Source organism: Carcharodon carcharias, chromosome 9, assembly GCF_017639515.1.
Source record: "Carcharodon carcharias isolate sCarCar2 chromosome 9, sCarCar2.pri, whole genome shotgun sequence".
NCBI lineage: Eukaryota > Metazoa > Chordata > Chondrichthyes > Lamniformes > Lamnidae > Carcharodon > Carcharodon carcharias.
In genome coordinates, this window is record NC_054475.1 from 130,349,251 (window position 1) to 130,637,608 (window position 288,358).

A 288,358-nucleotide genomic window follows, 5' to 3' on the forward strand; every position below is an offset into this window, starting at 1 on the left:
ATCAGTTGAAGGTCCCAGGAGTTTTAGTACAGGACAGGTTTGTGTTCAGTAGTGATGTCTTCCACAGTCAAATACCTTGCAGTCACTCATTGTTGATACTGGCCACTTGGGTGAGGAACAAAAGCTGCTGTAAACTCCTGGAATCCTAGCTAGAGACAGCACCTTCATGAGATTACAAGAATGCATGGCAACAGGACCATCCAATGTATGTTATGTATAAATTACACAAGTTTCACATATAAAGACTAGATACAGGAGAAATAAAAACGATATTTCAAGGAAACTGAGTTTTGCAAAAGCAGTATGCAAGGGAGAACACAGCATCAAAGAATCTTACTTGAAAACATGGTAGGAAATTAAAAGTCAAAATATTTGAATTTAAGTGGCACCTTATCACATCTCAGAAACATCTCAAAGTGCTTCACATACAATGAATCCATTTGAAATGGGGTAACTGTTGTTTATGTATGCAAACACAGGCGTCACTTTACACAGCAAAATCCGACAAAGAACAACAAAATGAATAACTAATTAATTTATTTTGAGTGGTGTTGATTAAGGGAATTATAGTTGCCAGGTTATCAGAAGAGCGCCTTGCTCTTATTCAAATAGTGCATGGAATCTTAAACTTCTAAAAAATCTGAACCAGCAGAACATTTCCTGGAATATTACTTGAATCCATAACTTTCTAACTCGGGGGCAAGAGCGCTTCCACCTGAATCGTGACTAACAAATCTTACTTTTTAGGGCCCACCAACCTACAAAACGTTTCTTAATCAAATTGAGTTTGTACAATTATAAGTAACAGAATATCAGTTTTGGAACGATTGTTTTTCTGTTTATTGTTTGTAAGGTAAAGACCTCTTGTGGATAAAATGAAAAAATATACTCCTTTCAGTCAAAATTCAATACAATATTTTATTAATATTTAAAACAGAAGAACAGTGAGGTTTAGACTCAGAAGCAGGGTGAAGTGTGGCTGATTGATAGAGATTGGTGTTTGGATTTTTCTTAAACAATGTGGAATTCACGCAACATTATCCCCTGTTTCACATGTATGCATCTCTCTCCATATGTACCTTTCTTTGTTCTGATCTAAACAGCATTGATAAGAATTCCTGTAGTTTCTATGTATAGTGACAGTGTAAATGTGTTCATGAAGATTTGCTTTTGCATATTGCAATGCTGCTACACAACAACCAGTGGGTCTCTTACCCCCTCACATAAAAAGCAATAATTAGCACACCGTGATCCTCCCTTCTCCAGCCACAACTCAACTCCATCAACATACCTCCGCTGGATTTGCCTAAAGACCAGGTTTTCTAAAAATGTCACAGCTCAGTGCACGTGCACTCTGCAGGAGGTCAATTCAATGCAGAAACATTACATCAATAGGAATAATGGAAGTGATTTGGATTCCATAAGGTAAAATGCCAAATATTGCAAATTGGGTGGTGTGGTAAAGAATGTGGAGAATTGCGCAAAAGTAAAGGAAGATGAACATAATTTGCTGAATGGCCTCCTATATTGTATGATTTTTTTTTTCTACGATCAGGTCAAAAAGATGCAAACAAATTTACTGTGGTTTATTTTTAGAGAAACAGAATACAAAAGCAGAAAGATAATGTTAAATTTATATAGAACCTTGGTTAGACCACACTTCCAATACTATGTATGGTTCTGATCTCCCTTCTACTGAGGATATTGAAGCACTGGAGAAAATGTAGAAAAACTTTACAAGGATGATACCAGAGATGAGAGTATGCAGCTATCAGGAAAGCCAACCGACCACTCGCAACAAACAATAAAATAAATAGAACATAGCATAATCCAGAGGCCTGAAACTCAGTGTTTGAAGGCTTACATAGTTCCTAACATCAGCAGTCCATTCATTTGATTAATCAGGATCTGTGGTTCTTTGGATGTAGTAACTTATGTGGCTTGGCGGGTATGACATACTGGAAGTCAATGCAAAGAGAGGGTCAGTAATGTTCATCAACACCATCCTCACCATCTCTAAATGACCCAAGACGAAAATCACTTACAGGTAGAAATTAAACAACCTGAAATAAAATACTCATGGAATAATCCATGCTGTAAACAGAAAACAGAGGAAAGTGAAATACAAGTTGGAACTTAATCAAGGGGTTCAGGTATTTTGTACACAGAATAACCAATGCCCTGGAGTTTGTTACAGAGTGAAACTGATTGAAGGGCTTGAATAGTTTTTATATAGAACAGATACCCGGTATGAGTTACAGAGTAACATTTGATCAAGGTGTTCTCATGGTATATATATAGACAGGAATAATTTATAGGCTGGAATCTAATTAGAAGTTTGGATAATGTTCTGGACTGTTTTCTCATTATCCAAAGCAGCAAGACATTTGAAGCCGATTTTGAGATTCATTGGCAGGAATGTATTTTTTTTTATGTAATATAGGTTCATTGAAAGGATCAAATTTCAGTTTGTGCTGATCGTTGGGGCTAGTATCAAGGATGGTAACTATCCAGTTCTTCATGTAACTACTGAATGACAATGCTAATAGAAAGGACTTTATATCCCATGACATTGCCAAAAGGGGCATTTGCCTACATAGATTTCAGCACACTGTACCAAAATCACTATGGCCATACACTGACACAACTGAAAACTTGCAATTCACCCACCTCAGCAAAACCTTCACCACATCTCTATATCCCCACCATGCTCACACATAATCTGTCCCATTTCATTCAGTATTATGATGTTTCAATATATAAATTTCAACTAATCATCATGTCCTAATTTACTCTCATCTCTCTTATTTTTCTCACCCTTGATATTGTCCTGAACTGTAGGCTTTCGTCAAGATGCTTAGGACTTTGGAAAAATGGTTAGACTTCTCTTCCCTGTTTTCCACAGATATGTACTAACGCTGCCATGGATTAGGGTAGGTAACTTAGATATACCTTTCTATTGTGTGGCTTGTGGGGTAAAGGCAAGGGGAAGGAGGCCCCAGAAATATGGTTGGAAATTCTAAATATATGGAACAAAGCTGCTGCCCAATGGGTACTGGGTAAATGTACCACCCAATGTGGTAGAGATTGCATTTCAATCCCTAATCTGTGTTGAGTTAGTGATCTCAGCTTGGATGAAGAAAAAATATCAGCCACAATTCCTACTCTGGATTATTATCTTTCTAGAAACTTCAGCTGCAATACTCGCCACATTCAAATAGCTGATTAACATTTACAGGTGAAGAATACATACTTGGGCCAAAATTGTTGATACCACAGCCAGACGTAACAGCTTGAGGAGAAACATGGTGAAAATTAAGCAAAAGATGGCTAGCAGAGGATAGGGCTTAATTCTTTTTAACTATGTTGGCATTTTTGCATCCTTCCATATCATTGCTGAATGGCCTATACAGCATCAACTTGATTGTTAGCATCTGATGGCAAAAATTTATTTTAAACTTGCAGATGATTCTGCATTGCCTGAGTCTTCCCCTTCAAGAGCAGATCATGAGGCTTTATGGCTCCTGACTGATTTAATAAGGCGCCACAATGGCATTGGACAGTGGGAAGCACAAGAGTGCTTCATCTCATGCTCTGTCCTAACAAATTAACTTTAGTGCACTGAATGGTGACAGCATTTTGGTTTTAGTAAGCCTACCTTATTACTGGTGAGCACATAAAGATACAAGAGCACCTCAGGGCTTCTGCTCTCTGTCCTATCTAGTTACTGCTGTGGACGATTGTATTCAAAAACTCATTATCTTGGAAAACCTAGGTGAAGTGCCAGTGCCCATATTATTGGAAAGCTTGGAATGAGTAGACAATATTACAAAATAAAGTTAGAATTAGTGGCACTAAGCTTAGGTTTTAAGAGCCTGAGGATTGGAGAAGGGAGAAAGGACAGGAAAACTTGAACTTCTTACCTCCTCAATTCCTGAGAAAGGATGAATCAGAGTAAAAGATGGTGCAATGAGTTTTCATTTCAATAGTGTGAAGGAGGAAGAGCACATAGGAGGACTAATATCCATGTATTTGTAGGATCATTTGTAACACTTAAGGGGATGACTTAGAATCCAGAAGCCTCCCTCCCTCCCCACCCCCCACAGCCCAAATAAACTGAAAATTAACAGTGTGTGGAATTGGACTTGTCCAATGGTACAATCGCCTTTAGGATCAACTCCAGTAAAACCAAATTATGCAACAAAAGCATCTGGTTTTACTGTGAATGCCTAATCTTAGCTTGATTGTCAATGCTAATTGGAGGGTCAGTAATGTCATTACAGGATCGAGAGTGGGGAAAAAGCAATAGCTGAATGGATCACTGATGAGTTGCATGGATTTATTCCCCAGTGACGTGTTACACAGCCAATGAGTGGGAGATCCAACCATGGTCTCTTACTTGCCGAATAATTGATAGTGTTTGGAGTGGTGGGGGATGGTGGGGGGATCGTGTTTCATTGTGATCTGACAAAAGCACAAGATGGGTCACACAGTGGTAACAGCAGGAAACACTAATATAATTAAGGGATAATATGGCCTGAAGCAGCGGAATTAAGTGTGAATTTATAAAGATAATTCCCAGTTATTTTATTTCAGATGTTGGGCAGTAGTAGATCTTCAGTGGTAAGGAAAATCAGTCAGAGTATAGCTTGTGGCCCATCTCCTACTTTACACCCCTGTGCAGTTGAAAGTTCTGGCCATGTTACATACTGTATTTGCAATTGTACATTTGATTCTTGGCTGGGTGTTGACAATATTGAGGGGAGAGGGCAATTTTCAGGGTGGGTTCAATACACCCATTCAGCATGTGTTGCAAACGTTCCCTTAGTGTGCATGTAGTGCCCATTTGTATGTGCATGTTGTGTGTAAAGGTGCATAGCTACATCCATCTATGGCTCATATCTACCTGTGTGTCATGATGTGTAATTGAATATCTATGGTACATACTTTTATGTGTATGCATCTGTAAATGTTTATGCAGTATACAACTGTGTGCACACAGTTATGTATATTTCTACTTAACTTTGGTTGTGCATGACAATGCTGTGTGTATGTGTACATGCATGCCGTTGGTCCTTCACATATACTATCATATATTGACTCTGTTTGTAAGGAAGGTATGTTTTTTTTTGATCTACTAAAATGTTGTTATTCAGCCAATCAAACCCATCACCAGTGTTGAAACAATGGACCTATGAGGATTAAATTGCAGCAGGACAGGAAGCAGAGTGGTGTGGAAACCTTTTCAAACCTGCTAATAATCAAGATTTCTCAAAACAAGGTTTTATCTGAAACTGATTCAGAGAGCAGACATCATCCATTCCAGAGCCTGTATTCTGGCTACATTTCAAAACCCAACTCAGACATCAACTCCATAAGATTAAACATGACTGAAATGTGCACATGTTACTGTTTTAAAGAATATTATTATTTTTGTTGCAATTTCTAAAGAGTTTTGAAAATGGCCTATTTTTTCAAGCTTCTCCAGGTGAGAGATTCTGGGTCCATTTTTAGCCCACTACATAAAACGGAGATACGAAAGCAAAATACTGTGGATGTTGGAAATGGTTTTCTCTCTTCACGGATGCTGTCTGACCTGCTGAGTACTTCCAGCATTTTCTGTTTTTATTTCAGAGATCACATTTCAGCTTGAGAACTTTTCATCAGTTCTGATGAAAGGTCGCAGATCTGAAACTCTGTTTCTGTCTCAACAGATGCTGCCAAGCCTACTGAGTACTTTCAGAATTTTCTTTGTGTTACAGAAAATGCTGACTTTGCTGTTTGAGTATGATTTTTTGAGAGAGGTAATTGTTGGAATGCTTTACCAAGTATATTAACTGAAATAGTTTACTCATCAGCAAGCCTCTAAATAGCCTCACTGCCTTGAGCCAAATTCTGTGATCATTTTCCTTTCTTCATTCTCATATAGCACTATTTTGTTCACAGCATTTGTTAATAGGGGTTTTGCCTATATCTTCAGGGAAGGGAAAGGAAGGTGAAAGAGGATTTTTGGCCAATTGCTGGCTCTGTATCATCCACTAAGGCTTTCTTCTCCTCTCATCTTGCTTAATGCCTTTCAGATTTTAATATCTTGACTAGATGTCCCATTGCTGTTGTACAGACAATATTGTTATGCATACTGTCATTTCATTGTTCAATTTTATGTCGGATGTTACTTTGTTACTACAGGTTGTTCTGTTGGATACTGTCAAATTTCTCAAATAAACAAGTGTGATAAAAGTTTAAAACTGCAAGTGCTGGAGGTTAAAACAAAAAGAGAAATGTTGGAAATGACTGGTAGGTCAGCATCTGAAAGGGAAAAGATGGGCTGTTTTATATGGAGACCCTCTGTCAGACACCCAACATCCTCCTTGATACATTAGACATTTGTTATTGTTGGTTTGAGGTGTGAGCATACTGGCCAGAAAATAGGACATAAGCAACTGGGAATGGGAGTTCAGCATGGATTCAAAGCATTACTATAATGGCAATCAATGTAACCTCAATAGCTAAGTTCATCTCACTTCGAAGTTCATGCAATATCAGCTGTGGCAACCAGAGTACTAAGCTGATAGATCGGTGAGCTGAGGAAAGCAACTAGATGGCTTACACCAGCCTGAAATCACTGCTCAAAAGGGTTTATGTTTTCATTGATGTTTTGAAAAGCTTTGTAAATATAATGTTCTTTTATTACAGGTACAGTGTCCCAAATACAGCACCCTTGGGACCAACACCATTGCGGGATTTCGGATTTCCTGGAGCTTGGAACCAACTCCTTTAGGCAGGCTGTCTCCAGCACATTGTGCTGATCAATTGTCATAAAAGTAACAAGGTTGTAGATCACAGAACAGGGAGTGCTTAGGTGCTGCAAATCCTCATGACCATTAAAGGCAGAAACATTGAAGAGTTAAAGGTTTGAGCAAATTTTTAAAAACCTATGAATCTTATAGTAGATCCTTGCAAGGAAAGAGCATTTGCTTGAACTGCAATAACAGAGAGAAGCAGTTGATTTCTGACCCTTTCACCTGAAAGCAGCCAGGAATGTTGCAATCAGAATGTTCCCGCCAGTGGAACAGGCAGCTTTGCATCTGGAGACTAAGGAGGGCCAGGGTGGGGGGAGGGTTCAGGTTGTGTGTGTGCACAACTCTTGCTGATTCTGTCCTCTGGGATCAGCCCGAGAATGGTCTCTTCTTTGTCGCGCTTATTCTGTTCCGGGAAGGGTGCCTGAGAGAAAATATCCAGTTTTTTGGACAGCCAGATTTGAGACACTGTACCTGTACTAGGAAGCCCAGGTATAAGGGCCCAGGTTGAAAACAGTAAGGGCGATACTGTGATAAAGAGGTACTGATTAAATTAACATCAAACTTAGGTTTTAAAAGTGTTTTGATTATAAGAGAAAGTGTAAATTGAAAGGAATTAAGTTCTATCATTTAGCTCCTCAAAACAATAAATGGGAGTATACGATGGTGCAATGGGAATAGGATCCATCAAGAGTTAGGATGCAGGGAGGAGCAAGTGTGTGGAGGACTAGACATTGAAACTTAAAGTAACAGAAAAAATGCAGAGGCGTGCTGATTGATAGTAGTTCGTTAAACAGAGAGAGAGGACAAAGTTGCAACAGAGAGAGAGAGAGAGAGATGTTTGATGGACATGATGATATTTTATTTATTTTTTTCTATATGACATTAAGCTCCCTCAATTGAAAGGGGAATAGAAAAAAGAATAAATCAATTTCAAAGTGTGAAATTGAAGAGCCCACTGAGTCATTAACCAATGGCGCACCAGAAAATTATTTCAGTGAATAAGCCAAGGGGTTAGAAGCATCCTCCACTGTAACTGCAAGAAACCACCAGAGCTGGTCATGCCCTTGCTGGTAGGTGCACACTTTCAAATAATCAGGTCCACGTGACTAAAATGAAGGAAATAATTCTCATTCTGAATGAATCTTGTATAAAACCATGACTGATAAAACTTCCTCCACCCCATCAGTTGGAGGCATTTCATATCGTCTTAAATAACGAAAATCCTCATCTATCTACAGCATGATCTGAACCATGAAGAACACACTCTGCAACTAGTCTGTAAAAATCAATACCTGTCCATGGTGACCTCTGCTAGCAGCTTTAGCATCAGAACTCCACTCCTGGTCTGTAAGTACATCTGGATCCTACGGTCAATGTTTAGAATCATGACCCTGCAACAATACCTGGAAGAGAAACATTTTCTTTCTCCTCAAAATTGTCCTGCCATCTTTCTGCTTTATACTATTTGAAACAGAAAGCCAAACCAAATCTTTATTTTTCTTTTGTATTTTCCTGGACTGACTGGCAGAGCAGGGCTAGCTGGCCACCTTTAACATATACTGCACTGCTGTAAGATGATCATTCCTTGCATTCCTCACTGGGCAAGCCCAGGCTGATCAAGGCAAACCCCAACAAGATAGGTACAAATCATAGGCTGGACATTAGCTACCTTAAAAAGACCAATTACCAATCAATTGCACCCCAAATATGGCAGGCCATCTGAGCATTATTTTACTAATCTCGGTTGCATTTCGTCAAAATATTTTCAAAAGGAATTGGGGTGAGGTGGAGGCTGGGTTTGTATATAAACTAAGGATAGATTGATAAGTATGTTTATAATTTACATAGATCACATTACAACAAAAATTATCTTTTAATCAAATATTGGGAAACGAGTAAGAGGGGGTGTAGTTGAAATGAGCAAGCAAAGTAAATTTGAAATGTCCTTCCCCTTCCCTTCCCCACCCCACCTGACCCCACCCAATCAGAGTTTTTGTGTTGTAAGTCTCATCCCCTGAGCAGTTGGAGTTCATAAAGGTTTGAAGCAGCTCCAAGGTCTCTGGGCTACAGAGAACCAACTGCTTCATGATCCTCAGTCTTTTTAATTGTCTGTTTGGAGGTGTCCCTAGTTTTGCATTTGAACTGTGGTTTCTCCTCACAACTCAAATCAGAGACTCTCATCTTGTTACTTTTCAAATCTTTCTTGCATTTGGAAAATGGAAGATAGAAGAGGGAGGGATGAGTGGTGTGTTCCTCCCTCTTTCAAGCCTTTTACTGAGGGAATAGCTGTACGGAAAAGAAAGAAAAGGCTGTGGATAGACCTGAGCCCATCACAAACATTAATTCTTCAGCCTCCTGGATGCAAAGAAAAAGTCATCTTCCAATTTTCTTTTTTTTTCTTTTTTTTCTCTTAAAACATACGTTTGCTGAACTTAATACTGAAATCTTTCTTGCTGGCCACTGTCATAGTTTTATCTATACTCTCCCAAAGACACTTTGTATATGGGGAGTCTGTACATGTCAGGAGAAGATTTAGATATCATGAAATAGGCCAAGCGACACTCAGAATTCTCTCACATTTTCGTGGCTGTCAAACCTTGTAGTAGATGTTTGCAGGGCTCTGTGGAGGCATCTCTTGAACAATGTACACTGGATGGCCGTAGTCACCGCTAACTTTCTCATAGTGAGGACAGTAGTTGTTATCATTAGTCCTCAGCGGGATTATGATGTCACTGGGTTCCGAGCCACTATTTCCACTACACTTTGGGCTGGCCAGTGTGTTGAGGGAAAGGACTGCTGATCTCTGCTGGGAACTCTTCCTGTGTCGCTTTCTGAATTTTATTAAGAGGACCACAAGGAAGATAATGATGAGGATAAAAATGATGCAGCCTGCTCCAATCGCAGCAAAGAGGGCTATTTTGGAGCCAAAGATTCCCTCATTCTTGTTCAGCTTGTCTTTTATCTGACTATCAGTAGCTGTTGAAAGAGAAGAGAAAAATGAGTGAGCTTTCTGATTCTGAACAATATTTTAGTTCAACTCAAAAGGCAACATCAGATTAATTACCATAATATCAATACAAAAGTTGGTTGTTTGGTTTGGACCTCTTGGGGAGATGGTGATATTATAAGTGTCAAAGATACAGGGTTGTTGACCACTGCTCACAATTGAATCATTTTGGCAAGCAACAGGTTCCATCCTCTTCAAATATTTTTCTTTCTGTTCCCCAAGTTTCCTGCACAACCCACGCCCAACAGAACAGCATGGGTTGGTCACCCTGCATCTGAGTTTGGCGTTGTCTTTGTTAGTACCTTATGACACCAGAAGACCCATAATTGACACCCATGATTTTCCTCCCTTGGCTGGCTTACATGTGGCTCAGGACTCTAGTTGTGGCTCAGTAACTGGAGGAGGAGGCTTAAGGAGGCCTCCTCATACTGTATCATATGTGGACACTGTACTGGTGTTCTAACACATGGTCCTAACCCAGCACCCTTGCTGAACATTTTTGATCCAGCTGAATTCACTACATTTAGTAACAAGTCACATATTAATGGAAGCTCATCATGAAATAGAAAACCTGCAATCAGTAAGACTTGCATTCCATTTTGCTCCCCACCACTTTAAAAATCTCTGCACAATGTAACATAACAATGTATTCATAACAATGTATTCGAAGGCACCTATTTTTAGCTGCCCCAAAAAGCATGTAAATGCACAAAGCCCTAGAGTGGTAAGATTATTCTAATCACAATTGAGCTGGTTAGGAGGAATGATTAAATGTTGCTGCTTAGCTGTTGTGATGGAGGTGCACAGCAGAAGTTAGGCAGCTTCCTATGGTTGTGGGGATGAGAGGTAAATTAGCTGCATTACTTGTACTGGCCAAGCAGTAGCCAAGCAGCATCAGAATATGTTGGGAGTGTGGCATCAAACTATATCATTCAAAAACAAAAATCATCTGAAGAATTATTTACTGAGCAATGGTGACAAAGGTTTGAGTCTTTTTTTTTATACGCTCAGAGGGGCAATGGCAGAAAAAAAGTTCCAATACAACAGAAAAAAAACCAAGAAAATCAAAATTATATCCAAGAAAGCTGGTGAGGAACAATTCTGTATTAGTTTGGTGCAAGACAGAGAGGATGACAGAAAAAGAGACAGAGGTATGAGACAAATAACACAGACAATACCAATGATTAATTCACTCCTAATTAATATAATTTGTCTCTAGAATATTTCCCCTTTAGATTGTGTTATTACCATTGACTTGTTTAATACCAAGAAACAAGGTGCTGCTGAATCAATACCTGGAAAAATCAGTTAGTAAGGAAACTTTCAATCTACTGCATGGAAACTAGTCTGACTCAATCCAAATCTGACATTATCACACAACAGTCATCCCTTTTACTTGGATCAATTCTAGCTTAATTCAACTTTGCCTTGTAAATGGTTTATTAAGAGAGCCTCAGATCAGCTTTGATGCTCAGTCTATGCTGAGCTAAGCGATCTCAGCCTGGCTGGCAGCTGGAGTTCTACAATTGGTCTTAATGTTCTTGGATGAGGGACAGGAAAAACAACCCTAAATCAATCAGGATTCTAGCTCCCGATCACCACTGAGTAACCCCCAATGAAATGTGCATGTGATCTTTGGGTGAGATGAGAATCAGTCTCAGCTGTGAGGCTCCTGTACCATGTTTGAAGAGGCTGCTGACACTCTCTCTCTAAGTTAACACACCAAGAACAACCACATGGATAAAACCACATGAAGATGATTAACTGATCAATGGTAGCACAGACCTGGATGATCCCCATGATGCACTTAATCAGAACAGCTTCATCCATTACTCAGCTATTCACCTTAGTGAATAGCAGAGCTATTAGTCACTTTGGGGCAGGTATTTATTCTATTGTTTGAATGTTAAGAATTACCTGGTTGCAGCACAGAGAAGATCACATGCCCCTAACATAAACTCACTGACTTTCAGTCCACTTAATTTAACAGAATGAACATCCAGCAGGTTGTGTGTGTGTGGAAATTTCCCACCAGATTTTCCTTTCTGCATTCTCCCCAGCTTCATGCCCAGGTGATAAACATGAAAATTTATGCCCCTGGGACATACCTATTGGAATATAAGAAGAAAATAGGAACTCGAGTGGGCCATTCAGCCCCTCGAGCTTGCTCCGCATTTCAATGCGACCATGGCTGATCTTCTACCTCAACCCCATTTTCCTGCACTGTCCCTGTTTCCCTTGATGGTTCTAATTGATAGAAACCTATTGATCTCAGTCTTGAACCTACCTCCACAACCCTCTAGGGCAGAGAATTCCAAAGTTTCACTCTGAGTGAAGAAATTCCTCTTCATCTCAGTCCTAAATGGCCTGCCCATTACTCTGAGACCGCTTTTACAATCTTTTTCTGTGTTCTGTAAAATTGCCTTGGGCCATTTTTCCACTTTCAAAGCACTTTTTAAATGCAAGTTATTATCATTGTCAGCATACTGAAGGGGCCACCGGGCTGTTTTTCTAAAAAATCTTATCCTTTCTTCCCAGCTAATTCTTTCATATCCAAGTGTCAGCCTGGCTCTGTGTTAGCACTGTCACTATCAAGACAGGTTCAAGTTCCACTCAAAGAATTGAGTGCATAATCTAAACTGACACATTATTGCAGTACTGAGGGAATACTGCACTGTGTCAGAGGTGTCGGCTTCTGGATGAGACGCTAAACTGAGGTCCCATCTGACAGTCCAGGTAGACAGAAAAGTGTCTGGCATTATTTGAAGTAGGAAAGGAAGTTTTCCCGATGTCCTGGCCAACATTCATCAATCAACACCACCAAAAAATAACTGATCATTCATCTCATTTGCTGCTCAAATTGGCTACATGACAGCAGTAACAATGCTTAAAAAGTAACTTTTTGACTGAATTCCTTTCTAACATTGAGGATATGAAAGGTGCCAGATGAAAGATTTGCTTTCTTCTTTATTTCCCTCTGTATCTCACTGCCTCTTGTTCTTTTCAATCTTCTACAATAACGTCCTTAGCTGTATCTGACATCCTACGTATGATTGAGACACTGGGAAATGTGTAGACTGAAAAATAAAAGGCTTAGGGAAAACTTTACTGAATTTTTAAAATGGTATTTAAGGGTATAAACTGATCCTGCATAAGTTGTTTGACATAATCACAAACTCTATGGGCAGTATTTTGCCCTTGGCAGGTGAGCTCAGTGGGGCAGTCAGAATGCCGACCACCGCCCACGATCAAGGCCGGAAGGCGATTTCACGTTGGCGGGCCAATTAAGGCCTGCCCAATGTGAAAGGCGGCTGGGGAAGCTGGGGAAGAGGTGGGTGGGGGCAGAGGCATGTTGTCTGCTGGGTCCAATGGCGACCCGGCAGCCCATTCAAAGACACCGCAGGCAGCCTCAGGGAGGCTGCATCAGAATTGCAGCAGCTACATGGCTGCAATCCATGAAGGAGAATCCACGTGGGAGGTGAGGTCACTGGGGCAGTCGGCCCGCGTTTCTCTAATGAGTGCCTCGCTGCCCTCCTGGAGGAGGTGGCTGTCAGGAGGGACACCCTTGTGCCCAGAGACGGGAGGAGGAGGCCACCGCACCTCACCAAGAAGGCCTGGGAGGAGGTGGCATCCTGGCTGAGCAGCTACGACATGGTGAGGCACACAGGGGTGCAGTGCCTTAAGTGCTTCAATGATCTGCTGTGCTCAGGAAGGGTGAGTACCTTGTTGGCATGGGTCAGTGTGGAGAATAGTTAAGGGCTGGCCGTCCCCCGTGGACATAAGGGGTGTTAGAGTCCAAGTGGCACTTGTCAATGACGCTGGAAGTGGCCAAGGGGATGAGCCCTGGCCGCTTGGAATGAGTGCCTTGCGGGTCAAGGGCCACGAATCGGATGTGGCATGATGCGTTCCTCAGGTGGGGTTGGCCAGCTTGCAGTGGTCCAGAGAGTGGACTAATCAATGCTCCTCTATCCTTTCAGGAGAAGACATCCCATAACAATATTAAGAGATCGTGGACTGGCGGGGTCCACCACACCACCTCATCTTCACCAGCTATGAGCAGGAGGCCTTGGAGCTCAAGAGGCAGCATGCACCTCGATCAACTGGCCACGGTGAGGTTTGGGTGTCAGACGGAAGTAAGAGTGCAGCGCACACAGGTGAGAATTTCGAATAGCGCCGCCATTCTCATGTAGTTTCTACATTGATGTGAGCCTGGAACCTGGGGTCCTCATTGATAATGGAAAGATGAGGGCACCATGATGCAGATCTCCGTTGTCTCACCAGGGTGCCTGGCATACACAGTGACAGTGTGATGACTTTAACTAATGATATGTTCTTCTTCCTCCTTTTAGGTTCACCAACAGGCGCTCGCACTGAGCACTCTTGAAGGCCCATCCCTGACCCTGGAGGGCTACCATGCTACCCACACACCTGCATCTCACCCGCACTGTCAAGCAGGCACCAGCGCAGATACCAGCATCTCCGTAGGCATTAGATCACCGTCTAGTATCTTGGTGCACATTGGTGAGGGCACTTCACACTCGCTTGAGGTGTAAGTGGAGGCAGAGAGTGCCCAGGGCACCAGCAGTCGGAGGACAGCTGGAAACCAGGGCAATACTTAGTCGAAGGCTGGTGATGGGCCTCTGGAGTCATCCATTAGGCAGCTGATGCTGGATGTCTAGCGGGGTGTGATACATAAGGATATGTGTGCAGTGGTCTCCGTTTTGGAGGAGTCCCTGCAGAGTGTGAGCACTGCGTTGACCCTCATGGCTGAGCGCAATGCCTCATCCATGGAGAGAGTGGCAGCTCCAGGGACAGAATCAGGAGTCCCTGGGGATGCACTCAGACCTGCAAGCCCTCACACAGGCACTGACCTCAGTTGGTCAGTGTCCATGTGGGAGATGAATAGTGCACCCAGCATCCCAGTTAGGTGTCCATCCATCAATGGTGAGCAGGGAGGTCCACAGTGACCTCACATTAGCGCACGAGCTGCCAGTCGTTTCTGTGGGCTTCTCTCAGAGCGCTCTGGATGACAGCAGCAGTTCTTCTACTTCTTTGCCAGTGACCATGGCATCTGAGGCTGCCATGGCACTGGCCGCTCCCTCCCAGATGGGGCCAGCACAGACTCCACTGGCCAGAGGATGAGCGCCAAGGTCATCAAGGCCAACAGGGCAGCAGAGTCAGCAGGCTGTCTCCAATGCCTGTACCAGCGAGGGGGAAGCATGTAGGCATGGCACCCTTAAATGTAAATTTAAAGCACCCGAAGCACAATACGTGCCTATCACCAGTGATATTTTGTTCCCTCATTTTGCTTTGAGTTTTTTAATGGTATGACAAACAACACCGGTTCATGTTTAGTTCAGCAATCTGTAACATGAAACATTAGATTTGATTTTGTGCTATTGGTCTAAGTATGCTTCATTTGTTCTGTTGGTGCAGGGTAGGCCCTAATGGACGTGTGTCTCTTGAAACTTTATTGCACAGGCACTGAGTGTATGTTGGTGGCCAAGGAAATGGTTCTGTCAGGGATCAAATATGGAGCCTGCAGCCCTGGCATGTGTTGGTGGTTCTTATTTTGTGGCCTAGCTGAAGGAGCATTGGATCAAAGTGTCCCAGAGGTCCCTGCCTCCCTGGAGGTTACCCAGGTCTGCCTCCATGCCCTCAGCTTTCTCCTTACTCTGCTCATGCTCGAACCCACTACTGGACTCATCATCTGTGGCCTGTGCAGCTGCGTCAACACCCTTTTCCTCCACTGGGTCCCCCCCTTGCCAGTGCCAGATTGCGGAGAGTGCAGCATGCAACCACTATCAGCGACACTCACTCTGGGGGTTATTGTAGTGCGCCCCCTGAACGGCCCAGGCATCGGAAGTGCATCTTGAGAAGACCTTTAGTTCTCTCTACCACTGCCCTTGTGGAGGCGTGACTTCTGTTGTACTGGTGCTCGGCCTCTGTTCTTGGGTGGTGGAGAGGCGTCATGAGCCACCTTTTCAGGGGATAGCCCTTGTCACCCAGCAGCCATCCATCCAGTCTGGCTAGAGCACTGAAAAGCCTCGGCACCTGGGATTGCTTGGGATATAAGCATCATGGGAGCTGCCAGGGTACCTTGCAGAGACTTTCTGAATCAGCATCCTGTGGTCACACACTATCTGCACGTTAATGGAATGGAATCCCTTACTGTTGATGAAGGCACCCGGCTGACCCGCTGGCGCCTTGATGGTCACGTGTGCATTCAATTTCACCCTGGACATGGGGGAAGCCAGCAATCGCTGCAAAGCCTCTGGTTCACTCAGCCTGGCTGGCCTCATCCGTATAGTTAAAAATAAAGGTCAGTACCTGCCTGAACAGAGCTTCTGTCACCAGCTTGAAGCAACTGTGGACAGCTGATTGGGACACTCCACACAGATTCCCCACTGATTTCTGGAAAGAGCCAGAGGCATAGAAGTTGAAAGCCACCGTGACCTTCACAGCCACTGGCATGGGGTGTCCACCCACACAGTCAGAGCTGATCTCAGGGCCAATCCTCTGACAAATGAAGTTACCATTGCTCTGGAGAGGCAGAGCCTCTGCGGCACTGCACCTCGAACATACTGAGGTAGCTGCAATGCTGCCTGTAAACCCTGGCAGCGGGATAGTGGCGTCTTCCACCTTGGATTTCCTGCTGGCCCTGTCCCACTGCCATGCCTGCGCCTCTTCTCCCACAGGTCCCTCCTTGCATGCTGCTTGGGACACCTGGCCTCCTCTCCCTTCTGCCCCTCTCTTCCTCCTCCTCAGAGGTCTCTCCAGCAGAGACCACAATCCCCATTATCAGGGTAATGGAAGGCTGTCTGTTACCTAGAAGGGCCATTACAGTCTGAATCCTCTGGGAGCCTGAAAGACAACGAGTCCTGAAATGAAGCCTAAAAATGCTCTGAATGAAGCTCTGAAGTGAGGTGAAACTGTCCGGTTCAAATAAGAAACCAGCAGCATACGATCTCCAAAACTCCTCATTACTCACAGCAACGATGCTGCTGACCCTTCTTATCCCACCTGTGGATGAGCTTTTGCAAATTGTGGCCCGCCCGCCTGCCTTTTTTGCCTGTGTGACGGCTGAAAAATTGTACGGGCTATGTAAAATCACCCACAATTGGTGTGTCAAGGGTCTTAACTGACCTCTTAATTAATGGCGGGTACGCCTGTTTCCTGCGTACTCCTGCCGAGCGAAATATCGCAAGAGTGTGCTTTGATGTCGGGACGCTCGGCTGACGTCAACGTACGGTATTTCACCTCGACTGGGTCGGGCGCACGCCTGTCCACCCAGCGAAAAATTCTGCCCCAAGGGAAGGATTTAGTGTTGCACTGTAGTTTCCAACCCACAGGCAACAAAGTCAGATGCAAGCCATCTCCACTCCAGCTAGTTGCCCCGCAGCTACTTAACACCCGGTGGGGCATTAATTGCAGAGCGTTTCACCCCCACTTGGAGAGGAAATCCCGGCTGTGAGAGCCAACAGCCAATCAAATAACCAGCTACTCTTTGGTCCAGTGGCACCACCTGTAGCTGTGAATACTGCTGGGACTGCATCCAGTCCCCAATGGAGATCTTCAGTGGAGCCAGATGGGGAGGTAAGTTCTGGGGGTTTTTGGTGGGGCCAGGTTAGGAGGCTCTGACAAAGCGGAGGGGGAGTGGGGGGGGGGGGGCGGGGTTGCAGTTAATGTGGGTGCGCAACCATGGCAGGAGGGGAGTACCATCGGTGGGAGGGGAATGGGGAAATCTTGTGGGGAGGCCCAGGGTGGCTGTCAGGGCAGTATCCCCCTTTCCTGCCAACAGCCCAAGGAGTGGACCTGGTGGGCTTCAAACTCAATGCCAGCCTCTACCCGCTGTGGCAAAAATTGCAGCGGTGGCAGGAAGAGACCCTTAAGTGGCCAATAATTGGCACAAGGGCAAATGATCTGCCAGGTGCCTCCCCCATTGCACGTAAAATTGCAGTAGGGTAGGGGCGGGTGGGTAAGTGCCAGAAACGGCACCCACGCCATTATACTCAATTTTATGCCCCCTTTGCACCTGCAAACCTGCCCCCAGGACAGCGTAAAACTCAGAAAAAGAGGGTGAACAGACAGTTTCGATTTAACTGCTTCATTCAGAAACGGTTGAATGTGTGAAACAGACTGCCCTTTCCTAGCCTAATTCCAATCCCCTCCTCCACACCTGTAGTCCATGGGATAGTGAAAGTTTCTGTTCAGATTCAGTGTGGACGGTACAGACCCAGCTATGAACACTGATGGATTCACAAACCTTTTAGGGGAGGAGGAGAAAATCGCATTTTCCTTTTAGAATTATTATTCTTATCATGGTAAAGGATGTTACAAAAACAAAAAATGCTGGAAAAACTCAGCAGGTCTGACAGCATCTGTGGAGAGAAAGACTGTCCAAGGAGTTAGAAGAGTCTAGCTCTGATGAAGAGTCATATGGACTCGAAACATTAACTCTGTCTTTCTCTCCACAGATGCTGTCAGACCTGCTGGGTTTTTCCAGTATTTTTTGTTTTTGTTTCAGATTTCAAGCATCCACAGTAATTTGCCTTTATCTAAGGATGTTACTGATGGGAATTGAAACACTTTCCATTTTATGCCTCAGGGTTAAACTTCTTCAACAGGCCAACCTATCTTAAGGAAGCACAGGTTAGTCACAGCGTAAAATCCCCTCCAATTTGGCCCAAAAGTGACTCACAGCCCCAGATTCAGTAGAATACTCCCCTGCATCAGCATATCATTTCCCCCCCTTTCTCACACCAGACAACCTGTGGGCCCTCAGAATGAAATTGACAACGTAGCCTTGTCTTGTGCTGAAATCAGACCAATTTTTTTGCTTTGCCTAGATCTACCAGGAACTAGATTGAATGCTCAGAATGATTTAACATGGAATCTATCAAGCCAAAAAAGGAGACTTTAAGGAATTTTCTTAATTCACACTAACCGTAACCATTGGAAACGTATACCAAAAATTTATATGTGTAACCCGTACAATTCCAGGACCATTTAAATTAATGGTTAGAAAATTGGGCATAGTGCATAAAAAGCTTTCTTCCAGGAACATGAAGTCAGAACATTATTCCTTTTTATCCTGTCAGTCTGGGTTGCAAGTAAACCCAAGATCCAGGGGTAACAGTCCAATGTATTTACCAGCCTCTGGCATCATCCTAGCATCTTTAACTTCAGGAAGCAGAATTATGGAAAGACACCCTAGCAAGTTCTCTCTTCCTCACCTGTGTTCCCAGATTTATCTTCTGAAGATGGCTCTTTCCAGAGGGAGATAACGCTCTTCACTGTGATGTCCTGACCTTTACCTGGTGCTCTTGTAGGATTCTTTTCTTTCAGCGTTGGTCTTGTGTTTGGATCTGGATGGAAGGGAGATGGAAATTACTGACTGCACCAGCTGTTTGGTACTGTAGTGTCTGGATCAGTGCAGAGTTGTTGGTTAACATCAAGGTGTCAAATGTAAAGACTGAGGCAGCAGCACATAGTATCAGTGCTGAGCTGAAAAGCAGTAAGCCTTTGATTCTGGCAATGCCAATACTGAGATAGGGGTGGGAAATTTGAAAGGAATGTCTGCTGATGCTCACTGGGCAAAGTGTTTTCACAACTTTTTAACTGGTCAAGAAGTTGCCTGGTTGCATGAAGGAGTGGAACAAGGACAAGGACACTGCCAAAAGTAAAAAGGGTTATGTAAAACCAATGATTTGGAAAATTGGTGATGCACTAGCCTTTCATCATGTGGACCTGAGTTCCAACCTAGTACAGGCATGTATTAGTACTTTGTAAACTGTGTAACTAACCAGTGCATTCTAGTGTGAACAATTTGACCGCGCACTTTAGTAAAAGCAATCTAACCTCCATGATCCAACGCAATTTTTCAGTCTCATGAACTGCCCTCAAATTCTTACCGTCTCTGCCTACTTTCCACAGCAGGTAGACCAGCTGAAGTTCTTGAGAGTTCTGAGCTATTTTCATAACTAGACTGCATTTTAATATCACTTGCAGCTCACTGGTCAAGGAATGCGGAATTCCAGAAGATCCAACGCTGAGAAGAACAAGTTTTATCTTCAAGGGTAGGGGGAGGTAATCATAGGGGTTGCAGGGACAGGCCTGACACCAGCTGAATTATTTCTGTGGCACCAAGAGGAGCATGAGTTCCCTCAACATCAATGTAGCATCAGAGTGAGTATGGCACCAAAGAGTACTAGCAAAACTGAGGTTAATAGGAAACCCACAGTGACTGGGATCATGCTTGACCAAAAGTAAGAAGCAAGGCTGTCAGAATCCCATCTATATTCCAATCATTCAGTCCAAAGACCCCAGTGCAAAAGTTTCTCTGTATGATGTCGCTGACCCAATCATCTTCAACTGTTTCATCAATGACCTTCCCTTCACCATTAAGCGAGGACTAGGCTGCTCCTGATGATTCTACAGTGTTCATTTCCATTATTGAAGAATCTCATGTCAGTCGACAAATCCAGCTAAGCCTGACCAGCAGCTGTTAGCATTCATACCATATAAGTAACCGGTAATGACCATCTCTAATAATGGTCAACCACCTCTTACCGATCTTCAGTGGCACCACTGAATCAGTGTATCAACAGTCTAAGAGTAACAACTGACTGGAGGCTTAACCTGCCACATCAATGCCATGATTACAAAAAGAGCAGACTCAGTGTGCTCTATGAAGAGTGGCTCACTTTCTGACCTCTCAAAATTTCTCCACCAACTACATGGCTCAAATCAAGAATTTAGTGGAATACTCACTACTCAGCTAGATGGGTGCAGCTATGAGAACAGTCAAGAAGATCAATATAATCCAGTACAAAGTAGCTTGCTTGATTGGCATCTCTTTCACTGGACTCAATATCCACCCACTCCACCACCACTGAACTGTGGCAAGGCTATGTATTATCCATAGGATGCACAGCAGCAACTCACTAAGCTGACTTGGAGAGCATTTCTTGACCATATGCACCTACCAACGAGAGGATTAATAGAAGCAATGACACAGGGGCCTGTAAGTCACACATCCTGATCTGAATATATATAGCTACTCTTTTATCATTGCTAGGTCAAGCTTTCAGGAATCCCTTTTTCAATGCTTTCATGAGAAAAGCATCAGCAGAAGGGCTGCAGCAATTTAAGCAGGCCAAACACCAACTTCTGAGGGTAATTAAAGATAAGCAGTAGATGCAGCCTTGTCACAAGAACAAACATTTAAAGATGACCAATGACCAGTTCTCTGCTTTGGTAGTACTGGTGAATGGCCCTGGGTTTTGACAATACTCAGAATGTCCTGAAGTCTGGCAGCACAACAGCAGGCTATTGTGATTTGTCCCTTTGATCCAGCATAAGTATGAGAAAAACTTGGGAATTAGCAGAACAGTCAGGATGGAATTTGTGATTTGTTTCACTGGGACACTTCTTGGGTCTGGATGCAGTGAGGGTAGCAGAAGGCAAATGCTGGAGTCATCATGACTTTGAGAGGATTACTTTGTAACTTTCTCAGAAATTTCTGCAAACGTTAAATTTTCTGTTTAGTGATTGGTTCCTGGAAGTGTATCTCTGCCTCTGTGCATGTTCTCTCTCTGTGATCAGAATGTATTAGCATAGGCTGATAATCAGGTAACAACTGGGGCCTTCTTTATTTGCTTTCAAAATTCACATTCCCGCCCACCCCCGCCCCTGCCCGCAGTCCCGTCCCCAACACAAATTAAGGAGGAAGAGGAAACACATATTTAGCTAGGGTCACAGTGTGTTACAATTAGCCACCATACCCTTGGGTTAACAAAGGGAAAAACAGGTAGGCTCCCTGCTCCTGTAATTGCTATCCCGAAATCCCTGCTGGAAAGTGCATAGAGATTTGAGCAGGGTGTTAGGCAGTAGTTAATACCCATGGAACTGCGTCCCAGCAAGGCGAAATGAAACCAAAACGTTTCTAAAGCTCACACTCTAAAAGGTACTGAGGAGCCACTGAACTCTGACTTCAGATTGCATTCTCATTTGATTTAAATTTGTACCGGAATATCATCAGCATTTCACCCTCAGCATTAATGTGAATACTGAATCCAGGGTTGCAAACTGAAATCATATAAAGTCCTTTCTGGATCTGGCACATTGATGGAGCAATTAAACTGAGTATCTGGCAGGCAGAGTAAAATCAGCCATTTTGATTCAGGATAAATTGTTGAAATAGCATTTTAAAAGGTAGGCAGGCACAGTAATATGAAGATATATAGCAAAGTGATATGCAGAAAAATAGACAAATTCACAATCAATGATAGGCAGAGGCACAAATGGAAATATGGAGACACAATCATACAGACATGAAAAAGACAGGTGGACAAACAGATAGACAAAGACATCTGCATAGCAACACACAGGCACATACAAAAATTGCAATAAATGGACTGTCAGGCAAAAAAGTCAGTTGCATCTGGACAGGTAGACAAAAACAAATCAGATACATACAGACATCATACACAGGCATAAATAGGATCCCAGAAATTAGGTGCGTGCACGTGAATGCGTTGTCAAAGATTGTAGTAACACTAAAGCATTGATCCAACAATGGTACTGCACAGGATAACTTTCTGTTTTTGGTAATTCTAGGATTCTACACAGAATAAAACTCAATGCTCAGCTTTTGGACCCAACTCTGAATGTTTTGTGTGTGTGTGTGCGCGCATGACGGGGGTGGGTGGCAGAAGTGGGGAGGGGAAATAGAAAGACTCAGGCATTCCTCTTCATTTAGCAATCATGCCCTGGTATACCAACTCTACAGTTTACATAAGCATTTCCCAGCACACCAAATCCGAAATTAGTACTGTAGTTTGGGACCTCAAAGCTGAGAGGGGACCTGTTGTCGTTTTAACAAATCATATTGCAGACAACTGTGATTTTAGTTACACATTTCAGGAACATACCACGAGGTTAGGTTAGAGATTCACTGTTTACCTTGTCCAACTTTCATAACTATCTTCATGGATCGAGTTTTGCATACTCCACCGTTTCTGTTCTCCAAACCTTCGTATGACCCATTGGAAGTAGCTGCAAGAAAGGAGAAACTCAACATTCAGTGATTTGGTACAGATAAAGACTGACATGTACAAGAGATAATAGAGAATCAGAATGATTTTTCATAGTGAATTACTCTGAAATGTTACAAAGGTAAGTAACTGTCTTGTGGCAGCAATTTTCCACAAACTGCAATGAGACAAATGAGCAGCTGACCCATTTCTTGATTGCACTGCTTGAGGGAGCGTACTAGCCAGATCTCCTTCAGGAGAAAAAAAATTAACAAATTGAGGAAGGGGTCCTCAGAACCTGCGTTCATTTATCTTACCCTCTTGTCCATTCATGACACTTAAACACTGCAGTCCAGGGTGTGACATACAAACTCTCCGATTTCCTTACTGACCAGAATTTATTAAATAAATTTGCTTAACAATCGCCAACAAATCAACCACAGCCAAGGTTATCAGTTGATGCTTTCCGTGGTTTCTGCTAGCTGGATTTACATCAAAAAACCAAGCTTGGCATCACGTAACTACTGCTTCTTGATTTCCCATGACTCCCACCTTACTGCTTTCAATGTTGGTGGTGTCCTGCACTGTGGTCTTTGGCTGATTTTCTCAGTATGAGGTCTTATTTTTCCTCAACACAGGAACAATCTTATTATTTCTCGCATCAATAAGTTATTGTTCCCAGCTGTAGGCGGGTGCATTGCGTACAGACTGGAGTATGGTGAGATGGGGTCAGGTCTCATCCCACTGCAGGGGATGCTGCTGCTTGTAGCAACTCCTACCAGGAGATCTGTTGCCATGGTATGTCACGTTCATCTGTCTTCCGCCATCAAGGCATGATGAGGGGTAAAGTGGGTGAATAAAGCAAAAACCATAAGATTGTCGAGAGACAGGTGAGAGAAGTGAAAGAAGCAAAAGTGAGAACCAGCACGAGAGCATGCATATGCACAAACCATGAGGAAAGTGCTGCTAAAGTTGCTAACCTGCACCATTGCCATTAGCTATTATTAAATTATGTTCTAAATTCATAAACGTGTTTGGAATTTTGACTAGAAGTTGTTGAAGGCTTTTGCATCCGCTGAGGTTTTATGTAGGTTGATCATTGGTGTATAAGCACAGCATTTTTTTTTTAAACTGACATTTGGGCCTTGCCAAGTTCTTAACAAAGAAACAAGGAGAAAATTACCTTCTCCTCAAATTGAGGAGTTAGAAGTGCAAGTTAGAGTTGAAAAGGCATATTTTTTCACATGACTACATTTTTAGTTTTTCTGGTTGTTTTAGGTCTGCTTGAATTGTTAAATCTGTTTAGACTGACATTTTTCACATTTAATACCAAATACAGAATCTTCCCTCACCCCTAATTTAGAAGGATAAACCTCTATTCAAATTTGAATACCTTACTTTGTTAAGGATAACGTTGCTAACTTTGCTAAGAGCAATTAAATGGGGGAAAGCCAACTTCAATGTGGTAAGAACGGATCTGGGCCGAATAAATTAGAGTCAACGGTTGGCAGGAGGAACAGTTGCTTAACAATGGACTACCTTCAAAGAAGAGGTATTTCAGGCACAGTCATGGCATGTTCCCTCGAAAGGAACATTAGGAAAAACAAAGCCAGAGCTATCTGGATGACAGAGATAGAAATTGAGATAAAGAAGAAAAAGTGTGCTTATGACAGATAGCAGGTAGAAACTACAACTGAGAAACAGGCTGAATACAGAATGTTCAGAGGAAAGGTGAAAATACAAATAAGAGAAGCAAAGAGGGAGTATGAAAAGAGACTGGCAGCTAACATAAAAGGGAATTCTAAAGGTATATAAGTAGTAAAAGGATGGTAAAGGAGGGGTAGGGTTGATTAGGGACCAAAAAGGGCATTTATGCATGGAGGCAGAGGACATAACTGAAATATTAAATGAATTCTTTGCATCTGGCTTTACCAAGGAAGAAGATGCTACCCAGGCCAGGGTGAAAGAGGAGGTAATTCAGACATTAGAAGGATATAAAGTTGATAAGGAGCTGGTATTGGATAGGCTGCCTACATCTAAAGTGGATAAGACATCAAGACCAGATGAGATGCACCCAAGGATACTGAGGGAAGCGAGAGTGGAAATTGTGGTCTTCCCTGGACTCAGGATGGTGCCAGAGGACTGGAGAATTGCAAATGTTATACCTTTGTTCCAAAAAGGGTGAGTGTAAGGATAAGCCAAGCAATTACAAGCCAGTCAGTTTAACTTTGGTGTTGGGGAAACTTTTAGAAACAATAATATTGGACAAAATTAAATGTCACATGGAACAAATGTGGTTAATTAAAGAAAGCAAACACAGATTTCTCAAGGAAAAATCATGTTTAACGAATTTGCTGGAGATTTTTGAAGAGGTAACAGAGAGGAGTGATGCTGTTGATATGATGTACCTGGGCTTCCAAAAGGTATTTGGTACAGTGCCACACAACAGACTTGTGAGCAACGTTATAGCTCATGAAATAAAAGGGACAGTAGCAACATGGATATGGAATTGGTTGAGTGACAGGAAACAGAGGGGCTTGAGGAAGGTTTGTAGTGGAGTTCCCTAGGGGTCAGTTTTGGGACCCTTACTTTTCCTGATTTACATTAATGACCTAAACCTTGGTGCTCAGGGCGCAATTTTAAAGTTTGCTAATGATACAAAACTTGGGAGCATGGTGAACTGTGGGGAGGATAGTGTAAAATTTAAAAGGGCATAGAGAAATTGGTGGAATGGGTGGACAGGTGGAAGATAAGTTCAATGCGGAGAAGTCTGAAATGATTCATTTTGGCAGGATGAACATGGAGAGGCAGCATTACATAAAGGGTACAACTCTAAAGGCAGTGCAAGAGCAGAGGGACCTGGGTGTATATGTGCATAGGTCATTGAAGGTGGTAGGACAGGTTGGGAGAGCAATTAATAACGCATGTAGTATCCAAGGCTTTATTAATATGGGCGAAGAGCAAGGAGGTTATGTTGAACTTGTACAAACACTAGTTCGGCCTCAGCTGGAGTACTGCTTCCAGTTTTGAGCTCCACATTTTAGGAAGGATGTGAAGGCATTGGATAGAGTGCAGAAAAGATTCACAAGAATGGTTCTAGGGATGAGGAACTTCAGAAATGAAGAGAGAGTGGAGAAGCTAGAAATGCTTTCCTTGGGAAAAAGAAGGCTGAGAGGAGTTTTGGTAGAGGTACTTAAAAGCATGAGGGGACTGGATAGAGTAGATAGGGAGAAACTGTTCCCACTCGTGAAAGCATCGAGAACAAGAGGGCACAGATTTAAAGTCATTGGGAAAAGAAGCAAAAGCAACATGAGGAAAAGCGTTTTCACACGGCGAGTGGTTAGGGTCTGGAATGCACTGCCTAAGTGTGTGGTGGAGGGAAGTTCAATTGAAGCGTTTAAAAGGGAATTAAACTGTTATCTGAAAAGGAAGAATGTGCAGTGTTACGGGGAGAAGGCAGGAGAATGGCATTAAGTGAGTTACTCATTCAGAGAGCCAGTGCAGACATGATGGGCCAAATGGCCTCCTCTGTGCTGTAACAAATCTGTGATTCTGTGAAGGAGGGTTAGCATTTGAAGCTGTTGCAAAGTGAGTAATGATTATCTGTTTATCAGACATTGCATATAATTTTGATGAAAGTAACCACACGTGTGCATTATTAGAGTTGGATAAGGTGGTTGGGTGGGGGGGGGAGGGAAGTAAACATACTCAGTTGTTTAGATTTAAATTCTCCTTATTGCTCTAGAGTAGATTTTGTGCCACTTCAGACAAATGGAACAGATGATTTTTAAATTGTTCAAAATGTGTGTAAAGTTAAGACTGATAAAGCTATTTCAACTGAACTTGCTATAGATGTGGTGACTGATACAGTAGGAAGGGGAGCTGGGAGGCTTTGGGACACAATCCTACACCTCCACCAGAATGTTAGCCTCTGGCAGCAGATTCTGATTGCTCTAGAAGGGGAAAATTAAATCAGAGACACAAGTTAGGGGCAAGACTGTGACTGATAACAGATGTGCAGATGAGTCTAATTATATATGGGGAACCATACATGCTTGGTCTGATAAATGGCAGTTGCTAGAAACGGCAATTGCCACTGGTAGCCATTGCTCAGTCAAACATAAATACCGCAAAGGATAAGAAGCATGCCATATTTGACAACAATGGGAGATGGTTTCCAAATGGCTACCTGAATGAGGTGTCACCATATAAGTAAAAATGAGGAGGAGTGAAACCTGAATAACTTCTCAAATAACCTTATTATCTGGAAAAGGGAACTTGCTAGTGCAGATAGCCAAGGGGACATTAAACCTTGGGAGAAATTTTCCAAAGTATTAAGACCATACACTCTTGCCTACTAGTCCAGGTAATAGTTTTCCACGGAAACTCTAGCTATAAAGCAACAGCCCACATTTGTGTGCTCCATGGTAGCACAGTTCAAGAGCTTGTCGCCATCCCCTGCTGACATATCAAATCGCAGTAATTCAGGAAAGGTTTACCGTGAAATTCTAAATTGCACTGGGCTCTGATTTTTGATAATCATGCTAGAGCTGGTATTGTAGCCCACAGAGTGTATTGCAGATTTGAGATGCCTGACAAGGAAACATCCTGAGAAATGTCAATATCTCCAGCAAGGAGCAGGCAACTGAAATGTTTTGGCTTTGGTGTACCCAATTGCATAATCCACTCCTACCTACATTACAATGCAGCTCCTCAGAGTAGGATGAATTATAGCCAGAGAAGCCACCAATTAGAAAGATCAATGGCTAGCTCCAGGAATTTCCCATAGTGAGAGGATCAACACAAAATGGTAACTGCTGATCAGTAAGGGGAGAAACAAAATTCAAATTCATTTGTCACCTTTAAAGTAAAAGTTAACTTGACAAACTGGGGTCCATGGATAATTACCTATGTTAAAAATAAATTATTCGAAGTTCCACATGAAAATTAGACACAATGGGCCCCCCACGATTCAAAGCTGACCAGCCTCCTGTAACTCTTTGTTTTAGTTTTTGTAACTCGTTTTGTTAGTTAAATAAAGTTGCAAGTTTATGAAAACTTGTAAAAGCAAAGGATAATAAGAGTTTTCACCCTCCAGAAAATTCTATAAACAAAATTTTATATATAGAACAGAATATATTTAATAATAAACAGTAATAATGATACAACAATCATTGAGGTTTTGGTATTAAATGGTTTCATTTGTTTGACAGAACAATTATGTCGCTATTGGATGGTTTATTTACGGATGGATGTCAGAAATTGAGGTGGAGGAGGTTGCAACAATCCTGAGGAACTGGGTTGTTGAAGGTGAAATTGTGGCTCCTCCTGCCCAAGAACAAGTTGAGCATACAAAACAAAAGCTATAAGGTAGCTCCAACCTTATTGGGTGCCCATCCCACGACCTTCCCACCCACCCACAAGCTCACCCCCAGAACACAGCAGACCAATTAATGGTCAATCAGGTTTGTTATCAAGCCAGTTGTACTTGATAATACGCTGGCCTTGCCATAAAACCTTTGGCATGGGCAGCAAGGCGGGAGTGATTTTTACCTGAAGTGCTTGAGGACGGGAAGGAAGAGGGCGGTCGCTCTTCAGGGGCTGCCGTTAGGTTGAACTCTTCTCTTCCTTCCTACCTGCTCCCTCCCTTAAACCCAAGCCCCTACCCAGCACTGCCCCTCTCCCTAACCTACCCAACGCCTCCCTGCCCAAAATCGCAGACTTACCTGCTCCAGTGATCCAAGGCCTTGGGGTCTTTTTTTCTCCAGCAATCCCATCAGTGGTCACTGATGCCAATCCGATTGGCCAGCAACACCAGAGGGCGGGACGTCTGTTCCAATCAGGGGTGGAGGTCCCACTTGGCCCTCATTAGTTCGGCTCACAGTGCAGTGTGGCTTCTGGGCAGCTTGGCATGGAACGCATCGGCTCCACACTGATGTGGTTTCCGGGGGAAGCATGCCTTCTGCATCACCCACCTCCCCACCCCTGTATTATTCAGCCAGTGAGTTTAACCACTTTAAATAACTCTTTGATTTCTTATGCCTTCAACTAAGAGGCTCCTTTATACACCTTGTGCACCCCAACCCATTAGCTTAATCTCTGAAGCACCTATTTAGCTGAAAAACAGTCAAATAATTAGAGCACAGAGCCCTCAAAATTGAAACTCCACTTAGCAAAGGAAACAGAAGGGCACAGGAAGGTCAGAATTAAAACTATATATAGAAAAAGCACTCACCACACCCCCCAAAAAATTGAAACAACTATGAGATGAGAGCTAATATCTGTTGGCTACCAATGCAGAATCTGTTTACATTCCTCCTTATAAAGCACAATAACATTTTTTGCTGACTGCCTATTCAGGACTAGTTATATATTCAACATTCATTAATATCATTTCTGGAATGATTCCAAGCTGACCAAGGCTATCTATTTGCTCCCTTGTTTTTTGGACCAGACTCAAGTTTAATGCTGTTTTGAATTATGGATCAGTTTGTTGTGCGCAGGTCTGATGAAGACTGCATTTGGTTATTTTATACACACTGCCAAAACTGTTTGCACTTCAACTATCAAGCTGGCAAAAGATCACAAATAATGTGTGACTTTGTAGCATTCCCATCAGCACACAAAAGTCCTATGTCCAAGTCACCTACTTTGAGATTTGTCTAACTGTCAAGATCTCACAATGTCTCCTACTCTAACTCATTCGTTCCCATTACCTCCAATAAGTGGTATGCCTTAACCTCCCTTGGTATTTTCCTTCTCCCATAATTGACAGGGTTAAAATTCCAAGCATTTCCTCCCCCAGTAGTTTTGTGAGTATATGAAGTGAGTAGCTGGGTGTACCAAAGTTGCCAGATTCAGTCACCAATCTGTGTGTACCGAGTTAGTAATCCAGGTACAACATACTGAAGCCAGGGCAGGTACAAGATGATACACCTAGCCTGTTTACAATACGCTTAACCCATGCATGGGCACGCATTCAGTAGGGTATGAGGTTATGCTTGCACCCATGTGATCAGTACAGTCAAGATCTCTTTGCATGTAAATTGGAAACCCTTGCAGAAACAAGTAATTGCCAAGTATTTTTGACCTTCAGCTTATTAACTCAATAATTCCGGCAGACTAAAAATCAGATTCCAAGGAACCATGAAGCTCAACTGATAATTAAAAACTAGCAGTACAATAAGCTTCCATTTAACTAGGAATTCAACGCCACTTCAACAAAATAATCACTTGAATTAAATATCTGAAAGACACATCTGAAAATATTTGTGCCAGCAGAAACGTATGTTCTGAGCATCATGACAAAAAGCATATTTGATAATTTGTCACTATAAGCTTTTTTGTTCAGGAGATGTGTCTAGTGAGGGACAGCTTTCTTTGTTTAACATTTTCTTAAGTTATTCATTGCGTGTGGGTATCACTGACAGGGTCAGCATTTATTTCCAATTTGTTGCAATTAGTTTGGTGAAGGTACTCCCACAGCGCTGCTAGATAGGGAGTTTCAGGATTTTGTCCCAGCAATGATGAAGGAACGGTGACATATCTCCAAGTCAGGATGATATGTGACTTGGAAGGAAATTTGCATGTGTTTTTAATTCATTCACGGGATGTGGGCTTCGTAGGCTGGGCCAGCATTTATTGCCCAGCCCTTGTTGCCCTTGAGGAGGTGGTGATGAGCTGCCTTCTTGAACTGCTGCAGTCCATGTGGTGTAGGTACACCCACTGTGCTGTTAGAAAGGGAATTCCAGGATTTTGACCCAGCAACACTGAAGGAACAGCAATATATTTCCAAGACAGGATGGTGAGTGACTTTCAGGGGAACTTGCAGGTGGTGGCGTTCCCATTTATATGCTGCCCTTGCTGCAATGCATCTTGTAGATGGTACTCACTGCTGCTACTGTGCATCGATGGTGGAGGGAGTGAACGTTTGTGGATGCGGTGCCAATCAATTGCTTTCTCCTGGACAGTGTCAAGCTTCTTGAGCTGCACTCTTCCAGGCAACTGGGAAGTATTCCATCACACTCCTGACTTGTACCTTGTAGATGGTGGACAGGCTTTGGGGAGTCAGGAAGTGAGTTACTCGTTGCAGGATTCCTAGCCTCTAACCTGCTCTTGTAGCCACAGTATTTATATGGCTAGTCCAGTTCAATTTCTGGTCAATGGTAACCCCAGGATGCTGACAGTGGGGGATTCAATGATGGTAATGCCATTGAACGTCAAGGGGCAATGGCTAGATTCTCCATTGTTAGAGATGGTCGTTCCCTGGCACTTTTGTGTCATGAATATTACTTGCCAATTGTCAGCCCAAGCCCGGATATTGTCTAGGTCTTGCTACATTTGAACACGGACTGCTTCAATATTTGAGGAGTTGTGAATGGTGCTGAAGATTGTGCAATGATCAGTGAACTTCTGCCCTTATGATGGAAGAAAGGTTATTGATGAAGCAGTTGAAGAAGATTGGGCCGAGGGCACAACTTGAGCAACTCCTGCAGTGATGTCCTGGAGCTGAGATGATGACCTTCAATAACTACAAACATCTTCCTTTGTGCTAGATATGAGTCCAACCAGTGGAGAATTTTCCCCCTGATTCCCATTTACTCCAGTTCTGCTAGGGGTCCCTGATGCTACACTTCAGTCAAATGTGGCCTTGATGTCAAGGGCAGTCACTTTCACCTCACCTCGAGAGTTCCGCTTTTTTGTCCATGTCTGAACCAAGGCTGTAATGAGGTCAGGAGCTGAGTGGCCCTGGTGGAATCTAAACTGGGCATCAGTGAGCAGGTTATTGCTAAAGAACTGCCACATGATAGCACTGTTGATGACCCCTTCCATTACTTTACTGGTGATTGAGGGTAGACTGATGGGGCACTATATTGGCTGGGTTAGATTTGTCCTGCTTTTTCTGTACAGGACATACCTGGGCAATTTTCCAATAGCTGGGTAGATGCCAATGTTGTAGCTGTAATGGAACAGCTTGGCTAGGGGCGCAGCAAGTTCTGGAGCACAAGTCTTCAGTACTGTTGCTGGAATATTGTCAGGGCCCATAGCCTTTGTAGTATCCAGTGCCTTCAGCTGTTTCTTAATATCATGTGGAGTGAGTCAAATTGGCTGAAGACTGGCTTCTGTGATGCTGGGGACCTCTGGAGGAGACTGAGATGGATCATCCGCTCGGCACTTCTGGCTGAAGATTGTTGCGAATGCTCCAGCCTTAACTTTTGCACTGTTGTGCTGAGCTCCTCACCATTGAGGATGTGGATATTTGTGGGGCCACCTCCTCCAGAGGGTTGTTTAATTGTCCACGACCATTCACGACTGGATGTGGCAGGGCTGAGAGCTTAGATCTGATCCTTTGATAGTGGGATTACTTAGCTCTGTCTATCATTTGCTGCTTATGCTGTTTGGCATGTGAGTAGTCCTTGTTATAGCTTCACCAGGTTGATACCTCATTTTTAGGTATGCCTTGTACTGCTCCTGGTCTGCTCTCCTGCACTCTTCATTGAACCAGGATTGATCCCTTGGCTTGATGGTAATGGTAGAGTGAGGGATATGCTGGGCCATGAGGTTACAGATTGTGGTTGAGCACAATTCACTGCTGCTGATGGCCCACTACACCTCATGGATGCCCAGTCTTGAGTTGCTAGATCTGTTCGAAATCTATCCCAGTTAGTACAGTGGTAGTGCCACACAACACGATGGAGGGCATCCTCAATGTGAAGCTGGGACTTTGTCTCCACAATGATTATGCCGTGGTGTCATGGACAGATGCATCTGCGGCAGGTAGGTTGGTGAGGATGAGGTGAAGTATGTTTTTCCCTCTTGTTGGTTCCCTCACCACCTGCCACAGACCCAGTCTAGCAGCTATGTCCTTTAGGACTCGGCCAGCTCGGTCAGTAGTGGTGCTATCGAGCCACTCTCGGTGATGGACATAACCAAGGTGGCCCTTGCCACCCTCAGTCCTTTCTCCAAATGGTGTTCAACATGGAGGAGCACTGATTCATCAGCTGAGGGAGGGCGATACTTGGCAATCAGCAGGAGGTTTCCTTGCCTGTGTTTGACCTGATGCCATGAGACTTCATGGGGTCTGGAGTCGATGTTAAGGACTCCCAGGGGAACTCCTTCCTGATTGTATATCACTGTGCCACCACCTCAGCTGGGCTTGTCCTGCCAGTGGGACAGGACATACCCAGGGATGGTGATGGTGGTGTCTGGGACCTTATCTGTAAGATGTGATTCCGTGAGGAAAACAATGTCAGGTTGTTGCTTGACTAGTCTGTGAGACAGCTCTCCCAATTTTGGCACTAGTCCCCAGATGTTGGTAAGGAGGACTTTGCAGGGTCGATAGAGCTAAGTTTGCCGTTGTCATTTCTGGTACCTAGGTCGATGTTGGGTGGTCCATCCGGTTTCATTCCTTTCTGAGACTTTGCAGCGGTTTGAGTGGCTTGCTAGGCCATTTCATAGGGCATTTAAGAGTTACACATTGCTGTGGGTCTGGAGTCACATGTAGGTCAAACCAGGTCAGGATGACAGATTTCCTCCCACTAAAGGATAGTAGTGAACCAGATGGATTTTTACAACAATCGACAATGGTTTCATGGTCATCATTAGACTTTTAATTTCAGATTTTTATTGAATTCAAATTCCAGCATTGAACCCAGCTCCCTAGAGCATTACCCTGGGTCTCTGGATTACTAGTCCAACAACAATACCACTATGCCACCGCCTCCCCTGAGGTAGGTGATGGTATTCCAATGCATCTGCTGCCCTTGGCCTTCCACGTGGTAGAGATCATGGGTTCACAAGTCACTGTCAAAGGAGCCTTGGTGAATTGTTGCATTGCATCTTGTTAGGTCATACACTCTACTGACATGGTGCATTGGTGAGGGAGGGAGCGAGCATTTGAGGTGGTGAACGGGTTGCTGATCATGAGGGCTACTTCATCCAGGATAGTGTCCTTCATCCAGGATAGTGTCAAGCCTCTTGAGAATTGTTGAAGCTGCACTCATCCAGGCAAGTGAAGGCTACTTCATCACATTCCTGGCTTGTACCTTGTAGGGGTGGACAGGTTTGGTAGGGGTGGACAGATTTGGGAAGTCAGGTGATGGATCACTCATCACAGAATTCCCAGCAACTGACCTGCACTTGTGGCCACAGTATTTATATGGATGATCCAATTCAGTTCAGTTTCTAGTCACTGTTAAGTCCCAGAATGTTGAATCCCCCACCTTGAACAACGGTGACGCCACTGAATGTCACGGTGAGTTGTTACACTTCATTTTGTTACAAATGGTCATTGCCTGGAACTTGTGTGGTACAAATGTTACTGCCCAATTATCAGCCTAAGTCTGAAATTTGTTGCCTTGCTTTACATGCAAATATTTTGCATATAATGTTCATTACCTGAGGAATAGTGAATGGAATTGAAAACTGTTCAAGCATCAGCGAACATCCCCATTTCTAACCTTATGATGGGAGAAGGTCGTCAATGAAGCACATGAAGATAATTGTGCTGTGGGTTCTGCCCTGAAGCAACTTCTGCAACAATTCCATATTCTACTAGTCCTTCAGAGCAGGACTTGGGGAAATGGCAACTTCAGATTGTATCATCAGGTGTGGAGTAGAGTTCTCACTAGAGTTCTGTAGCAATGATTAACAGAGCCGGCAGTACAATGTCAGCGCAGCAACTAAATGTTAAGCAAAGGATAGGATAAATCCCCATTAATAATTTTCTTTTGAAATGTAACAATATCTGCAAGTAAACCACTATTATTTGGAGTGCAAATAATGTTTCGGGCTGTTGGGTGAATTCTTAATGGTCATTTAGTCTGCAACCAAGTGCAGAATTAACCTACTTGTGGAAGGAGAGCTCACTAGAGGAAAGATATTCACACTGCCAATGTTATTCTTGCTGGTCCAATATGGCTGCTGGGTCTGCCATAAAGGTATTCATAAGTTTTAAAACAAACATTAAGGAAACTTTGATGGAAAATACTGATTGTTGCTATGGAAACCAGGCTTGGTTGAGATTCTGAACAAAGATTCTGAACAAAGCAGGCATTATGTCTGAAGGAAAAGTAATTAGGAAAAGTTAGTTGGTATAACCTATCAAATAAGAGGAGCAACAAATCTCCATTTTATGCATCTCTTAATCAAAATAATTGGCTGATGGCTTAGGGTAAATGCACATTGGCTTGACATCATACAGAAAATGAAATTGTTGTAGGCAGTTCCCTCTCTTGAACTAACTCAGCCCTACCCACATATTGAATTATTCACGCTACAAGTGTTATAAATAGAACAATTTGTGGCAGCATCATGCAAGTTGTCGGTCTCATCAGGTCGTCCATGATGACCTAAAGCATCATCATCACTCATTGAGCTTTCCACTCACCCTCTTCACAGAGACTATTATCACAGCTTAGCAATGGCCAGGTGATTTCCAGGAAATATATAAGAAGCTTCTCAGAGATAATCAAATGTTAGACATGGTAAGTCTGCAACACTGTGAGCTATTCTTACTATTATTATGCAAACTGACTGGAGAGATTTCCTGACCAATCTTGGTTTAAGGAGTATTTTGTTTTCCCCTTTATGGCCCTGGGGGTGTCTCTATTTTTTTTTGCCTCTCCAAAGAGATCACATGACTGCTGAGAAAGTGTCTAGTCATCATTCCCCAGGCACCATGAGTGTGGGGCAGGTTTGATGGATCGGTTGATCATCTTCTACCCATCACTTTCATATGTTTGCATATAGGACTTTGCTCTTGATCACTATCCAATGACTCCAGTTGGAAAGTAAATGTGTGAATGCTTACTAGACTCAATTATTCCAATTATTCCAGCATCTGCAGTTTTTTTGTTTTTATCAATTATTCCAATGCTCTCCTGGGCAGCTTCCCACCTCACTCCCTCCGCAAACTTGAGTTCATCAAAACTCTGCTGCCCATATCCTAACTTGCAACAAGTCCCGTTCACCAATCATCCTTATTTTTTTTATTCATTCAGGGGACGCGGGCTTCGCTGGCTAGGCCAGCATGTATTGCCCGTCCCTAATTGCCATCGAGGTAGTGAGCTGCCTTCTTGACCGCTGCAGTCCATATGGTGTAGGTACACCCATAGTGCTGTTAGGAAGGGAGTTCCAGGATTTTGACCCAGCAACAATGAAGGAGCGGCAATATATTTCCAAGTCAGGATGGTGAGTGACTTGAAGGGGAAGCATAAAGGGGTGATAGTTAGATTCTCACTTGTTGGAGATGGTCATTGCCTGACACTTGTATGGCGTGAATGTTACTTGCCACTTGTCAGCCCAAGTCTGGAAATTGTCCAGGTCCTGCTGCATTTGGACATGGACTGCTTCAGTAACTGAAGAGTCGTGAGTGGTGCTGAATATTGTGCAATTACTAACGAACACCCCCACTTCTGACCTTATGATGAAAGGAAGGTCATTGATGAAGCAGCTGAAGATGGTTGGGCCGAGGACACTAACCTGAGGAGCTCCTGCAGTGATGTCCTGGAACTGAGATGATTGACCTCCAACAACCACAACCATCTTCATTTATGTTAAGCATGACTCCAACCAGCAGAGAGTTTTCCCCGATTCCCATTGACTCCAGTTTCACTAGGGCTCCTTGATGTCACACTCGGTCAAATGAGACCTTGGTGTCAAGGGCAGTCACCCTCACCTCATGTCGGGAATTCAGCTCTTTTGTCCACGATTGAACCAGGGCTGTAATGAGGTCAGGAGCAGAGTGGCCCTGGCGGAACCCAAACTGGGCATCAGTGAGTAGGTTGTTGCTAAGCAACTGCCGCATAATAGCACTATTGACGACCCCTTCCATCACTTTACTGATGATCAAAAATAGACTGATGGGGCAGTAATTGGCCGGTAAACACAAAGAACTGCGGATGCTGGAAATCCAAAACAAAAACAGAATTACCTGGAAAAACAGGTATCACATGGAGTGAATCAAACAGAATTACAAAAACAGAATTACCTGGAAAAACTCAGCAGGTCTGGCAGCATCGGCGGAGAAGAAAAGTTGACATTTCGAGTCCTCATGACCCTTCCAGAGTCATGAGGACTTGAAACATCAACTCTTTTCTTCTCCGCCGATGCTGCCAGAGCTGCTGAGTTTTTCCAGGTAATTCCGTTTTTGTAATTGGCTGGGTTGGATTTGTCCTGCTTTTTGTGTACTGGGCAATTTTCCACATAGCTGGGTAGATGCCAGTGTTGTAGCTGTAATGGAGCAGCTTGGCTAGGGGTACAGGTTTTCAGAACTATTGCTGGAATATTATCAGGGCCCATAGCCTTTGCACTATCCAGTGCCTTCAGCCGTTTCTTGATATCACATGGAGTGAATCAAATTGGCTGAATACTGGCTTCTGTGATGCAGGGGACCACCGGAGGAGGCTGAGATAGATCATCCACTCGGCACTTCTGGTTGAAGATTGTAGCAAATGCTTCAGCTTTATCTTTTGCACTGATGTGCTGGACTCCTCCATCATTGAGGATGGGGATATTTGTGGAACCTCCTCCTCCAGTGAGTTGTTTAATTGTCCACCATCATTCACAACTGGATGTGGCAGGAATGCAGAGCTTAGATCTGATCCACTGGCTGTGGAATCGCTTAGCTCTATCACTTGCTGCTTATGCTGTTTGGCATGCAAGTAGTCCTGTGTTGTAGCTTAACAAGGTTGACGCCTCATTTTTAGGTATGCCTGGTGCTGCTCCTGGCATGCCCTCCTGCACTCTTCATTGAATCAGGGTTGATCACCTGGCTTGATGGTAATGGTAGAGTGGGGGATATGCCGGGCCATGAGGTTACAGATGGTGTTCGAGCACAATCCTGCTGCTACTGATGGCTCACCGCCCCCCATGGATGCCCAGTCTCGAGTTACTAGATCTGTTCAAAATCTATCCCATTTAGCACTGTGGTAGTGGTAGTGCCACGTAACACGATGGAGCGTATCCTGAACGTGATGGTGGGACTTCATCTCCACAACGACTATGCAGTGATCACTTCTACCATTACTGTCATGGACAGATACATCTGCGACAGACAGGTGATGAGGGCGAGGTGAAGTATATTTTTCCCTCTTGTTGGTTCCCTCACCACATGCCGCAGACCCAATCTAACAGCTATGTCATGTAGGACTCGGCCAGCTTGGTCAGTAGTGGTGCTACCGAGCCACTCTTGGTGATGGATATTGATGGATAGCCCCCACCCAGAGTACATTCTGCGCCCTTGCCACCCTCAGTCCTTCCTCCAAGTGGTGTTCAACAGGTGTTCTGTGGCAGTGGTGAGGGAACCAACAAGAGGGAAAAACATAGTTGACCTCATCCTCACCAACCTGCCTGCTGCAGCTACATCTGTCCATGACAGTATTGGTAAGAGTGACCACCGCACAGTGGACTCTGAGCTACCTTAGCTCCCAATCCATTAAAACCTCTATTTTAAAATTCTCATCCTTGTTTTCAAATTCCCACTGGCTTCTCCCTTCCCCATCTCTGTAACTTATGCCAGCCCTATAACTGTCTGTGATCTGTGGTCCTTCAATTCTGATTTCTTGTATACCCCTGGTTTTAATTTCTCTAGCATTTGCAGCAATGCTTTGAGCTGCCTTTGAAAATCTACCTCGTTGACAAAGCTTTTGGTCACGTATCTCAATATCACTTTGTGGTTTAGTGTCAAAAGCTATTTGATAACACTTCTTTGAAGGCCTTGGAATGTTTTACTGTGGTAAAGGTGCAATATAAATACATGTTGTTGTGGTAGCTTATATTTGGATAATCCATGATATTTCATTGATCAGTCTGCCAATAATCACAGTCTTGGCTTACTCACCTGAAATGGCCACTTGGACAGCTTGTACCCATAAAACTTTACCCTAAGAGTCGCTAACTTCAGAGGGGAGCAGCAAAGTGGGGTAGGATGAAGAAGCAATTAAAGTGATCCCCCAAATACTAGTACAAACTCTGGAATTTCATGTAATAGGAATCAGAATTTGATGTATTCATCACCACAAATGAAATACTCTGATTATTGGGAACTGGAGCAATGCTACATTATAAACAAGCTAACTTGGTTTTCTGTTTTTCATAGGAAGTGGATCAAACCATAGGGTAGGATACCCAGAGCACATCAAAATTCAATGCAATAGACAAAAAAAGATCTTTTTAGACAATGTAAACCAGTGGCCCTGACCCATCTGATGTTAGAGGCAACAATTTCTGTTTAAACAGGATGATTTCAGATTTTTATTTGCTCACTGGAATTTTACTTTGAGCTGCACACAGCATTGTTGAGCAACTAAACAAATCAGCTTAACATTCCAGCTCACTGAGTGTAGACAGCAGTGTGCCTAATTTATCAGCTGTGAGCCTGTTGATACTCGTGCTGCAAGGGCTCCTTTGTGTTTCTTTCCTTTCCCTCCCTTTCAGCAGTCAATAGAACTGCTTCTGTGTCTCCAGTGTGCTTTCTGAGCAAGTGCCAAGTAATATTCAATGCGAACTGTTGATTAGGAGAAGTTAAATATTAAAGGGAAAAATAGTCAACTGAGCCATCACCTAGTCCAACACATTAAATACATGGTAGCTGTACAGGTAGCAAGGCCTCTTGAGCTTCATTTATATTCAGAACTGTAAACAATTCCTAGGTGCAAGGACTTCATCTGCAAGCCATTTCCTGAGATGTCAACTCACACTCGAAACATTACAAGGGTGAACAGCTACAAGCTACATCTGTCACATAGTCCACAGGGGATATATTAAGTGACATTAACCTACCCTTTCTGTTATGAAACTGCTTTTCTCTTTCTCTCTTAAAAATTTGTCTAGGTGTGGGACTTCGACATATTCTCGTGTTCTATTACTACAGAGCAAGAGTTTCACTTGCACTATGACTGTAGGGTGAGTTTAACCTCTGTACAGCACTCAATTTATCTTGTGCCCCAGCAAGACAGTGGGGAGATAAGTGGCAGGAACTCTTGTGAACATATGGGATTGCAATTTGAAGTGGAGAAGCAGAAGATTGAATCTCATGGGTAGGCCTATTACAGTACAGGTCAACTTTAATCTGTCCCATTCATATTGTGAGGCTAAGAAGAGCAGAGACAGACAACCAAGAACCACCTGAAATTTGCATACTTTTTCTTTTATTTCTGGATGCCAGTTCTTGACCCAATGTTAGGGGAATGTGTGCAGTCCAGCCCAATGTGAAAACCTGTAGGTGGGCTGAGAGGAGATCAGAAATAATGGAGACTAGTATTACATTTACGTTGCTGCTCCAGCCCCACTACCTTTGAAAACCAAATAAGCCCATCTCTTGTTCTCAAAAATGAAAACCTACCTCTTCATGGAAGCCTTCAATCCTTTCTCCATCCGGAAACAGTTATAACCTAAAGTATACCCCCCAGTGGCAGGTAGCCAATTAGGCCAATTAAAGTGCATTTGAGGACACTCTGCTCACTCTCTGGATTTTCCCAGGCAGTGGATGAACCCCTTCTCGACCACCCCACTGACCCCACTGGTGATGTGGCTGTAGCCCATAGTTGGCATAGTGGCAAACTCCTAGCAGCAGGCCAGGGGAAATAGGGGCACATCCTGCAAAACAACTCAGCATGGATCCACTGGGTTGTGAGGGTCACAGCCTGGTCCTCTGATGATGGACTGGCCACTGTGGCTACAGTGTACTTTGATAACATTTACAAGTCTTTAGAGGGTGACTCCAACCTGAGACATCTTTGCAGTCCCCCACCTATATTTGCACGCCCACATCTCTCAGTGGGGCTGCCGGCTGCCCAGAGCTTCGGGTGCTTCCATTGGTCCTTCCAGCTGTGCAGTCCACCTGTTGTCCTTAATTGGATAGGGTACCCGCAGGCAGCTTTTTAATTGGCCACCTCCTTGTCTAAATCCTATAAGGTTCCGCCATTGCCATCTCTGGGTTCCTGCTCTGGAATTCAGCCCAGTGTCAGAATTAGGTCTGTGGAACTAAATGCAGCTCATCTTTGTCACAGATGATCTGCTATCTGTTCTGGGGTCTATAGTTGAGCAGAACCTGGATGCTGAGCTGCTGAGGCCTAAGGTCCGTGAAGAGGCAGCCAGTTGGTGCTGGGATTCCCCACTGCTTATATTCGATGTGTGATGTATCCCAGTCTTAGATGATTGTCTTTGCTTTGGTTGATGAGGTGGGAAGGGCTGTGCTTACCGTGCCAAAACTGCATTTGTCAATTGTTAAGTCTGCCAATTCAAATTTTCAGTTCCTGAAGCGCCCGGTACATAATTTTGTAATTGTAAAGTTTTGTCAAATGTGGTTGAAACAGGCCACTGGGTCTGACTGCACGTGTATAGTGCAGTTCAGCCTTGCATTCATCCAATGCATGATGGAAGTCAACATCTATGAGAAGTTCAAAACAAAAACAGAATTACCTGGAAAAACTCAGCAGGTCTGGCAGCATCGGCGGAGAAGAAAAGAGTTGACGTTTCGAGTCCTCATGACCCTTCGACAGAAATAGATCTATGAGAAGTTCTTAAGGTTTCTTCCATTTCAGCAAAGAAAGTGAACTCAAACTGTGGTATTCCAGTCAAAAGGTGCATATTAATTGGCAATTAACTCACTTCTAGATTCAAAGCATCTGTACAAATGCATCGTGGCACTAACTAATTACCAATTAACATACACTTTCTCCTTCATTACTGCCTAAGAACACACACGCTTCTCAAACCCTTAGGGCTCGTTACAGGCCAGACAAAGCCAGCATGACTTCCAATCTGGCCTTTAAGAATCCATTTGATCTCATAAACCAGAAGGAAGAAGAAAATCTGACAGTGCTGCAGTGCACAAAGGATTTTTTGAGCTCTTGCAAAGGTTTAAAAAAGGGTAGCCAGGTATTGATGTTAACCATGATACTCTGAGGGTCAGCTGGAACACATGTGTACAATTTTTGCCCCAAATTTTCTTCCCTCCTCCCCTAAAAATATTAAAGGCAATTGTCATCTGCCTATTACCCTGCTTTCTCCATGAACGGAATAGTAAGCAGATTATTTTTCTTTTAAAAACTACTTGTTTACTGCTTGACTTTATTTCAAATAGAATTCATTTGAACATTTTCAACTGAAGCATGCAGGGTCACATTAAAAAATTGAAATCAGTGCCCTATGCTGTCTTCAGGATCTTGATACAATTCTGTTCTTCCATTGGATGGAGCAAACAGCACCCTCTGTTCTGTAGAACTGAGAATTGGGCCCTGAGCAGGACCACTGCAGGGTGCGCAGAAAACCATTCTTCACCAGCTTTGCCAGCAATAGCCATCACCCCCCCACCCCCACTTCCCCGTCTTTTTGCCTCATCTCAGAGAAGGAGCTGCCAAATTTCCCATCCTCACCACTGGCAGTTTGCCAACATTACTCTCCTGAAGATCTAAGAAAATCGCACAGGCTGTCAGTGAGTTTCATCAGTCAGGCTGTGAAATTGGTCCACTCAATAATGCCAAACATGCAAACTAACCCATCAACTTTTACCTTTACACCCTCACAGAAATAGCGTTTTACCCCCTGTGGCTGGGTCCGTCTTGACTTCAAAGCCCCCTCCACCAGTTAAATAGTCTTAACATTCATACGTGGAGACTGGGCCATTTGGATGATCTATTTTAGAGCAAACAGAATAAAAAAAAGCAGCCTGCTGTAAAACAACACGTATGGAATGGAGAACAATTTTGATAAAAGAAACAAATGTACAACTTCCACCATTGTATTTTGAGCCATCACTGAAACGGCCCCGGTAGATTCCAACTGTGGTGTTGCTCAGCAACATATTCTACAGTGAAGCACAGAACCTGCACGAGCAGCAGGAACCAACTGCAAATATTTTAAATGGTTTCCATTCCAAATCCCTCAAATCTTTTCAGCACGATTTTAAAGCTGTGCTTGAACGTCTTTAGCAGCTGTTGAGTACTGAATGAGCCTTTAAATAGACACTTCACAGAAAAGAAAATATTAACCTGGGTTCTAATCTCCTATTGATGCAACAGGAAGGAGCTGATGTAAGGTTGTGATACCCAAGTGATCCATAAAACAATTCCCTCCCACGTTTTCACATATAATTTGCTTCGTGTCTGTGAAAGATTAAGGCTTGATTTCCTGAATAAACATGGCCAATTCTGCCTCTGCAGGCTCACTCCAAACCCATCTCTTCCTTTGGATTCAGTTCCAATCTAGTCTGATCCAGGCTCCTCCTCCTGTTACCAAGCTGAGTTCTGTTTGATCACCCAAATTAACTACAAACACAGCCAGATCTTCCACCTTGGTCCATTCAGATTTGGCAGGTATCTTTGAGTTCCTTCATTATTGCAAAGGGTTGATTGCTCAGCATCCTGGCAACAGGAAAGTGAGTGTGGTATTTGTTTAAGGGTTCAATTTCTGGAAGACATTGCAAGGAGGCTCAGGGTTTGAATGGATATGCTAGCTTTTCACCAATCCAATCTGCCCTCAACAGGTTTGAAAAAATGAAACATAAAACACAAAAAAACCAATGACATACTGCATAAGAGTTGATGATACAGCTGCCATGTATGCAAGGGGCTGTCTGGACAGAGGTTTTGTTTAGTTCTGGTAACTGAGGCCCGTAAAACACATTACAGAGTCTGTCTGCAATTTTAGAGCCCCGAATCAGCAATTATTTTTCCAGTGTTTATTGTAAATGGGGGGATTAGGTGGACGTTACCCTTTATTGAAAACAGGGCTCTTCCTGACCTGCTTGTCTAAACAGAAAGAGCACAATGAAACCACTACAAAGGAAAGTATGTAAAACGCACTGGGTGTTAAGCAGAGTGGAAACTGAGCACTGACAGATGTTTGCAATGTGTCTTGAGTCTCATTCAAATTAAAAATATCTAACATATACAGTATCATATAGTAGAGAAATACAGCTGCTGTTCAGCTTTGTAGCCAATGGCTAGTAACTTGGTGGCTGTGTACATAGGGACCATCTAACATTTTCCCAGATAATAATGATGTGCCCTTAAACCCATTGCACAGGAACATTGAGAGATAGAGAGAGGGGGCTCTCAAGAGCCATGGCAAGGTGGTGTCGGGGGTAAGCGGGGCAGGAGTTGCAGGGAAGCAGAGAAGGACAAAAATTACCTTCTGGAGAGGACCACTCCCGCTCCCCCTGGCCCCACAAGGAAAATCAAGAAAATAAAGACACTTAGGATGGAATTTTCTATGCCTGCTAGTGTCGGGCATCATGGCAGGCGTGAGCGGACAACATGGTGGGAAAGCCAAAAATTGGTTTCACAACATCATGAAACCAGTTTGTTATTGTCCACTCCACCCGTCAATGTCGGACCACATTTCCCATCGCTGGACGTTGTGAACTTCATTTTAATACATCTGCATATCATTATATGCCTTGCTCGCTGGAATCACCCCCCCACCCTCTATCATCCGGGCACATTGGTGTGTGCATGCCATCGGGTTTCACAACTGTACATAAGCAACATGCACCTGGTGAGCTGCACTTCGTGACTTTGAGGCTTATTTGCCTACCTTGCTTCAAGTAGCACCCATGGACATCAGCACCAGGCTTCGCACTTTAAATGAAGCGCCTGGTGTGAGGAAGTGGCAAGGTGATGGTGTGGCGGGTGAATTGGAGGCTGCCCACCAGCGAAACGGCAGGTTTCCCGAGAATGCACGATTAATGAGGCTAGATTGGGATGAAACGGCAAGAAAACCCGCCATTGTGGCCAGCGGGTAAAGCGTCCTTTTTCCCACCTGCTACTGCACTTATTGCAAATCTGAAATGATTCTGCCCTTGAGAAGGTGGTGGCGAGTTGCCTTCTTGAACTGCTGCAGTTCATGTGGTGTAGGTACACTCACAGTGCTGCTAGGGAGGGAGTTCCAGGGTTTTGATCCAGCAAAAGTAAAGGAACAGCGATATATTTCCAAGTCAGGATGGTGAGTGACTTGGAGGGGAGCTTCCAGGGGGTGGTGTTCCCATCTATCTGCTGCCCTTGTCTTTCTAGATGGTAGTGGCCGTGGGTTGGAAGGTGCTGTCGAAGGAGCCTTAGTGAATTCCTGCAGTGCATCAATGTCAAACTACTGCCCAAGCTACAACCTCACCTTTCCTCTCCAAAGTCTTTGAACATGCTGTTGCTTCCAAATCCTTGCACTGCCCCTTGGCAACATCATCCAAAGGCATCACATCAGATCTACTTCACCACCACTATCTTGACTAATTCACTGTGCCTGTGTTGTCAGGTTGCTTTTCTGACATCCAGACCTAGATGAGCTGTAATTGCTTCTAATTAAATATTGGGAAGATTTAGTACATCTCCAGCCACAAGCTCTATTTCCATGCCACTGGATCTGGCTGAACCAGACTGTTTGCAGCCTCAACATCCTAACTGACCATGAGCTGAGCGTCCAATCCCATGTCCCTTCCATCACATGATGACATATTTCTATAACATTATGTGTCTCTGCCCAACCCATCTGCTATTGAAGTCCTCATCCTTATAGTTGTTACCTCTAATGCTTTCCCTGATGGTCTCACCCTCTCTGAACTTCCAAAAACCTATTGCCACGGCCTAACACATGCCAGGTCTCACTCACCTTACTGACCTGCACTCTGTCCCAACACCTTGTATTAAAATCTGTGATTACAAGTTCATGGTCTCAGCCCTCCTCAGGTTTGTAATCTGCAACCCTCCAAAAGCTCTGCGTTCCTCCAACATTGGTTTCTCATACATTCAAACTCATCACTAGCAGCAGTGCCTTCAGCTGTGTAGTCCCGAAGTGCTGGAATTCCCTCCCCAAATCTCTCCCCTCCTCTAGCTTTCTTACCTTCTTTAAAATGTGCCATAAAACTTAACCTCTTCAAATAATCTTTTAGTCACCTCTCCTGCTATCTCCTTCTTTCTTTTGGTGTTACTTTTTGCCTATTGAGCCTCTGTGAAGCATACAGGATATTTTCTCATATTAAAGGCTCTAGGGATTCATCACATATACCCAAATCTAGAGACTTACGCGTAGATTTGAAAGACCAAAAATATAAGGTCCTCCAACTGTGAAGCATACAGCTATTGAAGTTTAATGACTAAGACAATAGAGGGCTGACAAGCTGCCCACTGTTTGTCCAGAGATGACTGCCTTGCTAGTTGGAGCAATGATTTTCAGGATTATCAGGGTAGAGTGGGAAAAAAATTGAACCTTTAGTGTCAGGTTCAGCCCTGAAGATTCCACCATTGTGGCTGGTTAGTCATCAACAGTCTTCCAAAGTTTTCAGAACCTGCCCAGTCCAGTTAGCAGCTCCTGAGTCCATCACAGAAAGTTGATTCTGTGCCACTGTTCCACTGTCAGGTGTGTTGCCTGAAGACCCCTAACAGATCGACATTACTTCCTCCCAAGGAGGAAGTCATGAAGTTGTTAATTCGGCAACTGCCAAGCAGAAGTTTGAACTATTGCTAGTGGCCAGCAGGCACCAGGAGCACATCAAGCATGGAATGATATGGAGCGCAATTCACCATAAAACTTGCTAGTGTATTGTCAGCAGCCTCCTGGTCACAACATACACAGACATTACCCTATGAGATGGTTATGAATTAGCGTGATGCATCAGCTACTTATCTCTCTGCAACCAATCATGACAGCCATTGATCTGTCTCAAGGGAACATCTTTGAGCAGCTGATATTCCAGGTTTCAGTTTCCTCACCAATTTTATGCTAAGCCTGCACAGAGCACCTTACAACATGCCAGGGACTTGGCCTAAATAGCCAAGTGGTTATGGTACTGGGCTTGTAACCCCAAGATCAAGAGGTCAAATCTCACAATGGCAAACTATGAAACAATGTAACTTCATCTGAATAGGAACAGATTGAAACATGTTTGTACTCGAAAGAGTTTCAAGACTAACTTTGTAACCATTAGGCTTGGCCTAAATAGCCAAGTGGTTATGGTACTGGGTTTGTAACCCCAAGATCAAGAGTTCAAATCTCACAATGGCAAACTATGAAACAATGTAACTTCATCTGAAACAGATGGAAACGGGTTTGTACTCGAAAGAGTTACAACATGCCAGGGGCTTGGCCTAAATAGCCAAGTGGTTATGGTACTGGGCTTGTAACCCCAAGATCAAGAGGTCAAATCTCACAATGGCAAACTATGAAACAATGTAACTTCATCTGAATAGGAACAGATGGAAACGTGTTTGTACTCAAAAGAGTTACAACATGCCAGCTATGTTGATGGTCTGGATCTTTAGGTCATGTACCAAAGAAACACACATGCTGTTTACTCCTCCAGTGTGGTCAGCAACATGGTGTGCAGATCAAAGTCAAAGATAGATGGACAGGCTAGGTGGAAGAGAGTGCAAGGGGGGAGAGAGATGGTGTTACAGTGATGCATATTTTATTGAGTACTATAGTGTAAGGGTATACCAACAGTGTTAAAGTAAGGGTTATTGGGTGTATCAGATAGTTTCATAATCAAGATAGTAGGTATAAAAATAGGTGCCCTTTGGGGTATGTTAACACAGCAAACAGCATATATTAGAAGGTTCTACAGTGAGGCACACTGGCTATGTCAAATATTATAGCAAGAAGTTTCTACAACTTCTGTAATATACTTGATTTCAGACTTTCTCCTTTGTTCATGTATTGAGAGTAAATGGATTCCCACTGTGGTTACATCGCCCAACTTTTAAACTCAAAATCTTAATTCTACATAACTCCAGAAGACATAAATAAATAAATGAATCATGCAGTACAGACAAAAGGATAAAATCCGGGACAAAAAATCCTTTCCATATAATGTTAAGGCTGTTGGAATGGCCTCTTTAAGGGAAAGGGGAAGGAAAGAGAGAGAAAAGCTTACTAGGAATGACATGCTACTGTAGAAATAGTTTCTGTGTCAGTTGTTAGCAGTACAATGAATTGGATCTGACAGTTGCAGGAGACGGAAAGGGCATTTCAATCTATTGTGCTGCCTGCTGACCATTGAGGTTCTGCTCTCATCAGATCACAGACGGCAGCCAAATTAAGCCAAAGCAGTTTGTGTTGAGGATTGTAGTCAGGAGGATTAGCCCTCGACTCAGCCTGGGAAATAATATTAAAGGGCGACCTTTAGAAATCTTCTGAGACAGCTGCACCATGGGAGACAGGAGCCAAGAACCCAGAGTATTAAAAGCAGATCATGCCATGCAGGGACTACTTTATACATATAGAAATGATAGGGTAAAGTGATTCCCAGTTCTAGCAGATTTCACGTTTCTGCAAAATTCAAAGACTTACCTATACACCAGCTTTCCCTTTCCCCATTCTTTTTAAAATCCTTGACTGTTTGCCCACCAGGAGGAAATTATTTTCCTGTAAGACCTGATCTTAGTTTTTTAATCTTTAACCTTTGAAAAATTATTAAAATAAATCCCTGGTCTATCCACCTAGTTTTATAATTCTGCCATTGATTGGTTCTCTTACTGAACTCCTTGTGCTCATAAGTTTCACGACACTTTTGCAATGTGACAGGATACCATTTTGCAAACCAACCACATCATCTTCACCTCACTCACTAGATGGTATCACAGTTAACGCTAGAGAACAACCAAGATTAAACCTATGCATTGTCAGGGAAAAGGTCCAGAATGACACAATTGAATTCAGGAGCTCACTGTGTGGGGAGTTGCAGACAGAGGCACAAATCCATTCATGCCACTGTGTAGTATTCTTCACAAATGCCCCCATCCAAGACATTTGTTGGAATTTTTTCTCTTAACACAAAGGCTGGAGATATTGATATATTTTTCCTGCTTTGAAATCTTTTGAATGTTATATTAATAAAGATCCTATTACTTCAGAATTTCGGTAATTTTACTTTTGAGACAAACTTCACCTCTCAGTTTCAAATTTTAACTTAATTTAAACAAACTCCTCTATTTACAGTTCTATCTAGCCCCTGTGAGGGAACCTAACAATTCCCAAAGACCAATGAATTCCACATCCCTTAAGTGAGGAAGCAATCATGAGTAGTCAGAGATCAACAAAGCTTCCATCTTCTGAACAGCAGACATTCTTAATTTGGTTGCTATCTGTTGTTGAGAGAATGCGACACGCTCATAAGTGGATTTTGTGTCAACTGTGGTTTAGTGATTGGGCTCTTGCCTTGTAGTCAGAAGTTTGTGGCTTCAACTTCCACAAGAGACAGTTGAGCACATGTTCCAGACAGGCACTTCAGTACAATACTGAATGAATGCTGCACTGTTCGAGTGCTGTCCCTCACAAGAGACCTTAAGCCACGGCCCTGTATGCCCCATCAGGTAGATGTAAATGATGCCATGTCATTATTTGAAGAAGAGCAAGGAGCTCTCCCAGTGCCCTGGTAAATATTTATCCTTTAACAAATATCAATAAAACAGATTACCTGGTCATTTATCTCATTATTTTTGAGAGACTTCACACTGTGCAAATTGACTGGTGCATTTCTTACATTGCAACAATGGCTACACTTCAAAAGTATTTAAGTGGCTATAAATTATTTTTATATGCAAAAGTAACTACATAAACGCGACTTTCTTTCACTCTTAAATTACTGTGTATATTAATAAAGTGGCCTAATAGTCAAGCCTGTTGCTAGAAAGTACTTGGTACTTATATCCCTTTGTAAAAGAAGATCCATTGCGAAGGCCAAAATTGCACTGCAGCAAGACAGGGGTTGGATCACAATTTAAGTTCCAAAGTTTGCTTTGCTACTAAGGCCGGAAGTTTCTAGCTCCCTGTGGCAAATTTACCCGTGGCGGGGCCGGCAAACCATTGAAATCTTTTTTTTAATTCATTCACGGGATGTGGACTTTGCTGGCTGGGCCAGCATTTATTGTCCATCCTTAATTGCACCTAAGAAGGTGGTGGTGAGCTGCCTTCTTGAACCGCTGCAGTCCATGTGGTGTAGGTGCACCCACAGTGCTGTTAGGAACAGAGTTCCAGGATTTTGACCCAGCGACAGTGAAGGAACAGCGATATATTTCCAAGTCAGGATGGTGCGTGACTTGGAGGGGAACTTGCTGGTGGTGGCGTTCCCATTTATCTGCTGCCTTTGTCCTTCAATGGTTGTGGGTTTGGAAGATGCTGCTTAAGGAGCCTTGGTGAATTCCTGCAGTGCATCTTGTAGATGGTACACACTGCTGCTACTGTGCATCGGTGGTGGAGGGAGTGAATGTTGGCTGCTTTGTCCTGGATGGTGTCAAGCTTCTAGAGTGTTGTTGGAGCTGCATTCATCCAGGCAAGTGGAGAGTATTCCATCACACTCCTGACTTGTGCCTTGTAAATGGTGGACAGGCTTTGGGGAGTCAGGAGGTCGATTATTTGACACAGAATTCCTAGCCTCTGACCTACTCTTGTAGCCACATCAGTGGGACTGGAAGATCCCACCGGCATGAGGGGCTGGACAATTCCAGCCTAACAGTCTAGTTGAAAACCTGAATAACCAATAGCTGCACATCATGAGAAGTTAATGCAAATTTTAAAAAAAAATCAACTTATGTTTCAGAAAACCAACCATGGTCAGAAATTCATTTCGGTCTGTTTTTGTACACAGTATAGATGGCTTGCACAAGATTCTACAGACTCAAGTGAAATAGGGTCTTAGATCTCATTTTAATAAATGACATAGCTGCCAGGATCTATTGGGCACACAGCTCACCTGATGTTGAGGATCAAATCTGGGCCTGCTGCCCTGTCTGCAGCAACAATTGGCAATGTCGTGAGGTGGGAGGGTGGGCGATGAAACTTTCACCTTTAACATCCAGATAGTAAACTGATAGAGCAGATCATAAATAAAAGGAAGTTTAAAATCAGGTAAGTTCTATAATAGACAGGTGGTCTGTTCTGCCAATTTAGAATTAACCCAAGTGTTTAGCATGTCCAATCGCATCTGAACAACAAAAGAAAAGAAATAGAATTCTGAACTGCATAGCTAAAACAGTGGCACACAAATCATGGGAATTCATGCTTAAGCTTATAGTCTCTGGCTGGACCACAGTTTAAGTTATTTCTATTGAGATACGAGGGAGGCGTTCAGATTTTCAAACGCTGAAGTTGGCACAGAGAAGAACCAAGATTCTCATCTCCAATGAAGATGGTGGGGAGGTGCAGTTAGTGATGCAGGGCAGTGGTGTGGTGGGAAGGGAGGGGAAGAGGAGAGAATGAACTTCAACTTTGGCAAGGGTACAAAATGAGAAGTGGCAAATTGGCCACCCGTGACAAACCATGCCAGATTAAATGTGTAGGATGGGGTATAACTAGGACAACCAATATGTTGCTCATTCTGCAACACCCTCAGAAGTTGAATTTCATCTTCAAGTTCTTTCCAATCTTGAAAGCAGGCCAGTGAGAATCAGTTCAATGCACATCAGAGTAGGAAAAGTTATATTTAAAACTCTGGGTGGAATTGTCCCAGATTGGCACTAAGTGCGGTAGCAGGTGGGAAAAAATGGATGTTTTACCTGCCAGCCGCAACAGCGGCTTTTCACTCCATATCATCCCAATCCCGCCTCATTAATAATGCATTGCTGGAAAACACACTGTTTCAATGATGGGCAGGCTCTCATTTGCCCGCCATGCCCTCATTTGCCTGCCATGCCATCACCTTGCCACTTCATCACACCAGGCACCATACTTAAAGTGCAGCCGCATGCACACCTCTCAGTGCTTCCAGCCCAGGCCTGCTGCATAGAAGACGTGGTCCCAGAAGGCAAGAAGACTGCAGCCCCTCAGTTTAATGACGCGTCCCTCGAGCGCCTTTTTGGCGGAGTGGAAGCTCGCCACCATGATTTTTCTCTACCTCCGTTTTGGCCACAGGATGTGCAACAACATTACTAATCCAGCATGGGAGGCAGTAGCAGCAGTAGTGAATGCCAATGCCCTACAAAAGAGGACAGCCACCCAGTGCCATAAGAGGATGAATGATCTCCTCTGTTCCGCCAGGGTAAGTCACTCTCACCTCACAGTCACAAACCCATCACACATCCACAGGCCCTCACTCACTGCCAGTTCAAGGGACATCACCATTCACTCTCTCACACACACCTTCATTGTCCCCATCTCATCTGCGGGACTACTCACCACCCACACATGCCAGGCACACATCATCTGGCCTGGCAGGTGTCCTGCTTACACACTCTCTATCGCTATTCATGCAGGACAAGCTGGCAAGAAGAGGGAGGGGTCACACACTGGTGGAGGAATGCCTGAAATCAAGGTCCTCACAGACTTTGATAACAGAGCCATCCAGCTGGCCGGCGAGGATCTGGACTGGTCCTGTGCTGACAGTGAGGTCGGCGTTGCTCTATCAAGTGAGGGTCCAGCAGTGCAACATCCATTAGACAACCATGCCGTGAGTGATGTGTCCTGTTCTGCAGTACCCTGCCATGCTCTAATTATCTCCCCTTGCTTCCGCAGGTACATCTGGGAAGCAGCCTGAGTCCATGACCCAGGGCCTCCAATTAAGACCTGAAGAAACCGCTGAAGAAAAATCTGAAGGCACCTTCATTGAAGGCCCATCACAGCACTCACCCACACCCTCCACCAGTGCAGACACACACACCTCGGTGGTACCAGTTCTAGAGCTGCCTTGGGATCACAATCTGGTGAGCAATCACATTATCTGATCCACAGCACGCAGAGGCAGGCACTTCCCAGGTTTCTGGCACTCGGAGGGCTGTTGGAGGCCAGAAATCTACTGAGTCTGAGTCTGATGATGAGCCTCTGGACTTGGTCATACCTTAGTTGCTGAAGCTACAAAGGCAAGTTTGGGACCGTCAGAAAGGGATGCCCACTGCACTCCTCAGATTGCAAGGCACAATGGAGGAGTCCATCCGCCTTCAAGCTGAGGTGAAATGCTGCCATGCAAATACACTGAGGCCAACGCTGTTAGGATGACAGCCACCATGAAGACCTTGGTCCAGGACAGGGCGTAGCAATCAGTAGGCTACCTCCACCTCTGCTGCAGATATTGTAGGAGCACCAAGATGTAGTGGCTGGGTTATGAAGGTTGAGAAGATGTAGTTATGTAGCCTGGGCATGGGTGTTAATCACTTGTGCATATTATTCACTATTGTCTATAAACTCCCAAGAATGTCCCCCTGCCAACGGCTCCTTGCTCTGATGAGCAGTGTTTGTGTCACTCAGATGTGAAACCTTGGTTCCTGCACAAGATAAAGGCAGGTGTCTCAGTCCAGGGCCTCTTCCCTGTGCTTTGCGCAGCCTTCAGACCAAAGTTCAGCCTCTCACTCCCTGGACACATTACTGATGTCTGCACATTGATGGTGTTTGTCATTAATTCCAGAATGTCGTGGGCAGGTGTCAGAGTTCCAACATTCTCTCTGTGTGCTCTCAGCACCTTTAAGGTGGGGCTGATCCCCATCTCGTCAGCATCTGTGACCAGTGACGCTGTGGCCCTGAAGGGCTCAGGTGCTGAAGGCAGACAAAGTATCAGATGCATTTAAAGTTTCATGCTTGTATCTCCATGATATGACCCTGATCACAGAGCGCAAGAGAGCTTGGCCAGATGGGAGTCTGACGTTCACAGAAGGTTATGTGAAGATCTATGGGTGTCCTTATTGCATGTCGTCATCATCCTACTGGAATCGCGTGGCTATTTAGGCCTCTGCGACGTTCCCACGACAGGAGCCTTATCACAGTGGGTATGTGAACTACATCAGCCAGACTGGAGTCAAACGTTCATAGATGCAATGTGAGGATCTATCCCTATCTATTCCTTCACTGCATGTCGTCATCCACCACCACAAATCCAGCAGCTATGAGGCCTTACTGAGTGCGCCTGCCTCAACTGGTCAGTGTGAGGGCCTCATCGCCGTCATCATCGCATTTGAGGACATCCTCACCCTCATCCCTGTTAACGTCTTCCTTATCTGAGGAGACCTCCAGCTCCTCCATCTCTTCCTCAGCCAGCTCCTCTCCCCGTTGCAGCGCCAGGTTGTAAAGGGCACAGCAGGTAACAACGACGTGTGACACCCTCTGTAGACTATTTTGCAGGGCTCCACCAGACCGGTTCAGGCACTAGAATCCTGATGGTTTGCTCCACCAAGTTGCGAGTTACAGCATGAGCCTCATTATACCTTCACTCTGCTGCAGTCTGAGGCCACCACCCCGGTATCATCAGCCACGTCCTTTGTGGATAGCCCTTGTTCCCGAGGAGTCATCCATGCAGCCTCTGTGGGCCCTGAAAGGCATAAGAGATCTGTGACTGACTGAGAATGTAGGAGTCAGGGACAATCCCTGGGAACCATGCTCTTACCTGCAGGATGCATTTCTGGTGGTCGCACACCAGCTGCACATTCAGCAAATGGAATCCCTTGCGGTTGACATAATTGACCACGTGCTGTGATGGAGATCTGAGCGCCACAGCAATGCAGTCGATGGCACCCTGCACCTGTGGAAACCCGAGATCTGGGCAAATCTAATCGCTCTTGCATCCCGGCTTTCCTGGTACCGAGAAAAATGCACAAAATTGTGTGCCCTCAGGAGTGCATGTGTGTGTGGAGGCTTGTGATATCCCACAGAGATCACCTGTGGAGCCCTGGATAGAATTCCAGGCATAAAAATTGAGCACCACAGTCACTTTCACGGACACTAGCAGTGGATGCCCAACATGTCCCTGCGGCACCAAATCCAGCAGCATGTTTCTGCTTGTTTCTATGATTCAGGTAAGTCTGGCACTAGTTGAAGATCACGGAGTTCTCCTGGTGTCCTGGCTCACATCTCTTCCTCAACCAATTGCAACAAAAACAGCTTAATTGGGCATTCTTCTCACTGTATTTTTATTTGTGGAATCTTCCTGAGTGCACAATGGTTGCTGCTCTTTACCATGTGGCAACAAATATTGCACATCAAAGTTACTCATTGTATCTGAAGTACTTTGAGAAGCTGAAGACACTGCATTAAAGCAAATCTATTTTCTCTTTAACATAACTCCATAGCCAAAACGTACCCAATTTGGAAGGTTCTCTCCCAACCAGAAAACAGCACATGGTGACAAGAGAGTTAAATAGAAACTTTTTTTCAAGTTCTACCTATCTCTCTACCAGCACCATACAGTAATGAATATGGCGGTCATAAGACAGTGAGAAGGTGCTAATAAATTGTCTTGCTATAAAAAAGACAGCCTCACAGAGAGGAATGGTTAGCTTTGAAATGTTTTTGTATGACAGTCTGCTGCAACTCCAGGTACCCTCTGGGATTAAAGAGAGAAAAAACTGGTCACTGCCTAATTTCAGTCACTGAGCTTTTCTAGCATCTAAGATTTCTCAGACTACAAAGGTTTCATAAACTATGACACAGTGCAACAAAACATACTGAAGTCATCAAATTTTCAGGAGGACCACTGCAATAATATTAAGTTGAAAGGAAGAGAGGTATTGGTACACATTGGAAATAGAACATTTCTTTCCATAATGTTGTCTGGATCTAAGAAAAGGACTGTGCCCAATGTCTTCTGTAATCTCTTACATGGAGAGAAAGAGAAAAAGTGAATGGAAGAAATTTGATGGATCTGACAATTTCATTCTAGTATTAAACAAAGAACAGAGGTCCCCCTCCCTCATGACTTCAGACATGAGTTTCACAAGTCTAATAGCGTATTTCAGCCTCAACTCCAGAAGAATATAGCTTGATGTTCACTCATGCTTCTTCATTCCCACATCAGCCATCTTGTCAGCTCACTTGACCAAGTTGCTAATTCAGTATTGAATTGCGAATAGTTTATTACAATAAGGTAGATATTGGCTTTTCACGTCTGGGTTGAAATCCAGGCTCAATTAATGGGATTGAAAGCCTCCCTCTCTGCTAAATGTAACAGCACTGCACAAAATGGTTTTGGATGGTCTTGAACCAGTTTCTCTTAGATTGAAACCCTTGGCATAAAGATGCCCCACTTCAGATGGATATAAATACAAGTCCTGGTAATAGCATCTGTGCAACCGGATGCAGTAACAAACAAGTGCTACTGAATTGCCACAGCAACCATAAAAGGCACCAGCATGTACATGCTTCATGAAAGTCTGGCTGTAAATGTAGCAGTATTCCACCTCAGCTGTCTCGGAAGAAACATTCCCTTATCACAAACATGCTGCTCTAAATACTTTGAGATGTAAACATGCTGTGAAACACGAATAAATAATTCTATTTCTCCTCCACCACTAATCTCAGATGAACTCATTCTCTGCTCATCATGTCTCCCAAATTCAGGTAGGGGCTGTTTATGTCACAGAGCCCTGGGTGCAAGTCGAAACATGCCATGGGGCAATGGGTTGAAACTCTGACCTATATTTAACAGTAGTCAAGTCCACGTAACCTTTAGATAATCTACTTCTTTTTAGCTCTGAAAAAGAGTCATACGGACTCGAAACATGTGTTTCTCTCCACAGATGCTGTCAGTACTGCTGAGTTTTTCCAGCCTTTTCTGTTTATATTCCGTGTCACCTTTGTTGTGCTCATCAAGACAAAGGATGTTGTCAATGCTTTGCTTTACCATTTTACACTCACCGCATCAAACAGTTTAGATATGCAATAATCTCTTTCCGATGAGTCTTAAATTGAGGCCCCGTCTGCTCTCTCAGGCGAATGTAAAAGATCCCATGACACTATTTCCAAGAAGAGCAGGGGAGTTCTTCCTGGTTAATATATGCTCCTCAATCAATATCACTAAAGCAGATTATCTGATCATTATCACACTATTCATGGAAACTTGCAGTGCTGAAATTGGCTGCCATTTTTCCTAGCTTACAACAGTTATTACACTTCAAAAACACTTTATTGATTATAAATCACTTTATATAAGGTGCTATATAAATGCAAGTCTTTCGTTAATTTTCCAATAATGTATAGCTGGAACCACTGGATTTGAGAGGGTTAGGGAGTTTGGGGATGGGGTGGAAATGAGTGAAAATTTTCCCTCAAAATCCTAAAATTAGCTCTGGTGGACCCTGACTTTTTATACATGGCTCCATCTCTGAAGTGAAGCAGTGCCTACTCAACAACATGTTACATTCTCATGGGATACCCTGTTACACCAGGATGACAATGTTTTCCTCTTCTTCCAGTACAACCTGTTGATATTTGAGCCTGGATTTGCTGCTCAGTTTAATTTTTCAGGCTATACTCAGATATAGTAAGGAAATAGGACAGCCATCCATTATCTCTATCCCTATATATTCCTGTACTCACTAAAATTCTGACAAATGGTGGAAGCACCCAGCTATATTTGAGTAAGTGTACATAATTGAGACAGTGATGACATGCATCATATTTACTGCCATTTTTACCTAATTTTGCTCAGCAATAATCATATCAATTTTTTATTGGCAGTCAGAATCGGTAGGCAGTCAAAGAAAGATAGGTGTTACAATAAGGAGCCTTATTTCTCCCAATTGATTTCAGAATGCTTTTAAGTCCATGCCTACATGAACTTAAGTTTTTCTGACATTCCTTCCCATTATGAAAAGGGAGTACAATGGGCTTCCGATTGGAGAATTCCCTCTGCTTTTGAAATAGGAAAAGGAGTAGAAATGAAATTAAGATGGGGATGCACATGAGACACATGGCACCCATCCACTGGCTCCACAAAGTCAAAGGATGGATGCAGAGGTACTTCTACCTGTACATTTTGAAGAACATGTACTGCAGCAAATCTAGATTGTCGGGGACAACCCTTCACTGAACAGGTTGGGGAGTCCTTAACTTGGGTGAGGTCTCCCACTTTCAAAGTATTACTGCTAATTACCTTGGTTGCATGCTGACTTGCAGCTAATTCAATGGCTTTTAGTGGAACTCTGTCTGCAAGCATCTTGTAACTGCTTTAAAAGCAGGCAACAACATGACAGTCTCATGTAGCCTCTTGCAAGTTCAAAGTCCTTTTCCAAATAAGATGGGTAGTTAAGTTGATTACACATCTTATGTTATGGGTTTCACACCTTTAAAGTTTGAGACAGCCAGTTTGTGTTTGAATGGCCCATTCAATTTGTTAAACCCCTTCTGGATTAGTTAAAAAAAAGGCATTTATCAGTCTGGAATGTTCCTTGTTTACCCTCTTGAGACTGCAGAGTGGTTTCAATCCACAAATGAAGTCAGGTGACCCTTCGACAGCCATCTTTTCAGCCTTTTATGTTCAGTTTAAAAATATAAAAATTAGTTTGAAGATCAGAATATGAAGGGGCATGACACATGGCAAACTAAAGCTGGCACCTACCATGCTACCTGCCAGTCTCCAAAGCATCCTATGGCTTCCTTCCCTTGAAGCGCTAATGCTTCTCCCACATCGGGGAGAGATGATGGAGATAAAAAAAGGGTCATGAGGACTCGAAACGTCAACTCTTTTCTTCTCTGCCGATGCTGCCAGACCTGCTGAGTTTTTCCAGGTAATTCTGTTTTTGTTTTTGAGAGATGATGGGGGTTTAGCAAGAATCGCCTGTTGCCAATCTCTTCCTCTATCTTATTTTTTAAATAAGAAGGACCTCCAATTTTCTTAAGATACAGTCGAACACAGGTGTCTGCATATGTTCCATGTTAAAGATGATGACATGTTGAACCAAGCATTTCCATATGTTCTGGGCCAAAAACGTATAACGGTGTGGCTGAAGGAATACATGCAGGTTAAACGAGGAGTGAAAGGGCATGACAATACTTAATGGCATTAATGGTAGACTACTCAGGAGCTTTAACAGTGAGGGAAGGTGATTGCAAGTTGCAGACATGCTTAGTTCAGTTGGAAAGGTGGGATTAGCTCCTTTTACCTTGACAAACCTGGCAATATCATTCTAATTTTGCCAGCAGTGAGTTATCATGCGTTGTTCATTGAGTTGCCCTGTCCACCTGTCAGTGCTGCTGTGCTGGTCCTCTTGTCAGATAATGTTACCATGTACCAGAAAGTGATTTTTCCTCCTCTTAAATTCATAGAAGGAAAACCTCCAAAGCTGTGTCTTTGAATCCAGAGTCTCTCATTCCTCTGGTAAGTTAAAAGACATTCCTAGGCTGGAACAGTTTCAAAATTGCTAATATTACAATTTTTGGTATATAGCCCCTTCCGTCAGTTCCAGGTCTTTAAATCCTACAAAGTACTCTGATAACACACAAAGTTTGCAATGCCTCACATGGCATGCTCCAAAAAACAGGGCATTCCTGATGCCAGGGGATCACTCTTTTTTTTACATTTGGCTAGCTACAGAAACTCCAGTAGGGTCAACCCTGTTAACTGGTGGGTGCAAATCACGTTCTGCCATTTTTCTCCACTTGGCCTTTAAAATGAGGAGAAAATCTAGGCTGGACTGCATTGCCTGAGATGGGAAGAGCATCCAATCCAGTGAGCTACCGGAGACTGCATTATGGGTCAGTTGGAGCGGAGAAAGATAAAAATGAAATTGAAATTTTTGGCCTTGCAGCAAAGAAAAACAGAACAATCCAGGCTCAGCATTACATATTAAGCATCATTGTTATCTGAAAAATTCATTAAGGATTCAAGCAACATAGTCCTCGGGTGCTCCTAATAAGAGCCTTCGTGCTGAAACTGTTGATTAACAAGACAGAAGGGCAGAGTTTCTAAAAACCTGTCAAGGCTAATGATGCAGACACTCTTCAGTCCCAGCGTCACACAACTTCTCCTCATTTATTCTCTTCATTCAGCTCATGTCTTTAATATAAAACAGATGAGATGACTTGCCTCACACCATTTCTGCCACAGAAGCATAGGGACACATTTCAGGAAAACAAATCCCCAGCTGTATTCAATATGCTTCTGGCATCATTCTGTGCCAGCTAAATTTTTGAGAAATAGGAAGACTCAGGAAAGAAATTTGATGGCGTGTGCTAGAGAAAGAAAACTGTATCAGATAGAACTTTGTCTTATGTCCCGCGAAAGATCCTCATATTAACTGACAGCTAGAGTCATGTTAGTTGAGTGACAGTGGATAAAGACACTGTGACTCAGTAGGTAAAAGCATTGTCGATTGTGGAAATGAACATGTATGTGAACATCTGATATCCAGTATGACTGTTGGCAGATTATTCACCCAGTGCTTAGGCTCATACATGAAGTATGACCAATTGGGCGAGGTATAGAGAGGTGGCCAGCAGTTGTGGAATTGTATCTCAGCAAGAGCCAACACTTTCAGGAGAGGAACGCAGAAAAGACTTAAAAGAAATAAATTAAGATATCCAGAAGCACAGCTGCATTCATGAAGATCATGCTTAACTGTATTTTCTTTCATACATTTTGTACAGAAGGGTCAGTTGAAGTTTTACTAAATGTAGATGCTACATCATTTAGCAATGAATCCTAACCCTGTAACATGACACATTCCAATTCAAATCTAATACTAATAGAACATGGTTCAACTCAAACCTAAACACTAACAGGGCATGATTGTTCTCTTGGTATATTTTGAATTCGCTATCCAACTCACATTACATGCTAAGAGATTATAGACTAACTCAAAGCTGATGCCAAGGACACAGCTGAATTGAATGCTCACAACTATAAAGCACCCCAATTGCTGCTCTGACTGGATCAGCTGAATCAGCACAGGCAATAGATCAAACCTGAGCCCTGAGCCTTTCTTGGTCTGTTTGGTTTAGTAATCCACAGAACTTTTTCGTGGAATTATTTGCTCTTGGCGTTTTAATTCTGCATTGTGACATTCACATCTGTTTACAGTTTTAAATCTGTAAAAACCTTCAAAATATCTAGAAGTGAACAGAAGATTAGAGAAATATTTTGCATCAAGAGACACTTGGAGTTTGTTGCCACACAAGACCAATGACACAAATTTGTACAAATGGGTTCACAATGAAGTCAAGTGGGTTTTTAGAAGTGTTTGCAGATATAGTGGGGTTGAAATGAATGAAACTGGTGAACTGGCAAGCTATGTTTCCTTTACCTGGTTCTAAAATTTTCTGTATTTCCAAACACAAAACATACTGAATACCACATAGTGGCAAAGACTTTTACTATGTTAATTACAGGCAGGATTTCAAAGGGCAACTCTTTTTGCCCAATTTAAATATGGCCATAGATTTCAAGATACTGAAGTATGTCCCTCCGAGTAAAACATCTTATTTATAACAACATTCTGCCCTAGTTGTTATCGCTGAGTCATAAGGGAGAATTTGACCTCTGAATTCACATGAAAAGCAGTGTTAGTTTCATTCATTTATGCCACATCTGAAGCCTCAGCACTCTCTATGTTGTTTAAATATTGTCTTCTTTCTCCACCTAAAGGCATTGACTCTTCTGGAATTATTCTGCAGGCAAACTATGAAGTATACTTCTCATGCAACAGGAAGTTATTCAATGGTTGGAGGTGAACTGAAAGCATAGTAACTGAGCTAGATGCTGTCCCCACGTGATGGCCACTCTTTCTGGCAGGGGTCACTTAGAAGAAATTAGGAGCAAGATCTCTGGCTGATCTTTCACCTCTCTAGACCAAGCACAGTGACACCCCAACTGCTGTCCTGGTCAAAATCACAGCATAGACCAGGGATTGAAAGTGGAGGACTTTCTCAGAATCTGTAGCTTAGTATTAAACCAGTCAGTGCAGTTATTCATCCCTATAGAAAGAGCTTTTGTTTTTAGATACAAAACTACCATGTTAATAAGCTGTCTGAATTTGACTCTGATGCTTCACAACCTCATTAGAAAAAATTACAAGACACTTGCACTTGTCTATGATTCTCAGTGACTTATGCAGCATTTGAAATCCTGCATTGCATTTCCTGGAGAATGAGCAAGATGATGAGTTGCCAAATAGTCCTGTGTGCATGACAAGGAGTTAATGGAGATAGCAGCGGCAGCTGAAACCCTTATCTTGAACCAGTTCATTTCTTAACAGGTAATGACACAAACAGAATTGGCACATATTGGGAGTAGCATTGTGACAAGGATTTAATTGAACTGAAGGAATGGTTATGTGAAATCTTCACACTTCAACTGAACTATTAAAAAAATCTAGCATTACAATGATAGAGATTGTCCTTCTGAATCTGGATTACACTTTGCACTGTGCAACATTAAAGTGAAATTAGTGGTTAAGGGTTAATCAAGATTGGTAGCAGAAATTTAAAGTAATCAATTAAGGGTATCACTGGTTATTATTATTGCAGAATTTTAAAGTATATATTGACTAGTTTGTTTTCCCTATCCTGAATTGACATTAATGCAGAAAGTAAGTCTGATGATGCAGTGAAGAAAGGTGACAAGATATGTCTAGACAGTTCCACCTTTCTGGCTTGAAAGAGAGAGTGCAACAGTGGAATAAGCAGTTGGAGGTGGGAGAACTTTTTCAATATAGAAAGGACTATTAACATTCAAAGTCGGCCCAGATTTCAACTTCACTGAGAGTTATGCATTAGATATCAGTGACCTATACAGACGTGGCAGAGTCTGACATTTAAACTGTTTTCAACAAAGTGTTTTTGATGTACTGGAGAAGAAAATGTCAACCTGCACACTCATCTCTGCTGGATATTCTGCTGCTAATTTCCAAAAGCATGACAGACGGTTCAGGGTATGGTGTAAATTAACAGGTGTTCTATTATTAGCAAGTACTAGTACCGGGAGCCACTGTTCCACTGACTCAGTTGAAGAGGGCAGATTGAAGAGGATAATCTACCTCAGAAAGCACAGAATAAGGAAAGATCATTGGAACAACAAAGCCCAATCCTTTTACAAACCATGTATAATCTATACCATCATGGACTTGACACACCAATTTAATCTTGTGAAAGATCTATATAAAGGTTCTCTGATAATTAAAGATAATTGAGCAAAACTCTCAAATACCCATCAATCAATAGGCTTAAAATATTTAAACTTTACCGGCTGCTCACCACAGCCAGCATCTCTCTTCTTGGGCTACACATCAACAAGAGCTATGGAATTCTTTGTTTGGTACACACTTTGGGAACAGAAAGGCAATTTCTCATAAAGGTGGTGATGTATGTTCCTGCAAAAGCTTATACTACAGCTAGCAATGGGTCATAACGGTCTGACACATATAAGGTTAATGTGGGACTGAGTACAGTACTGCCCACACAGTAATGTAAGAAGGCACATGACCCAGACCAAGGACCAGTGTGGTGTTGAGCAAAGACATGTATAGACCTATGTGTGGAGCCAGCTTCTAGCTTTTGCCCTTTACTGTACATGTGTAAATAGTTTCAGTACTTAATAAAGACTTACAATTAACCTACAGAAAACATACCAATCTGTAATCCAAAATGCTGGAAGACTGAGAAAAATACAACAAAGCATCATGACCAATAAGAAGTTCCTAAAGAAGCAGTGGCACAGAGGAGCAATCGCCAGAAAATGTTCCAGAAAAAGGCCTGGAAGCTGAAGGCAGAAATTTAAAACTCCTTACTGCTGCAGAAGACTCCAGCAGAAGTCGTCCAGCTTCAGAGTGCAGAGTTGGCAGAACTTTTAAAATTCCAGGCTGCAGTACGTCCTGAGAACTCCTTTAAGTAATTCAGTGTCAGAAGTGCCGTTTGAAATAAACCTGTCACTAAAACCCAAACCCGACTCAGAACCTGAAAAGGTGGTGTCTAAGACCATCCAAAAGAGAGAACAAATTGATTCGATATTTTGGGAATGTTGCGACTGTCCAGCTCAGTATAAAAGAAGCAGAAGCTCCAATTGAACCGACTCGAACATTTACAAAGTCAACAGCTGAACAAGGGAAGTCAGCAGGCAACCATTGTTAAAAACTTTTTTCAAGTAGAGCGTCAGGGCCATTTTGTGGAGCCCACCAAAACAGGCAAGTGTGGGAAATTCCTTTGTCTCTGGATAAACAACACCACCACCTTGAATTTCGGGCTGCTCTTAAAGATGCACTGACACTAAAAATTTTTCACATATATCACTATTCCACACTTCAAAGTCAATTCAGATTAATCCAAGGCCCAGACCAATCTCAAAATTGGGACGAAAAGATTCTTAACATACAGCATCACTTAAGGTTTAAATAAAAAGTCAGAAGACCTGCAAGCAAAGGAAGATATAATCCTGGAAAAGACAATCCAGACAGCTACACAGTCCGAACTCTGTGAGCAGCATGGGACAATCTTAAGAGGGGAGAAATGGGGGCAATAAAACATAATCCAGATGCCAACCCTCAGTCCAGCATTTCAGGCCAAAAACCTACAGGGATACTCTAAGTCAGAGAAGGCAATACTGGAACAGGCCAGCAGAATGACCATGTCAGCACTGTGGAGTGAAGCACCATCATGCAGTGCAGCCCATTGCTTCCAATGCAACAGGATTGGACACTATGGCAATCTGTGCAAGGTAAAAACTTTGGACGCACAGCGGGCCCAAAGATGATCCATGAGGTCAAGACATCAAACCCAGAAGACACATACCTATGCTTCTGAGGTGAGATCAAAGATCTTGTTTTCTCATTTTGGACTGCAGATATTTCTGCAAATGGCCATCTAACAAATTTTAAATTAGGTACTAGAGACAGCATGACAATCCTGTCGGACAAAGGACCATGGCTGGTGACCCAACAGCTGATGCCACCCACAACACCCCTGTACGCAGCAGTAGGATTACAACTTCTGGTGAAGGCACCCTGCAGGAAACACTGAGGTATAAGGACAAAAAAACCCAAGACACCATGTTCGCTGTCCACAATCAGGACTGCTCGCTATTACGCTGCAATGCCTGTGTCAAACTGAACCTCCTGTAAAAGACTGATGAGCTCAACCAACAAGGGCATGGCTCCAAATACAAAAGTGAGTTCCAGAAGCTCTTTACTGGACTGGGGAATCTGAAAAAGTCTACAGGATCACAATGAGAGGGGATGTTAAACCCATGTGCCTTTTCACTCCATGAATGGTCCCCCAACCCCTCATGAAGCAGGTGCAGCAGCAGCTAGACGAGATAAAAACATGGGAGTCATCTCTCCAGTCATGCAACCAACCACATGGTGCTCTGGGATGGTCCCAGTCCCAAAACCAAATGAGTCCCTCCGAATTTGCATCAGCGAAACACAGATTAACAAGGCCATAGTCAGAAAAGTTTATCCCATGTCCTCAGTGGGTGAAAGCCTGACTAAACTCTCAAAGAGCACGGTATTTTCGAAACTGGAAGCCAACAGTGGATTCTGGCAACTTCCTCTTGATGAGGAGTCCCGGCTGCTAGCGACATTTATTAACCACTTTGGCAGATTCTGGTTCAACCGCCTGCCATTTAGGATGTCAGCGCCAGAAATATTCCAGCATATGATGTCAGCCATTTTGCAGGGCCTTCAGGGTGTCATTTTCCACATGAACAAAGTCTTGACTCATTGCGCAACAGTGAATGAACATGACAAATGACTTACATCTGTCTTACAGTGCTTTCAGGAAGCAGCGTTGATGCTGAACAACAAATGCGAGTTTTCCACAGCGTCAATTCAATTCCTGGGCTACATTGTCAGCAACAAAGGCAGCATGGCAGACTCACAAAAAGCTAAAGGCTATCAATGAGTTCCCCACCCCATCCTCAGTCCCGACCTCCAGCGTCTCCTGGGGATGGTGTACCCGCTGGCAAAGTTTTTACTTAATTTGGTACTGGTCACAGAACCCTTGAGGCAGCTACTTAAAGAGCAAGCATGCTGTTGGGACTCACACTCGGAGCAAGGATTAAGACACATTAATGCTGCTCCCCACCAACATTCAAGCCCGCTACAACGCAGCCCTGCCTGCTACCATAGCAGCAGATGCTTCAGCCACGGGCCTTGTAGCGGTCCTCTTTCAAGAGCAACTGGATGGAAGTTGTCGACTGGTGTACTACACATCCAGAGGACTTTCAGACACGGAGACAAGATGCCGCCAGAGAGAAGGAAGCCTTCGCAGTCACATGGGCATGCGAGAAGGTTTTTGACTACGTCAGTGGCTTCAAGGTCACAATCAAAACAGACATAATACACTAGTGTCCTTACTGAATGAGAGGGAGCTGGCAAAGATGCCTACCGGAATCCAGGGGTTTTGCCTGTGCCGCATGAGGTGCGCCTACAAGACGGTATACACAAAAATCAGACAACTGCAGGCATACTTTCAGGGGCCACGGTGGGTCCCCTGACAAAACGGGATGTCAACTTCATTAACAACTGAAAGGCTACTTCCAATCAATGAGAAGACAGCTGCCAGCGACTACAAGTAAATTCCAATAGATCCGCCAGGAGAAAATGTGTGAAGAGGAACGTGCCTGCATCTGCAGATACTGCCAACAAGGATGGCCTCAGCACAGGGGTACCACAAAAACTTGGCTGTAACCACATAAGTACTTTAGATTATAGATGACCCCCTGGTCTATGACAAACAGCCTGTCATCCCTGTCTCCCTGCAGCCAGAGATCCTTCAAAAAATACACCTGGGCATCACCAAGTGCAGAGCTTGGGCCCAATCCATTGTCTGGTTGCCATGCATCTCCAAAGCAATTGAAGGGACCATTGCAAATTGCCATGTGTGTGCATTGCACAGGCAGGAACAAAGAAGGCCCTCATCCTCACACAATTCCTACCAGGCCAAGGGAGAGGCTGGTTGATGTCCTGTGTCTTCAACAGCAAATCGTTCCTTATAGTGGGTGCATTACTTCTCTGGATGGGTGGTGAAGCAACTATATACAACTACTACAGAGGCATTTACAGGGTGTGGGCATCGCTGGCTAGGCCAGCAATTATTGCCCATCCCTAATTGCCCTTGAAAAGGTGGTGGTGAGCTGCCTTCTTGAACCGCTGCAGTCCATATGGTGTAGGTACACCCACAGTGCTGTTAGGGAGGGAGTTCCAGGATTTTCACCCAGCGACAGTGATAAATTTCCAAGTCAGGATGGTGAGTGGCTTGGAGGGAAACTTGCAGGTGGTGGTGTTCCCATGCATCTGCTACCCTTGTCTTTTTAGGTAGAAGGGGTTATATGGGTTTGGAAGGTGAGGTCAAAGGAGGTTTGATGAGTTCTTGCAGTGCATCTTTTATATGGTACACACTGCTGCCACTGGTGGAGGGAGTAAATGTGTAAGTAGGAGGAGGGGGTGCCAATCAAGTGGGCTGCTTTGTCCTGGATGGTGTTGAACTTTGAGTTGTTGGAACTGCACTCATCTATAGGAACATAGGAGCAGTGGTATGCTATTCAGCTCAATGAGCCTGCTCAGTCATTCAGTGTGATCATGGCTGATCATTCACTTCAATGTCTTTTTCCCCTACACTATCCCCTATCCCTTTACGTTACTGGCATTTAGAAATCTGTCAATCTCTGCTTTAAACATACTCAATGACTGAGCTTACACAGCCCTCAGAAGGTTGTGAATCTTTGGAATTCTCTACCCCACAGTAAAAGAATTTCTCCTCATCTCAATTCTAAGTGGCTTCCCCCTTATTTTGAAATTGTCTCCCCTGATTCTAGATTCCCCAGCCAGGGAAATAATCTTACCTGCATCTCCCTGTCTATCCCCTTAACTATTTTGCAGGTTTCAATGAGGTCACCTCTCATTCTTCAAAACTCTAAAGAATACAGGCCCAGTTTCCCCAATCTCTCTTCATAGCACAGTCCTGCCATAGCAGGAACAAATCTGGTGAACCTTCGTTACACTCCTCCTATGGCTATAGTATCCATCTGAAGGTAAAGGGACCAAAACTGCACATAGTACTCCAAGTGCAGACTAACCAATGTTATATACAATTGAAACAAGGCTTCGCTACCCCTCTACTCAAATCCTCTTGTGATAAAGGCTAACATATCATTAGCCTTCCTAATTTCTTGCTGCACCTGCATGTTAGCATTCAATGGCTTATTGACAAGGACACCAAGTTCTCTTTGTACATCTACACTTTCTAATCTTCTACCATTTAAGAGATACTCTGCACATCTGTTCCTCCTACCAAAGTGGGACCTACCAACCTCAAATTTTTCCAAATTATAGTCCATCTGCCAATTTTTGTGCCCACTCACTAAGTCTGTCCAAATCCTCTTGAAGCCACTTTGCACCTTCCTTACAACGCACATTCCCACCTAGCTTTGTGTCATCCGTGAACTTGGAAATATTACATTTGGTCCCCATGTGCAAATCATTGATATATATTGTGAACAGCTGGGGCCCAAGTACTGATCCCTATGGTTCCCCACTAGTCATAGCCTGCCAACGCAAGAATGATCCGTTTATTTCTACTCTGTTTTCTGCTTGTTAATGAATCCTTAATCCATGCCAGTATATTACCTCCTATCCCATGTGTTTTAATTTTGCTAACCAACCTCCTGTGGGGGACCTTATCAAAAGTTTTCTGAAAATCCAAGTATACTACATCTACTGACTCCCCTTTACCAATTTTGCTAGGAACATCCTCAAAAAAGTCCAACAGGTTTGTCAAACATGATTTTCTATTCATAAATCCATATAGATTATGCCCAGTCAGCTCATTATTATCCAAGGGTTCGTTAATCACATCCTTTATAATATATTCTAGTATTTTCTCTACTACTGATGTAAAGGTAACAAATTTGTAGTTCCCCATTTTCTCTCCCCCACCCCCCCAATCTTAAATAGCGACCTTCCAATCTGCAGGAACCATTGCAGAATCTGTAGAATTTTGGAAGATGATCACCAATGCATCCATTATATCCATTAATTATCTCTTTTAGCACTCAGATGTAGAATGTCAGGCCCCAGAGACTTATCAATATTCAGTCCCATTAATTTCTCCAACACACCTTCTTACTGATGCAAATTTCCTTTAATTCCTCATTCTGCCTAGTCCATACAAATATACAAATTAGGAGGAGTAGGCCACTCAGCCCCTCGAGCCTGCTCTACTATTCAGTAAGATCATAGCTGATCTGAATGTAACCTCAACCCCACATTTCTGCTTACCCCGATAACCTTTTGCCCCCTCGTTAATCAAAAATCTCTCTAGCTCGGCCTTAAAAATATTTAAAGATTCTGCTTCCATCACCTTTTGAGGAAAAGAGTTCCAAAGTCTCGCAACCCTCAGAGAAAAAATTTCTTCTCATCTGTCTTAAATGACTGACCCCTTATTTTTAAACATAGTTCTAGATTCTCCCACAAGAGGAAACATCCTCTCCACTAAAACCCTGTCAAGACCCCTCAGCATTTTAAAGGCTTCAATTAAGTTGCCTCATACTCTTCTAAATTCCAGTGATACAACCTTTCCTCATAGGACAACCTGCGCATTCCTGGTTTTAGTCAGTAAACCTTTTCTGATTTGCTTCTAACACATATACATTTTTCTTCAAATAAGGAAACCAGTACTATACACAATACTTCAGATGTGGCCTCACCAATGTCCTGTACAACTGAAGCATAACCTCTCTACTTTTGTAATCAATTCCCCTCACGATAAATGATAACGTTCTATTAGCTTTCCTAATTAACTGCATTCTAACCTTTTGTAAATCATGCACTAGGGCACCCAGATCCCTCAATCTCAGAGCTCTGCAATCTCTCACCATTTAGATAATAAACTTTTTTATTCTCCTTGCCAAAACGAACAATTTCACATTTGCCCACATTATACTCCATTTGCCAGATCTTTGCACACTCACTTAACCTATCTATGTCACTTTGTAGCCTTGTTACATCAGCAAATTTAGCAATCATTCCTTTGATCCCTTCATCCAAGTCATTTATACAAATTGTAAAAGGTGGAGGCTTCAGCACTGATCCCTATGGCAAATCATTCCTCACATCCTTCCAACCAGAAAAAGAGCTATTTATGCCAACTTTCTGCTTCCTGTTAGCTAGCCAATCTTCTTTACATCCCAATATGTTATCCCCTACACCATGAACTTTCATTTTCTGCAATAACCTTTGGTGTGGCACTTTATCAAATGCCTCCCAGAAATTTAAGTACAGTACATCCACCGGTTCCCCTTTATCCACAGCACATATGACTCCTTCAAAGAACTACAATAAATTGGTTAAACATGATTTCCCTTTTACAAACACGTTGACTGACTGATTGCCTTGAATTTTTCTAAGTGCCCTGCTATAACGTCTCTAGTAATAGCTTCTAACATTTTCCCTATGGCAGATGTTAGGCTAACTGGCCTATAGTTTCCTGCTTTCTGTCTCCCTCCCTTTTTGAATGAAGGAGTTACATTTGCTATTTTCCAATCTAATGGAACCTTCCCCAAATCTAAGGAATTTTGAAAAATTAAAATTAAACAGGGTGATTGGTGAGGACAAAGTCTATTAGGTTTTTCCTCCTTGTTCGTTCCTCAAGCATCTGCTGCAGCCCTGGTCTTTCAGTTATGTCCTTCAGAATTCGATTAGCTCATTCAGTGGTGATGCTACCGAACCATGCTTGGCGATGGACATCGAAGTCCCCCATCCAGAATACATTCCGTGCCTTTGACACCCTCAGTGATTGTTTCAAGTGGTGTTCAACATGAAAAGTACTGATTCATCAATTGAGGTGGGGGCAGTAGGTGGTAATCAGCAGGAGGCTTCCGAGCCCATGTTTGACCTGATAACTTGAGACTTCATGGGGTCCAGGGTCAATATTGAGGACATCCAGGGCAACTCTCTCCCAATTGTATACCACTGTGCTGCCACATATGGTGGGTCTTTCCTGCCAGTGGGAAAGGACATACCTAGGAATGGTGATGGACAAGTCTGGGTCATTGGCTGTAAGATATGATTCAGTGAGTATGACGATTTCAGGCTGTTGCTTGACTGATCTGAGGGAGAGCTCTTTCAGTTTTGTCACGAGCTCCCAGAAGTTAGTAAGGTCGACGTTTCAGGGTCAACAGGACTGCATGTGCCATTGTCATTTCTGGTGCCGAGGTCAGTGCCGGTTGGTCTACCCAGTTTTATTCCTTTTTGGCTTTTCTGTAGCAGTTGCATAAATCTGAGTAGCGTGCTAGGCCATTTCAGAGGGCAGTTAAGAGTGAACCCCATTGCTATGGGGCTGAAATCACCCATAGACCAGATTAGGTAAGGATGTCAGATTTCCTTCCCTAAAGGACATTAGTGAACAAGATAGCTTTTTACAACAATTGATGATGGTTTCATGGTCACTATTATTGAGACTCGCTTTATAATTCGAGATTTATTAATGAATTTAAATTCCACCAGATGCGGTGGTGGGATTTGAACCAGTGTCCACTGATGTTACCACAATGCTATCATACATTGTGAAAATCATTATATAAGCTTGTTTTTATTTTCTATGATAAAATATAGTTTTGCTTCAGGGCTTCAGGATTTTACTCATGCTCCTGATCTTAACTGGTGCAGCAGTTGAGGTGCTACAGGGCATCATTTATTCCTGTTCATGATCACTGTCCAGTGACCTCTGCTGGAAAGTGTTTTTCTCTGGATAATGAGTGAGGATAGATGTGGTATCCTTAAAATAGTTGGCACTTACTGTCCAAATTGAAACAGGAAGGATGGGTCCTTGTTACCTTGGCCAAGCAACCATCCTTAACGCTTAAGTCCAGAGGTAGCTTTTAAGAAGAGCTTAAAAAGCGGGGAAAAGAGATGGAGTAGTTTAGGAAGGAATTCCAGAGTCCAGACCATCTAGACAGCTGGTGGTGAAGAAATTAAAGTTAGGACTGCACTCAGCTGACATTAACACATTCAAAACACGCACACACAAATTAATTTCTTCACATGGAGGCATAAGGTGGTATTCAGGAAAGGGAATCCTTTCTGCTGTTTTCCCTTCTGTAATGCATGGGCACTGATTTGAATTGTAGCACCCCACATGTTGCCCTGGAGAAGGTTAGAGCTAGCTCAGTACCAGGAGATGAACCTGGTAATTTTCTGGTAAGTGTACCATAGTAGATGCTGCATTTACCAACTGATTTTGATGTCATTTTAATAAACTTTCTTTCTCATTTAAAAACATAATGCAGGGTGCAGTTTCAAATGTCATTTCCCTGTATTCCTTACAGCATCCCCTCTAATACATTCTCAGGCTACTTGTTACTGGCTTAGGATCCAGGCAATTGAAGCACGTCTCAATGGCATTCCTCTAGCTGACATTCCGAAAGTTACCTCAGCTCTGTTTTTGCTCCATTTATTACTTTATTTTAAAAACAAAAAAACTGCGGATGCTGGAAATCCAAAACAAAAACAAAAACAGAATTACCTGGAAAAACTCAGCAGGTCTGGCAGCATCGGCGGAGAAGAAAAGAGTTGACGTTTCGAGTCCTCTTGACCCTTCGACAGAATTTGAGTTCGAGTCCAAGAAAGAGTTGGTATTTCAACTCTTTCTTGGACTCGAACTCAATTACTTTATTTTGCTCCCTCTTGTTCCACCATGAGACAAAGATTTCAGACAAGAGCAGTTCTTTAATCTAATGAGACAGGACTTTTAGGTCGGCGTGTGGGAGCTGCTAGGGAATGGGCCTCCACCCGCGATCAGCCCCCGACCGCAATTTCGCGTTGGCTGGCCAATTAACGCCAGCCAACGTGAAACACACACCGAAACGCTCAGCGCTGCTAGGATGGGGGCGGGCGCTGACATAAGCACGGGCGTCGGTGGGGGGGTGGGGAAAGCATGGAATGAAAGCTCCTTGAAGGCAGAGAGTTGCCTCAGGGAGCTGAAGAATTTAAAGCCAATAAATAAAGATTTTAAAATCTGGAAAAAAATGTCCACACATCAGAACATATACATAAAAATTCTGTCCATGCATTTTTTTTTTAAATTTAATAACGGAAACCTCATCCCCATTTGGATGAGGTTTCATCAAAAATGCAAAGTCCACCTGGCAGATTCACCCGTCCGCCAACCATAAGGTTGGGCTTAATTGCCCTCTTCATTGCCGGCAGGTGCGCTTCTGACTTTTGCGTGCGGCCGCCGACCAAATCATCGTGCAAGCACGGGGTGACGTTCGGACGCTCACCCGCTATTTTACATTTGAGTGGTTCAGGAGTGCGCCCGTACACCAACCTAAAAATTCTGCTCATGATCTTGGAAATGTTATGCCTCTGTGTCCCCTGCAATCCATGTGCAGTTTGAATTAACAGCGATGGTCCAAACAAATAGCCTCCAATCAGCTGTGACTCAAAATCTAATTTATTTTTCTCAGTGACCAGAATTCGAAACTGTGTGAAATTTAATTTAGCACACTATATTCTTTTTATATATTTTGTAAAAAAATTGATCTACATTCGTTCCAGCCCATCAGAAATGTCAAAGTGGAACTACAGTGAGGGAATCAAAGCAAATCACATGTTCAGTACTTCATCAGAGGAAGGGAGAATTGCTATCTTCAGAAAGAATAAAAGTTTGGCATTAACCTCCTGATCCTAATGGTTCTCCTGATAAATGCACTGCTTGGTGTGGTACTAAGCTATACAAGTCAGGAAGGTTCCAGATTCAGTGTCAGTTTTGGTGTTGAATTAGTTAACCTTGACAGAGGTGGGAATGGAGTGCCACAATTGACCTTAGTGGTCCTGGGGAAGAAATCAGCCAAGTTTCCAGGATGTGACTGTTCCTACATGTGTTCTATCAAGTGATAACAGTCTTGAGAAGAAATATCCTGCCAACAATCACTGTCTAAACTTGGACATAAACAATGATGAATAAGGCACTGAAGGACAGCTGGGTGGGGCTGTACTTCAGCAAACAGTTAGAATGTTTGTACGGGGTTAGGAGTAATGTGAAAGATATAAAACTCTCATATCGAAAAACAAATGCAAAATTTCCAAATACAGTCACCCACTAAATGCTGCTACCTTTCATCTCCAAAGGCACTTAATTTCTCAATTGCCATCTGCTCACTTCTTCAAGCTCTTACTTTTCTCCTCACTCTTCACTATTGTCTTTAATCTGTGTCCTTCAGTTTTGCTGTTAGGATCTCCACACTTGTGTGTTTGCCCTCTAACAGTCTTTTAGGCCTCTTCACTATGTAGGTCTTCTCTCGCTACCACCAGTGTCTGTGGTATTTCATTGGCGCCAGTGTTTACATGAAGAGTCAGCGGGTGTGTTTTAAAATAATTAAATACATGGGGCAGAATTTTGCTCTTGGCGTGCGGGATCGGTTCCCGACCGTCCCCGTCCGCCACCACTCCGCAGTTTTATGTGGGCGGGCCAATTAGTGTGATAAGCGAGTGGCAGCGCTGAGTGCTGCCTGGCTGGCGGGGGAGGGGCCTCAGGTAGAAGATGAATTCAGAAGTGCTTCCACCCCCACCACCTTCAAACTACCAGTGTTACCACCTGTTGAACTAAGTGAGGTGGCTGAGGATTAGTTTGAGAAAAGAGAGGAGGACAATTTTTTTTAAGAAAAGGCCCCAACTTGGAACCATGTCTCTGATGGCAATGATCCACTTTTTATGGAGAAGGTTATACAGCTGCTTACTTCGACGTTAATTGGACCTATTCTGAGAGTTTTGTAGTGTGACTGGAGCCTCCTTTACTCACTCACCTCCTCACACATTTTCATGCACTCTTAACACATGCTTGTATTTTCCCTTGGGAGGTAGTGTGGCGCTACAGGTACATGTCACTGCTATGCAGAGTCACATGAGGGGATATGTTTCATTAATTTTTTTCTGCTCTTTAATTCTAAATAATTATTAAAGAGCAGAAAAAAATTAATGAAACATATCCCCTCATGTGACTCTGCATAGCAGTGGCATGTACCTGTAGCGCCACACTACCTCCCAAGGGAAAATACAATCATGTGTTAAGAGTGCATGAAAATGTGTGAGGAGGTGAGTGAGTAAAGGAGGCTCTAGTCACACTACAAAACTCTCAGAATAGGTCCAATTAACGTCGAAGTAAGCAGCTGTATAACCTTCTCCATAAAAAGTGGATCATTGCCATCAGAGACATGGTTCCAAGTTGGGGCCTTTTCTTAAAAAAAATTGTCCTCCTCTCTTTTCTCAAACCAATCCTCAGCCACCTCACTTAGTTCAACAGGTGGTAACACTGGTAGTTTGAAGGTGGTGGGGGTGGAAGCACTTCTGAATTCATCTTCTACTTGAAATTTTATTTTTATATAGCTTAAAGCTGTGACAATGACCATGGAATGCCAATTAATGATTTAAACTGATGCAATGCCTCAGTAAAAGGCTTCAAAATCTAGAATTCAATTAGAGGTGGCAGAGGAATAGACATCACTGAGTCTTACAATATACTGTCACCATTGTCAACTCACCTGATAGCCTGGGACCTTCACAAGTTTTGGTTGTTTGAAGCTGTCAGAGTTTTGTTTGGGAAGTAAGGGATTTGTGTGTATGTAACATCTTCATATTCTTAGGTTTACTATAAAATTTCAGCTGGAAAATACAGACAAAGCATCATGAACTAAGTCTGGAATTTGGCTTCAATCCCAGGTATAATATTGAAAGATACAAAGCAATAGGATCTCAGGTATAGTACTGAATTATACAGGTCTCAGATCCTAATTTTAATTGGATTAAGAACCCCTGTGGGGTGAGGAGGGGGGGTTGTTGGCTGGGATCTGAAGCAGCTTGCTAGAAATTATGAATATTTGGATATGCATTGGTGAGAGCAATCCTCTAGTACCCTGCCTAAATAGCTATTTTTCGTGTTTAAGCCAAGATTGTGACTGTCAGTGGATTATGTGATCACTGAAAGTTTCAGCCTGGGAACTAACCAGACCCCAAATTCATACGTGATCTAATTTTCACTGCAAAATAATTAGTCCTCTTATCGACTCCAAACTCTGCTGAACACAGTGCTACAGATTTGAGTTAGACAAATGATAACATTATCTAGTCAGTGCAAACACAGCTCCAGTTGGAGGAAATACGAGAAAGTCTCTCAATCCTTCTCCCATCTCTTTTTGCTTCCAGCGATCATACAGAGATCCTGGTACTTTTCACGAGACATAAAACCTTTCTGAACAAGGCCAAACTGTTGTGGCTCATGCTGAACTGCTTTAAAAACACGTCCTACATCTTGGGAGATTAATATCAGATGTTTCTGGAGTAACTCAGCCCAATGTTCTGTACACAAGGGCATGAAAAGATCTTCTAATCAGAGGTCAGCATGCACTAAATAAAAAAAAGGGAGCAGAATGGGAGCTTAAAAGAAACAGCTCTTCCTTCAGGATTAAACCCTGACCTGCATTCTCTTGTCCTGTAAATAAAGCCTATCCTCAGATAAAAGATGTTCTAAATGGGTTTGGGTTTTGGCATACAGAGAGGGGTCTAGTATGGAAGTGAAATAGCTCAGAAGTTAAGGCAGTTTCCACAGATGATGGCCCATAACCAGCACCTGGCTTGATTGGTGGGATGTGGGGAGAGGGGACTTTGTGCTTTGTGATGGTTTTGATGTTTTCCTTTGTACATTTGCAAAGTTATTGTATCTATGGCCACCCATACTGGTTATCCAAGATTAACCCTCCATCATTCCATCAATAAGGAATTGTGTTTTCTCCTAGTAATGCACATAACTCTCTTAGCTTAACTAACTCTTCCCATCCAATTGCAGAGGAAATGGCATTTTCAGAAAAGCCAAATTCAGTAAAGTGCTAATGAAAAGGATCCAGGGAAACCAATTGTAATATCAAGGGAGAGAAGAGTAAAGAGTTTGCCTGCTATCTGGACCAACTCTGGTGATTAAAACAGACATTTCCATCAGTAGTAAGGTAAAATCATATAAATGAAAATAAATTACAGCTGAAAATGGTAACTGCCATCTCTAGGAGGTGTGTGAAGTTTGCCTGGTGCCTGGTTCCTGGTTTCATGGAACCCTCAGCATTGCTACTTCAGTGAATTCAACTTGCTAGCAGCTGTCTCAAACAGTATAAAGACTCACTCACTGAAATATTGTTCCTGCAGATTAATTTTGAATTTGCCCTCCCATCAAGCATAGGTCATGTCCTTTGGTTCCAGTGCTTTGGACTAAGGGAAGCAGCTCATCAGTATCTACAACAGTCCTATTAGAATCTTAAAAACAGCAATAGCCTATCTTATCTAGTCTCTTTGGCATCCTAATATCACCTCTCAGTATTATTTAGACACATAGTTTAGTCTATACACAGAGGTCCAAGAATATGGTATTTTCCCATCCTTTAAAATGAAGAGAGAATGGAGTCAGCTTTTGATGTTATCTCCAGTGACTGTGATTCAGGGTTAATTCTAACATAGGCTATGGTAGCCACAGAAAGTACAAAGGCACAAACTTTTCCTCATAATAGACTCAGTTTGTGGAAAATCCAAACTACGTGAGAAAGTTGTCAAGAAAAGACCAAACCACAGTAAGGTCATCAACTAACTTAAAAAAAATAACAGATTTACTGGTCATACCTATTTATGGAATATTGTAGTGTGCAGTTTGCTTACACAAGTCACTAAATTCCAGATTCATTTTATGAGCAACATTAGAAGAAATTTCTAAGAGATCTGATAAGGTGCTACATAAATGCAACACATTCTTTCTCTGCACTCCCTCTAACAAACTCCAGGCAAAGGACTGACAGCTCTTATCCATAACAGGCAAAGTAATGTCATGTGCCAGTCAATCCAGGAGCAGATTTCATGGAACTAGATGGTTCACATGCCTTTGCGCAACCAGCTCTTACACCTCACTTTTCTCACCTCCTTCCACTTCTCCTTTGTGTAAAGAAAGTTTCTTTCCCCTATTAAAAGTTTTAGGAATTTGCTGTTGATGAATTTTATTCTCTCCTTCTGTCACAGGAATACAGTTAAACTAAAAAACATGCTGAGCAATTGAGTTCATTAGATGCAGCACCAGCATTGAAGCACACCGGGAGTGATCGAAGACAGATTGACTCTGTTAACTACGATAGGCAGCTGTCAATGCTAATCACCGTGATGCTCTACAGCCAAGACAAACAAACAACAGAAAATCAATTTAAAAGCTGACAAGAGAGGAGAGGGGCAGAGATAGCAGCTAATTAGTAAACTGTGAGGGAGGGGAGAAAGACGAAGGGTGGCAGGGACATAAGAGGAGACAACAGGAGGGCAGCAGGGGCAAGAGAGGGGTGAGGAGGGGCGAAGGCAAGAAGGGAGAAAGAAGAGGGATGCAGGGTGGAAGCAAAGGGAAAGAATGATCATGGCTCAACCACCTACCAGTCTATATGTTGTCCCAGGATGGTAAAAAAAAAATCTGCTGAAGATCTGATTTCCTGCCTTCTCTAAGTTTAGCCAAACTAAAGCATTCTCACTGAGGAATGTTTGGCACTTTCTACAGGGCAAATCAAGACTGAGAAAGAGAGAGAGAACATGCATGGTAAAACATGAAATTGCGAGTAAACACCAATCTCGGATTCTGGAGGTTGCAAGAGGAAAAACCTGAAGAACTGAAGCGTTTCATAGTTTGAGGTCCTGGGAAAGCTTTGTAACTCTGTATCCAGGGCTCTGCACTCAAGTTATTAGAATTATTAAGTTATTCGAATTACCCACTTCAGTAGAAAATTGGTAACAAGGGAATAGAGTGACAATCTCACAGTGAGTATTCAGATTGGCAGCACCATTAATACAATTACAGACATTCCTAATATATCATAGCCTCCAGGCTGTCAAGGAAGAAAAGGCTCCTTGCGACATTGTCGCTCATTCCAATTACTCATTTTAATAATTGGTTCCTCAACAGTTGCGTGATATTGTTCACATAAGACATAGGGACAAGCAGTGGAATAGAAGAGGACAAGTGTGTAGATGCTTACTAAGCCCAATTCTTCCACAGTCATTTCACTGCCCAATGACAGCTTACTGGTTCCGAAAGGGAATTGGAGAGAAAAATTACTGGGCTATGGAGAAAGGGTAGGAAAGTGGGATTAGCTAAATTGCTTTCACAAAGCCAGCATGGAAACAGTAGGCCAAATGATCTCTTTCAGGCCTGTAGCCATTTTATGATTCTATAGTGCGCATTATCAGGTAGGAGGAAAGTTTTTTGGGGATAAAATTTTTTTAGACTGCTCTTATCCTTTCTAGTAATTAAAATCTTTCCTTCTTTTTGTTGAATCTCAGAAGAAAACCAGTTTCAATTATTAGGATTCTACGCCTCCCTTTAATTGGTTTAAATTCACTATCAAGTGTGCTGAAGGTGACTTCCACATGATATTTTTTCAGGAATGCCTCGTGTCAAGGGGAAGAATGGAAACAAGCATTTGTTACTGTGAGGGGAATGGAGTGCATAATATGCAAGAAAGCCATTCCCTCCACCTCTGCCCCAATTACTTGGCAGCGGCAGGGTGCAGGATAAAATAAATCATTCAAAGGAAGTCATGACAAAACTACAGGGTGCTTTGGTCAGACCACTACGACAGTATAGTGATCTGTTTTGGTCATCGAGACACAAGGAAGACATCCAAGCATTGGAAGCCATGAAAAGAACTGTAAGGCTGGCTCCTACTATTAGAGATTTGAATTGTGAGGAGAGACTGGAGAAACCTGGAGCTGGATTTTATGATCCTTTGCCAATGGGTTTAAAGGTGGGGGGAGGGGCGGGCAACCTGCCTGCTGCCAAGTCATTGGGGCAGAGGTGGAGGGAATGGGTTTCTTGTGCATTATGCACTCCATTCCTCTCACAGTAATAAATGCTTGTTTCCAACCCCTCCCTCACCACAATTATACTAATCGGGTGGGCAATCTGGGGTCCTTAAGTGGGCAATTATTGGCCACTTAAGGGCCTCATCCCACTGCTGTCGGGATTTAACCACTGGCAGGAGAGGCCCATGCCAAATGGCCAGCCTGGCAGATTTCCTGCCACTGTTGGTGGTGGGCAGGGTGGGGGATCCCTCTTAACAGGCCCCTCGGCCATCATAGGGCTCCTCAAGGTTTTATCATTTCGCCGCCCCCCATGTTGCCTTCCCTCCTTGGCCTTTCAGACCCCAGCTGCCCACCTCCCTCACACGGGCCAGCCAGCATCGCACCCGGCTAGACCTCCAAACACTTACCCAAATCTTGATTAAACACCACGTGCTTTTGTCCCGCAATGCTGAAGAGCTGCTAATCTCTGGCTGGCTAGCAGCTCTCTGAATTTTGTGCTCAAGTCTCCGGAATGGAACTTGAACCTATAACGTTGTAACTTAGATCAAGTGGGTACTACTCACTGAGCCACAGTTGACACCTGGCAGTTCTCTGAGCAGGATTTGCTGTAGCTAAAGGGTGGAAATCCCACCTCCAGCCTATTAATAACCAACTGACCATTAAATGGCTGCAGGATAGCCAGTGTTTTCCTCAGGGAGACCTTTCAGCCAGGTGGGCGTGGAATCCGGTGCCTCGTATAATTCAGCCCTTGGGCTTTTCATTCTTGAAAGGAGCAGTTTGAAGAGTCATATATAATAGAATGTAACATAGCAAGTGATACAGAAAGGATAGATCCAAACAAGTACTTTAAGTTAAACTAAGAGAGTAGAATAAGGCGCTACAGGTATAAATTGCTAAAGATCAAATTTAAGGCAGAGCGATCCACAGGAGTGGATATAATATTGGAGGTGAAACCACAGAATCATTTAACAATTAGATGCTGCAATTAGGGAACTGCAAGGGCATTCTAGATGGATCAGCTAGGATGAGCTGAATAGACTTCCTCATCTGTTTCAGAGAATTCAGTTATTTGATCCAATAAATTATCAAATCAAATTGTTGTAACCACTAAATCTTGTTCCTTAATTGGATGTTTTAAATCAAATGGGTTGATTCTTCAGTGTCAGGTTAATACGACATATTCTATTGAAAAGCATTTTTTTTTATAATCCTCTTTAGAGTTGTATTTTCACTGAACACTATTTCAATGCATTATTTAATATGTTCCCGTTAAATTCCTGTTCCTGCTACTGCAAACCAGTCATTAACTCACTTATTTTAAAAAAGTAATAGAGGAAGTTAAAAGTCCATTAGTTATAATTTACATCAAAAAAGCGTTTACCCTCTCTCCACACCACCTGCAAAATGAGCACAAATCCCATTTGGGTTTTCAGTGTTGTTGGAGCATGATTTACTCAAGTTCTGGGCATAGTTTAGTGCATATTTCACGTAGGAGAATCAAAACCATAAAAAGCTACTTGTAAATTTTCAAAGTGATTGTAACCATTTAAAAATCAAGGAGTTATAAAATGATCACAAGCGCAGGAGGAGGTCATTCGGCCCATTTGCCAGGATTTTCCAGCCCTGTCACAACAGGACCCGCCACAGCTGATTCTGCAGCCCAGCTAAAAGTCCATTGACTTCCAGTGGGACCGGACAACCCTGGCGATGAGTGGGGCTGGAAAATCCTGCCTATTGAGTCTGTGCAGACACTCTGCAAGAGCAACTAGCTATTGCCACTCCCCGTCTTTTCCCATAGCCCTGCAGCTTTTTTCACTTCAGGCACGTATCCAAATCCCTTTTGAAAGCCACAATTGAATATGCCTCCACACTGTCTCAGGCAGTGCATTCCAGATACTAACGTTTGCTACGTAAAAAATGTCTTTCATCATGTATCCTCTGGTTCTTTTGCTAGTCACCGTAAATCGGTGTCAAAAAAACAGAAAAAACACAGAACAAGATGGAGACAGAGGTTATGATCTAAAGCTATTGAACTCAATTTTGAGACCAGAGGCTGTAGAATGCTGAGATGAACGATGAGGTGCTGTCCCTCAAGCTTGCCTCAAGCTTCATTGCAACACTGTGGCAGGCCATAGGCAGACAAGTCAGAGTGGGAACAAGATGGAGAATTGAAATGACGAGCAACAGGAGGTCTCTTCCTCCATCTTGTTCCATGTGCATTTTGCTGAAGTTTATTGTTTTGCTGGCTTGTTTCTTTCTTTATCCCTTCATGTTGCATTCAGATGGTTGTTATTTAGCCATTCACACCTCATCTAGGCTATACCCATGTCACAGGCTTAGTTTATGTATTTTCTTATTGTCCATAATCAAAGTTTTTATTTGTGAAGTTAGTGTGTTTTCTTAACCTCAGAGTGGTTTGGCCCAATTTAAATATTTTTCCACACCGAGCTTTTGTGAGTTTGAAAATAAGGATTATTTATTACTACACCCCTGCTCTGGAGGTTTAATGCGACATCTCACACACAAGACAGATGCAGAAAAAAAAGATTACAAGTAACAGTTATTTCAGTCTCTTTTGTAGCAGCCTTGTCATTTCTGAGATGAATTAATGCTTTGGCTGGAGTGGAGGTCTTATAAAGCAGAAGATTCTCAGTAAGCTGCAAGGCCTCTTACAGTTGCATTACCAGAAGGTCGGCTCTTAGGTGAACTTGATACCACTGAATTTCAGGTTAAATTTGAAAGTGACATACTCCAATCATAAACAAGAATCTTAAAAATTTAAACAAACCAATTAATTACATAGGTGTGAGGGGAGGACTGGCTAAGGTAAATTGGGTAAATAGACTGAAAGGTATGGTGGTAAATAAACAGTGGAAAACATTTAAAGGAACAATTTAAAATGTCCAACAAAAATACATTCCATTGGAGAACAAAAACACAGCAATAAATAACCATCCGGGGCTCACTTAGGGGGTTGGGAATAGTGTTCCATTAAAGGAAGAGGTTTACAATTTTGCAAAAACTAGTAACAAGTCTGAGCATTGGGAGTGTTTTAGAAACCAGCAAAGGGCAACCAAAAAGTTGATAAAAAATAGAATCAGAGTAAACTAGCCAGTCATATGAAAACAGATTGTAAGAGCTTTTATAAGTAACTACAAAAGAGAATAGCTAAAGTAAACGTTAGTCTCAGCAACAGGAGAAATTATCACGGGGAATGAGAAAATGGCGGAAGCACGAACGAATATTTTGTGTCTGTCTTCACAGTAGAGGACGCAAGTTTCATTCCAGGAATAGACGGTATGCTATGGGCTAAAAAGAGTGAGGAAATGAAGGAAATAAATATCAACAGAAAAAAAGTATGGGAGACAATTAAGGAGACATTAACATGAAACAAATCGCTGGGACCTAATGGTTTACGCCCTAGGGTTCTAAAGGAGATAGTTGCAGAGGTAGTGGATGCACTAGCTGTGATTTTCCAGAATTCACTGGATTTAGGAATGGTCCCATCAGAGAAAACAGGGAGCTACAAATCAGTCAAGCCTAACATCAGGGGCAGGATTTTCTGCTCGTCAGGTGGGAGCGACAGGCAGGCCCAGGAGCGGCCGCGAAAAGGTCCACCACCCGCGATCAGGTCACGACCGCAATTGCGCGCTGGTTGGCCAATTAAGGGCCAGCCAGTGTGAAGTGCGCCGGTGAGCCTCAGCACTGCCAGGGTGGGTGTGGGAGGAGCGCAAATGCTGAAATGTGTGCATGTGCGGGGGTGCGCTCACTGAAAGCTCCCTGAAGGCACAGAGCTGCCTCAGGGAGCCGAGATTTTTAAAATGTAAAGTGACGAACCAACAATTAATATAAGCATGTCCCCACATGTGACTCAGTCACATGAGGAGGGACATGTTAAAACTGAGTTTTAAATTTTTTTATTTATTTTTTATTCACTATAGGAAACCACATTCCACCCGTGCATGAGGTTTCACAAAAGACACAAAGGCTGCCTGGCCTATTCACCCGCCTGCCAACTGTAAAGTTGGACGGGCAGCAAAAAATTCAACTTAATTACCTGCTTAAGGGCCCTAAAAGGCCTCTTAATTGTCAGTGGGCGCGCTGCTGAGTCTCGTGCGCACCTGCCAACCAAATATCACACACTATTTCAAGCTCAGGCATGCGCCCGCACGCCAAGCTGAAAATGCTGGCCCAGTTGTTGAGAAAGTGCTAGAATCTATAATTACGAAAGTGTTAACAATGCTCTTAGAAAAGTATAGTATAATTAGAACAAGTCAACATGGTTTTACTGAAGGAAAATCCTGTTTAACAAATTTATTGGAGTTTTTTGAGGATGTAAGTAGTAAGGTAGATAAAGGAGAACCAGTAGATGTTCTATACTGGGATTTCCAAAAGGCATTCAATAAGCTGCCACACAAAATGGTAACAGGTAAGATAAGTGCGCATGAAGCTGGAGATCATACATTAGCATGGACAGAAGATTGGTTAACAGATAGGAAGCAGAGAGTGGGCATAAATGGGACTTTTTCAAGCTGGCAGGCAGTAAACAGTGGAGTACCACAAGGGTCACTGCTGGGGCCATAGCTATTTACAATCTATATTAATGAATTAGATGAAGAGACAGAGGGCAGAATCTTCCCAGATTTGCACTAAATGCAGTAGCGGTTGGGTAAAATGACATTTTACCCACCGGCCACAATGGCGGCTTTTCACCCTGTTTCGTCCCAAACCCGCCGCATTAATTACAAATTCCTGGGAAACACACTGCATCCATGGTGTGCGGGCTCTCATTCGCCCGCCAGGTCATCATCTCGCCACACACCATATTTAAAGTTCAGCCGCACGCACACCTATCAGTGCTTCCAGGCCAGGACTGCTGCAAAGAAGACATGGCCCTGAAAGGCAAGAAGGCTGCAGCCCCAGGTTCAATGAAGTGCTCCTCAAATGCCCCTGTGTTTTTGACACGGTGGAGGCTCACTGTGATGTCCACTATTCCCGCTCTGGCCGTAGGATGGGCAGCAAAATCACTAATGGGGCTTGGGAGGCAGTGGCAGTGGTGGTCAGCACCAACGTCCTGCAAGAGGGACAGCCACTTAGTGCTGCAAGAGAATGAATGGTCTCCTGTGTTCCGCCAGGGGAAGTCACCCTCCTCATCGCTCTCAACTCTCACACTCTCAAATCCATCACACATCCCCCAAGCCCTCACTCACTGCCAGTTCCAGGGATGTCACCGCTCATTCACTCACACACACCTTCATTGTCCTCATTCCGTCCAAGGCGCCAAGCACCACCCACACATGCCAGGCATACTTATCATCTGGCCTGACAAGTGGCCTGTTTACACTCTCTCCATCTCTATTTACGCAGGACAAGCTGGCACACAACAAGAGAGAGAAGTCGCAGACTGGTGGAGGAATACCTGAAATCAAGATCCTCACAGTCTTTGAAAATAGAGCCATCCAGCTGGCCAGCAAGGATCTGGACTGTTCCTGTGCTGACGGTGAGGTTGCTGGTGAGTTTGTTTTTGCTCCAAGTGAGGATCCAGCAGTGTAATATCCATTAGACATCCATGTCGTGAGTGATATGTCCTGTTTCACAGGCCACTGCCATGCACTAATTATCTCTCCTTGCTTTCGCAGGCACATCTGCCAACAGCTGACAGAGTCCATGATCCAGAACTTCCAATCAAGCCCCAAAGGAACCTCTGAAGAATAATCTGAAGGCACACTCCTTGAAGTCTCATCACAGCGCTCACCTACACCCTCCGCCAGCGCAGAGACACACACCTCAGACTTCCCAAGTCTTAGCACTCGGAGGACTGCTGGAGGCCAGAACGTTGCTGAGTCTGAGTCAGGTGATGAGCCTCTGGACTCAGTCATGTCGCAGTTCTGGAGCTGCAAAGGAAAGCTCAGGAACATCAGGAAGGGATGTCCGCTGCAGTCCTCAGATTGCAAGGCACGATGGAGGAGTCTGTCCACCTTCAGGCTGAGGTGATAGCACTGGCATGCCAATGCATCAAAGGTAGGATGGCGGCCACCATGGAGACTTTGGTCCAGGACATCACTCCTGCACTGCTGCGCAGGTTGAACTTCATTGCTGATGTCATAGTTGGCCTGCAACAGTGTGTACGTGAGAAGGGTGCAGGGCAGCGCAATCTAACTCCAACTACCCCTTTGCCTCAAAGAGTCAGACAGGGGCCGTCAGGCACCCATAGGGAGGAGGGTCAGCAGGTGCATGCTCCAGGGCCTTCCACCCAAGTGACTCTGGGGGTGTCCAGCCCATCTGAATCCCCTCTTCCTGTGGCCCCAGCAGCTCCAGCTCCACAGGCCGAGCAGGGTGCCACTGCCACACAGCAGGATGCCGAAAGCAGGCCAGGGCCCTCCAAGTCTCGGCCCTCCAAAGGACACCTATCATGGTCATCACAGACGGGGTGTTGCAGTTAGCAGGCTGCCTCCACCTCCGCTGTGGATGTCGGGGAGTGCCAAGTTGCAGCGACAGGGTTAGGAAGGTTTAAAAGAATTAGTTGCACAACCTGGGTATGGGTGTTAATCACTTGTACATACTGTTCACTATTGTCAATAAACTCCCAAGAATGTCTCCATGACTATGGCTCCTTGTTGTGATGAGCAGTATTCATGTCAGTCAGATGTGAAACCTTTCTGCACAGGATAAAAGCTGGTGTCTCAGTCCAGGGCCTCTTCCCTGTGCTTTGTGCAGCCTTCAGACCAAAGTGATGGTCTAGCCTCACACTCCCTGGACACATTACTGATGCCTGCACCTCGGCAGGGCTTGTCCTTGCTGCCAGAATGTAGTGGGCAGGCGTCTCAGAGTTCCAACATTCTCTCTGTGTGCTCTCAACACCTCTAAGATGGGGCTGCCCCCCATCTCTTCAGCATCTGTGACCAGTGATGTTGTGCTCTTGAAGGGCTCAGGTGCTGAAGGCAGACAAAGGGTCAGATGCTTTTAAAAGTTTCATGGCTTCGTCTCTATGATATGACACTGATCACAGCGCAAGCAAGCTGCCCTCGGCCAGACTAGAGTCAGACATTCTCAGAGGCAATGTGAAGATCTATGGACTGTCCTCACTGCATGTCATCATCATCCTCTTGGATTCAAGCAACAATTAGGGCCTCCGCTGCATTTCCATGACAGGAGCCTTAAACAGAGGGTATATGCTTTGCCATAAGCCAGACTGGAGTCAAACATTCATAGATGCAATGTGAGGATCTGTGGTATCTCCTAACTGCATGTTGTCATCATCCTCCACAAAGCCAACAGCTATGAGGGCCTCCTGAATGCGCCAGCCTTGTCTGGCCGGTGCGAGGGCCTCATCACCGTCTTTGAGGACCTCCTCACCCTCATCCCCATCAATGTCCTCCTCATTGGAGCAGACCTCCAGCTCCTCCCTCTCCTCCTCAAACAACTCCTCTCCCCATTGCAGCGGCATGTTGTAAAGGGAGCAGCAGGGCTCCACCAGACCAGTCCAGGCACTGGAACCTCATTTTCAGCATCCCAATGGCTTCATCAAATTGTGATTTGCAGCATAAGCCATTTTATACCTTTGTTCAAATCCTGCAGTAGCTGGCAGATATTTCTGACCAGTTCCTTAGACACCGTAAACTTCAGCGACATTGGTTCTCGGTCATCTACAGGAATGAAAGGCAACGTCAATAGACCCTGGGTCTAGCTAGGCGCAGACCAGTTCTGAGACAGCCAGGGTTTTTGTAACAGAATGATCCATTCCATTTAAATCACCCTTTGATTGCTTTTCAGGAAAAGACATTGGGCAGGATTTTTCGGCCCCACCCACCACTGGGATCGTTCAGTCCCTCCAAAAGTCAATGGACTTTTGGCTGGGTTGCCACATCCCCCGTGGTGGTACCCACCACGGCGGGCCAGAAAACCCCAACCATCGAGCTTCAATATCTCTATGACCCAGGGTGAAGTAGAAAGGCGAGTTGGCTGATATATGAATATTGTTCAGTTGACACTTAGCAAAGAGACTTGTAAACTTCACAAGTGATTATAATTGTCCATATTTTAATTAGGTATTTGCTTGAGTTTCAGGCCTGTCTCGAGCTGTTATGCAAAGTCACATGCTATGTTGCCAGCATCTTAAAAGCTGTTGTGTCCATTTTTAAAACACAGTTTTAAAATTTGTAATACTTTTCTGCCAGTACTGGGCATGACACCCATTACCACTTTGTTTGGCTTTTGCATCACAAAATCTTTTGTACCTTAATACCTCCTGCCCTCCACTTGATCATAGGCCTTCACTTTTGTTCTTCCTGCCCCTCCCCACTTCCACTGGTTTAAAAATTCCTACATTTCTATTTTCCCCCTGTTCAGGTGAAAAGTCATCAATCTGAAATGTTAACTCTGTTTCTCTCCACTGCTGAGTGTTTCCAGCATTTTTTGTTTTTATTTCAGCTTTTCAGCATCTGCAGAATTTTGCTTTTGTACAAAGCAAGGTGGTTATAATTGTTGGAGGTCAATCATCTCAGTCCCAAGACATCACTGCTAGAGTTCCTCCCGGTTGTGTCCTAGGCCCAAATATCTTCAGTCGCTTCTTCAATAACCTTCCTTCCATCATAATGTCAAAAGAGGTGATGTTCGGTGATGGTTGCATAATGTTCAGCACCATTCGCAACTCCTCAGATATTGAAGCAGTCTGTGCCAATATGCAGCAAGACCTGGACAACATTCAGGCTTGGGTTGATAAGTGGCAAGTAACATACTCATCTTACATTTCCCCTTGACATTTAATGACATTATTATCACTGAATCCCCCCCACTATCAACATCCTGGGGATTACCATTGTCCAAGAACAGAACTGGACCAGCCATATAAATACTGTGGCTACAACAGCAGGTCAGAGACTCGGAATTCTGAAGTGAGTAACTCACCTCCTTACTCCCCAAAACTTGTCCACTATCTACAAGGCACAAGTCAGTATGGAATATTCTCCACTTGCCTGGATGAGTGCAGCTCCCACAACACTGAATAAGTTCGACATCATCCAGGACAAAGAAGCACTCCATTGGCACTCCATCTACCAACTTCATCATTCACTCCCTCCACAGGAGGAAGCAGTGTGTACTATATACAAGATGCACTGCAGCAATTCACCAATGTTCCTTTGACAGCATCTTCTAACTCTGCAACTTCTACCACCTAGAAGGACAAGGGCAACAGACCCATGAGAATACCTGCAAGTTGACTTCAAAGCCACATACCATCCCAACTTGGAACTATATTGTTATTCCTTCACTGTTGCAAAATCAAAATCCTGGAACTCCCACCACTGTGGGTGTATCTGCACTAGATGTACTGCACCGATTTCAAGATAGTGGCTGACCGCTACCTTCTCAAGGGCAATTAGGGATAGACAACAATTGCTGGCTTTACTAGCAACACCCACATTCTATGAAACAATAAAAAGAATCATTATTGACTTCCCTGCCCCTATGCAAGATCTCTCTGTGCCATGCAACAGATCAGGTCCAATGAAGTCCTATCTTGCTCCATCATTCCAAGTCCGGTACGGTGCAACATAGAACTCGTTCCACATTACATTCTCCAAAGTCCATTACTGAACCTTTCTGACATTTCAATTGCCATGCACCCACATCCTTGTGCCTCTGTGTGAATCTTATGCTGATATGATGTGCGACATGAAATAGTGAAACTACCCAAACATTTCTAGTGTAGCACCTTACAGCCAACAGACCAGAGAGAGTTTCAAACTATTAGACTGGCTGCATTGGCATCCAGAGTGACATCTAACACAGGATGCCACACAGTGATAGGTGTTCTTTCAAATAATTCTTGTTCATTAAGATCAGAACTTAACAGTTAAAGGTAATTTGATGCTTTACGCTATGTACTCAGATGTACATCATAGTTAAAGCTCAAATGAAACAATCTGCCCCATCCCTGGGGAGTTCATCAGAGTAGTTTAGATGGAACAACAATTAAGAAAAGGCTCAGATTTTAATGCATACCTGATCTAACTTTCCCCTTGTTAAATGGGCCAAACCTGGCTCAATCCCCTAATTATACAAAACAAACCTAGCTCAATCCCTCAATAACTCTGACCCAGGCATAATATGCTCTCCAATTAAACAGACCCTAACTTGTTCCACTCCCACACTGGTGGGCATCAATAGCCCTGTATCAATTGACAAGATGAAAGTGTAATTGGTTAAGGAACAGTCTAGGGTGTAACAGGTTCCTTCAACACCACCTTCCAAACCCGTGACCTCTACCAACTAGAAGAATAAGGGCAGTATCCACGTGGCAGCAGCAAAATGCCCACCGCACCATATATCATCCTAGCTTGGAAGTCTTTTGCCACTCCACTGTTGCCTGGTCAAAATCCTGGAACTCTCTTCCACATAGCGCTGTGGGTGTACCTAAGTCAAACTGAAGCAGTGCAAAAATGGGCTGGAAATGCTGGCCTTGCCAGCAACGCCCATATCTCATGAACAAACAACAAAATGTACAGACCCTGACCTGATTTGCATCAAAAAACATAATGAACCAGACCTGACCCATTCCCCCAATTACATTATTACGTTGATGTGGACTTGACAATTCCTGGAATTGATTTGATACTCCTTTATTCATTCGAAAGCAGAGTGCATGTTCCTGTACAAGATAGAGAGAACACCCTCAACCCAAACTGGGAGATAATCTTAAACAAAAACAGAATTACCTGGAAAAACTCAGCAGGTCTGGCAGCATCGGCGGAGAAGAAAAGACGTTTCGAGTCCTCATGACCCTTCGCAGAACTTGAGTTCGAGTCCAAGAAAGAGTTGAAATATAAGCTGGTTTAAGGTGTGTGTGTGGGGGGCGGAGAGATAGAGAGACAGAGAGGTGGGGGGGGGGGTGTGGTTGTAGGGACAAACAAGCAGTGATAGAAGCAGATTATCAAAAGATGTCAACAACAATAGTACAATAGAACACATAGGTGTTAAAGTTAAAGTTGGTGATATTATCTAAACGAATGTGCTAATTAAGAATGGATGGTAGGGCACTCAAGGTATAGCTCTAGTGGGGGTGTTTTTTTTTAAATGATGGAAATAGGTGGGAAAAGGAAAATCTTTATAATTTATTGGAAAAAAAAGGGAAGGGGGAAACAGAAAGGGGGTGGGGATGGGGGAGGGAGCTCACGACCTAAAGTTGTTGAATTCAATATTCAGTCCGGAAGGCTGTAAAGGGCCTAGTCGGAAGATGAGGTGTCGTTCCTCCAGTTTGCGTTGGGCTTCACTGGAACAATGCAGCAAGCCAAGGACAGACATGTGGGCAAGAGAGCAGGGTGGAGTGTTAAAATGGCAAGCGACAGGGAGGTTTGGGTCATTCTTGCGGACAGACCGCAGGTGTTCTGCAAAGCGGTCGCCCAATTTACGTTTGGTCTCTCCAATGTAGAGGAGACCACATTGGGAGCAACGAATGCAGTAGACTAAGTTGGAGCAAATGCAAGTGAAATGCTGCTTCACTTGAAAGGAGTGTTTGGGTCCTTGGACGGTGAGGAGAGAGGAAGTGAAGGGGCAGGTGTTGCATCTTTTGCGTGGGCATGGGGTGGTGCCATAGGAGGGGGTTGAGGAGTAGGGGGTGATGGAGGAGTGGACCAGGGTGTCCCGGAGGGAGCGATCCCTACGGAATGCCGATAAGGGGGGTGAAGGGAAGATGTATTTGGTGGTGGCATCATGCTGGAGTTGGCGGAAATGGCGGAGGATGATCCTTTGAATGCGGAGGCTGGTGGGGTGATAAGTGAGGACAAGGGGGACCCTATCATGTTTCTGGGAGGGAGGAGAAGGCGTGAGGGCGGATGCGCGGGAGATGGGCCGGACACGGTTGAGGGCCCTGTCAACGACCGTGGGTGGAAAACCTCGGTTAAGGAAGAAGGAGGACATGTCAGAGGAACTGTTTTTGAAGGTAGCATCATCGGAACAGATGCAACGGAGGCGAAGGAACTGAGAGAATGGGATGGAGTCCTTACAGGAAGCGGGGTGTGAGGAGCTGTAGTCGAGATAGCTGTGGGAGTCGGTGGGTTTGTAATGGATATTGGTCTATCACCAGAGATTGAGACAGAGAGGTCAAGGAAGGGAAGGGAAGTGTCAGAGATGGACCACGTGAAAATGATGGAGGGGTGGAGATTGGAAGCAAAATTAATAAATTTTTCCAAGTCCCGACGAGAGCATGAAGCGGCACCGAAGTAATCATCGATGTACCGGAGAAAGAGTTGTGGAAGGGGGCCGGAGTAGGACTGCAACAAGGAATGTTCCACATACCCCATAAAGAGACAGGCATAGCTGGGGCCCATGCGGGTACCCATTGCCACATCTTGTATTTGGAGGAAGTGAGTGGAGTTGAAGGAGAAATTGTTCAGCGTGAGAACAAGTTCAGCCAGACGGAGGAGAGTAGTGGTGGATGGGGATTGTTCGGGCCTCTGTTCGAGGAAGAAGCTAAGGGCCCTCAGACCATCCTGGTGGGGGATGGAGGTGTAGAAGGATTGGACGTCCATGGTGAAGAGGAAGCGGTTGGGGCCAGGGAACTGGAAATTGTTGATGTGATGTAAGGTGTCAGAGGAATCACGGATGTAGGTGGGAAGGGACTGGACAAGGGGAGAGAGAAGGGAGTCAAGATAACGAGAAATGAGTTCTGTGGGGCAGGAGCAAGCTGAGATGATCGGTCTACCGGGGCAGTTCTGTTTGTGGATTTTGGGTAGGAGATAGAAGCAGGCCGTCCGAGGTTGGGCGACTATCAGGTTGGAAGCTGTGGGAGGGAGATCCCCAGAGGAGATGAGGTCAGTGACAGTCCTGGAAACAATGGCTTGATGTTCAGTGGTGGGGTCATGGTCCAGGGAGAGGTAGGAGGAAGTGTCTGCGAGTTGACGCTCAGCCTCCGCGAGGTAGAGGTCAGTGCGCCAGACAACAACAGCACCACCCTTGTCAGCGGGTTTGATGACAATGTCAGGGTTGGACCTGAGAGAATGGAGTGCAGTAAGTTCAGAGAGAGACAGGTTAGAATGGGTGAGAGGAGCAGAGAAATTGAGACGACTAATGTCGCGCCGACAGTTCTCAATGAAAAGATCGAGAGAAGGTAAGAATCCAGAGGGAGGGGTCCAGGTGGAGGGAGAATATTGGAGATGGGTAAAAGGATCTGTTGAACTGGGAGAGGACTCCTGCCCAAAGAAGTGAGCCCGGAGACGAAGACGGCGGAAGAAGAGTTCAGTATCATGCCGAGCCCGAAATTCATTGAGGTGAGGGCGTAAGGGTATGAAACTAAGTCCTTTGCTGAGCACTGAACGTTCAGCATCGGAGAGAGGAAGGTCAGGGGGTATAGTGAATACACGGCTGGGGTTGGGATTGGAAGAAAGGGTGGGGATGGAGGGACAGGCAGGGGTGGAGGGTCCTAGATGGGTGTTGGTGTCGATGAGTTGTTGGAGCTTGCGTTCCTTAGCACTTGAGAGAAAGAGAAAAAGTTTCTTGTTGAGGCGTCAGATGAGCCGAAGGATAAAATGAAACTGGGGGCACGCGCAGTTTTGAAAAAGGGTACGGCGGTGCTGCTGGAGGGAGAGGTCGAGTGTGTTCATATGGCGGCGCATGGCACTGAGTGTGGATTTCAGAATGTGACGGGAACAGCAGTCCGAGAAACGTTTTATGTCCCGGAGATACCTGTAATCCTGGGTGGGTTCGAAACATGAGGGGTGGAATTTCAGTTGAAATCCACGTGGGGTAAGTCGGAGACGGAGACAGTCTCTGAGAAAGGAGATATGGCTGTGAAAGCGGGTTTTAGTAAACACCTTGTCAAACACCAGGAGGGAAATGGAAAGCAAGGAAGGTGAGCAAGGCAACAGAGAGATACGGAAATCTTGTCGCAGAGAGGAACAGAACTTCTTCAAGGAGGTAGGCATTTCTTGAAGAGCAGTGGCAGTCAATTAAACACAGATAATCTTATAATTTGGAATTAAGGCCACATGAAGGAAGGTACAAAGTTCACAAATTTACAGTGTAATTTCACGAGTCCATCTATGCAATAAAAATAGCAAAGCTGAGGATTGTTGGTGGCTTCCCTGTCTTTCAACTAATGCCCCTAAAAGACATTACTGCATGTTTCATTGGGTCTTAATTTATTGTCTGTCCAACTTCTGACTATTAATATTCTTGGAATTCAGTGATAATCCCTATCCTTTCACCAAATGAATGTTTTCATATAAATATATATATATATTTAAAAATTTGTTTGTGTAGCTCTTCTCTTCCTTCCACTTGAGTGGTGACCCAGCCTCCTTTCAGCAACTATCCAAGTGACTGAAATCAAGAGTTTTTGCACGTGGGGAATCACAAACACATAATATGCATTCCCTTGTTCTGTGGTGCAGTGTGTTAGGAATAATCCTGAGAATTCCCTCGAGTGAGAGACGAGTTGGCATGGTGACCCTCAGCAAAAGGTTGCTTAGATATCATGGAATCATAGAATGGTTACTGCACAGAAGGCCATTCGGCCCATCATGTCAAGGCTGGCTGTCTGCAAAAACAGTTCAGCTAGTCCCACTCCCTTGCTCTTTCTCCATAGCTCTGTAAATTCACTCTCTTCAGGTGCTCCACCAATTCCCTTTTGAAGGCCTCAATTGACTCTGTTTTAACCACACTCACAGACAGTGCATTTCAGATCTTAAACATTTTCTGCATAAAGATTTTCCTCGTGTCATCATTGGTTCTTTTGCCATTCACCTTAAATCAGCATCCTCTGGTTCTTGACCCATCCATCAATAGGAAGAGTTTCTTTCTCTCTACTCTGTCCAAGCCACACATGATTTTTCATATCTCTATCAAATCTCCCCTGAATCTTCTCTTCTCTAAGGTGAATAGCCCCAGCTTCTTCAATCTATTCACAATACCAGAGTCCATGATCCCTGGAACCATTCATAGAAAATAGGATCAGCAGTAGGCCATTCGACCCATCGAGCCTGCTCCACCATTCATCATGATCATGGCTGATCATCCAACTCAATAGCCTGCTCCCACTTTCTCCCCATATCCTTTGATCCCTTTCACCCCAAGAGCCATATCTAACTCCTTCCTGAAAACATACAATGTTTTGGCCTCAACTACTTTCTGTGGTAGCGAATTCCATAGGCTCACCACTCTCTAGGTGAAGAAATTTCTCCTCATCTCAGTCCTAAATAGTCTACCCCGTATCCTCAAACTGTGACCCCTGGTGCTGGACTCCCCCACCATCGGGAACATATTTCCTGCATCTATCTTGTCTAGTCCTGTTAGAGTTTTATAGGTTTCTATGAGGTCTCCCCTCATTCTTCTGAACTCCAGCAAATATAATCCTAACGGACTCAATCTCTCCTCATATGTCAGTCCCGCTATCCCAGGAATCAGTCTGGTAAACCTTCGCTGCACTCCCTCTATAGCAAGAAAAATAGCGAGGTCATGTTGGAGTTGTATAGAACCTTGGTGAGGCCACAGCTGGAGTACTGTGTGCAGTTCAGGTTGCCACATTACAGGAAGAATGTGATTGCACTGGAGGGGGCACAGAGGAGATTCACCAGGATGTTGCCTGGGATGAAATATTTAAGTTATGGAGAGATTGGATAGACTTGGGTTGTTTTCGTTGGAGCAGAGAAGACTGAGGGGTGACCTGATTGCGGTGTACAAGATTATGAGAGGCATGGACAGAATGGTTAGGGGGCAGCTGTTCCCCTTAGTTGAGGGGACATAAATTCAAGGTGAGAGGCAGGAGGTTAAGGGGGCGGGGGGGGGGGAATGTGAGGAAAAACTTTTTACCCAGAGGGTGGTGACGATCTGGAATGCACTGCCTGGGAGGGTGGTGGAGGCAGTTTGCCTCACGTCCTTTAAAAAGTATCTGGATGAGCATTTGGCACGTCATAACATTCAAGGCTATGGGCCAAGTGCTGGTAAATGGGGTTAGGTAGGTCAGGTGTTTCTCACGTGTCGGTGCAGATTCAGTGGGCTGAAGGGCCTCTTCTGCACTGTGTGATTCTGTGATCCTTCCTCAGATAAGGAAGCCAAAACTGCGCACAATATTCCAGGTGTGGTCCCACCAAGGCCCTGTACAACTGCAGCAAGACATCCCTGCTCCTGTACTCAAATCCTCTTGCTATGAAGGTCAACGTGCCATTTGCCTTCTTTACTGCCTGCTGTACCTGCATGCTTACCTTCAGCAACTGGTTTACGAGGACACCCAGGTCTCATTGCAGATTCTCCTCTCTCAATTTATAGCCATTCAGATAATTATCTGCCTTCCTGTTTTTGCTACCAAAATGGATAACCTCACATTTATCCACATTATACTGCATCTGCCATGCATTTGACCACTCACTCAGCTTGTCCAAATAACTTTGAAGCATCTCTGCATCCTCCTCTCACCCAGCTTTGTATCATCTCCAAATTTGGAGATATTTGATTTAGATGAGGGAACTAAATCTTTAATGTATATATTGTGAATGGCTGGAGTCCCAGCACCAATCCCTGCAGTACCCCACTAGTTACTGCCTGCCATTCGGAAAAAGACCCGTTTATCCCTACTCTTTGTTTCCTGTCTGCCAACCAGTTTTCTCAATACACTGCCCCCAATCCCAAGGGCTTTAATTTTACATACTAATCTCTTCTGTGGGACTTGGCTGAAAGCCTTCTGAAAGTCCAAATAAACCACATCCACTGGCTCCCCTTCATCAGCTATACTGGTCACATCCTCTCGTAACTATTTTCTTCACCCTCTCTAAAGCCCTTCCTCCCTAAAATGTGATGCCCAGAATTGATTCAGTTGAGGCCGAACCAATGTTTTGTAAAGGTTCATCGTAACTTCTTTACTTTTGTACTCTATGCCTCTATTTATAAAGTACTGGATCCTGTATACCTTTTTATCCACTTTTTTAACCTGCCTTGCCATCTCCCCTGGTCTTTCTCTGTTCCTAGACCACCTCAGAATTGCACTCTTTATTTTATATTGTCTCTCCACTTCTTCTGACCAAAATGTATCACTTCACAACATTAAATTTCATCTGCCATGTGTCTGCCCATTCCACCAGCCTGTATATGTCCTACTGAAGTCTTTCACGTAACAATATTTCCAAGTTTTGTGGCACCTGCAAATTTTGAAGTTGTGCCATGTACACCCAAGTCAAGGTTATTAATGATATATCAAGGAAAGCAGTGGTTAAAGTTCTGACTCCTGGGGAGCCCCATAGTACACCGTCATCCTGTCTGGAGAAACTACCGTTCAACACAATGCTCTGTTTCCTGTTATCCATCCAACTTCATATCTAAGCTATCACTTTCTCTGATTCTGCGGGCTTCAACTTTGCTGACCAGCCTGTTATGTGGCACTTTTATCAAATGCCTTTTGGAAATGTCTCAAATACCTTTTCTTTCAGCCTTCTCTGTTACCTCGTTGGAAATCAAGCTGGTTAAATATGATTTGCCTTTAACAAAAGCCATGCTGCTTTTCCTTAATTAAGCCATACTTGGCCAAGTGGCTATTAATTTTGTCCCAAATTATTGTTCTGAAAATCTTTCCCACTGCGGAGATTAAATTGACTGGCCTGTAGTTGTTGGGCTTATCCTTGTACAATTCTTTTGACTAAGGTGTAATATTTGCAATTCTCCAGTCCTCTGACAACACCTCTATATCTAAGGAGGATTGGAAAATTATGGCCAATGCCTCAGCAATTTCCTCCTTTACTTCCCTCATTATCCTTGGATACATCCCATCAGGTCCTGGTGATCTATCAACTTAAGTGCAGGCTGCCCTTCTAATGCATACTTTTAACTAAATTTTTGCCCATCCAGTGTCTCAAATACCTTTTCTTTCAGTTTGAATTTTGTGGCATCTTTTGCCATGATGCAAAATATTCATTTAGTACCTCAGCCATGTCCCCTGCCTCTATGCATAGATCCTAATCTATCCCACCCCTCCTCTTACTAGCCTTTCAATATTCATATGCCTATAGAAGATTCTCTTTCATGTTAGCTGCCAGTGTCTTCTCAGACTCCCTCTCTCCCTTTTGCGTTTCACCTCCGAACTTTCTATATTCAGCCTGATTCTCAGCTGTATTATCAGCCTGACATCTTACTCTCTGGCCCAGATTTTCATCCCCGGATTGGGTTCGCTGAGTCAGGAGATGTTTAAAAATGTCCCTCCGCAGCTTGGCTTATTGGTTGGGGGCAGGGAGGGGGATGGGCTGAAACAGAGCCAGGGCAGGCAACCCCAGAGCAAATGCGCAGGCTGCGTGGTGTGGAGGTGGGGTGGGCACAATGCCTGCCTCTGTGCCCTGGCACTGCATTTAAATAAATAAAAATAATGAAACATAAAAACATTCTTCCAGCTGTCACTCCTCCACACACTCCCTATGGCCCATCATGCCAATCTATGCCAACCCATATCCCACCACCCACCCTATACCCCCATGTCAACTTTGTGCCCTTCCACCCACCCCCATGGCCCCAAAGCTTTGACACTTATTGGATAGATTTGACAGGTTTGACACCTCCTGAACAACTTTGGCAGGTTTGCTAGACAGCGCCTTAACATTTCCTCGACAGCTGGACAGCTCTTTGACAGCTAGACAGTTCCAATGATTTTGTGCATAACAATCCCAAAGGGTGTCTTACCTCCCCCAAAGGTGTCCCAGGGCCCTATCCAAAGGGGGACCATACCTCTCCAAAGGAGTACCCTGGGTATCCAAACACATCTCCCAAGTTCAGACCTCCTCTTACCTGTTCTATTCTGCACATTCCAGATTCCACACTCCTGTTCCTCCAAAACCCCATTTCAGTGGAGGCGGCTGGTGACTTAAATGGCCAGCTGCCTCCATGAATCATGCATGCGTGAAAGCCAGCCCAACTCCTGTCCTGCCCCCGCAAAGATGAGAAATGCCAGGTTCGGGGCGGGGCTTAGAATTTTTGGCCATTTCCAGGATTTTTGCCTTGACAGAGCATCTAGGCCTCTATTTCTTTCGTCAACTATGGAGCACTGGCTTTAGATGCCCAGCCTATCTCTAGTGTATCCAAACCACCTCCTCTTTAAAGGCAGCCCAGTGTTCCACAACAATTTTGCCTGCCAATCTTTGGTTCCAATTTACCCTTTTCTCACTCCACTGAAATTGGCCCTCCTCCAATTAAGTATTAGAATGCTCTAGGTTGCTCCTTGTCCTTTTCCATAGCTAACTTAAACCTTATGATACTGTGATCATTGTTCCCTAAAGTTCCCCTACCAACACTTGATCCACCTCATTCCCCAGAATTAGGTGGAGGAATGCCTCCTTCCTCGCTGGGTCAGTAACATATTGATCAAAGAAATTCTCCTGAACACATTTCAGAAATGTTTCCTCCTCTCTTCCCTTTATTTTATTTCTAGCCCTGTTTGTATTAGGATAATTAATGCCCCCAATTATCACTACTCTATAACTACTGCAGCTCTCTGTAATTTCCCTGCAAATTTGCTTTCCAGATCTTTCCCACTAGTCTGTGACCTATATAATATACCCAATAGTGCAATGATACCTCTGTTGTTTCTTAGCTCTACCTAAATAAAGTCTGCCCTTGATCCACCAAGGTTAGCCTCTCTGTCCAGCATTATAATGTTCTCCTTAATCAGTACTGCTACCCCTCCTTTTTCTTTCCTTCTCTTTCTTTCCTGAATGCCTCATTCTCAGGTATATTGAGTACCCAACTGTGCCCTTTTTGATGAAATTCTCCAGTCATGTGGAGTGCTTATTTCATGTATTTACTGGACTGTCAAATCGATAATGACTTAGCTTGACCTAGATTTCATTGCCAGGAATCCTATATTATTACAATCTAATCACAATGCCCCCAACCCCATGGGTACTCACAGATGATGAAGTAATCCCGGTTTCTAGCGAACTCTAGCCCCATGTAGTTGGGGCTAAACTCCTGGAATTTGATAGTGAATTTTATTTCCTTATCAGGTTTGTTACACGCAACAAGCAACTGGGGGTTGATGACAGTGCTGCATGCCTCTGCCTGTGCCTCGGTCACCAGGTATAGCTTGTAATATTCATACTGGTCTGGATTGTTCATTTTCGGACAGATTATATCCAGCTTGTCGCCGATCTCTGGGTACAACACCAGGCCTTTCCCAGCTTGAAATCTAAAAAATAAGGATCAAGAAGAGTTATAAGTCTGACATTTTAACAGAAGAGTTTCCACTACCAATGAAATACCATAGGACCCTTTGAAATCCAGCAATTGTAGTGTATATCATTGCACTATAATAACTGCCTGCTATTGACCCATAAATATAAACACATATTCAAATATATCTGAAGAGAACAAATATTCTCTCCCCTCAATATTTTCTCCCATTGTCTTCCCTGATACAGGTATGTCAAGCCTGATCTTGTCCTCATTCAATCTCCATACATGAACACATTATAAAAGAATAGAGACAAGTAGCATGAAAGTTGTCAGATTTTCTTCTGCTTAGCCCAGGACGACTGAGGCTAGCTGTAGTACAGCTCTAGCTGAGATCAAAATATGGCATTCCTGGTCTGTAGAGCTCATTACCACTAATTAGTGTATTGAACCACCGGGGCCACTTAAAATACATGGTTTGAGTAACACCTCCTCCACTTTACTATCCAAAAAAGCAACATTTCTATTACAAGTTATTTTGAGCCAACATATCATTGCTCATCAAAACACCTGGAGTGAACTCCATTGTAAAACACAGATTGTGACCATTGGGGAATATCATGCTGCATCAAATGCAATGCCAGCCACAGCCAAAAAAATTGAAAGGGTTTTTTGAAAAATCTATCTGGCTTCTCCAATGATTCCAGAGTGAGTGAACAACCAGGAAAATCCATGGCTTGATTCATGATCAGCGATGAGGTAGTTAATCTCTGCTGGAATAACTGCTGGGCTGTTACAATTAGTCTTAATCCCCCATGATTAAAGAAAGGGAAAATAAATGAGCCAAGATTCCTTCTCCTGACCACAATCCAGAGAACTCTGCTGCAACGACCTGGCTCAGCGGTGAAGTACTGGGCAGAATTTAATGCCCTTCCTCAAGGCAAGTTTCATGGCAAGGGTCATTTAATCAGATGGGAGGATGGCTGATGGGGATCGCAGTGCCTTCCTGCCGCTGCTCCAATTAAGCCCGGGGCAGGAAGGCTCGGAGGTCTCTCGTTCAAAGGCAGTTAGTGTCTTATTGAAGGACCCGGCATTAGGATGATGGGCCTACTGCAAGCCACCCCCGTCCTTGCTGCTGACTCCTCTCCCCGCTTCCTGCAGTTCCCCCACCCGACCATTGCTCACCTGTAGCCTGGATCCCTTGGCAATCCTGGGCATTGGGTCAACATATTACTGGCAGCAGCAATCTCTAACCCCGTGATACTGCCAAGCAATGCACAGCTGCCAGCCTCTGATTGGCCAGCAATTCTCGAGGACGTGGGATTTCCAGGGGTCACTGATCCCAGGGAAGGCCCACCGCTGCCCGGTTAAGTGCTTGATTGGCATTTAATTTGGCAGGCCTTCCTAAAAGGGGGTGACTACTTGCTGGCTTTCCAGCCAGCGGGTAAGAACCACATCAGCTCCATCAAATGCCTTCCACCATGACAGAACAACTCATGGATGCTCACTGTCTAGGCCCGCATGTACACTAGAATCAGTGGTTGGACAGGAGATAGCATGGCATCCATTACTGTATTGCTGCACTGCTCAGAACTGTATTCTAGCAGAGCTAACACCTTCAGGAGAGACAAAAAAAATTCTGGAGAGGACAATTTGCATCTGCAGTGTAAACCTGGTCAAAGAACACATAGCATTGCGTCTTTACTAGCCCTACATTACAAAAGGGCCTACAGTTCAAAAGTACTTCTTTCACTGCAGAATGCTTTGGGGCATCTTGAGGAAATGAAAGGTGCTATATAAATGCTTTCTTAGCTCAGGCAACATACTAAAGGCCAGACACAGAACAGACAGCTCAAATATAGATGAATGCATGTACATGGGAAGCAGGAACATCCTGGAATCTACCAACAATATATCTGACAATAGGAGTAGGCGTAAATGAAAATAAAACAGGCTCAACCTCTTATCCTCCAATCAAAATGAAATTTGGTGAAACCCCATTCAATCTCTGGGTTCAATGCACAAAATGGAAGAAAAATATACAAATTGTCCATCCCTGGGAAGGAGGGTCTTTAGAGAAAAATCTCATCATAATTACTAACACATATATCATGGCCACATGCTTGTCAAGTAACTCTGGAGTTCATTGCAATAATGTGTGAAGTGAGGAGCATGTCACCCGGGTGACGCCCAGTGGCTTCTTGATTAGGAGAAAATCTTTCCTGTTACTATTTTCTTTATCCCAGAGGTATAGAGACATTCCCAGGTCAGGGTTTTATACAGAGTATGTTGTATTGTAGATTACCCAACACTAGCAGGTACAGACAATGTTGTCCAATTTTACAGCAGATCCTTGGTGACTTGGGAATATGTCACCGTTCTACTACTGTCGCTGGGACAAAATCCTAGAACTCCCTTCCTAACAGCACTGTGGGTGTCCCTACATCACATAGACTACAGCAGTTCAAGAAGGCAGTTCACCTCCACCTTCTCAAGGGCAACTAGGGATGGGCAATAAATGCTGGCCCAGCCAGCGAAGCCCACATCCAATGAATGAATAAAAAAAGACACGGGATTATTCTTTTTCCAGGGCATGGATTTTAAATATTTTTTTTGTCTTGAACTTTTAAGTTTCTAAACCTATCAGATTCAGTAGATCCTCAACAATAAGCACAAGGCAAAAAAGTGCGAAGAAACAAGTTCTTCCTGATACCTCAGCAGTACAGGACAAAGGTCCTAGGTTAGATTCCAGTTTACTGCTATATTAACTAATCTTGGCCAGATTGTCGTCAGGTAGACTGAAATTGTCCTTTGTGCCCCTGGGCTAGGCCAATTTGGTAACTCTTCCTGTAAAGTACTTGTATATGATAACTAGGCGAGGAACAGGGCCAGGTTTGGATATTCGATCTCCGACAGTTGATAACCTCCAGGTTGACACTTGAAGCAAGGTCACTGGAGCAAAGTACTGAAGGATACCTGATGTCTTCAGGAGTGAAAGGAAACTGGAGAAAATAAAAGAGTGTGGACTAAGCACACTGTGCTGAATTTTCTTCCAGTATGGATGCATCATAGGTTCTGATCATCACATTGACTCCATTACAGCCACAAAGGAATGGAGCAGCAGCTGGCTGGATTATATGCCAACTATCTGATATCCCTGCTGCTCTACATGACTGGATGCATTGCTTAATGTTCAGATGTTTCTTGGATTAAGGTTTTACAGAGACAGATGGCTATCACAAGCCAACAGTTTAAACTCAGAATTTCACTCCAGTTCCCCACACAAGTTCCAATGTGTTTTAGTTATCATTTATAGAGCGCAGCCTATGTTTTTTAAAATGTCTAGATAAGCAGGCATTTTTCTAAATGTCTCCCTAGTTAACAATTAAGAGCTTTAATGGGTCAGATATATATGTTTTCCTTAGTCTGATAGTAAGCACTTCGAGGTTAAACAAACCATCTGGTAAACTCGTAACTTGATTCCTTACAAGAATGTTGTGGTAATCTTATCAGCTTTTGCAGAGGCCAAACACTACCAAAATCGTCTTATCAAATACAGAGATCCCACTTGCGCAAAACTCTCTTTGCCTAATGTTTTATTGTATTGGACAATATATATTTGAGCAGACCTCTCTAGAAATCAGGTGATATGTTGCTATGTAATTATATCAACATTATAGCATCAAACATATCGCTAAGGTGTTTCCCTTTAGAACCACAAGATCTGTAACTGCACAAAATCCGAGGTCTAAACATTAGTTATTTGATGACGCAAGCTTACAGTCTGGAAGCTAGCTGTGTAGATTTCCATTTCCAGACAGTGTCAGAATTTTTTTGGCCCTGGGTATGAAGAACAGAACCCCTCAGGACAATATGACAGTTGACACCTACATATTACAAATCTGCTGACTTTCTCCCAGAGAGATAGAGAGAAAGAGAAAAGATTTTATCTGTTCACTTTTTCTATAGACAGCTGGAATCAGAAATAAGCCACTTGTGTAGATTTAGTTGAGGGCTGAGAGTGGTGGGTGTAAACTCATGTCCTCATGTTCCATTGGTGCAAAGTATTTACACAATCATTAGGCTGTTATTGAACTCAGTAGCAATTCAGCTTTTTAAGAAATGGTGGACATCATCTGAAAGTGCAGTTGGTTAAGCAGCAATCTAGAAGGCAGCAGCAGTAAAGCAAAAACATCCATGTAAGTGAGCACAGGTATGTGAATTCCACAAAATTTTGAAATAATGATTCAATTTTCATTTATGGTTACTCAAATTTCACACTCACACACCTGACTTATGCCTCTTAGATGGTGAACAGGTTTTGTGGAGTCAGGTGGTGAGTTACTCACCACAGGGTTTCTAGCTTCTGACCTGCTCCTGTAGCCACAGTATTTATATGGTTAGCTCAGTTCAACTTCTAGTCATTGGTAGCCCCAAGGATGTTGATAGTGAGGAACTCAGTGATGGCAATGCCATTGAATGTCAAGGGGTGGTGGTGAGATTCTGTCTCGTTGAAAATGGTTATTGCCTGGCATTTGTGTGTTACTTGCCACTTGTCTGCCCAAACCTGGATATCATCCAGGTCTTGCTGAATTTGGATGTGGACTGCTTCAGTACCTGAAGAGTCGCGAATGGTACTGAACATTGTGTAATCATAGAGAACATCCCCACTTCTGATCTTATGATGGAAGGAAGGTCATTGATGAAGCAGCTGAAGGTGGTTGGGCCTAGGATACTACCCTGAAGAACTCCTGCAGTGATGTCCTGGACTAAGATGATTGACCACCAACAACCACAAACATCTTCCTTTGTGCTAGGCCTGATTCCAATCAGTAGAGTGTTTTCCCCCTGATTGCCACTGACTCCAGTTTTGTTAGGGCTCCCTGATGCCACACTCAGTCAAATGCTGTCTTGATGTCAAAGGTCGTCACTCTCATCTCAAGCGGTATTTGACACAAGTCTTCTCAGCTGAACGATGATTGTCAGCAGGCTTCTTTTCCCTGGAATGGGTCTTACAGATGCGGCCAATCCTATCCTGTCCTAATATCCACAAACACAAATTTTCTACTAGACCACTGCATAGTGATCGAGTCTTCACCATGATGAATTAACTCGACAAAATGTGAGACTGAAGCTGAGCATCTCACTGATCAGTATGACTCAATCCACAACAAGGGACATATTTAGTCTGTTCAGATCAAACATTTTTACGCACAACCAGTTTATGTTACCAAATGTACAATGCCCAATATTACAGATGATACAAAAATATAGATAAAGGAAAATCTGCTCACGTCATTTCATGTTTAGGCAGTGAGAAAAGTTACCACCGCCAGTAGACTAATCTAAGGCTGTTTATGTATTCTTCAAATACAACCCAATATGGCTGAGTCACGCTAACTGTTTAGTCTCTTTCTATACTTGATCTCACTGGACACACAGTTCAGATCGCATGATCTTAATGACTCCCATTCCTCTCATTTTTCACAATAGGTCTACATTTCTTTCTTAGGATGTTCCATGGAAGGGGGAAGAGCTAAAGAATATATTCCTTCGGGAAGGCTTTGACTCTTCATACTTCACACCTCTGAAGGTGTGTTTGGATGTTTTTCTAAGTTAAAGATATTATAAAAATGCACTTTTTTGTTGCTGTTGTCCCTCACAGGTGCTGACTACTAACAGAAAGCAGCATCTGATAACCAGCCTGGGAGTTCAGAGGGACCTTACCTCTACCTGATTCACCCAATGTGGTCTATCTCCTTCTCTTACCTCTTTGTTGCATCCAGAAGGAGCTAGGAAAGAAGAGAGGTGCTTGAACAAGCTAGCTGTGACAAACTTAATACAGAAGACTCATCTATTAGTCAGTTGGTAATGTCATGAGAAGCCACATGGAAGCACCTGAATGCACAATAGTTAGATGCTGGTGTCACCTTCATAGTTGTAGACAAGGCAGTGGCCTTGTGGGAAGTGGCTGCAAGTCAGATTTCAGCAGCCAGCGTACCTCAGTTGTGGTGTCTGGGGAAAAACTGCAGTCTTCTCATACACTTTCAACTAAAAGGTTTGGATAGATTGTCCGTTGCCTGTGGATCCAATAGTGCAGAACTGGGAAGTATGGTGTTGCTATGTTCTCTTGGCTTCCATTCAAGAGGGCAGGGTGGATATAAAAGTAGCGGAGTCCGAGCATTTGATAATTCAGGAGGGAAGGAGTGGGAGGTTGGTGGATGTCAGGCTGGAGGAGACTGCAAAGGTAAGGAGCAGTAAGGCCATGAAAGGGATTAAACACAAGGGTGAACATTTTAAATTTGAGACGTTGGAGGACTGGGCATTAATTTAAATCAGCAGGGGTGATGAATGAGTGGAATGTGCTCACAAATGGAAAAATACCAACTGGTGCAATAGTGTTCACAATTGATGCAAATGGGTGTGCTCCTCTGAGGTTGGTATTGAGGCACACAGTTAAAGCAATTTCACTCTGCATTTAGCCCATGCAATACCTGACTCGGGATTATTTAATGCTGGTACTATTTGCCAGGAATGGAAAGTGGTCCAGTTCTTAAAAAAAGCCCTTTGATAGTATGAATACAAACTTTATGTATAAAAACAAGGAGTTTTGATAATGTGGCAGTTTCTTTAAAATTGAATAGGCAAATTTTCCCCAAAGGCAGAAAACAGACAGCATTTAGTAAAGGAGGGTGTATAGACAAAACACAAACACTTTCCAGTATAGCAGTAACATCAACATGGTAGACTTAAACCAAGCATGTTGTGTAGCACAAATACCTCATCCCTTTACCAACATCCAGCCTTAATGTGGCTCAGAGCCATGTTGAGGGCAGTCATACGCCACCACATGCAATACAGCCTCTGCCAACTTATGCAGGAACCAACAGGTTTCTGTTTGTACCTACATAATAATCATATTTCTGGGGAAATGTTCCTTAACTAGCCCATGTCAGTCTCCTGCCACCACCCACTCCGTTTACATTTCTTTCTGGTATCATTCTCTGTCTGATGCCAATCAGAGTTGAAGACAGGCAAATTCAGCAGCTATTCACAAGACTCAAATCCATGGAAAATATGTGTTTCCATGGCTGCCAGAACAAGGCGAGTCAGCTTTTAAGGCAAGAGATCTACTGCGCGTAATAGGCGACTGCAGCTTTCTAATGTAAAAGCATCCAGTCGCCAGGCACCTGCGCACGCATGCACACACACACAAACGGTGGATCTACATCAACTCCATGCCATTGACTGCAGCCATGAAGTACTCTCACTGTTGATACTACTCTAAGGGAAGTGACTTGACCTTCGGAGACTGAATTATGTAAGAGAGTCAGTGTCTCATGGGCTGTTGACCCTCTGTATTAAGTTGAAGAGTAGAACCAGATCTCCTCCCTCCTTATCATTGAAGATCACAAATAATGTTTAAGAATGGCAGAAAGAAGAAATAGTAGAAAACAACATATGAAGGTTATGGATTTCTGAATGTGGCTTCATAAGACTCCTTCACAAAAATGAAGTAGAGGCTCCAGAGACATGCACACACTGAATCAAGTCAATAGCTTCCAACTTTGCTGGAATCTTTCCTAGGTAATCAATGTGATAAAATAATAACTCTACTAAATTGGAAATAAATAGATAAAAGCAAAAAACTGTGGATGCTGGAAATCCAAAACAAAAATAAAAATACCTGGAAAAACTCAGCAAGTCTGGCAGCATCTGCGGAGAGGAACACAGTTAACATTTCGACTCTGTATGACTCTTCAACAGAACTAAGTAAAAATAGAAGAGAGGTGAAATATAAACTGGTTTAAGGTGGGGGGTGGGGAACAAGTAGAACTGGATAGAGAGCCAGTGATAGGTGGAGATAGCCAAAAGATGTCAGAGACAAAAGGACAAAGAGGTGTTGAAGCTGGTGATATTATTTAAGGAATGTGCTAATTAAGGGTAGAAAGCAGGACAAGCAAGGTACAGATAGCCCTAGTGAGGATGGGGTGAAGGAATTGAAATAGGCTAAAAGGTAGAGATAAAACAATGGATGGAAATACATTTAAAAATAATGGAAAAACGTGGGAAAAGAAAAATCTATATAAATTATTGGAAAAAAAGAATAAAAGGGGGGGGTGGTGGATAGAGGAGAGAGTTAATGATCTAAAATTATTGAACTCAATATACAGTCTGGAAGGCTGTAAAGTGCCTAGTTGGAAGATGAGGTGCTGTTACTACAGTTTGCGTTGAACTTCACTGGAGAAATGCAGCAAGCCAAGAACAGACATGTGGGCATGAGAGCAGGGTGGAGTGTTGAAATGGCAAGCGACAGGGAGGTTCTCACACTGAACAATTTCTCCTTAAACTCCTCTCACTACTCCCAAATAAAAGGTTTGGCTATGGGTACCCGCATGGGCCCTAGTTATGCCTATCTCTTCATGGGGTATGTGGAACATTCCTTGTTCTAGTCCTACTCCGACCCCCTCCCACAACTCTTTCTCCGGTACATCTATGATTGCTTCGGTGCTGCTTCAGGCTTTCGTCGGGACCTGGAAAAATTTATTAATTTTGCTTCCAATTTCTGCCCCTCCATCATTTTCACATGGTCCAACTCTGACACTTCTCTTCCCTTCCTTGACCTCTCTGTCTCAATTTCTGGTGATAGACTGTCCACCAATATCTATTACAAGCCTACCGACTCCCACAGCTACCTCGACTACAGCTCCTCACACCCCACTTCCTGTAAGGACTCCATCCCAATCTCTCAGTTCCTTTGCCTCCGTCGCATCTGTTCTGATGATGCCACTTTCCAAAACAGTTCTTCTGACATGTCTTCCTTCTTCCTTAACTGAGGTTTTCCACCCAAGGTGGTTGACAGGGCCCTCAACCGTGTCCGGCCCATCTCCCGCGCATCCACCTCACGCCTTCTCCTCCCTCCCAGAAACATGATAGGGTCCACCTTGTCCTCACTTATCACCCCACCAGCCTCTGCATTCAAAGGATCATCCTCCACCATTTCCGCCAACTCCAGCATGATGCCACCATCAAACACATCTTCCCTTCATCCCCCCGGCAGCATTCCACAGGGATTGTTCCCTCCAGGACACCCTGGTCCACTCCTCCATCACCCCCTACACCTCAACCCCCTCCCATGGCACCTTCCCATGCAACCGCAGAAGGTGCAACACCTGCCTCTTTACTTCCCCTCTCTTCACCGTCCAAGGGCCCCAACACTCCTTTCAAGTGAAGCAGCATTTCACTTGCACTTCCCTCAATTTAGTCTACTCCATTTTTTGCTCCCAATGTGTTTTCCTCTACATTGGAGAGACCAAATGCAGGCTGGGTGACCGCTTTGCAGAACACCTTCGGTCTTTCCGCAAGCATGACCCAGACCTCCCTTGCCACTTCAACACTCCATCCTGCGCTCATGCCCACATGTCTGTCCTTAGCCTGCTGCATTGTTCCAGTGAAGCTCAACGCAAACTGGAGGAACAGCAACTCATCTTCTGACTAGGCACTTTACAGCCTTCCGGACTGAATATGGAGTTTAACAATTTTAGATCGTGAATTCTCTCCTCCATCCCCACCCAGTTTCCGATCCCCCCCCCAATTTTTTTCCTTTTTTTTCCCAATAATTTATATAGATTTTTCTTTTCCCACCTATTTCCATTATTTTTAAATGTATTTCCATCCATTGTTTTATCTCTAACTTTTAGCCTATTTCAATTCCTTCACCCCACCCCCACTAGGGCTATCTGTACCCTGTGTGTCCCGCTTTCCACCCTTAATTAGCACATTCCTAAGATAATATCACCAGCTTCAACACCTCTTTGTCCTTTTGTCTATGACATCTTTTGGCTATCTCCACCTATCACTGGCCCTTTATCCAGCTCTACTTGTCCCATCCCCCCATAAACCAGCTTATATTTCACCTCTCTTCTATTTTTACTTAGTTCTGTTGAAGAGTCATACGGAGTCGAAACGTTAACTGTGTTCCTCTCTGCAGATGCTGCCGGACCTGCTAAGTTTTTCCAGGTATTTTTATTTTTGTTTTGGAAATAAATAGGTTTTGTACAGTGTAACGTAGCTGGAGTTGAGTAAGATTGACTCCGGAAGTATATTTTTGCATAAAGTGTGCCCTGGATACATCAAAGTTTTCATTGTTATGCCCTCTCTTGGCATTGAGGCTCACGAAGAGGTGAATGCAATATCTCCTTCCTCCCCTCACTTGCCTATGTTTTTTTAAAAAATAACTCTAGGAGTCACTATTTCTCAGACAGTATGGTCTAGTCTAATCTACAATCTCCATAGATTATAATAAGAGAAAAAGAGGGATAAGAAAGAGCAAAAGGAAAGAAAGAACTCCAACTACAAAGAGTTAACATTGTTGTGAAAAGAGACAAGGGAAAAACAAGTTGAGAAGAGAGAGCAATTCCCCAGGAGGCTCAACAGGAATTTAATGTCACTTCAATTATATCAAAATCTATTTATAGTTACTACTCTCTATAGGCATGTGCCTGTGCCCTGTAGCATTAATAACACAGTGTATATGCCTCAGGAGGCAAAGAAGAATTTCAGCAGCACATAGCATCAGGTCCATCATTTTGATTCTCACCACAGGGGTCTGAGCTCTTGACTTATCTATACAAGGCAGCAAGGTGCTTTAGCCATTGTTGATCCACAGACATCCTTCCAATATTAAGGAAAATCTGCACCCAAAATGAGAAAGTTTGAACATAAGTCTGTAGTAACTGGCCATGTGCAATACAGAAGAAAAGGCAAGAATTCATCTTTCCACAAATGTCTCAAAATGTTTCAGAACCAAATGAATGACTTATTGAAATATAGTCACCATTACAAAGGCAGATACAACAGTCAAAAACTGACAGCACAAGATCCTACAAACTATAATGAGATAAATGACCTGTTAATCGATCTTGGGTGGTTTAGATTGAGGCAGCCATAATGTCATGGAGCCTCCTGCTCTGATTTTACATGGGATTTATGTCAACCTGGGCCAATGAAACAGGCAGACTCAATCTAAACACTCATTCAAAAGACAGCAATTCCAACAATGCAGCACTCCTTCAATACTGCAATGAAATCTCTGCCTTGATTATCTGATCAAGTCTTCAATTGGACTATAGGACATACCTTTTAGATCAGAGGTGGGCTACCAACAGCTTCAAGGCTGCATTAAGAATGCATTTTCACTGGGTAATACGAATGAAATGTTAACGTTTCTTACATTATACCACATGGTAGAGCACAATTGTCATGCAGCATCCAAAGCAAGGTGAAAGAGGGGAGGAAATAAAGGCAGAGAGAGAGGGAGAATGGCCAAGAGACAAAGGCAGAAGTGAAGCAAAGAGCAAGAAAAGAGTAAGACAGAGGCAGAGGGAGAGAGAACAAGAGAACACAAGAATAAAAGGGAAACAAAGAAACAGACAGAAAGACAAAGAAATACTTCCTGAATTAAGAGGAAAAATGGATCCTAAACAAAGGAAGGTGATAGTGGGACGAGTCACAAAAAGCTTGCTCAAAAATATGTGTTTTTAGGATGGGTCAAAGGAGAAAGGGTAAGTGGAGACACAGAAGGGTTTAAGGAAGGAACTAGAGAATGGAATCTAGGTCATCAGGCAAGGGAAGGGGGCAATGCACAAGAGGCCAGATTTGGAGGAACAGAGTTTAAGCAGTAGAGAGCTGTAGCATTGGAAAAATTTAGAGATAGGGAGCACTGAGGCCATGGAGGACTTTAAACAAAAGAATGAAAGCTTTAAATTTGAGTAATTGCTTAGGAACCTAAGTGCAGCACTGAGGGTAAGGGTGCTGGTAAACATGAATTGGTACAGGATGGGGTGTGGAATTAACTGAAGTTTATGGCACATGGAGGATGGATGGCTGTTCAGGAGAGGTAATGGAAAGGTAGAGCTGTGTATCATCTGCACACATATGAAAGCTGACTCCCATGGCTGTGGATGATGCTACCAGGAGGCAGCAAATAGATGTAGTCTACAACTGTGAAGGGCACTGGTGAGACCACACCTGCACTACTATATACAGTTTTGGTTTCCTTACTTAAGGAGGGATATACTTGCATTGGAGGCAGTTCAGGGAAGGTTCACTAAGCTGATTCCTGAGATGGGGTGTTTGAGTTATGAGAAAAGGTTGATTAGGTTGGGCCTATATTCATTGGACATTAGAAGAATGGGAAGTGGCCTTATTCAAACATATAAGATTTTGAGGGGGCTTGAGAGGGTAGATGCTAGATACAAGGCCGACACTTCAATGCAGTACTAAGAGGGTGCTGCACTCTCGGAGGTGCCATCTTTCAAATGAGATGTTGAAACAAGGCCCCATCTGTCCTCTTAAGTTGACATAAAAGATCCCATTGCACTATTTTGAAGAAGAACAGGGGAGTTATGCTGGTACAAAAACAAAAATAGCTGGAAAAATTCAGCAGGTCTGACAGCACCTGTGGAGAGGAACACGCTCTGATGAAGAGTCATACGGACTCGAAACGTTAACTGTGTTCCTCTCCGCAGATGCTGTCAGACCTGCTGAGTTTTCCAGCTATTTTTGTTTTTGTTTCAGATTTCCAGCATCTGCAGTATTTTGCTTTTATCTCAGAGTTATGCTGGTATCCAGGTCAATATTTATCCTTCCATCAACATCACAAAACAGATTATCTGGACAGTATCACATTGTTGTTTGTGGGAGTATGCATAAATTGGCTGCTGTGTTTTCTACAGTACAACAGAGATTACTCTTCAAAAAGTATTTAATTGGCTGTGAACTACTTTGGGACATTCTGTGGCCACAAATAGTGCTATGTAAATGCAAGTGTGTTTTTCTTTCTTCACACTGCAAATAATGAACAGTTTTGGTCACTACAACACAAGGCAATCATCCAAGCACCAGAAGCAGTGCAAAGAAAAGCTACTTGACAGATCCAAAGCATCAGCTGACTGTGTTATATGAAAAACTGAAGAAACTTCAGTACGGCAGTCTCAAAAGAACAACTGAAAGTTGACATCATGGAGGTATAATCATGGTAAACATTTAAAGGTAAAGGTAAATCTGGTACACTATGACAAACTAAATCAGGACAAGCATCAGGATGGCTGAGGCACAGACACACAACAGTTGAATAACAGAATGGGCTTTCACATAGGATTCTCTTCATGTAGAATCCCTGTTGTCCGAGGTTGGGCCTATACTCATTGAGGTTAGAAGGATGATGGGTGACCTTATTAAAAAATAAGATCTTGAGGTAGTTTGACAGGGTAGATGCTGAGAGGATGTTTCCCCTCATTGGAGATTCAAAGACTCGGAACTAATTTCAAAATAAGGGATCTCCCATTTAAGACAGAGATGGGGAGGGATTTCTTCTCTCAGTGGATCGTTAGTCTTTGGAATTCTCTTCCACAGAGTAGTGGAGGGTGGTCATTGAATATATGCAAGGCTGAGCTACCACAGATTTTTGATGAACAAGTGAGTCAAGGGATGGGGGGCAAGCAGGAAAGTGCATTTAAGGCCATAGTCAGATCAGCCATGATCATATTGAATGGTGGGGTAGGTTCAAGGGGCCGAATGGCCTATTCTTTCTCCTATTTCTTATGATTTTATGGGTCACTAATCATAGCTTCTGCCAAGATATCGCAATAAGGCAAGTTGAGGGGGCAGGCTCCAAGACCCCAAGAACTACTTCAGCCAGTACTGGGATTGAACCCACAGGCAGAACTTTCCATGCTCAGTGGCAGCAGGCATGTTTGGCGGTGCGTGGACAACATGGCGAGGCCAAAAATCCGTTTCACAATGTTGTGAAGCCAGTTTGCAATCGTTCGCTCTGCCTGTCAATGGCAGACCATGTTTCCTGCCGTCAGACGTCGGGAACCTCATTGTAATATATCTGTATGTCATTGTAAACCCAGTTCGCCAGAATCATCCCCCCACGCTGGACCATCCGAGCGGTATGACTGCATGCCGATGTACTTCACAACTGTATATAAGTGACGTGCACCTGGCGGCCTGCACTTCGCTCGGGACTTCGAGGTTTGTTGGCCTACCTTGCTTCAGGCAGCACTCGCAGTCATCAGCACCAGGCTTCACAGGCAGCACATCACTTTTAGGGGGGCTCACGGGCAGGTCTCTAACTACCAGACCAGCCATAAGGCAGGGGTGACTTTTCAATGGCTGCAGGGCTAGGGCTTTCTTCTGGAAGGGAGAGAAGTGGCCTCAGGCAAGGGAAGAGTCTGCAGGATGAGGGCTGTACTGGGGAAGAAGGGTAACCCAGGGTCCGTGTGGAGGCACAAGTTGATCTGTGCAAGTGGCCTCAAGGTGGTGAGGGTTGAGGAGGCAGCCTCCAGAGGAGATGAGGCCAGATGGAGATGGGGTGGGTGTGGGTGCGAAAGAGTGAATGGTGATGTTCCTTGAGCTGGCAGTGAGTGAGATGCCAGTGAATGTGTGGTGGGCTTAAGTGGGTGACTTTAGAGTGATGAGATGGTTGCTCTACCCTGGTGACACAGATTAGATCATTCATCCTCTTTCTGTATTGGATGGCCAACCTCTTCTGTGCAGCCTTGGCACCGACCACCACTGCCGTCATCTACTAGGCCAGAGTGGTGAGATTGCTGGACCTCCTGCGGCCTGAGAGGGGGTAGAAGACATCACAGCAGATCTCCACGGTGTCCAAAAGGCGTTCCAGGGAAGCAATACTGAATCAGGGGGCTGCAGTCTTCCTACTTTTGGGGCCACATCTTCTGTGCAGCATTACGGCCAGCAGATAATACCTTCTTTTTCCTGCCCATTACCACACTTAGTGCAAACCTGGAACAATTCCACCCCATGTTCTTGCATTATTCTGCACCACATTCTAGCCATCTAACAAATTGAACTAACCAATGCACTCAGTTCCCCACACACACCCCACCATCCCTCCGCCACATCACCACCCCAACCTATATAAGGTCACAAGAAGCAACAGCCTTTGCTCATTGGAGAAATATTGAGATGCTGTGATAGGGGTTGGGGAAATTAAAGTACCTGAAAACATACAAAATCCCATAGTAACTGATAAAAATAAAATCTACTCCACGTATTGCATGCAGAGATCAAGTCATTTATGCCAGTTTGGTAAGGTGAGGCTAAAAAATGTTTGCCGTGGAGGAAAAATATACTATTTGTTTTCCAGTAACCAAAGCAGCTCATGTCATTATCTCTGGTGAGAACTCTCCCTAACTTCTTTCTGAACCCGTTCAGTGGAGATATTCACCCCGTTCCTCATTCCCAAAAGATTCCCTTTTGGAACAACGTAGCTCCAACCTCACTGTTAGCAATGGCACAGGACATCTGTTCTTTGCCCTTCCTATCTTGAAGGCACTGATACTTGCTGGGGTAGAATTACACAGGAAGCTGTCACCTTGCTAATTTGCTCAAGGACCATCACTTCATACGTGAACACAGATAGTGAATCTTAGCAACCTACCCTGATTCTGTTCTCATTTGTTTTCCAGGAGGAGTCACTCAATAGCGATCAGCAGCAAGAGCACTAATTGCCACTTCAACTCCAGGTCTCAAAATCCGTAGACACAAATGTGCTTAAATTTTAAATTTTAGAGCTGTCTCTTAAAGCAAACTGTATTCCTGTAGAAAAATATTTGGCAAACATTTTTCCTGCGATAGAACAACAGCCATTAGCTGTCTGCCATCTACAGCAGAACAGAATGATGTAATTCAAGATGTGTATTACAATTCCAGATGTCATCAAATGGAGCAAGAATTGCCAGATATGCTTTTATGAAGACAGAATCCCTTTAATATCCTTCTACATTACTCCTCCCTCTGCTGTCAAACATCCTTTGCCAGATCCCCTTTTTCGCATCTCCGTTCTTTGCCTCCAAGCTTCATCGGTGACACAGAACAATTGTCACATGCCTCATGTAGTGGAAAAGACAACAAGCAGCACTGCTTAGTACTAACATAAATATTAATGAGATACACAATGCATGAATATTAACAAGACACATCATGAATATGTATGAGTTTTAACAAATGCAACAAATTCAGTCTGGCAGAGGACAACCTGGTTTAATTTTCTTAAAGTAAAAAAAGCTGTTTTTGTCTTTGTGATGGGAGTCAGCCTTCTGTTTCCTTCTCATTTCTGCACAACTCCACAATTTCTCTTTAATCTTAATTTTTTTTAGAGAGGCAGATTTAGTAAACAAATTCCTTTATAAGCCTGAAATAGAAAATTTGTGGAGTAACCTTTTACACCAGAGCACATGACAGAAAAAAGGGACTGTCGAGAGAATTCAAATCTGCTGAGTGGCAAAATGACAACGCGTCACAACACACAAGTCGGAAGGTACATGGTCAATACTGTGAGGGTATTAGTGAGGCAAAAACACGGGGCAGAACCTTATGGCTCTGTTGCAGCAGGGGCGGGGCCATAAAATACAACAAGCCGTTCATTGACTTCGGCAGGCCGTAAAACCTGCGGCGTAATATTCCACCCATGGATGCGGATTGGATAATTTGGTATGAAATTAAAACTAGTGTCCTTGGACAAGATCTTGGTTAGACCTCATCTGGAAGAATGGGGGATGAATTGGTCTTGGGCAGTAGTTCATAAACAGATAGCGGCAAATCAGCAGCCCACTACATCCTGCCAATTTTCTTTCCTGAGAAAGAGAAAAAGGGACAGGAATATAAATTGGGCCGTTGATCTCCATAATCCACCATAATCCGCTAATCTGACCAAATCCAATTTCACCCGAATGTGCCCAACTGTGCTTTCTTCAAATGCTGGGTGATATTAAGGCCCGTGGAAAGGTTCAAAGGAGGGCTATTAAAATGGTCAGTAGTCTAAAAGCCTTTTAATTAGACAGAGAGCTGGGGCATTTTACTCTAGAAAAATGTAGACTATGGGGAGATTTATTTAAAATGTTGAGGGGATTAGACGGTGTTGCTGTGGATTGACTATTTAAACTGGATCAATTAGAAAAAACATGGTCACGTCCACATGTGGTGGAAGCATAGACCAGGGGCGGAATCATCCCAGATTTGCACTAAGTATGGTAACAGGCAGGAAAAAGAATGTTTTACCTGCCGGCCACAATGGCAGGTTTTCGCACTGTATCGCCCCAACCTTGCCTCATTAATCAGGCATTCCCGAGAAACACGGTGTTTCAATGGCGGCCCAAGCTCTCATTCACCCATCATGCCGTCATCTCACCACTTCATCATGCCAGGCGCCATATTTAAAGTGCAGCCGCGCACACACTTCTCAGTGCTGGCAGCCCAGGGCTGCTGCACAGAAGACATGGCCCCGAAAGGCAAGGAGACTGCAGCCCCCCCAGTTTATTGACGCATCCCTTGAGTGCCTTTGGATACCGTGGAGGCCCGCCGTGATGTCCTCTGCCCCCACTCTGGCTGCAGGAGGGCCAGCAACATTACCAATCTGGCTTGGGAAGCGGTGGCAGCAGTGGTAAGTGCCAGCGTCTTGCAAAAGAGGATAGCCCCCCAGTGCCGCAAGAGGATGAAAGTTCTCTGCTCTGCCAGGGTAAGTCACTCTTCTCATAACTTCCAGCTCACAATCACAAATCCATCACACATCCACAGGGATCTCACTCACTGCTAGTACAAGGGATATCAACATTCACTCTCTCATGCACACCTTCATTGTCCTCATCCCATCCATGAGACCACTCACTACCCTCACATGCCAGGCATACTTATCATCTGGCCTGGCAGGAGTCCTGCTTACACTCTCCCCATCTGTATTCATGCAGGACAAGCTGGCACACAACAAAAGGGAGAGGTTGCAGACTGTTGGGGGAAATGCCTGAAATCAAGGTCCTCACGCATTTTTAAAATAGAGTCATCCAGCTGGCCGGTGACGACCTGGACCAGTTCTGTGCTGACAGTAAGATTGGTGCTGCTCTACCAAGCAAGGATCCAGCAGTGCAACACCCATCGGTCAACCATGCTGTGAGTGAGTTCCCCTGTTCCGCAGTCCCCTGCCATGCCAGCCGGCAGAGTCCACGACCCAGGGCTTCCAAGTCCTTAAGACACCTCTGAGGAGGAATCTGAAGGCACCTTCATTGAAGACTCGTCAGACCCCCCACCCACACCCTCCACCAGGGCAGAAACACACAACTAGGCGGGACCTAGCTTTAGAGTAGCCTCAGGATCACAACCCTGGTGAGCACATCGCACTGTTCGATCCACAGCAGGAGGCGGCAGCAGTGGCAGGGATTTTCCAGGTGTCTGGCACTCGGAGGACTGGAGACCAAAAATCTGCTGAGTCCAAGTTGGATGACGAGCCTCTGGACTCGGTCATGTCACAGTTGCTGGAGCTGCAAAGGCAAGCTTGGGAACAACAGGAAGGAATGTCTGCTGCACTCCTCAGATTGCAAAGCACGATGGAGGAATCCATCCAGCTTTAGGCTGAGATGATAGTGCCAGCATGCCAATGCACCAAGGTCAACAAGGGTAGGATGGCTGCCACCATGTAGACCTTGGTCCAGGACATTGGTCCAGCACTGCTGCGTGGGCTGGACTCCATCACTGACTGGAAGGCGATGGTAGAGTGGTACTGTCGCTGGACGAGTGATCCAGAGACCCAGGATAATGCTCAGGGGACCCAGGTTCAAGGCAGTTGAATTAAAAGTCTAATGATGACCACGAAACCATTGTCGATTGTTGTAAAATCCCATCTGGTTCATTAATGCTCTTTAGGGGAAGGAAATCTTTCGTCCTTACCTGGTCAGGCCTACACATGACTCCAGACCCACAGTAATGTGGTTGACTCTTAAATGCCCTCTGAAATGGCCTAGCAAGCCACTCAGTTGTAATAAACTGCTACAAAGTCACAAAAAAGGAATGAAACTGGACAGACCATTGACCTAGGTACCAGAAACAACAGCGGCAATCGCAGCCCTGTCGACCCTGCAAAGTCCCCCTCACTAATATCTGGGGCTAGTGCTAAAATCGGGAGAGCTGCCTCACAGACTAGTCAAGCAGCAGCCTGACATAGTCATCCTCATGGAATCATACCTTACAGATAATGTTCCAGACACCACCATCACCATCCCTGGCCCACCGGCAGGACAGACCCAGCAGAAGTGATGGCACAGTCGGGAAGGAGTTGCTCTAGGGGTCCTCAACATCAACTCCAGACCCCATGAAGTTTCATGGCATCAGGTCAAACATGGGCTAGGAAACCTCCTGCTGATTACCACGTACCGCCCTCCCTCAGCTGATTAATGTTCTCCTCCATGTTGAATAACACTTGGAGGAAGCACTTAGGGTGAGGATGGCAAGGGCAGAATGTATTCTGGGTGGGAAACTACTGGCTGAGCCCTGAAGGACATAACTGCTAGACTGGGTCTGCGGCAGGTAGTGAGGGAACCAACAAGAGGGAAAAACATACTTGGCCTCATCCTCACCAATCTGCCTGCCGCAGATGCATCTGTCCATGACAGTGTCAGTAGGAGTGACCACCGCACAGTCATTGTGGACATGAAGTCCCAGCTTCACATTGAGGATATCCTCCATTATGTTGTGTGCCACTACCGCTCTGCTAATTGGGATAGATTTCGAACCGATCTAGCATCTCAAGACTGGGCATCCATGAGATGCTGTGGGCCATCAACAGCAGCAGAATTGTACTCGAACTCAGCCTCACGGCCCCGCAAATCCCCCACTCTACCATTATCATCAAGCCAGGGAATCAAACCTGGTTCAATGAAGAGTGCAGGAGGACATGCCAGGAGCAGCACCAAGCATACCTAAAAATGAGGCGTTAACCTCATTATAATGCAGGACTACTTGTGTGCCAAACAGCAGAAGTGATAGAGCTAAGCGATCCCACAATCAACAGATCATATCTAAGCTCTGCAATCTTGCCACATCCAGTCGTGAATAGTGATGGACAATTAAACAACTCACTGGAGGAGGAGGTTCCACAAATATCCTCATCCTCAATGATGGAGAAGCCCAGCACAGCAGTGCAAAAGATAAAGCTGAAGCATTTGCTACAACCTTCAGCCAGAATTGCCAAGTGGGTGATCCATCTCAGCCTCCTCTGGAGGTTGCCAGCATCACAGATGCCAATCTTCAGCCACTTCGATTCACTCCACGTAATGTCAAGAAACAGCTGACGGCACTGGATGCTGTCAAGGCTGTGGGCCCTGACAATATTCCAGCAATAGTACTGAAGACTTGTGCTCCAGAACTTGCCGCACCCCTAGCCAAGCTGTAACAGTACAGCTATAACACTAGCATCTACCCGGCTATGTGGAAAATTGCCTAGGTATACCCTGTACACAAAAAGCAGGACAACTCCAATCCAGCCAATTACCACCCCATCAATCTACTCTCAATCGTCAGTAAAGTAGTGGAAGGGGTCACCAACAGTGCTATCAAGCAGCACTTGCTTAGCAATAACCTGCTCACTGATGCCCAGTTTGGGTTCTGTCAGGGCCACTCAGCTCCTGACCTCATTACAGCCTTGGTTCAAACATGCACAAAGTAGCTGAACTCCCGGGTGAGGTATGAGTGACTGCCCTTGACATCCCGTCAACATTTAACCGAGTGTGACATCATGGAGCCCAAGGAAAACTGGAGTCAGTGGGAATCGGGGGGAAAACTCTCCGCTGGTTGGAGTCATACCTAGCACAAAGGAAGATGGTTGTGGTTGTTGGAGGCCAGTCATCTCAGCTCCAGGACATCACTGCAGGAGTTCCTCAGAGTAGTGCCCTCGGCCCAACCTTCTTCAGTTGCTTCATCAATGAACTTCCTTGCATCATAAGGTCAGGAATGGGGATATTCGCTGATGATTGCACAATGTTCAGCACCGTTCACAACTCCTCAGATACTGAAGCAGTCCATGTCCAAATGCAGTAAGACCTGGACAATATTAGGCTTGGGCTGACAAGTGGTAAGTAACATTCGCACCATACAAGTGTCAGGCAATGACCTTCTCCAACAAGAGAGAATCCAACCATCACCCCTTGATGTTCAATGGCATTACCATCACTGAATCCCCCACTATCAACATCCTGGGGGTTACCATTGGCCAGAAACTGAACTGGACTAGCCATATAAATACTGTAGCTACAAAAGCAGGTCAGAGGCTAGAAATCGTGTGATGAGTAATCCACCTCCTGACTCCCCAAAGCCTGTCCATCATCTATAAGGCACAAGGAGTGTGATGGAATACTCCCCACTTGCCGGGACCAGTGCACCTCCCACAACACTCAAGAAGCTTGACACCATCCATGACAAAGCAGCCCACTTCACATAATCACACAGTACAGAAGAGGCCCATCAAGTTTGCACCGACACTTGAGAAACACCTGACTTAGCTACCTAATTCCATTTACCAGCACTTGGCCCATACCCTTGAATGTTATGACGTGCCAAGTGCTCATCCAGGTACTTTTTAAAGGATGTGAGGAAACCCGCCTCCACCACCCTCTGAGGCCGCGCATTCCAGACCGTCACCACCCTCTGGGTAAAAAAGTTTTTCCTCACATCTCCCCCTAAACCTCCTGCCCCTCACCTTGAGCTGATGTTCCCTTGTGATTGACCTTCAACTAAGGGGAACAGCTGCTCCCTATCCACCCTGTCCATGCCCCTCTTAACCTTGTACACCTCGATCAGGTCACCTCTCAAGTCTTCTCTGCTCTAACAAAAACAACCCAAGTCTATCCAGCCTCTCTTCATAACATAAATGTTGATTGACACCACATCCACAAACATTCACGCCTTCCACCACCGACACACAGTAGCAGCATTGCGTACCATTTACAAGATGCACTGCAGGAATTCACCAAGACTTCTTTGACAGCACCTTCCAAACCCACGACCACTACCACCTAGGGCAGCAGATAGATGGGAACACCACCTCCTAGAAGTTCCCCTCCAAGTCACTCACCATTCTGACTTGGAAGTATATCACTGTTCCTCCTCTGTTACTGAGTCAAAATCCTGGATCTCCCTTCCTAACAGCATCATAGGCATACCCACTCCACATGGACTGCAGCGATTCCGGAAGGCAGCTCACCACCACCTTCTCAAGGGCAGCCAGGGATGGGCAATAAATGCTGGCCAGCCAGTGAAGCCACACCCAGTGAATGAATAAAAAAAAACTGACACCATAGTTGTATGGCAGTGTGTATGCAAGAAGGGTGTGGGGCAGTGCAATCTCACTCCAGCTTCCCCTTATCCTCAAGTGGTCAGCCAGGGTCCATCAGGCATCCATAGGGAAGAGGACCAGCAGCTCGACACCCCAGGGCCATCCACTCTGATGACTTTGGGAGCATCCAGCCCATCCGAATCCCTTCTGTGAACCCAACAGCTCCAGCTCCACAGACCGAGGAGGGTGCCACTGCCACACAGCAGGACCCCGAAAGCAGGCCAGGGCCCTCCAGGTGTCGACCCTCCAGAGGACGCCCACCAAAGTCACCACAAACAGGGCATAGCAATCAGCAGGCCACCTCCACCTCTGCTGTGGATGTCCGGGAGCACCAAGACGTAACATCAGGGTTAGGAAGGTTAAGAAGATGTAACACCTTCTAGTCAAAACGAGTAAACTAAATTAACAAGTCAAGGGATGAATTAAAAGGCAGCCCCTCAACTGCATAGCCTGGTCATGGGTGTTAATCACTTGTACATAATGTTCACTGTTGTAAATAAAATCCCAAGTCTCCCTGCCTATGGCTCCTTGTTCTGATAAGCAGTGTTCATGTCACTCAGATGTGAAACCTTGGTTCCTGCACAAGATAAAGGAAGGTGTCTCAGTCCAGGGCCTCTTCGTTGTGCTTTCTGCAGCCTTCAGATCAAAGTGATGATGCGGTCACAAACTCCCTGGAAACATCACTGATGCCGGCACCTTGACAGTGCTTGTCATTGCTGTCAAAATGTCATGCGGCAGGCGTCACAGAGTTCCAACATTCTCTCTGTGAGTTCACCAGCTGCACATTCAGTGAATGGAAGCCCTTGCAGTTGTCATAGTTGCCACGGAGATCTGAGTGCCACGTGAGTGCAGTCAATGGCACCCTGCACCTCTGGGAAACCCAAGATCTGGGCAAATCTCAGGGCTCTTGCATCCTGGCTTTCCTGATCCCAGGCAAAATGCACAAAGTTGTGCGCCCTTGCGAAGATGGTATCTGTGACCTCGTGGATGCGTTTGTCTGTGGAGGCTTGTGATATCCCACAGAGATCACCTTTGGAGCCCTGAAAGGAGCCACTGGTGTAAGAATTGAGCACCGCGGTCACTTCATGGCCACTGGCAATGGATGCCCTCCATGTCCCTGTGGCGCCAAATCCTGCAGCAACTGACTGATGTGACTGACCAGTTCCCTAGGCCTGCAGTCTTTGGCCATACTGGTTCTCGGTCATCTGCAGGAATGAAAGGCACTGTCTGTAGACCCTTGGTCTGGCTAGGTGCCGACCAGTGACGGCACGCTGTGGCTCTCCAGCAGCGTGTGCAGGAACCCCAGCCGCCCCTTCTTCTTGAGGGTGCTGCTCCTCCCTCTGTGCAGCCAGGTGCCTCTATTGCTCTCTTCTCCTTCGTCTCCGTTCTTTATAAGCCACAAGGCATACAATTGGTTCACCAGGCTCCATGATCCTGATGTACCCCTTCTACGGGATGAAAGAGAGGCATGTGTGGGTTAGCATGGGTGGACTTCAAACCTCTCCTGGTTAAGTCTGAAGGCCCCTGAACACATCCCAGAGTGTGCTGGCCATCACGGCTGCTCGAAAACCCCACCCACCTCCGCTCCACTCCACCTGACCGATCGGCGGCAGCTTTGCCCATTGGACTGCATGCTGTGCTCTCACTCAGGGGCAGGCATTCTCCTAACCTGCACTGCAAGGCTGCACTATTAGCTTGAACCATAGGGGAGACTAGTCTGAACAGGGATGATGACATTGCAAGAGGCTTTGAGTACCTCAACCAGTGACTGCTCCTTGGCCAGCTTTAGCAAGCAGATTGTACAATGTGCCCAGTCGTCCAGCTGTTCTTCAGTCTGTGCCTGAGGGGTAAAAAGTTCAGGAGCATTTCGTGTCAATTTCATTCCTCTGCGTTGCTTGAGTGGGCAGATAAGCTAGAGGCCTGACTCCAAGCATGTCAACGTAGCTGCGTCTGAACTGTCTCAGTTGTGGAGAAATGGTCACATTATACAAAATTTCCCTAGTGCGTGGCCACTTTCCTCACCCCCACCATGCATGTGCTTTACCATCAACCTCAGTGCAGCCCTTGCCTCCAGAAGCAGCCTCGACTGCAGTGCAGCCCTTGTACCCGCAACCCCCCCAAGTTGCCTCCACCTTGAAGTCCAACAGGCAACCCTGACGAGTGCTGCACAACGTTACTGTGCACTCACCTCCGAGTTCCCCTCAAAGTGCAAAAGTGCAGTCCGCCAAATGTACGCCTTATATATGCTGTTGTGAAACACATCGGTGTGCAATCATGCCAATGTGCTCAGATGATCCAGCATGGGGGGGGGTTGGTTCCGGCAGGCTGGGCTTATAATGATATGCATATGTATTACAATGAGATTCTTGATATCCCACAGTAGGGAACGCAGCCTGCCATTGACGAGAGGAGCACACGATTGCGAACTGGTTTCACAACATCATGAAATTAATTTTTGGTCTTCTCGCCATATTGTCCGCTCGTGCCATTGAACACGCCCGATGCCAGCAGGCACAGAAAATTCCGCCCTAGGCTAGATGTCAGGTGGTGCCTTGCTTTATGCAGAGGGTTTTTGAGAACAATCTTCAGGCTGGTGTGCAAAGTGCTAATGCCCTGCCTCAGTTCAAGTTCAACAGGGCAAGTTCCATGTTGTGGCAAAATGTAGGCACGACTTCACCCGATGCCTCATGTGTTTGCCTAGAACCTGTTTGGGAGGAACATGTTAAATATTTTTACAGTGATTAGTGACACTACATCTGGCTTTGGGCATCTGATGACATCACTTCTAGTTTGGGCTCTACCTAGGGTTTTTCTAATCTGCATTTTTGTCTCTCTCACAAGATGGCATGAGTACTAATAGGAGGGGCCACACAGAATAATGATGCTTTGGTGCGTGGTGAATGTTTGAGATGGACACAGTGCATCAGTTAGTCTTTTCCTGTCCACTTTCTTAAATTTTCATGTGTTCAAAATGGCTGCAGAGACGCAATGTTACAATGCGCAGCCTTATTACAGCACTTCCCTTCATCTCCCCCTATACTTCCCATCCTCTGTAACTACCTAGATCACATAAGCCAGCCCAAACACATTTCATGTAGAAGCCCTACAGCTAAAGAAACTTTCATCCCAGCCAACCTTGTAGATGAAAGAGAGGCTTCAGGACATTTAATCTCATCCTTCCAGAATACCAAACCCACCACCTGTGTGTTAAAGTATTCAGCAGTTTTCTTTAAAAAAAAATGAATTCCCTACATTGGCATCAACACAAACTGCACCTCCTCCCACCATGGCAACCCTTTCCAACAGTTCAGTACTGTGTGTATAGGAATACTTTATGGAAATTGTCCTAAACCAATCCTTTACAATCCGAAGCCCATACCCTTCTATCCCGATGCCCTGTCATATCTGAAAATTTTGTTCTGAATTTACTTTCTTGTTAAGCAACTAGTGTTCGACTAAAACATCATTCACAGCTGGATTTTAGTGTCAGCCCCTCAGGTAACCCTCTTCTCAAATTATTCAAAAGGCCTAGGAACCTTTGAGGTAATAAACAGGCTTATTCTGCATTCCTCACCGCAAGGTGAGGTGTTGGCTGAGCAAGTTATTCGAAACAATCTGGAGTTTGGTGATACACAGATGGATGGGGGTCATTCAAAGACTGCATCACTGCAGGCATTTCCAGAAATCCCAAGAGTTCATTGCGTGCCACTCTACAAACCGACATAAATTTAAATACATTGGGCCATATTCTTGTCGTTCAGTCAGCCTGTGTCAACTGAACACATTTCTTTGAAATGAGATTTGGAAGAAAAAAGTAAATCGTTCGCATTTTTTTCCTTGGATGTTTCTGGCCTTCTAAACCAGCACCTTATTCTTAATGCACCTGCTGCTTCTCGTTTCTCCATCTTCCCTAATCCCTGCCCCCGCCATCATTTGAAGTTTTATTTTAAAATAAAACAACCTTTGCTCGTAAAACACACTCTCTGCAGAGTGATTTGAAGTTACGGATTTTCTGCCTCAGAGCCAGCTGGGAGCCTGCTCTTTTAAGATGAAATTCTACAAATTCTTCCATGGAACTGGGAAGAAGGGAGAGAGCAATTAAATTGCAAATTGAATTAAACTGCACAAAAGAAAAAAAGATCAAGTGATTTTGTGTGTTGAATCTTCAGTAAAATGCTTTTGAAAAGCTGGATTGAAAAACCAGTTTTATACTCATTTTGAATTTCGAGGATGGTCGTAATCATGGGTGGATTTGCATAAGTGCAGTAGTGGGCGTGAGAAAAGATGTTTTACCCACCGGCCACAATGTTGGGTTTTCGCGCAGTATTGACCCTTCCCGTCTCATTAATTATGCAGCCACAGTTTCGCTGGCAGGTGGCCTCCCATTTGCCCGCCACGCCATTACCTCGCCACTTCCTTACGCCAGGCGCCATATTTAAACTGCAGCCACACACACACAGTTCTCAATGCCTGCAATCCAGGACTGCTCTGCTGAAGACATGGCCCCAAAAGCCAAGAAGTGTGCAGCAGCCCCCCAACAAAACACCACCCCCCCCACCCCCCACCCCCAACACCACCACCACCACCACCACCACCCCCCGATTCATTGACGCATCCCTGGAATGCCTTCTGGATGCCGTGGTGGCCCACCACTATGTCCTCCATCCCCGCTTTGGCCGCAGGAGGCCCATCAGTCTCACCACTCTGGCTTGAGGGGCAGAGGCAGATGTGGTCACAAGGTTGGCCGTCCAGTGTTAGAAAACAGATGAATGATCTCATCTGTCCCGCCAGGGTAAGTCATCCATCTCATCACTCTAAACTCTCACACTCAAGCCCATCACACATTCACTGGCATCTACTGCCAGCTCAAGGAACATCGCCACTCACTCTCTCTCAAACACCTTCACATCTCCATCAGGCCTCATCTCCTCTGGAGACTGCCTCCTCTGCCCTTGAGGTCACTTGCAAAGATCAACATGTGCCCTCACACACACCCTGGCATACCCTCCTTCCCCAGTACAGCCCTCACCCTGCACCCTCTTCCCTTGCCTGAGGCCACGCCTCCCTCTTCCCCAAACAAGACCTAGCCCTGCAGCTGTTGAAAAGCTATCCCGCCTTACAGTTAGTCTGGTAGGTAGAGACCTGACAATGAGCCACTCTAAAAGTGATCTGGTGCTGCCTGCGAAGACTGGCATTGATGACCGTGGGTGCTGCCTGAAGCAAGGTAGGCAAACAAACCTCGAAGTCCCAAGCAAAGTGCAGCTCGCCAGGCACACGTCAATTTTGTAGTTAAGAAACATGTCAGCGTGTACACACACCAATGTGCCCAGATGATCTAGCATGGGGGCTGGGGGGGGAGGGGGATTGAGTCCAGCAAGCAAGACTTAGTGAGATGCAAAAATATTGAAATTAGGTGCCTGACGTATGGTGGCAGGAAACAAGGCCCACCATTGATGGGTGGAGCAGACGATCACAAAATGGTTTCACGACGGCATTAATCTGATTTTTGGCCTTCTTGCCATATCACATGCTCATGCCCGCCATGGCGCCCACCGCCAACAGAACCTGATAATTCCACCCCATAGAATTGTTCCACTTCAGATAACACAACCAGAGTAGAAAATAATTCATTTTGAAAACTTGTGTCTCTCAATGCACTAGCTTTTACTCAGATACATTTCGATCAGCAGCAGAAGTTCGCTAGCACCTCTCACAAGGACTCAATCTTCATGTCCGAAACTAGATATTGAGAACTGGAAGGATAGTTGATCATGAAAGGTATTGTGGAACTTTGCACTGCTCAGATTAGGTGCCATGTTTACCTACATTACAACATTGCCTATATTTTAAAAGTACTTAATTGGCTGTGAAGCACAGTACAACAGCCTGAGGATGCAAAAGGTGTTTTTTAACCTTTCACAGACGAGCCTAGTTGTGCCTTCCCTTCCCCCCACCCCACCTCCACTAGGGCTATCTGTACCTTTATTATCACATTCCTTAGATAATATCACCAGCTTCAACACCTCTTTGTCCTTTTGTCTATGACATCTTTTGGTTATCCCCACCTATCACTGGCCCTCTATCCAGCTCTACTTGTCCCACCCCCCTAAACCAGCTTATATTTCACCTCTTTTCTATTTTTCCTTAGCTCTGTTGAAGAGTCATACGGACTCAAAACGTTAACTGTGTTCCTCTCCGCAGATGCCGTCAGACCTGTTCAGTTTTTCCAGGTATTTTTGTTTTTGTTTTGGATTTCCAGCATCTGCAGTTTTTTGCTTTTAAGCCTCGTTGTGCACTCACTTAATGTCCATACCTGTGCACCTCTTCCAGCAGGAGTCAATATATAGTTATCAGGAACAGGAGTCCTGGCTGATTACCACCCCTTGATAAATCAATGGCCCTAAGGCAACTGTAGCACCCCTCCTATTGATGTTTGGAGTGGGGGGAGGAACTTGTCATAACAGTGGCCCTAGTTAGCTTTACAGTTCCTTGGTAGAAGTAGTTTTGCTCTTCCCAGCCCAAAGAGGAGCCTACTTTGGAGTGCTTTTTAGCTGGGGTGGGACACCAGCTGATACTGGCTGGAGTGTGTGGGGCACAATCCACCCAGCTGAGTTCAAAAACGGAAATCCAGTTTCCACGTACATCATAGGACCTTGATCAGCATTTTCAATGGGCCTATTACCTAACTCAGGGGGCTGTGCTTGTCAGCCAGCACTAGAGGGGAGACGTTTCTACAACCATGGTAATGGGAAGATAAGTCACTGCCCACCACTGCTGGAATGTCACAACCCTGTTTCCACCAAGCTTGAAAATTTACCCACTTGGTCTTCCCCATTCTATACCATTTTTAATATGTAGTTTTAAAAACTACAGCGGAAACCTTCAACAGAAATTTAAATGAGGCATGCAAGGTTTATGGAGAATGTAATTCAAAAGTGCATGATTTTGAATGCAGTGTTTCCTTCTTTTAAAAAAGAGGGAAATCTGCTGTACACAAGAACTGCCCCAATCCCTGTTTATCTTGAATGTCACACTTCACTTAAATGAGCAATCCAAAACCCAAGAGACTCTCAACCTGAGAGGAAGGAGCAGACTAGTAGATAAAAGTAAGCCCAAGACACCCAGAAAGGGTGAATGTTGAAATGCAGTCAGTACGGTCCTGATCCATAAAGACCTGAACTGGCCATGTTGACTTAGCTGCTACTATCTAGTTATCCTTGCTGGAAAGCACAAGTTTGCACACGTCCAGTGGAATGGAATTGGGGCTCATGTGTCATGTTCGGCCAGTGATCGAATAACCTGTGAATGCTCATTGTTCAGTCCCCCAGATACAGCTTTGTTTAAGAGGTGAGATTTCGAGGGCTGCTGACACCCATTGACGGTGCCACAGCAAAACTCAGTACTGGGGCTGATTCTGACTTTAAAACAATAACGAGAAACATATTTGACAACTTGTTAAAAACCCCCCAGATTTTCATTTCTACTGGCATCAGCGGAAATGAAAGCCTATGTCTAGAAGGTAGCCAAGTTGATATTGTGTGTTGTACACCATCATCTAAAGTTAAAATCACCCCCATTGTCTTCAGAGGAGACACGAAGGGAAACAGTTGAAGGAAAAGTTACAGGATACCAGGAGAGGGAAAACAGTTTAAAAGAAACTCAGAAACTAGTAGGACTAGAAGCTGTAGTGCTGCATACCTTCACAACCCAATCCTTTTAGTAATTTTTGTTTCACCAAATTGACTGGAATGGTTACTGTAATAAATAGATGTTGTTAAAAATGAAGTCACGCCTTCAATATACATGTTTTATAGTTTAAAGAAATTTGAGATCAGGACATTCATAAACAAGACTGAAGAATCAAGAAGCAAAGAATCAAACATGGTGTGATGGCAGATAGGTCCAATATTTCACTGCGCAATAAGTATATTAACTGCAAGAAATCACCATTTGATTCAGACTGCAATAAAAAGTATCGCTTGCCCACACAGTGACTTCAAAGGCAGCCAGGACACTTGCCACACTGCTGGAGAGACAGATTCTAGAAAAGAGCCAGGGGCTGCTTTGACCCCACAGTCAGACAGGTTAGAAGTTGATAAGCAGGTGAGAGGCTACTCGCTGCAATCAGACTCGCACTGGGACCACATGCCCGCTTCATAACAGATGCTGTCACTCTGAGGACAGGACGGGCAAGCAGGCTAATCTAACAAGTTTCACGCTTCAACAGGTGTTTATGGGTTCCACCCTCCCCCTCATTTACTTTCGCAAATAGCACAAGCTAGCTGTTCTTATAGTTCTGCTATTTGGTTGCAATGAGCACATTAGACACAAAAACCCTGATTTCCACAACCATTTTACCAGTCCACCATGTACCATTAACCAATACTTTCCCAATGAGTCAGTCAGCAAATGTTCAAAAATTGTGTGGTCTTTGAGTCATATAGTTCATGTTCAATCCTTAATCTATATTGCATTAGCTGACCTCAGGAAAGATGTGGGAACCCTCTGTTGCCATCAAGTAGCCACTCTTCCTGTGTAAGGTGAGACAGAATGTGTCAACTAGTTATTTCAGACTGTAGGAAGTACTACAGCCAAATGTAACCCTGCCCTCATCCAACATCCACAGTTCTTTCCAGTAAAAGTACAGTGATCAGGATCAGAGCAGGAATCTTGATTGTTCCTTCCCTTCCTCAACTCACAGGCACTGACTGGGATTAACTGTAACACCCATAGAATTAAGATCAGCAAAATCGGCAGAATCCTAGATCAAACTTGATACCTTTCTATCCTGCTAAACTCAGTATTGCACACCACAAATTATATTCACTGAACAAAAGGAGGGGCTTATATAAAAGTAGTTTCTCTCTCAAAAATCAGTTGCAATCGATGATGTTAATTGCAAAGCTATGATTCATCCACTCAAATGTATTGCAAGGCCTTATTCTGCAGATGCCAATGCACCTTTAAAACCCACAAGAGTTGCCCATTAACCCCCAGCATCACACATCATTAACTCAGATGACTGTGAAGGTATAGAACGTAATTAGATGTGAGAGCAACTATTTTCTCAGTATGTGAAACTTGCTAATTCAATTTTGGTTGTTAATTAGAGCAGCCAGGTGCTGTGTTCTCTTGTTCTGGGCTGTGTAAGTACTAACTGAAGGAAGGGAAACCTCCATCTCAGTTGTTGAAGGTTAAGGGCATCATTAATAATGTCCAGGAGAAGAGAAGGAACTCTGTTTCTATTGTGCTTTCCTCTTCACCAAGTCAGCCTCTAACACACTTTAAGCCTTGGGCCTTGCATTCAGGCCTATTCAGAACTCAAGCCAGACAAGGCCTCATTCTCCCCTCCAATTGGATTTACATGATTTCACCACTGAGGCATAAACAGCATATTCAGGTTACCATGGAAACCTCAGCTTTCTCCTTCTTCGCATAACAAAGTTTTTTTTTCTTGGCTGCATTGTGTGTGTTTAAATCAACTAAGTGCACGATAGCATTTGCTGTGAATGCATCTGGTGTACGGTCTCTTAACAAAATTATCACTCATTAAAAGTCCTTCGATCTCCTCTTCTATTCATCTATGCAGACAGGCCGAATTGTAAATCTCCCCATGAATACCTCCAGACCCTCCTCAGTATGCCAGCTAATTTATTTATAGCTTCATCTTCCTGTCAAGTCTTCTCTATTTCTTGAGGGCACTGTCTGTATCTACTCACGCTGCACTGCGGGCAGTAACAGCAACAATATTGTACACCCACCAAACCAAAATAACTATAGCCATTTTTTAACATGTCTTCTATAGCATTAAAAGTAAGAACTGAGTTTTTATGAAAAATATAGTGCAAGATTGGGGAAAAGTGTTGAGTGCAATTTCAAAACAGTCAGTGCAGAACTGCTGTTTCTAATTTAGGTAAAGGGCACAAGTGGAACTAACTTATAAATGGTGATATAAAAATAGGTATATCAGTGCAGACAAAGGAAAGACCCAAACTTTTACAAAATGGTGTTAGAATTAGGTACATACAAGGCCAATGAAACTGCATACTAACTAAAATGTACTGATAAATTTAAAATTAATATGGTACAATCAGCACAGGAGTAACAGTCCAAACAATGTGGCCAAACAATTCAAAGTGCTGGGATAAAAAGCCACATTAGTATAGAACACATCTGCAGAAATTGCACTTGTATTCCAAACACTGGTCGGGGCACACTTCGAATTCCTTGTTCAGTTTTGGTCACCATGCTACAAAAATAAAATACAATGGAAAGGATTCAAAGAGCAACAGGAACACTCCCAACTGTTATGGACTGTGGACAAGAAATGATTAAAGAAGTTGGAGCTTCAGAGTCTGAAAGGAAAAGAGAAACCTCACTGAAATATCAAAATTAGAGAACACTAACCCAGAATATTGCTGCAAAACAAAGAGGAAAGGACCAGAGGAAATAAATGGAAATTAGTAAAAAGTCTACATAGCACAGGTATCAGAAGAACTTCTCTACTTGAAATGAGATAAATCTATATATGCTGCAGAGGTCATAATATTCCATCTCAAGATAGATTGAAAACTTCTGTCAAGTTTGGTCAAAGGCAAATCCCATTTATCAGCAGACCAGTTACACCCTTAAGTGCTAAGAATAGTTACATTCCATGTAAAATCTGTTACAACGTTATTTGTAAAGCAGAAGTGTTACCAAAACAAATTTTGCATAATCATCTCGTGCATTCACAAAATGCTCACTTAGTAACTTAGTCACTGTAATAACTTGTGAATAACAATTCTGTGTCAGTGTCGGGGGAAGAGGAGGGCATTGAGTTAAAATATACTTCCCTTCAGAGACCTGGATTTTCTATCTGTAATGATGGGACGATGGGGATAATTAGATTTCCTGAGTATTGGCTAATGACTCTTCAGGTAAAATTTGTTTCTCTTCTTCACATATCCTGTGCACATCAGGGGAAATACGATAGGCAGTGTTCAATGATAGGCAAATGTAGAGAAGAAGGCTGGGTCACTTCCATATAATGCATTTGAGGGCCAGTCTACCGGATGTTTATGTGGGATTTTGGGGTGGGTGCTGGAAGGCAGAATGGCCTACATTGAGGAAGAACTTGGAGCAAATTTGCCTGATTGCCACTTAAGCATTGTGAGGCTTTTTGGGGCTGGGTAGGGGATGGTGTTGGGGGATGGTTGTAAAACATTATTGACATTAACTGGTCCAAAGTCTACATTCATTTTAGCATATTCTAATGAATTTCACTAGGTCCATCTAACTTTATAGAGCTTTGAGGACGCCATCAGAATTTTGGACATGAAAAGGGCATTCAAACAAGCTTGAGTTATTTCATTTGTTTAGGGTCCATGTTAGATCTCCCAGATAATACATGGCTACAAGTTAACTGAAATGGCATGCATATGAGAATGGAAAGAGACCTTTCAGCAACATATAAGCATTAGTCCCATCTCTATTCATTGTAACCAGATGAGGAGGAGGTGTTTGTTCAACTGGTGGGTATTTGCCAAAGATTTTATAAAGTTTAAAATGGAGTAAAAACACTTTGAAGTTTAACAAAAATGGGAAGGATGGTGTAAAATGGCAGAAAACAAAACTAAGGAAAGATACTGCTGCCAAAATAAACCTTCAAAATAGAAACTGGAGCTTGTCCGGACCCTGCTACACATCTTGTGTGTTCTCCGACAGTATGCTCTGGCCACAAGCGCCATCACAGATGTAAGCCAGAAACCAAATAACTGGCAAGCAATTAGTGACCAGCTTCCAACTTCAAATCTTTCCCAGACGCTCAAATATCTTCCAGGATGGCAGCAGTGTGACAGAAACAGAATGTTAGTCAGGATCTCTTTTGACTCTTTAATGGTTTTTCCTCACTTGAGGACTGTAACGGCTACAGTAATTGCCCAGGTTGGGCTCCCTGCCTGCAGGTAAGTACTTTACACAATGACTCCCAGATGCGATGACTTTGCATTCTGTATTGAATTAAGTGCAGAAAGTCAAGAGGCCTCCTTGCTTTCTGTTTTGCTGAAGGCAGCCTTGATCTGGGGATTTCTACTGTTACGATACAAACAGACACAAAAAGGAGATTTCCATTTTCCAAATCAGAGTGGACCCAAGTGTTCATTTGCTCCCTGGCTTAGGCCCAAGAAAAGTAAAGGAAGAATTACTGTTGCCCAATTTTTTCCCTTTTCCTTAAAAACGCTGAGCAGCTTCTTCTCATAGTATACCCTTAAGGAAGTTCTAAGCACTTCTGTGCTCTTGACAAACAGCACATACCAAAGAGCAAGTCCTCCTTTAAATTCCACGTACACTATTTCCTTGTCATGCAAACCTGCAGTGAGTGATAAGGAGTTGTGGAGGAGCAAAGTATTTTAGATGTCCATGTGTACAAATCACTAAAAGCTAGTGCCCTAGTAATCAGAAAGGCCAATGGCTTTCATTTTAGAAGAGTTGGAAGACAAAGTGAGGAAGTTATGCTTCAGTTGGCGAAAGCTTTGATCTGACCTCACCTAGAAGCATTTCTTCTCAGTTCTGGGCACCACACTTCAGGAAAAATAATTTGGTCTTGAAGTCATTCAGTGCATTCACTAGGATTTTTTCTTATTGATGTATTGGATGTGCTTTCCATCCCTAAAGTCCTTGAAAAGGTGGTGGTGAGCTGCCTTCTTGAACCATGTCCAGTGCTGTTAGGGAGGGGGTTTCAGGATTTTGAATCAGTGATAGTGAAAGAATGGAGCTTGCAGGTGGTGGTGTTCCCATGCATCTGCTGCCCTTGTCCCTCCTAGGTGGTGGATGTTGTGGGATTGTCAAAAAGAGCCTTGGTGAGTTTCTGTAGTATATCTTGTAAATCATACACACAGTAGCCATGGTGCACAAAACAAAGTGTGTGAGTATTTAAGATGGTGGATGGGGCAGGTTGCTTTGCCCTCGATAGTGTCAAACTTCTCGAGTATAGTTGGAGCTGCATTCAGCAGGACAAGTGGAGAATATCCCATCTCCTCCTGACTCATAATTTAACTCTTTAAGCCTCGTATTGGCACTTTGACATAGTTAAATGAGACCAGCGATGGTTTCGAAGCTGATCACAGACAAGCTGCAGAAGTGTAAGGAAACTCAAGAGAAACTGTTTAAGCCACTTGACTTTTCTCACAGAATAAGTTTTCTGTGCCATTCCAGTGTGATAACTGTACCGTCATCGCTTCCTGGAGTTCAGCCACCCTATTAGCACAAGGCACTGGTAAACTTCCCACTGCTTGCCCAGCCAGGACCATTATATCATTACGGCTGTGTACAGTCAAGTGGGAAAAATCCCAGATCCCAGTGACAAGTCTAATCTTCCAAGTCTCAATGGTTAACAAGGTCAAAAGGCCAATCATTACCAGTGCTATGAATTTGCCAAGCTCACACAGGATTGGAATAAAAATAGAAAATGCTGCTAAAACTCAGCAGGTCTGGCAGCGTCCATGGAGAAAGAAACAATTAATGTTTTGAGTCCATATGACTCTTCTCCAGAGCCAAAGCAGCTCTGAGCTCTGAAGAAGTCATATGGACTCGAAGCATTAACTTTGTTTCTCTCTCCACAGATGCTGCCAGACCTGCTGAGTTTTATCAGCATTTTCCGTTTTTATTTTAGATTTCCAGCATCGCAGTATTTTGCTTTCATCACATAGGATTGGGTCTGTTCCTAGGACTGTATTCATTAGGGCAGATTTGATAGGGATATTTACATTATGATAGGGTGAAAATAGAATAAAAATAAGCAAGCTGTTTCTATTTAATGAGTGAATCTGAAATGACTGGACATAGATAAGACTTAAATGGGCTGATGATTTAAATGGGCTGCGAGCCAGTAGAATGCACCACCAAAGTTGAAGATTGAAGGAGAGATCATGTCAACATTTAAAAATATATATAAGTGGTGGAGGTAAAATGATTTGCATTTAATTAGAGCCTTTCACAACCACCAGGCATCTTAAAAGCTTTACAGCCAACGAAGTATGTTTAAAGCGCAGTTACTGTTGTAATGTGGGAAACACGGCAGCTAATTTGCACAGAGCAAATACCCACAAACAGTAATGTGTTAATGACCAGATAGTCTGTTTTTTGTGATGTTGATTGATGGATAAATATTGGCCAGGACACCAGGAGTAACTCCCCTGCTCTTTGAAATAGTACTGTCGGACCTTTGGCGCCTGAACCTCGGTTTAACATCTCATTCAAAAGATGACACCTCTGACGGTTCAGCACTCCTTCAGTACTGCACTGGAATATCAGCCTCGATCCCATGTGCCTCTTCCCTTCCCATGTTCCTTTTACCTTCAGCCATGTTAGCCATAGCTCCCAAACCATATACTTTAGCACAAAATCTAGACTAATTGCCTCAGTTCAGTTCGGAGGCGCCAGCTTTCAAATGGGAGGTTAAATTGAGACCTGTTTGCCTTCTCGGGTCCCACAAAGAGTGGGGAGTTATCTGGTCATTATCACATTACTGTTTACAGGACCACGTGTGTAAATTGGCTACCACATTTCCTACAACAGTGATTACATTTCAAAAGTACTTCATTGGCTGTAAAGCACTTTCGAATGTCTCAAGCTTTGAAAGATGCAATATAAATGCAAGTCTTTTCTCTTTAATTCTATGCATAATTGTAATTATCAAACAATATCTTGAGCTCAAAGCCTTGCCCCTCCTCACTGTCTAAGGTTAGTGTTCCAGCAATTATCAACCTCTCACAAGCAACACAGTGAGCCACAAAATTAACCATAATGTCACTCAAATAAGCTACAGCAAAGGCATAAAAGGATTTGAAGGCTGGTATTATGATTTGAAGGCTGGGATGGAGGATTTTAAGTCAAAGACAGCAATCTTAACTGCACTTGTGATGAAATGATTATGGATTGTCACGGACATCTTAGGAGACAAAGTCAAGAATTCAGAGTCAGTTATTTTCTGAATACATGCTGGCACAGGGAATCTTAGTGATTGCCAACAAAATATCAGAAAATTGCAAGCTCACAGCCAATGATTTTCTGGTTTGCAGTGGTGGCAGAAAAGGTGTCACCGCTTCCATCATCTGCTCAAAAAATTAGACTCTAGAGCGTTCTTGTGGCAGGTAGAGGTCATAGTTTTAAGGTCAACTTCTATGTGGAATATTTAAAGGAGGCATGGGAAATGAGATTTTTTAAAAATGCTGACATATTATCAAATACTCATTCATCTTATTCATAAATATTTGAGCGTGGTTTCTTGTAAATCTTTACAATTTGACTGCCCATTCTCCCGCCCTGAAAGAGCACACTGTGTAAAAGAACTGGTATGAAGAGGGGGAGGAGAAATGCTAAAATAAAAATAATACCACAAAGCATCCAACGCAAAAAAAAAGTTAATCAGAGCTTGAAACAAAAGCACGTGACTTGGCATTGCTTTCTTGGGCCTTGCAGGCCTCCCTGTACAGAGCTACAATAGAGCGGTAGGAAGCTCTGCCAGGCCTGGCAACCAGCTCAGCAAACCAGTCTTCAGCTGTCAACATTCAGATTGCTTTCAATGGGCCTCATGCTGTCAGTGTAGCAGGGCCAGCTCAAAGCCCATTTCGTGAGGTGAGTGGAGCCTCTGAAAACCTACAGAGCTGAACTTGCACAAAGCCTCATAAGAAAGATTGTATTATGGGATTTCCCCCCCCCCCCAACTTCTAAACCTTTTTTCCCCTTTTCCATTCTTCACTGACTGAAGTATATTCTTTCATTGATTTAGTTAAATTTACATTACTTAACATTCCTAACCGGTATAGTATAAATGCATTGTTCTTTCTATTCACTCTGTGGTATTCAGGGAGCGTACATGATATTCTCTCTACTCCTAGCAACCTTATTCTTAAACACTCTAGCCCCTCAATGGCTATGTACACTGCCAAATGTGGTACTGAAGAAAACTCAACATTTAGAATGTCCACCCAATGCAGAGCAGCAATCAACAAAACCATAGAATGTTGATCTATATAGTTGCACACAGGTCAGAGAAAACTGATCAAACTCTAAATGCTCTAGTTAAGCTGCACCATGAGTACAGCATAATTCTGGTCACAAGGAAAGTTTCATATTTTGGAGACAATGAAAGAAGAGCCACAAGGCTGATTCCTAATGTTAGAGTTATGAAGGAAGAGTGGAAAAACTTGGGATTCACATCCTTGAAAGGAGTGTCTGAGGGGTGATCGTAGAGGTTTATAGGTAGTTAATGGCTTGGTAAAAGTAAATCCCAGAAATTGTGTTAAATTAAGTTGTAGGAGTAGGACAAAAGGGGTAACTCAAGTTCAAACTAGTAAAAGGTAAATTTGTGACTGATATCATGAAATGTTTCTCTTGCAAAGAATGAGAAATAGGTGGAATTAACAAATAGAAGTTGTGCATTTCACGGAGTAAGACTAACAGATGCTGAACTGCAGGCAGCCATTATTTACACCTCTCCTATAGAGACAGGGCAGCAGAGAGGGCTCCACACTGCACTCACTCCCCATTTAAAAAACTTATTAATTAAATTATAATAGTACATGCAATAATTTCCCAGGATACAATATAACTAAACCAACATCAACAATGCCCTAAATTTAACAGGCTGCGTTGCAAATTTGTTGCTACTATAATCACAACTAAAGTCTACAGGACTAATATTACCAGAGTGAATTACATGTTAAAAATTTGTTTTTCCTTAATTTTACAATGTGTTTAACAAAAATAACGTTATTTGATGAAAAGAACAACTTTATTTCTTCTTCCTCCCTACATTCGTGCCACACAAGTGCTAGGCAATGACCATCTCCAACAAGAGAGAATCTAACCATTGCCCTTGACATTCAATAGCATTACCATTGCTGAACCCCCAACTATCAACATCCTGGGGGGTTACCATTGACCAGAAACTGAATTGGACTAGCCATATAAACACTGTGGTTACAAAATCAGGTCAGAGGCTGGTCAGGTCAGGGAATTCCGCAGCGAGTAACTCACCTTCTGACCCAAAGCCTGTCCACCATCTAGAAGGCACAAGTCAAGAATGTGAGAGAATATTCCCCACTTGCCTGAATGAGTACAGCTCCATCAATACTCAAGAAGCTTAACACCATCCATGACAAAGCAGCCCACTTGATTGGCACCCCTTCCACCACCTTAAACATTCACTGCCTCCACCATTGATGCATAGCGACAGCACTGACTATACAAGATGCACTGCAGCAACTAAGGCTCCTTTGACAGCACCTTCCAGACCTGCAACCTCTACCACCTAGAAGGACAGGAGCAGCAGATGCATGGGAACACCACTACCTGTAATATCTCCTTCAAGCCACACATAATCCTGATTTGGAAAGATATCACCATTTCTTCACTGTCACTGGGTCAAAATCCTGGAAGGATTCAACACCTTTGAATCACAGAGTCACAGAATCACAGAGTGCAGAAGTGGCCCTTCGGTCCATCGAGCCTGCACCGACATGTGAGAAACACCTGACCTAGCTACCTAATCCCATTTACCAGCACTTGGCCCATAGCCTTGAATGTTATGACGTGCCAAGTGCTCATCCAGGTACTTTCTAAAGGATGTGAGGCAACCCGCCTCCACCACCCTCCCAGGCAGCGCATTCCAGACCGTCAACAACCTCTGGGTAAAAAAGTTTTTCCTCACATCCCCCCTAAACATCCTGCCCCCCACCTTCCGCAAAAAAGCACCTTCGGTCTGTCCGCAAGCAAGACCCAGACCTCCCTGTCACTTGCCATTTCAACACTCCACCCTGCTCTCATGCCCACATGTCCGTCCTTGGCTTGCTGCATTGTTCCAGTAAAGCTCAATGCAAGCTGGAGGAACAGCACCTCATCTTCCGACTAGGCACTTTACAGCCTTGTGGACTGAATATTGAGTTCAACAACTTTAAATCATGAACTCTCTCCTCCATCCCCACCCCCTTTCCGCTCCCCCTTTTTTCCAATAATTTATATAGACTTTTCTTTTCCCACCTATTTCCATTATTTTTAAATGTATTTCCATCCATTGTTTTATCTCTACCTTTTAGCCTATTTCAATTCCTTCACCCCACCCCCACTAGGGCTATCTGTACCTTGCTTGTCCTGCTTCCTATCCTTAATGTCACTTATTTGCACATTTTTTAGCTAATATCACCACCGTCAACACTTCTTTGTCCTTTTGTCTATGACATCTTTTGGCAATCTTCACCTATCAATGGCCCTCTACCCACCTCCCCTTAAACCAGCTTATATTTCACCTCTCTTCTATTGTTCCTTAGTTCTGTTGAAGAGTCATACGGACTCAAAATGTTAACTGTATTCCTCTCCGCAGATGCTGTCAGACCTGCTGAGTTTTTCCAGGTATTTTTATTTCTATTTTTGTTTTTGTTTTGGATTTCCAGCATCCGCAGTTTTTTGCTTTTATCCAACATGATCTCTCTACTTTTGTAATCTATACCTCGATTAATAAAGGCAAGTGTCCCATATGCCTTTTTTACCACCTCACTAACATGCCCCTCCACCTTCAGAGATCTATGGGCACACACGCCAAGTTCCCTTTGTTCCTCAGAACTTCCTAGTGTCAGCCGTTCATTGAATACTTCCTTGACTTTGAATACAACCTCCACCTAATGGTTGGGACTGTGATATGGATTATTTGTCTTAATCAAGGACCCTGATTCACTTTGCTCTATAGGTGGATTCTGTAATACTGGCAAACTTTCAGTTGCTTTGTGATGTTCACTTTGGACTGTAGGAGGAATTTGTACTTTAGGATGTTTATCTTGCTCTCCCTTCATCAGACTTCCTCTTTCAAGCAAATGATCAACATGACATTAATGAAATCTCTCTCCAATCTTCACTAGACATGTGAATGCACCTAGTCTCTGCACAACAACTCCAATCTCAAACTTCTCCTCATCACCTTGGTGGTTTTTCACTATGATCTTTCAAACAACACTGAACTCTCCCAGTTTTATGCCAGTCTCATCTTTACTTTGTCTTGCTGCTCTCTTACTTTGCGATTGACCTCAGGCTTAAGCAAATTAAACCTTGCCCCAGGAGTGCATTTAAACAGTAACTCGTTAAATGAGCAACCTGTTGTAGACTGTGGGATTGTCCTGTAAGAGAACAGAAAATTGTCTAGCCCCTGACAAAGAGAAAAATGGATGTTACTTGTCGCCTAGCAAACATCTCTTTATAATCTGTAACTTCTCTCTGCTGGGTGATATGGTGATATTAGAGTGTGTTTGACTCCATTCTTACTCAGACATTTCAAACTCTTCTGACATAAACTGTGATCCATTATCTGACACCAACACTGCTGGCAAACCATATAGTGCAAATGGACTTCTCAAAACCTCAACAGTTTTGGCACTTGTGGTTTTAGGAACAGACTCAACTTGCATCCACTTGCTATTGCAATTGACCTGGACAGAGTATTCTTTCCCTTCCACTTCAAAGAAATCACCATATACTCATTCCCATGGTTTCCTTGTTTTTGACCATGGAATGAAAGGACCCTTGGTTGGATCATTTCTCATTCCGACTTCACAACTTTTCACCAACTCTTCAAATCTCTGTCTACCTATGCATACCAAAAATAGCTTGTTGCTACTGGTTTCATACAGACTATCGCTGTGTGTGTTTGATGAAAAGCCTCTAAAATCTCTCTCTCTAAAGCTTGGCAGAATAATGACTCTTAATAATAATCCCATAGCAGACAGCCTTGATCAACACTCAGTTCATTTCTAAGTGTGATATACTCTTGCAATTTCTCATCACCACACTCTTTAGGTCAGCCATTCATGACATAATCGAGCACTTTACTGAGCATCACTGGCTTGCAAGTTTCTTCACTATTTTCTCTGGCAGACACTAGTATGTCATTTGTGTATGTAAAGGAATTCACGGATAACTCAGTGTCTACAAATGAATTAGTCTTCATGGGAAATTTTGAGAGTAAGTCTGCATTTGCATGATCTGCTGACTTACAATATTTAATATCATACTGATGGGCCATCAAAATCAATGCCCATCTCTGCAGCCCTGCTGTGGCAAGGGATGGTACTCCCTTCTTTGAGCCAAATATGATCATAATGGTTTGATAGCCAGTTAACAAAGAGAACTTCTGACCCAACAATTAGCCAGATATGATCGCTAATGCTAATTTCTCAACTACTGAATAATTTTGCTCCAACTTTGTTAAAGGACATGAAGTACATGCTACAGGCTTCTACATACCATCTTCCATTATGTAGGATAACACCTTACCTAACCCCTTTGCTGAGGCATCACGTGCTAAAATCAATTGTTTCATGGGATCATGATGGGTCAAAACAGCATCAATAGTCAGTATTTTCTTCATTTCAAATGCTTTCTGACAGTCCAAAGACCACTCCCAATCTATTCCATCCCTAAGCAGTTGATACTGTGGAGTGAATATATTAGCAAAGTCGGGGATGAACTTAGAATAATACCTATGAATGTTCTAAGGTCTTCTTTGTTCCCTGGTCTCTTTGTTTTCAAACTCTCCTCAACCCTTCTCCAGCATTGAGTGGATACCATCACCATCTATTTGGTGACCCAGGTATGTTACATTTGACACCATGAAGAAACACTTGTGCTTTTTAGCTTTGATGCCAGTCTCTTGAAGTCGACCTAGTACTTTGTGTAACATTACATTGTGCTCTTTCTCTGTCTTACAGTTAATTAGAATGTCATCTAAGAAACAACATACTCCTTTCATCCCACATAATACAAGATCCCAGGCACTCTGGAACACCACGAGGGTAGCAGACACCCCAAATGGTAACTTTTTGTCCTGGTAAAACCCTTTGCGAGCATAAATGGTAAGAAATTTCTTGCTCATGTCAGTTAATTCTGGTTGAAAATATGTATTTGACAAATCTATATCACTGAATACCTTTCCATTGGTTTTCTAATTCAGCCAGTCTTCACCGGTAGGCAGTGGGAATGCATCATTCTCGCTCACCTTATTTACCATTTGCTTATAACCTCCACAAATCTGAATGGAGCCGCCTGCTCTTTGTGCTACCACTGAGTGCGGCCTATTCACCATTCTTCACCTTAAATGCCCCTGATCTAATATATCCAGTTCTTTTCTTACTGCTTCTAACTGTGCATAAGTCACAGGCTTAGCCTTGCAAAATGTCAGCTGTACATTGTCCTTTACCTTGACATCAGCCTTGAGATGCCTAATTTTATCATTTGGTCCTCCTTGCACAAAGCCCACTTTGTGCTCTCTTAGCACTTTCTCAACGTCAGATGTATTTTTACTAATCCCTACTGTAAATAACTTGGCTCAGTTTAACCATATCTTCTTAAGACGATTCCTTCCCATTGGGGAGACTTTGTTCCCTTCTACAATTACCAATGGTAAGTAATAGGATGTATCATCATATTCCATTGTAATACGAAAATACCGTTAATGGAAAAGCTGGTCAGTTTCACACCAGTTTTGCTTAAGGGAATGTGACTTAGGAATTTCTTGTACTCTACTTCTGAGATAACAGATACTGCTGCAGCTACATCAACAATGGAAGTAAGAAATAAAAACAGAAAATTCTGGAAAAACTCAGCATGTCTGGCAGCATGTGTGGAGAGAGAAACAGAGTTAACATTTCGAGTCCGTATGACTCTTCTACTCTTCTTCAGGGCTCAACATCTGCAGTATTTTGCTTTTATGAAAGGAAGTTGTAAATCTCCAGCTTTCATTTCTGCTTTGGATGCTGGAATTATATCTTTAGCCTAATTACTCTCATCTTCCATGTGCTGTTTTTCTTGTTCTCTGACTGAGTACAAATCTTGTTCTTCCTGCTCAATAAGAACTTCTGTTTCCAAATCTATCATATGCACATTTGAGGGCTTCCAGGCCTCTGAATTTACTTTAGATCTACCTCTGCCTGGTGCATGGCTGAAACCTGGAACTTTACTGTTTCCTCTATTCCTGCATGCCATGTGGATATGACTGACTTCCCCGCTTTGACTGGAAATGGCATTTAAATGGTTGGTGGCTACCATGGCAAAGGTAACATTTAAATTTCCAACTCTGAGACTGAACTTAGCTATCATGGCCTGGATCTCACTGAACTTCAGTGGATCTATCTTGCAGCTCAGGAAAAGAACTCCCTTGCAATTTCTAACTCTCTCCCTTTCTGCTATTTCCATTGCTGTGGTATCCTTGCTGGCTTCCTTCCATGTCAGCTTACTGCTTTCGCTCAAAAACTGGGCTTAGATTTTCTTGTTCTTTCGGCCTCCTCTAAACCTGTCTTCAAGGTTAATTTCTAAGTTTGCCTCTTACCCACAGTGACAAGACAGTTTCTTTAATTCAAGAACGTAATTTGCTAGTTTCACGTGGCAACTGCTTCCTTTGACTCAACATAACTCTCAGAGCAATTTCATTCTTAATCATGCCATAATATATATGAGTCCAGAATTTTATTAACTTCAGCATATTCAAACACTGGTTTGACATCACCTCAAAAGCATCTGGTTCCATCATGGTGAGGAAAACATACACTTTATATCCATCTAATATTTTACTCACTTTCAGCCAAATGTGTAACCTTCATTCTAATTATACCATTCCTCTTTGTTCAGGCTGAATTTTCCAATTGTCCCTAAATACATCTTCAGTGCCATTTTTCAATTACGCACCGTGCTGACTTACTATGTACCTGAAAACAAGGTACACACATGAAGCAATCTTTCAAACTACTCAAACTCAATTTCAAAAATTCAAGAAAGTGTGTCACAATGTTCTTAAGTCCTCAATTTCTCAAATGAAATGTAAAAGAAAATTCTCCATTCCAGTCTCATTGCCATTTTTCTGTTCTGTACTGCACTGAATAAGATTAATACAGGCTCATACAGCTGCAAGCAGCCACTATTAAACCAACATTATTTTCACCTCCCCAACACAGAAGACAGCAGAGAGAACTCTACACTATGTGGTGGAGACAAAAACTATGGAATCATTTAAGCATGGGATGCTGCAATGGAGGGGTGGACATTATTCTGGATTGGTTCAGACTCTACTAATCTAATGTTCTCCTGGTTGGTCTTCCACCTACCACCCTTCATAAACTTGAGCTCATCCAAAACTCAGCTGCTTGCATCATAACTTGCACGAAAACTTGCTCACTCATCTCCTGGCCTACACTGGCTACCGGTCCAACAACATCCTTACTTCAAAATTCTCATCCTTGTTTTCAATTCATTCCATGGTCTTATCCCTCGCCATAGTGTAACCTCCTTCAGCCCTTCAACACTCACATCTGCACTCTTCAATTCTGGCCTCTTGCACATCCCGATTTTCATCTCTCTATCATTGGCAACTGTGCATTCAGTTGCTTAAGGCTTAAGTTCTGGCATTCCTCTCTAAATATCCCTACTTCTCTACATCTCTCTCCTCCTTTGAATTGCTCCTTAAAAGCCACCTCTCTGACCAAGCTTTTGGTCACCTGCACCAATATCAGATTACTTGACACCTGATTTGGTGTCAAATCTTGTCTGATATTGCTCCTGTGGAGGTGCATCAATGTTCTACATTAAATTTGCGATACAACAACAACAACAAAAATTTCCATTTGATGAACTAAAATCACCCAAATGGTCTTCTTCATGAGAAATTAGTTTATGTTCCCACAATCTTTCCTAGGCCTTTTCTGGGTGGCCTAGAGAGTCTCCAGGGAGGTTTCACTGAATCTTGTTTGTGTTTCAGGGCCATCCTGGATGAGTTATCCAGTACACCTGCCCTGCAATGAATGGATGTCTGTCTGGGTGCCATTTAAATATGGCACCAAGACCTTCAACCCCATGAGGTAACGGTGAGGTGGGTGAGTTCCTGCCCACCACGCCACGAGATTCGCCGGGCTCCTTGCGAATGCATAATTAACTGCGCGTGTTCAGCCGTCCCACCGTCCAGAGGGAATAACCCTGACTTTCCCGTTCACCACCGGACTTAGGCTTCAGAACAGAAGATTCCCCCTTAGTCTTCAAGACCACAAACCAGATCCCAGGAACTCCCTAGTGAAAGTGAAACCTAAATTCCACACTGATCAAGATATTATGGTTCCAACAACACACTCTTGAATCCTTTCCATATTTAGGAAGGAAATCCATAATTCCACCTCTGGGAAATGGCCCAGGTTGAATAAATATGGAACCGTTATTTGTGCACCTTCTGTCCAGCCCACCACTGTCAACCACCAGGAGATTCTTCCAACAGCTGCTGAGAAGAAATGATGGGGGATGAAGGAAATTGCCTTCTTAAAAAAAAAACCATCATCCCGTTAGAGTTTCAAATCAAACTAGAGTTGATAAATGTGGGTTGTAATTGACATTCACAATAAGCACTTGGTGTGTAAATTGCTAATGTGGATATTCTGCCAGCAATAACACAAACGAGTCACAATTTAACATTGTACATTCTTATCTTAAATCTGATAAATGGGGCAGTTTCGCACCAGGCTGCCAGGCCTTTGCCATCATGTGTTACAGGCTAAACTTTCCTCCCCCACCCTCCCATGCTTCAGTTTAATTTTCCCAAGTGAGAGTCTGACCTGAGGCATTAACACACCACAGCTTTGGTCTTCTGCAATTTTTGATCACATCGGGGTGGGGGGTAAAATGACAAAGCATGCGAGAAAAAGAAAGGAGCAGAGAGAGATAGATGGAGAGAGATAGATTGTTGATTAAAAAATGAAAAAACTCCCTGTTATAATTTTAATAAAAAGTACTGCTCCTTGGAAAAAACAAGGAAAGAGGGATCAATCCTGCACTAAATCTCTTCAGCAGATTAATCGTGTTACAGGGTTTATAATGTTAGTTTTGAAACCAATAAATGCTAATGAGGTGGAGAATTCTTCACCGCGTAATATGTGAGACCAATCACTGCGCTATTAGATTATTCCACCATGTAGTCTGCAGAGCTGAAAATGCTACACAAGGAAGATCAGCAACAAATTTAACTAAACTGACAGGTCCTGTTGAAGGGGTCATTCTCCCAGCTCTGATCCCCATTGACATGTAGCACAACATGTATAAATGATATGTTCCTGCAACATATTGTGATAAATAGCAACTTACACTCACAAAGTGCTTTTAAGTAACAAAACATCCCAAGGCACCTCATGAGGGAGTTGCACATCAGGCAAGAATTAGAAGAGTCAGAGGAGATGGCCAAAGGTGTGGTTTAAGATGTAGCTTTTGAAGATAGGAAGAAATATAGTAAAATATAGTATAGTTTAAGAAGAGACTTCCTAAGTATAAGGCTGGGAGAGTTCAAGGCTCTGCCACCAACAGCAATGCAAGGGGGTCTGTAGACCAGGCAGGAAGGCTGGAGAGTTTGAACTGTGATCAGGGACCAGAGAAAGCAAACAGTGATAGGTGTTCCAAGGCAAAGGCCAGAACTTGGATAAGCCACTTCAACCTCACACTCCTGGCCTGTGACCTCATTAGACTCAGTAACATTGTCTTATAACAGGCTGTTGATTATAAGACCTTCCTCTCCTTGGCTAAGAGGGCAGCCAACTGTTCCTAGTGCTTTTGTAATAGTGTTCTGTAGATATTTGATGGACGTGCATTGAGAATCATAGTTCCAGAGTGACTCATTACTGATTTTATATAAGTGTCCCCTCCCCCACAGACATTAGAAAGTAAGTCACCTTCAGTTTTTGTGTGGAAAGAATTTGACTCAAGTCATCTTATTTTACATTCACACAATTTTGAAACAACCATTTCACACTCCAGTTGTCTGCACAAGATTAAAGCAACATTATCGCCCATGCAGAGGCATCCTTCCCATTTGTTTAAACACAAGATGCAGTGATAACCTTAGTTGTCAGAAAAGCCATTGCATCTCAAAGATACCAGGGTCATGTGCAAAGTAGACAGTGCTAACAGAGATAACTTGTGCCTCTCCCAGACACACTTTTTTTGCCAAAATGGTGGCTACTCAGTCCCATACTTTCCTCTCATTAACCATAGGAACAGTCCTACTGTTTTCTGATGCAACCAACTACAAAAATGCTGTCTTTCCAATCACAGAAAAAGGCACCTTCTCATTGTGCTTAGGTTCCTACAAATAGAAACCCGTGGATAAGGCAGCAGTAAGCTCTGAGTGTGCACTGAATGCTAGCTTGGTGATTTTCACTTAGCGGAGTTAAAAAAGGAGCAACTTCAAATTAAATCATGTCAGGAAGGTAAGACTTTTCCCATAAAAGGAGTTGCCTTTACTACCAATCCATAGTTTAAAAATATTGCTGGGCCCCTCTGTAGCACTAATATATGAATTAATGTTGAAAGGAAAGCCTTGCATGACTTTTAATATGGCATGTTGTTAAGGAGAAGGTTGGGCTGTTCGTGTAACAGAATTGACACTCAGGGCAAATATTACAATCTTTGTTCGACAGAATAGAAACAGACAGCAAATATTTATCTTGGGTGCAGAGCAGGAAAGAATGCAGAAAGGAACTGAGCCTTTTCCTTTCTATTATTACCAAACAAATGACAATCCCTCAAGGACCTTACATGTGCTGGGGGTGATACAACAGAGATGGTAAGGGGAAGCACGTCTCCAGGCTCTATGGTAACAGCCTGGTAGAACAGAAGCTGTCTCATTAACAAAGTTTAGCAAACTCGGGAAGAGGCGAGGACCCAGCTATTTTCTGCAGCCCATTCCATTCAACAATTTATTCCCTTCTTTCTGGATGATGCCAATTTTGAATCCTGCTGGAATTTAGTTCCTTCAGCTCTTCAATACTTCACCCAAGAAGCATTTTTCATGGGATAGTGAACCTCACTGAGTACTCAACTTTGAGTCATCTTAGATCCAGGTTCCACCCAAAGCCCATGCACAATTTTTCGCAAAGTTTTGATCGAAACCAGGCTCTCAGGCCAACTGCTGGCACCAGCTAAGACCAGCTGACCCGGCAGATTCAAGGAACCAATCCTGGGACTTTGCTTTTCTCCATGTCTCCAATACCAGGGTAATTACACTTTTACCCAGTAGGTCAATGGGGAAGTGCCTCCTCATTCAGGAAAGGATTTTTGGAAAAGGTGTGACTGGCTGGTGTCTAAGTGTACTAACTCACTTTGGCACACAAGTGTGTGCTGGAAAATGCCTTAGCCTTGACAGGACACAGGGACGAAAAGATTCAGCCATGAGTTACAAGGAAGAGGGGAAGGAAGGATGGTAGGCAAAAGAAAAAAACTACTTTTCCAATGTAAATCTTTGGAAATTGCCTTAAAATTGATCCTTATAACCAAGCGGCTGAATTTTAAATGCCTCACCCAGCCTTTGAACAAGCTTCAGGTACTGTAACAGCTAAGCTTCACTTAACTTCCACTGTCCAATTGCCCACTCCAGCCAGGTGGTAAGTTAACAGGGAGTGTGACGGAAAACAGCATGGTCCAGAGTCAGCCCAGTGACAGTTAGGTAACTGCCAAGATGAATGGCAATTGGGGGCAGAGGCACAAGTTAACTCCAGGGGAGGCCTTAGCTTTCCTTGTGAGGCCTGGATGAGTACTGACATCACCAACAGAGTCATAGGGAATGACCAAGTATCATGTCATTGGCTCAGAATCATATCTTCCTGAGACCGGCTGCTACAGTGACTAATTCTATTAAATTTACTTCTAGAAATGAGCTTTGTCCTTCACTAACTCAGTACAGCAGGTTCTTTTGAGCAGCACCAGTGAGAAATCAGATGGAGGCTACAGCGCCAGTCATTTCACAGATTGAACACCCACCATGGAACACAATGGTGATGCATCAGAAATGCATTTAATCGTTTGGTAGCACAGAACTTGAGTATTGCTGAAAAATGAGACATGTCGAAGATTTTTGTCTTGCACTCATCAGGACACTCACAAGAATACCAATATAAGAGGAAGACGACAATTTATACTGTATGTGAAGAGAGTGCTGATTGGTTGGCAAATGGCACTGCCATGGAGAATGCAACACAAGTGGTATTTGCCACTAACAAGATGCTGCCGTCAAGCCAAAATACGTTCTGCCTATCACACAAATGAGTAATGTGGATTATGAATTTCAGTGCCGGTGTGATGCTAGGTATGTAGGCTATACGTCCCAAAAACTGGTGGATCATATCAAACATGTCCCAGCCACTATTTGCAATGGGCAGGGTACAGACCGTACAAAACTCAAAACAGTGTCCAACATGTGATGTGATTCTCTGATTGAGGATTATTCAGCAAATGTTATCCAATGTGCTAAGAATTGCGTTGACAACTAATTTAAGATTGTCAGTCAGGCTCGCAATGTGGTGCATTTGCGTGTGCTAGAAGTTACATATATTAATACACAGGGCCCTGTTCTTTGCAGACAAAAAGAACATGTATATACATTGGTCCTGTTTCAGCTGAACAAAATAAATGACAGCCAGTTGCTGACTCCTTCCTCAGGGCAATGCTGTGACTAACCAGGGTCAAGCTGCCTGGTTTAAATTTCAAACAATGCTTGGCAGTTAATTGTCAGCCACCATCAGTGATGCATTCTTTATGGCAACGCCACTTGTCAACCAACCAGCACTCTCTTCACATACAGTATAAATTGTTGTTTCCCCTCTATATTGGTATTCTTGCGAGTGTCCTGATGAGTACAAGACAAAAAGCTTACACGTCTCTTTTTTCAGCAATGCTCCAAGAAATGCATTTCTAGGCTCATAAGAAAAGGATTTCACATCTGCCAGGTCAGTGAAAGAAGTTTTGAAGTCAAAGCTAATGTTTCCAATGTTGAAAGGCATCAGCTGTTTTCCCTTGAGTGAGCAAGAGATTTTGGCCCTTGACCTTGACACCCTGCCATACACAAATCCCAACTGCAAAAAACTTATATCTTTTAATGATTAGTTACAGAGTCTTGAAGATAGCCATCTCTAAAAGGGCTATCTCAGAGCCCAAACCACAACTCTAGAGTGTGGCCACACAGACTAAACTGCTGGCTGACAGCCCTGCTAACTACCTGATCTGGGTACACAGAGTTCAATTCGAAGTTTACAAAATGATAATGCATTCATCAATTCCAGAGAATATGATTTCATGAATGAGAATATTGTACATTAATTAAAATAATTTACAGAACTCTCCAAAACAGCTCATATTTAGAATTTTGACTGCAATTACTCATGGATACACCAAATTATTTTTTCTTTCTAATCTTGTCCCATTTTCTGCTGAAGGTTCTGGCTGCTAGCTAGCCCTTATAGAGTCATAGGTTATAACACCACCTTAACCAAGTAGCCATTTTTCTATGCAGGAAGCACCAACAAGCTTTTGATCAGAACAGCATTTAAACCAACCTTTTCCAGTCCTCACTTCCATACCTACACTTCCCAGCAGGGACACTGTAGAGTGAGCAGGATCTTGTTTAATTTTCTCCTTTTCCTAATCTTGACCTGTTGAAACCAGTTGTAGATAGAACACTACCTGACGTCCCAGCTAAAATCTGGGATGGAACTTCGGCCGTTTCTGGACTTGATATCCAATCCATCGTGTAATCCATTTTCCAATTCAGACATAAAGAGGCTCCACAAACAGTTAAACCTTGTTGCCTATCCACTCTCCATTTAGAATGTGTTGCGAAACGGTTGTACTTGGGCACAGAGAATTTACTAATATATTTCTTGAACACAGCAGCAAATTATTGAAGCAATTAAGCCACATGCTGTCCATGCACATTGCAGGAGACAGTCTGTTGAAACACCATTCTCCTTTAAGACTATCCAGGCACTAAAACATTCAATACAATACAGGATTCACATTCTCTTCAACTTCCTCAAGGGTCTCCTTCAGCTGTCATTTTTCTGTTTCACTACATCATGATTTTCCAATTTCAACAGATCATTTACATATATATGACTATAACCAACTAAAATAATTCATTTCCTGCCTCACTCTTCCAAAGGTTTTATAAGCTATACCTCCCTCATATTTAAAGGGACAGGTAATTTTCTCACTAGGTTTTCAATAACCTATATTGGAGAGAAATAAATTTTTCAGTGTCCACTTGAACTGTAAGTATAATTACAGTTCTGTCCTTCAAGATTTGGATTTTGACAGTGGAAGTGTTTTGAGAAGTGTGTGACATTAGGGTGCAGTACTGATGGTTACAATTCTGTCACTGGCTGTGGCAGAAAGAATCTAAAGTGATGGATTAATAAATGAAACAGCATTTCTCACAACATTAGTGTGTCGAAGATTTAAGTGTAATGCTCTTCAGTGCACTAGCAACATATGAGAACTTAACATTCTGTATGGCCACGTGCCATACCATAAGGTGCATTTATCCACTCTGCCAGAGGCTGGTTATTCCTCTTTAGAAGATTTAGGAAATCATAATTCAGTAAATATGCACTGCACCTTTAAAGGATTTCTTTTTAAATTAAAAAGCAATATGTACATTCTGGTTAATTTCCTCAATATACAGTATGTGGCCTCACAGATAGCTGTTGCTGGGACACAGTGGAATCCAGCAGCTTCGTAATATTTTTGGCTCTCACATTTTCAGTCAGATTAAGTTAAAAATCTCTCGTTAGGAAAGCAATGTCCGTGATCGGCTGCCAATGGTCTATTTAAAGGTCAAAGCCATCCAGTTCAGAATGGGCGTTGCTGCATTGGAATTTGAGTCCATGGATTAAGGGTATTTTTGGCATTGGAATGATATGTTTGCACTTAACCACTCCCTTCCCATTCCCCACTCTCTCCACAGTTTACTTGTAATCCTGAAATAAACATTGGAGATTTGCCCATTAACCCAGCTGGATTAAATTTTGTTTAAAAAAAGGAATTTGCTCTCCTTTCCTAAATCTGGTTCCACCCAGTACCCTATCCATCGGGGGTTTTCAGAGGATCTTTCCCATCACTTTAGCCAATGCTGTTTCTAGAATGGGTACTGAGCAAGCAAAGTAATTGGATGGATAGAAGTATTTTGAATTGATTGTGTTCTCATTCCTATTTAGTCTCTAATGGGAAAATGAACAGCGCAAAAGCAGCTTGGTTGTGCATGGGTGTTTGTGCGTGTGCTTATGTGTGCGTGTGCGTGAGAGAGAGAAAACTCCAATGGTTAGTATCAGTGTTCCCAAGTTGGAAGTTGGAAGGTGGAGCAGATTCACAGTCCTCATCACTATTCAGTGACTTCTGCTGGACAGGGCAAGGATTAAGCTCAGCTGCGACATCTTCACAGTTGAATAAGCTACTAACATTTCACATCTAGGCTCACATGTGAAAAATGCCTGTTTTAATGAGGGACTGGAGAGTTGCATGCACTGTTGGGATCGTAGCCCACAAAAGTCAGCACGTCCTTATTTGGTTTAACCATGAAATCCTACTCGGATTGTATTAATATGGGTCAGTAAGTTTAACTGTAGACTCAGTCCACCAAAAAAAATAAATAGGAATGTTGCAACATGCAGAATTGGGCCAAGCAAGAGTTAACATAGATTAGGCTTCAGGCACAAGAAACAATCACAGATAATTAGCAGGTGCACTGAGCAACTGCAGCTAGACCCAAAGAACAAGCTTCTCAAAACAAGATATCAAATTTTAATTTCCTGCTGCTCCTTGCTAAGAATATTGACAGGACAGGAGTTTGAAAGACCCAGCCAGACATGGAGAAGTCCTTACACAGTCCTGGAATGCAGCAAATCACTTTCCTGAAATTAAAACCTGTAATTTATTTTGAGGCACATTCAATAATACAGTAAATACATTATTGTAGTCTAACCTGCCTTTCAAAGGACAAGGAGTGTTGCAGTCAAGTTTCTGAAGTAACTCAAGCAGATTTAGAGTGGAAGGGAAAGGTCCCATGGCTGGGAGCTCTTGAATCACTCCAAGAGTAGAGTTTATTGACAGATTTATACAAGACCGATTTCTTTTTTTGCAGAAACATTTTTACATTAGGCAGTAATTTACTGATCTAAAGCACAGTCACAATTTAAGAAACTTTTCACTGGTCTTTGTGCTTTGGTAAGGCTGGGGATTTGTACTTAAAGGAATAATGCTACATACTTTTAAGAAATACTGCTCAAAACTAATGGGGAAGAGAGGCAACGAGGGAGAGCAAGAAAGACCATGAGGTACAGAGAATACAGGGTAGAAAGCAAAAAGGGAAAGTTGGAGACACGAGTATACAGAGATAGAGAGAGAAAAAAAAGCAGAAACAGGAGTGGGTGGGTGTGAAAAGACACAGGGGGGAAGCAGTAAGGGGTGGAAGAGACAGGGAAAGGGGCGCAGAGAGAGATAAAAGGACAAGCCACAGATGGGAGGCGAAGCAGTTATATAAACAGGACAAAGGGGATAGATGAGAGGGAGGGAGACTGACAGAGCTAAAGAAAGGTAGGGATGGACAGGTGAGGGAATCCTTATTGATATACACACACACTTACACCTCAGTTCATAGGTTACATTAACACTGCAAGGTTGTTTACTTTGAACTACTGCAGCCAGGACAGATGGGACAGAACAGTACACAGTCAGTAGCACAAATAATCACACTAATTAAAATGGTGCACCATAAATCTCAGTCACTTTGCTCTTTTTAATAGGAGCATCATGTCATCTCTGTAGGAGACAACAATCCAATACATTTGCCATAATTTGAACCAGACAAAGACAGTATGTTGAATGGAAAGAGTTTAAAATGCACACTAATTCCTATCCACTAGGTTCTGATGAGAGGTACGTACTGTTCCTTTACCACTTGCCCATTGGTCGCTCAGAGATTAAATATATACCATGTGGTATTGAGTAATATAAAACAGAAAGTGTCTGGTTCAATTCCTGGCTTGTGCTGAATTAGCTAACTTTGGTCATATAGCAGTAGGAACACTGAAATGGGTCTTTTCACTCTTGTGCTGAGAGAGGACAGGACCAGGAACACCTATATGCTACATGATTCATTAGTGCAAGGCTCTTACCATCAAATCTCATGAATGTAAAATTCCCACTTGGGGAAGGTACTGAAAACAGTGTAATGGTGTTCATATACTACAAAAATCAAGTTATCAGGTGAGGAAGGCAGAAAAATGTGCGGAGGGGAATCACTCCTTTATTAGGACCTATTTGTTAGCAGCACGTCCATCTTCAGGAATCATTTAGAAACAAATTCCTTAGAGGATAGAGATACCAAAAAAATTGCATCAACGAAATGAGGAATTTTATTTGAGATTGTAAAGGGAATTAGCAAAGATGACTCAGGAAATTGTTTGACACACTGAAGACAATACTAACAGATACCTAAGAACTGAAAAGGTCACTCAATAGAATGTATATGTCTGCCACACTATGCTAACTCAATATTATTACAATCATGCAGCTCTTCCAGCTGAGGTATTTCCCTGCTTGGTTGATGCTCTGTAATTACAAAGCTGAAAAAAAGAATTAAGAGCTTCCATTTCGCTGAGGAGGTTCAGGCAAATCCACATCCAACAGCTTGCTCTGAAAATTCTGCTCACATTTTCAGAGCTGTGACAAATTCACCACAACAGCTGAGACAATCAACAACATTCTAAAGAACAGTCCGCTCATCCTATCTTCCAAAGTTAATGGATCCTTTTAAAAAATTCCAGGGTCCAGATCCACATCTTCGCCAAAAGCTAATCAGTGCTTCCTTGGGCCACATCCTGTGTACCAAGTTATGTTGGAATCAGTCCAGTAGTTTTGTTTTAGGTAATTATTTGCAGGCAAAAAGACTAAAATGGGTGAAAACAATATCTCTATCCACTCTGTGGCACAGATAATGAATAACTTTGAAGGAAGAAGCGTCAGGCTGCATGCTTTTACCCAGGTGAATTTACCTAGTGTCAAAGGTATGTCAAAGCAGCTGAGAGGTAGTTTAGATACAATCACCTAGAACATTGCCCTCAACTGCACTGGTTGAACAACTATGTGCAACTCTACATGTGGTGATGGTGTGTTACACTTGACTTAAGAAGTTCCAGTGGCTGTTGCACTTGTCCATGCGTGTTATAGTCTGGTGCTAGGGATAGTGATGATAGAGGCTCGAACTTTTCTTTTCATCACATTTCTGACCAGGAATATCTCCTGCTCTTACTGGCTGCGATTGGCATGTGTTGGAAGGATTTGCTGGTTGATAATCAACCTGTTTAGCTGCATTATGAATGCACCTTCCTTGGCCATCAAGTCCTGGGTTGGGACTTGAACCCGGAGCTTTGACTCAGAGGCTACCCACTGTGCTACAAAACTTTCTTGTCCCTTTATATATGGACGAGCAAATCTGCGGGGAAATCACAGAGATGTTCATGAACAATACAGTGGTAATATCGGGGGACTTTAATTACTCAAATATCGATTGGGATAATGTTAGAGCAAAGGGTAAGGTGTAGGGGGGTGGATTTTCTGAAACGTCTTTTTTTTATTCATTAAGAGGGTGTGGGCATCACTGGCTGAGCCAGCATGTATTGCCCATCCCTTGTTGCCCTTGAGAAGGTGGTGGTGAGTTGTCTTCTTGAACTGCTGCAGTCCATGTGGTCTAGGTACCCACAGTGCTATTAGGAAGGGAGTTCCAGAATTTTGACTCAGCAACAGTGAAGAAACAGCGATATATTTCCAAGTCAGGATGGTGAGTGACTTGGTGGTACGTGGTAATCAGCAGGAGGTTTTCTTGCCCATGTTTGACCTGATGCCAAGAGACTTCATGGGGTCCGCAGTAGATGTTGAGGACCCCCAGGGTAACTCCCTCCCAACTGTATACCACTGTGCCACCACCTCTACTGGATCTGTCCTGCCAGTGGGACAGTACATACCCAGGAGGACTTTGCAGGGTCGACAGGCCGAGTTTGTCATTGTTGTTTCCGGTGTTCAGGAAAGTTTCCTGACCAGTATGTTTCTCGGTTCATTGAAGAAAGACGCATTGCTGGAATGAGGTGGGCCAAGTGCCTGTGGCCACAAGAGCAGAGGCTGAGAATTCTGCAGCAAACAACTCGCCTCCTGACTCCACAAGGCCTGTCCAGCATCTACAAGGCACAAGTCAGAAGTGTGATGGAATACTCTCCACTTGCCTGGATGAGTGTGGCTCCAACAACACTCAAGAAGTTTAATGTCAGCCCACTAGATCGGCACCCCACCCATGGCCTTAAACATTCACTCCCTGCACCAGTGATGCACAATAGCAGCTGTGTGCATCATCTACAAAACGCACTGCAGCAAATCACCAAGGCTCCTCTGGCAGCATTTTCCAAACCCATGTAGAAGAACAAGGGAAACAGAATTACCTGGAAAAACTCAGCAGGTCTGGCAGCATCGGCAGAGAAGAAAAGAGTTGACGTTTCGAGTCCTCATGACCCTTCGACAGAACTTGAGTTCGAGTCCAAGGAAGAGTTGAAATATAAGCTGGTTTAAGGTGTGTGTGTGTGGGGGGCGGAGAGAGATCTCTCTCTCTCTCTCCGCCCCCCACACACACACCTTAAACCAGCTTATATTTCAACTCTTTCTTGGACTCGAACTCAAGTTCTGTCGAAGGGTCATGAGGACTCGAAACGTCAACTCTTTTCTTCTCCGCCGATGCTGCCAGACCTGCTGAGTTTTTCCAGGTAATTCTGTTTTTGTTTTTGTTTTGGATTTCCAGCATCCGCAGTTTTTTTGTTTTTATAGAAGAACAAGGGAACTAACACATAGAAACACCACCATCTGAAAGTTGCCTTCCAAGCCACACATCACTTTATTTGGAACTAGATCACCATTCTTTCAGTGTCGCTGTATCAAAATCTTGGAATTCCCTTCATAACAGCACCATGGGTGTATTTATGTCATTACCTTCTCAAGGGCAATTAGGAATGGACAATAATTGCTGGCCTTGCTAGTGGCTCTAACATCCCAAGAACGAATAACAAAAAAGTTTGAGTGATCATTGTATCATAAGATTTACATTACATTAACTTACAAATTGGAAGTGAACTAATTTTAGTAGGGTGAGTGGGAATCTAACCAGGGTAAAATGGAACCAAAGACTGACATAAAAGAAACTGTACCAGAATAATAGGCAATCTTTAAGGAGATGTTTCAGGCATAGGCTTGGTACATTTCGACAAGAGGTGAAAGTAGGGGAACCAAATGCAAGGGTCCTTGAATGACAGGGAATATATGGTGAAACAAAAAAAGATGCATGTCAGGTCAACTCTTCAAATGAGAGCCAGGCCAAATACAATAAGTTGAATGGGGAAGAAGGAAATAAGACTGGCAAAGACAGAAAATGAGAATAGAATAACTATTAATAAAAAACAAAACCCCAAAATTTTCTACCGACATGTAAATTGTAAACAGGTAGCGAGAGGCAAGGTGGGTCCTATTAGGAACGTTTGGCTTAGAGGTGCAGGGCAAGATTAGAATACTTAACAAGAACTTTGCATTGGTGTTTGCTAAGAAAGAGGATATTGATAAAATATTGGTAAAAGTGGAGATGGTAGAAGTTATGGATGGGGTGAAAATTAATGGGCAAGATGTACTCAAAGGCTAACCGCGCTTACAATGGATAAGTCACCTAGTCCAGATGGTTTGCATCCCAATTTGCTAAAGGATGAGGGATGGAGCTTATGGAACGATTTGCCATAATCATCCAATTTTCCCTAGGTATGGGAAAAGTGTCAGAGGATTGGAAAATGGCAAATGTGACACCCTTGTTCAAGAAAGAGTGGAAGGACATTCCTAACAACCACAGGTCAGTCAGTTTAATTTCAGTGGCAAGTACAGTTTTCAAAACAATAATCAGAAAAAAACAACAGGCATTTGGAGAGATTTGAGTTAAAAAGGAGAACAGCATGAATTTATGAAAAGCAGTTCACAATTGACTCATCTAATTGAATTGTTTGATGAAGCAACAGAGAAGATTGACGAACAGAATGCAATGCATGCTGTCTTTATAGATTTTAAGAAACTATTTGACAAAGTATCACATAAAAGACTGGTTAACAAAACTGAGGCTCATGAAATAGGAGGGTCAGTGTTAGTTTGGATAAAAGATTGGCTTAAGGGCAAAAAACAGTGAGTCATGGTAAATGATTGTTTTTCAGACTGGAGAATGGTAGACCATCATGTTCCCCAAGGGTCAGTACTAGGACCATTGTTTGGATTTGGAAAAATAGTAAAATTTTTTAAATTGCCAATGATAGAGTGATACTAAATCAACTGCAATGGCACATAGACTGGCTAGCAAAGTGGGCAGACTAGTGGCAAATGGAATTTAATACAGGGATTGCATTTTAGCAGAAAGAACAGCAGGTGGCAATCTAGACTTAATGGCACAATTCTAAAGAGTATGCAGGAACAGAGGGACTTTGTGGTTCATGTGCCTGGACCTTTGAAAGTGACAGGAAACATTGAGAGAACAATTAGCAAAGCAATGGGATCTTTGGCTATATAAATAGAGGGAATGAGTACAAAAGCACAGAAGTTATGCTAAACCTTTATAAATCTCTGGTTAGAGCACAGTTGGAGTATTGCATCCAGTTCGGGTCATCACACTTTGGGAAAGATGTGAGCGTCCTTGATAGGGTGCAGAGGAGGTTTACCAGAATGGTTCCAGGCATGAGAGGTTTTAGCTCCAAGGTTAGGTTGGAGAAGCTGATGTTGTTTTGCTTGGTGCAAAGGAGATTATGGGGAGATCTGATAGAGGTATGCAAGATTGTGACAGGTTTAGATAAAGGCAAAGAAAGATTGCTCCCATTAGCTGATGGTACAAGGACTAGGGGAAATCGATTTAAGGTTTTGGGTCAGAGAAATAGGAGGGATGTGAGGAAGAAGTTTTTTTAAAAAAGCAGCAATTGGTAATGACTTGGAACTCACTGTCTTTGAGGTGGTTGAAGTGGAGACGATCAATGATTTCAAAAGGAAGTTGGATTGGCACTTGAGGGAAATAAACCTACAGGGCTACAGGAATACAGCAAGGGAATGGGACTGACTGGATTGCTGTACAAGAGAGCCATCATGGACTTGATGAGTTAAATGGCCTCCTTCTGTGCTATAATGACTCTATGACTGACTCTAAACCACCAGTTACAGAGAGTTAGGGTATGGTGAGTCAGCCAACAATGTTCTTTTATCTATGATTTTTACAAAGCAACACAAAGGATTTACAGCACTGAAGCAGACTATTCAACCCAACAGGCCCATAGTCGTGTTTATGTTCAATATGAGCCTCCTCTTACCACTCTTCATGCAATCCTGTCAACATATCCTATTCCTTTCTCCCTCATGTAATTATCTGGCTACCCTTTGAATGCATCTATGTTATTCGCTCAACTACTCCCTGTGGTACCAAGTCCCACATTCTAACCACTGTCTTGGTAGAGAAGTTTCTCCTGAATTGGGATTTATTTTTATGCTGAGTGTTGTTTTTGACTCTAGTTACTTTCCAACAGTAAACATGTCACTGATATCAATTTTTAAACTGGTAAGCTCATGTGTGGCTTGATTATTCAGTGAATAGTAGAGCCCTGTTCCAATACCTGCAAAGGTAAGATAGCTAGAGGAGATGATTCAGTTACATAGTAATGGCAGCTACTCTACCCCAGCCCCAGCAGTGAGCCTTGCTTTAACAACTTCAGGAGTTGGTGCAATTTGCTCTAAACACACATTGTCATACAATCAGATTGTCACCACTAATAGTACCACTCTACTGATTCCAGCTCCATTGACAACCAGAGCCAAATATACTCCCCGGCCTTGACTGTTTACTGCATTCAATCCTTTCATGAAGAGCTCCAATCATGCTCGATCACTCAGTCAGGCAAATAGGTATGAAGTCAGATGGAAGAAATTCAACCAAGGAAAGGCAATTCAAAGAGGACTACCAGTTATAAGGACAGTCATAGGCATCATACTTGTGTACAAAGAAGCATTATTGGTCATGCAAGAATCCTCAGAGCTCTGCTGGAATGATGCAGTGTGTGAAATCTAAAATCTAACAATGAGGAGGCAGATCTAAGGATTCAACAAACTCTCTTCATAAGAGATCTCATTACACCCCAAGGTCTGAAACTGGATTTGGATAAGGTCAGAACTATTTTGTAGATTCCCAAGCCATGAACATCACAGGATCCAGAAGTCCACTGAGCTCACCACTTACCTCATTAAAACTTTGTTGAAGCTCAGCAACATGTGAGAGAAGCTGAGAAAAGTGGCACTTCAGGACACAGAATTGTGTCAGTTACTTATTCACAATAAGCAGGAGGAGCTCACACTGTAAACACTCTTCTCATAAACAAGTCCTGGAGCAGTACTCATGCGGACTGGGCTGCTAGCTACATATGGAAGTCACAAACATACAGATACTGAGACTTGGCATGTTCTGATTGAAAATGAGCTCCCAGCAGTTGTACTTGGTTTTGACAGCATTCACCAAAACACTGACTGCATATCAGTGATTGTACATACAGGGCATAAACTCTTACAAGTATAATGAAAAAGAAACACTTCACAATACTCCAAAAGGCTAAAGGAAAACAATGAATTAGTATTCAATGCTCTTTTATTCTTTAGGAGTACAGTCCAACCTCCTTAATGATGTTGAATCAGAGAGGTTAAACAGAAAACGAGAGTATAAATGATTTGAAGAAGGAATTGGTGTGTTTCTGGAAAGAAGAGCGATTGTGGTATACTTTGTGAAATAAGTAGGTGGTGGTGTTATTGTTTAATACCAGATAGGGTTGTTTGGCCTTTTCCCGATCCTAAAAATCCTTTTTGCTCAAATAAAACTTGAAGTCTAAATGTCTTGTTGAGAAGTACAGGCAATATATTCAGTCAGCTGAAATTCCTCCTTCCTGAGTTTAACCTGTGATTAACAGAAAGCTGCATATCTCACAATCTTCACAGAGGTGGTCAAAGATAAGCCTGGTTTTGTGATCTAGTCAAATTATATATCTGCCTTAAAGCTGCAGTCTATCTTCTTCACCTGCCTACATGATAACTATTTAATTGTGACTACCACAAGAGTAACATAATGACACCAAATGTGCCTGCAGGATTGCAGGTTAACTTTTCTTTTTAAATTCTAAATTAGGAGATTGAAGATCCAGAAACTGCACTGCAGAGTGAATGGCTCTTCTTGATCACACTCAGACCCTTTGGAAATTGGCACTGAGCATAGGCTGTTCAATGTGGGAGGCAAGCACTGTGTTAGGTCGCATTTTCACACAAGACTGAATTGCAACCCAGAGAAGCTGAGGTAGTAGGGGTCTGCAGTGTTACTCTGAAATTAGTTATCAGGTTAGCAGATTTTCAGTCAACTCATGTTAACTTTAACTCTCAGTTGGCTTATCCTCCTCTCCTTCTGTTAATTTTCCCATAAGTCATCTGTAGTACTGGAATTATACATGAAGTCCAAAAGTAGTCAAAGCTCAGATCAAGGCTAAGGCTGTTAGCCCTGCCTCAGTTGCTAGCACTCTCGTCTTTGAGTTAGGTTGTTCCAGGTTCAAGTCCCACTCCAAGAAAATTAAGCACAAAAAAACTCCAGTACAGTACTGAAGGAGTGCTGCACTGTCAAAAGCGTCATCTCTTGGATGACACATAAACTAAGACACCTGCACGTAAAAGATCCCCAAGCAATTTTGAAGATCGGGGAGTTATCCCTGGTCTCCTGGCCAATATTTATCCCGCAATCGACATCACTAAAAGCAGATTATCTGGTCATTATTACATGCTCTTGTTGGCAGCTTGCTGCACACTAATTGGCTGCTGCGTTTCGTAAATTATCACAGTGACTACACTTCAAAAGTACTTCATTGGTTGTAAAGTGCTTTGGAACATCCTGCAGTCATGAAAGATGCTACATAAATGCATGTCTTTCTTTCTCCTGTCAGCTTTTTCTTACAAAAGTTCACTGCGAAGTTAAAAAAATGAATGCCCAATGTCTAGATAACATATCAAAATGAGGAAAAAGATATTTTTTATAAAAGTCAGACCGAGTGTCTGGTTTACAATTGAGAAAATGTCATATTACTTACCCAAAGCAAAGCTGCCAGTTTCAAAGCAGACAGGTGGCACCCATCTATCACATCCCAAGGACGCTTGCCCCAATGTATCTTTTCCCTTCAAAGACCAAGGCATTCCATAGACCACAGATATAATTATTCCTCCAGGAAGCGCACTTGTAACAGAGCCAAGTTGTCAGTTGGTCAATGTCATCACTAGACCCAGTCAACTTCCTCTAGCCATGCAACGATGACACTGCCATTAACACACCAGATGTCAATACAGCAGTGATTGATGGGCCACCCACTGTTTACAAACATTTTGCAGAAGCGAATCATTAAAAAGGTATTACTTTTGTTTCAAATATGTAAACACAGAGGGGAGTTAAACGTGTGATTTATGTTGTTTATTTTTACAGGAGGGCAATGCATAATGGGTGCAGTGCATAGAGTGAACTGGTAAAAGCCCTGGGTCTGTGCAACCAGAACACACTGACTCTTTTGTTTGCTGCACTCCAGATGTGTTTCTTCCTTATTTCTTTCATTTTGGGAATGGTCCAGCACAAATACAGTGTCAAAGGGAGGCTAGAGACTGAAAACATGGATTTTGTAAAAAGCAACAAGAAATAGTTATGGAAAGAATCAGAGAGACCATGTTAGAGTGAGAGCAGACAAAGGGGAGAGAAGCATAGCAAATGACATGGGACAAATGAAGGGAGGCAGAAAATGGGAGACAGAGGAAGTGTGTGAGTGAAGGACATAAAAGCAGCAAGACAGGGAGGGAAGAAATAACAGAAGAGATGGCCAGTCAGACAGAGACCAGGAAGCAGAGAGAAGGGAGGAGGGCCTTGCGCAGAGTGGTTGAGATGCACAAAGAAAGAGACATGCAGAAAGGGGCGCGGGGCGGGGTGGGGGAAAGAGAGAGAGAGAGAGAGAGCCCCCAAGGATAGTAGAGACAGAGAGAGAAAGGGGGAAAGAGAGGAAAATGATATAGAGAGGGGAGATGTAGAAAGCAGAAGAGAGAGAGCTGTATAGCCAAAGGGAGACAGAAATGCAGGCAGAGGGGAAGAGGAAGGGACAGAGAGAGAGAGAGAGAGAAATGCAGTGAGCAAAAGAGGAAGAGATGGAGAAAGTGAAACACAGAGAGGGTGGAAATAGATACATAGAGGGGCAATTGATGTCTACATCTTTGTGTGTGAGAAAGTAAGTATAAATAATTCCAAATCTACAAAATTTCAGCCAACATATGAATTAAATTACACCTAGGGCAGGATTTCTGGGTCATTGGGAGGGTGCAGTGGGCGGGCCAGGGAGCGGCCTGGAAACAATCTGCTACCTGTGATTGGCCCCCGACCGCGATTTTATGCTGGCTGGCCAATTAACAGCCAGCCAGCATGAAAGGCGCACTGAAAGGCTCAGAGTTGGGGGTGGGAGGAGTGCAAGCGCAAAAGTTTATGCGTGGGGGAGCGCACACTGAAAATTCCCTGAAGGCGGGGAACTGAACAATTTTAAAATCAAAAATAAAGATCTTTAAAATCTGAAAAAAAAATGTCCTGACATGGGACTAACTCACAATAACATAAGCAAATAAAAATTCTGCCCAAAAATTTACCTTTTTTTTTGAACTTAATTGTGGAAACCTCATCCCGCCCATAGATGATGTTTGCTACAAAATCAAAAGGCTGCCTGACCGATTCGCCCGCCCGCCAACCATAAGGTTGGATGGGTAGCGAAAAATAGCTTTCAATTAATTGATTAAAGGCCCTAATGGCCTCTTAATTGTCAGCACGCACGCTGCTGATTCTTGCACGCGCCCGCCACCAAATTATCATGCGAGTGTACAAAGATGTTGGGACGCTTGTTTGACATCATCGCGCACTATCTTACACCCATCGGGTCGGGCACGTGCCCATCCGCAGGACGGAAAATCCTGCCCCTAATATTTTTCTCCCCTCTTCTGAATATTCAGACTCTTTCACGGGTACACCAACTTCCTTCTACCACTACATCCAAGTAACAATTTATTCATGTACCAGCCTAGACATTGAGTAATGGTAGGCTATTTGACAATGGCATCAGAGCCAAACTCGATCCTGTCCTAATCAGGTAGCCATACAAGGGCACATTCTAACATAGTCACTCACTAGTAATCAGGAACTTTACCTGGCATTTCTTCCTCTTTCTGACCCAAGAACACCCAAGACCAATTGTGTCCCTACTAATGCCCTGTATGAGGTCATGGGCTCAAATCAAACCGTTCTGCCATCTCAGTTAATAATTCCACTGCTTGGTGTCCTATTAAGTCTAACTTTTAAAAGAGGCACCTACTTAAGCATAGAGTGCTTGGCCTAAATAGCCAAGTGGTTATGGTACTGGGTTTTTTAACCCCAAGATCAAGAGTTCAAATCTCACAATGGGAAACAATGTAACTTCATCTGAAACAGATGGAAACATGTTTGTACTCAAAAGAGTTACTCTGCAGGGTGCATCCCAACCTTGAAATCATAGTTGAAATCATTACATCCCTTGGGAGTGGATGGATTTCATTGGCTTTGGGCTTGGCCTAAATAGCCAAGTGGTTATGGTACTGGGTTTGTAACCCCAAGATCAGGAGTTCAAATCTCACAGTGGCAAACTATGAAATAATATAATTTTGCTTGGCCTAAATAGCCAAGTGGTTATGGTACTGGGTTTGTAACCCTAAGATCAAGAGTTCAAATCTCACAATGGGAAACAATGTGACTTCATCTGAAACAGATGGGAACGGGTTTGTACTCGAAAGAGTTACTTAAGCATAGAGTGCTTGGCCTAAATAGCCAAGTGGTTATGGTACTGGGTTTGTAACCCCCAAGATCGAGAGTTCAAATCTCACAATAGCAAACTATGAAACAATGTAACTTCATCTGAAACAGATGGAAACAGGTTTGTACTCGAAAGAGTTACTTAAGCATAGACTTGTTTTAATTCTAATTTATTAAGAACTATTTTGCTGGCTCAATTGGTCAATAAGCCAGTTTGGTCTGATTCTGAATTGCATGATCAGTCTCACTTTCAATCCCTGGTTTGTATTAAAATTAGCCTCAGCAAGCCAGGGCTAAAGGGCAGATGATCCAGTCCTATTCATTATCCAATGACCCACGCTGGGAAACACCATTTGGGCAACAAAGCTGGCATTGGCACCTATTATGGGACTGTGTCTAAGAATGACTCCATGAAGATAAGAAAGGAGGGGAGAAAACTGAGGGGTAAGGGATTAAATTGGAAAGAAATAGAACACTGGTGCAGCAGATCTCATCACATTGTCAATCACTAACTCAGTCTATAAACAAGGTAAGAACTCAACGTGGATGCTATACTTCCTATAGCCACAGTAACTGATTGGGGGGGGGCCATCCATTTAGAAACATGATTACATTGTGTAGATAAACATGTACTGAGTGGGCACACATTGTGGATTAGATTTTTCTCAGGTTTACCTTATTCTGGCTTTCTTAATTGAAGAGCTTCGAGTTTTGGAGAGGAAGTGGAAGCTCATGGAACACTTTTAAAGCCCAAGCAGCTTCTGAACTGCAGTCAATGAAATTCAATGATTTAAAATTAAAAAAAGGAAAGAAAGGGGAATTTTGGGCCCAGTAACAAAATCAATTCTTTTTTTGAAGTTCCTTCTTTTGAAGTTGGCTACAAAAGCTGGCTTGGAATCAATCTGTTTAATTGTGCAGAGGCAGAACCAACACGAATGGTGATCATAGAAGCCCTTTCAGATTGTGAAATCACTGAGGTACACTGTCGATCATCAGCATAATCGATTAGAATCGGTCCTGGCGTTTTACAGAGGGGCTGTTCCTGTACCATAGCAACGTGCAGTTAGGACAGCAGGAATGGGACAGAGACATGGTGATGGTAGAAATTCCAGTAGAACACGCAAGGAAAGAACAACCCTGAGTGTGAGCCCAATTGCTTAACACCTCCAATACAGAATCCTGCACTAGATTTAAAACAGATTTTAAACTTTTAAAACAGAGATCCACTGTATTTTCTTTTATTCATTCATGGAATGTGGGTGTCTCTGGCTAGGTCAGCATTTATTGCCCATCCCTAATTACCCTTGTTCAGAGGGCATTTAAGAGTCAACCACATTGCTGGTTGACTACTTAAGTTATGCTAACTTATTCTATCCCAAATGGTCAAAATTGTTAAAGTCCTTGGGCAGAATCTTGTGGGCAAAAGGGGTCTTGGCCGACAGCTAGAGAGTCAGCGAGGCTCCCACGTTGTCTCTTTTTGGGAAGGCCCCCCACAACTTGTGCCAATTAGCTACCTGACAGGCCAGCAGCTGGTCCGCAGGATTAAGGACTCTGGGAACAGAAGACCCGCCTGCCAAGGGCTTCCAGTCAATCAGAGGCCAGAAGCTCCTTTGAACCCAGCAACACCACAGCAGAGGCAGAGGCTGCTGTTGGTCCCACACCATCTTCTCAAGGCCTCAGAATAAGGAGGGACCCAGGCACGGGTGAGTGATGGTAGGAAGGGGATCACCAGGGATTGCCAGGGATGGTGTTTGGCAGCAAGGATGGAGGGGGGTGGGGTGGTGACACTCAGTGAGCCCACCCCCTCCCAATGCAGGATTTCTCAATCAGGCACTGAGTGCCTCTGAATGGAGACCCTCCCAGGAGCCCACAAGCAAACACGCCAGGATTTGCTCGTCATTCCCCCCACATAGCGAGCACCAAGGCCTTCCCTTGAAGGACTTAATCGGGGTGATGGCAGGTTGGTGTTGGGATCCCCACCCGTCACCCTCCTGCCTGATTAAATGTCCCCCATCACCAAACTCCCCAAAGGGCAGGGCACAAGATTCTGTCCCTTAATTCCATCAATTTCCCCTTCCTTCTACAATGGAATGAATTTTAAAACCCAGTCCTAACATCACCTTATCCCAGTGGGCCTTGCTGCTTCACCTGGGCTTGTCAATATGGCGAACTTAACATGCAGCAGAAAGGCTTTTCACTGACACTGAATAATCACTCCCATGACCCATAAGCTGACGCAATGAGAGAAATGTGAATTATAGGTTGCCTATGACACCCTATGATGTAAAAGAGGATTCCAATGGCTCCAGAGGTCATCCTCGTACTTGTGTGTTTTTTTGAACCTTTTGAGTTATGAACTGATTTGTATACAGCAACAGAACGATGCAGCACCCTTCCTGCAGCAATAGCACCATTTTCCTTTAAGTGGCTGAAACTATTATTCAGAAGGTGCAGCAGGGGTTCCCCAAGAGCACTCCAATGTTTTCAAAGAATTCCCTCACTTAGAAAAGTTTGAAAATCACCATTGTGATCTCGTAACAACACAGTCAGAACTTCTCCGATTGATGGTAAGTTATGTGATAGTCCTTTACTTTCCCTCCCTCCCCTAAAACTGAGAGAAAATAAAATCCCAGTGATATTTCTCTCAGAAACAGATTTGAAGAAAGGGTTATTTTAAATGAATATGTTCTAAGGATGCCAGTTAATTGCACACTTGTATGCACTACTCAGAAACATGGCTAAACACATGCCTCTTGCACACTGCATTTTCTTAACTTTCACCCCTTCCCCACCCCAACCCCCCACCTCACCCTGATCCCACCACCCAAGGACTGAACTAGAATCAGATGTACAGATTCCATCTGATCTGGCATAAGAAAAGCATTAGTGGGAATCCGGGAGGGGAGCATGAAGAGGACAGTGAACATTCCCTTCCCCCTCCCCACTGAGAGATCATGTATAGCAAAGGAGAATTGATATAAAAGGCAAATAAAAAATGCCTTAAAATTATTTGAACACACAAATCGCAGCTGTAAAGGTGCTGCCAGTTACCAACTGAATGAAACATGACCGGACTCCGAAGCCCCCTTCCCCACAGAGACTAGGCAGTTAAAGCATTTTTTATTTTAAAAATGTGTGTATATTTTGTGTGTGTGTGTGTGTGTGTGTGTGTGAGTGTGTGTGTGTGTGTGAGTGTGTGTGTGAGTGTGTGTGTGTGTGATTGTGTGTGAGTGAGTGTGTGTGTGTGTGTGTGATTGTGTGTGTGTGAGAGAGAGTGAGAGAGTGAGTGAGTGTGCACACATATATATATATATTGAATGTGTGTGTGCACATATATATATTTTGTGTGTGTGTGTGCATATATATATATATATAAATATATATATATATTGTGTGCACGCACGTATTTATTTAACAGAACAGGATGCACACACTCTCTGCCCTCCCAGTTTTACGGCCCCGTCTTCTGCTGAGCAGACTGACTACAGTATAAGGATGAGGCCTGAACCCACCTAAGTGCTCACCTTACATGTGTGAATTTAGACAGGGAAAATGTCACAACTAAGTCCAATGCTGTATTCACCCAATGTCCATGCACACAAACTTTACTGGATAGTGCCTTTGAGACTATGCCCCAGAAGAAGTTACTGGATACTGTCTGTAGAACCATAACCCAGCTCGTCAGAAAAGGAACAAATTGTAGGGGAAAGAAAATAAATGACGGTGGGGTAGGGGAACTGGTTTAACCCTCAAAAAGTACACAACATGAGGTAATGCTTATTACAATGTCAACATGAACTCTTGCATCATAAGTTAGCATGCAACACCTTACAGTAGCTCTTTATTTCTTCCACACCCTACAACAAGTTGACTTTTCTTTGACATTCTCCTTCTGACCCAAACCTATTAGCACATTAGTAAGTTTCCCCACTCCCTTATAATTATGAACTTTGCACCTTGGACTCTACACTCAATTTCTAATTCATGTTCAGTTTGATGAATGTTTGACTGCACAAGAAAAACCCAAGCAGCAAGTTTGCAAAGTTGCCCTAGCAACATCCAGTGATATTAATGATCTTACAGAAATGAGAGTAGAGGGCTGCATTCACTTCTGCCAAGCTTACTTCCCCAACTACCGCACCACCGCACCCCCCCCCCCCCCCCCCCACCCCCTCACCGTCCAAGGGCCCAAACACTCCTTTCAAGTGAAGCAGCACTTCATTTGCACTTCCCTCAATTTAGTCTACTGCATTCGCTGCTCCCAATGCGTCTCCTCTACATTGCGTCTCCTCTACATTGGAGAGACCAAACGCAGACTGGGTGACCACTTTGCGGAACACCTTCGGTCTGTCCGCAAGCATGACCCAGACCTTCCTGTCGCTTACCATTTCAACACACCACCCTGCTCTCATGCCCACATGTCCGTCCTTGGATTGTTGCATTGTTCCAGTGAAACTCAACACAAACTGGAGGAACAGCACCTCATCTTCCGACCAAGATGAGGTATATGAGACTGTAGAAGAAAATATATATATTTTTTTTTACAGCTTTCTGGATTCAACATTGAATTCAACAACTTTCATGAACTTGCTCCTCCATCCTCATCCCTTTTTTCAAATATTTATTTTTAACATTTGTATATATATACATTTTTTCCCACAGCTATTTCTATTATTATTTTTTAAATTTATTTCCATTCATTGGTTTATCCCCACCTTTTAGCCTATTTCGATCTTTTCTCCCCCACCGTCCCCTCCCCCCACCCCACCTCCACTAGGGCCATCTGTCACTTGCTCATCCTGCTTTCTACTCTTAATGTCACCATTAGCACCTCCTTTAGCCAATATCAACACCGTCAACACCCCTTCCACCTTTTGTTTATGACATCATTTGCAATCTCTCCTTTGCCTCCACCTATCACTGGCCTTCTAACCAGCTTTACCTGTCCCACCTCCCTTCAACAGTATATATTTCACCATATTTCTACTTCTCTTTAGTTCTGAACAGGAGTCATCTGGACTCGAAACGTTAACTGTCTTTCTCTCCACAGATGCTGTCAGGCCTGCTGAATTTTTCCAGCAAATTTTGTTTTTGTTCTCCAAAGAAGGAATCAAGTCTAATTGAAATCCTGAAGGAAACGACTTTGTTTCAACCTCAGGCCTACGTTGTTTTTGTTCCCAGTTCTGTTTTATTACAGCAAAGTTTGCAACAGACCTCCATTTGAAGTCTGAAGTGGGGAAGAGGGCCAGAACTGCAAGGAGGTCTCAAAATTCAAGGGGGGGATTCATGCAGTATACAACTTGAGGCAAGAGTTATGAACTCTTCAGCCACACTTTTGTGTTTATGCACCAGGAACTCACAATAGCATTAGCAGCTGTATTTCAACATTCTGCATCAAACATGTAAACCAGCAAACTACCCCAGCTGAAACAAAAAGACATGAATTTACATAATGCCTCATAGCACTTCTGTCAGAAAGATTTTCAAAAAAAAACTTTATACATAATCATTTCCAAATGCAGTAATTGTTTTATGTAGAAAAATGCAGTGTTCATTTTCTCTCAGTGTGATCCCACAAACAGCACTGGAGATGAGTGACTAGCTAATCTGTTTCAGAATGTTGAAATTTTTTTTGTATTCGTTCATGGGATGTGGGCTTCACTAACTAGGCCAGCATTTATTGCCCATCCCAATTGCCCTTGAGAAGGTGTGGTGAGCTGCCTTCTTAAAATACTACAGCCCCTGTGATGCAGGTACACCCACAATGATGTTAGGAAGGGAGTTCCAGGATTTTGAAGGAATGACAATATATTTCCAAATCAGGATGGAGGGAGGTGGTGGTGTTCCCATGCATCTGCTGTCTTTTTCCTTTCAGATGATAATGGTCTTGGGTTTGGAAGATGCTAAGGAGCCTTGGTGAGTTTCTGTGTAGTGCATCTTGTAGATGGTACACACTGCTGCCACTGTGCCTCGGTGGTGGATGGGATGAATGTTTGTGGTGGGGTGCCAATCAAATGGGCTGCTTTGTCTTGGATGGTGTCAAGCTTCTTCAGTGTTGTGGGAGCTGCACTCATCCAGGCAAGTGGAGAGTATTCCATCCTACTCCTGACTTGTGCCTTGTAGACAGGCCTTGGGAGTCAGGAGATGCGTTACATGCTGCAGGATTCGTAGCCTCTGACCTGCTCTTGTAGCCACGGTATTTATATGGCTAGTCCAGTTCAGTTTCTGGTCAATGTAACCCCAGGATACTAATAGTGGGGGGTTTCAGTGATGGTAATACCATTGAACGTCAAGGGGCAACGGTTAGATTCTCTCTTGTTGGAGATGGTTATTGCCTGGCACTTGTATGGTGCAAATGTTACTTGCAACTTGTCAGCCCAAGCCTGAATATTGTCCAGGACTTGCTACATTTGGACATGGACCACTTCAGTATCTGAGGAATCACGAATGGTGCTGAATATTGTGTGATCATCAGCAAACATCCCCACTTTTGACCTAATGATGGAAGGAAGGTCATTGATAAAGCAGCTGAAGATGGTTGGGCCTAGGACACATGTAGTCCAGGATACCATGAAAACCCTGATATATGAACTAATACCATAAGACTATTCACATTGACCAATAATGTATCACTCCCTCTGTAATTCACAGGACCATTGGTCTAGAATGAAATGGCATGCAGCACAGAGGCTCAAACAACGTATCTGTCCTTGAAGCTCATGGAACTCAGTTCCTTCTTTACTTCTATTTCTGATCATTTTTCATGAATGTGTGTGAATTTTGTAGGCCTGCACACTTGGAAAGAGCTTTATTTTAGCACTGTTGCCTCCTTAGTGGAGTAATCCTAAATCAGAAAACAAAGATACATTACTACTGTACTAACTGGAGAAACATGCAAAATAATGGGAATATTGATTCAAATTTATGGCACACAATATCCAATTTAGCAGTTATGCCACCCTAAATGTGGCCAGGTAAGAGTTCGCAACCCCACCTCTACCACAGAAGATGCAGCACTGACTTTGTTTTAGCTTAATTCTTTTTCAGACTCCTGGCAAGGTATTGCTAAGGAGCTGACCAACTGGAGAGGCATGAGTAGCATCTGCAAGGCTGATATTTGCAGCATCCTTCAGGGATTATCTACCACTAGGGCCAGGTCAACATGTTTCATTTTTCCAGAATCCGATGTGAAGTGCAAGTAGGGGAAAATGAGTAAAATGTCCTGCACATCGATTTGCTTTCCTTCAGGTGAACCTTACATCAGCCCCAACAATGATGGGCATCTCTCATATACAGGCATTCTTTATACCCAATGTTGCTGTGGTGGTGGTAGAAAATGTGATACAGATATTATTCATTACTTATTTTCTGTCTTTCAATTGAAATGATGAGGAGATTGGGGTCCTGCCTTCTCAGATGGACGTTAAAGATTCTGTGATACAAATCAAAGAACAAGAAGGAAGTTCTTCTGTGCCCTGACTAATCTTTATTGCTTAATCAACACTGCCAGAAACAGTTCGGTCGAAGGGTCATGAGGACTCGAAACGTCAATTCTTTTCTTCTCCGCCGATGCTGCCAGACCTGCTGAGTTTTTCCAGGTAATTCTGTTTTTGTTTTGGACTGCCAGAAACAAGTTTATTTGGTCACTCATGTCACTGCCTTTTGAGAAATCTTGCTGTGCACAAATTGGCTGCCATATTTCCTGATATTAGAATACCAATTACACTTCATTTAGTGAATTAGGTTCTTACAAAGAGCGCAGAAAGGCTTTGGGCTCAAGAACTCCCAAATATTCTCTTCAGCTTTTTTGCATGAGTTATTTTTAATTAATTTTTCTCACTTCCTACTCTGAAAGTACCAATTCCTTGCTGGGTACAGTTCGGTTTGTGACTTCCAATACCACACCCAGTCTACATAATCATTTTCCTGTACGCCAAAAAAGGGATTATTTGTACAAAATATTTCAGCACGATTGATGCATTATAAATGCAAGCATTATCTATTCATTTTCATGTCTAGACAGCGAGTGTTGCCCAATGACTCTTTCATAGACAGTATTGCAGGAAAGCTTGATCCTTTTCTCGCACGACAACACTTTCGTGCAGAGGTCACTGGACAAGCGATCAGGAGCAGGGTCTCCAAATTCTTCCCTTCCATGATCCATACAGCTAGACAGCACAAACCAAAGAGAAGAGCAAGAGTAAAGAACAAAGACACAGACAGAAAAAGTACAAGAGTATGAACCAAGAGAGAATGGAAGCAAGAGACACACACTTATAGAAAAAGCCGGCAGATCAGGATTAAAGAGGCTCGAGAGAGAAAGGAAAAAAATACTTCTGTGAGAAGAACAGTCACAAGTGAGAAAGACGTGAGGGAGAGGGCAAGAAACAGATGAGAAAAAGGAGAGACGGGGGAGATAAACAGGCAAGAGGAAGAGAGCTGTGTGAGTGAGAGTGGCAAAAGAGAGAAAAATGAGTGAATGAGGCAGGAATGAGAGAGGTAAATACAAGAGAAATAAACACATGCAAGAGAAATTATGCACAAGTGAATTGTATGAGAAAAATACATGCAGAGGGAGAACACACGAGACAGCGCATAAAAGATGACACGTATAGCACAGAGGGTAACACAGAGAACAAAGAGATGGATGAGGGAGAGAGTGGTCACGTGAGAGAGAGAGAGAGAGAAAAAATGTGCAAGTGAGAAAAGGGAAAGAGGTGAGACAGGAAGAGAGAAAGTGAGATTGATGCTCAGAGAGCCTATAAACAGCATAGAACAAAATTAGATATAAAACGAATTACAAAACAAATTGAACACCCGAGTGCTTTGAAAGGAAATGTGTTCCTGTACTGTAAAACCCGAGCAACCACTTATCAAACTGAAATCCAATCCGTTAATGTAACAGCGATTAGAGTGTGTTACATACACTTATCCACGCAGCAGTGCAGCAGAGCAGCAGCTCCTCCGACTGATAAAAGGTTTTTGAGAGCCAGACAATTGAATAACTGTCAACCCCTTTGGGCTCAGAGCAGCTGAGAAGTTACAGACAGGAAAAGGTTTACTCTGTCTCCATGAATCTCCTTTACAAGAAAAGCAGAAAAGTTAATGAGAGGGAAGCGGGAAAATCAGCCTGATAGAAAACAGTGGGGCTGAACTATTTTCTTGTTCCTGATAAAATATATCTTCTTTTTATCCCCAGTTTTCTTTCCTCCTAAAGGCAGACTCTGGTTAAGGTTCATTTCCACAGACGACGAGAAATCCTAAGTACTTCATGAGAATGGCACGCCAGACTTTAGGGATAGGGAAATATTCAAATCAAGCCTTCTCTCAGGAAACTAAACAAGTGGGTAGAGATCATGATAGCAGAGACTGTACATTGTGTACAGGAGTGAACAACGGATTAATGACCTTTTCTCCTTCCATATGTTGTTGTGAGATTTCCTGGCCTTAAAAGTTAAAGAACAGGTGTTCCTTTCTCCCTCCAGTATCTTTCACTACCAATTTCACACCCACTCTCCACTCAATGTCTGCACACCATTGAATCGTCCTAGATTTGCATAAGTGCATAGTGGGCGTGAAAAACGTCTTAACCGTTGACTGCAATGGTGGGTTTTCACACCAATGGTGGGTTTTCACACCGTATCATCTACTTCCTGCCTCATTAATTATGCAGCCACAGGAAACATGCCATTTTGCTGGCATGCAATCTCTGAATTGCCCGCCACACCGTTAAATCACTGTTTCCTCACTCCGGGTGCCATATCTAAACTGCAGCCGTGCACACAGTTCTCAATGCTTCCAGCCCAGGACTGCTCCAGTGAAGGCATGGCCCTGAAAGCCAAGAAGAGTTCAGTGACCCATCACTGGAATGCCTTTCGGAGACCCGCCATGATGTCCGCTACTTCCACTCTGGCCGCAGGAGGTCCAGCAATCTCACCACTCCGGCTTGGGGGGCAATAGCAGTGGTGGTCAGTGCCAACACCGCACAAAAAAGGTTGGCCATTCAGTGCAGAAAGAGGATGAATGATCTCATCCCTGCCACCAAGGAAAGGCATCCATCTCATCACTCTAAACTCTCACTCTCAAGGCCATCACAAATTCACTGGCATCTCACTCACTACCAGATCAAGGGACATCACCACTCTTTCTCTCTCTCACACCTACCCCCACATCTCCATCTGGCCTCATCTCCTCTGGAGACTGCCTCCTCAGCCCTCACCATCTTAAGGCCACTGCACAAATCAGCATGTGGCCCCAACACACCCTGGGATACCCCCCTTCCCCAGAACAGCCCTCACCCTGCAGCTTTTTCCCTTGCCTGAGGCCACTTCTTCCCCCTCGCCCAAGCAAGCCCTAGCCCTGCAGCCATTGAAAAGTCAACCCGCCTTATGGCTGGTCTGGTTGGTAGGGACCTGCCATGAGCCCCCCTAAAAGAAATGTGGTGCTGCCTGCGAAGCCTGGCACTGATGACCACAAGTGCTGCCTGAAGCAAGATAGGCAAACAAACCTCGAAGTCCCAAGCGAAATGCAGCTCACCAGGTGCATGTCACTTATGTACAATTGCGAAACACATCAATATGTGCCTGGATGATCCAGCGTGGGGGAATGATTCCGACAAGCAGGGCTTATAACGTGATGCCAAAGTATTGAAATTAGGTTCCTGACATGTGGAGGTGGAAAACAGCTCCCCATTGACAGGTGAAGCGAACGATCGCAAACTGGTTTCACAATGGCCTAAAACCGATTTTTGGCCTTCTCTCCATATTGTCCACTTATGACTACCATGACACCCACCGCTAACGGTACTGGGCGATTCCACCCACTGACCTTAAAGAGTTACACAGAGAAGCTAGATAAGCACCTGAGGGAGAAAGTTGTGGAGATATGTTGATGGAGTTTGATGAAGAGGGTGGGCGGAGGCTCATGTGGAGCAGAAATCCCATCTATTAGGCCAAATGGCCCATTTCTGTGCTGTAAACATTTTAATGTTACAATCCAATGGCAACACATTGCTTTCAATGTTGCCTCCCTCCCTGCTTCAGTGCTTTCTGTACAGTTCTGGGCAGTAAGGTAAGATTCTTAATAGCACGAAGAAAGTTATGTTGAAGCTGAGCCTTAACAACCAGAAAAGTCTCAAGACTATTTATGGTTTTTGCTCAGTTAACCAATAATCCTTGCTAGAAATGTATGGTAACTGTAGAAACAATGGAGAAAGACCAGATCAGACAGATATATTACCCCCTTCCCACATGCTCCACAGTTACTGAAGGCTTATGCGTGAAAACAATACCCTTCTCTGAGTATGACTCTGTCTGGTTGCTGCTTGATTAGTCCATGGGAGAGCTCTCCCAATTCTGGCACAAGTCCCCAAGTGTTACTGAAGAGGACTTTGCAGGGTCGATGAGACTGAATGTGCCTTTCTCATATCCAGTGCCTTGGTCTTTGCTGGGTGGTGTGCCGTTTTTATTCTGATCTGACATTTTTGTGGCAGTTTGACACAACTGAGAGGTTGCTTGTCCATTTTAGAGGGCACTTAAGAATCAACCACATTGCTGTGGGTGTCATCACTTACACCATGCTTCTGTATATTTTTTAGACACAAAAGTCTATAACATACTTTCAGGCCAGACCAGGTAAGAATGGCTGATTTCCTTTCCTAAAGGGCATTAGTGAGCCAGATGGGTTTTTACGGCAAACTAGTGGTTTCATGGTCATGCTTACTGAGACGAACGTTTTATTGCAAGTTTATTCAACTGAATTTAAAATTTCCCAGCTGCCATGGAGGGATTTGAACTCACCCCTCTGAAGCATTAGCCCAGGCACCTGGGATTACTAGTCCAGTAACGTAACCACTGCTCTCAGTGCTGTATAACAGCTAATGTTTTAATGATACAGTTTTCCTGAATTTACTACTGAAGGCTGTGAGATCTGGCTGTGGATGGGAACTAGTGAGCTTAGTGCTGAGGTCAAGGACTAACCAGGTCAGGATTGAAGTCAAAAGGCAGCAAGGCTGCAGCTGAAATAAATAAAAACAGAAAGGTAGGAACTACTAGACAATAGAAGCCCATCCAGTTCATCTTCTACCATCTTGGTAGTGGCATGATATGACGATAATGGAGCTGTTGACTCCACAGCAATCAATGTTCATCAACTGGTTTGCAACATACTCAGACATAGATCATGAAACCCCAGTGGTGGAGAGCTTTGGGGACTTTAGGTCAAAAGTCAACCATTCCTCCCAAGCCATGCTACACTTAGTGGGGATAGTGGGGAAAAATAGTGTAGAGCTAGATTATCAGCCATGTTCTGAATAGTGGAGCAGGCTCGTTGGACCAAATGGCCTGCTCTTGCTCCTTTTTCCTATGTTCCTATGTTCTGTGTATTATTTGAGACCTAATCACTATCCTACTCTAGCAAGAGTGGTTTCAAGAGTGCAGAAGAGAAATTGAAATAAAGGAGCAAGAGAAAGTGTAAACAAGATCAAACTAGCTTGAAATTTATTTACCAGCAACACTGCACAGCACATACCAGGTCACTAATAGATCGCTTTTTAAAAAATGTCTCATCATCCACTGATCCTGGCCAACCACAGATCAGAGAGCATGCCATATAAAACATCACTCACAGGGGAAAGTAGCTAATGGGCTCTAAATGGTTTCTAATGATTTACAGGGTCTCAACTAATGTAGTAAAGTACTGGAACAAGGATTTCAAGAAAGGCAGGGATACAGTGTACTGCCTATACACTCACTGTGCTGGTATTGTACAATGCTCTGAGGAACCACTAGGAAGGTTAATAATTCAGAATTGGAGACACTCATAGATCACATAATGAGACATACATGTGAGAATCAGCTGCAATTCTATTCTCTTTCCGATTCCATCATTCTTTCTTTTCTAAGGGCATTGAATCTTGTTGTATTGCAATTTTACAGTCCACAGACACCTTGCGCCTGATATTTTGCTCAAGTGGCCATTCTTCATGCCTAAATTTAAACTGTGAGCATTGACAGGCTATTTGATCACCTGTGCATCACAACCAAGACCAAACTTGTCCTCACCCAACATCCGCACCTGCACATTTCATAGCATGGTGTTAATAAATACGGATTGGAATTAGGAACTCTGCAAATTTTCATCTACCTACACCATGACCATGAGTAGGATCTTCATCACTAACTGACAACTGTTAATACAAATTGCACTCATTTCCTTATATAAGACATGCGCTTTCCTCTGTGATGCACATATTGGGGGACTTTTAAGTAAATGTATTTCACATACATTTCACACAGAGGTGGAGAGTTATGTTTCATCACTTCTACTATCATTGTTCCTCTGATCCTTGTTTGTCCTAAACTAAATAATACAGCATCATGGAATTCTCATCCTCGCTGGGTTTAATGCTGCACTCAAACAGCATCCTAATGTACTCTTGCTTATGACCTCAAATTGCAGAGATCCTAATTTTCCTTCCTCTTACAATCTCCAGGCTTTAATGTTACAAGCTTGGTGTCACCATACCATCATTTCATTAGTTACCCACTTTTTACAAACTTCCTGTGCTATAGGCTCTCGCCCTCCATTCTGGGCTTCCTCGATTAAAATAAGACCCACAACAAGAACTACTACAAATCAAGTTGGATGTCAGAGATGCCAAGCTACCAGAACATCCTTTAATTTCTACCACTCACCCCACTTCCCTACCTTTACAAAGTGTCCAGTGATAACAAATTGATTCTGTGTCCTGTGCAATTGAAGTTGCTCACCATATGAAATAAAGATGTGATAGAAATAGTGTCTTGGAAGAGAGAGCTGCAACCTCCTCCAAACTCACAAAGGCTTCAGCCAGACCACCAGTTAGACACTGCTGAGTGTCCACAAGCAGTCAAACCAGGATCAAACCAGGCCAACAAAACAATATTAGGAAAAACTCAGCAGGTCTGACAGCATCTGCGGAGAGGAACACAGTTAACGTTTTGAGTCCGTATAACTCTTAAACAGAACTAAGGAAAAATAGAAAAGTGGTGAAATATAAGGTGGTTTAAGGTGGGGTGGGACAGGTTGACACCTCTTTGTCCTTTTGTCTATGACATCTTTTGGCAATCTCCACCTATCACTGGCCCTCTATCCAGCTCTACCTGTCCCATACCACCCCCCCTTAAACCAGCTTACATAAACTTATATAAACCTGCTGAATTTTTCCAGGTATTTTTGTTCTTGTTCTAGATTTCCAGCATCCGCAGTATTTTGCTTTTAAAACAATATTAGGAGTCTTACAGAAATCTGTGGCAAAGACAATGAGGAACAAAGGAAGGATTCAGAGCTGAAACTTGAACCACTGTCCCCTATAGCACATTCTCTCCTTGAGAGTCTTTCATGCCTTTCTCGAAAGGAGGAACAAAGGGTAGACTGCACTCTTCATCCCATGCTTTAATGCTTCTTTTAAGAAACATTATTTCCTTCAAAACAACACATGTACCTCCCCCAACTGCTGCTTCCAGTAGACCCAATGGTCCACACCATCCTGACAAAAACCTTGCCTCTGGCTCAATCATCTGTCATGGTTGCAAAAGGCCATGATACTGAGCAACATCAAAAAAAACTTTTGTACCTACTTTACTTTCATCCACCACCTCCCCCACCCCCCGCCAAACCCTTAAGTTTATCCCTTAGTTTGAGGTTTAGAGGTATGTGTCATCTAGAATTAAGGACACAGTTCCGTCTTGTCCACTTCTCCCTCAGTGATGTGTGATGGTTTGTTCACACAGATAAGATACAGGTAGTTTACGATGTAATTTCACAGTTGACTTTCCTACCAATATTTATCTAAGCATGGCCAATTGGAGGAGGTGTCAGATGACGCACAAAAGTCTGCACCTTCAGATGATGTGAGCAGGCTAAAACTGGAGAGAAAATATCTGAAAGGACAGTAATTTGGACGGAGGATAGGAGTTTATATCTGCAGTGAAGGCTTGCTTTTCCTTTTCTGGAATGAAATTATCAAAACAAAAACTAAATAGAAAACATTTTCAGTAATTCAGCAAAGTGCACAGGAGAATAGTCAAGAGGTTTTGGAATGACGAAAATGCTATTCGGAACAGGGGTAGGCCATTTACTCCTTCAATCCTGTTCTGCCATTCAGTGAGATCATGGCTAATCCGTAAATCCATTTACCAGCCTTTGCACCATTTCCCTAAAATACCTTTGGTTAACTGAAAACTATCAACCTCAGATTTTAAAAAAATTAACAATGGATAATTGACCCAACATCAGCCAACTCTGCTTCTTGCCCAATCCTTGCACGATTATCTCAAACATGCACTCTTTGCTCATCATGTTTCAATATCTAGTTATTGAAAGTTTATTTTAAAAGCGATGCATCTAACTTCTCCTTAAATGTCACAATGCTATCTGCTTCAACCATTCCACGTGGCAGCCAGATTCAGATTCTCACTACCCTCACACTGTTTGCACTGTGGCTCCCAGCTGTAACTCATACGCAATGCTGCTGCTTCATTCCAATAGTGGGCTCTTAACTACAGATAGGAATTTCTGTTTTACCAGAAAACCAAATCAAATGGCTATGTTGCAAAGACTGGAAGTGAAATGATCAAGGGTTGAAGTGGCAATGATTTGCTGGGTGGATTCCTTGATGCCACAAAGCAGCTGTTGTGTTTACTGACTTCCCAAGAGATTAGACAAAAGGCCTATAGTTGTGCGTATCGTACATGTGCCTGGCTATGCCAGTGTTGCAGTTATCTGCTATCCACATTGGGGAAATCCTAATCTCCAACTCGAGACTTGTGAATTTCTCCTCTTGAATACTTATGTCATGTTGCTGCTGCCAATCCTAGGAAATAGCAAGACAATAATGTTCTGGCTGTGTCAAAAGGCACTTTTACACTAATGAGCTCTGCTGATGTCAGACATGTCATTTTCCTCATGTCAGTTGCTTTCCCAAATCTTAAATGACTCAACCTGCAGAAAAGCAACATTATGACAGATCTATTAATATGTGGCTCTATAAACTGTTGTTAGATTAAGGCAAGTTCAACACGTAGAACTCTGGCAATTGGATCTGGGTATTTTCACCTCTTTGGCCTCTGGAGCCTGATAGATAATGTCATAGAGGAAAGGGAGGATCAACACACAGAAGTCACTCTCCAGAGACAGAAATGAGAAAAGTAAATAAATATAAGTGCCTTGAGGGGCAAATCCCTGACACAGTTGCCCAGCTCAGCTGGCAAATTGCCTCCAGAGAATGGAGAAGGAAAACACCAATATTATTCCAATCAGCAGGTGTGCTTACATTTTGGTTCAAACAGAGGGAATAAAGAGAGAAAACAAGTGACAGAATGCTTAGGTAGCTGTAGCTGAACAACATTTATCAATGATGGTACACCCTCAGCCTTATTTGAGGCTCCCTCCCAGGTCCACTCCAACTCTCCCACCAAACAGCAAAAGTACAAAAACAATGTTCTTGGCACTTCATGTCACCCATCTTCTTCATCATGCACTGCCACATGCATACTCTCAATATCTTTCTTCAGCACTGAATCGCTATTTCAGAACTGTCCTGGTCCTCCGTTCCATATTATTTTTTGTCTCATGTGACATTTGATCAAAAAAAAATAGAATCCCACCATTCAACCAGCAACGACCCAAGTTTAAATACTCGCAACATGATCCCCACCTCCAAATAACTTGTCTTCCCCCATCTCCCTTCTTTTGAAAGGCTGTTCTGTCAAAAGTTTATATCTGAAACATTAATTCACTTGTTCTCTCTGAGATGCTGACTAACCTTTGGCATTTTTCCGTTTTTGTTTCAGTATAAAGAATGTGACACAATCAATGCTTTGGTCATTTCCAATGAAGAGTCATATCGGACTCGAAACTTGTTTTTTCTCTCCACAGGTGCTGCTAGACCTGCTGAGTTTTACCAGCACTTTTTGTGTTTATTTCAGATCTCCAGCATCTGCAGCATTTTGCTTTTATTTTAACACTTCGATCAATTCTGGGGAGCTATGCTGCAAGAAGGAAAAAAGCATATGGGGAATCTGTGTGAACTAAACTGATGTAAAATTTCTGGAGGCACAGAACATTTCCCAATGTCAGTATCAGCATTAAGAACTCACAAGTGGATTATCCCAATGGTTTAAGGTGCAACTGCACCAGCTAGTGTTGGATTCAGCCATTAAGATCAGGAGAGTCCCAGGTTGAAACACTGGCCAGAGATGAAACAGCTGATCTCTGTCAGGGTGGTAGCTGCGTACTGCAACTGACCTCAGTCTCCTGGGCCTTTGATGGGTAGAGGATGGGGAAAAAACCTACTTCTGATCACTAACCAGTGCTGCCTTCTGGGAAGTGTATGTGTACAGATAATGGGAGAGGATAGGATCTGGCTCAATTGTGATTCTCTCCAAGTCAGTGTATTTGACTGTACTGTCTCAGCCTACAGAAAGCACAAAGGCACAAGCACAAACAAAATGGGCTTGATGTGATGTTTATTAACTTGTTTAATATATATGTGTAATAGAACCTTGAGAATGTTATGAGCTTTGCAAATGCTTATGAAGTAACGTAAAACAAGGAGTTTGTCATTCATTGATTCTGCAAAATTTCTTAGAAATGAAACAAGTTAGGTGTAGCAGTGATGCAGAATCTAACTGAAATGTGCTAATCAGGATGGCCTGAACTCAAATACACAATTTTCTTTGCTGCTTTGGTTGAAACTTTGCAAAAGGAATGTTACTAACAAAAGTATCACTCAGCCAATCCCAGCTGCATGAGATCAGAGGTCCCAAAACTTCACAAGGTCACATCTAAGAAACTCACTGATTAGCTCAATGTTTTGTGTCCACTGGGAGTGCTGGCTGTGGGGTAGATTCTAGAAGGGGTCACAGACCCTGATCTGAGTAACAGCTGCCTCTCTGATATACAGCAGACATGATCTATTTGAGGTTGTCATCCATGCTGTAGTTCTCCTATTGACTTTCATGCCTATTCTACCCCAGTCAACATAGATGTCTCCAGTTGGTGATGATTCAGGTGCTACTCGTCAGTTGCCATTGGTGGGGAGTCACTGGATCCAAAGCTCTGTTAGTTCACCAGATATCCTACCCCCACCCTGCCCTCCAGATAATCAACTGAAGCAGTCCTTTACAGAGCAATGATCACATGGGGGAGTTGATGCTGTAGTGGGATTGCTGCTGGACTAGTAATCCAGGGACACAGGGTAATGCTCTGGGGACCTGGGTTCGAATCCGGTCACGGCAGATGGTGGAATTTGAACTCAATAAAAATCTGGAATCAAAAGTCTAATGATGACCATGAAACCATTGCCAATTGTCGTAAAAACCCATCACTAATGCCCTTTAGGGAAGGAAATCTGCTGTCCTTACATGTTGACTCTTAAATGCCTTCTGAAATGGCCTAGCAAGTCATTCAGTTGTATCAAACCACTATAAAGCTTCCAATAGGATTGAAACCGGAAGGACCACCGGCAATTAACCTAGACACTGGAAACGATAACAGCAAACTAAGCCCTCCTCCTTACTAACATCTGGGGGGATAGTGCCAAATTGGGAGAGCTGTCTCACGGACTAATCATACAATAGTCTAACATAGTCATAGTCACAGAATCATATTTTACAGATAATGTCCCAGACACCACCATCACCATCCCTAGGTGTGTCCTGTCCCACCGGTAGGACAGACCCAGCAGAGGTGGCGGCACAGTGGTATACAAACAGGAGGGAGTTGCTCTGGGATGCCTCAACATCTACTCGTGACGCCACGGCATCAGGTCAAACATGGGCAAGCAAACCTCCTGCTGATTAGCACATACCACCCTCCCTCAGCTGCTGAATCAGTGGTCCTCAATGTTGAACACCAGTTAGAAGAAGTGCAGAAGGTGGTATGGGCTCAGAGTGTACACTTCAATGTCCATCACCAAAAGTGGCTTGGTAGCACACTACTGACTGAGCAGGCCGAGTCCTAAAGGACACAGCTGCTAGACTGGGTCTGTGGCAGGTGGTGAGGGAACCAAGAGGGAAAAACATGCTTGACCTCATCCTCACCAACCTGCCTGCCACAGATGTATCTGTCCATGACAGTATCGGTCGGAGTGACCACTGCACATTCACTGTGGAGACGTAATCCTCCTTCACATTGAGGATATCCTCCATTGTGTTGTGTGGTATTGCCACCGTGCTAAATGGGATAAATTTCGAACAGATCTAGCAACACAAGACTGGGCATCCATGAGGTGCTGAGGGCCATCAGCAGAAGGATTGTACTTGAATACAATCTTTAACCTCATGGCCTGGCAGATCCCTCACTCTACCATTACCATTAAAGCCAGGGGACATGCCAGGAGCAGCACCAGGCATAACTAAAAATGAGGAGTCAACCTGGTGAAGCTATAACAAATGACTTCTTGTGTGCCAAACAGCATAAAGCAGCAAGTGATAGACAGAACTAAGCGATACCACAACCAACCGATCAGATCTAAGCTCTGCAGTCCTGCCACACCCAGTCATGAATGGTGGTGGACAATTAAATAACTCACTGGAGGAGGAGGCTCCACAAATATCCCTATCCTCAATGATGGGGGAAGCCCAGCACATCATTGCGAAAGATAAGGCTGAAGCATTTGCCACAACCTTCAGCCAGAAGTGCTGAATGGATGATCCATCTCGGCCTCCTCCAGACGCCCCCAGCATCACAGATGCCAGTCTTCAGCCAATTCAATTCACTCCACTTGATAGCAAGAAACAGCTGAGGCGCTGGATAGTGCAAAGGCTATGGACCTTGACAATATTCCGGCAATAGTATTGAAGACTTGTGCTTCAGAATTTGCTGCGTCCCTAGCCAAGCTGTTCCAGTACAGTTACAACACTGGCATCTACCCAGCTATATGGAAAATTGCCCAGGTATGTCAGTACACAAAAAGTAGGACAAATCCAATCCAGCCAATTACCACCCCATCATTCTACTCTCGATCATCATTAAAGTAATGGAAGGGGTCATCAATAGTGCTATCAAGCTGCACTTGCTTAGAAATAACCTGCTCACTGACGTCCAGTTTGGGTTCCGCCAGGGCCATTCAGCTCCTGACCTCATTGCAGCCTTGATTCAAACATGGACTATAGAGCTGAACTCCCGAGGTGAGGTAAGTGTGACTACCTTTGACATCAAAGCTGCATTTGACAGAGGCATCAAGGAACCCTAGCAAAACTCAAGTCAATGAGAATCAGGGGGAAAACTTTCCCACTCTGGTTGAAGTCACACCTAGCACAAAGGAAGATGGTTGTGTTGTTGGAAGTCAGCCATCTCAGCTGCAGGACATCACTGCAGGAGTTCCTCAGGGTAGTGTCCTCAGCCCAACCATCTTCAGCTGCTTCATTGATGACCTTCCTTCCATCATAAGGTCAGAAGTGGGGATGTTCGCTGATGATTGCACAATGTTCAGCACTATTCCCGACTCCTCAGATACTGAAGCACTCCATGTCCAAATGCAGCAAGACCAAACAATATCCAGGTTTAGGCTGACAAGTGGCAAGTTACATTCGCACCACACAAGTATCAGGCAATGATCATCTCCACCATGAGAGAATCTAACCATCGCCCTTTGATGTTCAATGGCATTACCATCACTGAATCCCCCACTATCAACATCCTGGCTGTCACCACTGACCAGAAACTGAACTGTACCAGCCATATAAATACTGTGGCTACAAGAGCAAGTCAGAGGCTAGGAATCATGTGACAAGTAACTCACTTCCTGACTCCCCAAAGCCTGTCCACCATCTACAAGGCACAAGTCAAGAGTGTGATGGAATACCCCCCAGTTGCCTGGATGAGTGCATCTCCCACAACATTCAAGAAGCCTGAAACTGTCCAGGGCAAAGCAGCCCACTTGATTGGCACCACCTCCACAAAATTCCCCTCCAAGTCACCCACCATCCTGACTTGGAAATATATCGCCGTTCTCTCACTGTCACTTGGTCAAAATCCTGGAACTCCCTTCCTAACAGCACTAAGCATACCTACAACACATGGGCCGCAGCGGTCCAAGAAGGCAGCTCACCAGCACCTTCTCAAAGACAACTAGGGATGGGCAATAAATGCTGGCCCAGCCAGTGATGCTTACATCCATGAATGAATAAAGAGAAAAAAAAAAATGAACAGCATGATCTGGACTGGCAGGGAGGATAATGCACGGGGCCCAGCAGAGTGTGGCCAATCTGCTTAGCAATATAATTAACAACATGTATTTATATAGCACCTTTGCATACAAATATATCCCCAAATGATTCATCCAGGTGAAATAAAAATGAATTGCAAGCCAAAGAAGAAGCTTTGAGGTGGGAGTGATCAAATGTTTGGGATTAAAGAGGCGAGTTTTAAGAAGATCCAAAAGGTAGAGAGGGAGGTGGAATGAGACAAGAGATCAGGAAGGGAATTCCAAAGCACAGGGCTAAAGTGATTGATAGTATGGTAATGAAGGGGTAAAGAGGAAGGACTGTGCATGAAAAGTCAGGGTCAGAGGAATAGACTGTTCAGGGAGAATGGGAATAGAGATCTGGAGGAGGCTAAAGAGTTAGCGAGGGACAATCAGGGAGCAAATTAAAGGCAAAATTGAGAATCTTAAATTGGATATGTTGGAACACCAGGAGCAAATATGTCAGCAAAGGTAAAGACAATGGGCAGGGTAGAATGTGGGCAGATGTTTCAGATAAGCTAAAATTTATGAACCGTACAGTGTAGGTGAGCCAGGAGTTGGAATTGCCAAGTCTGCAATAAATTCCATTCTCCTATCACCTGGTCATTGACTACCTTGGCTCCCAGCCAAGAAATATCTTGATTTCAAACTTCTGATCCTTGCTTTCAAAGCTCACAATGGCCTTGCCCCTCCCTATTCTCTGCAATCTCCTCCAATCCCACAACACTTCAGGATATCTTCTCTCCTCTAATTCTGTCCTCTTGTGCATTCAAATTATAATTGTTCCACCATGGGTGGCTGTGTGTTCAGTTGTCTAGGCCCCAAGCTTTGGAATTCCCTCCATAAACCTCTCCTCCATTCTACCTCTTTCCTCCTTTAAGACACTTCTTAAAAATAGCTCTCTGACCAGCCTCTTGGTCATCTGACCCAATCTGTGGCTCGGTGTCATATTTTGCTTTACAAGGCTCCTGTGAAACGCCTTGGGTCATTTCACTGCATTAAAGGTACTATATGAATATAAGTTGTTGTTGTCTGGAAGTGACAAGGGCACAAATAAGGAATTTACTGGCGGGTGGGCACAGATAAGCAATGTTACAGAGGTTGAACTAAGCAGTCTTTGTGATGGAAACGATGTGTGGTCAGAATTTCAGGAATAGGGTCAAATGGAGCATTGAGGGTACAAACCTCAGCCTAAGTCTGGCTGAGGAGAGTGATCTAATCAGTAGCAATGATACCAAGTTTGTGGCAGAGGTCAAAGACAGTGCCTTCAATCTTCCCAATGGTTATAGCTAAAGGAAATTGTGGCTCATCCAAGACTGACAGAGAAAAACGATTTGCATTTAGGTAGCACCTTTCACAACCACAGGGTGTCACAAATCATTTTAGAGCCAATGAAGTACATTTCGGAAGATATTCACTTTTGGAGGAAATGTGGCAGCCAATTTGCATAAAGCAAAGATCAGGAACATGATAATGACCAAATAACCTGTTTTCGTGATGTTGATTGAGGGATAAATAATTGGCCGGGATACTGAGAATAACTCCCCTGCTCTTGTTTGAAATGGTGCCATGTACCTCGGTGTAGTGTCTCATCCAAAAGATGGCACCTCCCTCAATATTGTGATGGAAGCAGCAGCCTCAATTTTTGCGCTCAAGTCCTTGTGTGGGTTTTGAACCCAGAATCTTCTGACTTGGTGCTAATTGTTACACAAGGCAGTCTAACAATACAAAGGTAGTAAAGGGATTGAAAGAGGTGGTAGAGAGGTAAATCTGGATGTCATCAGGATGCATATGGCAGCTGACTTTTTGTCTCAAAATGATGTCCCCATGCAGCATTTCGCAGACAAGGAAGAGGAAGCTAAGAATGCGTCCCTGTGGGGGCAGAATGAGAAACGATTGTTGGAGATGCTCTGGCTATGATTTGATAGGGAAAGGTAGAAGCACAACATATGAACAAGGAGCAGTAGGCCATTCAGCCCTTCGAGCATGCTCCACCATTTAATAAGATCATGGCTGATCTGATAGTAACCTGAAATTTGCATCCCACCTACCCCCCAGTAACCTATCATCCCTTTGCTTACCAAGAATCTATTCATCTCTGCCTTAAAAACATTCAAAGACGCTGCTTCCACCACCTTTTCGGGAAGAGCTCCAAAGACTCTCAGCCCTTTGTGTGAAAAATCTTTGCCTCTTCTTTGTTTTAAATGGGCGACCCCTTATTTTTAAACAGTAAACCCTAGTTCTAGATTCTTCCACAAGAGGAAACAACGTCTCCACATCCACCCTTTCAAGGCCCCTCAGGATCTTATATGTTTCAATCAAGTTGCCTCTGACTCTTCTAAACTCCAGCGGATACAAGCCTAGTCTGCCCAATCTTTCCTCATAAGACAATGAGCCTTTTGTGATTCATGCACTAGGACACCCAGGTCCCTCTGCACCCTCTCACCATTTAGATAATATGCTTCTCTTTTAATCTTCCTGTCAAAATGGACAGTTTCACATTTTCCCACATTATACTCCATTTGCCAGATCTTTGTCCATTCACTATGTCTGTCTGTAGCCCCCTTATGTACTCTTCACAACTTACTTTCCTACCTATCTTTGCATCATTAGCAAATTTGGCAGCCATCTCATCCATCCCTTCATCCAAGTTATTTATATAAATTGTAAACAGTTGAGCTTCCAGCACTGATCCCTGTGGCACGCCACTCGTTACATCTTGCGAACATGAAAAAGACCCATTTATGCCTACTCTGTTTCCTGATAGCCAGCCAATCTTCTACCCTTGCCAACATGTTAACCCCATACCATGAGCTTTTACTTTCCACAATAACCTTTGATGTGGCACTTCATCAACAAGAAGGCATTTCAACCAACTCCACATTAAAGAAAAGGTTTTTGAAAAGAATGGTATAGTCAATCATGTCAACAGCTTCAGAGATGAACCAGGAGAGAAAATCCATCACAGCCATTTGTGATTTTGGTTAGGGCTATTTTAGTGCTGTGGCAGGGGCAGAGACTTAATTAGTGAGATTTCAATTTAGAGTTTCAGGAGAGATGATTATTGATGTAGGAGGCAATAACAGCTTCAAAGAATTTGAAGATTGGAGAAAGGAGAAAGGAAAATTGGAGATGGGACATTTGTCTGAATGGAGAGAGGTCAAGGATAGTAATTTTTTGAGGAGGGGATGCTAACAGTGGTTTTAATTGGTTAGCAGACAGAAAACAGAGAGCAAGAATAAAGGGGTCTTTTTCAGAGTGGCAGGCTAGTGGGGTACCACAGGGATCAGTGCTTGGGCCCCAGCTATTCACATATAAATATATATCATTGATTTGGATGAGAGAACCAAATGTAATATTTCCAAGTTTTCTGATAACGTTGGTGGGAATGTGAGCGATGAGGAGAATGTTAAGAGGCTTCAGTAAAAGTTAAACAGGTTGAGTGAGTGGACAAAAACATGGCAGATGCAGTATAATATGGATAAGTATGAAGTTATCCACTTCGTTAGGAAAAACAGAATGGCAGAGTATTATTTAAATGGCGATAGATTGGGAAATGTTGATGTACAAAAGGGACCTGGGTATCCTTGTACACCAATCACTGAAAGCAGGCATGGAAGTGCAGCAAGCAGTTAAGGCGGCAAATGGTATGTTAGCCTTCATTGCAAGAGGACTTGAATACAGGAGCAAGGATGTCTTATTACAGCTGTACAGCATCTTGGTAAGACCACACCTGGAGTATTGTGTGCAGATTTGGTCTCCCTACCTAAGAAAGGATATGCTTGCCATAGAGGGATTGCAGCGAAAGGTCACCAGACTGATTCCTGGGATGACAGGATTGTCACGTATGAGGAGAGTTGGGTCGACTAGGCCGGTATTCACTGGAGTATAGAAGAATGGGAGGAGATCTCATTGAAACATATAAAATTCTGACAGGGATGGACAGACTGGATGCAGAGATGATATTTCCTCTGGCTAGAGGGATCTAGATCAAGGGGGTCACTGTCTCAGGGTATGGTGTAGACCATTTAGGACTGGGATGAGGAGAAACTTCTTCACTCAGAGGGTGGTGAACCTGTGGAATTCTCTACCACAGAGGGCTGTGGAGGCCAAGTCACTGAATATATTTAAGGAAATAGATATATTTCTGGTCTCTAAAGGCGTCAAGGGGTATGGGGAGAGAGCGGGAGTACGGCATTTAGAGGATCAGCCATGATCATATTGAATGGCTGAGCAGGCTCAAAGGGCCAAATGACCTACTCCTGCTCCTATTTTCTATATTTCTAATTTGAAAGAGAAGGGGGCCATAAATGAGAAGGGTGCCATTTACAATGTCAGCTAGCATTTGAGACACGTAGGAAGGTTGGGTGATCAGCAGTTTTTTTTCCAGGTTTCCCAGATTCAATTATTTGCCTTTGTTCCAACCCCCTGATGGGAAAACTGCAAGAGCCATATACAGAACTAGAAACAATGGAATGTCAAATTGACCCTCATTAATTATTTTCAACACATAAATGCACTTTATAACTTTGCAAACTTGTTAAACAATGTCATAAAAATGGTCAGGCAATGCCATTTCAAATTGAGACTTACAAAATAAACAGTTTTGTGTATTTTTCTCCTTCGACCATATACAAAAAGTCAAAGTGTAAAAAGACATTATTAAATTGCTTTTCTATTGTGCTAAAACCCATTTTCAAAATAAGTATCTCACACAACCAGCTGGATATTAAACCTTCTAGGATTCACCAACTGGGAAGACCAGGTAGAAATGGGTCTTCCTTGTTACTGCCCTGAGCAAATCTGCAAGTTTACTTAACAGGGTGCAGCCGGCTGCATTAAGTGTGCATCCAGAGTTTAAACTACGAGCACTGATTTTAATACAACATAAAAGCTGTTTTAAAAATGTTACAACACTATCAAGCTACACATTCCAATAAAAGACATAACTTTTATGATTTTAAACAGGATGAAGCCTTGGGTCTATCACAAAACACCTTGCTACTGCTGCTGGACCTGTCCCAGTGACAGAAAACGTTGTTTTAGGTTACACTCAGCCAAAACACAGCAGGCTAAAATGAAGTTCCCTTGTAGCTAAAGATCCATCAGATGTCTGTATGTTCTCAAATGACAGAACATCAATACAACCTAAGATAAAAGCAAAATACTGTGGATGCTGGAAATCTGAAACAAAAACAAAAATTGCTGGAAAAACTCAGCAGGTCTGTCAGCATCTGTGGACAGAAAGACAGAGTTAACGTTTCGAGTCCATATGACTTTTCTTTAGAAGAGTCTGAAAAAGAACTTCTGAAGAAAAGTCATACGGACTCGAAACATTAGCTCTGTCTTTCTCTCCACAGATGCTGTCAGACCTGCTGAGTTTTTCCAGCAATTTTTGTATCAATATAACCTAATTCATCATTAGTGCCAGTTTTCTCCTGGGGTTCCCCGTGTTAAAAAAATGCTCTGTAGCATACAGTATGTTTCCAAAGTATGAAAGGCAATATTGGATGAACATGCAAGTTCTGCTCCAAAAAACCTCAATGGTCCCAGCAAATTTATTAAGTGAATTAGTACCATTAAGAGGAGGTCTTGTGGCAGAGTGGACAGCATCGTTGCCTCTAAGCTAGAAACTCCACGTTCACATCCCACTCCAGGACTTGATGCCCAACAAAGGTGAATTCATAATGTGGCCACACAGGCAGAGTGTCAACTTGTAAATCAACACATGCTGATATGACCGGTCCCCAGGCGAGGTTCCCCCAAATTGTTATGCTCCCGCGTGACGAGGGGATTAACTGGCTCCCTTCTTTATTCAACCCCCTTGGTTGGCCACAACAAGGCTAATTTAAAAAGGAACCCTTCCCTCATGGATACATTTTTCCAATCCGAATATATTTATTTTTAAAAAGGAGCCAATTTGATCAGGCTTTTTTGAGTTAAGGAAAGAGTGAGTTTATTAATTACTAAAACACAAAAAAATAAAAACACAACACAAATACTAGAAATGAGAAATTCAGTCCAAAAATATAAGTTAAAAAGATATATGAATCAGTCCCTAGGCTAATCTGTGAGGAGTAGATGGTGAAACATTGTGGCTGTTAAGTTGGGATGATTCCAGTAAAGCTGACTTTGCCAGTTGAGCAGTTGGTTTGGAGATTCTTGGTTCTGCAGGTTAGCTGAAAGCAGTTGTCCTGTTTCCTTTTTGACTGTGGCTTTGCTGACTTACGACTTGCTTCCAGCAATCAGAGAGAAATGACTTTTTACCTGCAAGCACAGAGATGCCCAGTTGGTGTTCTTCAGCTGTGACCTTCACAGCAGGCACACACCAGAACAGAACACCAGACTATCACACAGAACTAGTATTGCAGTTGGCTTTTTTAAACACCTTTCCTTGTGTATTCCTGTAAGGGAAAAAACAAACATGTCTTCTGCCCAGATCTTTTTCTTTTCAACTCAGTTCATGTTCACAGTCTGGGATATAACCCAACAGGAAGTGGTTTCAGCTGAGATGGTAATCATTTTCCATTATCTCTGCAATCACAGGAAATTACAGTTCAGTTTGCATTGTATCTTTTCCTTTGAAGTGCCTCTGTCTGAAGTAGGCCGTGTCATACCTTTTAGGTGTAACACGGCATTCTCTCGGAATTAGTAGGTCAATTAATCCACATAGGGATTTTCCAGCAAGTGGTTATCTTATGATTTCAGTCAGCTTTTCCTTGTATGTCCTTTTTTAAAAAACACATGTCATACTTAAAAGTTCAATATGTCCATAAGTAATTCAGTGATAGGATCCATGGTCATGACAATGCCAATGATAGGCAATAGAGGTGGCAGAGATTCCTGGCCAGCCATGTGATGGAAAGAAATTGGAGCCTCTACCATCGCTGTCTATAACTCCAGACTACAACATGCATGTAAAGTGTATATTACCACAACAACTTAACACTCTTGGCAGACCAGTGGCTCAGTTGCTTGGATGGCTGGTGTAGATCAGGTTGGTGCCATCAACACAGGGTTCAATCCCTGTTCTGGCTGGGCTGGAAATCATGGCACTGTCAGACCTGCCTTCATTCAGAGAACTGAAGAAGTACCATTAAAAGAAACAGCCAATGTGCTACTTGGGTGAGACTCTTCATTGGTCACCTGAAACTTTTCCAACCACTAACTAGTGACAGCCCTGTGATCATCAATACTGCACCCTAGTGCTATAAAGCTCAAAATGCTCCCTTTAAATACAACTAATTTTAGGAGGAGGAAGCTGATAATTGTACTACTGGGTGTTCCTCACAGTTCAAGTGGACACACTACGACAATTTCACACATGAACCACTGCACTTCACTGAAAGTCAGTGGTAGTACTGCAGCTGTAAATCAGCTTTCAGCAAAGGTGCCCAAATGGCTCATGTACTTCCCTCTCTTATCCAATAAATGTAAGGATTTAACAAATTACGTTACGGATCAGTTCCATGTTATTTCTTTTAACCCTCTCTCTCCCCAAGATACAGTTAAGCTTCCCCGTATATTTGCCAAAAGAAGCAGCACATTGTTAAGTGATGCACTCTCCAGACTTCAAGTCATTCAGAAGTATATAAAACTGCACTGAGCATAAAAACTGCACAAAAGAATCTCACCACAATTGACCCAAACACAGAATTATTACTATCCTGGGTAAAGTATAGAAACAGACGTTTCCTACATTGGATGTGAGCCAACAATGTATCCCTTTGGCAAACACCATGATGGTCTCTTTCAGCAACAACCATGCAATAATTACAGTAATTGGCTTCCTTTTTCCAAGTAGCTAATCAGTCCACGCACACAAATGAATACTTGAGCCAAGTCCTTTTGTTTCCTCTGGCATGTGTGTGTATATGTGTTTACTTGTGCATACATGTGTATATGTGTACATGTGTGTGTGTGTGTGTCTGTACATGCATGTGAGTAGGTGCGAGTATACACATGGGTGTGGAAATGGAGGGTGGCAATACAGAGACCATCCTTTAGGCAACATTGCAACTTAAGTTGCTCCTAAGCTCCAGGTTTGCAAATCAACTCATTTCGGGGCCCTGTCAAAGCCTGCTAATACCCAAACTTCTTTAGGTCGCTTTATTTTAGGAACTCTTTAGGAATAAAACAACATCTGTCCTGACAGGAGCTTTTACAATTCTTCCCATTTATGGAAGGAGCATCTTCTTCACTATAAATCTTATAATCCTGCACTCCATGCCTCATACCAGGGCTCAGTCCAACCAAAAATAACAATTTACATCATTATAGAGACATATCAGAATACTTTACAGATTAAGTGGATGCAATAGAAAAGAGAAACTGGGAAAGAACTGAAATAGGGCAAAAGCATAGTTGAAAAAGAAAGTCTTCAGAAGGGACATAGGTATGCTGAGGTAGGGGCTTGCAGGAAGTGGGAACAAGTTGGATGAAGAAGCAGCCACATGATACAGAGAAGTAGTAAGTGTTGGAATGGAAGCTGTAAACAGGGACACTGGATTAAAGGAAATCAGGGAGGTACCAAGGGACAAGGCTATAAAGAAATCTGGAGGATGAGGACAAAAACAAAAATCTTAAATCAATCTCATCTAGAGCATAGCAGGCTCAGGCATGATGATGATACAGATCTTAGCGTAGGTGACTGCATGGACTGTGACATTTGAAATTACTTGTATATGAATAGTCAAAGCTGGGAGACTAGCAACAAAAATATGAAGAAGTCAGCCGCCAGCTAATAAGAGCACGGATTAGAGTTTCAGTGGCAGAGGAGTTGGGGGGGGTGGGGTAGGAGCAGAAGTGGGAAATGTGACTGAGGTGAAAGAAAGCAGTCTTGGGGACAGACTAGTTTACATCTGACAAGCAATACACCAAAGTTTCCATACCACTGAACTAAACAGGACGTGGTTGTGTAGAGATTGAAGATCTCAAGTTGATCAATATTTGCAGGAGCTGAAGATGATGGCTTCTGTTTTGCCAAAACAAGCTGCATGAAATTTTGGCTCATTCACATCTTCATGTTGCCTAGGTAGTTGGAAACAGCTTGGTAACAGCTATGGAATTAGTAAAGGTGGCAAAACATGAGCACAAATATGAAAGCTACATATACTGAGTAGATTAAATCGCTCATCCTGAAATGCTGGGCCATTTAAACCAGAAGGTCTTAGGTTCCATTCCTGACTGTGTTGAATTGATTGATCTTAGCCAGACCAGCAGTTGGTACACTACCATTGATTTCAACATACTTCCTCTAGTGAATGGGGAAGACAGGGCTGCCTTTCCTTATCAACATGCAGAGATCCCTGCCTAAAAATGGTGAGAGAATACTGGCTGAAGTCTCAGAATTGATAGTCTCCGTGATCAAATATCCTGCAGACACCATCTAGGATCACATTTGAAGAACAGCTACTCGGGCAAGGTACTGGAAAGCCTCTAAAACAAGTGGAACCTGACCCATAGCATGAGTTAGGAGACAATGGAACAAGTAAAAACAGAAAGTGTTGGAAAAACTCAGCGGGCCTGGCAGCATCTGTGGAGAGAAAAACAGAGTTAACGTTTCGAGTCCAATATGACTTCTTCAGAAGGCGAATGGGATAAGACTGGACTTCATGATCTTAAAGATTCCACCTTGCGAACTGTGAGGGATAACACTTGTACCCTTATACAGCAAAGCATCACCTGGTTCATCATGTAGCATCCAGGATGCCAGGGACAGGAAAGGTTACAGTACGCTATTGTCAGCTTGCTGGTGTAAATAACATTATCAAGAGCCACAAGATTGAAGACACACAGGCTTAAGGATAGGAACATTTATCAGTACAAAAAAGGGTTGTGGCTGCAAGGGATGGGCTACAAAATATGTTGGGGCAGGTAGTAAGCTGTTGTAACCCAGCACAGGTAGCAAGCTCTGTAACCCGGCATCTTTTAACATTCAAAATAAACGCAGAAACATAAGATTTCATTTAGTATGTTAAGCCGAGCATAAACAGTTTTTTTTCCACTGAATTTAGTACTTAACAGAACAGAATTAAATTCTGGGGGCTTGATCTTGTTTTGAACTCCTATTATTACAAGGATGTCACAGGGCAACGACAGTGAATGTTTCCAAAGTCATGAGGATCACTGATGTGATTTGAGGCTTTCAGTATTACCAAGAAAGACAGGCATCATAGACTTGACTTTGTCCCTTATGTACTTGCACACATCAGATGCCCAATTTCATCCCCACAGTTCTGTGAGGTCTGGTCCCTCACTTTAACAGAGTTACACTGCCAGCAGCAGGCAGTCAACTGTGGCAGAAGAACAAATTTGAACAGACTCCTCAGCATTAGTAATGAGGCAGGTATAGAATTAATCAGAGAAGGTGAGGAACATTGTATGGAATGTCATCAAGGCCTGCAACATGGCCATGACTTTATAAGTTATTTTTTTTCCCTTATCCTTCCTTTGTTGAAGGTGCCAATCCACCTGGGTTCCACAGAGACTAAAGACTTTGCTATGTTTCACCCAAGTGTTTATTCTTCTTTTACAAGTCTGGACCGGACTGTGGGACAAGGGAAAAAAGAAATCAGTCAGGATGTCAAACCCTGGTCACTCACTAGTACTTTCTCCAGGAAAGTGAGTAGGAGTGGATGTCTTAATAATGATGGTTTCATATCTTCCTTTCAATCCAGACTTGCACAAGAATAGGGCAGGTTTTAGAGGATACCTGCAACAAGAAAAACCAAAAATTGAAGAAGAATCAGCACCATCAGGAAAGGAGAGGAGCTTTGAAGTATGTGGGGGGTTGGTGGAGGAGGTGATAATAGTTTCTTCCTTCAGTCGAAGTTGAAGCAAACACTCCCTACTGTTCTTTCCTCACCTGCTGCAGTATTTAAAGCAAATGTTTTCAGAGAAGATAAAGGAATGATTGTTCTACCTGGGTGCAATTTTGCTTCAAAGCAAAACACAATGAACAGAGCCTCTACAATAAAGACTAGCTTAAAATGTTTAGCAGATCAAAGGAAGACGAGCAACACATTTGGCAACGAAATCTCAGCTCAGTGACTCATACCTGAGAGTTTTCTATGTTTTCTTAACAATCCCAATTCTGGAACACTGAGGTGAATTGTAGCATGCCAAGTGCTGCTCAAAATCAGTTAACAGCAGAAACTCTTGATAACCCTTTCAGTTTTACCAACTGCTTCTTTGGCCACTCCTGCACCACCCCTCCTCCACCAACAATCCCACAACACCCCCACTTCCTCATAGTTTTGCAAACAAAGATGAATTATTCTACAGCCAAATTTTAAAGCTTGCTGTAACTAACCAGCTATAACTGCCTGTCCAGCGCCACAGTTATAATAACTTTGTTTTAGGCCATTTTGGGGCTGTTGGTGAACCCCACGAACCCATCCTGTTCCCTGCTCGCATAGAGTTTAATTGAAGGAACATGTTACTGGGCGTAGTTCACATGATAAGCAAAGAAACATCAAAGTGATGTTGGCAGACTGCCTCAAAACTGACTCAAATCACTAAGAAATTTAAATTGTGGATTTTATCTCTACCTGTGGGCGTTTGAGGAGTGGGGAAGTTGGGAAAGGGAAAGAGAAATAATTCTGCAGACTACACTTAAAAAATTCCAGAGTAAATTCTTGCATTGCTATCATTAGCACAGCAGAGAGGAACCATTGCTCTAAACGTTTATGACTGCACTCAATATCAGTATCCGATCTCTCCCAGATGTGATCATTATCTTCCTACCAACACCAGTCCACTTCTGATAAGAGGTTTTGTTGATGAAAAATACTCCTGAGGACTTGATAATGAACCAACAGAATTCCAACTTTTAACTGATGAGCATTTTTATCAAACTGCAACTGTTGCAGTAATAGCGATCAAAACTTTATTTACACCAAATGATATCCCTGTAGCTCTGTCTCTAATCACTAAACCATTGAAGCTCAAGAAGATTGTTTTCTTGTATCGAGGATACAATATGCTTTTCTGCCCGAGTGCACCAGGGCCTCAGCACCCAAATCTGCATTGTTGGATCGTGGGAGAGATAGCTTTGTTCCTTTTTTCATTCGTTCATGGGATGTGATGTTGCTGGCTAAACCAGCGTTTGTTGCCCATCCCAAATTACCCTTGGGTAAATGGAGATGAGCCAATATGTTGAACCGCTGCATTTCATCTGGTGTGGATACACCATAGTAGTGTTAGGACAGGAATTCTAGGATTTTGATCCAGCGACAGTAAAAGAGCAGCAATATATGTTTCCAAGTAAGGATTGTGAGAGACTTTGGGGGGGAACTCGCAGATAGTGGTGTTCCCATGTGTCTGCTTCCCTTACCCTTCAAGTTGGTAGAGGTTGGGAATTGGAAGGTGCTGCTGAAGGAGGTTTGGCAAGTTGCTGTACTGCATCTTTTAGATTGTACACATAGCTGCCACTGTGCGCTGGCGGTGGAGGGACCAAATGTTTAAGGTGGTAGATCGGGTACCAATCAAGTGAGCTGCTTAGTCCTGGATGGTGTTGGGTTTCTTCAGTTGGAACTGTAGTCACCTAGACAAATGGAGAGCATTCCATCATACTCTTGACTTGTGCCTTGTAGGTGGCAAACAGCTTTTGAGAAGTCATGAGTTGAGTTACTTGCCATAGAATTCTCAGCCTTTGACCTGCCCTTGTAGCTACAGTATCTATATGGCCGGTCCAGTTAAGTTTCTAGTGAATTGCAAACCCCCGGATGTTGATAGTGGGGGATTCAGTGATGATAATGCCATTGAACAACATGAAGAAACGGTTAGATTCTCTCTTGCTGGAGGTGGTCATTACCTAGCACTTGTGCAGCACAAATCTTACTTGTCACTTATCACCCCTAGTCTGAATTTTGTCCAGGTCTCGCTGCAGGTGGGCACGGACAGCTACAGTATCTGAAGAGTCATGGAACATTGTGCAATCATCAGAGAACATTGTCACTTCAGACCTTATGTTTGAGGGAAGGAAATTGATGAAATAGCCGAATATGGCTGGACCTAGGAGACTATCCTGAGGAACTCCTGCAGTGATGACCTGGGCTGAGCTGATTGGCCTCCAACAACCACAACCATGTTCCTTTGTGTTAACTGTGACTCCAACTAGTGGAGAGTGTTCCCCCCAATTCCCATTTACATCAATTTTGCTAGGGCTCCTTGATCCCACACTCGGTCAAATGCTGCCTTGATGACAAGGTCAGTCACTCTCACCACTTCACCTCTTGAATTCCACTGAGGTCTGGAGCAAAGTGCCCCAGTAGAGCCCACACTGAGCATCAAAAAGCAGTATATTCGTGAGTAAGTACAGCTTCACAGCACTGTCAATGTCACATTCCATCACGTTGCTGATGATCTGGACTAGACTTATGGGGTGGTAATTGGCTGGGTGGATTTGCCCTGCTTTTTGTGGGCAGGACATACCAGGGCAACTTTCCACATTGTCAGGTAAATGCCAAGTTGTAGCTGTATAGGAACAGCCTAGCTAGGGACACATCTAGTTTTGGAACATGAGTCTTCAGTAATGCAGCCAGGATGTTGTCAGGGCCCATAGGCTTTGCTACATCCAGTGCCTTCAGCCATTTCTTGATATCACATGGAGTGAATCAAACTGGCTGAAGACTGGCATCTGTGATGCTGGGGACCGCAGGAGGAGGCCAAGATGGATCATCCACTCAGCACTCCAGGCTGAAGATGGTTGCAAATGTTTCAGCCTTATCTGACGTACTGGGCTCCCCCATTATTGAGGGTGGGGATGTTTGTTGATTTTCCTCCTCTGGTTAGTCCATGATTAGTGAAGGCTGTTTTTCAGATCTGGGTCCCAAAGTGAGAATTTACAAGCATACTAAACCACCTGGTATTTTTTATTTTAAAAAACAGATTTGGTCACACACAAAGACATTTCTCATTTTGACGCTCGGTACAGTATGGTTCCACTCTTGTCAGAGACCTCTGGAATCCTGCTCATTCCTAGATTGCAAGTTTAACAGAGCTCAGTTCAATCTACGTAGTTTGGTGTGTGTATACGAGCTCAGTTCAATCTACGTAGCTCGTGTACACGCACCAAACTAGGTAGATTGAACTGAGCTCGTGTACACACACCAAACTAGGTAGATTGAACTGAGCTCGTGTACACGCACCAAACTAGGTAGATTGAACTGAGCTCGTGTACACGCACCAAACTAAGTAGATTGAACTGAGCTCGTGTACACGCACCAAACTAAGTAGATTGAACTGAGCTCGTGTACACGCACCAAACTAAGTAGATTGAACTGAGCTCCTGTACACGCACCAAACTATGTAGATTGAACTGAGCTCGTGTACACGCACCAAACTAAGTAGATTGAACTGAGCTCGTGTACACGCACCAAACTATGTAGATTGAACTGAGCTCGTGTACACGCACCAAACTATGTAGATTGAACTGAGCTCGTGTACATGCACCAAACAATGTAGATTGAACTGAGCTCGTGTACACGCACCAAACTATGTAGATTGAACTGAGCTCGTGTACACGCACCAAACTAGGTAGATTGAACTGAGCTCGTGTACACACACCAAACAATGTAGATTGAACTGAGCTCGTGTACACGCACCAAACTATGTAGATTGAACTGAGCTCGTGTACACGCACCAAACTATGTAGATTGAACTGAGCTTGTATACACACACCAAACTATCAGGTGAACCATCATTTCCTTTATGGTGATAAACTCTGGGTAACAAACTCAGATACAGAAAATCTCCTAGGGAATACAGGCCCTGAATGAAAACCATGCTCAACACAATTGTAAGTCACCCCCACTGAATAAACAAGAAAAATAGGAGATACCAATGGCACTGGTAGGGCAATGGTAGGAAAGTAAATTGTGAAGAGAATGTAAGGAGGCTACAAAGCGACATAGATAGGTTAAGTAAGTGGGCAAAGATCTAGCAAATGGAGTATAATGTGGACAAGTGTGAAATTGTTCATTTTGGCAGGAAGAATAAAAAAGAAGCTCATTATCTAAATGGTGAGAGATTGCAGAGCTCTGAGAATCAGAGGGATCTAGCTGTCCTAGTGCATGAATCACAAAAGGTTAATATTCAGGTACAGCAGGTAATTAGGAAAGCTAATAGAATGTTATCATTTATTGTGAGGGTAATTGAATACAAAAGTAGGGAGATTATGGGAATTGGTGAGACCACATCTTGAGTATTGTGTACAATATTATTCTCCTTATTTAAGGATGTAAATGCGTTAGACGCCCAGAGAAGGTTTACTAGACTAATACCGGGAATGGGCGGGTTGTCTTATGAGGAAAAACTAAACAGAGTAGGCTTGAATCCACTGGAATTTAGAACAGTAAGAGGTGACTTAATTGAAACCTTTAAGATGCTTTTGTTTCAATGTTTACAAAGGAAAGGGAGGATGTATATATAGTAGTCCAGGAGGAACACTGTGAGATATTGGACAGGATAGTCATAAAGAGAGAAGAAGTACTCGAAGGGTTGAAATGCTTGAAAGTTGATAAGTCACCAGGGCCAGATGGATTGTTTCCGAGGTTGAAGTAAGTCAGGGAGGGGATAGCAGATGCTCTGAGGATGATTTTCCAATCTTCACTAGATACAGGGGAGGTACCGGAGGACTGGAGAATTGCAAACATAGTTCCATTGTTTAAAAAGGGGTCAAAGGAAATGCCAAACAATTATAGGCCAGTTAGTCTTACATCAGTGGTGAGCAAATTAGTAGAATGAATCTTGAGAGATAGGATTAACTGTCATGTGGAAAGGCATGCACTAGTCAGGGATGGCCAGCATGGATTTGTTAATTTGTTAAAGGAAGGTGCTATTTTACTCTCCACTGATTTCAATGGAGTGTAACGGGTGGCTGACCCGACACAGTCTGTTCTCCATGGGGGAAGTTAGGTTAAAACCACCCTCATATCCCTCTACTCCTTGATGAATTTGATTGAAATCTTTGAGGAAGTGACAAGAAGGGTTAATGAAGGTAGTGCAGTGGATGTTGTGTACATGGATTTTAGCAAGGCATTTGACAAGGTCCCACATGGCAGATTGGTCAGGAAAGTAAAAGCCCATGGGATTCAGGGTAATATGGCAAACTGGATAAAAGGTTGGCTTTGTTACAGGAAACAAAGGCTAATGGTCGATGGATGCCCTTGTGAATGGAAAGTTCTCTCAAGTGGTGTTCCACAGGGCTCGGTGTTGGGACCCTTGTTGTTTGTGTTATATATTAACGATTTGGACATGAATGTGTTGGGGGGGCCGTGATTGGGAAATTTGCAAATGACACAAAGATTGGCCGAGTAGTGGATAGTGTAGAGGATAGCCATAATCTCCAAAATGATATAGATGGGTTGGTGGAGTGGGCAGTAAAGTGGCAGATGGATTTTAACATAGAGAAGTGTGAGGTCATACATTTAGCGAGGTCAAACAGTTACAGGGATTACAAAATAAATGGGAATATACTAAGAGGGGTAGATGAAGTGAGAGATCTTGGTGTACAAGTACATAGGTCCCTGAAGGCAGTTCAAATAGACAAGATTGTAAAGAAGGAATATGGAATGCTCTCCTTCATTGGCAGAGGTATAGAATATAAAAGTAAGGATATAATGTTGGAATTGTGTAAAATACTGGTGAGGCCACAACTGGAGTATTGTGTGCAGTTCTGATCACCACATTTCAGGAAGGATGTAATAGCTCTGGAGAGAGTGCAGAGGAGCTTTACAAGAATGTTGCCAGGGGTAGAAAAGTGTAGCTACGAGGAGAGATTAGATAGGTTGGGGTTGTTTTCCTTGGAACAAAGAAGGCTGAGAGTTGACTTGACTGAGGTGTACAAAATTATGAGGGGAATAGATAGAGTGGACAGGATAAAATTGTTTCCCTTGGTGGAGAATTCTAGAACCAGGGGACATAGATTCAAGATAAGTGGCAGAAGGTGTAGGGGGAACATGAGAAAGAAGTTTTTTTACGCAGAGGGCAGTGGGTGTCTGGAATTCGTTGTCCAAGTTGGTGGTAGAGGCAGAAACTTTAAACTCTTTTACAAAGTACCTGAATCTGCACCTAAATTGCTGTAAGCTGCAGGGCTATGGGCCGGGTGCAGGAAGGTGGGGTTAGAAAGGGCACCTGGGTGTCTTCGTGCTGGCATGGACAAGATGGGCCGAATAGCCTCCTTCTATGCTGTAACTTTTCTATGGTTCTATGCTGAGGGGTCTTGACAGGGTGCATGTGGAGAGGATGTTTTCTCTCATGGGAGAATCTAGAACTAGAGGTCACTGTTTAAAAATAAGGGGTCACTCATTTAAGACAGAGATGAGGAGAAATTTTCTCTCTCAGAGGGTTGAGTATCTTTGGAACTCTCTTCCCCACAAGGTGGAGGAAGCAGAGTCTTTGAATATGTTTAAGGCAGAGCTATATAGATTTCTGGTTGACAAGAGAGTGAAAGGTTACCGAGGGTAGGCAGGAATGTGGGGTTGAGGTTACAATAAGAGCAGCCATTATTTTACTGAATGGCAGAGCAGGCTCGAGGGGCTGAGTGGCCTACTCCTGCTCCTAATTTGTATGTTCGTATGTATGTATGTAATGGCAGAGTTTGATGAAGCTGAAAATGCCCATCCGGTCATTAAAGCTCTTCCAAGGGCTCCCCGCAGACCTCAAGGTGTTCAAACTAACTATTACTACTGGAAGTAAGATTAAATAAATCTGCCCAGTGGGAAGCTCAGGGGATCAGGTCAGGTGCTATTTTACTCTCCACTGATTTCAATGGAGTGTAACGGGTGGCTGACCCAACACAGTCTGTTCTCCATGGGGGAAGTTAGGTTAAAACCATCCTCATATCCCTCTACTCCTTGATGAATTTGGAATATATTCAATTATTCTTTGTAACTAAATTTGTTCATGTACTAAATGGGGCAATATATACCAACCGAGCCTTTTCAGCAATATGCTGAGAATTGCTGAGCAGCAAAAGATCAGTGCAATGCGAAATATTGGTAAGTGGAGTTTAACATCAGGAGTTCAACCTTGCAGTTGGTCTATAATTATATCTGAGAAGTTAAACCTGTACACTGTTATGTTTGATTTTATTAAATTAGGAAAAAAATAATCTAGTTTAGTCCGGAATCTGTGATTTACAATGTCTGCCCGATAGACATGATTCCGGATGCTATGTGTGTCAGCGATGACCCCAATGCTTAGCAAGCGGCCCAACTGCTTGTGCTCCAGGTTTCTGAGTTTAAGGAGGTGCTGGTGTTACTCCATTACATAAAGGAGGCTGAAGGGTTCCAGGAATACAGATCCCAGAAGGTTGGTACCATGTCAGCAGGGTGAATTGGTGGATAATAATAAAAACCATGATAAGTTTGTACAAGGCAACATTGATACCACAGTTGGTGCATGAGGTTAAATTTAGTCTCTCCGTTATAAAAAATGACATTAAAGAGTATACAGCAAAGATTAACCAGAATGATAGTAATGAAACATAGCTGTAGTAACAAGACGACTCGAGATAATAAGCCCATCTATATTGGAACTAAAGGTTCCAAAAATTATGAGGAGCTTGGTAAGATGGAAAATCGGGAAAGTCTATTTTTCTGGCTTGGGTGCCAGTGATGAGGGGGTTTTAAATTAAAAATCATCACAAATACAGTGAACTGAAATGTCTTTACTGGGGTTGTTAAAGTATAAAATACTCTGCCACATTAGGTTGCTGAGGTAAAACAACATGGACTGTTTAAGAGGAAGTAGATAAACATTTGAAGCATGAGAACTGCTGCATTCCCTCAGTACTGCACTGAAATGCCAGCTTGGAATATATACTCAGTCACTGAAGTCAGGCTTGAACCCACAAACTTCTAACTCAAAAGATATTGCAGTGTGCCAGTATGAAATGGGAATAGGGAGAAAAGCATGTCTTCACAGACCAGGGGCAAAGAGAATGAGATGTAGAAGAGTGCTTTGGTCACAGTGACAATTGTAAAACAATTCAACAGCCAGATTGAGCCACAAAGATTAGAACTCTATATCCACAATAGAAATTTATTGGCAAGAAATCAAGGGCAACTTGCAATTTTTGGTACAATCAACCACTGTAAAAATGATAGAATTATGGCTATATATCTGGCACAAGTTACAGAAAACTATGCGCTCCTATTCTTTCAATGAGACTGTGTTAGAAGCTTAAATTTGGCCCTATTTTTGAGCTTTTTTTTGAGGCTGCCAGTCTGTTTTAGCAAATTTCTCGGTTGACGTGTTCTATGTTCCCAACCTTGTCCTAGCTTCTCTTCTATTGATTCAGCAGAAAGAATCTTTCTCTCACCAATTGCATTCATTTCCCACCTCACCCATTGGATCTCTTTGCACTCATTTATGGCTCATTCGTTATTGTTTGCATTGTGCTGTCACCCTGTTGCTGTGCAGGTCACCCAAACTCAATAACAAAAACTCAAATGGTTCAAACTTTATTGAATCTTTGTAACCTCTAATCAATCATTCAGACAGGACATAACCACATTACACTGCAGTATGACACCATGAGAGAGTGAGTTGCTGTAGCAGACAGACAGTGCCCTGCAGTACATGATCCATGCAACCCCCACCCTCTCTCCAGGAGTGTACATTCCATTTGCACTGTAGAATTGCCTCCATTGAAAATGGTTGAGCAATGTGGATAGGTGCTTCCGAGAGTATTTTATTCATATTATAGGCCAAAAGTCAGAGCACTGGCAATTGCTAGAACAATTACACAAATGACCACAAATACACAACTGAACACAAGAGCAGAAGAAATAAGAAAAGGTCACAACTCAATAAACCTGGCTATCTCAATCATGAATAGTCCCATATCTAGGCTTGTCAATCCTCCAGGATAGCCATGGAATCTCCAGGAGTTAAAGATTAATCTCCTGGACTCTGCTACAAACTCACGAGAAAATTCACAAAGGCATTAAAAAAATTGTTTTTTTTTAAATAAAAACAAAGTGCTGGAAATACTCAGCAAGTCTGGCAGCATCTGTGGAGACCAAAAAGGAGTTAATGTTTCGAGGTGAATATGACTTCTTCAGAACTGGTTCTTCAGAAATGTTAACTCCATTTGTACCTCCACAAATGCTGCCAGACCTGCTGAGTATTTCCAGCACTTTGTTTTTAATTTCAGATTTCCAGCAGTATATTGCCTTTATTTTAGTGTATTTTATTTTTTAAGGCACAATTGTCAGTTATAAAAAATATTGAAGATTGAGAAAAAGGCTGTTTATCAGATGGGGCAGTTGGAGGTAGAGGTCATGTGATCAGACCTCCAAGAATATGCTGCACCAGAATTAGAGGTCCTACCCCCCACCTCCATGCCATTGAAGATCTCTAGAGATTCTTAACTCCCATGTGAACTAAACAGATGTAATAATAACCTAACCCTCAATTTCCTTTGTCCAGATAACATGCTTATGACTTTTATGCTTCTTGCCATGGGCAATATTAATGTTAATTGAGAGAGGTCTGGGCAGGTCAGCAATGCGAGAACTGCATATTGATCTTTGAGATCAACCAGCAGAACAAAATGGTGGCCAGTGGTGTCCAGAGAGGCACTGTGAAAGCAAGGAGCAAAATATTCAACAAGCAGCAAAAATGAGTGCATCCAATCACTTATAGTATAATATTACCCCCAGGTTTGTATGGCGTTGCTCCCAAATGCCACAATGCATTACAAAAAGTGGTTAATCAACTCTATGGCATCAGAGTGGAATAGTAACAAAATGAGAAATACTTTCAAATATCAACTAGAATAGAAAAGTGGGATTGAGAATGGGTCTCACAAAGATGATGATTGAGAAAGAGGGAAATTTAAGAATATTTTAAAAACAAATGGAAAACAGTAAAATAAGGAGATATCATCTTGTACTGTCAAACAAAGGATAGGAACAGACAGCACTAAAAGAAGAAAGAATGTAGAAACCCAGCTGAAGGTTTTGGTGTATATTTTCCAATTTGAATTCAAAGAATATAAAATTACATTTAACTGCATGAAAACCAATTTCACAAGAAATAGTATTGAAAAGCCCTGACACAGGGAGTCATGAATTATAATTACTAATAATCTGAAACTGGTGCATTGGTGCTGGACCCTCTCTAAGCTGTCGCTTCCACAGGAGATGGCAGTAAATGTAATTATCGTGCAAATTAATGTTGTCCTTAATAGGGTCGAAGAAATCTGTCACTTCTATCTCCCATACTAACATATTCCAGAAAAATCTACACAGCCCTCACAACTGTTTCCTACTTGACTCCTATCCTTCACACTAACCACATCAATCCTTTCAGAGACACTTGCAAGAATTTTTATTCTTTTATGAAAACGCACTCACCAGCATCTATCACACAAACCATATTAACTTCCTCATGCTACAAGGGACCTGCGCATCCACACTCAAATTAACACAGAATCACAAACAGTTCATTTGACTCTCCAACATGGTCTGAAATTCCAGCAGGGCAGGAGTTTTACACAAATTAAATTAATCCCTGTTCCATTGACAGGAATCTGCATTTTCATACTTCTACAATTCAGCTCATGTAATCCACCCTCATCCATTCACAATGTGGTCTCTGGATCAGCAATAATTACAAGGGATTTGGCTCCAAACCACATCGGGCCTTTTTATCTTTTGGCCACAATTAAGAGAATCTTCATTTTCAGAGAAGACATTAGAACTACCAAGGGTCCTATTGGGAAGCAGCCCATGAAAACAGCAGACAGCTTAACTCCTAATCTTTCACATTTGAAACAGTGTTGCAATACAGGTAAAGCACGGGGATTTTCTTCTCCCCAGTTCTTTCTCCCCTCATTCTTTCCCTGAAACACAAATGGGGCCTTAAGAATGTGATGAATTGGGAGGGTTGTGTAGAAATTTGTGCTGGTTCTTTCCACTTACTGCCCCAAGGCCCTTGATTTCCTGGCATATCCCAGGTAAGTTTTCACTCAGAAATCAAGTGGAAAAATTACCGCATACAATTCTTTAATGACCAGGAATCTCTTGCAAGCGCACACACATAAACACTACATGTACACATGCACACACACATACACAACAATTCATATAACTTAATTGGAACATCCAATTAAAACCAGTTGATGATGCTTCTCTGTGTGGTCTTTGCTAGTGTTGAAGCAATGTAATTGACCGGACCTCCATCCATTAGCTGCAGTTATACTGTGCAAAACACCTTCAGTTGCTTCATGATGCCAAAAACACCATAATTGGATCCTTTTTTTTTGTGCTCTGATTCAATTGTTTGTGGTAATTGAACCTTTAAAGAATCAATGAACATAGGCACAATTGCAGTTGCTTTTCTGGACCACTATAAAATTACTATTCACTACAGCTCATCACTTTATGATAGAATGTTGTAAATCTTTCTCAGCTCCATTACTTCACTAGTTCTTGATAAAACAAATTTAGAAATTTATAACAGATATTCAATGTTCAAAGAATTAAATATTAACCAAAGGGACTAGATGCAATACATCCCAGATAATGGGAGAACAAAGGCAGCCAACAAATATATTAACTGTGCAATGCTGTTTAACTATTTCTTCCCACTTTTCCCAAACAGCAGATCTTCACTTTTGGCCAAGATTACAATCAACTGTCCAACATTGCACCATTGGATCCTTTCACTCAAACCTAATCTGGTCCTTTTTGCTTTTTTTGCTGAGCACATTGATCATTTTAGGGGAGATGCCCATTTACCTACAACTTTTCTAAGAATGCAGATACTGAGCTTTACAGAAGTTCTCAGATTGTGGCAAATTAGCTGACCTCAAAGATAGTCAGAAATCTGTTTTTTGCACTGTAGTATCACAGATACTTAACGTTTATCTACTTACCCATCATATAGGGAAGGTTCTAGAAGACATAATTTCAAAATTTAAAACTTATTATTCTACTGTCAAAGGTGTAAAAAGCATTTTTATTTCAGTCAGTATTAATTTAATGACAAAAGCAACAAATCAGAGATAACCTACTCAGAATCAGCTCTGGTTTTGGATTATCAGTGGGTGTAGCGCAATCAGTGCCAGTAAGATTTATCAGTACATAGTTATCTGATGTTTTTCCCTAGTTTGTTACTATTAATCTCACCACAATCTCACTGTAACTAGGAGCTAAGATTCCTTCATCTACCTGTATCTCAGTCAAACTAAATGTTGCTTTATAATGGATCAAATTCTGTTGTCTGTGCTCACACTTGCCCCATCCTTCAGATCTAGACAGTTTTTCTGAAGTCTTTGCTCATCAAAGCTAGGAATGGTAGAACAGGGGCAAGAAACACAAGCCAGTTCAGCCCCAGTGACAGTACAGGTTAGATGAAGTATAAAGTTCTTCTGCTTTACTCTAGCATTACGTCACAAGCCTCATACTGCAACAGCACAGTAATTTTCACTTCCTATACTAGTTATCTTATGGCCTCTCCATGTCAGATTGCCAACATGGTGGAAAACTAACGGCACTTTCACACCCTAAACCCAAGCCCAATGGGTAAATTTTGAATCTATGTCCCAGAGGTGAAAGGACAAGGCTTCCATTTTATCCTCTTTTAAGATGAACACTGCAAAATTCCATTACAAACCAAAGGAGCAGTCTCTCATCAACTGAGAACAGAGAAGCAAATGGCTCCCTGCCACCCCTAACCATTTCCTTCCCTTTTTGGAATGGAACAATTTGCCATGAAGATGAACTGGTCCAGCTTGCTAACTGACCAAGTACCACAGACACTTTCTGCCACTGGTGCAGACAAACCTGAGTGAAACTCTGTTTCATTTTAATGATGAAAAACAGATTTTTAAACAACCTATGATGCCTTTGAGAATTATCATCTGATATCCATAGATCATAATGGCAGTGTACAACAATATTCACCAGTCAAATACCCAGGAATGTTTCATAAGGCAATAAAGACACATCTTCTCCCTGCATTGAATTAATGCTGGACACAAGCTGATGTTAATACTGAGTGCAATAAGACCCATGATATTGGCAAGCATGCAGCTGGGTAAAAGACACTATGATAAATATATATTTTACAGGCACTTCCATATTTTATGTAAATGGTAGTTCAAACAAAAGCTATTCCACTTGGCTATAAAAAGTTTTTTTTTCCCTCTTTTGGTTAATGTGAGCCAATAGGAGAGAACCAGTAACAGAAGATTGAAATAAAAAGCAGCTTCAAAGGAAAATTGGTGGAAAATTTGCCCCAAAGCATCGAATAACAACATTTATAGTCACTTTGAAAAACTGCTTTCATATGAAACTGCACAGCCACTAACACGGGGAAGCTCAGGGTAAATATGTCCTGCAGGAGGGCCTCCCAGCATTAAGTTCTGCCAAACAGCTGGCTGTCAAATGTTCACAAGCCATACATTTTCTCATTCACAAATCTGACTGATCAATAACTAGTACATTTTTAAAAGTATTAATAAATAAAGAATGACATGACCCACTGGGTAGCTCAGAGGGCAGATGCACTGTCTGTTGCAATTTGCCATGAAAACCATGGAGCTTCTGGATTTATTAGTAGCAAATTAGCTGATGTCAGCCAGGGCAGCAGTTAAAGCAGTACATTTGGTCTCAGTGCCCTTGGTGTAAGGAGGCCGTGAGGGAAGAAAACACATGGAAAGTTTTCCCCCTGATTGAGAAGGCTCTGGGTTCAAGTTGCACTCTAGAAAAATTGAGGCTGACACTCCAGTGCAACACTGAGGGAGTGCTGCGCTGCCAGAGGTAGCATCTTTCAGGTGAGATTTTAAATCAAGGCCCATCTACCCTCTCCAGTGGATGCAAAAGATCCCATGGTGTTATTTTGAAGAGGAGCAGGGGAGTTACCCTGGTGTCCTGGCCAGTTTTTATCCCTCAATCAATATCACAAAAACAGATCATCTGGTCATTATCACAATGCTCTTTGTAGGAGTTTTTTTGTGTGCAAATTGACTGCCACATTTCCTACATTGCAACACTTCAAAAAGTGCTTCATTGGTTGTAAAGTGCTTTGAGACATCAAGTGATCATAAAAGGTGCTACATAAATGCAAGTCTTTCTTTTCTTTCGATCACATGTCAATGAATCGTGGTGGACAGTACACAGCTTTAGTCATCAGTAAGGAACTGGCGAAGACAGTCAACACCTGCAGAACCATATCCCAGTAAGAAGTCAGCAACATCAGAAGAGTTGGGAAGAAAACATATAACTGGGTTTCAAAATGTTTCTAAGAGTTCTCTTGCTATGGCCGATTTCCTTGGTTGTCAGGAGACAGTGATATAACTGACACTCTCAGTTATTAATTACAGTAATCCAATCATGTTGGGTAGAGTCTGATACTTAAAAAAAAACATGGCAAGAAAGAACAGGCCTGTCACTGACCTGTTGGCCACCTTTTATTGAATTATCACAAACAGCCCCTGAATACTAGCTCATGAGAAGGATTACTCAAGAATGTCTACAGAATGCAATACCAACTACTAGAAAAATATAATTACACAATGAACACTGTGATTAGCTCCTTAATCCTTACCCTGCTGAATAAACAGCAACATCATCCAGTTAGGTCGTGAGTAACCCATATGGCTGCTGAATAAACAGCAAATCAGTCCAATGCAATGGGTAACCCTTATCCTGCTGATCCACTCCATCCAGTTCTAGTGATTAATCCTTGCGATGCTGCATAAACGCATCTCTGTCTAGGTACTGTAAGTAACCCTCTCCCTGTTGAAGCTGCAATTCTATACAGCTAGAGAGTTACCCTTTCCTTGCTGAACAATTCCATTCAGTTACACAGTGACTCTATTCGGTCACACAGTAGTAAACTTTTCCCTGCCGAAGCAGTAACTCCATCTATTTAGATTGAGCAACCATTGCAATGCTGGAACACACTGTTTGGTTGCACAGTGAGTAGCCCCTCCCCTGCTGAATAAGTGGAAATTGCAGGTAATAATATCCTCGGAGGTAAAAGCAAATGCTCCTATAGGATTACCTCACATCGAATTTTGTTGCGCTAATTCCAAACACAGCAGATGGTGGACTGTGTTTGTCATTTTTTGGATGCCTTCTATATCAAAATGGTGGCAGGTGAGATAGCAATTACACCCTTCACATTAATGCAGCAGATTGATGACCTGAATAGCTATCAAAAGAAAAGGCTATACCCCAAACATTCAGCCAGTTTAAATACTTACAAAAGAGAGCAATGTGGTTAAATATATCACTTACTATATTACTAAGTAATAGAGACCACATCGTCCCAGGTTTGATTTTCAGTCTGCACTAAATTAGGTAATCAGGACCAGGGCAACATTTGGGGTGGGACAATTGACCTTAGTCCCCTTGGGCTAGAGAAAGCAAAGTTCAAATCAATCAAGGCTCCTGCGCTAACCACCATCCAGTGACTCACCATGGATGTCAAGTGAGAACAAGAATGGGCTTATGTGTAGTACCTGCCTCCTCTATGCCCTGTAGTGAAACAGCACTACAGGCTCACACTTGAAATCCCGCCACCTCGGCAACATATAATCGTGTCCATGGAACCCAGCCAAAGTCAGCCACTTCAGGAGAAAAGGGGTAGAAAAAGATTCCCCTCAGTGATTTTAACAAATTCATTATAGAAGAAATTACTAGTCAGTGGTGGGATGTCAATTGTCATCTGCTACAGAAAAAAACGTAGTCTCTGACAGTGAGACCTTATATTACTTATCACTGCCTTTATCTTCAAGGCAACATAACCTAATGACATCAAAGAAACTAGTCTGCAACAAAAGAATTTACACAGAAAAGCTGTAACTTATAAGTGAAAAACACACCAAAAAATGCCTGATGCATGTCAGTAATTTTTTCCTTGGAGGGGAGACAGTGTGGGATGTGTTCAGAAAACAATGGCCAATTCACCCTGTCTAGGATGTCTCACAAACCTTTCAAGTGGATTTGAACATTGTACAACAGCTCTAGGTTTGCTGTACCCCTATAGCACAGAGTGGCATAAAGTTCAAATTCACTGCAATTCTAAAAAGCGCATAATTAGACTATGGTTTCAAATTCATCAAAATCCACCATGGCCTCAACAATTGGCCGAAAGAAATTAATTCACCAAAAGCAAAATAAAATAAGTCCTACAAACAATGACTATGTATGTAACACTATCATCGCTAAGACTTAGAGAAAGGATACTTGGGTGGACTTGAGACAGCATTTGAGCTGTCGATTTTTAGGCTGAAGCATAAGCACAAGAACCAAGTTGAGTGGGGAAGCAGTATTTTTTTAAATCAGGGTTTCTTCTCCTGCTCCAAATGTCACAGTGTGTATGTCTCAGCTCAACTCTTCTGGTGTGAATTGCTGCTGTTTAGAGGTCTGTCACTGGTGAGACTGGGAGCAACAGGAGGTGGTGATTGAAAAGCATCACAAAATACTATGGCTCTCAGCTTCTTCCTCGAACAGAGGCCTGAACAATCCCCATCCACCACTACTCTCCTCCGTCTGGCCGAACTTGTTCTCACACTGAACAATTTCTCCTTCAACTCCTCTCACTTCCTCCAAATAAAAGATGTGGCTATGGGTACCCCCATGGGCCCCAGCTATGCCTCTTTATGGGGTATGCGGAACATTCCTTGTTCCAGTCCTACTCCAGCCCCCTCCCACAACTCTTTCTCCGGTATATCGATGATTACTTCGGTGCTGCTTCATGCTCTCGTTGGGACCTGGAAAAATTTATTAATTTTGCTTCCAATCTCCACCCCTCCATCATTTTCACATGGTCCATCTCTGACACTTCCCTTTCCTTCCTTGACCTCTCTGTCTCAATTTCTGGTGATAGACTGTCCACCAATATCCATTACAAGCCTACCAACTCCCACAGCTACCTCGACTACAGCTCCTCACACCCTGCTTCCTGTAAGGACTCCTCCTTACATCCCAACCTCTCAGTTCTTTCGCCTCTGTCGCATCTGTTCTGATGATGCTACCTTCAAAAACAGTTCCTCTGACATGTCCTCCTTCTTCCTTAAACGAGGTTTTCCACCCACAGTAGTTGACAGGGCCTTCAACCGTGTCCAGCCCATCTCCCGCGCATCTGCCCACACGCCTTCTTCTCCCTCCCAGAAACATGATAGGGTCCCCTTTGTCCTCACTTATCACCCCACCAGCCTCCGCATTCAAAGGATCATCCTCCGCCATTTCCGCCAACTCCAGCATGATGCCACCACCAAACACATCTTCCCTTCACCCCCCCGGCGGCATTCCATAGGGATCATTCCCTCCGTGACACCCTGGTCCACTCCTCCATCACCCCCTACTCCTCAACCCCCACCTACAGCACCTCCCCATGCAAACACAAAATATGCAACACCTGCCTCTTCACTTCCTCTCTCCTCACCGTCCAAGGCCAAACACTTCTTTCAAGTGAAGCAGCATTTCACTTGCATTTCTCCCAATTTAGTCTACTGCATTCGTTGCTCCCAATGCGGTTTCCTCTACATTGGACAGACCAAACGCAGACTGGGCAACCGCTTTGCAGAACACCTGCGGTCTTTCGCATTACCCAGACCTCCCTGTCGCTTGCCATTTTAACACTCCACCCTGCTCTCTTGCCCACATGTCTGTCCTTGGCTTGATGCATTGTTCCAGTGAAGCTCAACGCAAACTGGAGGAACAGCACCTCATCTTCCGTCTAGGCACTTTACAGCCTTCTGGACTGAATATGGAGCTCAACAACTTTAGATCTTGAACTCTCTCCTCCATCCCCACCTGCTTTCCATTTCTTTGCCCTCCCTTTTGTTTTTTCCAATAATTTATATAGATTTTTCTTTTCCCACCTATTTCCATTATTTTTAAATGTATTCCATCCATCGTTTATTTCACCCCACCCCCACTAGAGCTACCTTGCTTGTTCTGCTCTCCACTCTTAATTAGCATTCTTTTCGATAATATCACCACCTCAACACCTCTTTGTTCTTTTGTCTATGACATCTTTTGGTTATCTCCTCCTATAACTGCTTGCTTGTCCCAACAACACCACCCCCCCCTCCCCCCGCAAACCAGCTTATATTTCACCCCTTTCCTATTTCTACTTAGTTCTGTTGAAAGGTCATGAGGACTCGAAATGTCAACTTTGCTCTTCTCCGCCGATGCTGCCAGACCTGCTGAGTTTTTCCAGGTATTTCTGTTTTTGTTTTTTTACTATGGCACAGTGACTTAAGTGCAATCCTTCCCACAACATATTTTCTATCAATATGCTAAAGATACCAATGGGAACACTTGTACTTATAACACATCCAGGGTTGCAGATTGTGGTGATTGTTACTTTAAGGCCAGCCTTATTGAGTAAGAATCACATGGTCAGAACAGCCAATCAACACCGAGCACAGGGAAGCTTATAAGGACCGGAGTTTTCCTAGTCTAGGAAATGTGTTCTAGCCTTGCTAGAGGCCTGCCTGCAGCTAATCCAGCAGCTCTGTATATAAAGTTTGTTGTTCAACTAAAGAAGCCTCTTGGTAGTACATCTCTACATCTGGCAACAAGGATAAATGATCCTGGTGCTGCCTCTCGCCCTACAACTGTGAGTATCCCCTTTTAAAGATGGAAGGAAAGAAAAATATACATATATACTCACCAGGATGTCTCTCTTTGGGAGGATTGACGCATTTGACTCCTCCACAGAGGAGTGGACTCAATACATACATTGAGCTCCTGCGTTTTATTTCCAGGCCAACAACATAGGGGGGAGGCAAAGCAATTCTCTTGAGCATCTGTGGGAGTCAAACCTACAACCTTATTCGCAGTCTCACAGCCCTAAGCACACACGACTCCAAATCTTCAGTGAGCTTGTGGATTTAGTGAAGGGCCAATTTCAGCCCAAACCATCAGTCAATATGCAAAGATTCAAATTTAATATGACAGTGAGGACCCGTGGTGAATCAAGTCTTATATTGCTAAGTTGAGCAATTGTCAGAACATTGTGATTTTGAGGCGACCTTGAATGACTTACTACAGGATCGGTTAGTTTATGGCGTGCTCAATGATGCCATTCAGCATCAATTGCTGGCAGAAGTCTATATAAATTTTAAGCAAGCAACGGAGATAGCGCTGGCCATGGAAAACACCAAAAAAGATTTGTAGGAGCTACAGAGCTTGCAAAATGGCACCGGTTACCAGTTAGGACAGGAACCTGCAGCCAGGCACGGTGCCAAAACCACAGAAGCAGCCGCGAAACGGGAATCATTCCCAATCACCCAGAAATCAAATAAATATACTGGGGGCAATCAGACAGCAATCCTAAAGTTATACTGTTACTGATGTGGGGGTAACCACACTCCTGAAACACGTAGATTTAAGGAGGCCGAGTGCTATTACTGTCACAGAAAATGACTTTTGATAAAGCAGTGCAGAGCTAATCCAGACTGCCAAGTAACCAGCCAGCAAAGATGTTAGAATTACATAACGTGAAAAAGCCTGAAATAACTGATTCGGATATTCACTCTCTTTTTAATCTTAAAGCAGTCAAGGCAGACCCTATTATTGTCACATACTACATAAACGGGAAGCCACTAGTTATGGAGGTAGATACAGGGGCACCAGCCACAGTGATGGGTGAGCGCACGTTTCAGTACCTTAAGGAAGGTACCCAACCGTTAAGCCTGGAGAGAATTTCTGCCCAGTTGAAGACTTACACAGGAGAAGCCATAAAAGTAAAAAGCAACTCCGTGGTACCTGTGAGCTATGGACAGCAGTCAGCCTAGCTTCCAGTAATAATAGTGACTGGGGAAGGACCAAGCCTACTGGGCCGTGATTGGCTAAAAGGGCTCAAATTAAATTGGTCCGAGCAGGTGTGAGCAGGAGGACTGCTAGAATTGTTAAAAGAAAACAAGTGTCTTTTGCAACGAATTAGGAAATATCAAAGGCTTGCAAGACAAGCATATGTTGATCCAGAGGCAACTCCCTGATTTTTTAAGGTAAGGCTGGTACCATATGCTTTAAGGGAAAAAATGGATGTTGAGTTAAACAGGTTGGAGGAACCAAGCATCATACAGCCAGTTCAATTTTCAGAATGGGCAGCACCTATCATCCCCGTTCTGAAACCCAGATAAGACCATCTGCATTTGCGGTGATTATTCACTAACAGCTAATAAGGCAGCCAAACTGGATAAATATCCAATTCCAAGAATTGAAGACTTGTACACAAAGCTGGCAGGAAGTCAATCCTACACTAAGTTGGATATGAGCCACGTGTACTAGCAACTCGAGTTAGATAGCACATCCGAGGGGTATGTCACAATCAACATACACAAAGGCCTATTTCAGTACAAGCGCCTACCTTTCGGCATGTCTTTGGCATGTGCAATATGTCAAAGGACAAGGGAGAATCTGCTCCAGGAACTACCATGGTTTGTAGTATACCTTAACGATGTCCTCACAACTGGATCGAAAAAGGCCGAGTGGTTAGTAAACTTAGAGGTGGTATTAAAAAGATTTTTGGAAGCTGGAGTCCACCTAAAAAAGGAGAAATGTGCTTTCCAAGCCACCGAGGTTACCTATTTGGGGCACCGTGTAGACGGTCAAGGATTAAATCCCATGGAAGAAAAGGTTAAGGTAATAAAGGAGGCACTGTCCCCCCACAAATATCACCAAACTCAAACCTTTTTTTTTAAAAGGATAGTAAACTACTACAGCCAATTTTTAGCCAACTTATCGACTGTACTGGTCCCCCCCCCCCCTTGCATGTACTGCTGAAGCAGCACCATCGTTGGTCCTGGAAGGCTCCACAGGAGGCAGCTTTCAACAAAGTAAAACAATTGCTGCACTCCTCAACCTTGTTAGTGCACTTTAACCCATCTAAAGAATTGATATTGACCTGCGACACCTCTCCATATGGCATGGGTGCAGTATTGTCCCAGGAAATGGACGACGGCTGAGAGGCCAATAAATTACTTATGAAAAGCCCTCTCGGTGGCTGAATATGATTACTCACAGATCGAGAACGACCGTCAACAGACTTCGGAGTTTAAAAATTCTACCACTACTTACATGGAGGCACTTTACTATTGTCTCTGATCATAAACTGCTTTTGGGCCTTTTCAAAGAAGACAAGGCTATCCCGCCGATAGCCTCAGCAAGAATTCAGCGATGGGCATTAATTCTGTCCGCCTACGAATATACTTTCAAACACTGACCTGGGATATACATAGTGAATACAGACACCCTTAGCCACCTACCCCTGCAAGAAAGCATCGTGTGTACTCCTGTGCCCCAAGAAATCATCCTTGCATTGAATTTTTTTTAAGACACATTACCCGTCTGCGCAAAGCAGATCAGGAACTGGACAAATCAAGATCTGCTTCTGTCCAAAGTGACAGACCAGATACTTAAATGGTTAAATGAGCCGGTCTCCGAGGAAAAGAAACCATTTTTTACCCGCAAATACAAACTGAGTTGTCAGGATGGCACCATTAGGGCACACTGAGGAGCAAGTGTAGTCATTCCTATACCAGGCAGGAAACTGCTCCTAACCAAATTACACAGCGCTCATCCCAGCATTTCTAAAATGAAAATGCTTGCCAGAAGTTAACGTGTGGTGATCTGGTATAGATGCAGATATAGAGAAGTTAGTCAGCAATGCCAACTGTAACAAAAGTTGCCAGCCACAGCCCCACTGCAGCCTTTGGAATGGCCTGGCTGATCCATATAGACTACGTGGGTCCATTCCTAGGCAAAACGTTTTTGCACATAATTGATATACTCTCAAAATGGATGGAGATTTTTGAAGTGAAATCACCTACGTCGCGTGCTACCAACGAAAGGTTACTCCAATGCTTTTCGACTCTCAAATTGCCCAAAGTCATTGTATCAGACAATGGAGCTGTATTTACAAGTGCTGAATTTCAGAACTTCACCAATCTAAACAGCATTAAACACAACTGGACTGTGCCTTACCAACCTGCATTAAATGAGCTTGCCGAGAGAGCCGTCCAAACTTTCAATTCGGAACTAAAAAGTTGTCGGGAGAAACCTTGGAAACCAAAATCTCATGTTTCCTTCTTAGCTACCACACAGCTCCACATGCAACAGCAGGAGTTCCATCAGCAGAACTGCTTATGAAGCGTCATCACAGAATGAGACTGAGCCTCATATTTCCAAATTTGCCAGGGAGGGTGGGGAAGAACCAAGATAATCAGAAAACAAGCCATGATTTGCATAGTAGAGCTGGAAATTTATGGTGGATGAAGCCGTATATGTAAGAAACTTCAGTAGCAGTCCAAGTTGAATCCCAGGAATCACTGTCTGTGAGATTGGATCCCTTTCATACCAAGTAGATGTGGAAGGCTGGATCGTTCATAAACACATGGATCACCTGAGGAGCAGGGAGATGCTTCCACAGTCAGTGTTGCCACCAAGGAATGCCCATTAGCACCAAAGTGCCTGATCGACCTGTTATAGACATAACTGATGTCTCAATTGGATCAAATAATGATGAACAGCCCGTGCCAAAAGAGGTACACATTATCGCAGTTCCTGTTAGTGTCAATCCTGTAGGAGAGCATCAGGCAATAGAATTATGTCACTCTACCCAGAACAGAGAATCACCTCAACGGTTACTGGACTTAATGTATATAAGTCTCTAATCTGAATTCATGACAAAGTGCAAATATGATTATTTCTAAGATTTTTTATATTGTTTTCTATTCATCTGTAAAAGTAATTTGTGTAAATAAGGAATGTTAAGCATTCCTTGGGTATGTAGGGAGGGGAAATGAGGTGATTGCTGCTTCAAGGCCAGCCTTACAGAGTGAGGGTCACCTGGTCAGAACAGCCAATCAACAACGAGCGCAGGGAATCTCATAAGGAGCGGGGTTTTCCTAGTCTGGGGAACGCATTGTAGCCTTGCCAGAGGCATGCAGCTAATCCAGCAGCTCTGAAAATAAAGTTTGTTCAACTAAAAAGCCTCTTGGTAGTACAGCTCAACACAGATCATGATGATAAACCATGCAAATATTCCATTTCTTGAACCCATTCTGCATCATTGTCACCCTGTATCCATGATGAAAAGAGCAAAATCAGTTAAAAATGGTGCTGTTCCCTACAATGTCCCATTCCTCTCCTGATTAGTGCTGGGATCTAAATCATGTGTAAACCAAACATGAGTGTCAATTGACTTTTATAGCCAGGGCTATATCACAGCGAAACTCAATCAAACCCTCTCTAAATCCATATATAAATCCATGTATATACTTTTCAGAACATCTGGTATAACCAGATCAGCAAACCTGGCTAATTTTGAAGTTATATAGCTCAGCATTTACAGATATTTCCTGACTCCAGTGAGTGTTCTGTTTTGTACACAACAGTGAAGCCCAATCTCATTAAAACTACAAGTCCTTCCTCAAAGGAAGGCATCGCTAACAAAATAGATGGTTCATATAAAATAAATTAATGTCAGAGAACTTTCAATTAATGATCACTAAATCAGGATTAATAACACTCAAATCCCCCTAACTTGTTTAGCAAAGCTACTTCAATTGGTTTCATATCAATTCAAACATTTACTTTAGGGATGTTCTGTTGACAATTAGTATCTAAAAAGTATAACTCATAGGCAACCAGAATGATGCAGTCTGCTTTAGACAGAAGATGAGGCTTGCAAATAGAGGCTAAATAATATATATAATGTTGTTTTAAATCTCAATTAAATTGTTCCTTTATCAGTTTTGGATGACAAAGAACACTAAAACTAGTGCATAATAACTGTACTGGCTTTTCACTTCCATAGCCCAGAAACAAAGAGACCAATGCAGCCACACCAATAAAACAAACAAGCTAAATGCAAAGCATAGAGCAAAACTGGGACAAATGGCAGAAATTGTTTTATAGCACAATTTTCTTTTAATGTAATAACAGAGAATTTATCACAGCCTCCTTGTGGTCAGCTGCACATAACCACGTCCCACATTCCATCAGAACTCCAAACCAGTGCAGGATTACATACATGGGCCATTCACTCACACTAATACAGCACTCCTGATCCAAGCACAATATTTAAATACAAACCCATGAGGCAAGCAAAAGCATTCTGCTGTAATTATCTAACAATTAATACCCGGCACCATGAAATGCAGCCCATCCCCAGCCAAGCTTCACCTGGAGACCAAGCACACTTTACAACTCTAATCACTTTTATGTTAAATTTGTTGCCTTTTTTTTGCTGTTGTGTTTGTTCAGACTGAGCTACTGAGTGAACACTTAAGTAGGGCATTGGGACAAAGATTTGCTAAATGTGCTTTTTTATCTGTTCTGTATTAAGATCCTTGATTCAAGGAAAGAATTTCTTGGCAAACATACTTAGTGTATCAGAGATCAGAATAATAGAAAAACTACAGGATATCACAGGGTGTGGTGTGTTTTTCTTACATTTATGATTAAGTACAAACTACTGATTCTTTCAGGTTGGACCCATTTATTATTATGGATTTTAACTACAGTAAATGTGAAAATACATCTAACCTCGCTAAGAATTGATTATTTTCATATTTAATTATTGTAACAGAACAATTATGGTGATGTTCAAATGGGCACTTAAAAAAAAACATCTCCGTTCTTATCCAGAAGCTGCCAACTGCTGCTGCAGTACAGTTAAATAAGCAGCAGGTATCCCAGAAACTCACTCAAATCGACACACTTCACATTTGAGCCCAACAGAGTGTTTTAGCTAGTTATCCAAATCTGAGAGCAGCACAAATAAATTCAATTCTGCCCTCTCCCATCTTTTAAGTATTTGATTTCTAGCAGAGGCCACTGGATCACATTCAGCAGCAGAAAGTAACATTTTGTCCTTTCCTATCACAGGATGTTGAGGACAATTGTAATATTTCTAGTGCCACTGCACCCTGCTTCATATTAGCTAACTCAGTACAGATTGGTCATCAAACCCGGTACCTTCCCTGTATTGGATGCTTCAGATGGGTTTAGCTATTGGGAGCAGCATCTGTCTGAACTCCCAGGCACAAATTTACACTGAAACACCCGAGTGTGCCTTAAAAGAAACTGATATATGCTCCTATCCTTTCACCGCTCTTCCCAAGCATTATTACAATGCACCATTCGACATGATTTCTGTAATGCTGAAGCTCTTTGGATTTGGGTGGCAGAACAGTGTCACTGGAGTTAAAATAAAATATGTATAAGGAACGATCTGCAATCCTCACATTTATTCATAAATTGACATCCCATATACAACTTTCTGCATCAAGCTAATCATGTGAAAGGAGTGGAAAATGTAAGGAGGGGACTAGCGTGGAATTTACAAACTTTGTAGGAAAGTATTTTTTTTGGTGCCTGTTACTTTGATCTTCTGAGAAATGATCCCCTACAGATCTGGATTCATATTTACTCTTTTGTTTCTTTGACCATCCAATCTTTCAACTTGAAGAAAGCGTAATAATCATTTGATGGGACATTAAATTAAGGCTCTGGCAGACTGTTTTGGTGGACTTTCAAAACCCTAAGGCAGTATTCAAAAGCTGTTTTTTTTATATTGTCCTTGTTTCAGTTCGGGTTCTGAGAGATAAGCATCATTGTGTTGCTTTCTGACACTTGCATGACTAAATCTAGCTCCCTTATTCTTGCAGCAGACTCATCCCTCATCCAACAACAGCACAAAATTAGATGAATTCATTCATCTCATCTGGTACAGCATGATTGAGTATCTGTTTACAAAACAGTCATTATAATTCATAGTATGCTAAAAAAAAAAGAGTAATTTCTGTATGATAAGTTGCAATACACACTGGGATATTATTTATTTGATCTGTTGAGTCCTAAATTTCTGTTCATTTATTTTCATATTATGACCTTTAAACACACTTAAAGATCTGGATTGTTATTCAAATTGTATTTCTTATTGGACTGAACTGCATTGTGTTTAAAAAGCAAATCTCAACTGTTCAGCAAACTTTGTTAAAACTCAAACAACTCACCAGGAAAAGTGTTAACATTTTCTTTTCTGCTTGTTACTTATTTTAATATTTTGCTCATTTTCCTTTGCATTTTCTCTGTCTTATCCTGAAAGCATTATGGGCCCCTAGCTTTGATGCACTTCCAAGGAGACCAGCATGCAATTGGATTAGACAATGTGTCAGTAGGATATCCAACAAGAGGAGCCATCGATGCCAAGCCCATCCCTCACACAAAAACAGAGACACATGTTCCAAGAGTTTTTGAATAGCAGTCAGGAGGTGCTTCCCCCACTCCCTGTACCAGAGGGGCTGAGGCTAATTGTTACAAGTCTAACACCAGCTAATGTAGCACAGACTAGACCATCCTGCTCCATTTTGGTCCATATAAAATTGTTAACCAATTAGGAAATTTGCATGAATATTTTTGTTTCAATGCTATGATTGTTAATAACATTATCCATGAGAATGCAGGAAGACAATGCCTTTGAGTTTATGGGGAACAAAAGATGAGATCAGAGGAGTAATGACCATACAAGATATGGCAAGCTTGCCGTATGTTACATAGTTTAACTAAAACCCAAGTGATTCTCATTGATTACAATACATTAAAATAAATAAGGGAGAAGAGGTGCTCTTTTGATGTTGAAAAATACAAAGCTGTTTCTTTTAAGGAGCTATACTGTTACTGTGATTTTACACCTTCAATCAGAGACAATCTGACTGACCCTAGCACCAAAAGTGATTCTACATTTAAAAGCCCTTTTGGGCGAAATATAATCTCGGTCCTAGGCACCTCATACCTAATTAAATATCAACTATCTGCAGATTAAAGGAGCCTTGCGTTCAACTAAAATTGAAGTGTAGGTGTTTTAAATTTAAAATGACATTTAACATGACAGGAATACAACATTAATAGCATTTTCCTTTAAAATAAAAAGTGATATTTTGAAGAAATTGACTTTGGTGTACGGCTCCTTTAATATAATAATTTGAAATTTTCTTAAACTTTTTTTTTTTGCATGCACCTCAGATCATAATTTTCATTCCTTGCATTCTGCTGTGTCTAGTCTAGTGACATTGTTTTACATTTCTAAACTGTCCCATTTTAATCAGGCATTATACAGCACTGCAGAAAAAAGCAACAAGGCTTCTAAGGCAGCTAATTTGTCGATTATCCATAAACTGCACTGCATTTTCCTCCCCTAGTGGTAACCCAAAGTTCACTCTTTGGCATGTTGCCGGTTGGATCAGTTATTTTATAGTATCTGCTCAACAGAACTTCAGCTCTGAAACAGCATAGGAATACCTGATTATGACTCCAACACCATTATGGTTCATTCTCTCTTTAATGTGACTCCAGCTTTGTTATGGTACAACTCTGTTCGAGATGCTCTCTATGGTCATGCTGCATTAACCCTCCTTGTCCTGGTCAACCTTGGCACAGCACTCGATACAGGAGCCCATATAATTCTCCTCAATCATTCCTCCTTTGTTGTCTAACTCAGTGGGATTACCCTTTATATCTGCACATCCCTGTAAAGGTTTTTATTGCTGCCCTGCACTGTCATCCCCAGAGTATCCAAAGATTTATCCATCTAAATGCTGGCCGTCACTAATATAATTTTCAGAAATGGGAGCAGCTTCCACATGTATTCTGACATCCCAGCTCTACCACTTCAGGACCTTCATTAACTTTGCAACCATATCCATGCTTTCATATTGCCTACCCATTATCAGGTTATGGATGAGCCACAGCTTCCCCATCTGATCATCAGGAAGCCTGAAATTATTGTTTCCAGCCCCTGCTAAAAGATCCACTCTCTAGTCACAAAATCCATTGCCCGTTTGAGCCCTCAGTTGGATTGTAAAACAGTATGAAGCTATGGGGTTCTCTTCAACCAAATTGAGCTTCAATCTCCACATAGTAACCTTAATAAACACTGTCTTTATGGACTCATTCATAAATGCCCTCCTCTATTCCAAATAAGCCCCACTGCTACTGAAACCTTGCTCATACTTCTGGCACCTCTAGACTTCATTATTCCAGTGCTTCCCTTCCTCCATAAGCTTCAAACCCAAGTCTCCCCAAAAACAAAGTCATGTTCATTCAAAACCTCTCCCACGCACCCAGCAATCCTGACTGACCTGCACTGACTCAGCATCCACCCCAAATGCAGTACATTTAAACATCTTCAAATCCCTCCACAACCCTGTCACCCCACCTTAATCCTCTCACTCCATCCAGCCTTCTGACTCTCCCTTGCTCACTGTTGGTATCAGAGTCTTCAGCAACTTTGGTCCCACTCTCTCCCTAAGCTCCTTCATCTCTACACATCTCTCTCCTTTTCTAAAGGCCTCACTAAACCCATCTTTTTTGGAAGACTTCCAGCTGTCCCTTTTCTCTCTTTTATAATGCCTATTAAGATGACAATTGTCATGAATTAAAATTGCCCTACTCTAAAGGGGCACAAACAATAAACTAAATTATAAGTAGTTTCAAAAAAGATATAAATAAATTAAAGTAAGACTAACAAATTAAACCAAAATAACATTCCTGGTGTCACTGACGCAATCCAGCCCCCCTTGTGTCCACCTCTCATGGAAGACTTCAAGTGCACCAACGAAGACCAGGCATGGATATAGCTGTGGAAGAGGCATGCAGTCGGGCCAAATGATCCCCTTAACCATATGGATGGCTACGTTGACCAGGCCCAGGAGCATTCTCACAAAGAGGTCCTCCAACTTGCCTGCTCACCTCCCCACTGGATGGCCAAAGATCAGAAGTGTAGAACTGAAGTGCAGCCAAAAACTGAGGAGCAGCCCCTTCAAAAAGTGGAAGGGGGACTGCAACCTCTTACACTCTGACTTATCCAGGCATCAGAAATTGCAGGCAGCCTGCCGAGTCCATGAATTTGTTCAGAAACCTATGGGTGGGACTGCTCTGTGCAACTCTCGATGCCATATGCTCTGTGCGCAGTTGCCTCTTCTAATCTCTCCCTCTATGGCTCAGGATCCATTTCCATTTGTCATACCCGTTGACATTTTGTCTTATTTTAAAGATGCCATGTAACTGAGTTCTTGCTGTACCTCTCCCGAATGAGGGCCCAGCTTGGTTAGAATGCAGTACTGCTGCAATTGTAAATTGAGGAGTTTGGGTTTCATTGAGTTGAGTGAATGAGGTGTATATCACTAAATAAATATATCTTTTTAATGTAGATGAAAATTGAGGCAAAGCAGCCAATTGAATGTAGATTTCAAGACACTGATGATTTGCAACAGTGAGGTCACATTAAAGGGTCTATTACATTAAAGGAATGTAACCAGCAGTAGACTTGTAGATCTCCCTCCAATGGCTGCAGAAAACCAATGACACTGTAGGCTCTCATATATTATATATATAAAAAATCTGTCTACAAATCTATCATTAGATTAAATACTTCTTGTGCATCAAGCTAAACGTGCAGATCAAACTCCTTACATCTGCATTCCTCTGAACATCATACCGCCATACTTTAGATCATAGCACGGCAGGTTCACAAGATTACCAAACTGTAATTAGTATAAATGGGGCAGATTGACACACTGAGATCAGAACAGCACAAAGAAAAAGTATGATAAAGCATCTTCAGTGCTTGGGCCGCCTGTCCCGTTTGGTTCAATTGAACAGCCCTCAGCAGGGAACCTGGATACAGCAGGATATGACAAGGTGTTGTTCCTCAAACTCAATTTATCTGTTCAAATTTCCCTGAAGTTCACCAAGGGGGAGAAAGAAATGGAATGGGATGAAGTGGGGGGGGGGGGGGGGGGAGGAGGAGGAGGAGGAGAGAGGGGGGGGTGGTGGAAACAAAATTGTCCAAACTTTGGGTAGCTGTTTCACGCCACCTGCTGGACAGATCAGCATGTATTCTGGCACCATGTCAAGAGGGGAGATAGAGGGAAAGTAAGTGAGAAATTCACCTAAACTCAAGCTATTGCCAGCTAACATTCTTGAAAATAGCAACAGTAAAAGAAAATTAAAGATGAGTATGGTCTCTCAAACATGTATGTGAATGCATGCTATGAATGTGGCGTGTGAAGGAGAGAGCACGAGACTGAGCAGGAGGGAAGGTGAGCAAGACGGATTGATTGGTCTCCACTTTGAAGTTTTGAAGCTTTATTAACAGATGCAACTCCATCAACTTGTGCTGGAAGATTAATCTAAAAGCCTGCGAAAGATGTATTATAAACTGTCAGGAGTATCTTATCAAGGATCCGGCTGTGTTTACCTTGGACCTCTTGCCCTCTGCCCCTCTGAACAAAGTGGTCTGAGTCCTTCTTTCTCAGACTTCTGAGTTAACCAGTAATTCTTTCATTCCTCACTCCTGCCCAGTCCTATTTCTATGTCAATTTCAATCGTGCAATGCAAAGGGGAAACACATTCATGGAACAGTTGCTCTCCTGAACTGAGACTGTGGGTGTGAAGGCTGTTTAATCCCCTCATTCCCTCCAACATTAAACGAATATGAAACAATCATAGCGGGTGATTTGTTATTGCTCAAATCCACTCAAGAACTGCCATTTTCACTGCGCCCTGGGACTTTTAAAAATGAAAAACTGCAGCATGCAGGCAAACTGTGCCACACATGGTAAGTGTTAAAATTCACAAGTTTCTGAGTGGGTTGTCATGCCATGTAAAATCACTTCCCTTAATTCTCATCTCTCATTTTGAAATTATCTATATTTTGGAACAGGCACAACGAGATGTAGGATTACAAACTGGAGTCTGCACCAACTGACACCAGCACTTCCTGACCATGTCAAACCATCTGTTATAGCATAATATTCCAGTAACTAAGCCAAGAACACATACACTCTATTTCATATTGTAGTAAATACACAGTACCTTTGTGCATTGTAATGGTCAGAATTCTACTATATTACATATAATACTATTCAATACATTCCAATGTAATGTGCAGTATGATCTTATGTTGAATGCATTGTACTGTATATTAAATGGCATGCATTGTACTCTTGATTTGCAAGGCTGCATTGGGAACGTTTGGTGTGTTCAGAGGTTTTACAGTGGGGTGACCCATTACTTTTAATCTTTCTTGGAGTTCTAATGTTCGTGTATGCATCGACACCACACTGTCCCACCGCCACCCAATTATGCATTCCTCTTGACCGAGTCTGCGGGCTGGTGGGCACCGGTAATTCGCATATTAAAACCCATCGTATTCAGGAAGAACGTGCAACCTTTCATCCCAAACTGAGAATCGGTCATGTGTCGGAACAAAATGAAGCCGAACAAGGTCTGCGGGGAATGCGGGGCGTTTCATCATCGCGTTTCTTTGTGAAACTGATTAGAACGAACCCTGGTCAATGGCAAATCAGTTTCACAAAATGCAACAAATTCCAATGTTTTTTTTAAATTAAAATTATTTTGACACAAATGCAGACATTTGCTCAGATCATTTTTTTCCCCCTTGTTAGTTATTGGCTTTCCCTGAAATGTACAGACTTTCCTGACACCACCAATGATTAACCACGCCAGATTCCAGCAGGGTGGATCTCCTCCCTGTTGATGCCGCTTGGAGAATGGTAAGTTTTCATACGTGTTTTTTTTGGGGAAAGTTGCCGCGTGAACGGGTCTCCGAACTTCCCAAAACTTTGGGTGGGTGAGGGGTGGGTAGAAGAGGAAGAATCCCTCAATGGTTTGCAACAAGATGCTTGTAACTAACTACAAACGACAGACAGCTTGTCAAATATGCACATGGGTTAAATCTAAAAATACTGTAATTCATTTATACAAACTCGGAATCGGTGAGAAAGGGGTGGCAACACTTCGAGGGATCTGAGCCCCGGTACAAACATCATCCCGTTCGGTACATCTCGCATTAGCAAACTTAAATGTAACAAAAGCGAGAAAGGTTACAACTGTGGTTTTACATACAGCATTGCAATCATTTTTCAAATATTTCTGTGCATAAATGCAACTGCATTTCTTTGTAGTTTAACGATCAATGATCCCCCCGCCCACCCCTGGATGTCTTGGATTGTCCCTTCACGTCCCAGTGTCTCAGAGAGAGGGAGAGGCTGTGACGAGCTGCGGGGAAGGTGAGATTCACTGAAGGAGAGAGGAATAACTCCTCTCTCCCCACCCGGCAGCCTCTCCCCACCCCTGCAGAACAAAGAGCGAGATTCACATGCACTTGCGTTTCAAATTCAACTGGAACTTCACAAGAAACGGAACAGGGACAACCTCTCGGTGCCGCCATCAAGAACCGATGGGGTCTGCCCTCGCCTGGGTAAAAAGTGGGGAGGGACACTTGCGATTCTCTGATTGCCCTTTGCATTTTCTTCATGCCCCTAATCTGAAGTTAAGAGACTTGCAGCGCCGAGTATCAACAGCCTGGCTCTAGACACCTTGGAGCCGCCTCCATTCACAAAAAACCTGAAACTGCCTCCAACAACAAGCTCACTCCGACCGAATTCCATTATCTCTCTAATGGAATTCAATGAATAAAAAAAAACTTACTTTGCGTTTTGGGAATGCCAGGCGACAGTGTCCAAACTCTTGGCTAATGGTAGAGCACTCCTGCACAGCGCGAATATAACTCCCCAGTAATATTTCCACAGCGAGTCCCATTTAGCCATTCTCCAGACTGAGGTGAGGCAAGTCAGAAGGTGATCTCCGGGAAATGAGCGGATCTCTCAGGAATGACTGGCTCACTCTCTCGATACTGTGTGTTTGGATTGTATCCTCACAGTTATATCCCTCTCTGAATCGTATCCTTTTTTTCTGTCTCTTTGGATTAAGGCAGGAATTTATCCTTTTCCACAGGAATGTATCCCTCTCTCAGGATTGTACCTTTCTTTTCCAGATCACTCCCGCTGGATCCCTATGACGGCTCGGCACCGTCTCTCAACTCCTGTGGTTGCCGTAAGCTTTACTCTGCTTCTCACTGCTGTTCCTGTTCCCCCGTGGAGATGTCTCTCTCTGGGACGGAAGTCCTCCAAAGGCTCAGGTCAGCGATGGCTGCAGGGTGTCCATGTGCAATCGGCTTCGCCTGCTCACTGACTCGCTGCGATTCCGCTTGGCTCCCGATAACTCTACTTGCTGCCTCTCCACTCGCTCCCCGCTCACTGCCCACCTAACCTGCTCTACCTCCTTGTCCCGCCTCTCAGGCACGCTGTAGACACCACTAATCCTCCTACCAATCACAACCGCCCTGAGCCGCACTCAGCCAATCAACCAAAATCCGAAAGGGGTCCTCACGCAGGGTTCTTCAAGGCAGATTTAACGTTGTCCGAATGGACAGTAAACTTTTAAAACGATGCTGCGCAATTTATTGGTAATTACATTATACAAACATTGTTGCATTAATCAACATCCAATAAGCCGCCTAATAGCAATTTATGATCGCCCTTAAACCATATATTTTAATTGCATCGTAATTATTCATTTATAAAACTTTAAAATGTTTAACAAGTTTTGTTAAATATTCTTTTCCCACTGTTCTCCTTCCCTACAGATGCATGTAGTTTATTAAGCATGTAATTTTCTTTTACAGATTGAGAAATTACCACATTTCAATAGAGAAAATAACATATGTATTTGTAACATTTGTATGTTCATTTGTAAATCGTTTGATGTTTGAAATCGTGCTTCGCTGGCCGGTGAGGCATTTAGAGAGAGAGATCCGCGGCGTCAGCCTCATCCTCTATGGGAGTTCCCGACTACCAGGAGCTCGGAGCATTTCAACGAAGCATCAGTGAAAGAGGATGAAATAAAGTTAAATTGGGACTCAATAAAACACGAGCTAATGGGAAAAGGGGAGCCTGGTCACGGTTGATTGACATATATTTCGACCCAGTGATATATTATACTACAATTAAGCACATGGATTCAGTTATTCGAACAACGGAAGGTTTTTCCCCCCTAAACGATTAAAATAAATAACGGCAATCCAAGTCGAATCAGAGTCTGTCTGACACTGACAGGAAGAAGCCAGTACTGTAATAGTGAGGTGACATGAATTCATTTTGAGCATTGTTGGTGTAAACTCTGTGATAAGATGGAACCGAAATAAATGTTATAAATCACACAGTGCCCAGCTGTTATAAGAATACTGTAGCTAAGCCTGTCAGACCAGCAATCCCTGTTTAAGTCCTGCTTTGTGCTAAGTTAGGTGATTGATTGGGATAGTGAAAGCGATACTACAACCGGACTATGACGGAAAACCTCACCTGGAGTACTTACTGAAATGGGAAAAAAAAATCAATCAGAAGGTGTAAGACCAAAAGAGAGCGAGAACAAATTCAATGTGTCAAGGAATGTGTCAACACACCCGGCTGTTGATTATCATAACCCTAAACTCAGACTGCTTCACCATAACCCTATCCTCCTCATTGTTTGTTCAAGTGACCATTCTTAGTACGGGAGGTTGAAAGGCGGGTGCCAAAAGGCGATTGGGCCACAGGCGATATGAGAGACACATTCGATTCCTGTATCGATCAGCATCCAAAGCGTGCACACACAGGCACGCAGCAGCTTCCAGCAGGATCCCAGATAGTAATGAGGAGATTACTTTTCTCCTCCTAATGTGAGGACACTGAGGCTAGTATCCCCAAAACAAGCTTATTTAAGATCTGCTAACTCAGACTGGGAATTGAACCTTCCGACCTGCAGAGTTGAACAGTTCACTGTTTTTATCGTTACTTCTTTTCTCTCTCTGTTGATATCGCTTTGGCTCTATCTTTTTCCGCATGTGTGCTGTTGTCTTCCTTTATCCCTGACACGTAAATTAAATTTCCCCTTTCTGAACAAGCATTTTTCACGGTGACTAGAGTGATAAAATTCCTGATGTGAGCAAAATCAGCACAGTTCCATTCTTTCGCAAAGCAAGTCATTACTGTTCATGAGCTTCGGAATCAAACTTCTAGGTCCCTTGCGTCGAAAATGTAAATTTAGGATTATATTTAGGGTCGATTTCAAGTAAACTTTTACATTTGTTTTTTTCCCCACAATTCCTTTTTGTCTCTGGCGGGAGTTACGGCATTATAAGATGGTGTATAAGGTTGCATTAAATAATGTTTAGAGTGAGTACTGGGACTGATGGTCTTTTCCTGCTCTTACGTTTATTGATGGAGAAAACTAATTAGGTGACAGGTTGTAGGAAGTAAACACGGGTTTCGAAAGTTTTGGAACGAGTTATTTTAGCACAAAGATAACAGCGTAGCAGAAAGGAAGCGCAGAATGAACAAGGCATTTGGAACCCAGTTAATCACCGCAGAATTCTCAATCCAACATAGAGAAGGCAAATCGGACTCAATCTCCACAAAAATGGCAACAATATTCCCAGCGTTAGAAGTGACAAAAACCAAGAAAATAAAAGGAATATATTTTAAAATAACCATTTTATAACCAAAATATTTATCTGAAGAAGGATTTAGTCAAACTCACTGCGAGCTCCCACTTACAATAATAAAATCTTGCTTGATTGTCGTTTGTTCTCTGACTAGAATAGTATAGCTATTTACATTTCGATACCATTCTTTACATGCAGAAAGATACCTTAAGCATTTCTCAGGGCATAGGGGAAATGTGAACACCGTGCAGGGAAAAAGAAATTAAAAGGTAAGGGTATGAAACCTTGTCAAATGAAACCGTTGGAAGGCTTTTGAAAGCAGAGTATTGCGTTGGCAAGCTGGAAGATTTTAACGAGTGAGTTCAGTGGCCGGGAGACAATAAATGACGGAGAGCAACCTCCGACAGAGGAGGCGAAGGAGATGAGAACTACTGAGATAATAGGCTATATATTGGATAGACGTTGTGATTATTAACAGGACTGCAATAATTGGATTTGTTTAATAATCCTTGCTGAGTTAGCATTGCCTGTCTGAAATTAGCATCCTCTGCATTCATGGCATTAAGAAAAGTTACAAAGTCGTATGGCATTATGAAAGAAATGAATACTCTCCGAGGAGTGGATACCAGGCTTGCTACTCAGTGTAATTATCATTATTATTAGAGCTCTGGTGTGATACAAAAACTGCAGTATTTTAGCTGCTTGCGTGTTCAGGAGAGATATGTGGGTTGTGATATGTTTGTTCAGGGATAATTGAGGAAATCAGCTCATTTCTAGATTGTGAGTAGATGCACGTATGACGAGAAGCAAAGAATAAATACGAATTAGCTGACAGGTTTACAGGTATGTACCTATAAATGTAAACATAGACCCAACAAATCAAAGATATTTCCATATAACTGTTTATATTAGTCTTAGAACCAGAAATATTTTATTTAAAACACATTTTTATTTTTGTTGTTATTATCAGTATTCTAATTTTAAATATCCCACGTAGGTTGGTTATGGTGCAGCTCAGGGCACTGGTGAGCGGATCCGTGGAAAGTGGATACTCGGTTCCTCCGAATGTTATTTTATTCTGCGGTAGCCAGCGCCTCCTGCCGGCAGCTGCTTCATTGCACCTCCGGCCTGGCCACTTTCGCCGGCAAATCGCGACAGCCGGTGTGGACTGCGAGCAAGGATGAAACCTGGATAATTCCCTTAGTACTTCATTAAATCTTCACCAACTGCGGCACTTTTGTTTGATTCATTTAGTGTCACTGCCACATGGACTATTATTACTTTGAGAATTTCGTATTCCGTTTCAATCGTGCTCATTTGGCAACTTAGCTGCAAATTCTATCTTTGTCATACTTTATCGCCTCCAGTGAGACTCTCTCTTACCCTTTTCCAGCTGTTTCTTTCTCAGTGTCTGCTTCCTTCTCAGTTTCTGTTTCTTTCAGGGTCCGTTTCCAATTCTGCCAATCATTCCTCTATCACTGTGGTCTTTTTTTAATTCTTTCACAAGATGTGGGCGTCACTGGCTAGGTCACATTTATTGCCCTCGAGAAATGATGGTGAGCCTCTTTTTGAACCCCTGTATTTATACCCACAGTGCTGTTAGGAAGGGAGTTCCAGGATTTTGACCCAGCAGCATTGAAGGGATGGTGATATAGTTCCAAATGAGGATGGTGTTGACTTGGCCGGGAACTTGCAGGTGGTGGTGTTCCCATGCATCTGTTATCCTTGACCTTCTAGGTGGTAGAGGTTACAGGTTGGGTATGTGCTGTTGAAGGAGTCTTAATTGCTGCAGTGCATCTTCTTTATGGTGTACACATCACTGCCACTGGGCATTGGTGGTGGAGAGGGTGAATCGTTAAGGTGGCAGATGGGATGCTAATCAAGCAGGCTGATTTATCCTGGGTGGAGTTGAGCTTCTTGAGTGTTACTGGAGCTGTACTCATCCAGACAAGTGGAGAATATTCCATCCTACCTTGTGCCTTGTAGAAAGTGGACAGGCTTTGGGGAGTCTGGAGGTGAGTTACTCGCTGCAGGATTTCCAGTGTCTGATTTGAGCCTATTCACTTCCAATCCCATCAATCTCATCAGCCATGCTTAACCTATTAAATGACATCATGCTAACTCTAACCTCATCAAACATAGTAGAATCCCATCTCACAATTACAATAATAATAATCCAACAAACGACTCACTGGCACATTAAAAACAGTCACACATTCCCCAACATACACACTCACACTAATTAATTGGACACATATGCTGACATATGAAACATCACCCATACTGCCCCAAACACATTAATTTCACCTCATACAGCATATAGTAATTAGCCTAAACACAATCACAATCATCCCATTAAGTTAAGATGAGGCATTGATAACATTCTGACTGTCTCCCTAAAGACTTGTGTTCCAGAACTTGCCGTGCCCCTAACCAAGCTGTCCCAGTACAGCTACAACACTGGCATCTACCCGACAATGCGGAAAATTACCCAGGTATGTCCTGCCCACAAAAAGCAGGACAAATCTAACCCAGCCCCTTCAGCCTACTCTCACCAGCAAAGTGATGAATGCTATCAAGTAGCACTTACTCAACAACAACTTGCTCAGTGATGATCAGTTTGGATTCCAACAGCACAACTCAGTTCCTGACCTCATTACGACCTTGGTCCAAACATGGACAAAAGAGCTGAACTCCAGAAATGAGGTGAGAATGACTGCCCTTGACACCAAGCCTTAGTAAAATGGAAGTCAATGGGAATCAGAGAAAACTCTCCACTCGTTGGGGTCATACCTAACACAATGGAAGAGGGTTGTGGTTGTTGAAGACCAATCAACCTGGCCCTGGGGCATTGCTGCAGGAGTTCCTGACAGTAGAGTGCTGGCCCAACCATCTTCAGCTGTTTCATCAATGGCCTTCCCTCCATAATAAGGTCAGAGTAGAGATGTTCATTGATCATTTCATAGAGTTAAATACTATTCACAACTCCTTGGATACTGCAGAAGTCCATGCCTGCATTCATGGGCAGCATTCAGGCTTGGGCTGATAATTGGCAATTAACATTTGTGCGACATAAGTGCCAGGCAAACAAGAAGGAAGAACCTGATCATTTCCCCCTGATATTCAGTGGCATTATCATCACTGAGTCCCCCACCATCATCATCCTGGGCATCACCATTGACTAGAAACTTAATTGGACCAACCACATGAATACTGTGCCTACAAGAGCAGGTCAGCAGCTGGGAATTTCTGCTGTGAATAACTCAGCTCCTGACTCCTGACAGCTGTCCGTCATCTATAAGGTACAAGTGAGGGGTGTGACGGAATACTCTCCACTTGCTTAGGTGAGTGCAGCTCCAACAATGCACAAGAAGTTTGACACCACCCAGGCCAAACAGCCCACTTGATTGGCACCCCATCCACCATCTTAATTATTCGCTCACTCCACCATGGCTGCAGTATATACCATACACAAGATGCACTGCAACAACTTGGTATGGCTCCTTCAGCACCTTCCAATCTCTTGTGTGGTACCACCTAGAAAAATAAGGGCAGCAGGTGCATGGGAACACCATCGCCTATAACTTACCTTCCAAATCACACACAACCCTGAGTTGGAAATATATTGCCATTTCTTCACTGCTGTTGGGTCAAAATTCTGGAACTTCCTATCTATCGGCACTGTGTGTGTACCTACATCACATGGACTGCAGCAATTCAAGAGGTAGCTCAACACCACCTTCTCAAGAGAAAAACACATTAGAATTTATATTAAATTATCAAACATACTCAGACTAACCCATGCAATCTTTTGATGCAATTCATCAAATACACTAACCCAATTATTGCTCTCAAAATCACACCCATCCTACCAAACATATTAATAACCCAAAATATACTAGCACCACCAACACTATCCCATCAAACACACTTGACACATCGCCCATAAATCATGCTCAAGTTACCAATGAAACATGGTCACACACCTGCCAATTTTGTATTGCCTCAGTCCCTAAAGAAACTTCGCAAAAGAAGCCGTCACCTAGTCAAAAACTCATCTTCACATTAACCCCACCAAACACATTCACATTTGCATGAATTACACACAAACGCAAATCACATCAGGCAGGCCTTAGGTTCCCAACAGAAAGGAGACTTTCTTTCCAATTTTGAGCTGCTAGACATCCCAATTACATAGGACAGGTGCCAATTGAAAATCACCACCCATATAATTCCCCAATTGCTGGTGATAGCCACATTACATGAGTTTTATTTGTTTCTTGAATGTGGGAAAAGCTGACAAGGATTCATTTATTGGTCATTCCTAGTTACCCTGAGTAGGTGGTGGTGGTCTGTTGCTAGCAATTGTTTGTACAACTGAGGGGATTGCTAAACCACTTCAGAGTACAACTAAGAGTGAAGCATGCAATGTGGGTCAGGAGTTATATGTAAGCTATGCTGGCTGGGGACGACAGCTTCCCTTCCTTCAAGGATATAAGAAGTAGTTTTTTATGGGTTTTAATAAAACTTGGGCAGCTTTTCAGGCATGGTCAATTTCATTTTCCAGTCACAGCCTACAAATGATATGTGTTATTAGTTTAATTTTATTATTTACAGTGGAATTTGAACCCACAACCTCTAGATCATTATCCTAGTTCTGCAGTCACCTCACCTTAAGGAAATTATGATCTAGTTTATTGCAAATGTAAACTCTGATGAATAGTATATATAGGTTGAGGTGGGGAGTAAAAATTAAAAACTTGAACTCTTTATATTTTTTAAAATATTTCTGTTACAATGTGAAGTTTCATCTGACTTTGTGATCTAGGGCTGCAAGCAAATGGTGGAAAGTTATTATGTTAGGATTTAGCTTTAGACATTTAAGTGCTGTGTCCAAGGGAAGCAGAAAAGAAGGAGGAGAGATGGCTAGACATGTAATCGTGTTAAAGCAAGACAATAAATTTTATTTTAATGAGACAGACAACTTTCTCCCCACTCTTCACTGCTGAACCTCGCCAAATAATTAATCCTGACCATTAGAAAAAAGCACATTAGTAAGCATTTTTATGTTTATAGTTTAATGCACAGTCCATTTTAATCTACCGTCTTCCAAAATCAGAGAAGCTTCTGTGAGAACAAGTCGAAATACAGTGACAAATTTTTTCTGTTTGACACCAGGGCTTCTTTGAAAGCATGAAATGTTGGAAAGGTAAAGGTGCATTCTAGTTCATTAGAAGCAAAGACACATTTGCAGATGTATGGTCCAAGATAGTGAACTCAAAATGATATCTGGAATAAAACTCAAAAACTCAGTTCTGTCTACGTTCCCCAGTAATCTTCATGTGCATAGCTTCCACACTGGAAGATAGCTGCCTTCTGCATCAGTGTGATATTTGTCTTTTTCCACAACAGCTTCCTGTGGCCTCTTTGGTCAGTGAGATTGATATCTCACTGACCAAAGAGGCCACTGGACTAGGGATATAAATACTGTGGCTACAAGAACAGGTCAGAGGCTAGGGATAGTGTGATGAATAACCCACTTCCTAACTCCCCAAAACCTGTCCACCATCTACAAGGCACAATTCAGGAGTGTGATGGAATACGCCCCACTTGCCTGAATGAGTGCAGCTCCCACAACACTCAAAAAGCTCGACGCCATTCAGAACAGAGCAGCCCACTGGATTGGTAGCACATCCACAAACATTCATTCCCTCCACCATCGACACAAAGTAGCAGCAGTGTGTACCATCTACAAGAAGCACTGCAGGAATTCGCCAAGACTCCTTCAACAGCACCTTCCAGACCAACGACCACTACCATCTAGAAGGACAAGGGCAGCAGGTAGATGGGAACGCCACCACCCGGAAGTTCCCCTCCAAGTCACTCACCTTCCTGACTTGGAAATGTATCGCTTTTCCTTCACTGTCGCTGGGTCAAAATCCCGGAAATCCCTTCCTAACTGCACTGTGGGTGTACCTACATCACATGGACTGAAACAGAACAAGAAGGCAGTTTACCATCACCTTCTCAAGGGCACCTAGGGATGGTCAATAAATGCTGGCCCAGCCAGTGAAGCCCACATCCCATGAATGAATTTTTTTAAAAATAGGACCTGAGTCTTTCCTGTCACATTTCTGCAACAACAAAGCCAGTTGAACAGTGCTCTGATCACCCCAAATTTTCTGCTTCAGCTAATTTGAATAATTCTGATGCCAATGCAGTTTTACCCTGTGAATGGGACAAGCCTAATGGGGAAAGCAGAAATTATAGTCTTCATTTTCAAATTAAAGGGATGTACACATTATGTACACATTAGATGCTATATATGGTAACAAATATTTATTTCAGTTTTTTGAAGATTTAAAATTAATTGCCAGTCTTGGCAGAGGTGAGAAGGGAAGGAATTCTGGAATAAATGAAGTTCTGGCTAGCAGGCTACTCCATATTTGTAGCCAGTTTACAAGCTTTGGCAGGGTCAATAATGGAGTTACAAGTTGTGATTTTTGGCACACATCAGCGTGCATCACTTGTTGCTGGTCTAAATTGCCAACAAATATTTTGTTTTAGTTTGTACCAGTTAAAAGATGTTATACAGTGCCTGGGGAGCTTTGAAAACAAGCTCAGAATGAAGTTCACAGTGAGTTCTATGCAGCAAACAGTTTAGGGCCACTAATCGCATTTCCTTTTTAAGCATCCTCCCATTGTGCTGAACTCTTGGAAAGATTTTTTTTAGGGACAAGCAATTATCTGTAATACTGGAAACAACTGGGGGGCAATTGTAATCTAACTCACTGGTGCAAACCTATGGGATCAGGTGGAATGAGGTGAAATGTGTGGTTTTGCACCCCACCCAATAATAATCTCCAATGATTTAAATGGAGAGCACCATCGGGCACGGTCTAACACTAGCATTGCAGCTGATCACACCAGTTTTACAATGACAAGGTTAGGTTAAAATTGCTCCCAAAGATTCAGAAAGGCCCAGGAAAAAAATCCATGCTAGATAATATTTTCAAAAAATTCATTTTAACTATTAAGGCCCGTGTCCTTTTAAATTTTAATTAGTCATGCAACTTATCTTTAACACCTGATCTAAATAGATGGTAGAAACAATGGGCAATACCTCTGACCATACAATAGCAAATTTGTCACAGCGCTTAAAGCTTTTCATGTTTCATGTGTTACTCTGATAAACTTTACAGCCTGTATGAGGACTGAGCAGTGCAGGTACACAGAGATAAAAACAAAAAAACTGCGGATGCTGGAAATCCAAAACAAAAACAAAAACAGAATTACCTGGAAAAACTCAGCAGGTCTGGCAGCATCGGCGGAGAAGAAAAGAGTTGACGTTTCGAGTCCTCATGACCCTTCGACAGAACTTGAGTTCGAGTCCAAGAAAGAGTTGAAATATAAGCTGGTTTAAGGTGTGTGTGTGGGGGGCGCAGAGAGAGAGAGAGAGAGAAGTGGAGTGGGGGTGTGGTTGTAGGGACAAACAAGCAGTGATAGAAGCAGATCATCAAAAGATGTCAACAACAATAGAACAAAAGAACACATAGGTGTTAAAGTTAAAGTTGGTGATATTATCTAAATGAATGTGCTAATTAAGAATGGATGGCAGGGCACTCAAGGTATAGCTCTAGTGGGGGTGGGGACAGCATAAAAGATTTTAAAATTTTTATAAAAAAAATAATGGAAATAGGTGGGAAAAGGAAAATCTATATAATTTATTGGGAAAAAAAAGGAAGGGGGAAACAGAAAGGGGGTGGGGATGGGGGAGGGAGCTCACGACCTAAAGTTGTTGAATTCAATATTCAGTCTGGAAGGCTGTAAAGTGCCTAGTCGGAAGATGAGGTGTTGTTCCTCCAGTTTGCGTTGGGCTTCACTGGAACAATGCAGCAAGCCAAGGACAGACATGTGGGCAAGAGAGCAGGGTGGAGTGTTAAAATGGCAAGCGACAGGGAGGTTTGGGTCATTCTTGCGGACAGACAACAGGTGTTCTGCAAAGCGGTCGCCCAGTTTACGTTTGGTCTCTCCAATGTAGAGGAGACCACATTGGGAGCAACGAATGCAGTAGACTAAGTTGGGGCAAATGCAAGTGAAATGCTGCTTCACTTGAAAGGAGTATTTGGGTCCTTGGACAGTGAGGAGAGAGGAAGTGAAGGGGCAGGTGTTGCATCTTTTGCGTGGGCATGGGGTGGTGCCATAGGAGGGGGTTGAGGAGTAGGGGGTGATGGAGGAGTGGACCAGGGTGTCCCGGAGGGAGCGATCCCTACGGAATGCCGATAAGGGGGGTGAAGGGAAGATATGTTTGGTGGTGGCATCATGCTGGAGTTGGCGGAAATGGCGGAGGATGATCCTTTGAATGCGGAGGCTGGTGGGGTGATAAGTGAGGACAAGGGGGACCCTATCATGTTTCTGGGAGGGAGGAGAAGGCGTGAGGGCGGATGCGCGGGAGATGGGCCGGACACGGTTGAGGGCCCTGTCAACGACCGTGGGTGGAAAACCTCGGTTAAGGAAGAAGGAGGACATGTCAGAGGAAATGTTTTTGAAGGTAGCATCATCGGAACAGTTCAACGGATCCTTTTACCCATCTCCAATATTCTCCCTCCACCTGGACCCCTCCCTCTGGATTCTTACCTTCTCTTGATCTTTTCATTGAGAACTGTCGGTGTGACATTAGTCGTCTCAATTTCTCTGCTCCTCTCACCCATTCTAACCTGTCTCTCTCTGAACTTACTGCACTCCATTCTCTCAGGTCCAACCCTGACATTGTCATCAAACCCGCTGACAAGGGTGGTGCTGTTGTTGTCTGGCACACTGACCTCTACCTCGCGGAGGCTGAGCGTCAACTCGCAGACACTTCCTCCTACCTCTCCCTGGACCATGACCCCACCACTGAACATCAAGCCATTGTTTCCAGGACTGTCACTGACCTCATCTCCTCTGGGGATCTCCCTCCCACAGCTTCCAACCTGATAGTCGCCCAACCTCGGACGGCCCGCTTCTATCTCCTACCCAAAATCCACAAACAGAACTGCCCCGGTAGACCGATCGTCTCAGCTTGCTCCTGCCCCACAGAACTCATTTCTCGTTATCTTGACTCCCTTCTCTCTCCCCTTGTCCAGTCCCTTCCCACCTACATCCGTGATTCCTCTGACACCTTACGTCACACCAACAATTTCTAGTTCCCTGGCCCCAGCCGCTTCCTCTTCACCATGGACGTCCAATCCCTCTACACCTCCATCCCCCACCAGGATGGTCTGAGGGCCCTTAGCTTCTTCCTCGAACAGAAGCCCGAACAATCCCCATCCACCACTACTCTCCTCCGTCTGGCTGAACTTGTTCTCACGCTGAACAATTTCTCCTTCAACTCCTCTCACTTCCTCCAAATAAAAGGTATGGCTATGGGTACCCTCATGGGCCCCAGCTATGCCTGTCTCTTTATGGGGTATGTAGAACATTCCTTGTTGCAGTCCTACTCCGGCCCCCTTCCACAACTCTTTCTCCGGTACATCGATGATTACTTCGGTGCCGCTTCATGCTCTCGTCGGGACTTGGAAAAATTTATTAACTTTGCTTCCAATCTCCACCTCTCCATCATTTTCACGTGGACCATCTCTGACACTTCCCTCCCCTTCCTTGACCTCTCTGTCTCAATCTCTGGAGATAGACTGTCCACCAATATCCATTACAAACCCACCGACTCCCACAGCTATCTCGACTACAGCTCCTCACACCCCGCTTCCTGTAAGGACTCCATCCCATTCTCTCAGTTCCTTCGCCTCCGTCGCATCTGTTCCGATGATGCTACCTTCAAAAACAGTTCCTCTGACATGTCCTCCTTCTTCCTTAACCGAGGTTTTCCACCCACGGTCGTTGACAGGGCCCTCAACCGTGTCCGGCCCATCTCCCGCGCATCCGCAGTCACTTCTTCTCCTCCCTCCCAGAAACATGATAGGGTCCCCCTTGTCCTCACTTATCACCCCACCAGCCTCCGCATTCAAAGGATCATCCTCCGCCATTTCCGCCAACTCCAGCATGATGCCACCACCAAACATATCTTCCCTTCACCCCCCTTATCGGCATTCCGTAGGGATCGCTCCCTCCGGGACACCCTGGTCCACTCCTCCATCACCCTCTACTCCTCAACCCCCTCCTATGGCACCACCCCATGCCCATGCAAAAGATGCAACACCTGCCCCTTCACTTCCTCTCTCCTCACTGTCCAAGGACCCAAACACTCCTTTCAAGTGAAGCAGCATTTCACTTGCATTTGCCCCAACTTAGTCTACTGCATTCGTTGCTCCCAATGTGGTCTCCTCTACATTGGAGAGACCAAATGTAAACTGGGCGACCGCTTTGCAGAACACCTGCGGTCTGTCCACAAGAATGACCCAAACCTCCCTGTCGCTTGCCATTTTAACACTCCACCCTGCTCTCTTTCCCACATGTCTGTCCTTGGCTTGCTGCATTGTTCCAGTGAAGCCCAACGCAAACTGGAGGAACGACACCTCATCTTCCGACTAGGCACTTTACAGCCTTCCGGACTGAATATTGAATTCAACAACTTTAGGTCGTGAGCTCCCTCCCCCATCCCCACCCCCTTTCTGTTTCCCCCTTCCTTTTTTTTTCCAATAAATTATATAGATTTTCCTTTTTCCACCTATTACCATTATTTTTAAAAAAAAAATTTTTAAATCTTTTATGCTGTCCCCACCCCCACTAGAGCTATACCTTGAGTGCCCTGCCATCCATTCTTAATTAGCACATTCGTTTAGATAATATCACCAACTTTAACTTTAACACCTATGCGTTCTTTTGTTCTATTGTTGTTGACATCTTTTGATGATCTGCTTCTATCACTGCTTGTTTGTCCCTACAACCACACCCCCACTCCACTTCTCTCTCTCTCTCTCTCTGCGCCCCCCACACACACACCTTAAACCAGCTTATATTTCAACTCTTTCTTGGACTCGAACTCAAGTTCTGTCGAAGGGTCATGAGGACTCGAAACGTCAACTCTTTTCTTCTCTGCCGATGCTGCCAGACCTGCTGAGTTTTTCCAGGTAATTCTGTTTTTGTTTTAGTACAGGTACACAGTCTGATCACACCATTTTAATGGGTAGATTTTCAACAAATATGGTGGGGAGCTGTAGCCATTGAATTTCCTGCTCCCTATAGACCTGAATCAAGCCAGCGATACCAACACCACTTGTTGGAAATTGAACTTTACATTAGATAAACTTTTTGATCTAAAAAGAAATTCTACCCTAACAGAGATCTGTCGGATTGGTTTGCTTTCGTACATTAATATATAAAGAATGACAAACTGTGATTGGGATGCTTCCAAAAAACTGTCCTTTGTTACTGTTAGTAAGACATTCACATTTCGTGCCTGTGCCAACAAGTCTGTTACCACAGTCTCTCTCAGGAATTGGAGTCTCTGCATGCTCTAATCCTCTGCCAAGTCAAAATAATGCACCTCTGTCTGTATTTGCAGTGTGAGAACAACCCAAGTAGGCACAACAGACCACTGGTGCAGCCTGACCCTGCCTGACACTCCTCCTTTGGTTCTTGTGTGCCGTCACAAAAAGCTTAATATATAGGAATTTAGATTGAAAGTACTACTGCTGCTGTACAGAACAATTATCACTAAAACTTACAAAAACCTAAAGGTTGATTTTCTGCTCCAGGCTATATTTAAGTGTTTCTGCCCAGCTGCTGGTGCAATGCTAGTCAGAAGCTCCCAAAGCTTGTTTGAATAACTATTCTGTGCAATTTTAGCCTTGCACGAAAGCTAATCCAATGGGAGAGCTGAAAGATCTGGCCAGCAAGTCAAATTTAGAGAAACATCTACACTTAATGGTAAATAGTTGGATATTGAGGATAAATAGTGCTTCAACCATTATAAAACTTACAAATTTACTCAATATATTTGCCAGTCTTTGAGGACTATGTGGTGTGGGTGTGTGTGCGTGTGAGAGAGAGAGAGAGTCTTTCTATCTGGCTGATTCAATGAGAGTTTTCATTACTTTCCCTGTGAAGTAGTAAAGGCACAGCTGTCAAATTAAATTTTCAAAGAGATTTCTTTAGGTTTTTACTTTAAATTTCAAAACAACCCATATTCATTTTTCAAGAGATTAAAGTGACATCTTTTCTCTTTTTCAAGTACTCTTAGCAACACAAAGCACAATTATTATGGTAATTGATTTAAAAGGTTATTCCAATTATTTGACATTTCTTATGCTATCACCTAACTGATTAAAATTGATGTTACAAAGTTCATTTCCTTCCATGGCAATTTGGCAGGAAATAGGGGTCAGGCCTGATGTCTCTGATTTACATAAATATTCATTGCCTTTTGTCTTCACTCTTATCAAGATCTTTCTTTTATTTTTCAATTGTTTTGGTATAAATTTGCAGCTGCTTTGATGGAAATGGAAACTTGTGTTTACACTTCAGAAAGTGGCACAATGAAATGAACCAACTGCTGATAAATAAGAAATCACTATCAAAATTCCTTTTAAAGAAGAATCACAATCTCTTCGAAAGAAGGAGAACACCAACTGGTCCCTTTTAATCAAATAGTATCACCATCCTAACCCTTTCAAAAAGCAAGTTTCACCATCATAACCCTTTTTGAAGAAGTACTATTGAGACTTATAAATCATTTTTGAAAAGGGAGTCTCACAATTTACATACCTTATAAAGAGGATGGGGCTAAAGACCTTTGAACCATTGATCCTTGCATAAGATCTACTGTCTACCTCTGATGACCTTTGACATTGGCCCCAAGAAGCAGGATCAGTGGGAGGTTACCTTATTTAAATAATGGCAATGGACACCCATAATACGAAGGGCTCATTGCTGAGCATTGGATAGCACGGGAAAGTGGGATTGAAGTTGAAGTTCAGACATGACCTTATTGAATGGTAGAGCAGACTGCATGGCCTACCAGTGCTTTGTTTTCTTTTGCTCGTATGTTCTCAAAGTATTCACCTGGCATACTCCCCGAGATTCCCATTCTTCTGGAGCAGGCTGACAAAAAAAACATATCCCTTGTTTTCCTTCGTGCCAAAAAATCTATTAATCACAGTCATTAACATATTCATTGACTGAGCACCCATAGCCCTCTGGGGTAGGGAAGACCAATGATACACAATCCTCTGAAAGAAGAAATTTCTCCTCATCTCAGTTTTACATGCTTGATCCCTTATCCTGGGACTAAATTTTCCAGCTTGAGGAAACAACCTCTCAGCATCTACTCTGTCAAGCCCTCTAAGAATTGTATTCATATCAGTGATATCACCTCCCATTCTTCTAAACTTCACATAAAAAAGGCCCATTCTTCTCAATCTCTCTTCATTGGACATCCATATTATCCTAGGAATCAATTCAGTGAACCTTTATTACACCCCAGGTAAGGGAAGCTATTACTTCCTTAGGTAAGGAGGCCAAAACTGTACAGATTACTTCAGATTAATTGCAGCAAGACTCGCTTACTCATATGCTCCAACCCCTTTCAATAGCGGCTAACATGTCTTTTGCCTTCCTAATTGCTTGCTCTGCCAGCATGTTAACTTTCTGTGATTTGTATCCAAGGACCCCAAAAACTCTCTGAATACCACATTTACCAGTCTCTCACTACTAAAAGAATATTCTGCTTTTCCTTCTTCCTATCAAAGTGGATACATTTCTGTATGTTATTCTCCGCCCGCTACTTTCTTGCCCATTCACTTAACTGGTCTATATCCCTTTTTTTGCGCCTCTCACAGCTTACTTTCCTACCTAGCTCAGTATCATCAGCAAAGCTGGATATATTACACTCAAAGGCAATTAAGGATGGGCAACAAAGGCTGGCCTAGCCAACAATGCTCACATCCCATAAAAGAATGAAAAAATTTATCTCATCTAATTTATTGATAAAAATTGCAAAGTGCTGTGGCCCAAGCACTGATCCTTGCTGCATTCTGCTACTCACACCCTATCAACATGAAAAATCATTCCCATGAGACCTAATCTTGTGTAACAACTACTTGTGTGGCACTTTATCAAATATACTACATCCACTGGATCCTCTTTATCTACCCTGCTAGTTACACCCACAAAAAATTCTAAAAGATTTGTTAAACATTAATAAATCCATGTTGACTCTGCCAAATCATGTTGGGATTTTCCAAGTGCCCTGTTATCACATCCTTAATAATAGATTATAACATTTCCCTACTCCTGATGTCAGGCTAACTGGCCTACAGTTCCTGATTTTTCTTTCCCGACTTTCTTGAACAGCAGAGTTGCATTTACTAACTTCCAATCCACGGAGGCCATTCTAGAATCTAAGGATTTCTGGAATATCAAGAGCATTGCATCCACAATCTCTGCAGCCATCTCTTTTAAAACCCTAGAGCGCAGTCCATCAAGTCCAAAAGATTTGTCAACTTTGGTCCCATTAATTACTCCACTACTTTTTCTTTACTAATATTAATTGTTTTAAGCTCCTCTTTCTCATTTGATACTTGGTTCCCCACAATCTCTGGTATGTTCTTTGTGTCTTCTATAGTGAAAGAAATATTTGTTTAACGTCTCTGCCATTTTCCTGTTCCCTGTTATAATTTCTCCTGTCTCGACCTCTAAGCAACACACATGTACATTTTTGTTGCCTTTTTACATAATTGTAGAAGCTCTTACAATCTGGTTTTATATTTCTTGCTAGTTTACTCTCATATTCCATTTCCTCCCTCTTTTTCAATTACATGGTCAGCCTTTGCTAATTTTTAAAACCTTACCATTTTTCCCACGAGTTTTTATTTTTCAAGAGAATTACAAAGGCATACAATACACTGGATACACAAGACAGAAACAGGTCAGTTGAGCAACCAGTCCATGCTGCATTTAGTTTCCAGTCAAGCCTCTTCACATCTTTTCTCATCTAAATCTACCATCAGAACCATCTATCCACTTCTCCTTCAAATGCTTGTCTACCTTCCCCTGAAATGCATCCATACTATTTGCTACAGCCTCTGCCTTTGGTTGTGAGTTCCACGTCCTTACCATGGTTTGGATTAAGAAATATCTTCTGATTTCTTGGATTTCTTAATGACTATCTTATGTTGATGGTCTCTAGTTATGATCTTCCCCACAAGAGGAAACATTCTCTCTATATCCACTTTATCAAAATCTTTCATTGGTTTAAAGACCTCTATTAGGTCACCCCACTGCCGTCTTTTTTCAAGAGGAAAGAGATCCAGCATGTCAATCCTTTCTTGGTATGAATATCCACACATTTCTGGTGTCATCTTTGTAAATCTTCTCTTTACCTTCTCCATTGTCTTGATATCATTTTTATAAAATGGTGACCAGAACTGCACATAGTACACAGTGTGGTCTAAGCAAGATTCAATACAGGTTTAGCAAAATTTCCCAACTTTTCAATTCTATCCCTCTAGAAATAAAGCCTTGTTTCATGTCCTTGCTGACATGTAGTGCAACCTTTAATGATCGGTGTATTTGTACTCCAAGATCACTTTGTTGCTTAACCCCACCAAGACTAACACCTTCCAAATAATTAGTGACCTCCCTATTCTTCCTACCAAAACGTACTACCTCACATGTATCGGTATTGAATGTATATTCACTGAGAATTATTAATTATTTCTTTAAATGTTGATCATTTTGATCCACCATTGCATGTTTTAACCTAATTTCTGAATCTACCTTAGCCTGCTTGCCCCTCATGCCTTTGAAATTGCTTTGTTTAAAATTTAAGACTTAATTTTTGACTTAAGCACATCACTCTAAAATTTAATATGAAATTCTATCACACTATGATCACTTTTCCCCAGGTGAATTAACCCTGTCTCACACTAAACAATACTTGATCTAAAATAACCTATTCTCTAGGCAGTTCCACAATATATTGTTCAGAAAACAGCCTCAAATGCATTTCATGAACTCGTCCTACAATTTGCTTTTGCTATTAGGTTTCCCCATTTTATATAAAAATTAAAGCCCCTCATCATTATTGCATTATATTTGTTACATTCTCCTTTAATTTCCTGAATCATATTCTGTCTAATGTTATGATTACTGTTAGGGGGCCTATAAAATACTTCCATCGGTATTTTCTGCCCTTCATCCAGATCTCCACCAATGCTGATTCTACATGCTAATATTCTATGCCAATACATTTTCTTTCTATGTCCTTTAGTCCATGCTATATTATCAGGGCTATACCATCTACTTTTCTATGTTTCCTATCGTTTCTAAAAGTCAAGAATCCTGAAATATTTTGTTCCCAACTTTTGTTCCCAAATAGTTACTGGATCAAGCATATTAATTTCTGTATGATTAATTCATCTAGCTTATTATGAATGTCTCATGCATTCAGATAAGTGACTTTCGTTCTATTTTTTATTTTATTTTTCCCTGAAATGGGGCTGTATTTTCCATCCCATGCTGAGCAAATGTGCATTGGATGGCCATAAATAGAGGCAGGGGAATCATAAATTTAAATTCTCCAGTCGATTCCCACTGGGTATCGTGACCTGATGCACATTCACAAAGTGACATCAGGTTCAGCTTTTTAAATATCTGCCTCAGTTTTGAATTTCCCTGAGCTTGAGATCTTCAGCAAGGTGGAGGTCTTCCTGAAGCCTGTGTGAAATATGTCAGGTCAGTCAGTTTGTGAAACTTGGGGAATCTTGTTGTGGAGCATGGAACCTTTTGACAGCAAGTTTAAAAGGTGTTGCCAACTTGAAATGTCATAATTAGATGCTGTATGATAATTAATTATGTTATTAATGCAATGATTGATCATTCGGCTTTGTCCTGAGAGGCTAAGTGACCATTTAATTGAACAGCTTTGTGTAAGAATTCAGATGCATATGAGTATTTTCTTCAGTGGATAAAGGGCTCTTAGGTCACCGAACAGATGCAGGGCATCCTGAAGGGGGAGGGTGATAAGGCAGAGGTCATAGTACATGTTGGTACCCGTGACATAGGTATAAAGAGGGATGAGGTCTTGCATCAAGAATTCAGGGAGTTAGGCAGTAGTCTAAAAAGCAAGACCTCTGGGTTGTAATCTCTGGATTACGTCCAGTGCGATGTGCTAGAGAGCTCAGAAATAGGAGAATAGCACAGATCAATACATGGCTTAAGAGTTGGTGCAGGAGGCAGGGTTTTAGATTCCTGGATCACTGGAACCGTTTCTGGGGAAGGTGGGACCTGTACAAGCGGGACAGTTTACTTCTGAACCAGAGCGGGACTAACATCCTTGAGGGTGGGTTTGCTAGTGCTGTTGGGAGGAGTTTAAACTAATGCGGAAGGGGGAGGGGACACAGAATGTTAGCAGAATAGGGGCACATCATAATACAGTAAAACAATCAAGTCAGAAAGAGTACAGCTGCATTAAGTTTCAAGGGAGTAAGGCAAGGCTGGATGTCCTCTACTTGAATGCCAGGAGTATTACAGGTAAAACGGATGAGTTAAGGGTGAGGATTGACACGTGGAATTGTGATATAATAGCCAGCACTGAGACGTAGTTGAGGGAGGGGCAGGATCGGCAGCTCAACATTCCAGAATATAGAATCTTCAGGCGAGACAGAGGAGGTGGTAACAGAGGAGGAGGCATTGCATTATTAGCTAAGGAGACGGTTACTGCAGTAAAGAGAGATGATATCTTGGAGGGGGAATCGAGTGAAACTTTGTGGTTAGAGCTTAGGAATAAAAAGGGCAGTCACATTATTAGGTGTTTATTATAGACCCCTAGATAGTCAGTGAGAAATTGAGGAGCAAAGATGTGCACAATTTGTGGAGGTGTGTAAAAACAAGAACAATAGGGTAATTATATTAGGTGATTTCAACTTTACCAATATTAATTTGGATAGACATAGTGTTAAGGGCTTGGATGGAGTGGATTTCTTGAAATGTGTACAGGAGAACTTTTTAGGTCAATATGTAGAGAGTCCAATAGGGAATGGTGCAGTTCTGGACCTAATTCTGAGGAATGAAGCTGAGGTGGTGGTGGGGGAGCATTTTAGTGATAGTGATTACAACATTGTACAATTTAAGCTTGTTATGGACAAAGAAATAGACAAGTTGCAAAAAAATGTTTTGGATTGATGGAGAGCGGATTTTAGTTAAGTAAGGCAGGATCTGGCGAAGGTAAACTGGGAGCAGCTACTTGTGGGGAAATCTACAGAGGAGCAGTGGGAGGAGGAGAATTCAAAAAGGAAATGGGGAGGGTATGGGCTCAACATGTTCCCTCTAGGGTGATAGGAAGGAGTAACAAGCCCAGAGAACCATGAATGACCAGAGATATTCAGGATACGATGAGAAGGAAAAGAGAGGCTTTTAGCAGGTATGAGGGAAGCAAATCAGCAGAGGACATCGGTCAAGTGTTGAATGAATACTTCACATCCATTTTCACCCAAGAGAATGAGGATAAAGGTATGGAATTCGGGGAGAGAGACTGCGAGGTTCTTGAGCAAATTGATATAGGGAGTGACACGATATTGAAGGTGTTGGTAGGCTTAAAATTGGACAAATCTCCACGTCCAGATGATTTGTGTCCCAGAGTGCTAAGGGAGGCAAGGGAGGAGGTTGCAGAGGCTGTGACCCAAATTTTTAATTCTTCTCTGGACATGGGGGAGGTGCCAGAGGACTGGAGAACAGCTAATGTGGTTCCGCTATTTAAGGAGGGTTGTAGAGATAAGCCAGGGAACTACAGGCCAGTGATTCTCAAGTCAATGGTAGGGAAAATATTGGAGAAAATTCTGAAGAAGAGAATCTATCTGCACTTGGAGAGACAAGGTTTGATCGGGGATAGTCAGCATGGCTTTGTCAGAGGGAGGTCATGCCTAACAAATTTGATTGAATTTTTTGAGGAGGTGACCAGGTGTGTAGATGAGGATAGTGCAGTTGATGTAGTTTATATGGATTTCAGCAAAGCCTTTGACAAGGTCCCACATGGGAGACTTATAAAGAAGGCAAATGTACATGGGATACAGGGTAACTTGATAAGGTAGATTCAAAATTGGCTTAGTTGTAGGAGACAGAGGGTGATGACAGAAGGATGCTTTAGTGACTGGAAGCCAGTGTCCAGTGGCGTACCACAGGGATCTGTTCTGGGTCCCCTATTATTCGTCATTTATATAAACGACATAGATGACTATGTGAGGGGCAGGATTAGTAAGTTTGCGGATGACACAAAGATTGGCCAGGTGGTTAGCAGTGAGGCTGAGCATCTTGGGCTACAGGAAGAGATAGAGGGGATGGTCAAATGGGCAGATAAGTGGCAGATGGAGTTTAACCCTGAAAAGTGTGAGGTGATATACTTTGGAAGGAGTAATTTGACAAGGAAGTATTCAATGAACGGCATGACACTAGGAAGTTCTGAGGAACAAAGGGACCTTGGCATGTGCGTCCATAGATCTCTGAAGGCCAAGGGGCAAGTTAGTGGAGTGGTGAAAAAGGCATATGGGACACTTGCCTTTATCAATCGAGGCATAGATTATAAAAGTAGGGAGGTCGTGTTGGAGTTTTTTAGAATCTTGGTGAGGTCACAGCTGGAGTACTGTGTGCAGGTCTGGTTGCCACATTATAGGAAGGGTGTGATTGCACTGGAGGGGGTGCAGCGGAGATTCACCAGGGTGTTGCCTGGGTTGAAACATTTAAGTTATGAGGAGAGGTTGGATAGACTTGGCTTGTTTCCGTTGGAGCAGAGGGGCAACCTGATTGAGGTGTACAAGATTATGAGGGGCATGGACAGGGTGGATAGAGAGCAGCTGTTCCCCTTAGTTGAAGAATCAGTCACGAGGGGACATAAGTTGAAGGTGAGGGGCAGGAGGTTTAGGGGGATGTCAGGAAAAACTTTTTTACCCACAGGGTGGTGATGGTCTGGAATGTGCTGCCTGGGAGTGTGGTGGAGGCGGGTTGCCTCACATCCTTTAAAAAGTGCCTGGATGAGCACTTGGTATGTCATAACATTCAAGGCTATGGGCCAAGTGCTGGTAAATGGGATTAGGTAGGTAGGTCAGGATTTTCTCACATGTTGGTGCAGACTCGATGGGCTGAAGAGCCTCTTCTGCACTGTGTGATTCTGTGATTCTGTGAATGCATTGAACAGTTGTGAGTATCAGATTCTAATGTGTCACCTGGACCATGCGCTTTGATTTTTACATTGATTTAAAGTCCAGGTATCTGTTGTCTTTGATAAAACTGAAGAGATGTCTGACTTCAATGATTGAAAGTCCATCAGATGATTAGCCAGCTGTTCAGTCAATTTCAAAGGCTCTATTGTATTCAGTTCTGAGATGTTTATTATAGAGCTGTGCAATGGAATCTCATCTTGAATGCTCGGCTGAGTTCCAAACTCCATAAATGGAGCTCAGGAGGGGTTGTTTACTCAAGAGGTGCAGTGCCAAAGAAGGTTCCATCTCTCAAGGGATACAGTCAACTATATCTGTCAGATGATAGGCCCTGAGATCTCTGCTAACTGTGTGGGTGGACACCCCATGCCAGTGGTTCTAAAGGTCACAGCTGTCCTCAACCTCTATGCCTCTGGCTCTTTCCAGGGCTCGGTGGGTGATCTTTGTGGTGTCTCCCAATCAGCTGTCCGCACTTTTGTCAAGCAGGTTACAGACGCTCTGTTCAGGCGTGCATTGATATTCATCCACTATCGCTGGAACTAGGTCAACCAATCAGAGCGAGCCAAAGGCTTTGCAGCAATTGCTGGCTTCCCCTGAGTCCAGGGTGCAATAGACTGAACAGGGGGCCATCAAGACACCAGCAGGTGAGCTCGGTGCCTTCGACAACAGTGAGGCCTTCCACTCCATGAACGTGCAGATAGTGTGTGATCACAGGATGCTGATTCTACAAGTCTGTGCAAGGTACCCAGGCAGCTCCCATGACGCCTACATCCTCAGACACTCCCAGGTGCCGGGGCTCTTCAGTGCTCCAGCGTGGCTGGGTGGATGGCTGCTGGGTGACAAGGGCTATCCCCTCAGAAGGTGGCTCATGACACCTCTCCACCATCCAAGAACAGAAGCTGAGCAGCGGTACAATAGGAGGCATGCCTCCACAAGGGCTGTGGTGGAGAGAACCATCGGTCTTCTCAAGATGCGCTTCTGATGCCTGGGCCGTTAAGGGGGCCGACTCCAGTACCCCCCAGAGCATGTGTCACTAATAGTTGTTGCATTCTGCGCTCCCCACTATCTTGCGCTGGAAATGGGTGATGCTGTGGATGAAGGAGATGTAGGCGCAGTGGCTGAGGCTGCACACTATAAGTCCAGCAGTGAGTCCGAGGATGAGCACACACAGGGAAATGCTGAGGGGTTGGACGCTGACCCGGTCATACTCCAGGGAGGGAGGGACACCCGGGAGCCTTTAATCCAATGAACCTTCAGCTAGAACACCACAGATGGACTTCCAACAAAAGCCTCTGCTGCAGGCTCCATACTCGATACCTGAGTGCTAAATCTGCCTGGATAGGAACATTAACTAAGGGCCTTGTCAATAAAGCTCAATGTGATACAACTCACTCATAACATCATGGGTAACCATCCACCTGCAGAGGAAAACAGGCACCCTCAACTATGGTCACATGTCTAAATTTAATGATAAAACAAAATGAACTTAGGGAAACAAAATGACAAAGGTGTTAAACAGCACACCAACTAATCATGGCCTCACTGCGGGGCAACACAAAAGCACCAGTGATAAACCTGTGGTGCCTTAAATTTATGCTTACAGGTGCTACATCTAGATGCTGTCCCCTCACTGTCACTGGCATCTGAGACAGCCTGCCCACTGTGCTGTCCTGTTGGCCTTGATGACCTTGGTGACCGTCCTCTGGCCCATGGAGCCTGTTTTGGCCCCACCTGGGAAGGAGCAGCCAGTTTCACAGCTGGCATCACCCCAGTCATCTCAGCCTCATCGGATGCAGTGGTCACTGGCAGAGGGGCAGAGGAGCTACCGTTCTCATGTTGAGTGCCCTGAGAGGAGCCCGCAAAGACAACAAGCAGCTGCTGCGCCAATGTGAGGTCGCTTTGGACCTCCCTGCTCACCGTAGATGGATGGGCACTGAGCTGGAAAACTAGGTACCCAGACCATCTCCCACATTGGCATTGACCAGCTGAGGTCAATGCTGATGTGAGGGATTGTTGGTCCGAGTGCATCCCCAGGAAGCCCTGATGGGTCTCCTGGAGGAGCCTCTCCACGAGAGTCGCCACTCTCTTCATGGAGGAAGCATGGCGCTCAGCGTTGAGGCTCATTGCATTGGCGATGGTCCATGAGGACTCCTCCGTCATGGAGACCAAGCCAAGCATAGCCTCATATATCTCCGCCAGATCCTCCTGCACACCCTGCTGGACCTCCAGCATTTGCTTCCCCACAGACAATCTAGAGGCACATCATCAGCCACCGACTGAGCATGTACCTGGTCCCCTGCAGTCCTCTGACTGCTGGCTCCATGGGCACTCTCTGTCTCTGCTAGCTCCTCCAGTGACTGTGAAGTGACCTCACCGCTGTGCCCTGGGACACTAGCTGATGTTCTAATTCCCAGCGAGGTGCTAGTATCTGTGCTGGTGTCTGCCTGGTAGAGATGGTATGATGCTGGTGGGTCAGAGACTTCAGGACCTCCAGGTGTGAGAGGGGGCCCCTGTGCCTTCTCCTCTCAGCCCTGCTCCACTGATGCTGAAAGGAAGAACAAGGACATTTGATTAGTTAATGTGGAGACAATGTCAATGTGCATCCCTGTCCCCCAGATTATTATGCACTCATCCTTCCATAAGCAATGGTCAAGCCATATTGCAAACTTCAATCACTGAACATTCAGCACTGCCATGGCTGCTGGGACACTAATGGTGACCTCAGTACTGGGCAAACATACCTGCCCGTGGCACCCCAGCCTCATTGACACTGGTGGACCTGGGCGCATGGTGTCTCTCCAGATTGAGGGCCCCAGCTTGAACCTGGTAATCGCCAACTGGGCCAGCCCTCTGCCAGTCCTCAACTGCTCGGCGGCGTTATGAGCATTCTTCTCCTGAAAAGGAGAGAAGAGCATTGATTAGTGCAACTTGTACCTGGAATCTCTTCCCTGCCAGCCCACTCCAACCAGAGCGGGACATGGCAGGGCTCCAGTGCCTCCTTACCCCACAGCTGCCGCACACTCACACAAAGATGCCAGGCCTGCCCCTCCCACCCTTGGCCAAATGTTGCCTACATCACATTTGGGACCACAAGGTCCAACCTTACAAAGCAAGGAGGTGCAAGCACATGGAACGCAAAGGGCAGCAGATGGATTAGTGCCCCGCCACCTGGAAGCTCCCCTCCCAGCATGTCAGCACCCTGACTTTGACATGTTTTGCAGTTCCAGCACTGCGCCCAGCTGCAGCTCCTCCAGGTTACCCCCAAAACAGTAATGTGGGTGTCACTGTACCACATGTTGCAGGTGCAGAACCCATCTCAAAACCACCCTCTCAGGGTGACCTCAGCATGGGCAATACCTGCTGGCCCACCCACCGATGGACACATGCCGTCAATGATTCAATGCAGTAACTGCACTCAGAGTTGGCGGGGTGGGGAGGGGAGCAGCCAGGGGGGAAAGCCTACCTGCTGAGTTAAGTAACGAATGCCAACATGGTACTCACCCTTCCAGAGTGCAAAAGGTCATTGAAACACTTGCGACATGGGGTCCAGGTCTGTCGCACCACGTCCTGGGAGCTCACTATCTCCACCACCTCCTCCCAGGCACGTTTGGTTATGTGGAAGGGCCTCCTCCTCCCATCCCTGGGAACGAGGACCTCCCGCCGTGCTGCCATGTCCTCAAGGAGGGCAACAAGACAATCATCTGAGAAATGAGGGGCACAGCGCCCCCCCCCTGCCCTACACTCCTGCCTGGCCTGCTCACCAGCAGCTCTCTGGGGAGCCCTTCTGCTAGCCATGATTGACAGCCTTTGCAAGGCTGCAGGAGCTCTTTTAACCAGGCCACGGTCGCCATTGGACCCAGCGGCCATTGCAGTTGCGCCACCGCCTACTCAGTCCCGCTGTCCTCGGGAGCCGCGTTTCACGTTGGGCAGGCCTTAATTGGCCCGTCCGTGTAAAATGGTGACGTGGACCCGATCTCAGGTGGCGATCTGGTCTATGCTCACCTGTGCCCGCATGGCCCGCCCAACAGGCAGAAAATTCTGCCCCAGGTGTCAATGCCTAATCTGGACCCAATATACATTGTTGGATATTCCTTGGCCAAGCCCCTTCTTGTTTGGGGCAGACAAGACTTTATACCTCTTTATCTTACAGGAACTCCAGGCAATAAAGGCCACTGGCTAAGGACCAAAAGCTAATCTGTGGCTCTTCCACCACACCACCATCAGAGTTATAGTAGGTATATACAAGAAGGGTCACAGCTTTTCAACCCCTGGAATCTAACAATCAGAGTCTTTTTAATGAGGGGGTGTCACCACTTGGACTCATCTTATAAAATGGGGATAGTCTTTACCCATGAGGCACTTCAGACCAGCAGACCAGATAGTTTCTAATGACTTAATGTTTTTGTGCAGCCAATCAGCCACTCCAGGTCTTTAGAATCAGAATCTGCCTATAAAGAGAGGTGCCAAAGAAAATTAGAGAAATATTATTGGAAACGCTTTATCCCACAGGCTGACTTCCTGTCGAACAGAGAAACCACACTCTTAACAAACGTGCCGTAGATGTGTCACTTGCTCCTTCAGGCAGTGTCACCTTATTCCCAAAACAAGGGAAATCTGCTAGCAAAAACATCAAACTCAAGACACAAAAATATACTTCTTTTTTTGTGGAACTCTCGTGACACCTCCAGCAGCAGGATTTCCTGTTTCAGTAAATGTTTTTAAATTGAGAATATTCTCAGTTTTTTGACCACAACCATTCCCGACTTTCTCTGATGCCTTTGGCAAGCAGGCAGGTGAAGGCCAAAATATTATGACTCACGGGCGAAAATGGAACACACACATACATCTGATGGATTTGCCTTGCCTGTAATTGTTGGCTTCATAAGAAGTGGGCATGAAATAAATTACAAGTTTATCTCCTCTACATCCCACGGCTGCCTGTGTGTTTCCTCTGTACACAACTGGTGCCACAATTTGTGTCCTCTACATCTCACTATTCCCCAGTGTACTTTCTGTATTGGGGTGACTTTTCTGTTCTTGGCTAAGCTTAGGTTTTTCTGCCTAGCTACTGATGCAAAGATTGCAGTGAATAGGCTGCCCGTCATTTCTGCGGTCGGCTCAGTTAAATAATCAAAGGCAGCTTGAGCCTTGTGCAAGGAGCCAGCCTAATGAGGATGTAGTAAATCTGGCTAGTGGATCAAATTCAAAGGGATATGCACACTTAAGGGTAAGTTATTGCATATGGGGACAAATATTGTTTCAGCCTTCATTAAGGTTCCACCGCCCTCTCCTGCTTAAAGATTCTGCTTAAAACCCCTCTTTGACTGTGTGTTTGGTCACCTGTTCTAATGCCTACTGCTCTGGCTCAGTGTCAATAATTGTCTGATTTCATTCTTGTGAAGCACTTTGGAACTTTTTGTTACATTAAACTGTAAGTTACACATGATATGCAATTCTAAGCTTGTGAGCATCTTTAATGCTTTAACATTTAAATATATATTCTGGTGTAGTCCCTCAGCCATTTAGCACATTTTTTGGGGGCACTAAATGGCTTCCTAAGTCTCCAATATAGTGAGCAGGAAACACACACTCATTTCAAACAGGAAGTATGTCAGCCACAATATTGGCAGAGGGCAAAAAATTGTTGTGCTATGTCTATGCCTAAAACGGGCAATGGGCTCTAAGAATATACAAGTGAATTACTTAATACCTGTTTGAGGCACCCACTGCAAGTTTGGTTTGCCCTGAGGGCTCTTTCTATGACAAATCATGAATAATTCACCATTTTTCCATTGGCGCTCTACTTCTTGGGCAGAATCTTCCAATTCTGTATTCTAAGTTTGGTGGTATGCATGGAAGTGGGAGTGATTCCTACTGTGGGGCAGAATGGCTGACCATGCACGATCTTGTGCTTTTCAGCTCTTCAAAGCACGGCAAATCTTGTGGTGGGGCGGGCAGGAAGTTGCCATCCCCACCATTACCTCATGGGGTTGAAGGTGTCAGCGCCATATTTAAAGGGCACCTGGACAGGCATTCACCACTGCATACTAGGGGCTTCAGTCTGGCTGTCTTTAGTGTCCAGAGAAGAAAACAAGTGTGGCCCCATGGTTCAGCAAAGCCTCCCTGTAGATTCTCATCCAGGCTGTCCAGGAAAGGCAGGAGGTGCTGTTTCCCAGGATGGCAGCAGGACAGCCTCCCATCTCACTACTAGTGGCTAGGGCAGAAGTTAGCATCTGTGGGGCCCACCAGTGTCAGAAAAGGATGAATGATCTTCTGAGCTCCACCAATGTAAGTGACACCATCTACTCTCACTGCAAACTGACACTCCTAAGGTCCTCAGGCAGTGTAAGTGTGCGAGTACACGGGGATGTCACACAGGAATTTGGGTTGCAGGACTCAACAGCAGATGGAACATCTGCACTAAACGTGTGCCAGCAACTTCATTCTCTCAATCTCATATAAGTTGATTCTTAATCACTTACCGGGGAGGGCTCAGCAGCTGCCATAGACATGCATGCTCCTGAACTTCTGTCTGCCTGCAGGAAAAGAACGCCCACAACAAATAGAAGTGGTCCCAGCCTGGAGGCAGAATTCTGGACATTTGAGTCCTCACTCCTTTTGAGGAGCAGGCCACCGAGAGATAGCCAAAGAGGAGCAGGATCGTGCCTGTGCTGAAGGTGAGATAGGACTCCGCCAGGACACTAGTGAGGATGCCTCCAGTCTGCAGTTGTCAGCTGCACCCACAGAGCCTACTTGGTCAATCACTAATTCTTTCTTTTCTCTATTGCAGGTACTGGCAAGAAAAGGGGAAGGCCAACAAGGAGACCACCCATGGCCCCAACTCCAACCCCACCTCTGAGGATGATACCTCAGAAGTCTCAAATGATGCACCGTCACGGCATTTGCCTGCACCCTCCACCAGCGCAGATACATTCATCTCGGTGGGTCACATTCTAGAATAGGCTTGGGATCACAATATGGTGAGCACATCACTGACACGGGTCCACAGTTGGTGGAAGTGACAGCCAATGTCTCTGACACTCAGTGAACTGCTGGAGGCCAGGTCCTTGCTCAGCCTCATGCAGATGACGAGCCTCTGGAGTCAGGTCTTAGAGACAGTAGAAAGGCAGGGTTGCCTGGAGCTTGGATCATCTAGGCTTAGGTGGACCTGTAAATAAATTGACGTGCTACACACATTTTGTAGTGAGCACATTCTTTACAGGTTTGCCTCCATGCCAGAACCACTGAGCCAATGTTAAGCCCTATCTTCTGTCTAGACATGGCATTCCCCCCCACCAATCCCCCACCATCCCATCCAGGTGAAGGACATCCTGGAGGACCAGAGATGGGTGTTCCTCCTATTCATACATGATCGCGCATGGAGACATTGCTATTTGACTGGGTTGGTGAGGACCATGTGTGAGAACCCTCTCTCTGACACTATCCAGCTTGCCTCCACTACCCTCAAGACCCAAAAGGAGACAATTGCCTTGGCAGCATGGAAAAACTAACCACACGAGTCCCTGTCAGCCATGACTATTCACCAGGGAGGATGGAGGTTTGGAGTCGGGAGTTTGCTGCTGTCCATCAGCTGTGCCCCTTGGAGGCATCCAACTCCTTCCCTTCATCTTTGCCTCTGACAGCAGCAGATGACAAATCATACAGAATGAACTGCAGCTCCACGCCTTGCTGGGATCTTGAGGTTATGAGTTGGGAGGAAACCTGTGGCCTTGTAAGCTTCACCATTGGAGAGGAGGACACAATTGAGCATGGTTGTCATCCAGTTGCCTCATGATTATTAGGATGTCCCTTCAGTCGGCCAATTGTGCTCACCTTGAACACCACCCACCCAAAAAGACCTCTCTTCTACTTTGAGGTAACGCAGTTTTACATCAAATGTGTTGTATAGTTGTTGCTTGAAAAATGACGTGTGTTAGTTTCAAGACTAGCTCCACAGCCTTCTACCCTCCCCCTGGTCACACACCAGTTTCCCCCCATCACTCTTGACCCACCCAATACAACAATTTCTCTCACCCATCACCCTTGAATCTCCTTCCGTTACCCTGGACCCTATTACCATCAACCTTCACATGTCTCCTCTCCCCTCTGAGCCTACACCCATTGCCATCCCCATGCCCATCCTGACCCTCACTCCTACCATTGTCTGAGCCATCTGAGTAGTCCACTCCTGTGACCTCCTCCATGAAATCTTCACCTACCTGACTATCACCCTGACTTGCCCCCTGACTGCATCCCACTCCCCTCTTTAAATGTAACTGTTTCCTCTGCTGCCCAGTGCCCTCAGTGTGGTCTCCCAGAACCCCAAGATCGACAGCACCCACCCTGTCCCTCTAGGATCATGTCTCTCCAACCATCCTTGCCCATAAAGCCCCCTCCCTTATCCTGCCCCAGATCCAACAAGAAAGGCCCTTCCCTCCATCCCATGTTGCTATACCCTCGCATTCCCTTGCTGCCTCCTTTCCTGCCTAGACAGTCTGTCTTGCTTCCCCGGACAGCCTCACACCCAGCCCCGGACAGTCTCTTCCTTTCCTGGACAGCCACACCCTCCTTTGCCTTTTTCCCATGTCCAGCCACAGCTCCACCCTTCCACTCTGCCCCCCACTCCACCCTTAGCTTGCCTCTCATGTCCAGCCTCCCTTGTAGCCTTCCACCCAACATCACACCCCCGCCCCCCACCCTCCTGAATTTAGCCTTCTCCAGCCTTCATGCAGTTTGTCCTACCGGCACCTAATATGAGTCAAGTTGTGAGTGGTCCCCAAGATGGCCAAAGCAGCATCTACTCACCTTGAGACCGTGGAAAAAGTGAAGCTCGCCTAGTCCCACTCCATCCCCTTTACCCTGTAGCCCTGCAATTTTTTTTCTTTTCAGATAATTGTTCAATTCTCTTTTGGAAGCCATGATTGAATCTGCCTCTACCTCACTCTCTGGTAATGCAATCCAGATCCTAACCACTTTTCTGCATTAAATTTAACCTGCCATTTGTCCGTCCATTCCATCAGCCTGTCTATGTCCTCATGAAGTTCATCACTATCTTCCTCACAGTTTACAATACTTGCAAATTTTGCAAATTTCAAAATTGTGCCCTATACACCCAAGACTACATCACTAACATATATATCAAGAAAAGCAGGGGTCCTATCACTGACCCCTGGGGAACCCCACTGTATACTTTCCTCCAGTCCAAAAAGCAATAGTTCACCACTACTCTATTTGCTGCCACACAGTCAATTTCATATCCATGCCTTTTATTCCATGGGCTCTAACTTTGCTGACAAGCCTGTTGTGTGGCACTTTATCAAATGCATTTTGGAAATCCATGTATACCTCATCAACCACATTACCCTCATCAGCATTCTCTGTTACCTCATCAAAAAATTCAAGCAAGTTAGTTGAACATGATTTGCCCTTAGTAAATTCCTTGATTAACCTGCATTTATCCAAGTGACTGTTAATGTTGTACTGAATTATTGTTTCAAAATACTTTCTCTCCACAAAGGTTAAACTGGCCATGCAGCAGTTGCTGGGCGCATCCTTACACACTTTCTTCAGCAAGGGTGCAATTCTCCAGTCCTCTGGCACCATCACTGTATCTAAGGAGGACTGAAAGATTACAGTCAGTGCCTCTGCAATTTACTTTCCTTGGAATCCTTAGATACATCTCATCTGGTCCTGGTGACTTATCAACTTGAAGTATAGCCAACCTAAGCAACACCTCCTTTTGATCCATTTTTAGGCCATCCATTGTCTCAACTACCTTCTCTTTCATAATGATTTTGGCAACATGCTCTTCCTTAGTAAAAACAAATGCAAAGTTTTCATTTAGTACTATAGCCATGCCCCCTGCCTCCAAGTGTAAATTCCCTTTTATGCCCTTAATTGGTCCCACTCCTCTTCTCCCATCATTTTACTATTTAAATACCTATAGAAGAGTATTAGATTTCAATTTATGACAGCTGCCAGTTTCTCTCATACTCTCTTCACTTCGCTTATTTGTTTTTTCACCTTCCCTCTGAACCTTCTATATTCAGCTTGGGTCTCATTTGTATTATTCACCTGACATCTGTCATTTTTTGTGCTTCATCTTTTTTCTGCTTCATCTTACCCTTTATAAATCTCATCATCCAAGGGGCTCTGGATTAGTTTGCCCTACATTTCCCCTCGTGGGAATGTATCTTGACTCTACCAAAACTATTTCCCTTGAAAAGCAGCCCATTGTTCCATAACAGTTTTGCCTGGCTATCTTTGATTCCAGTTTATCTGGGCTACACTCATTCTCACCCCATTGATGTTGACCATCCCCCAAGTATTTTTACTCCGGATTGGTCCTTGTCCTTTTTCATAGCTAACCCAAGCCTTATGATACTATCATCACTGTCCTCTAAATGTTCCCCTACTGACACCTGGGGGAGAATTTTCTCCCCGTCGGGCAGGCTGAGCGAGAGCGGGCCTGGGCAGTCGTGCAGCTGATCGCCACCTGCGATCAGCTGCGCGCCGCCATTTTACGTTGTTGGGCCAATTAAGGTCCATCCAGCATGACGTACACTGAGAAACACTGAGTGCTACCTGCCTTTACAATGTTATAATCCCAGTCTTTAATAGGATAATTAATGTCCCCATTAAAGCTACTCTATAATTCTTGCACCTTGTAATTTCCTTGAAAATTTGTTCCTCTATGCCTTCCTCACGAGTTGGTAACCTATAGAATACACACATTAATGTTATACTACTTCTATTGTTTCTTAGCTCTAACCAAAAGCTCTAACCAAATAGATTCTGGCTGGGATTTTCTGGCCCTGCTGTAGCAGGACACACAACGGGGGATGCAGTGGGCCAGCCAAAGTCTAATGACTTTCGGTGGGACCAGAAAGATCCAGGTGGAGGGCAGGGCTGGTAAATCTCATTCTGTCTTTAGCTGTTTTAGGACACCCTTCTCTCCAGCACTGTCATTTTCTCCTTAATCAATACTGCTACCCTCCTCCTTTCTTTTCTTCACTATCTTTCCTGAACACTTTTATGCAAGAATATTTAGTACCCTGTCCTGCCTTTATTAAGCCAGGTCTCTGTTATCACCACAACAACATTTTGACGTGGCTATCTGCACCATACATTCACATGTATGCACAGTAAACCTAACGTTCCCTCTTATTTTGACCCCACCTAACACCTTACTTTTCCCTATTCTAGTGCCATCTGTCTTTCCCAAATCTCTGCATTCCTTAGTTTTTCCTCTTTAATATTATCCTGGTTTATGATATGGTCTTGCAATTATTTGAGCATAAATGTGGAAACTAACCTTCTTTTACCTTGTTTTTTTGAATGTAGAATTGATCTACATAATTTGCAGTTATAGTTCAACAATGAGTCATCCATTTGTTTCATTTAGCAGCAAATTTGGGTTTTTTTCAGAACATAATTTCGTTTATTTATTTGGGTGGCCCTATCAACATAGTAATGATTTGCCATATCAGATTTCAATGGAAACAATAACTTGACATCACCTAGACAGAATTAAGTACAAAGTACTTGCATCTTAATGAGGTGCAAATTTATTAAACACCTGTTTCTGCCCAAAGTAACCAATATGCTGTAAGTAATAAGTCTGTAATAATAATGTTAATGGTAAATGGCTCGTGCTGTTTGCCCAATATAAACAATTGCCTTGGATTAGTCAATTAACATTTCACCAACTAGAACTAAAACTGATAATAAATGCAAATATGGTTCAAGAGAAAAGCTAGATGCGACTCGCCTCCAACTTGCAGCCTCTCTCTCCAGTATGTTCCTTATCTCTCTCTATTCTAATGATAATACTTTGGTCAATGCTCCTCTGAATTTTCCTGTTATGCTCGCCTTCTGAATCCTTAAGGTATTGAACCAAGACTCATCACATGTTCACTGTCTTTACCACATTCATTTCCAGAGTCAGAATCTCTTTTACCTCACTCAGATTTCTCCTTTTCAATCTAATTCCTAAGCCAAATCTCACCTAAACACTGTCTCTTAATTTCCCAAGGGACCTCGGCATGTATGTTCATAGATCTCTGAAGGCGGAGGGGCATGTTAGTGGGGTGGTGAAAAAGGCATATGGGACACTTGGCTTTATCAATCAAGGCATAGATTACAAAAGTAGGGAGGTCATGTTGGAGTTCTTTAGAACATTGGTGAGGCCACAGCTGGAGTACTGTGTGCAGTTCTGGTCACCACATTTTCGGAAGGATGTGATATCACTGGAGGGTGTGCAGAGGAGATTCACCAGGATGTTGCCTGGGATGAAACATTTAAGTTATGAAGAGAGGTTGGATAGACTTGGGTTGTTTTCATTGGAGAAGAGAAGACTGAGGGGCGACCTGATTGAGGTGTACAAGCTTATGAGGGGCATGGACAGGGTGGATAGGGAACAGCTGTTCCCCTTAGTTGAAGAGTCAGTCACAAGGGGACATAAGTTGAAGGTGAGGGGCAGGAAGTTTAGGGGGATGTGAGGAAAAACTTTTTTACCTAGAGGATGGTGACAGTCTGGAATGCGCTGCCTGGGAGGGTGGTGGAGGCAGTACTTGGATGAGCACTTGGCACGTCATAACATTCAAGGCTATGGGCCAAGTGCTGGTAAATGGGATTAGGTAGGTAGGTCAGGTGTTTCTCATGTGTCAATGCAGGCTCGATGGGCTGAAGGGCCTCTTCTGCACTGTGTGATTCTGTGATTTCTTATACTATTTTTAACCATGGTGGTGCTTTACATATTATTCTTGACTCAATTCATCAATAATTAAAAGGCAAGAGCAAATTCACCCTTTTTGGGAAATGAATCTGCCTTAATGTCTCTAGATGATATATGTGGAGATGTCATTGTGTTGGTTTTCCAATTTTCCATAGCATTTCTGATTAATTTACTATATTTATACCATTTTTAACGGCATCAGTTGGTTTGCCTGAGAAATGGTTAATTAATCACATTATGGTGTCACTTCTGTTTTATGAAAACAAAAGTTGCAAATACAATTTTTTTTTGCAGTGTTGGGACCACAGAGATGTTACAATGACTATTTGGTATTTCCCTTTGGAGTTAACTCAGCTGTAATGCACTACAGGGAGGCCCTAAAGTAATGTTGTTCTGTAACTTTCACTTCTCTTTCCTGCCCATTGCAGCTGACTGTGGCTATGGTCTTAAAATGGTCACTTTGTGTATTAAAAGCAGATTAACTCCTCCATCAATCATGGAATGCTACTCATTCTCTGAGCAAATGGAATTAGATATTTCCTACCTATTTAACTCAATTGAGAAGCCTTGAGAATGTAATACTGGAGTGAGGATTTGTCTTAGGAGTTGTCCTTTTCATAAAATAATCCCAAAGGGCAAGGAAAAAATTGGATTGTGGCATCTCAACAAAAAAAAAATGCTTGCAAGATGAATTGCCATATTTGACATATTGACTCATTCAACAATTAGGATAGACATGACCTAAAGAGATCATGAATCATTTTAGACCTTTGATCAGTAAAGAGAGGCTAAGGAGACAAATACTGCAAATACTTAGGAAGTTTACTAGCTTCCAGAAAAACATGAGCTAACCTTTCAGGTAAAGACATTTCATCAGAATTAGAGAGTCAAATTAAATTAAATGGAAATAGGTAACATTTTTGAAGCCAGTTTTGAAGGGAATCAATAGAAAAGAATTCTGCACAAACTCAGGATAGGAACTACAAGCTAACATTTACTTTAGAAATATCTCCAGCAAGCATCAGGGCCAGCTTGCCACAATTGATAACTTTGCTGCCTCTGAGTAGAAGGTCAAAGGCATCAAGCTCATGCACAAACATATAGGCCTTGAATTTCCATCAGTTTTGTATTGGTCTTATCAGCCCAATCCAGCTGAAATCTGCCAAACCAACACAAAAAAATCAAGGATTAAATGCAAACTATGTCAAGTGTAATTTGGGTTTCCACGACCTTTGTTACTGGCTTAAAGGCACTTCACCCAACGCCAGCCCCAACAACAAAACTGGCCGTGCCCACAGTTCAAAAGAATGATCATGGTGAGTTTCTGCTTCCATGTGCAGCTGTTTAAGCGGGTGGTTCAAATAAAGTTTTAATTTTAGGATGCACAGGCACTAGTAAGCAGGGTTTAAAAGTTTTCACGTAAAAAAATGGCTAATTTGCTAAGAGACTGATGAGTGTACACCAATAAAACTAATAACTAATAAAGTATGTTTTTAAAGTAATTTTCAGAAATTTGAAATCAGATGGCTCATATGTGGAAGAGTGGACATTCTTATTAAAAAGGTTTACTTTTTGTGAAAGACTCATTTTCAGCTGTGTTAATAAAACTCCCACTGCTCTGAAAAGCAAAAAAGGATCTTTTTAATTGTGAAGAAAAAAAATATTTTCTATTATGCTGACCAACTGCACTGGTTCATGGGAAATAATTTTTAGTCATGCTAATGTGTTTGGGCAGAAACCTGAAGCATAGTTTCATTTCTGAAAAGCAACACAATTTCAAGCACAATTTGCCCTCAAAGCAGAGACTGGATCGTATAATTTAGGATTTGGACCTCTGGGGCTGAATTTCCTTGGGTCGGAGGTGGTGTCCTCAGGTAAAATTGGTGGGAATGGGGTGGAAAATTGGCACAACCCAGAAACTCCAGGTCTCTCCCTTGAGATTTCCTGCAGCAGACAGGTGATGGTTCTAGCCATCCCATAAATAGGCTAAAATTTAGAAGAATGTTCTAGCATTTTGAAGGATATTGGGCTAGCAGAAATGATGTAATCAGCCTGATTTCTCATAGTACCTGCTTCCAGAGCAGCCAGAAACATGGGGGCTGAAACGATACTTGGATCAGGGCAATGTGAACAGCACTTGCACAGTCATTCAGAAAACCAATAAGGATACCAATTTCCAGATTTACGGGACTTAGCAGCATCTCCATCCAACCGTCTTCACATCTGCCTTCCCCCCCAACCCAGCAACAGTGAAGGGACGGCGATATGTTTCCAAGTCAGGATGTTGAGTGGCCTGGAGGGAAATTTCCAGATGGTGGTGTTCCCATATATCTGTTGCCCTTGTCCTTCTAGGTGGCTGCGATCGTGGGTTTGGAAGGAACTGCCTAAGGAGTCTTGTTGAGTTTCTGCAGTGAATCTTGTAGATAGTACACACTGCTGCTACTGAGCATCGGCGGTAGAGGGAATGAATATTTATGGAAGGGGTGCCAATCAACTGGGCTGCTTTGTCCTGGATGATGTCAGGCTTCTTGTGTGCTGTCGGAGCTGCACTTATCCAGGCAAGTGGATAGTATTCCATCACAATCCTGACTTGTGCCTTGTAGATGGTATGCAAGCTTTGGGGAGTCAGGAGGTGAGTTACACGCTGCAGGATTCCTAGTTTCTGACCTGCTCTTGTAACCACAGTATTTATATGGCTATTCCAGTTCAGTTTCTGGTCAATAGTAACCCCCAGGATGTTGATAGTGGGGGATTCAGTGATGGTAATGCCATTGAATGTCAAGTGGTGATGGTTAGATTCTCTCTTGTTGGAGAAGGTCATTGCCTGACACTTGTATGGTGCGAATGTTACTTGCCACTTCTCAGCCCAAACCTGGACATTGTCCAGGTCTTACTGCATTTGGACATGGCTGTATCTGAGGTGTCACGAATGGTGATGAATATTTTGCAATCATCAGCGAACATCCCCATTTCTGACCTTATGATGGAAGGGAGATCATTGATGAAGCAGCTGAAGATGATTGGGCAGAGGACACTACCCTGAGGAACTCCTGCAGTGATGCCCTGGAGCTGAGATGATTGACCTCCGACAATCACAACCATCTTCATTTGTGCTATGTATGACTTCAACCAACGGAGAGTTTTCCCTGATTCCCTTTGACTCCAGTTTTGCTAGAGCTCCCTGGTGCCAATTTGGTCAAATGCGGCCTTGATGTCAAGGGCGGTCACTCTCACCTTACCTTGTATCGACACTGGTATAGACATTCACTAGATTTATTTAATTGGGGTGACCCCGCTGTACCAAGTTTACAGCAATAGAGTGATATTGAGGAATTTTGCTTTATGTTAACTGAACGTTTCTCTCATTTTCTGTTTGTGGGATGGTCTTTGCACAGTTAGCTCTGTTTGCTTAGATAGTACATGGTTGTGAAGTGCTTTGAGATATTTTGAGAATGTACAAAATGTTGTTTAACTATAAGTTCTTTCTTGGAGTTATTAAGGCCAAATTTACAGACTTTTTGAAAAATATACTTTATTCATAAAATATCTGGAAGAACATTACAAAATATTTCTAAATGGCCATCACAGAAAGTACAATCAGATCCAACTTTTACACATGGATCACGAGGTGCTTCAATACAATCAATGAATATTACAATAATTTCAATATGGTCATTACAGACAATCAAACAATGGTATTGGAGTTATCAACATACATCATGAGGTGCTTCAATACAATTATAATACAATTAGTATTCCATGCATACATGCATTGTGAGCTGTACAGCCTGAGGGGCTCTAAACAATTCCCAGCAGACATTGGAGAGACAGTCCTCAAATGCCCTGTGTTTAGCTGGACATTCAAATGTGATTGGCTCAGAAGGCAATCAGCCAACCTCTCGCTCAATGTAACTGAAAGGCCAAAGTTGCCTCTATACAATCAAATATTCAGAAAGGAGATGGGCACAATCCTGAAGGATTTCTACCTGTGGGCGCTCCACTGAGCTGCCAAATGTACAAGGCAATGAAGTGAATGGCTGTCTGTTTACATCTTGTTTGAATGACTTCCCCTGCCTGTCCCTATAAGTATACCCAGAAATCAAAGAAATAGTCCTATCGACATCCTTCTGCAGAAGACACCACCTGGTGCTGTAATGCATGCCTTTGTTAAAACATTTAGCAAACTGGTTTATTCCTGACTCAGAAGGAAATGCATAGCAATGGGTTTGGAGATAGCAAAAGAAATAAGAAATGGACAAATACAATGAACTTTTTTTTCGCTTCTACCACACCTTTATCACTCAGCATTTAGGCACGCACACTTTGCAGCATAAACTATTGGATAGAGATCACAAATCAGTGTTTGTTCCCTATACTGGTCTATGTGTTATTGCATTTGTAGCATATTTACTGTGGTGTCAGTTAACAATAATTTATAATACCCAGAGAAGGAATCAAATCTGAGACTTTCTTGACCTATGTGGCTCAATACTTATACTTCTATGTTCTTAACACAAACCAAATGCTAGACATCTGCCCACAAGGAATATATATATATATATATATATATAAAAAATATATATCTTAGATCTAAACCTAACAGTAAAGACTGAATATTGCTTTGGCATTATTTCTGTGTCCCAAAATACATTGTCACTTCTGCATACATATTTGTCCATTCTGAGCAATCCACTATTTCACTGGAAGCTAATAGAAAGGAGGTTGGTCTGTTGAAGGGTCACGAGGACTCGAAACGTCAACTCTTTTCTTCTCCACCGATGCTGCCAGACCTGCTGAGTTTTTCCAGGTAATTCTGTTTTTGTTTTGGTCCACTAGAGTTCTGTGCAATGAGAGCAAATCAGTTTGAACCAATGCCCATTCCTTTCATTCCTATTGTATAAAATTCCATCGGATCAAAGTCCTTTGCATTCATTACCTTTATGCAGAATTTCAATGTACAAAATACTTTCCCCTTCATTTCCAGTGTGCAGAATTCCTGACCTAAGTATAACTATCTCTGAATTAAATTTCTGCTCTAAATGCTGAGCAGAACATACTCTGTAACAGCTTTCACCTGGAGACAGAAGACATTTTAAGAGATTAATCACTTTTATGCAAAGTATTGATTTTTTTAAGTGTTTCTTGTTTTGATTGAATTGCCGAATGAGTGATTAAAGGGGAGCATTAGTGTCAGGGTAAGTACCTGCAGGGATAGTACTGACCCCTTGGATAGGTCCCACATGGTAAGGTTTTGCAATCAGTCCAATTGTTTTCCAATGATCTGCTGCTAGAGTTTCTGGAGCTTAAAACTCTAATTTTAACATGGTGATTTTTCTCACTCTTCTCTCATTTTCTCCCTCATGCCCTCCTCTACTGAAGACATTGGGATATAGTTCCATTCCTGATCATTACCAAGTGATGCTTGAAAGTGTGCATACATGGACATCAAGTCAGAACAGAATTAGGGTGTGTTCTGATACAAACAACCCCACTGTCAAATAGTCATCTGATGCCCAGTGATGTATTCTCTTCTTTAATCTCTCTAAACATTGGGTAGGATAATGATAAAGAATGAGGAAAAAGTGGGTGTAAAGACCTACCTCCTCCTTACTGCTCAACTTTCCCCTGCACCTACCAGGTATACTACTGACCTGTCCTTCTGTGCACAAATGGTAACAAGAGTAGGGTCTGGACCTCTGCTGGATTTCTCTCTTATCCGCTTGTGTTATCATTAATGCCTGGGGACCGAATGGGAGAAGTGGTAGAAGTGGTAGTGGGCGGAGGGAAACAACAGTAATGGCTTTGAAGTGCTTCTATGAAAGAAAATGAACTTCTAACATCCTTCTCTTTCTCTTTTGGTCCTGGTTCCAGCTCTTACCTGCTTACCTAGGGCAGAATCTCCCAGATTTGTACTAAGTGCAGGTGGGAAAAATAACACTTTTCCACTGACCGCAATGGCAGGTTTTTGCAGCGCATCGCCCCAATCCCGGCTCATTAATCATGCTTTCCCAGGAAACATGCTGTTTCGATGACAGATGGGCTCTTATTCGCCCTCCACACTGTCGCCTCACCGCTTTGTCATGCTGGGTGCCATATTTAAAGTGCAGTCGCATGCGCACCTCTCGGTGTTTCCAGCACAGGACTGCTGCACAGAAGACATGGTCCCGAAAGGCAAGAAGACTGCAACCCTCAGTTTAATGACGTGTCTCTTGAGTGCCTTTTGGGTGCAGTAGAGGCCCGCTGTGATTTCCTCCGCTCCTGCCCTGCGCACAGGAGGGGAAGCAACATTACTAATCCTACCTGGGAGGTGGTGGCAGTGGTGGTCAGCACCAATGCCCTGCAAAAGAGGACAGCCACCCAGTGCCGCAACAGAATGAATGGTCTCATCCATTCTGCCAGAGTAAGTCACTCTTCTCATCACTCTCAACTCACAAGCTCACAAACCCATCACCAATCCACAGGGATCTCACAGTTCAAGGGACAACACCACTAACTCTCACATACACCCTCACATCTCCATCAGGCTCATATCCTCTAGAGCTCGCATCCTCAACCCGTCCATGTCTCCAATCACCACGCAAACATTCCGTGCGATGCTATGTGTCCTGTTCACACTCTCGCCATCTGGTTTCATGCAGGAGAAGCTGGCTTGCAACAGTAGGGAGAGGTCCCACATTAGCCCCCTCACTTACTTTGAGAAGCATGTCATTGCGCTGACGGGTGAGGATGTGGACCGTGCCTGTGTCGATGATGAGGTCAGCGGCAAACACCCTTGTGAGGATCCTGCACCACATCATCCCTCTCTCAATGCAACTGAGAGTGCTCTCTCTCCTGCTTTTGACTCTGCTACCATGCACTAATTATCTCTACTTTGGTTCACAGGGAGCTCTGCCAAGCAATCAACACCCTCATTCAGCCAGTCCCTCAGCTCTATCCACATCCTCACCCACAGCAAAAGGACTCCTCCTCCATTGAAGAGCTGGAAATAAGCGGCCTGGAAGACCTGTCACAGCACTTACCAACACCCTCCACCAGCACAGAAACACACACCTCGGTGGGACCTAGATCCAGAAGAGGCTTGGGTTCACAATCTGGTGGTCACCGCAAGGACACGTGTCAGCAGCTAGAGGAGGCAGGTTCAGCTGAGCTCTCTGACTGCTTGGAGGACTGCTGGGGAAAAGGCATCTGTGAGGTCCAAGTCAGATTTCTGGATTTGGCCTTCCAACTCATCCTGGAGAATCGACAGAAGGTGGGGGAACATCACATGGAGCTGTTGGAAGCCCTCAACAGAGTGGCACATCCACCTGCTCTCTGATGAGGTGGTGCCACATGTGCGTGTAGAGTGGTCTCCATGAGGAGGATGGCAGACGCCATGGAGACCCTGGTCCAGAAGAACGTGGAGATGTGTGCAGACCTGCACTCCATTGCGGCAGCCATGAGTGAGTTCCTGCAGTGGCAACACGAGAGGGAAGCAGTGCACCTCGAAATCCTCCCACGTGCTCCTTCCCCTCAAGGAGTCAGGCCAAGGTCCTCGGGCACCCAAAGGGAGGAGGAGCAGCAGCAGCTGGACACCCCTGGGTCATCCACTCGATCTCAGAGGCTGTTTGCTCCCACTGAGTCCCCTTAGCCTGTGACCCCATCAACCTCGTCCTCTGTCACAATAGAGGGGACAGCTGGCCCACAGGAGGACAGCCAAAGCAAGCCAGGGCCCTCAAGGCCTCAGCTCCTCAGAGGACCCACACTGAAGATATCAGAGGCAGCAGGGCCAACCATTGCACAGGCTTTCTCTACCTCTGCTGCAGATGTCAAGCAACAGCTAGAAGTCTAAGCTGTTCAAAAGTTGAGAAATCCTGATCAAAGTTGGTTGCACAGGTGAACACATTTTGTCACTTTACAATCTGAAAATATATTCACTTTTACTAATAATGTGTAATGGTGTCTTTCAGCTTTATTTACAGGCTTCACAAGTCCTTCCACTGCATCCCCTTGCAACCACTGGCAGTTCAGCTGCACACAGCCAGCCCATGAGTGATTCTGGAGGGAGAAGTGTGTGTGTGTGGCAGGGCCTTTCAGAGCTTTGTGCAAGTATTCTCCCACACACACGAATCCTACCCACACCACACTTATCTTCATGTCCTGAGCATTTTCAATGCTGCCTGCTGGGATTCATTTTCAGTTATTCATCTGAGCTGACCTGCATCTCCACCCACCCACTGATCGCACTCCCAAGCACTACCTGATCTTGCCCACCACGACTCTCTTCATTTTCGATTTGGCAAGCATGGTGCACCTAACATTTTTCTTCAGATCCTCCGTTTTTTCCCCTCCCTCAGTCACCCATTTCCATCCCCCCCATCACTGTCATCCCCTCAGCTTCACCTTCCACCTCTCCACTGTGACATACCAGCCACAACCCTTTTCTTTTGTGGATGCCCAGGTGAACATGCACATTGCCTTTCTTCCCAATAATCCCACCCCTATCCACATTTACCTTCCTGACCTCCTACTTCGCACCCCCAGGATCCGTGCCTGTCTCCGAGTCCCCACCAACCTCCCACGCCGTCATTTCTACTGATACCGTCACGCCCTCACCCTTGCACCCTACCACCTCACTCTGCCCTTGGTCATTCTCACCATTCCCTCATACCATGCCCCCCCCTCAGTTCACTCCCCTGGAGGCAGTCATGGGCTCATCAGAGCCCTCCTTTGCACACTCACCAGACTCCTTCCACCTTGAAACTCCTTTCCCTTGGAACTCCTTCCCCCTTGGAACTCCCTCCCCCTCTGAACTCCTTCGCACCCCCACCTGGACACCATACTACTTTGTCCTTCCCCGTTCCTAACTCCTTCAGACACCTTTACTTCTTCCTCCACCCTTACTCCTTCCCCCTTCCTGACTCCTTCAGACACTCTTACTTCTTCCTCTGCCCTTACTTCTTCCTCCCCTGGGCTCCCTCCTCCCCCTGGACTCCTTCCTCCCCCTGAACTCCTTCCCTTCTCTGCACTCCCTCCTTCCCCTGGACACCTTCCTCCCCCTGGACTCCTTCCCCTCTCTGCACTCCTTCCTCTCCCCGACTCCTTCCTGCCCCTGTTTGGACTCCTTCCTCCCTCCCAACCTCCCCCCTGACACCTTTGTTCCTCCCCTCCCAACCTCACTGCCCAACACCTTTGTTCGCCCCTCCACCCCCCAGCTACCTCACCCCACCCCACCCCACCCGACACCTCTTCCTCTCCCAGTGTCCTAGACCTTCCTCTCCCACCCCCTGGTACATCTTCCTTTCCCAAACACAGCAGGATGTTTCTCTCCATCCCATCGACCATCATCCATTGTGAGCAGACCCTCAACGATGACTTTCCACCTTCTGTGAGCTGCTTCTCGGTAGAGCCATGTCCATGAGAATCCTCCCAGCGTGCCATGAACATTCCTCCAGTGTCGCGCTGCTGTCGGGCTCCAGCATCTTCTGCTCCTTGGATGTCCGCAATGTGAGCAAGGCCCTGGGGATAAATGCTGACTCCTGCACGTCACACTTGCCATGACATGTTCTGCACTGACGTGTTTTCCCGCCAACGATGATCCAGACTGGGGGGGACAATTCCCACGAGATGACCTTATAATGATTTGCAGATGTACTGCAATGAGGTTCCCGACATCTAACAGTGGGAAACACGGCCAGCCATTGATGGGCAGAGTGGACAATCGCAAATTGGTTTCACGATGTCATGAAGCTGATTTTTGGCCTTCTTGCCATATTGTCTGCTCACGCCGCCGAACATACCCACTCCAGTGGGCAAGGAAAATTCCGCCTCTATTCTCGGCCAAGACCATCACTAAGAAAACTGATCCTATTTTAAAGATGCCTCATGCCTCTTCTGTTCATTCAGCAGTGCTGGGATTTTGGTCCCTCGCAGCAGCGAGTTCCTTCCCAATGGCAGAAATCCTACCAGGAAGCTTAATAACCTTAATGACCTCGACAGCTGGGAGGAGAATCCCATGTTCACTGTCTAGACTCACACATTGAGTGCTATTATGAAGATGTATTAGAGGATGGCCAGTGGCAGTAAGACTGGACCCTAGTACAAGGTAGTGCCTTAAAGGGCAGGAGTGAAAACTGGAAATAGTCATACCAAAGGTAAGTACTACACAGTAGATAAGTTCCTTCAGTGTCAGCATTCACCCCAACAGTGATGTTCCTTTAATGGATTATTGTTTAAAGAGTTATGAATTATTTTTAGAAATTCTGATTACAGGTTAAAGGTTTTTGGGAAATTTAGGGATTTATAACTCAGGGTTTGACAATCATCACACATGAAGGGGAATGGAATGGAGTGACTTCCTATTGCACTGTGTATAATTTGCTCAGATTACTGCTGATCAGCAGCTTGCTTTACTGTGTTATCCATTTCTCCCTATGGTACACCACCTCTTTGTCTCCTTCTATCTCCTGGCAGTGATTAAGCTTTCTATAAAAAGCCCAGTGGCTGACTACAGTTGATGAGGCATTGTCTCACGCCAAGTCCACAACCCGATATTTTTAATGTTGGTCCGGTTCCAATCTTGCAATTTGATTAAACAACAGGGCTCCAAAATAGCAACACATGGGAGAACTGCTTAATGTTAGGGTGACATTATTAGTCACCACACAGAAGTATAGATAAATCTATTGCTAATTGTTTTTCTATTTCCATCCCTTTTTGCTTTTCTTCTATTACATCTTTCTTTCTTTATCTCTCTACTTAACTCTTTTTCTATTTATTTCTCTCTCTCCCTCTCACTTTATTCCCTTTTTCCATTTTTGCTTATCTCTATTTCTTTTTCATATTTCTCTCTCCCTGTCTCTCTATTCCCTTTCTCTTAACAAGGTGAATTGCCCTTTGTCAAAAGTGTAAAACAGGCTATAGAGAATCAACAGCCATTTTAACACCAGGCCATTCTCTTTTCAAATGACTGTAAAACGAGCTGTTGATTCGTTATCGCCCGTTTCATGCCCTCGGCAATGATCAATTTCGCTGCATTGTCTTTTCTCTCTTTCGTTCTCTTTATATTTGCTTCTCCCTTTCTCTCAGAGGCTTGTCCATCTCTGTCAAATTAAAACTGAATTGCCAGCCCCTAGCATTCCTGTAACACATCCATGCTTGGATCTATGATCCATCAATCACTAGCTATGGCAGTGACTTAACACTGCAGCTGAGAATCTTCCACCATTTAAAAGCCTCCTATGCCTGTGACCATACAATTTGGATAGAATCAAATTTTCCAGCTGTGTGCTGCTGTTCTGAAACCATGCCCAAAGTGAGCACTATCAGAAACCTGAGGCACATTCAGGGTAGGGTATTACAACCACTTTAATTAATGACCAGAACATTGTGTGCCAGCAACACTATGTTGCAAGAAACTTTGTATTGTGCTAGCCTATGAATTGAATTCAACTCATCAATGTGCATGAATGGGAACTGGTTAAAGGAGACAATGACTCCTGACACTTGGCTGGGATGTCATCTTACTCTTGTTTGAAAGTGAGAAATTAAGACAATACATTAGGAATGAGAGTTAAAGATAAAATCGAATACATCATTCAATTCAGTCCATTTCACATTAATCCACAAGCTTTTTATTTTTGATCTGGAACTGAACTGCTCCTATGAAAAGTGGTAGTGTACAAAGACAACACCCTGCCCTGGTCCCAGTGAAGTCTCTCATGTTACTCAGGGAAGTTGGTGCCAATTGGGTTGCAGCCTTTTGTGTAATGTAGGGGAAGCAAGGAATGTAATTGCTGACTTCCTGTTATGTGCCAGATTTCCCTAGAAATGTGGTGAAAGTTTTGCAAACTGCCCCTCAGTGCAAGGAAGCCCATCCTTGAGAGCTGCCGGCCAGTCTGATTGGTCAGTAGCCCTTGCAGTCCCAGCAGCACCAGTAGTGGGCGTTGCTGGAATTGCAAACCGTTCCACGAAGATCGAAGATGGACACCAGACCCAGGAAAGTCCCAGGTTTTTTGGGCGGAGAGGGATCGGGCTCCCTGGGGGTGGAAGCAGCAAGGGGAGGGGATGGCAGGTTTTGGAGGCCAGATGTGGAGGCACACAGGGGAGGTATTAGGGGGGGGCAGTGCCCCCAATGCATACAGGGCACCCCCCCCAAAGGATGAACCTCTCCTTTCTTCCGCCTTTTCACCAACTTGGGTGAAAAAAACGGCCTTCTCACTTTCACCCACCTTCCACTTCTTAGCATATTATGGCAGTGGAGGTGGATTGAGGGCAATAGTTAGCTACTTAAGGGCTTCAATAGGCCTAAGGTTGAGTGAGTTAGCCTTACCTACCCCTCATATTATGGGGAACAAGTTGGGGGTGGGCAGGAAGGCGTTGGGTTAGCCAGCTGACATATTTTAGATACCCTCGCCACCCCTGTGTAAAACACACCCAGCAAGGGTGTTGTAAAATTAAGTCCGAAGTTTAACCATCTTTTTGGAATCTTGTTTTATAACTCTATTTATTCTCTTATCATTAATGTTCTCCTTAGCTTTATTGTTTCTTATGCTTTCCCATCCTGCTTTGTTTACATCTAGGCTGCTTATGTTTCTTGTAGATCCCTCTCCCCATCTTACTAGTTAAAGGCTTGCCATTTCTCAATCGATCCTTTCTTTTAGGGCACAGTTCCTATTCCAGTTCAGGTGGAGCCCATTCTATTGGTACACCTCCTTCCATGTTTTTATTCATTCATAGGATGTGGGCATTGCTGGCCAGGCCAGCAATTATTGCCCACCCCTAATTGCTCTTGAGAAAATGGTGCTGAGTTGCCTTCTTGAACAGCTACAGTCCATGTGGCGTAGGTACACCTACAATGCTGTTAAGGAGAGAATTCCAGGATTTTGACCCAGTGACAATGAAGGAACAGCGATATACTTTCAAGTCAGAATGGTGAGTGGCTTGAGGGGAATTTCCAGGTGGTGGTGTTCCCATGTGCCTGCTGCCTTTGTCCTTCTAGATGGCAGTCATTGTGGGTTTGGAAGGTGCTGTCAAAGGAGTCTTGGTCAGTTCCTGCAGTGCATCTTGTAGATGGTACACATTGCTGCCACTGTGCGTCGGTGGTGGAGGGAGTGGATGTTTGTGGATGTGGTACCAATCAAGCAGGCTGCTTTGTCCTGGATGCTGTCAAGCTTCTTGAATGTTGTGGGAGCTGCACTCATCCTGGCAAGTGAAGAGTATTCCATCACACTGTTATGACCAGTCCCCAGGTGAGATTCCCCCAATTTGTTATAATTCCGGATGAGATGCACCAAATTGTTATGTTCCCGGTGAGGAGAGATGATATGGCTCCCTTTCTTTATTCAATACCCGCAGTTGGTCACAACAAGGTCAATTTAAAAAGGATCCCTTCCCTCGTGGATACCTTTTCATAGTCCAAATGCATTTATGGTTTTGAAGGAGTGAATTTAACCAGGCTTTCTTGAGTTAAAGAAGGAGCGAGTTTATTAATTACTAAAATGTGAGAAAAAAAACTATAAAAACACAACACACATATGCACAGAATAGAAATGAGAAGTGAGTTCAGAAGAAAAAGTTAAAGGATATACGAATCAATCTTTGGCTGGGCCATGAGGATTAGATGATGAAGCATTACAGCTGTTAAGTTGGATGATTCCGGTAGAGCTGACTTTGGCAATTGAGTAGTTGGTTTTAGAGAGTCTTGGTTCTGCAGGTTAGCTGAAGGGAGTTGTCCTGTTTCCTTTTCGACGGTGGCTTTGCTGACTTGTAACTTGCCTCCAGCAATCCGAGAGAAACTTTTTTACCTGCAAGCACAGGGATACCTAGTGGATCTTCTCCAGCTGTGACTTTCACAGCACACCCTCGCACACCAAGCCTAGCATACAGAGACCGGGGTTGCAGTTGGCTTTTTAACCCATTTCCTTGTGTATTCCTGAAGGGGAAAAAACAAACATGTGTTTTGCCAAGATCAGCTTTCTTTTCAACTCATATCATGTCCGCAGTCTGTGATATAACTCACAGGAGATGTTTTTTGCTGAGATGGTAATCAGCCTTCATTATCTCCACAACCACAGATTACAGTTCAGTTTTTGCATTGTTTCTGCTCCTTTGAAGTGTCTCTGTCTGAGGTAAGCCTTGACACATTTTTAGGGAGACATTCAGTTCTCTGGACTAGTTGGTCAACTGTAATCCAGAAAGTAGTTACTTTACAGTCTCAGCCAGCTTTTGCATATATGGCCTTATTTAAAAAACACATCTTACTTAAAAGTTCAATATCTCCATGAGTAATTTGGGGCTATGATCCATGGTCACAACACCACTCCTGACTTGGGCTTTGTAGACAGTAGGCAGGCTTTGGGGAGTGGTTGTTGGAGGTCAGTCATCTCAGCTCCAGGACATCACTGCAAGGGTTCCTAGGCCCAACCATCTTCAGTTGCTTCATCAATGGCCTTCCCTCCATCATAAGATCAGAAGTGGGGATGTTCGCTGATGATTGCACAACGCTTGGCACCATTCACGGCTCCTCAGATGAAGCAGTCCATGTCCAAATGCAGTAAGACCAGAGCAATATCCAGGCTTGGGCTGAAAAATGGAAAGTAACATTCGTTCCACACAAGTGCCAGCCAATGACCATCTCCAACAAGAGAGAATCTAACCTTCGCCCCTTGGCACTCAGTGCCATTACCATTGCTGAATCCCCACTATCAATATCCTGGGGGTTACCAGAAGCCAAACTGGACTAACCATATAAATACTGTGGCTACCAGAGCAGGTCAGAGGCTAGGAATCCTGCGGTGAGTAATTCACCTCCTGACTCCCCAAAGCCCCTCCATAATCTACAAGGCACAAGTCAGAAGTGTGATGGAATACTCTCCACTTCCCTGGATGAGTGCAGCTCCAACAAAACTCAGGAAGCTTGACACCATCCAGGACAAAGCAATTCACTTGATTGGCACCACATCCACAAACATTCACTCCCTCCACTGCTGACGCACAGTATGCACCATTTACAAGATGCACTGCAAGAACCCACCAAGGCTCCTTTGACAGCACCTTCCAAACCTACCATCTAGAAGGGCAAGAACAGCAGATAGATGGGAACACCAACACTTGGAAGTTCCCCTCCAATCCACTCACCATCCTGACTTGGAAATATATCACTGTTCCTTCACTGTTGCTGGGTCAAAATCCTGGAACTCCCTCCCTAACAGCGCTGTGGGTGTATCTACATGGACTGCAGCTGTGCAAGAAGGCAGCTCACCACCACCTTCTCAAGGGCAATTAGGGATGAGAAATAAATTCTGGCTCAGCCAGCAAAGCCCACATCTCTTGAATGAATTTTTAAAAAGTTACACACTCCCTTTCTTGAAATAGCGTTTTCTTCAGGGACATAATTGTATTCTAGATAAAACTACCCCTGTATCCAGAAATTCCTCCTCTTATGTGTCAGGTTCTCTCCAACTTGCACTCTAGCTCAATGATTCTGAGCCTGAGAGATTTGAGATGGAGACATCTCCTGCAGATGTATTTGCTCAGGACAGTCTCACTGTCCACAAACTCCCACATTCTGCGTTCCAGCCAAGCAATCCAGCGATGATGTGATGCACAGCAGGTTCATTATTTTTTATTATTATGCAAGGACAAGTTGTACTGGTTGAACTGAATGAGTCTAATCATAACTTGCTCTGTTCACCTGATGTCAAAAAAGGCAACTTAACAATTTATATCAGGCCCTATTTGACCAATGCTTTCACGTTCTTCTCTTGAATAGATTGGTGCATGTTTTGTAATGCATGAGAGTCATGAGTATTAGTTCTGATCACGGTGTGTTTCGCTGCTGTATAGTTACATGTCAGAAGTATGAGCACACGTCTAAACAAAAGATCATTTATGGAAGTGACCAGCACCACTGTATCTAAGAGAATAATGAATACAAGACACCAACATTGTAACCATTCTCAAACTTGGCAATGTTGTGTGTGGAAAGTGCTAACTGGATGTCAAGGTATCTTGTTCTTCCTCTTTGAGTGGGAGATGGGTGGAAGTGGTTCAATCATTATTACACTGGTTTTGTGCCTTTCCTAGTAGATGCTTCATTTTGGAATTGCCAAACTTGGGAGCTTCCTTTATGTACCCATCATCTACACTTGGGGGACACAAGCTGAACTGCTGAGCAAGATGATAGTATGGTTGGTAATTTGTTTCAGAGTCTCCCACCTTCACATGCTAGGATGCAGTTCCAAAGCTACTGCAAGCCCTGCACTACCTTGCTGAACTGGTCATCCTTGCTGTGTGTTAGCAGGCCTATCCTCCTGAGTTTAATTTTGTCCCTGTCCAAGCACAGGCAGATCCCAACAGGGGCCAGCATGCAGATAGCAAGCCTACTGATTTTTAACCCCACCCCTGAACCACCATCCCCCACTCCACCACCCACCTTCCTATCCCAAAAAGCACCTAAGCTGAAGCCAAGTTTGAAATAATCAAACTCACCACTATTTAGGGGAGAACCCTGGGACTGGACAGGTCTGGATGCTTTTACCAACCAAACATTAGGAGAGCTACATCCTACTTTAATTTCCCTGACAAAACCTTGTGACACAAATGCTTAAAATGCAGATCTCCAACGCTGCAGAAAATGATACTGTCACAACCAGTAATCACCACCCCCACCTGTAAGTGAAAGCAGCATTGCCAAGCCAACACCTGTCATTTTTCTGAATGAATAGCATTTATTTGTCAATCGGTAAAGGAAGTAACTCTGAAAGGGCTGTAAGCAATTGTCAAGTACCAGAGAGCAGGGAATGCATTCTATTCTTAAACAGCAATTGAATGAGGGGCCAAGTTCCAGAGAGCATGCAGGATGGAAAAGGAAAAGGATCATTAAGTACTCAGAATGACTGGTGGTTGCTCAAATGTGAAGGGTTTGATTGAAAACAAAAGCCTGCTCCCCTCCAAAAAGACCCACAAATAATAATTATGATAAAGGTTTGGGAATTCAGTCACAATGTTGAGTTAGTCATCAGAGGTCATTAGCCTTTGCTCTTGGCGTCTGCTTATCAGTCCAAGTGCAAGACTGGGGACTTGCTAAGGAGACTGCATCCTACACATCAGAACAAACAAATAGTCAATCAAGCTGGAGGAAGATACCACACCTCAGCTTGAATTTGATCCAAATGAATTCAGTTCAATTCCTTTCATTGTTTCAATCACTTTTAGAAATCTTTACGCTTGTGAGACATACATTTATTTTCAGTTTTTCTTTGTTCCACCTTCCACAGCTTTATTCAGGAGCTCAAATTTCGTGTGAGCGAGACAATGGGTGCGAGCAGCCTATTCAACTTTGGAAAGCATCACGGAAAACTCAATCCTGTCCTGACACACATGCCTGCACGTAGATTTTCCAGCATGGATCACCGGATCAGAACTGAACATTCCTGATTCTTTTCCTTTCCCTCAGAGTCCTTGAGGATAATAGGAGAATACCCATACGCTGCTACCCAGGCTGAGATCAGCTAACATAGCAGATCAAACAGTTAACTACAAGTGTACCTGAATAGTAAGGTACAGTAATATATCTTACAGTGCTTTAATCCAATTTCCAAATCCAAAATCAATTTTCATTCCAGTGCACTTTTGCGTTGGTGCCAATCAGGTAATCCTCCCACCTCCTTCCATACTCCCACCCTACAGGCATGACAAGCTGCACATAGAGACAGCAAATTCTCACATTCTCAGGCGCTGCTAAATGTGTCATTTACAGATACTGCCAGTTCTTTCAGTCCAGACAGACGCTGATGGTCCTTTTAGTCCAGACGCTGCCAGTCATTTCAATCCAAACACTGGTGGACATTTCAGTCCAGACACTGCCAGTCCTTTCAGCCCAGACGCTGGTGGGCATTTCAGTCCAGACGCTGCTGACCCTTTCAGCCCAGATGCTGCTGGTCCTTTCAGTACAGAAGCTGCTGGACATTTCACTCCAGACACTGACGAACATGTCGCTCAAGACAATGTCGGACATTTCACTCCAGATGCAGCCAGATATTTCAACTCCAGACATTGCTGGACATTTCAACTCCAGATGCTGCTGGACATTTCAATCTGGACACTGCCGGATATTTCACTCCAGGCACTGCCAGACATTTCAGTCCGGACACTGCTGGACATTTCTGTCCAGACTCTGCAGGTCCTTTTACTCCAGATGTTGCTTGTCATGCCACTGCCCAAGGAGTCATCACCCAGTCTTATGTTTATTTAATTTCAGACTTGCCCACCACCCAGCCTTGTTCATATTCAGATTCCCTTTAAATAATTGTTCTGAAAGGTCTAACAACAGAAAGGAAGCTTGCATGGTTATACAAACAATTGCACACTGCTAATGAGAGAACAGCGCATGAAAATAAAACTAAAGAAAGGATGCATTTTCCAAATCTATTGCTTTGCAATTTGTGAAAACAAACATAGGAAGAGAAAACTTATCTGTGGAATAAACAAGAATTCAATTTCATTAAATGACTGAACTTATGTTAACTCCCATATATGTGGCATGTGCCAAGGTTGCTTCGGAATATTTGAAGGTGTAGGACCATGGTATCTGTTTATTGGACCTCTTTGTAGGATGCTTTATTGTACTTAAATATTTTTAAATCCTCAAACATTCCTGTTAAAGTACAACTTGGGTTAGATACTGAGTGAAGTTCTTTCTCCCATGTCCCATCAAGCTGAGCCATAGCCTAGATTAGATAAGAAGTAAATCTTCTTCTCTGATATCCGAACAGTATATGTTAATCTGTTGAAACATCATTGACCTGAAACATTGGACTGAATTTTCCAGTATCACTGGTGGCATGAAAAGAGGTGGATGGGTCCTGAAAGTACCAGCCACTTGCCAGTATCCTTACACTGTTCCCAGCACTGACCATATTGGCGAAGGCAACCCCACCCAATCCCTGATTAAAACTAATTAAGGTAGTTGAGGAGCTCATTAGAGCGGGTGTTGAGACATTTGCAGCAATGCATGGCCTGCACAAACTGTCGAGGCAGACCTGATGAAGTGGGTATACAGTAGGGAAACAGTAGGCACAGAGGGGGACTTGCCAATGACAAAGATGGCCAAGAGAGTGGCAGTAAGCACTTGGGCAATGTCAGCGGTCATCACCCTCTGGCATCGTGGGGACATGAGAGCAGGGGCAAAGTTGACAAGGACAATTGAGCAGCCGCCAGGCCACAAGGAAAGCTGCATCTGGCAATGGGGGCATGATTCTCAGATTTTGGGCCCAGTGGTGATGAAGAGAAACACCCTCCATTGGTAGGGCAGAAGTCTGGGCATCAGGAAGGTAGGGGCGGGTAATGAGGGACAGGAACAACATGGAGGCCATTTCCTCAGCTTGGGATCTACCAGAGAAGTAGAGCTACCTGCAGATGACCAAAGACTGTGGCTCTTCAGACAGATAGTCACAGATATCTGCCAATAATGTCACTCATCACAGTACTGGGTCTAATGCCCTGCCACTAGACATCAAAGTCACTGTGGTTTTGAATGCATTCAATTCTGGCTCCTTCCAAGGATTAGCTGTGGGCCTTGGTGGCATCTCACAAATGTCTGCATACCACTGCATCTCACATGTCAATGGTGCATTCTTTGGCAGAGCTGAACAATACATTAATTTCAAAACAAACACAGTCTCACAGATACAGAGAGCGATAGTTTAGCTGCCACTGCTGGATTCCCTCAGGTGCAGGGCATCATCAATTTTACCCATGTGGTCATCAAGGAACCTCATGACCTCCTAATCAGATCCATCAACAGGAAGGGCTTCTACTCTCTCAACGCTCTGCTTATCTGCAATCACAAGAAGGACTTCCTCCATGTGTGCAATTGCTTTCCAGGCAACTACCATGGCTCTTTCATCCTCAGGCTACCGCAGCTCTTCACTTAAATCCCCGTGCTTTGTAGATGGATTATAGGGGATAATGGATACTCCTTGAAGTGATGGCTACTCAGCCCTCACAGAAGCTCCAGAGAGAAGCACAGAGACAATAGAACCAAAATCATCTGCTCACCATGACGAGCATCGAGCAGGCTATTAGGCTTCTAAAGATGTGACTTCAGTTCCTGGACTAGTCGGGCCGTATCCTGCAGTACACTTCTCTAAGAGTATCACTCATTGTGCTGATCTGCCACAGTCTGTAACATGACCTTCCAGAGAGGTGTGGGCCTTGAGGATGGTGAGGGCCTGGAAGGACATGGTTCAATGGAGGGAGAGGTGAGCAAGACATGGAAGAAGAGGAGAATGGGTTAGAGGGAAAAAGATGCAAAACGTCGAGGTGCCCCAACTGTACAGGGAGGTGGCTGGACCTGGCAAGGGGCTCAAGGGTCTTGTCAGGATGTCATGAATGTCAGGATCATCTGGTTCAGGCACGTTTCACTGAGCCCCTCTGACCCAGGAGGAGCAGCATGGTGTGAGACTTAATCTGAGGTGCCTGGGCTAACTCATCCATCGAAGACACATGTAAACTCCTACTACCAATGAAGGACACATATCTTCCCAGAGGCTTTGCTGTCACCATTGAGGAAATCTTGATCTCCTTCACCACGTCTTACCTCTTTTCTTGTCCCGTCATCAATAAAAGGAGTCACATACTTGTGTCTTCAAGTGTTAATATTTACATAGTGCTCATAAAGGAAAACAGTGTCCAGTTACAGGAAAAGGACACCCATATGACCTACTCCGTGCAATGCAGCAAACTCCATGCTTGGCCACTTCTACATGGTGCATCCCTGTGGCTTCGGAGGAGATGGAAGCAACCTATTCATTTGTTTCGGTTTTGCAGATGAGGTGCAAGTGTTGGTCGTCCGCGCAGTGGGGGTGCCCATGGGAGCATCCACAGAGGCAGCGGCACTTGGATCATTGCTGGGCAGACTTCTTCACTAGGCCCTGCTGCACAGAAGCTCCCACTGTCAGACGAATGAAAGAGAGCGAAAATGAGAGCGGTGCCCTGTGGAGGACTCCACAGTGACATCCTCAGCCCTTAGCTGGCGCTCTGAATCTCTGGAGGACACCAGCAGCAGGGCAACTGGCATCACCTCCAAACAGCCCTGTGCTACCAGCGCCAGTGGCTGATCCTGGCTACATAGCATGGCATGCATCCTGTGGACACAGAATGCAACTTCTCATGCCCTCCATATGCTGCATATGGCTGTCCTTGAGATTGGCCACTGCCTCAATGGAGGAGCTTGTGCACTCAAAGCCCTGAGCCATGGTGATGCATATGAGCTGTATGGGCTCCTCTATTCTCTGCCCACAAACCCACACTGCCTCAGGGCACTGCGAAATGTATAAGCACATCGGCTGCTGCTGGGCTAAGTAGATCCTCCTTTCCTGAGGCCCTGCATCTGTGCCCAACTCGGGTAGACTGTGTCCATCCTCCCCCCTCTGAGGGGATCTGTCCACATCTACCACTGCAGATGTCTATATCTCTTGCTCCTCCTCCTGCACATTAGTGCCATGATTCTCACCCAGTCCCAGCCTATTTAAAAAATGCAGGAAGATACAGTGAGGTGAGTATATCTGTGCTGGTGGATGGTACACTTGTAACATGTGGCAGCTGTGGTCATCTTGGGGCTGAAGGAGAGGAATAAGGACTCATCAGGTGAACATCTGACCTGTGGGAGATATAAGAAGAGATCATGAGAACCAGCCTTGGAGATCAGAAGGGTCTGCAGTACTGAGGCTTCCCAATACATCTCAGTGTTTGGTATGCTGTTGGACAGGGTGGAGTGCAATGCACCCCCTTAATAAGGACATTGCCCCTCTCTAATCACCATCACCATGATGCCCATTTTGTCAGGACTGACTTCCTCGTGGTCTGCATTCCTGGCTATCTCCATTGCTTGTTCCTCCATTGCCAAGATGATCTGAAAGTAAGTATCTCTAAATCTGTTTGGGTCTTCTCTTGGGCATTATTTGCCCATTTCCCTGGAATCATAAAAGAGAGCGTGATAATGCTCTCCTCTATGCTGTCCTCTGTGGCAATTGCATCTGCCCCTATTCATTAGAAGCTGTATCTCTCAGTGCTGGCAGGTCCTCAGGAGCACTATAACTCTGAGTCATTGTGAGGGGTCAGTAAGTGACAAACACCCCTCCATGCTCAGGAGCAGTATGCACCCTGGGGTTCCTTAGCTGGTGTGTCTGCAGGAGGGGCGGCCCTGGGGGTTTTAAGGGTTGGTTACAGTTCAGTAGGTCTGAAGAAGTCTTTGTGGTCACATGTAGGTTAACTGTAAGTCTTTATTGACTCAGAACTATTTATAAGTATACAGTAAAGGGTACAAGCCAAAAGCAGTCTCCATGCTTGCCGGTACACAAGACTCTATCCAACATTAGACTGATCCTGGGTGTGGGTCATGTGTTCCTTTACATCACTGTGTGGGCGGTACTGTACTCAGTTCCACATTAATTCTATATATGTCAGACCCTTATG

The 288,358-nt window shown here is 43.4% G+C and overlaps 1 protein-coding gene across 2 annotated transcripts; it reads right to left on the bottom strand.

Annotated features, from left to right (window-relative positions):
* Nucleotides 1-898: 898 nt before the first annotated feature.
* efnb1 (ephrin-B1) lies at nucleotides 899-230,804 on the bottom strand. 2 transcript variants are annotated; one of them, XM_041195081.1, is made up of 6 exons: nucleotides 230,188-230,803; nucleotides 99,205-99,482; nucleotides 22,777-22,869; nucleotides 19,047-19,178; nucleotides 9,381-9,779; nucleotides 899-1,958 (listed from the first exon to the last, which is right to left on the bottom strand). In XM_041195081.1, exons 1-5 carry the CDS (start codon nucleotides 230,304-230,306, stop codon nucleotides 9,394-9,396), a joined length of 1,008 nt encoding a protein of 335 aa, XP_041051015.1. In that variant the 5' UTR covers nucleotides 230,307-230,803; the 3' UTR covers nucleotides 899-1,958; nucleotides 9,381-9,393. The 2 variants fall into 2 exon arrangements, with proteins under 2 accessions (XP_041051015.1, XP_041051016.1); XM_041195082.1 differs by lacking the exon at nucleotides 19,047-19,178 and having other exon boundaries at nucleotides 230,188-230,804.
* Between the last annotated feature and the right edge of the window lie 57,554 nt (nucleotides 230,805-288,358).

Excerpts from the sequence above, each read along its gene's own strand:
- efnb1 (XM_041195081.1), bottom strand. The coding sequence starts at position 230,306 with ATGGCTAAATGGGACTCGCTGTGGAAATATTACTGGGGAGTTATATTC. Across the intron at positions 22,870-99,204 it reads CCGGGATTACTTCATCATCT|CTACTTCCAATGGGTCATAC; the intron begins GTGAGTACCCAT and ends CCTTTCTTGCAG. Across the intron at positions 9,780-19,046 it reads AGATAAATCTGGGAACACAG|CTACTGATAGTCAGATAAAA; the intron begins GTGAGGAAGAGA and ends CTCTTTCAACAG.